Below are 261,123 nucleotides of genomic sequence, written 5' to 3' on the forward strand. Positions count from 1 at the left end.
CCCTTCCGTTTCTCCTCCTGCTTTGCTGGAGAGGCGCTGAGCAGAGAGGGAGAGAACTTTTTCTTTTCTTTTTCTCCTCCTCTAGAACTAGGTGCATCTTATGTTCGGGTGCGTCTTACAGAGCGAAAAATACAGTAAGATCCTTCTTTTTGAGGATGTACATATATGGGATAGCTCAGCTGGTACAGCATGAGACTCTTGATCTCAGGGTTGTGGGTTTGAGCCCCACCTCTTAGAAGAGGCATTTCCTCCTGTGTGAAAGTGGAGGGCATGGATGCTATCTGCAAGTTTTTTCTAAGTACTCATACTAAAAACAACGTAATTTTAAAAATAAAGTGCATTGCACAAATTATTCTGAGATGCCTCTTTGGTTGATTAACACAGCAGCTTTGATTAAGCCAGTCTAGATCAGTAAAAGGCTACAGCTCTACTGCGCAAAGCTATTGTCCTCCTTTGTTCGAGGCTAAATTTGAGCATCCCGCAAGAGCCACATGTTCCAGGCCAGGCAGGAAAGCCTAAGCAGTTTTTTAAAACTATCGCTTACCTACAGGCACCACCACATGAAGAGCAAACATCCCCAACCCAACCCCTATCAGGACAAGCTTTAAATATACTCAATGACCTTTCAAGTCTCTGCTCTACAAACCTCAGTCTAGAAGTCACCGACACGTGATTTCCCAACAGTCAGTAGAGAGTATGGTACTTAACCACATGCCACAGTTAGGCTTCCCTGCTGTCGCCTACTCCCACTAGAGACCACATGCATATTCGGTCCTACCAAAATAGATACAACTGTTTCCATACAGTAAAAAAAAGGTAGTTGTCGTCTCATTGCCACTCAGTTTGGGGAATCCTGTGCCTCACAAGACCAAGCAAAGCAGCTACAAGGCAAAACAAAATGGCAGCCACACACAAATGACATCTGGGGCCCACACTTTAGGAACTTGAAACTGGTCAGTATTCCACTGCCAGATTAGAAGACTTCCTCACAGTGGAATTTCATTCCCTATCAATGGGGGCTAGAGGTCACTATTATCTTTTTCACAGCACTCTTTCTCCTCACACTGTGTAACTAACCATCCTCTAGCAGTAGGGAGTGGGGAACCTTAGGTACTCCAGACTGTTAAGAATACAGTTCTCATCATCTTTGACCATGGGTCATGCTGGCTTGACAGCAGTTGACCATGGGTCATGCTGGCTTGACAAGAATTGTAACCCAACAACTTGTGGGAGGGCCACAGGTTTCCCATCCCGGTCTTGTGGACATCTCACCTTGAGTCATGAGAATCTTCACTACCTTGCAATTGCAAACAGAACTCTCCATGTATTAAGAGTCCTATCCAACACAAAGAGGGTTCTGTGCTGAACAAAAAAAGAACGGAACCATTATCCTGCTTCAAGAATGCCTGGAGTCAGATTTTGAAGGTCTCAAGTTTTAGCCACTTAAAAGGAGTTTTAACTAGCTTTAGTAAATCACCAACATCCACTGGGGTGGCCTAGAGTACAGCAGGAATATATGTAAACCACTTCAAGACTGATTCAATAGTTTCATTTCTAGGAAACGTGGATGAAGTGGGCCCAGAAAACCCTCCAAGAATTCTGGATTCAGGAAAAAGAATAGGGTTGCCATACGTCCAGAATTTCCCAGACATACCTGGAATACTACAGTTAGAAGCAGTGTTTGGGTGGAAGTCGTCAAAATGCCTTGGAAAATCCAGACATATGGCAACCCATATCAGCACTGTCAACAACTTTTGTGTCCGGATTTTCACTTGTTGAAATATGGCAACCCTATACAAAGATCCATTTAAGTCCCCTTTGCAGGTCTACTGTGGAATGTACTACAATTGCAGAATTCAGAACACCTGGACAAAGAGGGATCGAGGAGAGAAGAAGAAAGAATTGGTGTGCGACTGGAGAGCAAACATGTAGAAAAACTTGGAGAACAGCATGAAGACCTGGGTAAAATAAAGTAGCATAGGAGGGAAGGGGGGGAGGACTAAACACAGATAAATTAACAAACAAAAAATGCAAGAGAGTAGCTACATGTTGAATTTGAAGCTGAACAAATGCACATACTCCACTGAAAAGTGCTGTACAGGAGGAATAGGAAAATTCTATCCCATGATGGACAATTCACACGTGGAAGACATCACTTGATGTCTATGTGTAAAGCAACACTGAGCATGTTGTTTTTGGTACAACAGACCAACATAGCTCCAGCAAACACACATGCAATTTGGAATGATTAAAAAACACCAATCCAATTCAGAACCATCTGCATTCTCACTATGGCAGCTGTTAAAAAAAAAACAGGAAGCAGAAATCTGAAGCCACAAACTTCTGTTCTTTCATCACTAGAACTGCTACAAGGAAGTGATATTGTTCAGTGGAGATTGCTGAGAAATTGTGAATAAAGTAATTCCCACTCTGCCACTTAGGATGCTCTCAGCCAAAGGGAACATTGCCCAGAGTGGCTGGGCAACCCAGTGAGATAGGAGGGGAATAAATAATGAAATTATTACTGTTGTTGTTCTTTTGAGTAAAACAAGGCAACAAGTTCAAATAGATCACTCCATATGGCATCAGGTGTTGTCACTGCCTTGACTCCTGGAGGGGACACCTCTCACTGCTTCTACCCAAGCCTCCAAACTAGGAGAGGCATGGAAGCACTTGCAAAATAAGATGCATCTTCTTGTTTCCCCATCCCCACTACAAACAATTGATTAGGTTAGAGACTTTTCCCACCATCTAATTTCAAACTTAGCATTTCCCCCCTCCATAGCTATAGACTTATCTAGGAGGTAGGAGAACCAATCAACAATAACCAGGCAAGATGGCCGGAGGCCTATGTTTGAAAACTGCAGGTTCCTGACAAATGCAGAGCTGGAGGCGGAAGTGATTTAATAGTGTGGAAGAGAGCAGAAAGATGGTGTTGAACTCTTCCCCCATGACCAAACTTTCTCCCTGGTAGGGCATACTTTTCATGTCGCGTCCAAAGGCAAAAGCAACACAGGGAGGTAGAAAGGTGACTTGAGAGAAAAAGGATGCATGGATGAGGGTTCAGCAGCTACTGCACCACCACAGCCACTGATTCTACACCAAGCTGTCCCCCATGCTGCCATTTTAATGTGTTCAGCACACAGGTCACACTGCCATAGTGTCTATAGTTAGCCCAGCCATGCCAGAGTGGAAACTGGAAACATCCAGAAGGCTGGAAAAATCAGAAACGGCTCATCTCATCAGAGACGCAGGATCAGGAGGAAGTTAGGAGGCCACAGACGGTGTATTAGTTATGGTAAACCAACAGCAGAGAGCCAAGCTTATTACTTCCTGCTTGATATGAAACCCCCACTCTCCAAATGTACAGGATTGCATTTTACCCGCACAAAGCCCTCAAGAGCGAACCTAAAAGCTCCGGAAAAGCATGCCTCAGATCAGAGCCCCAAGAGACACTAGCACTACTACATCACAGAAGTCATGTGGGCTTGAGATGTTTGCCTTTCACACTACTAAGTCATCAAACTTGCCTCTACTCTACAAAGGCGGCTATAAAAAGCATAAATGGCTTAGAGGTCATGGAAAACTTAATGGATGCCCCAATTTCACCACTTCTTCTTTTTTTAAAGGCAAGAACAACTTGCTTAGAAGCAGACTCCCAGCAAGCAACCCCATGCTAGGTTGGTTGTGCAATTGGAAATGTGAACTATTACTTCCCAAAACTCCATGGATCTTTCGGCCAGAGATCCAAGGTGATATGAGGGGGCTGGATTTGGAATCAACACCTTTTAGAGTGCCTTGGCAACTCATTCTGAGCTCATCCTGCTCTTTCCACATGCCTACTCCACAGGTTTGTTGTGCAGATGAAGCCATAAAAGATCGGGGATCATTGCACCAATGATCACAGCAGAGTTTGTATGTTCAATCTATTTTCCAATGAACAAATAAGGAACAGAGCAACTCCCATGGAAAAATAAAACTGATACTAAAACTGCTGCCAAACAGGTTTGCAGAAGGTTGTGAGGGAAGGAACAGAGAGGTGCCAAAATAACCCCCCTCCTCCCAACATCCATTCAACCCCAACTATGTCCCACATTACATTTAAGGAATTTCAGAGAAACCTTTGCCAACTGCCTGCATCATATACTTATTGACAAAACATGCTTTTTGACATTTTTTGAAGCGATACAGCTGCGTCTGAAGGGCTACCCCATATCTGCAGACAAGAAGGTCCCATATAAACAATGGGCTGCTTTTATTTCAGATGGCACTTTTTAGGCTGCGTCTAGACAGAGGCCGAATACTGCAAACTGGACGTTTACACCACGATTTTGTCCAGAAACGGAATGTATTGGGCAGGTGAGGAGGATGAGAGAAATACGGTACATTATTTTGATTGCAGCAACGCTACATGTAAGCTGCAAAAAAACAACCCCAAAAACAAACTTGTATGCATGAAGATCAGCGATACCACAACACCCTTGTGTCGGGAAGCACCCTTAAGGTGTTCCTTGAGTTTGGAAATGTTGACTGATCTAGTAACGTCACCCCTCCACCCACACGCGACTCCCTCTAGTAGTTTCCCCGTATTCCCCCGAGTGCAGAAAGCACGCGCGCAGGTGTCTTGCCTCCGTGTGCACGCGCTCGTTCGCACTTTGTTTGATGTTCAGCAGACGCCCCCACTCGCCCAACCTGCCCCACCCGCGCGCCGACTTTCAAGTCTCCTGTCTCCCACGGACTGAAACAAGCACGTGAGAACGAGCTGGGGCCACTCACGTGTCTCCGTCCTCCGAGACGAAAGCGAACGTCTCTAGCAGCAGCTGCTGCCGGACCCTTTCGGCCTCTTCCTCCTCTTCCTCTTCGCCAGGCTGGCGAGGGGTCTCTCCCAGCCCCGCCAAAGACTCGACGAGTGAGGAAGAGCCGTAGCTGGAATCGAGCCGCTCCTCCGGCTCCGACGCCGAGCCCTCCTTGCCCGCGGCCGCGTCCGGGAAATCGGCAGCCTTGTCCGAGCGGACCCCTCGGGCTGCCGGCGACCGGGGCTCGCCTTCGGGCAGCTGGCCCTGCAGGGAGCGGATGGAGCCGAGGCCGGAGTCGCACTGCCCTTCTTCCAGGTAGACGCCGCCTTCCACCTGCACGTCCTTCTTGCCGTCGCAGCAGCTCCGGGTTTCCGACATGGTGGCGGCGGCGGCGGCGGCGGCGGCGGCAGCAGGAGGGGCGTCGAGGCGCGAGGCAAAGCGGAGCTCGGGGCCCTGGCGGCGCCTAAAGGCTGGAGCAGAGCCGCGTCCCGGGAAACCCCGGCGGGAGGAAGCGCGGAGAGCGCATAGCCGAGCAGGAGAGGGCGATGCGGCGCGCGTGAAAGAGCCGCGGGGCCAGCAGCCCCGACGCTTAACCAGCCTGACTCCGCCCACCTCCGCCGGAGCCAAGCCCGCCTCCGAGGGAACGGGCGCCGCCTAGCGGCAAGACGGTGAACATGAATACACCCTCCACACGCCCCGACGCGCACACAGCCAAGCGACGCACACGTGTCCGCGCATGTACGTGTGAAAGGAGCCATGGGTGGGCTTTGCATCGCCCGCATACGAAAGCAACGCCGAAGCCCCTATTCGGGATTTTGAACCCACGGACACTAGAAACGTAGAAGGAATAAGAGATCGTGCAAGCTAGGGTCGCACATAGTCCCACCCCTGGTTGCCGGGTTTTCTGTATCAGTTTGAAGGAGGGGGCTATGCAAATGAATGGGACCTTATTATGCGGGAAGAGTCAGGGTATCTAGATGCGAAAGAGGACTAACTTCTTGCACCTTTAGTAGCTTGGATTGAGTCAGACCAACGGTCTATCTAGCTGAGTATTGTTTCTACATTTGACTGGCGGCGGCTGTCTAAGGTCTCAGGCAAGGGACTCCCCAGCCCTACTTGGTGATGCTGGGGATTGAACTCAGGACGTTCTGCGTGCAAAGGAGATGCTCTAGTCTAGCGCTGAGCTTAGGCCTTCCGTTGCTACAGCAGGTGCAGCGTGCTATGCTAAAATCTCCTTTTCTGCACAACTATCAGAGCTGCAGGAGCCCCGTCCCCTTTTGTACCTGATCACCTTAGAAAGGAGAGGATTAATTGGGGTTCCCACCTTCAATGGAGGGATGCGGGTGGCGCTGTGGTCTAAACCACAGAGCCTAGGACTTGCCGATCAGAAGGTCGGCGGTTCAAATCCCCACGACGGGCTCCCTCAACCAATAAAGCGAGATGAGCACCACAACCCCAGATTCGGTCATGACTGGACCTAATGGTCAGGGGTCCCTTTACCCCTTGCCTTTATCTACCTTCAATGGAGTGAGACAGCCATTGGTGGGGTGGGTGTTGCTTGCCCCCTTCCTTGGAATCCTAAATAAATCCTATTTATTTTGAAGCACACAGGCACACTCACAGCCAGCTAGTCTCAAATTGAGGCGGACTTCCAGACTCCAACTTTGCCTTTTTCTCAAGGAGAGCCTTCCTGGGCCAGCAGGCAGCTCAGCTGGACTCTGCTGATTCTGATCAAATGCTGCTGCTTCTGTACAAGTTGCAAGATTAGGAAACCCTGTAAATGCAATGATAATATAAACAAAGGAGTTGTGTTCCCTTTTTGTGTTTAGGTGAGGAGCCTGGGGGTGCTGCTATATCCAGCTGTGCTTTTTTGACAGACAAGTTATGAGGGTGGCCAAGAATAGAAACCAAAAGTGCCGGCAAGGTTCTCAGGAATTGAAAACCTAGTTCTTGGAAATCAGAGTGGTATTCAAGTAACTTTTGCTGAGAATAGACACATTGAAATGGATTAACATGGCTAAGGTAGTCCCATTAATTTCCACGGGTCGGCTCTGAGTAAAACTTAGTTGAATACCACCCTTTGTGCTACTGTTTCGATCAGTTAAAGGTTGGCGTAAAGGCAGAAGGATTTTCTTTTTTTTTTTAATAATAATATTTATTAAATTTTCCAATAAAACATACAAATACAAAACAACTACAATAAAGACAAACACAAACAACAACAAAAAACAACAAGGATAATTTCAAAACCTTATTTCTTAACCTTATTTCCCCGACTTCCTCATACCTCACCATTTTGTATTCTAGTTTCATTATTCCATCAGCAAGTCCCTTCCCTTATTTCACCATATAATTTTACTAGTTCCATTTCTTTTCTTACGCTAATGTCTCTGAAAACCAATATATTTTTTAAATCCTTGTCAAACTAACATTCTTCAATCTTATAGTATTTATTTAAATAGTCCTTGAATTTCTTCCAATCTTCTTCCACTGTCTCCTTCTCCTGGTCTCGGATTCTGCCCGTCATCTCTGCGAGTCCCATGTAGTCCGTCATCTTCATCTGCCATTCTTCCAGAGTGGGTAGATCTGGCGTCTTCCAATACTTTGCGATAAGGATTCTTGCTGCTGTTGTAGCATACAAAAACAACGTTCTGTCCTTTTTTAACACCACATGGCTTACCATACCCAGGAGGAAGGCCTCTGGTTTCTTCAGGAAAGTGTATTTAAACATCTTTTTCATTTCATTATATATCATTTCCCAGAAAGCCTTAATCCTTGGGCATGTCCACCAAAGGTGAAAAAAAGTACCTTCATTCTCTTTACATTTCCAACATTTGTTATCTGACAAGTGGTTAATTTTTGCAAGCTTGACTGGGGTCATGTACCACCTATATATCATTTTCATAATATTTTCTCTCAAGGCATTACATGCCGTAAATTTGATGCCTGTGGTCCACAACCTTTCCCAGTCAGCAAACATAATATTGTGACCTATATCTTGCGCCCACTTGATCATAGCTGATTTAACAATTTCATCTTCCGTATTCCATTTCAACAGCAAGTTGTACATTTTAGATAAATTCTTAGTATTGGATTCTAACAGTTCTGTCTCCAATTTAGATTTCTCCACCTGGAAGCCAATTTTCTTATCCATCTTATAAGCCTCCATTATTTGAAAATAATGAAGCCAATCTCTGACTTTATCCTTTAATTTCTCAAAACTCTTCAATTTAACATTGCTACCCTCCTGTTCTAAAATTTCCCAGTACCTCGGCCATGTGGACTCCATATTGAGTTTTTTCAAAGCTTTTGCCTCCATTGGCGAAAGCCATCTTGGAGTTTTATTCTCCAATAGATCTTTATATCTGATCCACACATTAAACAATGCTTTCCTGACAATATGACTTTTAAAACCTTTATGAACCTTAACTTTGTCGTACCACAAATATGCATGCCACCCAAAAAAGTTGTTAAAACCTTCCAAATCTAAAATGTCTGTGTTTGTGAGGAGCAGCCAATCCTTCAGCCAGCAGAAAGCTGCTGACTCATAATATAGCTTTAAGTCTGGCAGGGCAAATCCCCCCCTTTCCTTTGCATCAGTTAAGATCTTAAATTTTATTCTGGGCTTTTTGCCCTGCCAGACAAATTTGGAAATGTCTCGCTGCCATCTCTTAAAACACTCTGTCTTGTCAACGATTTGCAATGTTTGAAACAGAAATAACATTCTAGGCAATACATTCATCTTAATTGCTGCTATTCGGCCAGACAAAGAAAGTTTCATGTTAGCCCAAATTTCTAAATCTTTTTTCACTTGATTCCAACATTTCTCATAGTTGTCTTTAAATAAGTTCACATTTTTAGCCGTCATATTAATCCCCAGATATTTGACATTCTTAACCACAGTTAGACCTGTTTCCTCCTGAAACTTTTCCTTCTCTCTTACTGTTAGATTTTTCTCTAGTACCTTAGTTTTTAATTTGTTTAATTTAAATCCTGCCACTTGACCAAACTCTTGAATTAATTCCAAAACCCTTTTCGTACTGGATTCTGGCTCTTGCAATGTAAGTACCAAGTCATCTGCAAAAGCTCTCAGTTTATATTGTCTCGCTCCGACCTGAACCCCTTTAACCAGCTGGTCTTTTCTTATCATATTCAGCAAAACCTCCAGGACCAAAATAAACAACAGTGGGGAAATTGGGCACCCCTGACGTGTCCCTTTTTCTATCTTAAGTTCTTCTGTAATAACATTATTTACAATTAGCTTTGCTCTTTGTTCAGAATAAATAGCGCCTATACCATTTTCAAAACCTTGACCTACCCCCATCCCATGGAGATTCTTCTTCATAAATGCCCAAGAAATATTGTCAAATATTTCTCCGCGTCCACAAATATCAGGACAGCTTTTGTATTTATATTAACTTCTAGCATTTCCAAAATGTCTATTATGTTCCTTACATTGTCTGATAGATGCCTTTTCGGGAGAAAGCCCGATTGGTCCCTGTGAATCTCCCCCATCAAAACTTTTTTCAATCTTTTAGCTAGGATGTCAGCAAAAATTTTGTAATCCACATTTAATAAAGATATTGGGCGGTAGTTCTTCAGTTGAGTCTTTTCAATCTCTGTCTTCGGTATAAGCGTTATATAAGCCTCTTTCCACGTATCAGGTGCTTCTTTCCCTTCAAGAATTTCATTACAGACTTCCTTCAGTGGTTGTATTAACCATTCTTTTAAAGTCTTGTAATATTTGGAAGTCAGTCCATCAGGTCCCGGAGATTTGCCTAGTTTCATATTTTGAATGGCGTCTTCTATCTCTTGTTCAACTATTTTCTGATTCAAAAATATTTTGTCTTGACTTGAAATTTCCTTCATCCCATTTTTCTTCAAAAATTGTTCTATGTCAGTCTCTTTTTCTGGCCCTTGTGCATATAATTGCTTAAAATATCTCTGGAAGCAGCATCTGATTTCCTTTGGATTGTTGATGTTCTTTCCGTCCACTTCTAAATTTGTTACTGTGTTCAATTTTTGTCTCTTCTTCAATTGCCAAGCCAAAAATTTCCCACATTTATCCGCAGATTCAAACGTTTTCTGTCTCATTTGTTTAATTTTCCATTCTATCTCTTGGTTCATCAATTCCATATATTGGGTTTGATATAATTTAATTTCTCGCAAAATCTCCTGAGACTTTGGTTTTAATCTCAATTTCTTTTCACCTTCTTTGATTTTTTCTAAAATCTTTTTTTTTTTTTTTATAAATATTTATTAAAGTTTTTAAATATAAATGCACAAATAATAAACAGTCTTACTTCTATCACAGACATAATTTCATCACTTCTTTGGACTTCCTCACGTCTCCCGCTCCCATTTACATCGTTAAAAGTTTTTTCCAAACAAATTATCAACTTGTTTACAATCTCATGTCCACTCATTCAAATATAATCTAGCACTTCTTCCAAAAAATTTTGTATTTTCTTTAGTCTCACTTATCATCAAATTTCAAATCTAATTTAGTGGTGGCCAGTTTTTTATAATCTAGCATCCTTCTTAGCATTCAACCAAATTACAATGTTTTTGTAGATACTTCTTGAATTTCTCCCAGTCTTCCTCCATCTTCTCTTCTCCCAGGTTACGGATTCTGCCTGTCATCTCGGCCAGTTGCATATAGTCCATCAGTTGCATCTGCCACTCTTCCAGTGTGGGTAGATCTTGAGTTTTCCAGTTTTTTGCGATGAGTATCCTTGCTGCCGTTGTTGCATACATAAAGAATGTTCGGTCCTTCTTTAACACCTTCTGGCCGACAATACCCAGAAGGAAGGCCTCTGGTTTCTTAGTGAAGGTATACTTAAATACCTTTTTCAGCTCATTATATATCATTTCCCAGAAGACCTTCACCTTAGGGCATGTCCACCAGAGGTGAAAGAATGTTCCTTCGTTTTCTTTACATTTCCAACATTTATTATCAGACGAATGGTATATTTTGGCAAGTTTAACTGGGGTCATGTACCATCTATATATCATTTTCATTACATTTTCCTTCAGAGCATTACATGCAGTGAAGTTCAGCCCAGTGGTCCACAACCTTTCCCAGTCCTCAAACATAATGTTATGCCCAATGTCCTGTGCCCATTTTATCATAACCGATTTGACCATTTCGTCTTGTGTATTCCATTTTAACAGCAAGTTATACATTCTAGATAATACCTTAGTCTTTGGTTCTAACAATTCAGTTTCTAACTTCGATTTCTCCACCTGGAACCCTAACTTTTTATCATTTTTAAAAACTTCTTTAATCTGAGCATAATGTAACCAGTCTCGCACCTTATCCTTCATTTTCTCTAAACTCTGCAATTTCCAATTGTCTCCATCTTTTTCTAATATTTCCCAATATTTTGGCCATTTAGCCTCCATATTGGGTCTTTTTAGGGCCTTAGCCTCCAGAGGTGAGAGCCACCTTGGAGTTTTATTTTCCAGTAAGTCTTTGTATTTTGTCCAGACATTAAACACTGCTTTCCTGACAATATGGTTCTTAAAGGCCTTATTGATCTTAACTTTGTCATACCATAGGTATGCATGCCAACCAAAAGCATTGTTAAAACCTTCCAAGTCCAACACGTCAGTGTCTTCGAGAAGTAGCCAGTCTTTTAGCCAGCAAAAAGCTGCGGCTTCATAATACAACTTTAAGTCTGGCAGGGCAAAGCCCCCTCTTTCTTTCGCATCTGTTAATATCTTAAACTTAATTCTGGGCTTTTTGCCCTGCCAGACAAATCTGGATATATCTTTCTGCCACTTCCGGAAGCACTCCGTTTTGTCCACGATCTGTAATGTTTGAAACAAAAACAACATTTTTGGCAATACATTCATCTTGATAGCAGCAATTCGGCCTAACAAAGAAAGCTTCAATTTTGTCCAACTATCCAAGTCTCTCTTAATTTCAGACCAACATTTTTCATAATTATCCTTAAATAGACTCAGGTTTTTTGCTGTTATGTTTACCCCTAGGTATTTTACTTTTTTAACCATAGTTAGTTCTGTTTCTCTCTGAAACCTTTCCGACTCTGTATCTGTCAAATTTTTTCCCAACACTTTAGTTTTCTGTTTATTTAATTTAAATCCTGCCACCCGACCAAAATCCTGTATCAGTTGTAATACTCTTTTCGTACTAGATTCTGGCTCCTGCAGAGTCAAAACTAGGTCATCTGCAAAAGCTTTCAATTTGTATTGTTTCGCTCCGACCTGAATCCCTTCCACCAACCGGTCCCCTCTGATCAAGTTCAAGAGCACCTCCAGAACCGAAATAAATAACAAAGGGGAAATCGGGCAGCCTTGTCGTGTTCCTTTTTCAATTTTGAACTCTTCTGTGACCACATTGTTAACTATTAGTTTAGCCTTTTGTTCTGAATATATTGCGTCAATCCCATTCTCAAACCCCCGTCCCACTCCCATTTCATTCAAATTTCCCTTCATAAATTTCCAAGAAATATTGTCAAAGGCCTTCTCCGCGTCTATGAAAATTAACACTGCTTTTGTATTTATATCTGTTTGCAAAAGTTCCAAAACGTCAATAATGTTCCTAGTATTTGCAAACATATGTCTGCCTGGGAGAAAGCCTGCCTGGTCTTTATGAATTACTTCATTAAGAACTCTTTTAAATCTACTTGCCAAAATGTCTGCAAATATTTTGTAATCCACATTCAGAAGGGAGATGGGACGGTAGTTTTTAAGTTGTGTCTTTTCAGCTTCAGATTTTGGTATCAATGTGATAAAAGCTTCCTTCCACGATTCCGGCGCCTTCTTCCCTTCCATAATTTCATTACAGACCTCCATCAATGGTTGGATCAGATAGTCTTTTAGTGTCTTATAATACTTGGAGGTCAGACCGTCTGGCCCTGGAGATTTGCCCAATTGCATGTTCTGGATAGCTTGTTCAATCTCTTGCTGTGTTATTTTGTTGTTCAGGATTAATCTGTTTTTTTGTGACAACTTTGTTAGTCCATTTCTTTCCAAAAATTGTTTAATCTCAACCTCATCTTGCGGCCCTTGAGTGTATAATTTTTTAAAGTATCTCTGGAAGCACTTTCTAATTTCCATGGGGTTCTGGATATTTCTTCCTTCAATTTCTAGGTTTGTAACTGTATTTAGTTTCTGTCTCTTCTTCAACTGCCAGGCTAGCAGTTTCCCACATTTGTTTGCCGATTCAAAAGTTTTTTGTTTCATTAATTTAATCTTCCATTCTATTTCTTGGTTTATCAATTTGGAGTATTGAGCTTGATACAGTTTAATTTCTCTCAGAATCGGCTGTGACTTCGGATTTGATCTTAATTTCTTCTCCAATTCTTTGATTTTCTGCAAAATCTTATCCTTCCTTTCATTGATTTTTTCTAAAATCTTATCCTTTTTCTCATTTTGGCTTTTCTTCTTTATTGCATTTTGTTGAATCAAGAAGCCTCTCATAACTGCTTTGCTTGCGTCCCAGATTATTCTTTTTTCCACATTTGTCCTCATATTAATTTCAAAATAGTCTCTTAATGTTTTTGGGGCCTTTTTGCAAAATTCTTTATCTCTAAATAAAGAGTCATTCATTCTCCATCTAAATGTGCCAGCTGTTGTTTGATTCATTTCCATCTTCACGGCATTATGGTCGGAGCAAGTCTTTGGGCAGATTTCTACTTTTTTAACCTTCGTTGCCAATCCTCTAGTGACCCATATTTGGTCAATTCTAGTCCAAGTCATTTTAGCTTCAGAGAAAAAGGTTCCTTCTCTTTCAAGGGGGTTTTTTAGTCTCCATATATCAACTAAGTCCATATTGTCAGTCATTTGGCAGAAGGATTTTCTTAATGAGGTTGCTAGGAAGAGAAAGCAAATAATCATAAGAGTTCCATTGCAGAGTTGGAAGAGACTGCAAGGGTCATCTAGTCCAGCTCCCTGCAATGCAGGAATCACAGCTAAAGAATCCCAGACAGACTGAATCCCTCTTCAAAAACCTCTAATGAACCATCTTCTGAGGTAGTCTGTTCCACTGTTGAACAGTTCTTACCGTCAGAGAGTTCTTCCTAATATTTAGTTGGAAGCTCCTGAAGACCTACCCCAAGGAGAAAATTATAAAATAAGTTATTTACCATTTTGGTCAAGACCCTCAAGGACTCGACTTTTTGTGGAAAGAATGATCCACTTTGTATTATATTTTCCTTTATGTTGTGGACTGACAAGCATTCACAAAAAAAGTCTGACTGGTTTCAGATTCCTGCGTTGCAGAGGTTTGGACTAAATGACTCTTGAGATCCCTTCTAACTCTACAATTCTATGATTCTGTGAGGATCCTGAAGGACAGAGCTGGCCTAGCAAACTCAGTTCCCCTTCCTGATCTGTAAAAATGCAAATAATAAGGGCCTGCCTACCACACGTTTCCCTTTCTATTTTTAAGAATGAAAATGTTGCAATGAGCTTTAGACTAGAGAAGACTGCTGTGGACCAGCAGATGGTGCCTCATCCTAGAGCAAAAGACAAATTCACCCATATCTACATGTGTCAAAAACTGCTTGGTCTGTGTAAGCGGCTGCTTGTTTGGCAGTAACTAGAACACAGGGTATTAGTACCATAGTGAACGCTTATTATGAATGTTTCAAACAACACAGCTGTTAAGATATTGCAATGCAGGGCAGGATGGCCAAATCACCAAATGCGCTCATCATATACCATTGTAAGGAAAGATATAATGGGCGTTATTTTTTGTGCAAGCAGAATGACTTCTACTTGTGCAACAGGACTTCATCTCCCCACTCTCCTCCTTCCATGCACACTCTGCGCCATGCTCAGATCTGCTCTAAAGGGTTGGGGGAACCCTAGAACAAATTTAGGGGGGCTTCAGGGAGGGAACAGAGAGGAGTAACATTCCATTGTGCAAGGAAAAATCCTTGTGCTGATGGAGGTTCGCATTAGTTTTGTATGGATGGAATGCAAATAATATAAACCACAAAATACCACCAACCTTATACTGCCAGGGTATCAGCTTCTGTTCAGCTGCACCTGTTTAATGCTGAGAGTAGTAATCTTACTGAGAGTAGGTAATCTTTCTGGGAGAGAGGGGGGAAACAAACTCTCTGAGGTAGATTAATGTTCCACTAATCCACGTCTAGGTTTTTCCCCTTTTACTGTTCCTTCTGGGAACTGATGTGAGTTATTCAAGTGGGAAGGAAGTTATCTTCAGGATGTGCCTTAAGCAACCTGGAACCAGCATTTTACCTTTCGCTTACGCCCAGTATCTTTGAACTACTTCATGCCACACTGTTGTGTGATGATATAGCTAACAGAAGTGAGAACAATGTGTCACCCAACTGTTGTGTCCCCAAACCCTCGGTTCTGCTATGGGGGCTGTTGGGGTGCAACTCTCAGCTTGCATGCCACACAATATGAAACACAGGCATCCTTTGGACATCACAGAACACTGGTGCACAAGTCTTGCAACATCGGTAGCAGTACTACCTGGGCTGCAAGTACACCTTGCCTGTGATGTCAGAAGGATGTCAGGAGATACTGACATTGGATTCTACACTGTTTCCTTGGCACCAGCCAGCAAGGGCATTGGATCTCTGCTGTTGCAAGGGATACTGGAGTGCATCTCATGGCCTGTGTGACATGCTCAGCCTCTTATCAGCAAAATGTTCCACAAAGCAAAAATCCCATGGAAGAACCAGCCACTGTAGTGAAGAAGTGGGCATGTCCCATGTCTACCCATGGGTGGGTTTATATTTAGTAGCTCTGTCCCCTCTTTACCTACCAAGCGCAGATATCTCATATGGTTGGTTCTTCTCTAAAACCCATGGGAAGTTCTTAATATTTAGGTCTTCTTAAAGGGTCAGGAAATATAAGGGAAGCAGGGGTACCGAGCTTTGGAATGCAGAGGCTGCTTTAGTAAAGAAAGGTAGAGACATCTGTTTCTTGAAAGAATAAACCAGATGAAAAGGAATGAGAAGCCGTGGATATAGCAGGCAGCTATTCCTGGAGGTAAAGGACTTGGCTAGGCCAAATCGCACCATGGCTCCATGAATAAGTGATGCGCTGTGCTGGGTTACCCAGGTAACCAGCTGTTTCTGGCGCTAATGCCATTTAGAGGCCTTTCAGCATTGGTGTTTTTTCTCCAACATGTTTATTTTCTGCTAACCACATTTACTGCACTGGTCCCATAGGGGGGTGGAAAGAGGCCATGTGGTTGGGTAGATCCCATAGGCCAGATCTGCCTTTTGAGAACACCGGATATTGATTTAATATGCTTTGCAGCTCAGTGATGGGGATTCATGAACATTATATTCTAGCTGGCCTAGCTAGTATGTTTGTTGATCACTCATTTAAGATCCATAGAGGAAGTGTTAACAAGCTGGGACCCAGGTCCCTTAAAGACTTCCCACTCCCATATGAGCTTGCCCTATAAATTTAAGAATCACAAAGGATCCTTTTCCAGATCCCAATTGCTGTCAGAGGTGAAGCAAGTGGTGGACTGATATAGGGCCTTTTTTGGTTGTGGCACCTCAGCTTTGGAAATCTCTCCCTAGGAAGGATTAGACCAGGCATCAAATTTGATTTCATGATGCTCGCCACACTTCTCTGAGCAGGCAGACGTTCCAGTGTGAAAGTAGCTACCCAACAACAGCCAAGGTCCCTTGCTCTCACATCAGATCTTCAGGGTGACAGTGAGGACTCTAAGACACAGAGCCTAAACTTAGCTGAACTAGATGGGTGATTGCATGATTCATTCTAGGCTCTTATGTTCATAGCTGTGGTAATGTAGCAGGGTGGGGAGAAGCACATCTGGAAAGGAGCAGTCCCTCTGATGTTGGTGTTTATGTTTGTGCGTAATTCTTTGTTACCACCACAACCACCTATCCTTCTGTTGTTTTCCTGCTAGGCTCAAAAGCTAGTTTCAACCAGTAGCATCTGCTAATGGTGTTATTTCCCCATAGTTTTGATTGTATAGAGATGATGTATAGAGATTTGATTGTATACGCTGCTTAGGAACTGGTAGCAATTCCTATACAGTAGGTGTGCCCTTAATCTGTAACACAAGGATCTGATAAGCTATTATAAGATTATTGCTACCAACAAAGAGCCCCATCTACAAAGCTCAGGGTCCAATTAGGTTTTGCATTTCTGTTTGCATAACAAATGGCCTCAAAGCTGGCAAGTATAGCTTGACAAGGAGTGAGATGCATCTATTAAAGCAAGTGCCAGAGCATATCGTCATGCAATTCGGCAAGAACATGTGTGAGAGTGTTACTAGGGAAACGATGGAACATATGAAACAGTATAAAACCTGTTTCATATTACAGCACATAAGACACAGATACTCAGGGCAGTTAACTGCTTTTTCTTTCTATAAGAGATCTCATTAAGGGGTCTGTTGGTATGGGAGAAGGGATTCATCATAAAGTCCTGCTCCTTCAGCATGGGCTCATATTTAGGATTGTGCTAACCATTCAAAGAGGGACGTGGGTAGCACTGGGGGTTAAACCACAGAGCCTAGGACTTGCCGATCAGAAGGTCGGCAGTTCGAATCCCTGTGACGGGGTGAGCCCCCGTTGCTTGGTCCCAGCTCCTGCCAACCTAGCAGTTCGAAAGCACGTCAAAGTGCAAGTAGATAAATAGGTACCGCTCTGGCAGGAAGGTAAACGGCGTTTCCGTGTGCTGCTCTGGTTCGCCAGAAGCGGCTTAGTCATGCTGGCCACATGACCCGGAAGCTGTACACCAGCTCCCTCAGCCAATAAAGCGAGATGAGCGCTGCAACCCCAGAGTCGGGCACGACTGGACCTAATGGTCAGGGGTCCCTTTACCTTTACCTAACCATTCAAAGTGCATTCAAGTGACCAGATTATGGTCCCCAGGCTAACTTTACACAGGATATTTGTCAGGGAGACACCAGTATGGCAGCTGGTTCCCACTGGGGCTGGTGAGGTAGAATGCAAGGTAGGCAACAGTAGGTGGAGCCAGAGCCAATGGCAGGCAAAGTCAATTAATTATAGCTTTGTCCCCACCCTCCTCCTCCTGAGTTCTACACACCATATATTTAAAGCACGTGGCTTCTCCCAAAGAACTGTAGTTTAACCATCATAGAGCCAACAAACACAGAGCTGTTCTTATGTTGTTGGACCACAGTTCCAATCATCCCTGATCAATGTCCATGCTGTCTGGGGCTGATGGGAGTTGGAGTTCAACAGCTTTTGGAGGATCACAGGTTCCCCGCTTGTGGAGGGCACCTGTGAATGACAGGAAGGGACAGTGGCAAGGAGCAGGAAATTCGATATAAGGAGGGACAATGCCATCAAAGCACTTCAGAAATGTTAGTGCGATGGGTAATTGCAATGGCATTTCCACTTTCGCTGTGTTTTCAGACACAAAGCATGTTTCCCCAAGCCACTGAAACTGAAACAGTACAATATTTCAATAACAACAAACCCTTTTTTAAAAATGCACACAAGCAAATGTGAATTATTTAAAATATGGAGATTCTAGGGAAGCATCTCATGCAGACAGCTTAGCAAATGAACCCTGCCCAGCTGTCCTCATTTCTCAGTCTCAGTTTGTGCGCAAGTGATTTCATCTCAGGGTGCTTAAGGACAAAGCCTGTCCCTCTTTCTTGCAGAGGATCCAGGCTGCGTCTGCCTAGGTGAAGCAGAGCAAGTTTGTGGCAGGCTGTGAAATTCAGAATATGCTCCTCCAGCTTGCTACTGTTCCCATGGAAACGCTGGGAAGGGAGAGATGAAGTCAAGCCCCTCCTTCCTTATAATGGTGAGATTGCCTGTAAAGGGAACAAAAATGCAGGAGGTTATATTGGTTGATTTGAAGAAGAAATCCTTACAGGGACATTGTCATTACACTTTTAGTAAGAATCTTTTTTTTAAAAAAAAAGATCCCAGTGAGCTAGCTTCTGAGTTTCACAGGACTCTATTCCTCAGGCTTCCTGTTAAAAAAAAAGTAACACAAGAGGGAGGGAGAGAAATAGATATTGCTGGTGTAGGGCATGGCAGAAACCCTGCCTACCATCTGCAATAATCCTGAAATGATACTTCTGGAAGCTCTTTGCTGCATTTTGTTAGCTTACAATCAGTGGAAAAGATCTCAGGTTGCTGTGGAGGAAGGAAAGAAGGAAAAAACTCCTCCCTGTTGCTGGGTAACTGGATTGACACTCCCTCACATTGGGATTCACACCCCTTTTAAAAAGAATGCTGTGCAGAGGAACAGTATTTACATCCAGATGTGCCCTGGTCTCTCCCCCCCCCCCCGCCGTCTCCTTCCCAGTCCCCTTGCAATGAGCTTCCCTTTTAACTAAAAGAGACCCCTGACAGTTAGGTTCAGTCGTGGCCGACTCTGGGGTTGCGGCACTCATCTCGCTTTATTGGCCGAGGGAGCCGGCGTACAGCTTCCGGGTCATGTGGCCAGCATGACTAAGCCGCTTCTGGAGAACCAGAGCAGGGCACGGAAATGCCATTTACCTTCCCGCCGGAGTGGTACCTATTTATCTATGTGCACTTTGACGTGCTTTCGAACTGCTAGTTTGGCAGGAGCAGGGACCGAGCAACGGGAGCTCACCCCGCTGTGGGGATTCAAACTGCAGACCTTCTGATCGGCAAGCCCTAGGCTCTGTGGTTTAATCCACAGCACCACCCATGTCCCTTAGTGGCACCTTAGAGACCAATTAAGTTTGTTCTGGGTTTAAGCTTTCATGTGCATGCACACTTCTTCAGATACACTGAAACAGAAGTCACCAGACCCTTATATATAGTGGGAGGGTGGGGTTTTTCTCAGGAGGATAGTAGGAGATGGGTGATTGATTCAGTGGGTATGGTAAACCTGTTGACGATTGTTAATGACTGCAATTAGTCCTACAGGAAAAAGGAAGGGATAGTATGCAGAGGATTAGCATATGTAATGAGACAGGAAGAAGAGCCCTGCCGCTGCTGCAACAACCAACCAGATGCATACATGGGGAATTGCAAAATTGGGTGAGACTGGTTTCATTGGGGGTGGGGGGTGGGGTTGTTCATGAAACAGAAACCACCACTACTCCAGTTATGGCACAGTACATCTTAAGTAACACTAGAGCAACTTCAGACATTACATGAGACCAGTGGTGCCATCATGGCAGAACGTGGGGGCACAAGTCCAGGGCTGCACTAGAGGGAATAAGTTGGAGGTCCCCAAATACAGAAGTGGAATCTGGCTTAACCCATTTTGGAGTAAGACTCATTCACCTTTAAAATGGGGAGACACTAAAGACCATTCCAAACCTAAAATTGCCTAACTGCTTGATACATAGGAACATAATATGCAAGGAACCCCCTCTTCCTGTTGCTTTGTGACGACTTATCACCAGAAACACAGCCTTTGCATCCTGCCAACTTGGGAGATGTGCAAGCTGGACAGGAAGTGAAGGGAATCTGCTTATCTGCTTCCTCAATGCCGAGCTTACATTCTAAGCCACCGTAATCAAATTTCACGCTGGTGTCCTTATGTCAAAGTAGCACTGGTTGAGTGGTGGCCATTGGGGCTGGCAGGGCAGAAGACAGGGAGACCAACAGTAGGTGGAGCCAGAGCCATGGACAGGCAGAGCCAACTAATTCTAGTTTTCTCCCCATCCTCTTCCCTGCTGAGGGCTACAAGGGCAATGTTGAAGCTGCCAGCTGGCGCCACCCTGGACAGATGGTAGGTAAGAAGGCAGGCTGGTGGGAGCTGGCTGAAGGCAAGTGGTGGTGGGTGGACTAGCCCCCGCTGAAGAGTACTTGCTACAGCTCTACCACACATTAATGAGTAATATCCAAATAATTAGGATCCCAGGGCATACTCAGCCCATAGAGGAAACTAAGCAACTTCTTGTACTCTGCCTTTGAGAGAAAACTGCTGCCCGTAGTTTTGGAGAAAATGCACAGAAGCATTTTAAAAGCTCATGGAGGGAGATGGGATTCCTTACATTCCAGGGGAGAACCTTTTGATGTCTACCAGCTGCTCAGGACACACACACACCTATATATATATATATATTGAGGAAGAAGAAGGGGAAGGAAAAATGTGGCAGACATAAAAAAAAAGAAATATTACAGTCTTAATAATTCAATATGCTATTACTATGCTGTTCGGTATACAATAAAGCACAGCATTGTGGAGATAGGCTGCAAATCTTAAATTTGGCAGCACAAAACAAACTTGAACTAGTCCTGGGCAAAAAAATACAATGAACTCAAGCAAAAAGTAAAAATGATATGATGTCTATGCCTGGGCTTTCCAGCATAGTGCAAATAGGTGCAACCGAGCCCGCAATGACTTACTTGGTAACTGCAAAGTGCCTGAGCGCCACTCCTGCCCCCTGCTCCCTTCTTGACTTCATCATGAAAACTGCATAGAACTGAAGGAGGGATTTTGAACACTGCCAAACATGGGTGTAGCCGGGGGGGGGGGGGCAGCTGCCTTCCCCCAACAAAAATCCTGACTACGCCCATGCTGCCAAGTGTTTCCATTCAAACAAGCAACCAGGAGCACACACTTAGCTATGCACTCACCATTGTTCCTTTGCAGCAGGGCTTGGGTATGGTGCTGTTGAAATTTGGCTTTCAGCAGGGATCAGCTCCACTCAGGAGAACCCAAGTGGAGCTGATCCAAGTGGGGCTTGGATTTAAATTCAGCGCCAAATGCATTTGACAGAGATGGGCTCTACTCAGGAGTTCCTGTGAACTCCCAAGTGGAACCAGTCCCAACAGAGCTTGTATTGGGTGCCAAATTTAAAAGGTGCCAAATGCATAGTGCAAATAGGTGCAATTGTGCTCACAGGGACTTACAGTACTTGGTAACTGCTGGTTGAAAAGGGACAATCAGGAATGTACTCAAGTCCCCAGTTGCTCCTTTGCAGCTGCAGATTTACCTCTTACACCATATGACATCAGGTGTAGGACAGATGGGCACGGCTAGGAAAGATGGTCTCATGAGCCGTTCGAGGAATTCTGGGGGTTTGGCTCATGGACTGGGGGTTCCTCATGCCCTGCCTTTTGGCTCCACCCAAAGAAGACAACATCCCTGCATTCTGCCAGACATGAAAGGGGCCTCTATATGTACAGCTGTATGCATATAGAGCTTCCATATGTCTAGTAACACTGTGTGATGTAGAGGCATCACCAGCATGCAAATTTCTTAGCTGGTGTATGCTGGGAATATTGCCCTGTGGATGCTGGAGAGTGGCTGTCAGAATTGTTACATTCTCTGTAGTTAGTAGTGCTGTCATTTTACGCTCAACTTTTCTGCTGGGGGTACATAGTCTGCTGACATTATGCTTAGCTGAACCATTGGACCGATTGGCTATTAGGTTACTTAGAAACCTGCCAGGTTTGATAGATGGAAAGGGGACTATTTTGCGCCAAGGGCTCATGTGGCAGCGTAGTTACCTAGGTTCCTTCAATGGAAATGAAAATGATATGATGGGGAGAATTTATCGATCTCATTCAGGGTTATAAAAGGTTCTGGTTGAAAAGGCAAGCGCTGAGCTTTTAGCTACAGCCTCCCGAATTCTTGCTCCTTCAGTCTGTTACTGCAAGTTACTGCAAGACTCTTTCAGTGTCTACTTTTGGACTGTACTAAGCCCCATAGGACTTCTACATTAAGTGCAACCTGGGGCAAGTTGTCCCTAATTGTCCTCAACACTTTCTGGGTAGATCTACTACTTGTTGGACTGTGTTGGCCCAATGTGATCAAGTCCCAATGTGATCAAGGGGATTTATTTCTTAGTGCATAGGATTACAAAAACAAACAAACCCTTGGTTTTTTTTGTTTTTTGTTTTTTGTTTTGCATACCAGGCTGCTGCTAAACTCATAGGAACAGAGCCAGTAAAAAGAAAGCTGGCAATTATGCTGCTGTCATGAAGTCTAGAAAGATGCCTTAGGTTGTACATTTGCTGGGACAATAAGGCAAATGAGCATAAGCCAGGTCCTAACTTCAGCTTGGGAAAACTGGAACTCCTACTGCTGATTTTAATTGGATTTACTTTCTCCTTCCTACCTCCTAACAAGCTGAATCTCAAACTGTTCCAAACAAGTTCATAAAAAATGCCATATGTTTTTCTTTAGGTTAGACTAATTTAGGTTAGACTGAGAGATAGCAGTTTGCAGAAGCTCACCAGCGAGCTTCATGGCTGTAGAAACTGGAACATGAGTCCTTGGAGTCCTGACTCAGAAAAGGAAGAGGAACCTGAGGTCCTCCATGTTATCGGAGTACAACTCCCATAATTCCTGACCGCTGGCCATGCTGTCTGGAGAGCCGCAGGTTCCCCATTCCTGAAGTCTTAGCACACTTCCTTTTCTTTCAGCATTTTCCACCATCACGTTTTTGAACATATCTCTGCAAATATGACAACTACAAACTTTCTCTTTATTTTGAATAGAATATGAGGTTTTCTAATAAGCTACAACAATAGTGGTTATACATGACCCACACAGGGCAATGTACAGGACAAGTTAAATTGATCGCTTCCAGCATACAAATTGACCATTCTAGACCAAAGGAAAGTCTTCACAGCGAGATGCCTGCCCGGCCCCGGACCACTTTCATTCATAGCCACATATCTGAGAGGGAGACTTTGAAATGCTTTGGAGAAGGATGCTCAGCCACGAGCTTCTAATATTTGTGAAAAACATTTCCAAGTACAGAAGCCTAGTAACACGGAACAATTCATTCCAAGTTTTCCTTCTAAGATACACTTTCTCCAGAACTTCTTCGACCTCCTCCTGTGTGGGCAGTTATTCCCCCCCCCCCCGCGATCACTCCGCACTACTTCCATCTTGTACGTATTTACATCTGGGCACGATGATGGCTATTCATCTTGGCCACTAATGGAGCCTTCGAGACTCATCCTCTCATCCCGTTGACAGGCACGTTAATTGTCTGCCGCGAGCCGGAGACATTGATTTAGCATGCGAGCTAATTCTGCGGGACGAGACATGCTTCTGGCCTGCGTGGCTCGGCTGCCTCGCGCTTAGGACTTCTTCTTCTTCTTCGGAAAGTCTAACCGGAATATTTGACAGGTGCAGCAGAGGGGGGCCGGCCGAGTTGCACCCTGAAATAAAAGACCGCCACGTTTGGAGCTCTCCCTTTATTGTCGCAGAAACAAGGCCTCTCTTCCCTCGCCTTCTCCCTTCCCAGGAGGCTTTGTGGTTTCGGATGAGAAGCTGGATCTTTCCCGCGCTGCTGCTGCTGCTGCGGGAGTGAAGCGCGCGTCTCTTTCTTTCTCGCGCGCCTGGAAGGGGGCTCCACTTTCCCGGTGGATCTGAATGCGGAGAGGGGGAGGCGGCGGCGGCAGGAGGAGGAGGAGGGCGCAGAGAGGAAGGGAGCGCGAGGGACTGGCTGCTGCCGCTTCTCCTCCTCCTCCTCCTCCTCGCCTACCGCGCGCAGAGCCGGGCAGACAAAGGGGGGCGCGAGAGGGAGCGCGAGGGAGCTCCGCAGCCTCAAGGTCACTCGCTCCCCTCCCTGGCACAGCAGAGGGAAAAGAGGCGCGCGCGGGAACGACGCTGCCCGCCTCCTCCTCCTACGCCGCCGAGCCCCCCATTCCCCGTGCTGCCCTCTCCTCCTCCTCCCCACACCCCGCGCCCCTCGCCTTGCCAGCCTTCTCGGCTTCCCGCCCCTTTCCCCACCCTGCCCGTTCCCGCTCGCTGCGTGCGCGCCCGGCGGGCTGCGTGAGGTTTGCCGGGAGCCCTTCAGGCGCGAAGCCACCACCAGCTCCTCAGCCCGCCGTGGAGGGTCCCCTCGCGGCGCTGCTCGGCTCTTTCCTCGCCTGCCCGCCCGCCCGCCAGCCCCCTCTCCTCAGCCGGGGTGCTCCGGGCTTTCGGGGGACACCATGCCGGGGGCGCCGACGGCTCCCGGGTCCCCGCCGCCGCCGCCCGGCCACCGCCAGCCCCGGCGCGACTGCGCGGGGGGCGCTCGTCGGCTCTCGGTGGCGGGATAATGTGCCGTCTTCGCCGCCGCGCCTGCTGGTCGCCCACCCGAGAGGCCCCGAGTCGCCGCCATGTCGCCCCCAGCCTCGGCGGCCGCGGCCAGCAGCAGCGAGAGAGGCAGCAGCGCCTCGGTGCCTCCGGAGGAGGCGGAGGGGGCCCGAGAGGAGGTGAGGACAGAGCCGAGCTACCTGCCCTCGCCGGGCGGCCCTTTGCAAAACACGTTGTAACCGTCTGCATGTGACCGGCTTTGCATGGCACGCTCATTGCATCGCGATGAGGCTCCCTCCGCTCCGGCACGGGGCTTGGCTTGCACCCCGGCTCTAAGCGGGCCAGGGCGCGTTGCATACACAGGTACGCAATCTTTCGCTCGCACCGTCGCCCTCCCTCTCCGCCGCCGCGCTCGGGGATCCCTGGGAGCAGAGCAGGATGGCCCCCGTCGCCTTCCTTGCAAAACCCTAACGCCTGGGAGCGGGTGGGGTGGGGGGATGTGGGGCGGGCGGGTGTCTGGGTCGTACTTCTCGCCTTGGCTCATTTGACTGTTTAGGATTAACTCATTTGGAACACTGTGCCCTTTCGGTCCTGGGCTGCCAGTTGCTAACAGTTCAGAATAAACACTTTGTATGTTCCCTCCAACCTTTAGGAATCTCTGGGAGCAGATTTATATATTGCTTCTTGACACACTTTGGCCGCTGAAAGGGTGCATTTGTGCCACCTTTTCATGCCAATGAGGGATTTGGGGTTTTTCATCCCCTAGTTGAATCTTGAACCAATCAGAGGATGGTAACTGATGGTCTAGATACTGTTAAAATAACCTGGGATGATTTGTGTGTGAGTCTGCAAAAGGCGAATTTATCTGCAAAAGGATAGCTGAAGTGTGTGAAGAAGGGACTAAACCTATCTGCAGTAGGCAACCCTTACTCGCTGTGAGGTGGTGATTGGTTTTCTTCTTGGTGAGAATTGCAGGACTGAGTTATCTAGGACTCTGGCTGCAAAGGGGTATAGAAGGAGGCATGGTTGCTCAGAATGTGGGATGTTGCATGTGGTATTTGGTCACTTCCTTGCACTGTTCATGTAGAAATGTTAGTGATCTCCCACCCCCAGTGAATGCCTATTGCAGTGGTCCAGTCCTCCCATATCTGTAAGCATGCTGGTGTGCTTTTAATATATATATATATATAAATATGCAACAGGTTAATGGAAATGCATAACAGAAACTGGGAACAGAGCCAGTTCAGGTGAAGCCAAGCGGATGCTGTAGAAATGGAGAGCTAGGAAGTAAGGGGTGTGGCTTTCCACATAAGTGTTTCAGGCAAATATTACACTGACTTTCTCATCACATCACCTGTTACTGGATCTTTTTTTTTTTTAATTGGAGATGGCAAGGATTGGACCTGGGACATTCTGCATACAAGGCATAGGTTCTACCACTGAACAGACGTTTCTCTCCCTAACTGTTCCTATGAACTTCGTGTTAAGATAGGTAGCAGGTACACCACAGTGTCAGAGGTAGTGGGTGTTTTCTATCATCCCTTGTACTATGGAGTCTATGCGTGGGAACAGCTGTCAATGGTGTATCTTGTCAGCATTCCTGCTTTCACTGTAACGAGGAGGAAAACCACACGTCTCCTTTGACCTCCTTTTCTTACATCTTTGCATGCATCACAGGTAGTTGGTGGCAGCGCTTCTATGTGTAGATGTAGCTAATTAGTGCTATGGTTTCTATCCCCACAGAGAAAAAAACTTAAGTATCAACAGCTCACCGACTTTCAGGATTTCTGAATCATTCGCATTATCACTTAGCAGTCTTAGTTATAATGCTCTAATTGCTTTGCCCTTCAAGACAGTTAAATGGATTATTTCCTCCACTTTTTTAATATAGGAAAGGTATCTTTACTGAGGGATGGTAGTTCTCATATGCTTTAAGGATCATTGGAACACCCCAGGATGATTAATCTATAATAATGATGATGATGAAAAGGTTTGATATAAGAATGCCAGGATTTTTGCCTGGGATGAAGTCCCCAGGAAAGATGTGTGTGTCTGAAGCAGTGCAGTGAATATTGTTTTCCTACTGTAGTAGGAAGTGTGTGTAAGACCATAGCAGTTCTATGGACAGAGCTAGTAGCTGATGTTCCTAGTGAATTGACGCTACCTAATATTTATAGTGAAGGTTTGATGTATTTGAGGAAATGTCTGTGACTGAGTTACTTTTTCTATCTAGTAGTAAACTTCCTGTGTTAATGTAGACCTGTCCTTCATCATTCCCCATCACTCTTTAAATGTGTATTATCAGTTGGTGTTGGACTTCACACAAGCAGTTCTCTTTCAGTGCACACACACACCTGTTTGCTATTTCATGCCTAGCACTGTCAGCCCCCTTCTCACCTAGCTCTGCCATTTGGATCCAGAATTGACCAGCATCTTCCCTCCAGTGCTGTTCCACTAGAGATTTTCTAGTAAGGCTTTTGACACATCTCCCAATTCTGACCAGGGTCAGTGGTGATGGGAGTCCCAACAACACCTGGAAGGCCCAATTCCCCCCCCCCCCAACTCTGGCATAGCAAGACATATGGGAGAGTTGGCGGTTTGTTAAAGAGAGCAGGAGACTTTTGCACAGCCAACTGTGGTAGAATTGGAGAAGTGAAGGTGACTGGCAAAGATGTAATGGCAGATAAGAGCAGAAAGATCAGGTGGGACAGAGTCATTGTGAGCTTTCTATGTAAGGCAAGGCAAATGTACTGGATGCCCAAGGGGGCAGGAAACAGAGTAAGGATTAGAACATGGGCAGGCAAACTAAGGCCCAGGGGCCGGATCCGGCTCAATCGCCTTCTAAATCTGGCCCGCGGACGGTCCAGGAATCAGCATGTTTTTACATGAGTAGAATGTGTCCTTTTATTTAAAATACATCTGGGTTATTTGTGGGGCATAGGAATTCGTTCTTTTCTTTTTTCTTTTTCAAAATATAGTCCGCCCCCACCCACAAGGTCTGAGGGACAGTGGACCAACCCTCTGCTGAAAAAGTTTGCTGACCCCTGAATTAGAAGGAATGTCACACAGATTGAACAGTGGGAGAGATGAGTGATTTTGACATTTTGGACAAAGATGAGAGGACGCAAGGTTTGAGTAGGGTAGAATTGGAGGAGTGAAGGGAAGGTGGCTCGTAAAAATATAATGGAAAATGAGGGTGGTTAAGGTCAGAGATGATCACTTGATAGTTAAACACTACTACTCAGCCTTGAGCCGTTCTACTCTTAACAGTGTGGTCAGAGTTAGGCATTACTTAGCCCATTGAAATCTATTTTGTTTTGCCTAGTTTGAGTTGTAAGTCTTTCGCCTCTCCTGAAAAGGAACTGCTTTCCCCCCAGCAAAATTATGACATCATTTTGTAATGTAGGCTAATGCTTACTCTGGGACTGAGGCAAGAACTTGACCTCCTTTGACCCGAGCAGTATATGACACTGTAGGTCTGCAAAAGACAAAGTCACTCAGTGTGACTGCCTTAGGAGAAAGAAAGGAAAAAGATTTCTGGCTGAATTGTATTTACTATTCAGTTTTCTATTTTCAGATAAATGCAGTGGCTGGTGAAAAGGCTTTGGATTGAAAGCCAGCCTGTGGTTACTGAATAGGGACGTGGTGCGCCAACTTTGCAGTTCTCTGTTAATGTGTTTTACAGTGCAGTCACACACATGACTACTCAGAAGTAAGTCCCATTGAGTTCAGTGAGACTTATTCCCAGGTATGTTTAATAGGATTGCAGTCTTTGATGGACTTTCTCAACATAGTCCAGCGTTTTATTTTATTTTGCTGTGCTGGGATGGAGTTGAATTCAGGTCATGCAAAGGAGAGAGAGGAGGGCTTCTCAAAGGCATTACTGTCAGTTTTCTTAAGAAAAAAGGAAAGAGCATGAACCTGCTCAGATGTAACACAAAACAAGGAAAGATGGCTTAGGTGCTGGCTGGAGTTCCATGGTCCTTGAGACGTGAACTTGAGGAAGGTGCTTAAAATACTGGCCTGGAGTGGTTAGGAGGAGATTGGGGCTTTACTATTGAAAACTGTGCGGGAGTTCTGCCATTCCATTTGAGAAACATGGAGGTACAGAACAGTCCTTTGCTGGCATTAAATAATCATGCAGATATTCAAATCTGCTTTGCAGGGCATAAATCCCATTAACTTCAACACAAGATGCAAGATGCGCAGTATTGCTACCTAAATGTTATGAATAGTGAAGAAAACTCCCCCAAGTTGAGAAGTCCTTCCAGTGTTGCCTCTGTACAAGACAGTTCTGAGATCGAATGTTCCTCAGCACTCTCATTTCCTTTGGGCTTTGCAGGGAAAGCTGCTTGACTCGGTGCTTTAGTAACTAGGGCTGGAGTCCCTCATGGTCAAAGCCTACAGGGAGGCACTGAAAAATAACACTAGGAAGTTGGAAAATAGGAAAATGAAGCCGAGAGGGAGCTGCTGTGATGTCCTAGGAGGCACCTTGCATTTTCAACATCACCTAGCAAGACACTGGTTTTCACGAACTTTTTAAATAGTCCTCAGTGGGATGTCTAAGCCATTGCATTGCCAGGCAAGATGTGATTCCAATGCATAGTTCACTTTTCCTTTTCACTGGCTAACAATGTGACACAGATACATAAGTGCTGATTCTGCACTTCAGTGCTCCTTTACTTAGGCTATTGAGGAGAAGCTTAGATTACTTCTCTCCCCCACACCCCAAAACTCATTCTGCTGTTCCTGATAACAACCAGGACCTGGAATGAGCTGTGGGTTTTCAAAACAGAAACATAGGAACTTCCTTTTACAGAGTTAGACCATTGGTCCATCTATTCCTGTATTGTCTAATCTATTGGTAGCAACTCTCTGGAGTCTCAGACAGGAGCCTTCCCCATCCTTATGTGTGGACAGAACCTGGAGCTTTTTGCCTGCAAAGTTCGTGCTCCAGCAACAGCCTTTCCCTTAAAAATCACATTAACATAAAATCCTTTTTGCACTGTTAATGCAAAATGTGCTTTGCTTGTCCTCACAATAACCATGTGAAGTAGACTACCATTATTCCCATTTTACAGATGGGGAACTGAGGTCAATGCCAAAGGCCACAAGGAAATTTACTTCTAATTTAAATCCAGTTCCAATTGCTACGTCCAACACAACAGTCATTGAGCTTTGCATGCTGCCCCTTGGTTGTACTTTTATTTTCTTCTGTACAAGGTGAGCCATGGATGGAACAAACAGTATCTGAATTAGAGACATACCTCATCCCCAGCAGAAGCACAGCAGGTCATGCTTTATTTTCCTCCTGCACTTAGAAGCACCACTTTGCAATGAAGTAGGCGTTACCTTTGGGGACCATTGATGTAATGCAATTTTCTTAGACAGAGCCTGGCTCTCACAACAGTTCCAGTGTTTACAAGCCTGCTGAAAGTGCAGAAATTTTCTAGAGGTGATTTAAGGAAAAGGTGAAGCTGTTGTGTGCCTAGTCTGACATTTCATTACTGAAGGGGAAGAACATGCCAGATTATGTCTTCCCCTTCACCAAATGAATTTGAAAATAGAAGGACTGTAGTTTAGTGAAAGGTCCCAAGGTTCAATTCCTAACAACTCCGGGCTCAGAAAGATTCTTGGCTAAAACCAATTAGTGTGAACCAGTGCCTCCCAACTGGTGGTTTGTGGAACCCAGGGGATCCATGGCTTGGCTTTTGAAAAACGGGGGGTCTGCTAATTGGGAACCACTGGTGTAGACAGTTCTCATCTCAGAGTGACCAGTGATCTGACTTGGTATAAGGCAGCCCTCTGTGTAAATCAGAACCCTAGAAAGCACCAGTTGGTGCCTCTGAATCCAGTGCTTTGTTGGGAAGGACAAGCCCCTCTTAAGATGTGAATGCTCTGCAATGTCTCCATCTAGGTGCAGGTTGTATATATATGTAAATAAGGCATATATCATGGGATGCGGGTGGCGCTGTGGGATAAACCATAGAGCCTAGGACTTGCCAATCAGAAGGTCAGCGGTTCAAATCCCCGCGATGGGGTGAGCTCCCGTTGCTTGGTCCCTGTTCCTGCCAACCTAGCAGTTCGAAAGCATGTCAAAGTGCAAGTAGATAAATAGGTACTGCTCCGGTGGGAAGGTAAACAGCATTTCTGTGTGCTGCTCTGGTTCGTCAGAAACAGCTTAGTCATGCTGGTCACATGACCCGGAAGCTGTATGCCGGCTCTCTCAGCCAATAAAGCGAGATGAGCACCGCAACCCCAGAGTCGGCCACGAATGGACCTAATGGTCAGGGGTCCCTTTACCTTTACCTTTTTAAGGCATACCATATTTTTCGCCCCATAGGACGCACCGCCCTATAGGACGCACCTAGGTTTTTGGGGGGGAATAAAGAAAAAAAAATATTTCCCCCCCAGGCACGGGGGAAGCCTGAGCTTCCCCCGACCCCAGCCCCCAGAACAGCCTGCTATCCGCAAGCCTAGGGAGCCGCGCTGGTCACCCCAGGCTTGCGGACAGCTGTGCGAAGCCCGGGCACGCTCTTCAGCACGCCCGAGGCTTCAGAATGCAGGCAGCTCTGCGCGACCTTCTGGAGGCCGGCGCAGCTTGGCGACGGGCTCCGGAGGGTCACGCAGAGCTGCGCGGAGCCCGGGAGGGCAGGCAGCTCTGCGCGACCCTCGGGAGGCCGGCGCGGCTTGGCGCCGGGGTCCGGAGGGTTGCGCAGAGCTTCCTGAAGCCTGTATTTGCCCCATAGGACGCAACCACATTTCCCCTTCATTTTTGGAGGGGGAAAAGTGTGTCCTATAGGGCGTAAAATACGGTATATCATAAAAATATCAGTCACTGATGTACCTCAAAAGGGAACACAGACCCTGGTAAGCACTCCTGATACCCCAGGAATCTTGCACTGCTCATGCAGATTGAGGTGGCATGTAGCAATATTATACTAACTACCCACAGCTCTCCAGCGTTTAAGAGTCTTTCCCAGCCCTGCCTAGCGATACTAGGGATTGAAACTGGGGTCTTCTGCATGCATATACTGTACCACTGAGCTATGGTCCCTCCTACTTACCTATTTCATGATTTGTTAATCTCTCTGCTGGAGGTTTTAACTTTACCATGCCTGTGCTTATTATGTCAGGAGTTGGTTGTTGCATTGATCTGTTTCTGTGCTAAGAAAATCAAGTGCAATTCTGAGCCAGGCAGACAAGGGTATCAGGGAATTTCTATTGTGGATCAGACCATTCTTTTTATTGTTACTTATTTATTACATTTATTTATATACCACCTTTATCTTCCAAGGATCTCAAGGTGGGGGTGCATGGTTCTCCTTCCCAGTTTATCCTCACAACAACCCTGTGAGGCAGGTTTAGCTAAGAGATGGTGACTGGCCCAAGGTCACCAGGTGGCTAAGTGGGGATTCAAACCCTGCTCTCTCTCAGGTTCTAGTCCAACATTCTAACCACTATGCCACACTGACTCTTGCAACAAGGGTCTGAAAAAATGTGAAGCTTCCAGTGAGAATGTACCAGCAGCTGCACTCTCCCAGTTGTGCTTCTCCTGAAATACAGATGGGAAACCCCAAACTGGAGAGTGGTCACTGCCCTCAGAAACACAGGAGCAGAGCAGTAGAATCAGGAAAGCCCAAGGAAGACAGTAGCACTTTTGCTTGGCATCCAGTTGTGATTGAGAGGAGTAGCCAAACCTAGCTGTGTTTACTGTTCTAAATCGGTAGGCGAGATTTGGTACTGTAGATGGCCTGAGCCAGCCAGGAATGCTCAGCACAGATCTGCTCATCCATTCGAACGAAGTGCTCTTTCGCCTTTTCCATCTGCTTCGTTCTCTCGGTGCTCTTTCTGGTGTGAAGAAAGTCCCCATCTGACACAGAGCCAACCACTTGCTTTCTGGGAGCGGGATGTTGCCCGGAGACATAATTAACTCAACCCAAGAGGCTGATCTTATTTTGTGTTGATATGGAGGGTTAATGATGGTCCCAACACCTGGCAATCCAGCTTGCTAAGAAGCACTAGATACTTTCCATTCTTAGCAAACAAAAAACCCCACAACTGAACAAAACTAGAAATTTGGAGACCCGGGGATGATATTATTATTATTATTATTATTATTATTATTATTATTATTATTATTATGTCTTCTGTCTTTCTGTTGGATAGAAGCACGGCTTAAAATAATATTCCCAACAGACAGCCAAACATCAGATCTCCAGAGAGAGGCTCTTTCCTTGAACTTGCAGAGCATGGAAACTCATTTCTCTGTGTCTCACTCATAGCTGTTATGTGTCCTTTCATTGTTATCTAGATTACATCACTCTAAGGTACTGGGGAAGAAGACCTGCTTTTGCTTCAAAAAGACTTAAAGAAGGTCCAGCTGTCAAGAGCAAACTGCCTAACAAAAGGAACTAATATGAAACATTTACACTCAAATCTTGCCCCACTAACCCTCTCAGGTGTAGCCCCCAGCCTTACAACAGTAGAACAGATGTTCTCAGCATTGATCGCATTCCTCCAGCCACCTTACAGAGGCCCTTCTTGCTTAAAAAAATAAATACCGGTATATTACCAAAGTACAAAATACATTGCAGTAAAAGAGATACCTCCCCACCCTCTGGTTTCACAATCATTTTTGGATTCACAGTACATATGGAAAAATTAAAAGAAAATGCTAGGCATTTCTGAGTCCAAGAGATGAAATGTACCATCATGTTGTGTGTTGTGATGTTCTCAGGTTTTTGTTATACTTCTGGGCAGATTTATAGTGCTTCAGGGAGGTCCAGCAGCTGCAGTTTCTCATAAGATGTCCCCATCCTTTACTCTTGCCTCTCAGACTTCCCACACTTTTCTCTGTGGTGAAGCCGCATCTCTTGGACATTCACTCTTTAGAGGTACAGTTGATGCCAACACTCCATTCTTTTCAGTGCCAGCTTAAAACTCATTTATTTGTTTGCTGTGGCTTTTGTTGGTTTCTGTTTAGGTAACTCTAGCCAGCCCTGTGTATGAATTTCCCGACCTTGTTCTGTGGGTGTAGAAATTGGTGTCTTAACTATTTTATTGGGATTGTTTGTGTATTTTCATGACATTATGCTTTTAGGGATGTACTCTGCCCTGAGACCATTAGATGAAGGTCAGTCTAAAAATGCTTTAATGAACAAAAATGTCAAATACCATGGTGTGGACCTAATTTCAAAAACCCCTTACAGGCAAGCCGTCCAGACCTCTGAGCTATTTGTCCCTTTCTCAGCAGCCAGCTGGGGGGGAGGGGAGATGGCGTGTGAGAAAGTGTATGAGAGAAACAGGGTGGTCCCACCCACTTCTGTGCCACTTACCTGCTGCCCCTTCCACATAGATTAGCCCCAGAGGAATGCAGACGTCCGCAGAAAAAAGGGTGGTCAGAGTCAGGGGTGTTCATTTGAATGACTCAGTGAATACTACAGTGAAAAATATATGGAGACATGCTTTTTGATGTCTGTCTCTCCCCTCCCACAGGAAATCAAGGGTATAAAAGCAGATTTATATTTTGTGTTTTGGAATGTTTCATCCTTTAATATAAATACGAACAGCTCCCTCTAGAGAAATCTGGCTAATAACCCTGAAGATGACAACCATGCCAATGAGAAGGCTGCTTCTTGCATCCTGTTAACATGGAAGATTTATACATCAGGGCTGGCTAGTCTAGAGTCACTCTCAGAAAATGTGAGATATACAAAAATAGAACAAGCAGCTTTGAAGCAGGAGAGAAACTGTGGTTTGTAAATGCATTGCCATTTCAGTCACCTGCAATTCTATAAGCAGCGCATGGATGGTGCTGAAAACAAATCAGTCTTATTTTATTTGTAACCGCATCTTTACTGTTTCACCCATCCAGGATTGAAGATGTGGTAGAAATGCAAGTGCAGGAATTTGACCTGTAGCATCAGGAATTATTTATACCACTGGAACATTGTGAGTTTAAAGGGCATGATTTGCACCCATCTAAGGTACAAAGGTTGGGAGCTCTTTTGAGGGGACAGTACTCACCAGTATAAAGTACCATCACCTCTTTTTGATGCCCATGGTGGCCATTTTGTGCTGTTGCCAAAGCACTTTTATCAAGATAGGAGTACCAGCATCTCATTTTTCTTCAAAAAAAAGTACTGGTGATATAATCCAAATGTTTTGGATTGCAACTCCCATCTTCTCTGACCATTGGCCATGCTGGCTGGGGCTCATGGGAACTGTAGTCCAAATTTTCTGGTGGGTAACGCATTTGTCTCTGGAGAGAGTCTTCAGTTCATCTCTTCAGATATCCCCAATACTAGAAAATAACACAGGGTTGTACTGGGCAGAAAAAAGGGCATGGATTTAAGCATTCTCAGCCTTCTTTCACTTTCCAGGAACAGTGTAAACAGAGTCCCAGAAGCATTTGATTACAGGTCTCTCATCTCCTAGTGCATAGGGCATGCACCTCCTGCATTTGTGCATAGAGATCATCCCTCTATACTTAGCAGGGGTTCCCAGTACCCTGAGTAAAGGGGAGCTTCCCTTCCTGTCTCTGTACAGGCAGCTAGGAACAGGAACATCAGGCACTGGAGAATGATGGAACATTGCAAGCAATTATCTTCTCTTAGTGTGAGATTCCAGTGCCTTTATTGTGTGCATGATCAAATGGATGAATGCATAAAGAAATGTTTTCAAAAGGAATCCTAGACTGGAGGTATGTGTCAGCCCAAAGAGCTTGGCTATGTTGATTTTGCCTCTGTTGTAGGTGATACAGAAATATGTGTGCTTAATACTCACCTGACTGCCTTCCTCTCATAGAAGGGCAAGGAGCCATAACTAGGTCCGTCAGGTGAACATAATGGATCCCATCGCCATTAATTATTGTTACTGACTCTTGAGTAGATTTCACTGGACAAGGAGGTAGCTGGCTGGCCTGCAGTTGCAGCAAGGAGTGGCAATGGATTGCAAGCAGCATTCCCATTTTTCAAGAAAGACTTCAAATGATGGGAAATGTATGAAGGGAGAGAGGGAGAAGAATGGGGCAATCTTTCCCATCCTGTGTTGTAGTATGAGTTAAATAATGGAACAGTCATCCAGCTGCTCCATTCAGATTCAAAGAGAATCGTAGCTTCCAGACCAGGTTGACATGCCCCAAGGCCACATTTCATGAGCACTTTTGAGGGGAATGTGCAGTGACAGCCCAAGGATGGCAAGAAGTGTGTACAGGTTTCTTATTACAACAACTGGAGGACATATTATATGGGTCCTAGGAAATGATGACACATGAGGCAGACCTCCTTCTCTTGCCTGCCAAATGAGAGGAGTAGCCTTTAAGTGAGATTTCATGCCTCTGGGGATGCCCATCTGTGACTTCTTCTCTAGCTGGTTAGTTGCCAATGCTAATCAAGGCGCCGGTGCAGCTCTGTGGCAATTCTTCTTTCCCTTCACTGTATAGTAATTTCTCTTTCTGTTCTCTTTTCCCTGCCCTGGAGAAGCAACGACCTGTGAAGCAGTCGCTCAGCAAGTCGCTCTGTAGGGAGTCACACTGGAAGTGCCTGGTGCTCTCCCTCCTCATGTACGGCTGCATGGGAGCCATGACCTGGTGCCATGTGACGAAGGTGACCCGGCTGACCTTTGACAGCGCCTACAAGGGAAAGTCCATGATGTACCATGACAGCCCCTGCTCCAATGGCTACGTCTACATCCCCTTGGCCTTCCTGGTGATGCTCTACGTGGTCTACCTGGTGGAATGCTGGCACTGCTACACCCACAATGAGCTCCAGTACAAGGTGGACGTGGAGAGCGTTCACGAGCGCGTCCAGAGGATGCAGCAGGCCACCCCCTGCATCTGGTGGAAAGCCATCAGCTACCACTACGTCAGGAGGACTCGTCAAGTCACTCGCTACCGCAACGGAGATGCGTATACCACCACCCAAGTGTACCACGAAAGGGTCAACACCCACGTGGCAGAAGCAGAGTTTGACTACTCCAATTGCGGGGTGAAGGACATCTCAAAGGACCTGATTGATCTGGAGAACTTCCCGGCCACCCGGCTCCGCTTCACCAAGTGCTTCAGCTTTGCCAACGTGGAATCTGAGAACTCCTATCTGACCCAGAGGGCCCGATTCTTCACAGAGAACGAGGGACTGGATGACTATATGGAGGCAAGGGAAGGCATGCATCTTAAGAATGTGGACTTCAAAGAGTACATGGTGGCCTTCTCAGACCCAGACAACCTACCTTGGTACGTCTCCCACTATGTCTTCTGGGTTGCTGCTCTCTTGACTTTGTCTTGGCCCTTGCGGGTCTTGAATGAGTTCCGCACTTCCTACGTCCACTACCATGTAGAGAAACTCTTTGGGTTTGATTATGTGGCAGTAACACCGGCTGAAGAGCGCCCTTTCTGCCGAAGGATGCCCCGTGTCAACACAGTGGACAGCACTGAGCTGGAGTGGCATATCCGGTCCAACCAGCAGCTGGTGCCCAGCTACTCTGAGGCTGTCCTCATGGACTTGGTGGGACTGTCTAGCTGCACTACCTACTCCTCCTGCCGCTATGGGAGCTACAGACAGAACTGTGAGCAGTGCCACAGGACTATAAGCAGTTCTTCCATCTTCTCCCGCAGCGCCCTCAGCATCTGCAACGGCAGCCCCAGAATCCCCTTCAGCAGCAGCCGCTTCTCACTGAGCCGCCTCTATGGCTCACGGCGCAGCTGCCTTTGGCAGAGCCGGAGTGGGAGCCTGAACGAGCAGAGCTGCCCAACTGAACAGACCCGCCTGTCCAGCCAAGTCACTGTGGAGGAGGAAGACCCTCCTCCTTACCAGGACGCCCTCTACTTCCCCATCCTCATCGTGCACCGAAACGAGGGCTGCCTCAACCATGACCACCGCCATCTCCATCGGAATGGGTCCTGCGTGGAGACCTCACTGTGAGGGCATGAAAAGTACCTACAGGAGAAGTGCCATGTGCCCAGATGTGGGGAGGTGTGTTTTTTTTTGGGGGGAGCAGATAAAAAGAGAGGTCCCAACACATCCCATGTGAATCAGAGAGAATGGCTCCCTCTTATCATCCCACAAAGGACTCAACAGCTCCTGAGCTCCGTTCTGGCTCTGTAATGGCTTTGATGTGAGGTGGGCAGCTAACACCACCATCAAAACTACTGCACAGAACTAAACACTGACAGCCACATGCAAAAAACAAAAAATCTGAAGGGGGAAGGGCAGTAACAGCCCAAGTATTGGGTGTGTGTGTCTTTCTTCCTAGCCTCCAGCTAACCAGGCCACCTTGACAATATCTGTCTAGCAGGAGCAGTCCCTGCCCCATAATTATGATTATTATTGTAGGGAGGGGACGTCATCCAATCTTTGTAGAGTCACACACTTTGGCAGTTGAATTCATGGCAGTGTAGCATGTTTCCTTCAGAAGCAAGGCAATTAACTGCACTGGTTTCCCAGGCACAAGGCGATGAGAAATAACTGAGAAGCAACTACAAGCCAGGCCGCCTTCCTTTTTCTAAACCATGCTCCGACTGTTACGCTGTTCTCAGCTGCTGGGGACACGAGATCTTAGGATGTCTCCTTGGAATGCCTTGATGTTTCACGTCTGAGAATCAGCATCCCATAGGTAAAGCTCAAAGCATTCAAAGTACTTACTTCATTGTGGTAGCAGAAGGCAGAAACGGATAGGGAATTTGCAAAGGAAACCCCACGCTTTTAATAGAATGCAGTCTTCTTTCCGAACCCAGAAGAAGGGCCAGTACACAAAGGAAAGCAGTTGAATTTGCTAGGGATCTGCTGGTGTTGGGAGAGATGCCGTGGGGAGGTGAGGATGAACTGGGAAGCTGGGAGCTCTGAAGTGAATGAAAATGTGTTGTAATGAACGCAGGCAGGGAGGAAGTCTGGTATCAAGGGAGGTTCTGAGAGGTTCAGCTGCAGTTTATCTATTCATACAGGAAAAGGTTGGTATGCAAGGCTGAGGGGTGGTGTGCTTGTGCAAGGCTGAATTTTACTTAAAGTCAAGCTTGTCTGCTTGATGGTGTTCTCTGGAATGTGAAAGGAGGCAGTTATACAGAGCATAAAAGAGAAATTGTGTTAGAGAAAGCGTGTATATGTGACAGTGAGAGAGATTCCTGAAACCTGCTTTCTTTCTGGTGGAAGAATGAGGCAATAGCAAGAGAAGTAACTTGTTATAATTCATATCCCTTAAGACAGGTGGCTCCAAGGCGTTTTGAGCTCCTTTGTAATGGGAAGACACTTTCATTACTGAGTGTCCCACCCCCCCTAATTAATGGACAGTATAAGGAACCACTAAATAGTTTTCTGAGGTTCCTGGAACCATCCAAACCCTTGACAATACAAACAACACAATCCTATGCACAGTACCTGGGACTAAGCCTCATTACATTCAATGGGACTTCCTTCTGGGTAGACACATACAGGATTGCAGTGTTAGTCAAAGAACAGAAACATGCAAATGGATCCTTTTGCATTCAAGTGAGATTAAGTCCTGTCTATAGTAGGGCATTAGCAGGCAGATCAATTCCTTCTTCACTGGAGGAGAACAACTGTTCCTTTCATTTTCTACTCTGACATTATTTAGCATAAGAAAGATAGGCACTGATCTCAGAACTCTATCATGCTGAACTTGCTTTTAAAAATAGAGTTTTGCTCACATTCTGGCTTATTTGCATATTGTGTTACACTACTTCATCTAGCAAATAATGCCTCTGCACTTTTGAGTAATTTTGGTATAATATTGAAACACGTCACCCCAATTTCCACAAGCGGTGCAAGATTCCAGGGGTACCAGGCATGCTTATCAGGGTCTGTGTTTCCTTTTGGACAAGGAGGCGCAGCGGAGACTGTAGTGCCCTTATAATATAGGATTAATTTGCACAAAACTTGAGTTTTCCGGAACTGTTATTCAAGCTGGATATTCTGTAAAATAGGAAAGGGGAAGTGTGAGAGAAAACTGGCTGTTTTGAACACAGTTGCTTGCAGGGAAATATACCTGTGTATCAAGGCTGGCGTCAGATGCAGGTCAGCACGAAGAAGCAGAGACAGTTGTCAGTGAAGTTAACTGTTTATTCAAGGAAATGGCATACAATTCAGCAACACTTCCCTGTAGGTCTTGCCCCCATAGGACAGATGCCAGGACTGAAGGTCCCTGCATTCTACCCTTTCTAAGACTCCTCCTCTCCCGTATGTTTCCCAAGCAGTCTCAAACTGTGCCTACTTACCTCTGGCCTCTGTTCTTGGAGACCAGCAGGGAGGGGAGCTAGTCACAGCAGGTGAGGGATTCTTCAGCAGCCTCTTGCCCCCTCTCCTCTGTTTCAGCCTCGGAGTCTGAACTGCTCTGTCATTGGCTCTTCCTGCTCACTAAACCTTGTTGCCCCTTCGGCATCCAGCCCCTCCTTCCAATCGTCTCCTTCTGACCTCTCCAGCACCAATCCCCAGGCTCTGAGCCAGCCTCCTTTGGAACTTCCCTTGGGGGTTCCTTGGCGGGTGCCTCCCACTACGCCTCATTGTCCAGCCAATCCTTGACACTGTGATGGCGTTTAGGTTCAGGATGCTAAAATACATGAATGTGGGATTTGAGGCTCAGCATGAAGATAACCTGTATCGAAGTCTGCTGTTTGCATAAAGCAGCAGTTGTTATGTCTCTTGTGTGACCGTAGACATTATTTTTGAAGAGTGTAGCATCTGGAATTGCCGGCCTCGCATTCATTCCACTTTAGAGTATTGTCTGATCTCCAGGTTATTTACGCCTGAGATGACAATTTATTTGGCAACAGGTTTGATGGCCTGATCTGCTCTTATAGTGACAGCCTGTTCCCTCATATGTAACCTGAGTTCTCTCAGCTGCATCTTAATCTCATTATTTCTCATTCATTGACCAAATAGCACAATTGACCCTGCTCCTCTGTTCGGTTTCTGGGTCTGGCAGTGCACAACTTTTCCTTGTCTTTCTAGACTTTCCCCCCCACCATACTGTGTTGGACCATCCTGATCTAGAGGGTTACCAGCACTGGGAAGCTATTTAGGGGTCAGCAAACTTTTTCAGCAGGAGCCCGGTTCACTGTCCCTCAGACCTTTTGCTGGGCCGGACTATATTTTTTGGGGAAAAATGAACGAATTTCTATGCCCCACAAATAACCCAGAAGTTCATTTTAAATAAAAGCACACATTCTACTCATGTAAAAACACCAGGCAGGCCCCACAAATAACCCAGAGATGCATTTTAAATAAAAGGACACATTCTACTCATGTAAAAACAGACTGATTCGCGGACCGTCCACAGGCTGGATTTAGAAGGCGATTGGGTTGGATCCGGCCCCTGGGCCTTAGTTTGCCTACCCATAAGTTACAGGCTCAGAGATGTGAGGATTGGCCTGAGGGATGTCTCTTTTTTTGGAACTCTGGTGCACCGATTCAGTGCTTGTTAAGCCATATGGTACCCATACCCAGCTTACGTTTGCCTAATAGCCCATACAGAGGAATCCTGAAGTAATCTGCCCCAGGAAAGGATGCATAAGATCTTGCTTAACATTATACGGGCATTACTTCCTGTTTATTTATTTGGCACTTCAGTGCCAAACCGGGAGCACAGGACGATCTGCTGCGAGCGGCTTTTCTTGCATACAGTTGCAACATGGCTCAAAGTAACCTATGGTGCAACTAGACAACAAAGTACTGGGAGAACCCATCACACATATCTTCCCTTACTGTCGGGTGGTGCTCTCCAGATGTGGTTGGACTACAAATCCCATCAGCCCAATTCTGCATGACCAGCAGTGAGGGATGATGGAAGTTGTAGTCCAGCAACATCTAGTGGACATTTTGTTGACTGCCTCTCAGTGTAGTTGTCATGAGCATCACCCACCAATCTGGGGGAAAAGGGACATTCAGAAGTTTGAATGTAGTCTTAGTTTTGTTGTTTAAAGAGGTGTGTGTGCATGCACGTGTAAGAGAGAAGTATATTCTTTTAATTATTTGTTTTTCCTGTGCTGACTGCCTTGAATAATTTGATGTTAGGGCACTGAATTATCTATTGAAATTGGACAACTTGTGAGATAATAACCTCCACTGTTGCCACAAAAATGTGGCTTTTTCACAATGATGCAACTTTTTCAGTGTTCTTCACCTGATATCTTCGCAGCACCTGCTACTGCGCTGCTTCATGTTGTAGATCTAGGAAAAGCTTGCAGGACTGTCCTGAGTTCATGTTACCATGCCTAGTCCTAAAGGCTGATGCAGAATGCATATTTGCTCATTTTTCACATGTTGAAAGTGATCTTTCATTGCAAGAAAGAAATGTGCTGCTAACATGGTTTTGTGACACACAAAAAAGCCCCTGTGAAACCAGGCCAGTTTTGTAATAATTTATTACAAAGGCACATACTATAGTATAAAAAGTGCAGAATAGTCTCTCCTTGCAATTAGAAGTGCCATTCAGCAAGCTTTCAGTTGGTTACCATGTGTTTCCTGATGGTCTGTATCCTCTCCTGTAGCCTGATCCTATGCATGCTTACTCAGAAGTAAGTACCACTGTGTTCAGTGGTGCCTACTCACAAGTAAGTGGACTTAGGGTTGCACCATTATTTATTTGTTTATTTCATAAAATTTATATACTGCTTGATTGTAGGGGGGCGGGGAAACTTCCCAAGTGGTTTACAGAAAAGAATAGTTGCAAAAAGCAATAATATACGTTGTAGATGCAATAATCTAATTCTGTTTCTGTTTCTGTTTCTGTTTCTAATTCTCATTCTGTTCTGTTTTTCCTTCTCCCACAATGGAGCCTGTGACCACACTATATGAAGAAAGGAGGTGTGCTGTGCCCATGAATTTAATCTTCCCAGTGCCATCAGAAAGAATACAGTTCTGAAGGTTTGAGGCATCTCTGAGAGATAGGTCTTCCTAGCCAAGATGTGGCTTTGCCACAATCCAAGATCTGAAAGAAGTCACTGTTTCTCATAGCTTTCTCTTCTGTTCCTCTGCTCACATTGCCTGTGGAGTTGCATCATTAAGGAGTCCCGCGGGGGGGGGGGGGGAGCTGCAATCAGTAACAGTTTCTTCTGACTAAATAACATTTAGCCACCTATATAACACTTCCAGGAACTGCTGAGGATCTGTGATCCCATGTTGCTTTTCGGTGGGTGCCACTTTTATCAAGCACATTTCTGTTGTAAGCACAACTTTCACATTTTTGCTTTGCCTGAAAAGGTTTTTTTTTTTTAATGTCCACCCTAAGCATACGAGTAGAAATGCTCTTTCTGAATCAAATCTTTTTGAATCAAATCACACATTCTTGGGACTCTGGTAATTTTGTGGATCACCCACTGTGATTTTATTTTTGTATACTGGTTTGTAAAATGAAGGGGAGGGGGGAGGGAACCTACACGTACACTTGGAAAGTCATTTTTCATCAGTGCAAGATGTTTCTACCACAGTCATAGCTGTTCACTTAAAGGGGGTGTGTGTGTGGAGAATATAGGTAGAATGTGTCCAGATGATTTAGTATCCATATCACTTACTCGATTCAAAGAATCCCTAGCGGCACTGTCAGCTGATGGCTAATGAGGCCTGATGTTGGATGGCATCCCATTAATCAATCAAGGTAAAAAATGCTTATTTATTTATTTTAAAAAGCTGGCCTAGACGCACAAATGAGTCTCCAGAGGCAAGAGAAGCATATTCATAGGACCAGGTGATAAAAGGTGCATTCTGTCCCCTTTCAAAATAATACGAGATGATTTAGTGTTTTGCTTTTCTCTCTTGCTAAGCAACAATATTTCCCTGGTGCTGTGGGGGGGGGGGGAATGCACAATGAGGTGCATGTGAATTATATAAAAGCTTTTCCACATCAGCCTTTCATGGTTCCACAACCAAAAGAATTAGGCAGATTGAAAAAGCTGCAACAAAACCCTCATAAAATATTTTAAGTTTAATGGAAAACGGCATTTGGAATGTTTTGTCCAGCTCCACTGAATTTGCAAGGTGTCAACAAAGCATAGCAATTTAAATTTGTTGTCTTGGAGGCATTTCATATGGATGTTGCAATGCAAAGTAGACATGCATGGCTGACATTTATTTTAGGAATTTGCAGAGGATAGAATGTCCTCAGACACACTGGATTAAAAAAACAAAACAAAACATCTTCTGCCTTGGTGCGAGTTCTGAGCCACCTATTTCTTTTACATCATCTATTCGTTCCTGTGAAGGGAAATGCTGCCTGTTGTTTTTGCTAAAGGTGCTGTGAGATCATTACGGTTTGCACAAACAGAGGACGTTCTGCTGTTTTACATTCGCCACAAACTGGGGCAGTGCCATAACCGTGAAGATAAAATATGTGTTATACGTTAGAGATCTGTAATGCTCTGGAGTCTAAAATGGTAGAATAGTGTTTAACCTTCGCCAGAATCCAATACCAAAGCTTCCTTGGCCGGATAAAATAACATGCTCACTTATAGAAATTCAGTTTCTGGGTCATCATTCTAGAACAGCAACACAAATCATCAACCTGGTAGTAGAGGTCCAAACTAAAGAACTAGCTGCTACTCTGGTTTATTTGTTCTGATAATAGAACTTGGGTTTGTTTGTGGATTTGATGCAGGCTGCGCACAGTTCTGATCATAACTACTCTTTCTGATTTAACTTGCCATCTCTATTGATTTCGTGTCTTACATCTCCATCAATTTTGTGTGTGTGTGTGTGTGTGTGTCACATTTATATCCTGGTCTTTCTTCAAAGAGCCCAAGGTAGCAAAAATCAGCACACCCAATTTTGTTCTCACAACAACCCTGTGAGGAGAGGGGGTTCCCACAGCCAAATGCAAAAATCTTTCTCTCTCCAAGGAATAACTCCTTTTCTTCCACTTCACCTTAATGGCATTTCATTCATTTTCTAATTCATTTAAATGCCGAAACAGCTTCTCCTCACTTAAACTTGTTGCCATGGAAATGACTGGCAGGTCTTTGCTGTCTGTAGGTGAACAGACAAACATAACAGGACACTTGTCTTCCTCGCCTCCCTATGACTGCTATCCTGTGTTACCTCCCTCCCTAGCAGGCAAGGCATACAGAAAGGTGGGTCAATGCACACATATTTCAGCAGCAAAAATGTGTCACACACAAGCACACACACACACACAGAGAGAGAGAGAGAGGTTGAAAGAAGCACCAGGACAGAATTAGAGGCCTCCCTTTATAATAAACAGCATAGAGCAGCTGAGAGGAATAATAATTATGTGCAGAGCTTCTTAATGAAACCTCTCAGGCAAACTAACAGGTAGGGTTGGATTAAAGCTAGCTTAATGCGCCTGGACTGGTGCTCATACAATATTTTATCCCTTGGTCACTGTATCTTAAACTACCTGTTGTCACTTGGAATATACCAGCTGTTAAATAATATGGGGACAAGGAAATGAGCCTAACGTAGAACTAGTATACAATTGGGAAATGGCCATAAAAACGTAATGCATCCAGAAACCCATTTAGTATCACTAACCTTGGACCTCCCAAATCAATGTCATTGCACTTAGAGGAAAAGCTAAGAGACAGAGCCATTGCATGGGAAATGGCTCCTCTGTCATATGCATTCAGTTCAGAAAAGCGGATGCCGAGTTTGCAATTTTATATGGAAACTACGTGAATTTCAGACCACCTGAGTCATATGAAGACTTGCATTTTCTGCCCTATCTTCAGAGTTCAAAAGTCTGAAAAGGCTAACAAAGAACTTTGTTAAGCCACACCTTGGAGAGGAAGGATGGCAAGTTGATAGCTCACCCTACCTTTGTTGCTTTGCTATACATCACAGGTGGGCAATCACCTGAAGCCCCTAAACCTTATTTTCTGTTGCTTCCAGTACTTCTTGAGGCTGCCCTATTCTGATTTGGAGTATCTTTCTCCCTCTTTTTGTGTAGTTGCAGAACAATTGGAAGGAGTCATATCTGATAAAAATTGAAGTTGGGCAGTTTTTGTTTCACTTTTTCATGGCTTGAGGAAAAGAATCCACCCTGGCTGCCTGAGAAATCGATTTCTGCCATGTGTGTGCAGTACACTAAAATCAGAAAGGAATTACTCTTGTCCTCCAGAACAGTAGCTGTTGGGTGTTCTGGGTTAAAAATATATAAATCCTCCACATACTTATTTAAGAATAACCCCGTCAGCCCCAAAGGAACACAGAGAATTTAGTCTGACGTAGCTGTGATGAAAATTGAAGCAGAAAAGTCTTTATTCTGGATTGGTTAATTCAGGACTTTTTTGTCTCTGGCTCCATCCAGTACTAGCATGTCACTCCAACAGATTACCTCCAAGGAGATGCCGTCTCCAACAATAACAAGAAGATGACCCATCCCTGTTGTACACCATAAAATCAGTCTTGGCCAACTGGTGCCCTCCAGATGTTTTGAACTACAACTCCCACCAACTCCAGCCAGCACTGCATGCTAGCTGTGACAAGTGGGAGTTGTAATCCAAAATATCAGGAGAGCACCTGGTTGGCAAAGTCTGCCATGAACCATACATAGAGAAAAGCTAAGTATTAGGAAGAAAAGGAAGAATACCCATTCTAGTTAGCAGCTGACAATTAACTCTGATTTGTAACGATCACCTGGCTTGTTGGCCTATGTTTTCAGCATTTCTTGAGACTCGCAACATCTCTTGGGATCAGAAAAGCTTCCCCAAGCCTGGGGGGGGGGGTATGCATGTGTCAGCAATTTTGTTTTTCTCTGTTTGTTATAGAGCAGCCATTTATAGATAATGCTGAATAAGCTGGGAACAACTCGTAGGGCAGCAGCTTACAGATGTTACAATACTGGCCTGTGACACCCCATCAGTGTTGAGCTAGAGATTCACCAGAGCATAAAGCTTAAGAATGTTTTGGGGGTGTTTTAAGGTTTATCTGTTTCAGTTGGCTCTCAGGAGTTAGTACAAAGATGAGAGCCTTTAGCAGTATTTACTGAATGTCATTGAATTATATTGTGGGTTTTTTTAATTCTCTTTTAAAATTCTGTATGCTTTTAAATTGGTACTCAACCTGAGCCTTCAAGGCTATAAGTCTAAAGTATTCACAGCAGCACTGTAAAGTAGTTTTTTATTATTCCCATTTTTCAGATACAGAAGCTCGGGCAGATATTTATTTCATTTATGTCTGCTAATGACTCTGTAGCTGAATAGCCGGAGAAGTCTCAAGACCACCCTCCAGTCACAGGACAAGTTTGTTGGAGGGAATTTAGGGAATTCTTTTGGTTAGTTATGTTTAAGCACCCATATGGAGCACTAACCCATTCAGCTATGTGACCTTATCTAGCTCAGATCATCACCAGGACAATTCAACAAGCACTGCTTTTATTTGACATTTGTTGCATGTTTTAGAGCAGGCATCCCCAAACTCAGCCCTCCAGATGTTTTGGGACTACAATTCCCATCATCCCTGACCACTGGTCCTGTTAGCTAGGGATGATGGGAGTTGTAGTCCCAAAAACATCTGGAGGACCGGGTTTGGGGGTGCCCGTTTTAGAGTCACAATTAAGAGTCAATTTTACTTTATCTTCTCTGCACTCTGTGGAGGCAGGCTGCTTTGCAGACATCATATGCATTCATTCTCAGATTAAAAACAACCCCAAAGAAACTGATCTCCAATAGATTGCAAGAAGCTGTGCTTACCATGACTGACTGATTTGGGATCTTGGGCCTTTTCCTGAGTGACTAAAAAGATCTCTTAATTCAAGTGTGCAATTTAAGTAATAAATTATTTTGTAACTTCAACAAGCCAGCCTGCCTCAGGTCAAGAACTAGGTGGTCAGTGGCGAATATCTGATGTTCTAGGTATGTCTCAGGGGGATATTTTATAGTTGCTGCCATGGGCATATTTCTCATGCTGCTGCAACTCCCTGTGGTTTAAACCACTGGAGCAATCCACTCATGGATTAGGAAGGGGGGAAACACAAGCTTGTAAAGACTATGGGGTGGTGTTGTTGACACCTCTAACACAGCTGCTGCTGCTGCTGCTGCTGCCACCCAAGATAACCTCACACAAGTATCCTTTCTGATCTATTACGGCCAAAACATCAAGCAGCTAAAGCCCCTTTGGCCGAGGGGCACTGCAGGCAGCAGAGCCATGGATGGTGGACGTTTGTATCCATTGCCCACAATGAGCAACAGTGGAGATAAATCCAGTTCTGACAAAACTTTTCTGTGAGCACTGAGAACAGTTTTTACTTTTCAATATGTCCGTACGATCTAGTTCTGTTTGTCTCTCTCTATGTAAAACGGTATATCACAATGTTGCCTTTTTGTTGGAAATATCAAAAGTACAAAGATTGTAAACCAAATCGGTGTAATAAAAGTTCCAGATGATTCACGATGTCTGATGTGTGCTTGGCTGACTTTCTTCATAGAGTTTGTAGAGACCCATCAAAAGAGAAGCCACTGTCTTCTGAAAGCCCACCTACCACATTCTGGTTACATATACTTAATCCTCTGCAGGGTTGATCTTGGGGGAGTCGATTGTGGACTGCATTGTGCAGCATGGATTAGCTAATACTGGTGACATCACACCCACCCTCTCCCTCCCCAGAACAGTTTAATTTTAAATGTAAGCAGTTTTTTTAAACAAGGCAAGGTTGAATACTTGGGAGAATTTTAGAAAAGGAAGGCATCGAACACATTCCAGTGACATCACTGAAAAGGCCCACCTATGTGCCAGCAAAAACCCACTAATAATTAGGTCATGACAAGATTAATTAGGCTGTATTTGTTGGTTGATCTTAATGTGCTCACCAGCAATGGTGGGGAAGTTGGTCTTTCAGGTAACCTGGCCCAGAGTTTAGGGTTTTATATGTAAATAATGATCTTAAAACTTCTTAATGTTAAGCCATGTTTTGGATTAGTGTTGAACTATCACTTATTCACATGCAATTCTTCATATATAGAACAATTAAAAATTGACACCATTGTCATTATGACTGGGCTTCTGGGTTAGTTAACAGGGCAAGGAGATTTCAAAGGCAACTTTTGCAAGCTTAGCATTACCTAGTAAGTGTGTTTAGAAAGTCACACAGGCCAACGGAACATACACAGGATTGTGCTTAACGTCTTGAATTTTAGCTATCCAAACAGCATTTCTGAGTTTATGAACAGCAACTGTATTATGTAAAGCAACCCTAAAGAAGTGAGGAAAGACAAGATGTGTAGCAAGGAAAACCATTCTGATGGCAATTGTTACTTGTTACTAGGGAAATACTGAGACATAGCAAGAACCTCAGATTATATAAGCAATAAAGCACCTAGTGGAATTTTAAGTGACTTCACTGCTGTGTGCTAACCTGGGGCAATAGCTAGAGAAAGCCTTTCTGATCCTGTCTTCAGAGAGAAGCTTGAAAAAGCAGGAGACTTTGGAGGTCAGATCAGGGATGTACCCTTTGATGCTAAAAATGAGAGTCTTTCCATTGCACATGACTGTGACTTTGGAGGGTGTTGCCTGCCCTCCCCCTAGCAATCATCACTTGACCCTATTACTGAGAATCTCCTCAGGAGAAGGAAAATAAGATAACAACTGCAAGAGACATAACTGGGTCTCAGAAAGTTTGGATGGCTAAATCCAAAAGCAAATTGCACCCAGGAAGCCATTTAAGTCACAGCAGATTCTGTCACTGGCCTCACATCAACCCACACTTTAGCAACAGCTAGCAACAGTAAGGCAGATTTACAGTCACAAGATTTAGATGAGTTGCCCATTGGCTTAGGATGATGTGTTAACAAGTCACAAATATTTATACTACGTAATTGAACAGATGGAAAAAATACTCTGCCCCTCCCCAGCATCTAAACTGGAACAAAACTCCAGAGGAACAATTACCAGTACACCTTGAGCATGGCTGTTTTATGATATATCCACAATGCGCGCACACACCCTTTTGAAGTTTAGAAGTACAATTAATAGGTTTGCGTTCCTAATATACTCCTTGACCAAAGGGGGAGGGGGACACTGATAATGTAGGCTGGTGTGTGCCCTGGGGTATAAACCAGAGGTTTGCAGGCTGTGAACCTGCAATAAGTTTTGGGGCTTCTGTCAGGATTCAGCACCATCAGTTGCAGGGTCAAATGGACAGCTCCCTGCTTTCCCATGTTAATACCACGGCTTGGCCAGGCTGAGAGCACCACTAGACAGTGATGGCAGCAGAAGGCTGAACCTTAGTCATTTTTGGTCTGCTTGCTGTTTCTGCTATTGAGAGGACTTTTGCTTTGGGATCACAAGGGGCAAAGAGGGTTGGTGGGGTGGCAAAGAGAGAGGAAAAGTTTCATTCAAAGATATACAAAAAAATTCAGTCAATTATTAAACAAGAATCTTGTACCTGAAGGATTTTGTTAGATCTAGCTCACTTTCAACATACTCTGCCTTGCTTAACCTGTTTTTACAGTATCGTTCAGTTCCCAGAATGGCCTGTCAAAAATGATTTAAAAAGATTTAATCAATGATTAATAATCACCATAATCTAGCTCCATCAGGGTGTACTTTACAGAGTAGAATACGTCCCTGCCTTTAGCAGCTTCTGATCTAAAATCTGACAAAGAGGAACAACAGAGCAAGGGGAGGAAGGAGTAAACAGGAAAGCCACATGCTCTCCGTCACCCCTGCTAGGGTTAGGCCCAGGCTCAGGTGCAATATGACATGGGACCAAGGGACTTGTGCCACAGGCTTCATGGGAAGATGAAGAGAAAGGCAGGAGGAAAGGAAGCTATGGCCAGCCAAGATCAAACACAGCTGAGAAGGAACTTCTGAGCACAATGCTTAGCAAAAATAAAATAGGCATTTAATCTAACATGGTGAAGACAAAAACACAGGAAATGTTAGCCTTGTTCAGGGTGTTTTTCTTCAACCGTAGGTGGGGCAGGTGCAGAGGGCAGGTGCTGCAGGCTTTTGAATCGGGCTAGTTCCTGGTTGGTCTTTATGGCCTGGTTAATGAGGTATTCACTCTCTTGGCCCACCTCTGCCAGCCTCAGGTCAAATTCTACCACTGTCTTGTTATCAGTCATGCCTTCCAGCAGCTGCTTCCCTCCATCCTGGAATCAATAAAAAGACTAGGCTGAAGGTCAAAAACACACATGCACACAAGCAACCCTCGGGTTTAAACCACATTGCCCCAAAGCACCTTGGCTGGTTTGCAACTAAGACCTAAAAATGCCTCGAGGAAGGGGCAAACATGCTTCCTTACATGCTATTTTTTATTTACAAAAAGAAAAGACAATGAAATCCCATGGCACCCTTAGACAAAGTTATTATAGCATAAGTTTTCATGGGCTGAAGCCTACTTCATCAAACGTGTTAAGTGAACTCTTAGTTGGCAGGTATATAAAGGTATATTCAGAGCATGTCACTACTGTGATTATAATGCAGTAGTGGTGGATTAACTTCAGTAGTTCTTCTGCAATGCTTCCCCAATATTATCACCTTATCACCATCTAGAGCGGCAAAAAACCCACCAGAACATTTGTGGTATGAAAAGTTATCAGATTTTAGCAGGAAGCTATGGGACGTGGGCTGTTAGGCTGTTGAACGGAAAATAACATAGCGAAATTGACTTGCAAGGTGGTGTGTTGTTCGATAAGATTGAGGTTTTTTGGGGGGGGGAGGGAGGCTCGTTTAATTTCATTGTACACAGGTTGTCCTGTGACAATAAAGGTATTATTATTATTATTTTGCAAATGAATAAGTATGACCAGCCCAAAACCTTTGCAAGTACAAGTTGTATTGAAAGTGTGATCAGGTCTAACTGCTCCCATAACATCATAAGTACAAATCGTGAAGAATGCTCAATAAACAGCATGCCACTAGGAGGTCCTATAAAACTGAAGAACTTTCAAAATAATAATAAAGCACCCTGTACATAACATTTATTAAATGTATATACCACCCTTCATCCAAAGATTTAGAGCAACAAAACTGCCTCTGCCAGTGTGAAAACATTTCATATGCTGTGCACATATCAACAGTCCTCTAACGCTCTCTCCAGCACAGAGACTTGGCCAGCCTTTTATTAACCACTGCAAGACTCATAATAGCACAACATTGGAAAACAAAGCTTGCAATTCCATTCTATAACTGGATTAATAATGTGTGGGAAGTGGTTAACTCAGATCTCACAAGATGTAGACCTGTGAAAGGGACAACCGATTTTGGTGACATATGACTTCCCTTTTTTGCTTATGTTAATAAGCAGGGGAAATATTTTTTCTTCCCCCTCTCAAGAATGCCCATGGAGATGACATGTACCTTGATAACTATTGTGACCTATAAGCTGTATGACCTATAAACTGGGTGTAAATGTTTATACCAGAGTTCTTGTTTTTGATGGAATTGCTTCCTTGGGGTTGTTGTTTTATTGTTTAAAATTTTAATAAAATTTCCATGGAGGGGGGTGGGAAAGAGTCCATCTTTTGAGCACTGAGTTACTGGAGCAGCCCCTACTCTAAAATAGGGAATGCTTGTAGAAATATATTTTTTTAAAATAAAAAAATTGTCCAGTAGCATCTTAGAGACCAACTAAGTTTGTTCTTGGTATGAGATTTCATGTGCATGCACACTTCTTCAGATAGAGAGTGCTTGTGCAGTTAAGTTAGAAATTTCTGTTTGACACACACACACACACAGAGAGAGAGAGAGAGGGAGGGAGAGAGGGGGACTGGTGTTTCCAACATGCTCCTTCAATAACTACCAGTCTGAGTTCATCATGCATAGGCAGGAGAAAGGGATGGCTGGCAGGAGGACAAACACGGACAATGACCCTGGGGATAGCAGGAGCTTATGCATGGGAACAGATCACAGTGTGTGTGTGTGTGTGTGTGTGCGTGCGCGCGCGCGCGAGTGTGTGCATGTGTGTGTGTTAGAAGAGTTCAAGCATGAGGACAGGGATGAGTTCCTTGTGAAACCCTGAGTTGCCTCTGAAACCCTGCTGTGCTGAGATTCTGAGGTGCTTAGAATGCGTTGCACCCTCCTTCCCAGTTCCAGGCACTTGTCCCTTTAGCCCGAAACTGTGCCTCTTGGAGTAGAGAGGGAGGCTCACCAAAGCAAGCAGATTTGTCAACCTTTCCTGTCACCTATTCATCAAGCTACTGCTGCTTATTGCCAAATGCTCACAGAATGGATGGTGTGTCACGCTCCCCGTTATGAAAGTGTCATTATGACAGTGACATCTTCCTACCTCCTCATTACCATGTCAAGAGATGATAAAGTGTTTGCTTAGGCAATTCGGTAAGATTTTGGCATCCTGGGGGAAAGAGACAAGAAGTCATTAACTCCCTCAACCTCTGAGGCATCTAAAAAAGCATGTGACAGACCCAGAGGGAACAGTATTGGCATGGCAAGAACTAAAAGCAGGTGATAGCATCATGATACATGCACCAGGCAGATCTTAAAAGCATGTGATGAAAAGTAGAGATTTCTGAGCTGTGACATGGGTTTACATGTCTCTGGAGTGGCGTTCTGTTCCGTATCTTCTTGCTTCTCAACCCCTTCTGCCCTGCCCTGTCCCAGTCTGGATTTTAAGAAAAAGTCATCACTCAATTAGATGAAGGACCCTACACTTGCAGACACCCAGAATTTAGAATAATTTCTGGGGAAATCAATCACACCATCTTCAGAAATTGGAATATTGCCATTTTGTTTAAGCCCATTAGCTACCTGGAATCTGGTGGCCATGTTACTGCAGAAGATTGGAAAAGATACAGCAAACCAAGCAAAATCTGCCAATGAACATGCAAAAGCTGCTGGAGTTTTCAGAGCTTTTGCTTCCATTGGATCACAACTCTGAATATTAAGAGTTTGCACACTTTTATCCACATGAACTGATCCAGTAGAATATTTTGCTTTGTGAAAGATGGGACAAGAAAATCTAAAGCATGCTTGGATAAACATAAACAAGCAACAAAGACTAATATATGTAGCTCTACCATGTAGAGAGCTGCCAACGTCTCAAAAGACAGCCACTGAGGGTAGGATTCAAACCTCTGCCCTTTGATAAAATACGGGATTTCAGACAGTCCTGGGGCACGTTACCCACTCTTTGCCTTTGTTGCAAGCACAAACTAGGAAAAGATGGCAAAGCAGCTGGTATGCTATTTTCTGCAGCAACATTATATACAAATGAACAGAAATACATTCCTAACAGGTTGCATCAATCACCTGTTGCCACATTATCAAATTAAGAAAAGATGTGTAAAATGTAGTCACACATAATGCTGCAATGTAGAGTTCATGAACACAATTTGAAACAGCCCATTCTCCAGCAGCTTTCTCTGCTGCTAAGCAGAGAAATAAGAATGTTCATCCTTCAGTGTAAGCCAGATATATATTCCGGGTCTATCACTAGCAAACCACAGAAAGTATTTTAGGGGCCCCACAAGACATTATTGTACATTCATCACGATTTGTGCTCATCATACTATCAGGGTTGTGATATATGCAATCACACTTTCAATACCATTTGCACCTGCAAAAGTTTAAGTGTGCATCCTATAGCTTTCCTGCTAAAATCCCATAATTTTTTATACTACAAATGTTCCTACACACACACACACACACACACACACACACACACACACACTTTCAATTTGCTATAGTACAAAAGCACATGGACTGTGCTACTTCAGTTTTGAGTTAAACACAAAACAAAACTCTGCAAATTAAAAACTAGCACAAGGAGGAGTGGATTAAGCTAGAAGCTCCCTGTGATGTGACCCTCTTCTGCTAGCAGGGAGTTTAGTATTTCCACCCCTCACCTCATTCTCCTACACATGTAGGCTGGTCCAAGTCTATCCCAGCCAAAAATTCACTGTGAGATGACAAGCCACTATCTCCCAGCTTCAAAAGAAACATCATCTGACCTACTTTACAAGGTTGTAAGGATTACTTAAGATAATGCATGTAAAGTGCTTTGAACATTCTATACAAGTGCTATGTGCCCATCCCCCTTGTAGGAAGAGAGATTGCGTACTATCCCAATGTGGTTGCAGGAGAGGTTGATGTGAGTCAGAGCCGTGTTCTGAGCAAGGACCTGAGCGAAAAGGGTGGCCGTTGGCTCCGACAACTCATTGCCACCCAAGTGAAGATTTGTCAGAGTCTCGTTAGCCAAGAGGGCGTGGCAGATGGCTTGGCCTCCCTCATCCTCAATGCAGTTGAGACGCAGATTGAGGGACGTCAGAATGGAATTCTTGGACAAGGCGTGAGCAATCGCCTGGGCTCCTTGAGCACGGATCCTGTTATCACAAAGGTTAAGGGTTACTATCTTGTTGCGGTTGATCAGTTTGCCAACAGCTCGTGCTCCCCGGTCTGCTATCAGATTGTGAGATAAGTTTAGTTCTGTTAGCGAGGGGTGGTCTAATAGTTCATGGATCAGCACACGAGATTTTTCGTCATCCACTTTGCTTCGGGACAGTTTGAAGACCTGCAGCAGAAGAATAAGGTTACACGTTTTGAGAAAGAAAAATATTTCAGACAATTTTTATTTTATTTGTGCCTTGAACCACTCAGTTTTCACTGAAAGGCAAGGGATTTGGACAGTTCATCGCCTTAGCTGTTTTTTGAAAAAGTTCACATATCCGAAGCAATAAGCGTAACCTGTATTTCTGATAAAAGGCTTTTAAACTGCTCTAACAATCTGGAACCATAAGGAGTTGTCTGAAAGGCTCCGTAGTTCAGACAGTAAGTCTGTGGTTAATTTTGCCTAATTTTCTCAGAAATATTAGAATTTAGAATCAAAGATTTCTCCATTGCCCCTAAGCAGGCTGAAGCCTTTATGTGATCTAAGCTGGCAGGTAGAGGGTTGGCTCAGTCATCAAGAGTGAGATACAACACAAGTCTTTCAAGTGTTATAAGCCAATGGATAGCTTTTGTACACTACTGAGGGTGGTTTGAGGGTGCAGAGTTGAAAGTTCATTCCACCCATCCTTATTTTTTAGAGAATTGTAGGTCTCTTAGCAACCAGTAGAGGCTATTGCTTACCTTGCTTCCTCATTGAACCCTCTCATGCAGATCTCTACATTATACATATATATATATAAATATATTGGGGAGGAGCAGTTTGAAAAGGCTGTTGTTAATGCAAGCCACATTAGAACCAAACTCAACAAGATGTGGGAGACCCATGATTCAATCTCTCTTCATTTGTTTTTTTCTCTTAAAGAGTTACTAAAGAGGGCCACCCATATTGGATTAGGCCTGTACCGCAGGAGGAAGAAGACCTAACTCTTTCCCCCAAGTGATTTTCCTGATCTAGATTACCACTTGAGGGAGGGATTTTGATCAGAGCAAGATGCTGAAATATGGGGTTAAATACCCCCTCTCCTGGCACTGTAACTCCAGTCTGGAGGCTCTGTGGCTGCTTTTAAGAAAAATGGAAATGTCAAGAGATTAAATAGTGGGTCTCCCAAACCTTGCCTTATTTGGCCTTGGGGGGGGGGGTCAATTTAAATCCATGAGACTTGAAGCAGATTTAAGAGCTTATTTACCAAGGCTTCATCTCACTGCTTTAATGTTTAAAGCTCTAGTACCATGTCATACTGTCCAACTTTTTAATTTCAAAAAACAGTTCACACGTCTTCCGGGCCACGCTCCGGGGCAAGTCGTATCCACCCCCCAAAAGCACTTTTTTTCAGCGCAAAAGTGCTGCCCCGCAAATGGCCACCGCCATCTTGTACAGAAAAAGGGATGTCCCTTTTTTCCAGGACACTTGACAGGTGTGCCATGTAAGCAGGTCCTTTGCACATCAACCTTGCACAGCTGGGATCAGGTGGGAAGAATCCATGTAGTTGACCCCATCTACACCAGCTGAAGGTAAGGAAGAGTGGCACCCATCACTTAGCTGTAATGGCATCTAACATCAATATAAGAGTATTTGAGATTAGTATACAAGTATGGTGCAAAGGGGGCTCTCTGTGGCCATGGAAGTACAGTAAGCCTGCATCTTATGTACATTTGTGTGCATTCAGGTTTCCGTGCTTAGCAAAAAAAAGTTTAAAAAATTAAAAAATGAGTGGAAAGGGGGCAGGCATCTGGGGGGAAAAGACTTTGGCAATCCCACCCACCATTGAACCTAATGTGCTTTGACTAAATGCAATTTTGGCTTTAGGCACAATCCCTGGAATGTAACCTAAGTTGTGGGCCTACTGTACTGATGTCAGGTAACGATTTGGACAAAATTATTCACTAAAAGTTTAAAATTGTCCTCTGACCCTTGGGAACCATCATTCTAGGTTCAGGGTTTCTAAATATTATAGAACTGTATATGGCAAGTTACTTTTAAAGTTGGACACTTCTTGACAGCATTGGCCAGGGAGCAGCAGTCCCGGTAGGTGAACTCAAAAAGATTCCACTCAAAATTCATGCCACAATCTTTAACGCCATAAGATAAGTGCAGCTCCTCTAGGTGACAGAGCGCTGGAGTGAGCATACTCATATCAAAATGGTCCATGGAAGGTTCATCCATTCCAGAATCACTTTCTGTATCAGAGGCTTCTTCGTCTTCCTTCTTCTGATCTATTTTCACAGGTGGAAGGAACTGGTCGATATCTAGCTTCTTCACATATTCCTTGCAGAGTGGGATGACATCCAGGACCTGTTTGGGGTTAGTGGTGTCTGGAATGTAGAACTTCAAGATGTTCTCCAAGTGACGTTCAAAAAACATCCGCTTCCAGCTGTTTCCATAGCGGGACACGTCACAAACTGCCCATCTCGCAATGCAACATCGTTTCCAATAACCTTCATCACTAATCAGGTTGGCAGTCACAGTAAGGGGCAGACTTGTGGAGACTTTGTCCAGCACCTTCCTTTGGTGATCTGGAAGGAGGCTATTCAAAATAGGATTACCTGGTTGGAAAGAAGAGAAGTGAACCTTTCGGAATGTGGTGTCTGTTTGCTGCTTTTTATAGCACCATGAAGATCTATTTGCTAGGTATAGATAGATTATTTATTTATTTGTTTGATTGATTTTTAAATTATCCTCCCCAAAGCAAGTTACAGTAACCAATAAAACAACAGAATACACATCTCAATTATTACAAAAGAATAAGAAAAAACAGCAACACTAAAAAACTCAAATAACAGCAGTAAATAAAACATGCAGATAACATTTTAGCATTAGAATAGCACCAGCAGATTAAACAATTATTCAGAAATAGCATATGTTGAAAGCAACACACATTTGAGTTTGTACAAGTTTAGCAGCGCTTCCACTAAATAATCTTGAGAGGAGTAATTTGCTGAGGATGCTAAGAATTCCATTAGGAAGACCAAGCCCTACTCCCAGAACAATAGTTTCCAGGATTCCCTAGGAACAAATGAAAGTTTTGCGTTATACTGTAGACTACAATGCTTCAAAACAAGGCAAAAATAAAGGTATTGACTGGTTATCAAGCAGCAGCAGCAGGAATGACTTGGTCTAGAGCAGCAGCAACCAAAGTGGTACCCTCCAAAGTTGTTAGGACTACAGTTCCCATCAACTACATGGTCAGGAAGGAAGGGAGTTGTGGTGGAGGGCACCACATTAGCTACCCTTGGTCTATGGAATAATTCCCTTGCATTTTTAAAGAGCCATTCCACTTAGTTTCATTTTTAAAAACTCAGTCCTCAATTGCATGTATAATTGCAACCTGTGATCTAAAGGTTCATTCTCAGCAAGAGAAACCAGAGGAGGAGAAATTACTTACTTTCAAAGTTGTTGATTATGTGCTGTATGCAGAGCTCTGTGAGCTGTGGCACTATAGCTAGACTCCACTCAGGATCCTCAGCTATAATCCGCCGCATTCGCCGAGGGTTAGCTGCTGGGTTTCTGGTACGGCTTGGGGGAGGGACTGCATTGGGGTCTGCAGCAACTGGCTCCTGCATCTTGAAGTGCTGGGGTAAAACCTCTCCCTCCCTCCCTCTCTTCTCTCTCTCTCTCTCTTAGAATGGTTTGAAAGTTCTGCGCAAACTGGAACACTAAAGTTCAGCGGCCATTCTTCCTAGAAAAATCCAGAAATCAGTACCACTCCCTGATACTAATAAAATATTTGATTTGGTGCATTATACTACAAGTGTAGGGAGGAAGAAGTCCCTTACACGTGCATTATTTAAATCTTTGATGTAGTCCAATCAATTACCGTACTAGCTCCACCAATGCACATAACAAAACAAGGAAGGTAGACAGACTGTTTCACTGGACCAAGTTCTGAGAATATAAGAACATTTACTAACTGGAAGTTGTTTACATCAGAAGTTTGTTTCACCTTTTCCTGAGCTATTAAATGTCTCCTAAGATGAAGCAATTATATGAAGTGAGTCATACGCAAATTGGATTTATAAGCACACTGAAGTGGTGGTTTCACATCAAAATGCAGCAGGGTGTCAGTGCAGGGGGCTCACATGATGTAAAAATATATTTATACATTTTAAAAAAAACCAACCAAGCACAGAAGAGAATCTGGCAGTCTCATTCTCCTTTCTCTGAACTAGTCTAATTTCACACGCCAATCGCACCTGCAGTACCCGTATTTCTTAAGGATCATGCAGACAACATATTTGCAGTTCATCCATTCCACATCCTAGGAGCTGAAGTGCCAAAACAGAGGCACAACATAATAGCAAAGTATAGTTTGCACATTTTGACTGGAGGGGATAGCTCTGAAGCAAGGGGATAACTGTAACTTGCTCCCCCAACTGTCTTTTAAAAAATAAGACTAGAAATGCATGCCATCACAGAACAGAGCTCAGGGCCTCCAAAGAACTAGATCAGTGGTGGGGAACCTGTGGCCATCCAGATGTTGTTGGATTACAACTTGCCCCCGATCATTAGCTGTGCTAGCTGAGGAAGGTGGGAATTTTAGTCCAGAAACATCTGGAAGTCCAAATGTTCCCCCCTGCTGAGCTAAATAAGCTTACAATTATATTTTAACATGGAAACCATTATAGAAGTGGGCAATCCTGCAGGTCCTTACTGAGATTTTTCATTAAAATGCTAGGTGAATACTGTGGCATAATGGGGGAATGCTCAGCCTCTTAATCTCTTCAAGGTTTAAAAGTTGAGCGTTCTCTCATTTTACCAAAGTGCTCATCTAGGCTTTTAAAGAAAACATGTTAAAAAAAGGCTGGAACTAAAAAAACCCCATACAATAAGCAGTAACAGTGCATCTCTACCCAGGAGTAAATCCCATTAAGCTCAATGAGGCTTGCTTTAGATGGCACAGCAGTTGGATACGGTGTGTGAATTGAGAGTGGAAAACGTTCATGTGCACAAGACGTCCTCGTAACCTTCTACAAAGGCACCTGCAGTTGTGCGGAAACTAGTGCCCCAATCCGGCACACTTCTGCTGAAAAGTGCTTTGATCTTATACACTACCTTCCCGTTACAAAGAGAGAAGCCAGTGCCACGGCAGAGATCAAGCTCATTAGTTCCTTCCTGTTCATGAAGCTGCTCCATTTTGCTTTCAAGCACACATAAGAAGCAGCCTTTGGTGTGCGAAAGCCCTGGTGCCTTTGAAACCTTTGCAATGGGCAATTTTTCAACCCCCAAACTGTCTGGGGTAGTGCTGATAAAAACAACCTGCTAAATCACAAGAGCAGACCTCTACAAACCCTTTGAAGAATGCAAGGGGGCAAAGCCAAGTTATTCATGTTGTGTTACTGATAATGTGTCTGCAAAGGCTTCTCAGATGGTAGCAGCAAGCAGCAGGTGCCAGAGCAAAGCAAAGAACACTGAAAGGAAGGGCAGGGAGAGGCCAGGTCAAATGGATACTTAGGTGTCTACAGAAATTGTGAGACAATGCTGCCCGAGGGCCAAATGACATGGAATAATATCCACTGGAGACCAGCTAATCCTAGGGGGGGGGGTGGAAAATCAGCTATTGTGGAGCAATCACTGTACACTTGCAGGCAACTAAGATTCTTAACCCCAAAAGCCACACAGAAAACCAGGAGAATGCAACAACCCTCATAACTGTGGTTTCTGCTCTCTGTGATTCTCCCTTCCTGGGTGAAGCCAGCCCAGCGCTGCTCCTCAGTCAGAGATCCGTAGGGCTTTTGTAGATCTGACTGCTGTGACCAGAACCATCTTGTCACTCCAATCTTCATCAATCCCAGAATATGGAAGGGAGAAAACAGTTGGCAAATGCAAGTACAGCCCCCTGGGGTCACGAAGCACGAAAACTCAAAAGCTTTCTGCACTTCCCAAATAGTCCAAATATTACTGGACAATAGTAAAAGAACCACTGTGCAACTGTAGCTTCTTCCAAGAGGCAGGCATGGAAATGAGTTTATTTCTGTAAAGCACCACGAACAGGATAACAGCACAAACGATTAATAATTAGCAGGATTCTAAAAAAAATATTGGGAACTGTGAATTTAATTGTCAAAATATGCACACTCAAAATTGTATTTAAAAAATAAAACATCTCATGATTAAATATTCCATAAAGCAAGACAGCAGCTTTAGGTGAATTGCAACTAAATCTCTACTGACTTTTAAAAAAGGAGCCTGCAAGTGCAGAACAGTTCATTAAAACCTCTAATGGCAGTTGTAGCTCATAAAGCCTATGGCTTGAATCCAAAGAGCCACTTTATGCAGGAAAAGCATTTCCACACATGGTCAGGGAAGTATCATTTCTATTTCCGACTGTTCTGAGGAGTACTTCTGAAATTCCCCCGAGTTTTAGGAACAGCTTAAGGGCAGCATGGAGGGTTGCTTTTAAAAAGAGAGGCTCCATCCAAAAGAAGTTCTGCTCTGTAGGCAGTTTACCACACATCCCTTTAGTTCACATGTCCTGAAACTCTTCTAAACTCTGCAATTTTGTGATTATCTGCTGCAAAGTGTGATGCTTTGTTGCAAAATTCCCACAGAGTCTTATTGCTGGTGACCAAATGGCAAGCTTTAGGATCCAGCAATCATTGTCAGATGTGATGGCGTCCAGATTTCTTCCCTTTTGTACACACAATTCCACTATTCTAGGGCTACCCAAAAACCACCAGTACCAGTGGCGTAGCATGGGGGGTGCAGGGGGGCCCGGCCGCACCGGGCGCAACATCTGGGGGTTAGGGAAATCCACGGGTTAGGGGGCGCAAATTCACGGGTTAGGGGGCGCAAATCCATGGGTTAGGGGGCGCAAATTACTTGCCTTGCCCCGGGTGCTGATAACCCACGCTACGCCACTGACCAGTACCCTTGGTTTAGCCAAAATAAAGCCTGGGTTTAAGATTATTTACAATTCAAATCTCAATTAGAAGTGTGACACCACACCATGTTCTTACAATCCACATGATAGGCATGGCACATACACTTGTCCTAACCTACCGACAGTGGTACCACATCCCCTTACGGGAAAAGGGAGCCGTTCAATTTCCTCCTCATACAAATCAAATGGCATCAATTTAGCATCCAACTGTTTAGCATCAACCTGTGCTAGAAAACTGATTTGGTTGCAACAATTTCCAGTAGGGGAGCCATGTTAACCTGTCTTGTGGCACCTTAAAGACCCACAGATTTATTACGGCATGCGCTTTTGTGGACTACACTGAGTTGTGATTCTGCAGTTTCATCTGAGGCCTGCCTTTGAAAGGGCTGGGAGACTGAAATGTGAAACCACCAAATTACCATTAATCACATGTGGATTGAATACACTGCAAACTGAAAAAGGCAAGTGTCCATAGCTTTGGCAGAAAGCAGGGCTCTTCCCATCCTACATACAGTAGTGCAAGCTCATTTGGTAGTCAGGATTAATAATGTTTTATACCTTGGGAGCTTGTTTTTATTTAGGTTGTTTTGTGTTTTTTTGAAAAATTTAATTGAATAATGCTGTTTGCAATTTCATTGTTTTATGTAAACCACTTAGAGATGTTTACTTTATTAAGTAGTATATCTGGTTTTATAGACACATAAATAAAATAGACTGCTTATAGTTCTAGTAAATAAATAAAACTTTTCTGACTCTACCTATTGACAGTAATTTCTCCACTAGAAGTTGTTTTCTATTGTACTCATGAGCTGTGTATGCTGTATTATGAAGGGATTGCAATGTTCTAGGAAAATGAGGCAGAAACCTCAACACAGTGTTCAAACTTACTTTTTGCTTTTACAAAGCATGTGTGTTTCACTCACTCCACATTCAGTGTCATTACAAATATAGCAGAGCACGGTTGCTATGGTGTGATGAAGATTCCACAAGGTGTCTGAATTAACTCTGTGATCAAATGCCTGGGGAGTTGTAAGGTGCTAGGTCTTGCAATGAGTCATTTATCACACTGAATCAATTTACAGGATCTCCTGATACAGCAATCACATATCACCATGGCTGTTCTATATTTTATTTTCTTATTTTGTCAGTACAAACATAAATTCCCCTGTACTGCTTTGGGTTCACATTCATATATTCATGGATGATTAGATAACTTTCTACCAAGTTACCACATGTATGTGACCACTTAGTAAACAGATTATATTGCCCTGCCAAAGTACAGGTAGTTTATGCCCCCTCCTCCAGTTTTTTCAGCTTTCCACTTCCAGTATGGAAATGTATAATGTTCTCATTTTTTCACAGGACAATATAGATTACTAGCATACCAAGTGGTTATACGCTCACTGTGATATGCTATTATTTGATAAATAGCCTTTCTTATTCACTCATCATCTCAGATTCAATGAACATTGGCTGAAAACGTAACTGCTCCCATAAACGGCACACTGGCATATAATATATGTAGTCTCCTTTCTTTACATTTTGCATTAAACAGCATGTTAAGATGCAGTTAATTAGAAGATAGCATATAAATGTATATGTAACTTTCCACCCACGTTGTGCCTAAATCAAGTGCATTACAAAAGTACTGCTAAAAGAGAAGAAACAAAATGCCAAAATGTAGTCAATTTCCAATCTACACCATTTGCACAAGGATGTATAAGCCATAGATTTAATCACAGAAGAAAAAACATCACTGACTTTCTTCCATGTCCTTAAGTACTTCATTCAATTTCTTTATTTTAAGCTGCTTTTTAATAGTCAAGCCCTTTCAATTCAACTTTGTTTTAATTTAAGAAATAAAACCTGCTTACTGGGAAAGATTTTCTGCTTTTAGATGCAACACGAAGTCCACTGAAATGAACATTATATAAACCCTACCTTCTAATAGTGCAGTACTGAGTAGCTGCAACACCCACTCAACAATTGCAGGGGGTTGGGCTAGATGACCCTCGTGGTCGCTTCCAACTCTACAATTCTACGGTTATACACAAGCCATGCTCCAATTACAGGAGAAGGTGCTCTATTTTTCATGACATTAGAAGCCTGGGAGGGGCTTGTCTTGTCTAAATTGGGGGGTAGTCCATGGGAGGTGTCTTGTCATTAAAAGCTCCCCATCTCTCTTTCCCCATAATTCAAGCACTAAATACAAATATTGTGAAAGAGAAAGGGATTTAAATCCACTAATCAATAGCTTTGCACCATTTGCTATTCTCCAAAAGCTCTCAGTATTTCTTCACACGTACACAGTCACTTTAGCCATATTTTAAATGTTTACTGAAAAGGCTCCCCCCCACCCCTTTTGCATTCCCAATATGAATTCTAGTTTGCAGTCCTTAGAAACAACAGATCACTTGGAAATACTTTTAGTTACCCCTAAACCACCCCAAACTTCAAGGATGGCAAAAGGGTGAGCTTTCTCCTGGTCTCTCAGTGTGTGCCTGTGGAATGGATAAAGTGAGTGTTCCAAATTCACCATAACTGTACAAAAAGGGAACCACCAGCCTTTGGCACCTAACCCAGAGTAATTAGAAGGCCAAGATCTCACATTTATGACAGTAGAACTGCCTGCCTCTTACTTTAAAGGAACCTTGTTCTTTCCTCAGTATTATAGCCTGTGAAAATACACACACACACAGAGAGAGAGAGAGAATCATAGAATTATATAGTTGGAATATATATCAAAAGAGAGGTGGCAGCAGGAGTGCTGGGAAAAGGGCTTAGGGGTTGCCTTCATCCTCGTTCTTCCAATTGCTTTGTGGGGTCCCCTACCTGCTGAGCTAGTGTGGCGTAGCCTGACTAGGACCTACGAGACCAGAGTTCAAATCCCCACTTAGGCAAGAAGCTCACTGGGTGACCTTGGGCCAGTCACTGCCTCTCAGCCTATAAGCTACCTCGCAGAGCTGTTGTGGGGATTCAGTGAGGAGGGGGAGTCATAGCAGCTTAGAATTGTAGAGCTGGAAGGGGGGACCCCAAGGGTCATTTAGCCATGCAGGGAGAAACATGCACTCCACCTTGAGCTCCTTGGAGGGAAAAGGTGGGGCACAGATGCGATAAATCAATAAACAAAACAATAAATCTTCAACCTGTTGTTCCCCTTTCACGGATGGCCCCTCTGCACCCCGAGTGCTACCTTCACATTTTGCTAACCCGGAAGTCTCGAGGGTCCCTCTTCTCCCCTTTCCCGACTGGTCCCAGCACACGCCTGTCTCTCGGGCCGCGCTATCCCACTTGCCTGCTTAGTCCTCGGGGGTGGGGGGGGCGGTTGCTAGGGAAACGAAGCGTTGCCAAGGGCCGGCGCTAGAGATGCAAGCTCAGCCCCGCCCCGCCAGGGGCTTTTAGCGCAGCCTCCAATCAGCATGCGGGAGCCGCCCATTCCCGCTTCAGAGGGGTGGGCGCGAAGAAACGGCCGGGGGGGGGCTTAGGACTGCGTTGTCCCCTTTGCGTTTGAAACAAAAATCGTCAGGGCGACGTACGTCCTTCCCCGCCCAAATAATGGGTACCTCCCGCCTTCAGAACTGGAGGCTGCGCTAAGGGGAGTGAGAGGCGCTGGTAAAAACAGCGCGCGCGGTTTTCGTGTGAAGAAGAAGAAGACGGGGCTCCTGCACCTTTAATAGCTGTGCCACTTGCAAGGTGCAGGAGCCCTTGGTCTCGCGTCTACCTGGCCACCTTTTGAGAACCACCCATTCTGCGCCCAGGTGGCATGGGCGTAGCCAGGGGGATGCAGGAGGAGCAGCTGCCCCCCCACCAAGTAAATAAATAAAAATACTTAACTAACTAATTGCATCACAGATAACTCGGTTCTGCCCTCCTCCGCCCACCCCAACACGAAGCCTGCCGCCCTAAAAAATAATTCCTGCCTACGCCCATGCCAGGTGATTGTCAGTTTTAGATTAAAACATAACCATGTGCCTGACAGGCGTCCATTCATTGCGGACCACTATGACAAACCTAGACAGCATCTTAAAAAGCAGAGACATCACCTTGCCAACAAAGGTCTGTATAGTTAAAGCTATGGTTTTCCCAGTAGTGATGTATGGAAGTGACAGCTGGACCATAAAGAAGGCTGATCGCCAAATAATTGATGCTTTTGAATTATGGTGCTGGAGACTCTTGAGAGTCCCATGGACTGCAAGAAGATCAAACCTATCCATTCTTAAGGAAATCAGCCCTGAGCGCTCACTGGAAGGACAGATCCTGAAGCTGAGACTCCAATACTTTGGCCACCTCATGAGAAGAGAAGACTCCCTGGAAAAGACCCTGATGTTGGGAAAGATGGAGGGTACAAGGAGAAGGGGACGACAGAGGACGAGATGGTTGGACAGCGTTCTCGAAGCTACCAGCATGAGTTTGACCAAACTGCGGGAGGCAGTGGAAGACAGGAGTGCCTGGCGTGCTCTGGTCCATGGGGTCACGAAGAGTCGGGCACAACTAAACAACAACAAATAGGAGCACTCCAGCGTTTTTGTGGGAGCAAACGCTAACGCACCTACTGGGTGGTAAGTCCCCAGTGGGGCAGGCTTTGCAGTAAACTTGCATATGGTTGGCCTGGAGGAGGGTGCGCCGCCGTAAAAGGTGATTTTGTCATCCTGGCGGCGGGCTCTGGCATGCCTTTGCCACAGTAAGTATGGTATGGGTGCCACCTTCCGAACAGGGGTACAACAGGCAACCCTCTACCGGGCCGGTTATGAAGAGAATATACCGGAGGGTTCTGCAGTCCCTATGATGCAAATATGTGCGGGGAGCAGCGAGAACGCACTTGGCCAGCGCTGATCTGGAAAGTAGCAGCGAGAAGCTTTCCCTTCTCCCCGGAAAGCCCATTCATTAGCAGCCAATGAAAGGCTGCTTTTACCAGCCCGCTGCAAAACTTAGACTTATTTATTTAAGTTTGTATACCGCCCTTCATCCGGAGATCTCAGGGCGGGTTCACAGACTTGTTCTGACACTGGCTACATCCAGAATTGCCAAAGTCGTCCCCCCCCCCCCCGCAAAGGTGGCATATATAACCCAGTAGCCCAGCTAATATCATGCTTGTTAAGTAAACATTTGCCTGTTAAGCAAGCTACACATTCCTGACTAGAAAACCATTTAGCATATCCAAAAAGGCACTTGTCACATGGCAAGGGAAATTACAGGGAAATTACAGGGTAGTGGTACCCACCTTATGGAACACCCTCCTGTCAGATGTCAAAGAGAAACAATTATATGACTTATTCGGAAGCTTTCAATGTCTGATGTTTTGTTCTGTTGGAAGCTGCCCAGAGTGGCTGGGGCAACCCAGTCAGACGAACGGACTCAAAGAAATAGATATATTAATAAATTAACAAATTATTAATAATAATATTTTCTCTCTCAAATAATCTTAATTTATACCAGTCAAATAACCAGGATGCTGAAAACAGCAAGATACCCAGCAACATAGCAGTGGACTGTAGTGACCGAGCCTGACCATCTACAAAAATCATGCTACCTAAAGGCAATTTTGCCAAAACGAGCAGCTAGGCGCTTTTAATTACTTGGTTGTATAGTGAAAAAGAACTTCTAAGCAAGAGAGACGCAAATGCCACAAGACATTCCTGAGCAAAAGAGAGCAATTGGAAGGTACGGAGGGTCATATTTCTGGCCTAATCCCTTTGACAAGCTCTCCTTTAAGCAAAAAGGCAGCATAAGTAACAGTCAGAAATGCAGCTCAAATAAGGAGACAGAACAACCTGATGTAATGTCATCTTGGGGAAACATCTGCATCATTTTGCTTGCATTCGTGTCCTCCATATGGCCTTCCCACAGGCATGTACTGTAGTTGGGCGACTCTGCAAACAGGATGCTGGACTTGATGGGCCTTTGGCCTGATCCAGCAGGGTTCTCCCTAAGTTCTTATCTATTGTTGCTGCTTCTGTGCTAAAGACAACAAGAAAGGGCCATGAATTAGTTAATATCTCATAGGGGTGGTGCAATGGCCTAGGGCTATGGAGGCTGCATCACAATGTAGGTAGTGCAGGACTACATATAGGCCAATGTTCTGACACAGTACAAGGCAGCTTCCTACATAACTTAAAGCTACTATGTGTGCTCCAGCATGGTGTTAAAAGCAAAAATTGATGTCGCTTTTCTTCCCAGGGTTTCTTCCCTGCCAGCGTATGGGGGGAGTCCGGCCAGCTGATGCAGCCCTTGGTGGGTGGAGAGGAGCACTGGGCCAAGCCACCCCTGGACTTTACTTCCTTTTGGAGTCTTGCTTTGGAGCAAAGAAAAAAAATATATTGCAGGGAAGGAAGACTGGGGTGCAGTGTAAAAACACTTCCTAGGAAGCAAGCCCCACTGAACGCAATAGATTTATTTCTGCGTAAATAATAAAGGCAACTTTATGCTGCAGATAGAACAATAGAACAAAATCACAGTGGTACCTCGGGTTACAAACGCCTCGGGTTACAAACACTTTGGGTTACAAACTCTGCTAACCCGGAAGTAGTACCTCGGGTTGAGAACTTTGCCCCAGGATGAGAACGGAAATCACGCGGCGGCAGCGGGAGGCCCCATTAGCAAAAGTGCGCCTCAGGTTAAGAACAGTTTCGGATTAAGAATGGATCTCTGGAACGAATTAAGTCCGTAACCCGAGATACCACTGTATTATAATAAAAACAAAACAAATTCCTTCCAGTAGCACCTTAAAGACCAACTAAGTCAGTTCTTGGTATGAGCTTTCGTGTGCATGCACACTTCTTCAGATACACTGAAACAGAAGTTTCCAGACCCTTCTATATAGTGAGAAGGTGGGGAGGGGTATTACTCAGAAGGGTGGTGGGAATGGGTGATTGGCAGATAGCTGTGATGAGCCTGTTGACGACTCTTAACGACTGCAATAGGTCTTACAGGAAAAAGCAAGGGGTGAAAAGGTGAAAAATGGCTTTGTCATGTATAATGAGATAAGAATCCAAGGTCTTTGTTCAGACCAGGTTTCTCCATGGTTTTGAGTTTGGTGATAAGTTGTAATTCAGCAGCTTCTCTTTCCAGTTTATTTCTGAAATTCCTTTGTAGTAAAACAGCTACTTTGAGATCTTGTATAGAATGTCCTGGGAGATTGAAATGTTCTCCTACTGGTTTCTCTGTCTTGTGATTCCTGATGTCCGATTTATGTCCGTTTATTCTTTGGCGTAAGGTCTGGCCTGTTTGTCCAATATAGAGAGCTGAAGGACACTGGTGGCTCATGGGCTGGTCAGGAATCACAAGACAGAGAAACCAGTAGGAGAACATTTCAATCTCCCAGGACATTCTATACAAGATCTCAAAGTAGCTGTTTTACTACAAAGGAATTTCAGAAATAGACTGGAAAGAGAAGCTGCTGAATTACAACTTATCACCAAACTCAAAACCATGGAGAAACCTGGTCTGAACAAAGACCTTGGATTCTTATCTCATTATACATGACAAAGCCATTTTTCACCTTTTCACCCCTTGCTTTTTCCTGTAAGACCTATTGCAGTCGTTAAGAGTTGTCAACAGGCTCATCACAGCTATCTGCCAATCACCCATTCCCACCACCCTTCTGAGTAATACCCCTCCCCACCTTCTCACTATATAGAAGGGTCTGGAAACTTCTGTTTCAGTGTATCTGAAGAAGTGTGCATGCACACGAAAGCTCATACCAAGAACTGACTTAGTTGGTCTTTAAGGTGCTACTGGAAGGAATTTGTTTTGTTTTGACTATGGCAGACCAACACGGCTACCTATCTGTAACTGTATTATAATAAGTTAGTCTGAATCAAATCTAAACCCTTGTTTAGATTTTCCTCTTGGTTAGAAACATAAGGATCAGTGATCTTGTAGACATATTTTTGAAACGGTCCCTTTCCACTAGCTCGGTTCTCTATTGACAAGAGTGGGACTGATGGGAAGGTGAGATTTGTTGCCAGGAAGCTCTCATACATGGAGCAGCTCTTGTAGGAGAAGGATGGGAAGGATACAGCTATTCATGCTTCCTGGATCATGCCATTTGTGTTTACTTCTGAAATACCTTTTTTTTTTTTAATAGCAGAGCAGGTGTGAAATATTTTACCATTAACACTCCTGTTGTAGCCATGTTTACTTGGAAGTAACATAGCCTCCGTGACTCCAATGAACTTGCTTGCTAGCTTAATGAGGCTATTTATATCCTACCCTCCTGTTTCAACAACATGGCTCAGGATGGCTCATTGCATATTAGGGAAAAAACCATCAAGTACATCATATTAATGCAACTTGAAGGCTGCAACCATTTACCTAGAAGTAAGCCTTGTCAAACTCAATGGGACTTGCTTTTAAATTGACATGCACAGGATTGTGCTGTAAAAACAGACAGACAAAGGCAGGGGTCGGCAAGGTTTATCTTGCCTGGGCCGGATCGGTCCCGCGGAGATAACTCCGTGGGCGTGAGTGTGCCCGCCAGCGATTTTCATCGTCTGTGCGTGCACACCCATGATTTTCAGCATCTGTGCGTGATTTCTGGCGCCGTGGAAGTGAGTCCCTGCGCCGCGTTGCGCCAGTTTAGCGCAGTGCTCGAGCAGGTGGCTCAGTTCGGGGGTGGCTCATGGGCTGGTCAAATGAACTCCATGAGCCGTTTCTGACCCATGGGCCTTAGGTAGCTGACTCCTGGACAAGGGGCTCCTCAATAACTCTTCTCAACCCGGCAGGCCAAATGCCTGCTGAAAAAGCAAAGCAAACAGTGGAAAACTCAGGAGACCTGGTCAAATAATCTGAGAGACAGAACTCCATAACATCAGTGGGGCCACTGAGAAGATACTCTTCTGCATCCCAGTTGGTCTTACCTCTGCCCACTGGTTGGTAGGACAAGAAGAGCCTCTTGTAAGATCTTAACAAGAGGACAGGCCCACATATGGGAGGAGACAGTCCTTTACTTTCTTCCATGTAAACCTAGACTCAGAGAGTTGGAAGGGACTTTAAAGCTCATCTAGTTCAGCACCCTGCCAATGTAGGAAACTCACCACTACAGCATCCCTGATAGGTTTTTAGACCATAGCTGTCAAGCGTCCCTTATTTGGCGGGACAGTCCCTTATCCCAGCGCCATGTCCCGCTGCTGTCCCTTATTGATGATGTCCCTTAAATAAGCTACTGAAGGTAATGGGGCCCTTTCTATGTCCAGCTGTCCTTTGTCAACAACAAATTGTTGCTGTTTTTTTGTTGTTGAATATATGCTATATGGTAATTTATGGACCTAATAGGTATCTAAAGCCATCTGCATGCAACAAAATATGTATTTTATCAAAGTAATTGTTGATCCCTTATTTTGGCTGCTGATCACTTATTTTCGAGGCTGCTGGTCCCTTATTTTCAAATCTGTAAGTTGACAGCTATGTTTTAGACAAGAGAGTGGATGGTCACCTAACATGAAGGAGAGTCCACCATCTTGGAGGGTTCCACCATCAAACAGCTTGTACTGTCATCAAGCGCTTCCTAATGTTTAGTGTAAATCCTGTTTCTTGTATTTTGAGCCCGCATGGCTTCAAGTCCCGCCCCCTGGAGCTACAGAAAACAAATGCACTCCATCATCCATGTTGCCATCATGGTGCTCATGGGTGCAATTATATCCTTGAGGTTTTCCCTGGGTGCCCAAGAAGCCTCTGAGTCTTCCGACTCACAGCTTTCTTATGAGATTATGGTTATGAGATGGTAAAGTTATGTTTTTCACCCTTGAAAAGCACGTAGAGCTGAAAGAGGAAGTGAGAAGAATGACACTCTTTCCTACTTCCTCTTTCAGCTACGTGTGCTTTTCAAGACTCGTGAGTTCTACTGGATCCGAAATCCCTTGGAAAAGCAAAGTATGTGCGCGTGGGCTTCCTCTCTTCCTATCTCCCTGTGTTGAGGGGACTGATCCAGGAGGGATAGAAGTGAGCAGAGGGGACTGCACTCCCTGAAAAATCCAAATCATGCCTACAGAGCTGAAAAGGCTAGCAGCATTTCTGCACGATGGCTCTCCAAATATGGGATCGCAGCCTGAATTTCATGTACTTAACTTTACAGTTCATTATGAACTAATTATGAACTGTACTTGGGGTGGCATAAAAAGTATGCCTAAAATATATAAAGATGTGTTTGTTTGATCTTATTCCCATTTTTAAAGTGGCATGAAATTATTCAATTAAAAAAAAATGAGCTTAACATCCAGAAAATGTTCTTTACACACAACTCTGATGAATGCAAAACAGTTTGTCTCTAGAGAATGGGGAGAGCCCCATCACTTGGCATACTGGAAACTAGACAGGACATAGTCCTGGGAAAGACTGCAGGCAGGGCAGCATGTATAATGAGATCATGCAGCCACATAAATTGTCACAGAATGGCCTTTCTCATTGAATTTGCTGATTTACTGAGCAACCGTTGAGCTCTGCTTTTTTAAAAATATTGTCCCTTTGGGTTGCAAAATAACTTTTTGAACATAACACTGATGGGAAATGATACCATCTTGTCTCTCTCTCTGTGTGTGTGCCTATGCCACTTAGACAACCTGAGGCCATCTTTGCTTGGGCACAAGGCTGGACTGACCTGCTGCCAGCCAACTTGAATCTTATTTCTGAAACCCTCACATTTCACAGCACTGTGACTGCTGCCAACTTTGGAATGACTTTGCTAGATTTCCCATCCTGTAAATGAGAGGATGTGAAATCCAGCAAAAAGTTGAGGCTTATGATCCCCTCTTTTGAAAGGGGAAGTGATGGTGACTCCACCCAGGAGCAAATAACACACAATGCACCTCTCAGCCTTTCCTTCCCCAAAAGAAAGGTGGGGTTCCTGCAGGCTGCAATGCTTTGATTCCCTGAAACTGTTAAATCCTTATAGGAATTTGTATTCTTCTGCTACTACCCCACATCATCCTATGAGGCAATAGCTCATAGGTATGTTTGCATCGAACAATCTGGCAGTGAGCATCTCTTAAAAGGCCATAAAATCCTTTCTTTTTATCTTTGCATCTTGGAAGAAGAAAGCAAAATCACCTGCACAAGTGCTGGGCTTGTGCCAGTACCAGCTGCAAGTTCCATCAGATGCAGGCATAGCTAGTGCCTTCCACTTTGCCTGGTTCCCAGCAGGTTCTGTGTGCCTGCTGATGACTATTAATAGATGGGAGGGAAAGTAGGGTTCTGTCTCCTACAGTCGTCTCTGGGATGAATGGTAATTACCCTCTAATTAGATTGGATTTGGTTCCTCCTCCCTGCTTTTTAGCAAAGGAAGAGATGCTAGCGCAGGAATCATCCCATCTGCTCCTCTTAATTGTTCTGCACAGAATGGTGCTTAGCAGCCCAGGAAGAGGTTTATCTCATGGGGGCTCTCTTGCTGGCACTTGCCTGTGGCTTCTCATCGCACCAGGGGAGGTGGGGTTTACCAGCAGGCAAAGTGGCCTTTTAAAAAGTACAGCAGCAACAGGAGATGCGATGCATGCCAGCAAACAAGAATATGCTTTGGAAGCAGAGGCTTCAAGGTCAATTCATGCACCTGTCAACATCTTAAACAGTTGCCCCAGGAGCCTTCTCAATCGCTACTGGGCAAGTGGAGCCTGCAACAAAATGTTGCAGTGCAGTTGGAAAGCCCTTGCTTAGGTGCTCCATTCTATTTCCACCCCCATTTTCTGCCTCCTGCTGCTGCTGCTGAACATGCTCATTCCACATTTGGCAGTTCCCATCCCAAAGATGTGTTTGTACTTCTGCAAATCTCAGGTTCTCAATATTTCCCTCTTGTGTGTAGTTTTGGCTACATGTGCAAGAGGCACCACAGCCTGAATATTGAAAATTGTGGGGTGTTGGTGGTGGCAGTTTGATGCTGGAGAAGCTCGTATGACCAAAAGTGTAGACTCTGCAATGCTGAGCCCACATTTTGAAGTACCAGTAAATCCCACTGAAATATGTGGAAATTGCATACGAACAACTATGGTTAAAAGGGTGCATTACTGGGGGGGGGGGATCCATGCTGCAATTTTTTGCAGAGTGATCCTGCATGTGCTAACTTGGAGGCAAGGCCCACTTGAGTTCAATGGGACTTCCTCTCAAATAAGCGCATATAGAATTGCAAGTGTAAGGTGATAAGAGCATATCTGTCCATTGGTTTAAGAATCCAGTTAGTAATACTTTCCTATCGCTTTAGAGGTTAGACCCTTATTAGCAGCTTGCCTGAAGGAAGGAGCATGTTCTGTTTTATCGAAACAGCAATTAAAAAATGAAAGGAACATTTAGACGCACATTTATCCAATTGCACTGAAAATCCCAAAGAGATGGTGGGGAAATGGCTTCAAGCTGGCTTGGTGATTAACGTCTGGAGCAAATTTCAAGTCTAGAGTATGGGAGTGGGTGGGGTTAGGGAACACTTAAAAGAAACATAATAGGATCATTAGAGGTAATGAGCAGGCCTAATATCAATAGTGTTGTCAGGAAGAAGAGGCAACATGGAAATGGATTGCAATTTAATTAATCGCTGCACTAAATGGCTGCCTTCCATTTTTATCCCCATCCTGCTTCAGGCCTTTTCTCCAAGAACATGAAGGACAGAGAGAAATGTAAGGCTTTGGTATGAGGCTCAGGATGAACCAACTGGTGCCAAAGTTTCTCTTCCTGTCTTAGCTCTCAACAGAGGCACAAGGGCCCATCATGGCAGGTGTTTATTTCAACAATGTGGTGCATAGAGTCCCACAGAAATCCTGGAGCATCAAGGTCCCTCAACATGGGCAGTTGAGCAGACAAAGCACCTCACTCTGCTGCCCTTTTATATTTTGCATGCTGATTGCAGCATATGGGCTTGATGAGACATGTGACCCTCACCTGCTCCAAGCCTACTCGAGCTGAGGAATCACAGCCCTCTTCCCAGAGCTAGCGAGACCCACCTGGCCAGCTAGGGAGCTGGACTGTGGGCCCTTGCCTGCCTCAGCCTCCTGGAGCGCAACTCCCACTGCTCCCTATGCCTCAGAGCACCCAAGGCAAGAAGTTATAGCTTGAATTGGGAAAGGAAGTAGATACCTTCTGCTGAAGCAACAGGTAAGTAGGTGGCTTTGCTGCAGCATTGCTTCTTATACCTCTAACTTGCTCCAATGGCCAGAGTGAGGGGCTTCCCCCTCAGTAATGATTCCACTTGAGAACTAGATATCAAGTTAAGCTCTTCCTGCTTCCTCCTTGCTGCTGTTAATAAGGGGACCAGCATCACCAGAGGCTCCACAGCTGCTTCTATTTGCTTCAGGTGAGGAACCCTCATTCAGCAGGAAGCTCTTGCAGTCCTGAGTGGTCAGATAAAGCGTCTCACCGCATCCAGCCTGGCAAGGACGGTGCCGGTTAGGTTGGAGTGATGAGGGCTGATGGGATACGACAGCCTGGGAGCTACCAGGGCTGCTGAGTTGACAGTGTCCTTTAATGCTCTCTCCCTTGTATCCTCAGCCCCTTCCAATGGTAGCCACGAACGATGGCGGGCCCTTGAAGCCCGCAAGCTACACATCACTGTCCTGGCGAAGTGATTCCCTGTGACAGATCCGTCTCCTGCCATTGCTTTAACCAGCTCTCTTATTATTCTCTCCGGGTCCCCCACGGAGCTAACAGGCAGTGCACAGCACGGCTGCAAGGGACTAAGATCTGGTAGGAACCCATCTTCCTTCTTGAGGATGGGAAGAATGGGAGAGAAAGCCCAAAGACAGAACTAGGAGTGCTGCAGAGTGTCTGCTTCTTGACAGCAGCTGGGTAGAAAACTCAGTTGTATCTGCATCTCAGGCCTACTTTGCCACTTTCGGAACCGCAAGGAGACAATGCCAACCAGGTACTGTAATTTTCAGGATTAACAATCCAGCCTCTGAGCGTAGCTAGGTGGACTTCTTAAAATACAGTTCCTGATTCAGGACAGAAATATGATGGCTTATGCCAGTGGTTCCCAAACTCTGTCCCTCCATGGAGCACTTGAAAATGACGAGGGTCTTGGTGGGCCACTTACTTATTTTTCTGCCTATGGTAGCAATCCCACTGCACTCTGCTAGATGCTGAATGGTTTCTAACCAGTTGCAGATTACCAAATAGGCAGAGTAGGCATGGCCTAGGGACCCCATGTCTATTAGGGGTCCTGTGACAACGGGTCAAAATAATACCGTATTTATTTGATCTTGAAAGAAAATTACAGCCAAGCTTTCTTAGTTCAGTGTTCTCCCACTAGAGTGTACACACAAGAGAGAAGGAGGAGTTATTTTTACTGTCTGGGGCCTCCACAGGGTTTAATCCAGCACCATTTCTAATTGCAATTTTTAATTGGGTGGGTGGGCAGCGGCAACAGCAGGAGAGGAGGTGATAAGGCATGTGAGTGGTGGGTCGGGGTATGGGCCAGTTTGCTGAACCCCTGCCTAAAACCATTACCTCACCTTGCCTCGTGATCAAGCTGGCCCTGCTGAACTAAGCCAAAGGGAATCCTCAGTATATTCTGTTACTGTAGGGATCTTGAGACAGGTTGAACTTTTTACCTAGTCATCCCTAACTCAGGAGAAGGTGAGCTAAGGAGGCTGCTTTTGCTTTCCAATAAGGTGAAATGTGACTCCTTGGTTTGTTCCGGGCTGGTGATTCTGACATTCCTAACAAGGCAGAGGGAGGAAATTAAGCGCATAACTAACCAGAAGAGGCAGTTTGAAATAGGGAAATGTCAGGGGCCAAGAGGAGAGGTGCACATGCAGTCAGCCTCTCAATTATTGATAGTGCTTATAAATAAATGCAGGGACAGAGAGGAGAAGGTTACAGAGCAGGGAGGGAGGCAGAGCATCTCCCAGCCAAGGAAGGGAACCCGAGCGCTCAGTTGTTCTAAAGGTCAGGCGGTTCTGCCTCTCCCCTCCCCTCATCTCTGTAAAACTCAGTGATATTTGAGTTGATGGATAGGCTTCCTTGTGTACCTGCCAGAATCCCGGGGGATTGGGCAGAGAGAAGTGAATTGGGGGTGGGGAATGCCTTTGGAAATGTGGGACAATGGACAATTGAGGAGACAACAAAATTAGTGGAGCAGCAAATTCCAAGCCAAGTGGAAATAATTCCCCTGCATGTGAAAATAAGATAGATGTGCCTTTAGCTTGGTCCCATCCTCCCAGCGCTGGAAACTGAGCAAAGTGGGATGCTTAAACACTACAGGCAGGCTAGCAGAGTCCAAAGAACTTCACTTGTTTATGATTGCATCCACATCCATACATTTAAAGCAGCCCCGAAGAATCCTGGGAATTATAGTTTACCCCTTGCAGTTCCAAGCACCTTTAACAAACCACAGAACCCTGGATTATTTGGGGGAGAGCCATATTCTTTAAATGGGGCAATGGGATGGAAAAGCCACAATGTTCGAATGTTGCTGATTGCATGAGTAACACAACGCAGGTGCTCTGTTGCTTGATGATGGATGATGGAATGTGAGAGACAAAATTCTGCACACCACAGCCCATTTCTAAGAGCCCTTTCTCTGTCTCACACACACAGTTGGATTGAGTGGCAGTCGCTACCTTCTGGTCCATCAGAGCATAGGTAGGTAAATGGAGATGTGAAGATGTGGAGATGTAGCTTTTGGAGATGTGAAGATGGCTGACTCCCCACCCCAAGAGAAGATGGCTATTGCTGGTATAAATTGCCACTGTGATTTCTCAAACTTCCTGCCAGATAAAAGCTTTGCCTGGACTTGAGCATTTAGGAGCTGATGGGCTTACATGCAGGCACCACTCAAGAAAAATGGAGGAGTGGGAAAACAGGCCTTTTGTCATTATTTTTTCAGAAGAAAAGGCCATAGCTCAGTACCCAAGCATCTGCTTTGTATATAGATGATTCAATCCCCAGCGTCTCCATGAATGGCTGGAATAGACTCTTGCCCTGGAGAGCTTCTGCCAGTCATTGCAAACAATACTGAACTAGATGGACCAGTGGTTTGAATCAGTATGGCAGGTTTTTAGCAGCAACCCCACTATTTGAGCATAGGTAAATTCCAGACTAATTTCAGTGTCTTGCTTTGAACATTGGTCTTCTCTGTCTTTTTAACTTTGGGCGGGGGGGGGGGGTAACAACCTGGTGTGCCCTTAAAATTAATGGCCAACATCCTATACCTAAAATGGAGACATTCAGAAGAGTTTGGATTTGATATCCTGCTTTATCACTACCCGAAGGAGTCTCAAAGCGGCTAACATTCTCCTTTCCCTTCCTCCCCCACAACAAACACTCTGTGAGGTGAGTGGGGCTGAGACTTCAAAGAAGTGTGACTGGCCCAAGGTCACCCAGCAGCTGCATGTGGAGGAGCGGAGATGCGAACCCTGTTCCCCAGATTACAAATCTACCGCTCTTAACCACTGCACCACACTGGCTCTTTTCAGAGAGCCTTTCCACCACACCCACCCTTCTTTTCTTGGCTGTTGCTGAGCCTGCAGTGCCAGCCCACCAGTTTGTTAGAAGAGGAGCCAGGACTCTGTGCTGGGTAGGTGAGTGGGAGAGCAGCCCATCTGTTTGGCATGGCAACATGACCAGAGAAGGCCATTGGCAATTCAGATGCTGAGAGAAACCTGCATCTTGGGAATAGGCAAGAACAGTGAGAGGCTTTTCCAGATGTAATAGGAATTGAGAGGACACATTTTCTCCTCTTGACAGCACAGCAAGTTTGGAGTTTGGAGCTGCGGCAGAGGGGATAGAACTTCGGGTTGAAGGTGGGGCCTTCTGCATTTAGCTGCCTGGGTAGTTACTCAGGCTGCTATTCTAGAGCCAAAACTTAAGGCCAGCCCAATATACCTTGTAGAATGTTCCCTCCGGTTCCTTCAGCAAGTCAAGGTAGTATGTAGTATGCAAACCTGACCAAGTTATTTTGACACCTGAGGCAGAACATCCCACTATAATAACAATTTGCTACTCTGCTACCAAAAGCAACTGCTTGAGGATGCTACCTCACTCTGCCTAATGGTAGGGCCAGCTCTGTCAGGAAATATGGATAGTTGCTAGGGGATGCACAGCAACCTGACTTATTCCAGGCCAGGACTATATTCTTAGGCTTGCTTCACTCCCTTTCCGCATTGATTATGTGTATATCCCCTCATAACTGCCCAAAGAAGTATTTTAAGAATTGAAGGCTCTAATACAGGGGCAGGATTGACAATTTGAGAACCTGTATGCAGGAACCTGCCCCACCTATTCATGTTTGGCATCATTTGTGAAAGAGCCTATGTGTACACAAACTGTACTTGTACAGATCTGATGAGTGTGACTGAGAACCCTGCTTTGGATGGGGTTCCTAATCACAAAGCTAGGTTCTACCTGAACAGAGTTTTATACACAGAGGAAAAAACTTGGTGGGCAGTGACTATTTGCACACAGAATATTCTGGCCCTATGTCACATATAAAAAAATGTATATGCTTCCAGTAAGAATAAGAAATCAAGATAACAAACTTTTAATAAAAGAATGGAAATAGTTTATTGAATATTTACAGATAAATTGTAACAGATAAGAACACTGGCAGGATTATTGTAATAACCTGCTGCTTGATAAGAGTATATATTTAAAGTAGATGAATAAATGAGCAAATTAAGTTAATTCGGATATGCAGAAGATATTAAAAATAAATTTAAGGAACCGCAGAAAGAGGGGGAAGGAAGTCAAGTTTTTAAAATGTTAAAACGATTGTTAAATTAATGAAATGTATAACCTGAAAAGCATAAATAATTTTTTAAAATATTTTTTTATATGCTTTGTCCCCAGTGAAATAATTGGGGAAGTAGCTGTGTAGAACAGGGGTGAAGTGGGGAGCTACAGGCCCAGGGACTGAATGTGGCCCTCCAGAACTCCTTACCTGGCCCTCAGAATTCTCCCCAGGCCACACCCTTCACTGGCCCTGCTTTGCAACCGGAGTGTCTTTGCCCAGTTGGAATGCAGCTTTGAATGTCAGCCTAACCTATCTCACAGTTGTTATGAGGATAAAATGGGAAGAACTATATATGCCACTTTGAGATCCTTGGAGGAAAGGTAGGCCATAATGGTACCAAACAAACAAACAAACAAACAAACAAACAAACAAACAAACGCACTGATTACTGAAATTCTTCTTAACAGATAATACCAGACATGGTATAACAACACAAGCGGTATTAGGCATACATGATATTCAGGTAAAGGTAAAGGGACCCCTGACCATTAGGTCCAATCGTGGCTGACTCTGGGGTTGTGGCGCTCATCTCGCTTTATTGGCCTAGGGAGCCAGCGTACAGCTTCCAGGTCATGTGGCCAGCATGACTAAGGCACTTCTGGCGAACCAGAGCAGCGCATGGAAACACCGTTTACCTTCCCGCCAGTGATACCTATTTATCTACTTGCACTTTGACATGCTTTCGAACTGCTAGGTTGGCAGGAGCAGGACCGAGCAACGGGAGCTCACCCCATCGCGGGGATTCGAACCGCCAACCTTCTGATCAGCAAGTCCTAGGCTCTGTGGTTTAACCCACAGCGCCACCTGCGTCCCATGTACATGATATTACTTACTTCCATTGGAGACACAACATTCTCCTACAAACCTCAGTACTGATAACTGTTGTAATACCATTCTGAGTTGTGTTTGTATCTACTTTTGTGGAGAGCAGGGAATGGCACTTGTTTTGCATGTGGAGTTTCTCAATCAAACTCCAACTGTACTTTCTACGTACTGGTATTTTCTTCTGCAGTCAGTTTGTTCGATCCCACCTGTGTGGGATTCTACAGGAAATTAATTGACGTCCTAGGAATTTTGAGTGTGAATATTTTACTCTGGAAACTCCCAGAAGAAGATCCAGGATGGGTTAGAACTGATGCCAGTCCCTTCCTTTCACTTTGTTGTATTTAATACCAGGACTCTTTTGAACAAGTTTTGTCTGTAATAGGGCTTGGCAGAAAGCTCACTGATCAAATGCATCTGGGCTGGTTTTGGGAACAAAGGCAGAAAGAAGCCTGTCTTGGCTTCTGTGTGAAACTGCTGGATCCTGTTTTACCTATTAAACTAGAACTCTTCCATGTTATCTGCCTTGGCTAAAAGCCAATCATCAATGCTGATTTGCATTCTTCAGTTTTCTATGTCTAATTCTAATTTCCGTGTCCTTGTATAAATATTCATTGCTTGCTTTAAGTCCCCCTCTTATTTTGCCTGTGGTTGTAAATGTGCTCTGTGTCTCTTCTAAGCTTTGAAATACTGCTGGTCTTTATAAATTTTATGAGCGTTCTCAATGATGCTCTCAGGGCTCAAGGACGACAGATAGAAACACATCAGAGTAACCACCCTTGCTTGCAGCTTCAGCTTGTGTCTCCTTGTTTGGCTTAAAACTAAATATCCTTAGGATTAGGACTTCATTCAGATCTGTTTTAATATAAGAGGAAAGAGAGGTTTCCCCAGTCTCATCAAAAGGAGACTTATACTTTCTCCATTTAACCATTTAACTAATGGGTTGGCTTCAAGTTATGGGGCAACACAGTATGATTGGCACTCCTGAGCTACCATCTCCTATAGTAAAAGCCCGGAAAATTATCTCCCAGAGGGTAAGTAATTTCTTTGGATGGCTTCCTTTAAACATCTCTACTAGTTATTATTGAATATCTCCTTGTTCTTAACAGGGATAAAAATGTGTGTTTTTTTGTTCTCTAAATAAAAAAGTGACATTTAAAAGGGGGGGGTGTCAGTGGGGCAATGTGATTACTTATGTCCATAGCTGTCAACTTTTCCCTTTTTTAAAGGGAAATTCCCTTATTCCGAATAGGATTCCTTGCAAGAAAAGGGAAAAGTAGACAGCTATGCTTATGTCCTCTAGGTCAGAAAGCAGCTGGGGGGATGCATTTCATTTGCTTACTCAACCCTTGTGTGTGGGTTTGATACTGCCTTCATTGCATCCTAGTCTTACTAAATCCAAAGTTTTAAAAGAACGATTAACATTCAGGTGTTGTTTGAATTGCTGTAGAATGCTATGTTCGGGGGACTGGGGAAGGTGAGAGAAAAAATATCCATTAAAACCCAACACTAATTAGGAGTTGGACCCTTAAAGTCCTCCCACATGCACCTTCCTGTCCACTTAGATCGGGGGTGGGGGAGCCCTTTCCCACTTTCCCCAGAGGTTCATCTGATGGTGACACAGGAAACAGTCTTCTCTGTGCTAGTGCCCAGTATGTGGAATCACCTACCTCACTGGCAGTGCTTACAGGCTGACCAGACCATTTCAGTTTTAACAGGTGATCTGTGATCTGGCAGCCCGGCATTTAATGTGGCATGATCCTCCAATTTCTGTTGGTCTTGGATTTGTATAACTGCACTGTTGCTTTCCTTGTTACACTTTTTGTAGGGTTTTTGTGTGTGTGTATGTGTGTTTTAAACATTATTGATTTGGGCTCCCCTGGGAGGATATAAAGTTAATGATGATGATGATTAAAAAAAAATAGGTAGATTTTGAAAATTGTCTCTGTAAGCCACTTTGGACTTCCGGTCGGCGCCAGCGTTTGATGGCGGTCCTAGCCTCGAGCTCCGAGGCAGGACTGCTCCGTAAGTTCGGGTCTTACCCGCTACGGCAAGCGGGGGACCCCTAAAATCACAGGCGCTGAAGCCTGTGAGCAAGGAGATTCGGTGGGCACCTTTGCGCCCCCCCGGCATCGTGAAAGAGCCTTTTTAAAGGCTCCGGAGCGGCATCGGGGTGAGCGCGGTGCTGAGGATCGCTACCCAGCTTACGGAGTGAAGCCGCGTCGCCATTAACGGAGAGCGCCGATTCCTTTCTGAAATCAACGATTGGCAACAACAATACCCGTGAGTAAGAACGCAAAATTAAAAACGGGACTTAAAAATCTAGAAGATTTGGCTGAAAACGGGAAGGCAAAAATTAAGGAAGTCAACCTCCCGGATCTGCATGACTAACGGAGCAATGAAAGACTGAGCTGTGATTAAACGGACTTTCCTCTTAACTCTTATTAAACCAGACATCGAAAGGATCTCCCCCCTGTAGTGCAGGAGAAGGGGGGGAGGAAACAGAATTAACTTAACCTGCAAAAGAAAGGGATAAGGAATAAAAAACCTCTGCTGCTGACACTTCTGGTCAGGCTGCCGGAGCAGCGACCGCCTGAAAAAAGGAACTGTCAAGTGAGCTGTCAAAGGACAGCGGCTACAAAATAAGACTTATTTTGAAACATACTCGGGACTTTGGGGGATTACAATTTTAACAGTAAAGTGCTACAAACTAAAGACTTTTAATGGGACTTTTGCCTTTGGACTTTCTGTTTCTTTGTTCTGGGTGCCTTTGGATGGTTACAATTTCCTCCTCTAGAGGGCTTTAGCTACATTACGGAGTATCCAGTGGGATTTTCCACTTGCAACTTTCCTGTGTGAATGACCTTGAGTTATGAGCAACCCGCCAGAAGAGATTTCAACAAGAAGTAAAACAAAGCAGGCTCAAAAACAAGCTCAAAAAAGAGGCTCCTTATCAGGAGCAGCAGCTGCACAAGAAAAAATAACAGCAGCATCAATGGAGTCAATGACACAGGCCCTGCTTAAAATAAATCAGTCACTAGAAGTACTCACCAAGCAATCTGCAGAACTCACTAAACAGTCTACAGAGAACTCAAAGAAATTGACGGAGTTGACAACAAGACTAGACCTGAATACAACAACAATTTCATCTAATACAGATTCTATAAACCGTTTGGTTCAAGAATCTACGGAAACAAGGAAAATAGCTGAGAGTGCTAGGTCCACTGCTGAAGAAACCAAAGGAAAGTTTGCGCCTATTGTAAAAAAAGTACATGAACATGATTCAGCATTAGCCCTACTAGAACTGGAAAGGAAAAGTAAGAATCTGAAATTAAGACTGGTTCCAGAAGAGGAAGAGGACAAGCTCGGGGAATTCCTTACAGACAAATTTCAAGACTTCTGGAATGATGAGCTAGATGGAGAGGAAGATGAATTTATGATTACCTCAGCCTTTCGGATTGGCAGGAAGCAAGGGAAGAAGCCAAGAGATTGTTTAATTACCTTAGGATCAAAGGAACAAAGAGACAAAATATTGAACCTACATTTCCAGAAGGCCTTGGTCATTAAAAATTCTCAGATTCAAATCTTCAAGGATATTCCTAAATACTTTTTGGAGGTTAGATCTCAATTTAAAGAACTAGTTGATCTACTTAAGAAGAATAACATCCCATTTAGGTGGGAATTTCCACAAGGGCTGTCCTTTAGCTACAAAGGGAAGAAAATTAAAATAAAAACAAACCAGGACAAAGAGATCTTTTTGGAAAGAAATCAAGAGGATCTTCAGAAAGGAACTGTCAGCGAGGAGGAAGTACCGGACATCTCAAATCTATCATTTGGACTGAACCGAGCACCGACCGAGGAGGAACAACAACTTGGTGCAGTCGGTGGAAGGTCTACCCAGTAATCAAAATGTCTCTGCAACTCTTCAGCTGGAATTGCAATGGTTTGAACCACCCTCGAAAAAGGGGCCAAGTATTTCATTTATTAAAGAAGGAACATCTAGACGTAATCTGTTTACAAGAAACTCACATTGCCAGGATACATAGAAAACTTTTAACAAACAAGAGATTAGGACAAGAATTTATATCATCAGATAGAGTCAAGAAAAGAGGAGTTGTGATCTATGTCAAGGAAAAATTTGAACCAAAATTGATCTTTAAGGATGACCAAGGAAGATACCTGGCAGTGGAAATCCAAATTTATGGAGAAAAAATATTGATTGTCGGAGTTTATGCACCAAATGAGGGGAAGGCTGAATTCTTTAAGAAGTTGCATGAGACTTTAATGGACTTTTTGGACTTTAAAATTATAATGATGGGTGACATGAATGGAGTCGTCTCTACAAACATGGATAAGGCCCAAAGACAAACAATATCTAATGACGGAAGACTACCAAAGACTTTTTTTGACCTGACTGACACTATGGATCTGATCGATATTTGGAGAACTAGGAACCCTCTGGAAAGGGAGGGGACTTTCTTCTCTGAAGCAAAAATGACATGGACTAGAATTGATCAAATATGGATTTCTAGTAATCTGGCATCAAAGGTTAAAAAAACAGAAATCTGCCCAAAGACCTGCTCTGACCATAATGCTGTCAAGATGGAAATGAAACTGACAACAGCTGGAACCTTTAGATGGAGAATGAATGACACTCTCTTTGGAGATGGGGAAATTTGCAAAAAGGCCCAAGAAACACTTAAAGACTACTTCGAGATCAATTTGAGATCAGACACAGAAAAAAGAATCATTTGGGACGCAAGTAAAGCCGTGATGCGTGGCTTCCTAATACAACAGAATTCAATAAAGAGGAAAAAGCAGAATGAGAAGAAAGAGAAAATTTGGAATCTAATAAAAGAAGGGGAGAAGAAATTGAGATCTAAGCCTAAATCCCAGGAGATATTAAGAGAAATAAAATTCTATCAGACACAATATATGGAATTGATGAACCAGGAAATAGAATGGAAAATTAAACAAATGAGACAAAAGACTTTTGAATCTGCAGATAAATGTGGGAAGCTACTGTCTTGGCAACTGAAAAAGAGACAAAAATTGAACACAGTGACATCACTCGAAGTAGATGGGAAGTCTATTAATAAACCAAATGAGATAAGTAATTGTTTTCAAAGTTTCTTTAAGAAATTATACAAACAAGGGCCAAAAAATGAACAGGAGATAGAAGAATTTATTGGAAAATACGGACTATCAAAAATCTCTGAAAACAACAGAAGGAGTTTAAACGAGAAAATTACAGACCAAGAAATAGAGAGTGCCATCCAGGATATGAAGTTGGGAAAATCACCAGGACCAGATGGATTAACTGCGAGATATTATAAAGTATTGAAGGATTGGTTAATACAACCACTGAAAGAAGTCTGCAATCAAATTTTGGAGGGGAAAAAGGCTCCCGAATCGTGGAAGGAAGCATTCATCTCACTTATACCAAAGACAGAAACTGAGAAACATCAAGTCAAGAATTACCGCCCTATATCACTTTTGAATGTGGATTATAAAATTTTTGCAGACATTCTAGCAAAAAGATTCAAAAAAGTGCTGTTAGAGGAGATTCACAGGGACCAAACAGGCTTTCTACCAGGCAGGCATTTGTCAGACAATGTGAGGAATATTATAGATATTCTAGAACTTTTGGAAACTGACATAAATAGAAAAGCTGTTTTGATTTTTGTGGATGCAGAGAAAGCCTTTGACAATATTTGTTGGAGTTTTATGAAGAGGAATCTCCAAGGAATGGGGGTAGGCAAGAACTTTGAAAATGGTATAAGTGCAATTTACTCTGAGCAGAAGGCCAAACTTATTGTAAATGGTATGGTTATGGATGAAATTCCAATAGAGAAAGGGACACGACAGGGATGGTTATCTTATGATAGAAGTGGAAAGCTGGATATAAATCTTTTAAGTCATCATTATAATCTATGAGACACTGGTATTCCGGTTGAGTATTTGGAAAAGTTGTATTACCGAGTCAGGGAAAAACATGCTCAGATTGATAGTTTAATAAAAGTAGTGAGCTGTCAATGGTACATTATGTATTCACTGATGGGTACTGTAAAAGAAAACCAATGACTGAAGATTCAAGGCTGTCACCTACTGGTAAGTTTCAGAACTAATTACACCTAAGTATTGATTATGATAAATAGGGAGGCTTTTCTTGCTAATGAGTTGACCTATAGCTGGTGTATTTTGTTGTTTCACCCTTTTCCCTTTTCAGACCCACTTGTCTAGGAAATGTTCTGTCCATGCAAAATGCCTGGAAAAAGTATTGCCTTCTGTGGGCAAAGTGTGTATTTGACATGCTTTTTCTTCTTCTTTCTTGTCTTCTTCCTCCTCTGCTCTCACAGCTTTAAAAGGGGGGGGGGCGAGTAGGAGTTTCTAAACTTATTTTCTAGTTGATACTTTGTACAAGCTTGCTAGATATACTTGAATTGTCTCCACAATGGGGAACAGCATAGAAAATCTTAAAGGTGCCCATTTAAAAACAAGTGCCATGGTAACACATGGTAACCATGTACACCTGCATGATTTTTGGTAGCGGGATTATTTTAAGGTGGGGTGGGGAATCTCAGGCCCAGGAGCTGAATGTTGGCCTCAGGACTGTCCTGAAGCCACACCCTCTGTCCCCAGGACACGCCTCTCAACATCCTGCTCTACGCTCTTGAGAACTTCTGCTTGGCTAGAATGTGCCATTAAACTGTGATGATGCCCCTAGCTTGTGTCCAAGTTCATATGTGTAGAAGCTACTGGCTTTTGCATGGCTGGAGTTCTCCTTCCACTTTTGCCTCTGGTTCCAGCCCCAACCACCACCACCACCCAACCACAGCAAGGCTGGCCTTGAGAAAGTACAACCCCAGAGCTGGAAAGGAAGCTTCCCATACTGATCAGATAACACTGCCCATTAGCAGCTTTTAAGCATTTTAACAAACCTAGACAGCATCTTAAAAAGCAGAGACATCACCTTGCCGACAAAGGTCCATATAGTTAAAGCTATGGTTTTCCCAGTAGGGATGTATGGAAGTGAGAGCTGGACCATAAAGAAGGCTGATCACCGAAGAATTGATGCTTTTGAATTATGGTGCTGGAGAAGACTCTTGAGAGTCCCATGGATTGCAAGAAGATCAAACCTCTCAATTCTGAAGGAAATCAGCCCTGAGTGCTCACTTGAAGGACAGATCCTGAAGCGGAGGCTCCAATACTTTGGCTACCTCATGAGAAGAGAAGACTCCCTGAAAAAGACTCTGATGTTGGGAAAGATGGAGGGCACAAGGAGAAGGGGATGACAGAGGACGAGATGGTTGGACAGTGTTCTCAAAGCTACCAGCATGAGTTTGACCAAACTGCAGGAGGCAGTGGAAGACAGGAGTGCCTGGTGTGCTCTGATCCATGGGGTCACAAAGAGTTGGACACAACTAAACGACTAAACAACAACAGCTGCATGGAAACAATCTTTGGCAGAATCCAAGGCTGTCATATAATAGGAGGACAGAAACCAGTTTACGTGGATCCTTGGGATCAGCCCTTCATTCCCAAATAACTCAGTACAGTATATGTGGACGCAGCATTAATGCAGGAACCTCGGAGCAGCCAACTGGCTGTCACTTTATTGCTGCCATCTCAAGCAGTGTTTAAACGAGATGGAAACTACCCTTCGGTGTAGTTATATTATGGCCAGAAACTCAATAAAGTTATTATCTGGGTTGACAAGCCCTTGGCTGACACTAGAATTAAGCAGATCAGAGTACAAAAGCAAGTGAAGGATTTGAGAAGCTGTGACTTGCTCTGCCACCCAGTAAGTGTAGGGAAATCGCTCAGCTTAGCAACTGCTGTTTGATAGAGGGAGGTGCCTCAAACCTCAGCTTAATGGGTTGAGGACTGCTCCGCACTTCACCTGTAAACCATCTGCAAAGCTGCCTCTGCTGGGGACAAACAGGTACTCTGGAAGATTGAGAAGCCTACCTTGCTCCACCCAGTGACTCAGTTGCCACCAACTGTAAATACTTCCCCTGTAAACAGAGCTTCAGTTGAGTGAAAGCAAACAGGAGAGGAGAGGAAGAGAAGTCTTCTCCACAATCGCCCTAAAAATGCACGTAACAGAAGGGCCCAGAACCAAGACTCCAGGAACAGGTGAGTATAATTTCTTCTGGATAGGGATGCTGGAGAAGTCAATCAAATGGAAATGAGAGCACAAATCACCACTATTGGCACATTCATTTGAGGGCAGGAATGGAAATCATGTAAGCAAAACACATGTAGTATTCGGTATTGATGGGTTTTTTTGTCCAGAAATTTATGTAAACCATTACGTTTTTTTCTGCATTGTTTTTCATCTTTCCCTTCCATTGAAATTCATTGAAATTAATTGCACAATTGATTATTTTGATTTTGGCCTAGATGAATAATGTAGGTTTTAGCAGAAACTGAACTGTAGCAGAACAGAAAGAGTGCTGATTGTGATAAGCAGAGGACGGGGTGGAAATTGCGGCCTCCTTACATTCCTTACTTCTGAATAATGGTTAGATTCAGGGATAAGTGCATGAGTTGGAGGATGAGCCTTTTAAAATGAACTTCATCCTGGGGGGATGGAGCTGGAATGAAGCTATAGCCACGTAATAGTGTCACAGAATGGCAAGCTTCCCTTTTGTGTGTGGCCATCTCATATATGTGCTTCTGCTCTGGCTTTTGCTCTTCCCAAAAGGGATGTCCCACTTGCTAGGCAACCACATTCTAGAGAACAGTTTAGGGATGGGCAATGTAGCCAAGAAGTGGAAAAAGAGATCTGAGTTTTTCAGCTGCCTGAGAGGAGCCTGTGTTTGGAGATATGCAGTTTAGAAAGAGATTAAGAAGTTCCAAAACGATGCAGGATGTGGACTTGGAGGTCACCCAATGAAACCAATTAACTACAGGTGTGAGATGGACCAAGGGAAGTACTTCTTTACACAACTTATCATTAACATATGGAACTCATAGCCACAAGATGTGGTGATGGACCAGTGGTTTGGATGGCTTCAAAAGGAGATGATACATTCACAAGGAAAGGTCTATCGGTATGAAACTTCCATGTTCAGAGACAGTTAAGCTTTTCATATGGTCATTTGGAGATAAGGCTTGTGCGTCCAAAGGTAACTTGATGAGTGTCTAACTCTAAATCGAAGAGTGTAAGAGTGGAATGGCTCCAAGTTACTGAAGGTTGACTTTTAGACTCATTCAGTTACTTATGTTTCTTTCTTCCTTTTCTGTGTGTTCCTTCTTTACATCTGGCTCCTTCCAACAAAACTTGAACTTTCCTCTCCCACCTATTGCCTGTTGAAATGCAGAGAGAAAACAGGGAAAGGTGCCACAGAAAAATTTAGGCCAAATTCAAGGAAAACATGCAGTTAAATATAATTATCAATCAAAAGAATTTATATCCATTTCTGTTTTACCATATGGTTAAATATGTTTTGAAATTTAAGTAGGAATATTTACCTTACTGTGTATTTTTTTAAAAAAGAAATTTATTTGCATTTTCAAAAACGGGAACAGAGAGCATACCTTATTATGTACTAAATAGCCCCTGGATTGAACTTCATTTATTTTAAACTTTCATTTATAGCCCAACCCTCCCTGAAGCTCAGGCTGGCATGCATGGTTTCCTCATTCCATTTAATCCTCACAATTATTATGTGAGGTAGGTTAGCATAAGTAGTGTTTGACTGAAGGTTACCCAATGAGCTTCATGACTGGAAGTTTGAACCTGGGTCCTCCCAGTTTGACACTCTAACCCAGGGGTCAGCAAACTTTTTCAGCAGGGGGCTGGTCCACTGTCCCTCACACCTTGTGGGGGGCCAGACTATATTTTTGGGGGGGAAATGAACGAATTCCTATGCCCCACAAATAACTCAGAGATGCATTTTAAATAAAAACGCACATTCTACTCATGCAGATGCACCATGGTGTTTGCTCTTTCTGCACTCCTCCCAGTGGTCATTCTTTCTCTGGTCACTGCTATGGATACACAACATGACTGTCTGTCTCCAGGCACTGCAGTGCTCTGGAAAGGATTCCCACACGGCAGGGTTGATGTTGCCAGCCAACATGTCACATTTGCAGATGTTTTCGTAATGCAGAGTTGGTCTGCCAATTGGCCTGTTGCCTGAAGCCAGCTCCCCATAGAGCATGTCACAGCAATGCATGAGATAAGCAGAACTAATATCTACATTCCATAGCAGTGAAAATATCTAAGGGTGGAGTAACAGCAAACAGAATAGCAGTGCCAGATTTAGCGTGGTGCAGGCAGTTCCGCCCCCCAGACAGGGCGCCGAACCGAGGGGGACACAAAATTGAGAAGATCCACAATTCAGAAGATCTATTTGGGGGGGGCACCAAATTTTGGCCTCACGCAGGGCGCCATATTATGAAAGATTACCAAAGTCCGTCCCTGAGAATATTTGAAAACCAGCAGGAGTCTTCTAATTTGTTGATTACAGTTGCTCTTCAAATAATTCATATACTTCTTCCAATCTTCTGTAAATCTCTGGTCCCGCAGGTTTCGAATCCTTCCTGTCATTTTGTCCAATTCTGCATAGTTCATTAATTTTGCCTGCCATTCTTCTTTTGTCAGAATTTCTTCTCGCTTCCATTTCTGGGCTGCAAAGCCATATCTTGTGTGTAATACTGTGTGTGCGTGATATAAAATTATTCAGACCGGTTTTGTATGCATCCCCCAAAATAGTGTTCACATTGCATCTGAAGCACAAGATTAAACACACACTCACACACACCTTGCCCAGCCTTCTTATTACACACATGGATGGGATTGTGATATATGGAAAGAAAGAAAAAGCCATCCTCAGAACACACCAAAACTTAAATGAGCATTGAAAAATTAGCTCACAAGAATTACAGGTATCCAATTCTTTCAAATTGGAAACCTGAAGAAAATACTGAGAGAGACAAGCCATGTCCCAATCTCAGCAGAATATCTTCCTCACTGTGTGGAAAGTGTCATGATACAATTTTCAGAGTGGCCATTTTAGTCTCTTACAGGAAAAAACAACTCCTTTTTATTGCACCCGAAAGACTGACCAAACTATTAAGATATGACTTCAGGTGCATCTGATGAAGTGAATTGTAGTCTAGAAACATTTATGCCATAATTTGTTAAGGTGCCACAAGACTCTGTTATTACATGATTTACTTGTGACTATGATATGATACCTCCAAAATGTAGTACTTCAGCATATCTTTTGTGGAGCCATCCTGTCTTAACTGAGATGTTCTGAGCTCTGGCTGCCATCAGCTCCTGTTAAAGTATCCATGAATGATTCCAGATGAGGTTTCCCTTATGCAAACCAATGAGATCTTGTTCCTGGGTGTTGCAGAGAAGAAGAAGAGGAGTTTGGATTTGATATCCCGCCTTTCACTCCCTTTCAGGAGTCTCAAAGCGGCTAACATTCTCCTTCCCCTTCCTCCCCCACAACAAACACTCTGTGAGGTGAGTGGGGCTGAGAGACTTCAGAGAAGTGTGACTAGCCCAAGGTCACCCAGCAGCTGCATGTGGAGGAGCGGAGACGTGAACCCAGTTCCTCTCAGTGTGAGCCTCTGTGTGAGGCTTGTAGACCTCAGTGTCTTACATTGCTGCCTTGGTTTTTGATTTTGTTTCAGAGCATGAGCTTCTAGAGGAGCTGCTGACTTATGATGACCTCTTTCTGGAAACATTCAATGCTTTTCTGGCTATGCCTGTGAGTAGAGGTCACATCTTTCCCTGTTATCTGAACTCTGGGTTTTGGCTGGGTTAGAAGGATACTTGACATACTGTTCTTCCCAGAACAGTACATTGGGTTTTGTTTTGTTTTTAAATGTAAACAGCAGGTGGGTGGGGGATATTTGTGGGAAAGGGCTGCATGCAAAAGGTCCCAGGTTCAATCCCTGGTGTCTTCCAAGTGGGGATGTGAAGTATTTCTTCCTGAAATTCTAGAAAGCCACTGCTTAGTAGGTGTGGATAATACTGAGCTAGATGGACCAGTGGTTTGACTTGGTATAAAGACGGTTTCTATAAGATCAGGACTGGGCAAGGAGAATTAATCCTTGCCCCACCTCACACTACAACTCTGATGAATATATATGTAAATGGAGATTTCATTTCCAGGGTTAATAATGGCTCCAGGAAGGAATTTTCATTGGGATCACAGTGGATGTGGGGAGAAGGGCTAATAGCAGAGGTGGCCAGGATCCATTGGGACTGGTAGGTCAGAAAGCAGGGGGAGCCAGAGCCCATGGAAGACAGAACCAAGTACAGCACCGTAATTCAATTTGTGTCCCCATCTTCCATTCCTGGCCTCTCACCTCCCATGACATATTTTTAAAAAACATTTTATAAATGTGAGGCATGACTGAAGATATGCATAAGCACATTTGCATTTTTTAAAACAAACAAACAAACAGTTACTTGTTTGATGCAATGGAGTAAGGACAAGACTAAATGCTTGCTCAGTTGCCCTTCCAGCTTTCCACTTTCTGGCATATATATTTGTAGCACCGGTTGCAAAGCCAGGTTTTAATGGCTGCTGAAGGACCTGTGGTGAGTGACTGCTCAGAAATACTCTGTGCTCATATTCTTCTTAGAACTAAAAGTGACCTCTGCAGACACTGTTCTACCGGCTTTTCAGGTGATGTGCCACTTTCCTGCCTAAAGGGATGCTGTTTCTCTTTCAAGTAGGCTTTCCCTCTTAGACTGCATTATGACCGGCTGACAGGACGACTGCAGGAGCTGGATGGCTTCCTCTTGCCAATTGGGTCAAATTCCCTTTGCTATGGAGCAACCGATACAGAGAGGGAAAGGGCCCTGAGCTGGTTAGCGCAGGAGCGCTTCCTCCCATTTCAAAGGTTGAGCACTGGATCTGTTTCCATTTTCCTATACAATGCTCTGCACTATTTCTTACCTTTCCGTTGACCTGTTGCATTGCAGGTATTTTCCATGCTTCAGATATGGGTTCAGGGTTTTGTTCCTGCTGCTGTGAATTCCTATGTGTCTATAAGGTGGTTGCAGTCATTTTAATCTTGCGAAGAGGGAAATGGACAGGAAACACGGAAGCCATTGAATGTCATGTAGTGTGTAATATGCCCATCCTACAGATCAGTAAGTCTCTGACATCCAGCAGTTTTATTTGTTTGGCCCAGTCATGTTCACAGCTAGAACAACAGAACCAGTTCCTGTGCTTAATTTCATCCCATATTATATTGGGCCCCTTAATTACTTTCAGAAGCGGCACTGAGCTCTGGGACATGACTCCTTCCATGCAGTATTGCATTAATCGCCGGCAACCAAAGAGGATAATTTGAGCATGTACTTTTCCTTCCCTCATAAGTAACAACAGCTAAACTTCAAGCCCCTGAGACCAAGGGGCTTGAACAGATATTCTCATGCTGTGTCCAAGCAAATCTGTCCCAGGTTGCAGTCACATGGGATGAAGACCCATTGCCTACTGTGGACTTCAGAATAAGGAATGCAACCGAAGGCATTTCCAATGTTATAAAACCTGCCAATACCTTTTGGCGCAGGGTTAGGGAACCTGTGGCCCTTCTGATTGTTGAACTCCAACTCCCATCAATCCCCACCAGCAGGGCTAAGGGTCAAGAATGATGGGGGCTGTAGTCCAGCAACATCTAGAGATCCCCTCCAGTGCTAAAGATAGAACTAACCAGCCTAAACCCCATGTTGCAATATAAGAACAAATTTTCTGAAAAAGTGGGCATGCACACGAAAGCTCATACCAATAACAAACTTAGTTGGTCTCTAAGGTGCTACTGGAAGGGATTTTTTTGTTTGTTTGTTTCGACTACGACACACCAACACGGCTACCTACCTGTAAACAAATTTTCTGTCACAGAAGCATGTGCAAGTAGACTTTCTGAAGGGGGGGGGATTTGTGAATCATGCCCCCCTTTTCTAATTTGTAAAAGTTAACAGTTTAACTGTGAATATGATGAATGTACCACCTAAAATAATTTTCTAAAGGATAAAGTGGGCTTAGAATAATGCCTTGCAGCTCTTCCTGTGGCCTGGTGCTCTGAGCTGTCACTGTTTCTGAAGCGTTCATTTGCTGCCTGTTTCCTGCTAGGACTCTCTTTTACCTGGAGTATAAACTGGCAAAGCTGTTGCTGTGTCCTCTGGATGAGAAGTGCCCAGGGAGTCGCTACGCAATTCGTGGGTTCAGTCGCCAGTCTGACAGCACTGCCATCTCCAGCATCCCCAGCCATTCATCAACAGAGCGGCAGCCCACTGGAGTCCCAAGCCACGTGCTGCTAAGACTTCCTAGCCAAACACGCAGTACTCCAGCCTGCCTAGGTGAGTCTCCCTCAGCTGCTGTCTTCTGCACCCTCAGGAGTGGATCTCCTCAGCCATATCTTGGTCCCTTTCCACTGCTGGAGAGATGCCTGTCAGTCTCTTCGCATGTTTAGCTCTCATACTGCTATTTGGTTGGCTGGAAAGAAGACAAAACTAAGTTGTGTGACTGCACTTGGAATACTGTGTATAGTTCTGGTTGCCTCACCTCGAAAGGTATTTTAGAAATGGTAAAGGTGCAGAAAATGGTAATGACCAAGGATCACCTCCTTTCCAGCAATAGCAACCTTTTTACTTAGTACATGAAGCTGCCATCGCCTAATAGCCATTGATAGATTTGTTGTCAATGAATTTGTGGCTAGTTCTTTTTAAAGTAATCCGAGCTAAGATTCCTAAAATGGACCTGCCATGCAAAAGTAAAATTATTTATGTTGCCTTGACCATGTCAAAAGGGAGTTTGGAAAATGACTTAGATGGGGCAGGATCCAAGCCTTCCTACTGTCACATGAACCCATTGCACTTACAGTGGTACCTCGGGTTAAGTACTTAATTCGTTCTGGAGGTCCGTTCTTAACCTGAAACTGTTCTTAACCTGAGGCACCACTTTAGCTAATGGGGCCTCCTGCTGCTGCTGCACCACTGGAGCACGATTTCTGTTCTCATCCTGAAGCAAAGTTCTTAACCTGAGGTAATATTTCTGGGTTAGTGGAGTCTGTAACCTGAAGCGTATGTAACCTGAAGTGTATGTAACCCGAGGTACCACTGTATTTCTATTCTACACCCAGGTGGGGAGCAAGCCTCGCCATCCATCAGCTCATCTGTAAACATTTCCCTTCTGATACCTCTAACCTTCTGTCTCCATGCTTTCCTGCAGGACATTTTGTAAGACCATCTGGCCAAACCTCCACTGAGATATCTTTGGAGTTCCCAGGTATCTTGAGTTTAGCTCTATCTCCAGCCACAGAACATCTGAGCAGGCTCCAGCTCCAGAGACTCCTGTCTGACTCCAGCATACGAAGAGCAACTGGTAGGAACCCTGCAGCTAGGTTGGGGAAATTGGAGGTTGGCTAAGAGCTAGCTGGAAAAGGGTGCATTCATTGCCCTGGCCCCTGGAAGGAAGTGCTTTCAAAGGTCAGCTATTTGTGATTTTGCTTCTGATATGCGTCCCCTTACAGGAAGGCTCAGAAGTGGCTGGACCAATGCTGGTGAGCCAGTGGTAACTCCAATTCATCTAAGCAGAGCTGCTCTTGCCTCCTCGCCTGATCAAGAATTCACTGAACTTCACATGGATGGGTAAGTCTGGCTGCTAAAAGTGCCATGACGAGGATACCAAATTATTTCTAACCAAGTTAATGTAATTTTCTCCTGCCAGATGAAATGGTCTTGTGAAACCTGAAATCTGTTGTGCAATGTGTACGGCGCAGCTCACTTTTCATGGTGACTATGAATTCAAGCTTTCCATGCTTGAGAGTTATCTAATGCAAAATGTTGTTGCCAGAATATTTACTGGATAAAGGTTATCAGAACAGAATTATGTCCATATTGGTTGATCTACAATGGTGGCCAGTCCATTACTGTGCCCAATTTAAGGCAATTGTTTTAAGCTTTAAAAACCTAAAACAGCTTGGGACCTGAGTACCTTACAGACTGCTTTCTTCTATATGTTCCTCCCTGCATGCCTTGTTTGTCTTATGAGAATATGATCCAGATTTCTTGGCTGCCTGAAGCACAGCAACACGGTGTTGTGCTTTATCAGTGGTGGCACCCATCCTGTATATTCTACAGGCAATTCTACAGGCATGTTGTAATAGTATGTTTCCTGCATCAGACTAAATGAACTTTGATATCACTTTGAACTATCTAATTCTGTTAATGCCCTAAGATTTGCCTGCAAAAAGCCGTTCCCATCAATTGTCTGGTTTTGACACAATGTTCCATCTGTTCCTTTTGAAGTTGCCAGAAGCCATTTTCAGGTCCTGGGAAGGTATTGCAGTTTGACTTGAATGAGACAAGGAAGTCCCAGGAAGGGGAAGGGGACACATTTCTTTTGCCTTGCTTTGGAAGTGCCGCTCTGCAGCAGCTAAAAGAAGAGATCCTAGGGACTGTGAGTACAGTAATGTGGCATCCTGATGAGAAACTTGGCTTGGGGGCATTCTCTCTATCCAGCTCATTTTCCCTGCTTCCTGACTTATATGGATCCATCTATATAGCATAGCTCAGTCGGTTAGAGCATGATGCTGATAAATGCCAAGGTTGCAGATTCGATCCCCAAAAGGGACAGCTGCATATTCCTTCATTGCAGGGGTGTCAACTATATGATCCTCAGGGTCCTTCCCAAGTCTCTGATTCTCTGATCTTGTATTTCGATGATGACTACCAAAGTCACAGGAGAAAAGGTGGTTGTCTCACTCTGTTCAATGGTGATGTGAACTGCAGTGTTAACAACAGTGGCCCTATTAGGGCATTCGGTCTCCATGCGTGTAGAACCCTCCACTAGGTTTAGGTTGATTAAAGTTATAGATTGCTTTCCACTACAAAAAGTCCCAACACAGTTTACAACCAAAATAGAAATGTAATAATAATAATAATAAATTGCACAAACATGTTAAAGACATAGTAAAGAATACAGTGTCATGAAAGAATTAGTTCTCAAGGTAACCACCCAGAACATGACAAACAGTCAGTTGAAAGGAAAACACAATTGTCTTTGCCCGGTGCTGAAACAATGGCAAAGTTGGTGCCAGGTGGACCTCCCTGAGGAGAGCATTCCATAGACAGGGGGGCTACTACAGAAAAGACCCATTCAGGGCTGTACTTGGCACCAGGGGCCTGCATGAGTAAACTGGGTAAAAATGGCATGTTGGAAAGGGCAGAGCTTTGAAGCACCACACACCCCCACTTCTCCCTGCATGTAACTTTCCCCATTTTTTCCTCTTGAATGGGCCCTCAGATAGAATGGGCCCTCAGATAGAATGGGCCCTCAGATGTATAGCTGTGGGCAGGTGGCATTTCCTTCTCCTTTCAGGTGCTTACAGCTCTACTTGCTATCTTTCCTCTCCCTCCCTCCCTCTCTCTTGTATTGCAGAGGGCTGGCATGGACAGCTTCAGGGAGTTCCTCCATGGCACACTGGGAATCCACCTCCTTGACTTCTGGATTGACTGTGAGGATATTATGGAGCACACCACGCGCCTGGAGAAGGCCAGAACTGCATCCCAGGAGATCCAGCTGTTCTTTTTCAGCGCTCTTCGGTATGGATGCAAATGAATTTTTCAAACTAGATGTGGATGAGAATGGCTATACAGATGTGACATGGGAGATCCCTGACTGGGTCTTTTTATAAAGCACTTGTTGCAGTGCTGTAGCTACAGGGAGCAAGGGCCTAGCCATCATCATCATCATCATCATCATCATCATCATCATTGCCCTGGGTGAAGCCTCCGGGGGGGGGGGGGGTTGAGCCAAATTGGGTCTTTGACCTGGGTGAAATAAAGCCTAGTTTCGCCCCTGCTTGTTAGCTGGCAGAAGATGCTTAATCCTTTCCGTCATGCTGTTTACCAAAACTGTATCACCTTCAAAGCTGCTATTAGCTCCACAGCATGGATAAAAATGTGGGCACCTATGAGATGACTGTACTTCCCGCACCCCCAGTGGGGCTAATAGCGATGCTGGTGCTGTCTTGCACCACATGACCACCACTTCAGTGTTTCTTAAACATCTGGGTGGTATCACACTAGAAGAGAGCCCCATGCAGGCTGATGCCATGATGTGTTAGCAACAAACTGGCTCTCTAAGTTATGTGGCCCACCCACTTGCCCCACCAAATCTAAGTTTCTGGCTCAGCCAGCTTGCACTTAACCTCAGACGTTTCCTGCTCTAGCTTTTCCTTCTTCTTTTGTTGGCAGGAGCATTCAAGCCAAGTACAAGCTGATGCTTCCTCCTGCCTGTCGGGTGAGTAATGCTGCTTGGGGTGCAGGTGTCCCTGCGTTTTTCCAGGTCACAGCTTTAAGAGAACCTTTGCTCTCCCCGGGGAAACTGACGAATCTGCCAACTGCGTAGCTCAGCTGCTAGCCTGCATGGGGGTGGAAGTCCAGGGACAAATGTCTACCTCCTACCACCTCCTCTGTCAGGAAAATTCTTTGTTTCCTGAAGCTGTAGCCTGAATCTCATGATGGGTGGGGGGGAGGTGTGTTTTGTATTAGAGCAAGCTTCTGTTTCCTCTTTCTATCCTCCCTCTGTTGGCCTTTTTACCATTGTTTCCAACTTTGCATTGTGGGTGCTTCCAGACATGGACTATTTTTGCAGCATTCAGTAACGGCTGTTCTGCTTTAAAAATAAAAGCTCATTGCAGATTGATTCTGCATCACGCCACTGTCTCCACACCTTCCCATTGTGGGTGGACCTATACCAAAACTGCAATCACCAGCTCTTTGTGTCTCGTTCAAATGACAGTCTTGTCCTTTTGTGTTATTTGACAAAGACATCTGATTTGTTCCTCCTCCCTGGCTATGATAATCTCCGCCCCTCACTTATGCCTTTTTGGACCATCTTAAGACAAGTCAGCAGAACATGAGAGTTATCAACAGTCTTTTGCAAAGTCTTAAAAAGGCATCACCTTAGAGCACCTACACGGATAGTTCTGTGTATAGAACTCAGGAAATCTGTAAGAATGTGTGAATAATAACAACTTATTTAAGCCTTACCACCTGTGAAAGAACTTAGGCCCCATTTATATGAAGGGTATCTGGTGTGATTGTTGTTGCTTCTGTGGTAGTTTCCATTCCAACTGGCATACTCCACACCCTTTGAAGTACATACCTTACTCAACAAGCTGTTAAACAGGGCTGGGAAAGTTGTGGTCCTCCTGATATTGGTGAATCTAATTCCCATCAGCCCAAGACAGTATGGCCAATAGGAAGGGATGATGGGAGTTGTAGTCCAATAACACCTTGGGAGCTGTCACACAGGTGACACATCCAGTGCCAGATTTACTTATAAGCTAAACAAGCTATAGCTTAGGGCCCCACTCTCTTGGAGGACCCCCAAAAAATTAAAGGAAAAAACAAATGGATGTACATTTCCAAAACATAAGATAAAAAATAAAATAAAATAAAACGTACATACAGCAACAGTGTTTTCTGTTGTGCAGGCTCCTATTTGTTATGTGCAAATGGCTTTAGATACCTATTAGGTCCATAAATTACCACATAGCATATATTCAGCACAGAAAGCAGTGACAATTTGTTGTTGACCAGGACAGCTGGACATATAAAGGGCTCCATTACCTTCAGTAGCTTAGGGCCTCATCAAACCTAAATCAGGCCCCTAGACACATCCTTGTATTAGAGGGACTTTGCCTGGACTCAGCCAGTGTGAGAGCAATAAAGGAGGTGGTAGCAACTGCAAATGTCTAGAAGAAACATGACAAGTGGTTATTTAATTTCCATTTTCTACAAATTGCATAATAACATTACTGCTTTCCTGACCCTCTGCTGGCAGCAGCAACGTGATGAAACTTCAAGCCCTGAGGAGACTGCTTTTGCTGCCTTGAGCAGAAACCAATACGATGCTTTGAGGCGCCTGCGCTCCTACTGGGTCCCCCGGTTTCTCATTCACCACCAGAGGACCAGGCAGTGCAGGTTTGTGTGTTGAGGGATCATGAAATGAATGGGAATTTGGGGTGTGCGGAATGGGTTATTTTTTTCAGCTGCACCGGGCAGTAAAATGATATTTCTCTGTGTTATTTACTGAGTTGAATAGGATCCAAAATGCAGCAGTCTGATTGGTCCTAGAACAATAGGATTCAGAATGCAGCAGTCTTATTGGCCCTAGAACAATAGGATCCAGAATGCAGCAGTCTGATTGGTCCAAAGGAGCCACCCAATCCAGCTCCAGGTGAAAGTGAATCCGCAACCTGATTGGCCTACAGGTGAATCCCGGAATTAGCCAATCACGTGGGGCCCATTGTGTAAATAATGTATTTAAAGCAGACATTCTGGGGGAACTTCCATTCCTCCTCACCACTATGAGCTGAATAAAGAGCATGAAATCCACTCTCGACTCTGAGTATATTTCACTCTGGCAGCAAAATTCAATAACCAGAGAGACCTTTGACAGGAAGATGAGGCAATGTCTTTTTCGTTTAGAGAAAAGGCGAGTAAGGGGTCACATGATAGAAGTTTATGAAATTACGAACGGCATGGAGCAAGTGGATAGAGAAAGGTTTTTCTCCTTCCCTATAAACACTAGAACTTGTGGGCATAAAATGTAGCTGAATGTTGGAAGATTTAGGGCAGATAAAAGAAAGCGCTTCTTCATGCAGTTAAACCATGGAACCACTCCCACAGGGGGCAATGAAGGCCACCAACTCGGATGGCTTTAGGATTAGACAGATTCATGGAGGATAATGGCTACCAATGGCTACTAGCCATGATGGTTATGCTCTGCCTAAATAGTCAGAGGCAGAAATGCTTCTGAATGCCAGAATTCGGGGGAGGAGATAGTGATGTTGTGCTCAGGTCCTGTTTGCTTCCCACAGGCACCTGGTTGGCCGCTGTGAGAACAGGATGCTGAAATAGATGGGCCATTGGCCTGATCCAGCAAGCTCTTCTTATGTTCTTATGAGAGATCTAGGGCAGGTAAACGGGAGCTTGGATTATTGCACAGAATCATTGAGTTGGAAGGGAGGCCAAAGGGTGATCTAATCCAGTCTCCTACCAATGCATGGAACACTGGAGCAGGGATGGGGAACCTCAGGCCTCAGGGCCAAATGCAACCCTCCATGTTTCTCTGCCTGGCGCTTGGGACTCTCCCAATGCCACACCTCTCACCAGCCTTGCTTTGCACCTTCCTTGGGTGCTCTTGCCAGGCTGCAGTGTGCCCTTGAACTCTGGCAATGCCTCTTGCTTGCCTAGTTGGAGGCCAGAGAGGGATGTGTGAAGAAACTAGCCTTCTGTACAGAAGGTAAAATTCACATTCATTGTTACACATTAACAGCTGCTACACTGAACATTTAAAAGTGATCTTCATGTGGTGACTATAATGTGCAAATTGGCTCCTCAGGGTGCTTGCATTCTCTGTTGTCTTCCTCAAGCTGAGGAGTTTGCTGGTGTCCTGTCATCTCCCTCTCTTTTTCAAATGGGGAAAGTGGAAGGCTGTTTGTTGGCTCAAAATAATGCCAGCCTGTTTATGTTAACACTTCTGAATGCTTAGGCTCAGTTCAGGCTTCCCAATCGACAAGGAGCTCTTCCCAAGTACTGACTTCCTGTCCTCTCTTAACATGGCGGCATCGCTTCCTGTTGTGGATGACCAAAGGGACACAATGAGAAATGAAGACTCGAGAATGGTGTGCGTACCAACCCTTCAAAATCACAGAATGCTTGGTTCTGTTTTATTTCTGACCTATACTGTTATCCTGTGGTCATAAATAACTCCCTTGATGTAATGGATTTCTCCCTGCTGCAACCCTCCTCCCTTCCCCAGCAGTTTGATCATCCCGTGGTCTGTAATTGACTAAGTTAAGGTGACTTGAAATTAAGGTGACTTGATATTAGGGACTTGTGGGAAACTCGCATGAGAATTTGGGGTGAGGTGGGGGAGGGCTGGCAGCCAGGTCGCTTTAAAGCAGGGGGTGGGGAATCTGTGCCCCCAGATGTTGCTGGACCACAACTCCCATCATTTTTGACCATTGGCCATGCCAGCTGGGATTGCTGGGAGCTAGGATTCAATCACATCTGGATAGCTGCAGATTCCCAATACATGCTTCCAGGCTTTCACTGGTAGTCGTGGTGACCAAGTATGCATTTAGGGTAACTCTGCTTTATCAAATAAGCTGAGTTTCAGAATGGCCTTGGAGAATCTGGACACAGTTCTTGCCCTGGCTCCACTCTATCTAGCAGTGAGGCCCTGAAGGAACATTCAATGCTTTGCTACGGCTGTGATATCTGTCCATCTTTGCTTCAGCAATTTAGGAGGAACAGAAAAAGTGGAATTGGTCCAAGCAAGCAGTTGGACCTCCCAGCAGACCCCTCTGAAACACTGAGCACCACCCGATTTCTCCAGGTACTGATGTGTGACCTGGGGGATGGTGACGGCTTTCTTCACTACTTGACTCGGTGAGTTGTGCTTTTCTTAGCAGCCTGAACATTTACTGTTCTTTGTCGGGGTGTGTGTGTGTGTGTGTTGCTTCCTATCTGTGACCCAAGGGAGGATATTCACTTGTGGGGAATGTTTTCGCAGCCTTGTGCAGACCAGCTGCCTCCTTATATTCCTGGTTTTATTGGCGGCATTTTTCCAGTTCTCTGTTAAGCTAAGGGAGGCAGCTTTCCTGGTTTACCCTTCAGGTTTGAGGATCCTCAGAAGTCCCATAACCTGTTGCTGTGGAGGAAGCTGAAGCTCTATGAGGCTGCATGGGCGCAGGAGGCAAGCCAGTCAGAAATTCACCATATTGCTTGGCAGATTTTTCAGACATTTATGGCGTCTTATGCGGGATGCAACACAGGTGAGCTATCCAGGAATGTGGAGTAGCATTTGTTACCTCTGCTCTGTCATATGCCTCTGAGGTGGCAGGAAGCTAGGTCTGTTAGGAGTGAGAACCCTTTGATCTGTTGAGGGCCACATTCCTTCAGGGTTTATCTCTTGGGGAACACATGCCAGGGATGGGAAAGACCACAGTCAAAATTTGGCAGCATTGCACCTCTCTCTCTCTCTCTCACACACACACAGGAATTTGAGAGGAGTGTTCCAGAGAGAGAAATAGCAGGCCTGCAGCATACACAGAGCTGTTAACACTGAGGCAGCATATGCACCAAATCCTTAAAGCAAACACCTTTCCCCAAATCCTGGGAATTGTAGTTTGTTAAGGGTGCTGGGAATTGTAGTACTGCATGGGGAAACTTGGTGTCTAAGTAATAGCTCATCCAAAGAACTATCATAGCAAACCTGCACTTTGAAGATGGGGGTCTTAAGCCAGCCTTGTGTTCTGCTTCTCCTTTCCTTGCAGGGCTTAGCGCCCTTATACTGGAATACATCCAGCATCTTGAGAGGATGCTTTCCTTTGGCAGTGAAGACCTGAAGCCTTCCACTTTTGAACCAGTGGTCCCCTATGTTCTGGCTGTTCTGGATGAGATGTGGCTCCATTATCTTCGCCATGAAGTCACAACTTTCCTTGAGTGAGTCCCAAGCTGTCCTACACTGTCCCACCATGTAAGATGGTGTAGTCTGAGTTTAAACCCAGTTGTTGCTTTATTAACAAAATGGGTTTTGAGAGTCAATAAAGAAAACTTTAAATATCCTTTTCCCAGTCAGCCAGTGCTCTTTGCAAATAATTTTTAAGCTCTTTGATTGTAAAAGGGGGGAAATTGCCATCTAATTTTCTTTTTTGCAGATACTGTGTACCAGAATCTCATGACGATGACCAAAGTATCATGAGTGAAGGCAATAGAGTAAAACAGGAGGGAAATGAGAGGTAATACAGAATGCTGTGGAAACAAAGGAGCAACTTAGATGCTGAATTCTATTTAGTAGAGGCCTGGATTTACAAAGATGCTGTTCTGTTAGCCTCTGTGCCCTTACAATATCCTAATTTATAATCTAATGAATGAAAAGTAATATCTGGGGAGAACAGGGTACCTAAAGTTTTTTAGGTACCAGCAAATGTCTGGCTTTCCCCTGGGTATAATCTTTCCGTTATATGGAACTTAAAGTGTAGCAGAAGCTATTAACAGGGCGGTTTTCAACACAATCTAAAAGTATTTCGCTTATTGTGAATTCATTTTGTTTATATATTTGAGAGAGAGAGAGAGAGAGAGAGATTCTAGCCCTCATAGGTGTTGAGGAAAGTTTGAAAATACATGTGCAAAATCTGCAAATAGAGCTTGGTCATGGCTACTGAAATGAAAGAGGAGGGTTTGCTTTCTCTGCCCAAGCTCTTATCTCCCTGTCCAGATTGCTTTCTCAGGCCATCCCCACCCATCTTTTGACCTTTCCCACCTCACTCAGTACCCAGGTGAAACCCAAACTACTGCAGTCCCTTTACATTTTGCAAAAATAAAATCAAATGCACCATTCCTTGGTGATTTATTCTTAAAATGGAATTTGCATTTCATTGATACACCTCTGGAATATAGTTCTCCCTCACCAAGTCCTCTGAGTGATAAATATTTATGGGCTAATACTTTGTGAGCAGGGAGGCTTCATATCGAACGATAACGTGAAGCTGTGATTCCCGAGCCCTGCAGTGATCCTCATTTGTGTGGCCCTTCCTGCAGGATAAAGAAACGGAAGCAGAATGCCTGGCCACACCATGACCAAAAAGGCAGAGGGAGACACAGGAAAAGAAGCAGGAAAAAGGCAGCCATGACGTCTCACTGCACAGGAAGTGCTGCTGAGCAAGAGACAACTGGAGAGAGGTCACCAAGCCCTCAAGATGTGCCCACCCCTCAAAATGCACCTGACCTGCTCAGCAACACCGTTGTTTTAAATGTTTATAGGAAGGTGGCTCATAAAATTCAGGATGTGGCACTGCAAAGGATTCTGGGACTGCTCCAGGAAGTGGAGGCTTGCCAGGATGCTGCCCAGAGTGAAAAGCGCCTGGGTTGTGTGACGAAGCTTCTAGAGATCTGGGACAAGCCAGGAGCTGTGGGACCAAGTGCCTGCTTCCCAGAAGAGCTGAAGATGAGGTTAAAGAAGGAGGTAGCCGGGGGAGGGATAAGTGATTCCAGCTGGAAGGAAATCCGGCTCTCTTTGCGTTCCTTTCTGGCCCCTGCTTTTGAGCAGTTCTGGGATGAAATGAGTGAGGGGCTGAGGAAGCATGGGATGCAGTCCTCCGAGATCCCAGAGGAGCGCTGGGAGAAGCTGGAACCGTTCCTACACTCCATTGCCGCCAAAGTGGCTCTCAGGCGTTTAAAGAGCCAGAAAGCTCGCGATGGATCAGCAGCCACAGCTCAACCTGTTAAAGGGGACAGGACCTCTTTCTGGCAGTCCCTAAGGAAAGCCGCAGAGGGCTGGCCCACCATCGAGATGCTCCATTTCCTCAAACACCTCCAGGGGCATGGCCCCCCTGTGCTGGAGAGCGGCCTCCATTTTCTACTGGAGGTGCAGAAATTCAAGAACGCCCACCACGCCTGGCCTGACATGGCTCTTCTGAAGAAGAAAGTCCATGTGATACGTGACTGTTTTCTCAACTCTCAGATTGAGCCCCGGCTACAGGTACAACACCTTTCCTGGGTAAGGGGCAGACAGCAAATGTGACAGGGATACATCCTGCGCAAGGGGCAAAGGCTCCCTATTTTATACCTCCAAACAACAGGCGTGGCAAGGGAGCAACAACTGCTGTATTTTTTCTCCCTTGAGCCTGCTCCTAAAGGAGTAAATTTGGGAAGGGAGGTGCATTCAAAGAGCTGTTTGACAGTGGATCAGACTTCCTAGGGAGCAGTGGTTTTTATTACATATTTTGTGTTTTTATCTTGCATTTTTATGCCGTGAACTGCCCTGCGATCTACCGATGAAGGATGGTATACAAATTTAAATAAATAAATAAATAAAGGCTAGTAGCTTTGGCGAACTAGTTGTTGGTGTTGGCTGCAGACCAGTAATTCCAAAATAATTAAATGCTACTATCAGTCTCCTGCCAGCAGAATTAATCTCAGCTTCTCACAGTCCCTGACTCATTGTATCTGGGGAATGCCTTGCCTGCGCGCAGCTGCTGCCTCTCAGCATTCGGGCAGAGAAACCAGATTATACCCAAACAGAGGCCAGAGTAGTACTAAAATGGTGTGAGTGAGGGCACACACGCTTGACCTCAAATTACTGCTTCTGCTTTATTCTGCTGTTGGAAGAGCCGTGGGCAGGGAGGATGTTTGCTGTGGGTTATCTTGGCATGCTCCCAAGTCCAGGATGCTGATGAATGTGTGCTTCCTGCCCTCCAGGTTGCAGTGGATACTCGGAGGCTGGGGAGAGCTATCCGGGCAGCTGAACAGGCCATCCAGGAAGAGATTCCAGTACCGCCTCCAAGCTTGTTTGATGAGTTGAAGGATTCAGTCTTTAATATTCTGCTGCCATACTGGGCCGCTTTCCAAAAACACTGGCTCAAGCAGTCCCCTGCGAGTGCACAAAAAGCCCCAGGTGGGTTTATTTTCACTTGGAAAGCAGAAGAAAATGGCAAATGTCCATGCAGAGATCCTGCCATTGGTGTGCGCGCGTGCACATTAACATAGGCAATCCCTGTGGCAAAACATGTTTTGCGCTCCTGGTTGATGTGTGGGGAAAGTTAAGTGCAATTGTGTAGTACTAATGCAAAATATACATAAAGTCCTAGGTTCAGTCTCTCCGCTGGAAGGATCTCGCAAGTGGGAATGCTGGAAAAGACCTCCAACAGAGGCAGCAGATGGCTGGCTACTGCCAGGGTAAATGGGCCTGGTCTCGGTATCCCGTTAGTCTAATTCAATCTTAGAAAAATGCTTCGGCCTCCTGGCAGAAAGTCCACAAGGCTCCCACTTTCAAGACAGTAAATGTGAAAATCAGCTCTGGTCAATTTCTGACTGATTTTATCTGAGGGCATAACATGTTTCATAGAACAGGGAGTAAGGTTGTACAGTAAAAGTTCTCCAGAGTAACACCCATGTGTTTTACCAGTACATCACACTGAGAGAAGAAACAGCTTTGATAGGTCTTCCCTCTCTGCAGTGTTGAGAAATCAGCTCCTCCTCCGGAAGAGGCGGGCCATGCTTGAAAAGGTGCAAGGGCCACCAACACAGCTTCTTCATCTGCCACCGCTCCAGGGGCCCAGGGAAGTCCAGCAAAGCAGGGGTCAGGAGGGCTTTACTTACACTTTCTCCATCAGCAAAGGCCTCACGCTACAGGTCAGTGTGTGGCATTGCACTCTTTACCGTTTCCTAGGATTCAGTGGCTTAGAATACTGGGAGAGGAGTGAAAGTACAAACCAATCTGGCAAGAGTGTTGGCTTTTCCCTGCTAAGTGATACAGGCTGATATTCCCGCAAGCTGCTACTTATCTAAGAAAGTAGTTCCTCCTCTGTAGCCAACTCAGAGCATTGCAAAGACAAAGCTATCACCAAATTTGGTACAGCCAAGAATTGTGATAACAGCTCCTGGGTGTTGCACAAACAACCCTAACCAGCATGTTCTGTTGCTGTAGCTGAGAGTTACGCTGCCACCAACTTAAGTTTTCCCTCCCCCATTTACACCCAGATGACTATGCCTGGGAGCCTGTTGCAAATACAGTCTCTGGTTCGTTTCCACGCTCAAAGGGTGCATACGCATGCCAACAGTAGATATAGTAATGGTAGTATTTGTTGCCTTTGGAATTAAACAGAATGTAACAGAATAGCCGAAAATGTAAACAGTTCATTGCAGGCTTTATATGTGTTTGGCAGAATGGCATCAAAAGCAAGAAATTACAACAAGCAGTCTTGGGAGCAATGTATAGGACCACTTGCTGGAAAGCTTATCTGTGAATATGTCACTATTCAGGGAAGATTTTTAGTCCCATGAGCCTACACTAGAGAGCAGGAGCAGATGAATTGAGTTGATCATCTCTCAGAATGCCTACCCTCTGTTGTTGTTTTATATGGCATCATAACGTGGTCTTTTTGACAACATTTTTACATATGCAATAGTAGTACTCTTTAATGGGTTGAAGTAGTTCTGTAGAGAATACCATGATCTGTAAATGACCCAACACTCAGCAAGTGTCTGAAAAACGTGGGATTCCTTGTTGTAGAGCAGGGATTATAGCAACATCTGCAGGGTTCCCCATCCCGGTTGCAGGGAGTTGAATTAGCTTGTGTGTGTCAACTAGGTATTGCCCTGCTGTTGTTGCAGAAACATTGATGCACTCCAGTGTCACTTTAGGCTAGAAAATGATAATACGCTAATACAGTAACTCCTTTTCTCCTTAGGGCATGAGCAAAGAACTCATGAGTCACAGCAAGACTAGCTCTTCTGGGTTTCAAAACAGGAAGAGGTCAACTGGATTTCAGTTTCCCTCACTTCCCTTGACCATGAAAGAAGGTACCACCATTATTCAGATCCCAAGACTTTGCATGAATGCTGAGTGGCAGCCAGAAGCCACTATGGAGCATTTTAGAATGATTTCCCCAAAAAAGCTAGCTTGATGTAACAGAGGGGCAGCCAAGAGCCAAGAGGGGCAGCCAAAAGGTCGCACAGATGAGAACATGTGTTGCATCCACACATGTACTCCTTGCTGTTGGCCAGGATTATGTAACAGAAAACGTAACACTTGGAGACAGTTGAAAATGGGACAAAATAAAGATTAAGTAGCAGCAATAGGCTTCATTTTAATTATGCAATTAACAGTTTGTTGGTCACAAAACTTTTTCCCCCTATTAGGTCAAAAGGTTACTATGCATTTTGGGGAAATTATAGTAAGATTCAGAATCTCAAAGATGACTTTTGATGATGAAAGTTATCTAGGCAATATAGAAACAATGATTTGTGTAAAGTAGATTTCCTTTGTATATTGACAGAATTTCCTGATCGAAAGATCTGCATAAATAAAACAGTACAGGGCTGAAACCTCTGTTGCTAGACTGCTGAAGAAACATATATATGCACAATATGGTAGCCTTACACTTATGTTGGAATCAGTTCCATTGAACTTATAGGCCTTGGTCTCCTGGGAAAAAGAGCTCCCATCTTTCCTCATCCCAAAGTGAATCACAAGTGTGCCTCTCTGCTATTCATTATCATAATGGCAATACTGTAGTTACTTTCCTCTCACCAGGGTGCCCTCAGCCCCATTGATGGTCAGATTCATTATGTCACTGTCTGCTACCTTCCTCTGCATTTATGGGACAGCCTTGTTCCTCTCACACCATTATCTACAAATGCAATAATAATGTTTCATGAAGGACCAGATGGGCAAGTCCAGACTCTTCTGCCACCTCAATATTGCAAAAGAAGCTGCAGTCCAAGACAGATCTACTGTTATGATACCACAACAGGTGCTGCTTAGCCACTGTAGACAGATCTTCTTAGCAATCACAGCCAAGCAACTGTCCCATTTCGGTGTTCTTGCACAGACACGTTGACCTTGCAAGCAGGAATCAGTGTTTGCTCTTTGCATATTCCAGAGCTGCTGTCAGAACTCCTTGCAAGTCACTGGTTGTCCCGCTGCCCCTGGCTACAACTCCAGAACCACCTGCCTTGCCTCCCATTTGAGTGCAGACAGCCAGGGCCCAGTCAGCAGCAGAAAACACCGGCAAGGAACTCTGGGGAAGAAGACCAAAAAATGGAAAAATTAGCTGAACTGGCAGGAATGGCCCAGTAGAGCAAATATGTAGACAACTTGGTGTTAGTCAGTCCAGTTCTGGACTTTTGTTACTCAAAGCTGATAGACTGGCAACATTACAGGTGCAAAACCTTACATTCACAGAATGTGCATATTATGCACTCTTAATGGATTCACTGCACACATGCAGAACCTGTAACTGATAGCGGAGGAGAAATTTGGATTTGATATCACGCCTTTCACTCCCTTTAAGGAGACTCAAAGCGGCTAACATTCTCCTTTCCCTTCCTCCCCCACAACAAACACTCTGTGAGGTGAGTGGGGCTGAGAGACTTCACAGAAGTGTGACTAGCCCAAGGTCACCCAGCAGCTGCATGTGGAGGAGCGGAGACGCGAACCAGGTTCACCAGATTACAAGTCCACAGCTCTTAACCACTACACCACACTGGCTCTTAGATTTCCTTAAAGTTCAGAGCATAGGGTTTAAATGTCCTCTCCCATGGCTATGATTTCTTGCACCTCTATGGTTGTCTAATTCCAACCTCTATCCTCCTTTTTGCAATTTCTCCCATTTAGGCCGAGTACAGAATTTGTTTTTCCTTGGTTGTGAAACCTTATCTAGACCCAGTCAAGGAAAGACCATCAAGCAGTGGGCTTTGTGTTTTCTATTTATTCAAACTGTTATGGCAATGAAAATTTGCAATGGTTTTTCCACCACTTAATGAAAGCACAAGCACCAAAATTCAAAACTTATGTTCTACAATAGGAAACAGTTACTGTATGAGGCTCCTGCATTCTATGTTCCAGAGAACAGTGCCAGCTATTAGCCAAGGGACAGGATCCTGCTTACCTTGGATACCTGGCAGGCACAGAACACCTGGCCAGAAGCTTGTGGACTTAGCAACATCACTGAGGACCCTGGTACCTTGTCACATAACTGGTTGACCACTTTCATCAGGACCTAGAAAGAGCATAAGTTAAAATAAAATCCCTTGTGTTTGCTACACTGAAATGCTCCCTCAAAGACCTGCAATGTTATATATACAATTTTGATTAAGAAAGTTAAGCACATGAAAAACCACTGGAATTTCAAAGTGTATTTTGATGTTCTGAAGTGTTTCTGATACACTTTGGGCAGCCTATGGGGAACTGGATGATAACAGATGCAAAAAAGGAACTTGTACAGTGGTACCTGGGGTTACAGATGCTTCAGGTTACGCTAACCCAGAAATAGTACCTCGGGTTAAGAACTTTGCTTCAGGATGAGAACAGAAATCGCGCAGCAGGCCCCATTAGCTAAAGTGGTACCTCAGGTTAAGAACAGTTTCAGGTTAAGAACGGACCTCCAGAACAAATTAAGTTCTTAACCCGAGGTACCACTGTACTGGTTATGGGGAAAGAAAGAAAGAAAGAAAGAAAGAGGGAAATTCTCTTCAACAAAAATCTTCAGAGCATGCCAGCAAGCCCACCCTCAACGGATGCCCAATCTGCTGAGGAGCTCAAGGTTTACCTTCTCTCTGGCCTTCCAAAATCCTTACAGTATCATCAGCTGTGAGAGCTGAGCTCAAGGAATGATCTGCCACAACAGGACAAGTTGGACTTGCTCACAGGTAGCTAATGCAGCTTGGCCCTTGTTGCCTGTTACCCTTGTTTTCCAAAAGAAATGCACAACTGGTAGAAACTTACTGAGGGCGACTCAACAGGGATGGTATCTATGATGACTGGCTGGTTGGAATACTTTGCTAGCAGGTCATCTGCTTTCTCTGCAGCCTGGAAAAAGGGGGTGGGGGAATGCAGTCAGCAGTGCACTGTGTAGCAGACATAAAATTTGTGCCATAGGGGAGAAAATGCTTCCAAATGCACATCCACATCTCTGCCAAGCACCATTTTAAAAAATGATGCCCAGGGGACATGTTTGTTTTACCCACAGGAGCCATTCCTAGCAACAATTTACCTAGGTATCTTAAGGGGGATGGGGCAGGAAGATTTAGCACCCATTTACACCTTGGCTTCTTTAATGAAGCTGCACTTATTGGACCAAAACCATTGCCAAGTTTGGTAAGGACTGCTCTTCTCTTTCAATACGGAGCTTATTTAGGAATCTTCCTAAAATTTTAATGTTGCTCCTTTTAATGAGTACTATCTAACCATTCTGGCTGGGAAGTTAGATTTGAAACAGGCAGGCAGTATATGTAAGAAATTTCAGTGTCCAGGGGTTAGAGGAACCAACTCTGCTCTTTCTGCTTCAGGCTCATGGCACGCCCAGCTGCCATTTCACCACAGCTTTCTTTCCTCTCAAGAGAGCAAGCTTCCATTCTGAAAGAGCATCAGATTTGGCAGAATCTCCAATATCAGAAGAGATGTAAAACAGTCAACTTAAGCAAAAAATTTCAAGTTTATATAAATGTGGGAAATTTTTTTGCATAATTTGTTTGCAAAAAAATTGAATTGAGTTTTCTTAGTGCAAATGTTAGGCTTTTTGGATACAAAAGAATGAAGAGTACACAGCAAGCCGCGTGCCAGACTCTCTGTTCATTTCTCCCTGACACTCACACCCTGCCTCTCAACTGTGGCAAAGCGAAGGCCAACCAGCTCTAGGAAGCTTCCTTCCTTCATGTATGCCACAAAGAACACTCTGTTCTTCAGAGCCCTGGGTCTTCAGAGCTTATGGGGAACTGTGCTTGGGAGCCATTCATCAGGGAGTGGACTAAGGTTGCTTTAAAAGCAATTGATTTAGAACACTAGATAACAGAGCTGCTTAGAGTACTTTTTCTTTACAGAAAAGTTTGGTAATAAATTCACTCCTTTGAAAAGGACAAGCTTCCCATACTTCTGTCATGCCTGCAGATTACAAGGCTGATCTGCTGCTGGATTCTTACCAGTCTGATTTCCAGTTTTCTAACTGCTGTGTTGGCTGTTCGCTGCAGAGTTTTAAGAGTGGCCTGTAGCTCTCTTTTCTGCCACTGAGGTATTGTGGTGCTGTCCACGATCTGCAAAACAAATTGGCTCTGTTACCTGTGATTGCGCGGGGGGCGGGGATGAAAAGATGCTCCAGGGATGCAACTGAAGAGAGGAATTTTGACTCCTATGACCAGAAGAATGAAGCCTGTTTCCAAGCAAAAGAGCCTCAATTACGACTAGCCCTTTGGATGTGATGGACATGCATGCAAAGCATGAACCATGTAGTGCATTGCAATGGTGTCAACTGCTTCTGCCAGAGCTCTCCAATACTGGAGCTGTGCTCCTGATCCTGGTCATTATTTTATTTAAAAATTAATGGAAAGGAGGATAGGACAATGGCAGAAGTCACTTAGACGGAAGAAGAGGAGAGGAGGAGGAGGAAGAAGAAAAGACGATGAAAGTTGAATGTGATTTTTAGGTAGCACTATATACTTCTGATTTTATCAAATATTAACCCCAATATCTCCCCAAAATGCTGGTGCTATAAAAAACATAAGGGCACATTGGTGGTGGGAGTATTATTCAGTGACAGCTATGGTGTTCCTAGAAATTAAATTAAATTTAATATAACAAAACAAGATTTATTATTTTTAATTACATATATATACCACCATTCTCATAGAATTGTTGAAAAATTGACTAAAAATAAAAGTGCACTAGAAGATAAACAAAGATTCATATGCAACTACTTGGCAAAAATTATTTTGTATATAAATGATGGTAACAATGTTCAAATGACTCCTGTGAAATACGATACTATTTGGAATCCTTACTAAGTTTTCAGCTTCAAGTTAGAATGTCGTAAGACCTTGAGGACAGTATTTTAATATACTTTTTTAAGCAAATCTTTTTTAAGAAAAAGAATGTTACTACCCTCTAGCATAAATAACTATTGTTTTTCCCCACAGGGATTGTGAGTGAAATGATCCAAATGTGTATTTTTTGGGTGGTGGTGGTGCTGTATTTAGTTTTCATTCAATTGTGTGTTTTTCTTTATTTTTTATTATGTTACTGCATTATATGCTTTTGATTAAATAAAAAGAAATACCAATTAAAAAAACAACAACCCCAAACCCAAAGTGGAGGACAGGCAGTGTTTTATTTCTATTGCGCAGGGCCACGCAGATGGGCTTTGGAGGGAGGGAATTGATAAGACCTCAGCAGATTCTTCATTACAGGGCAGAGCACCCAGACACCTCACCCTCTATGCCATGAAACACAGGGCACTTCAACCAGACTGATATGGTCGCTAGAAGGTGAAATAAAAGCCTCTTCGGGGAAAGTTAGCCATTATTTCAACTTCAACAGGAATCATAGAACAAGGAATGAGCAGGGAAACACGTCCTCAAGAAGCATTCAAAAACCTTTCTTGAGCCCTTGTTGTGGGGAGGGAGAAAGTACTCACAATAGTCAGCTGGCCAACTTCTTTGGAGAGTCTCTGGGCCTCATGGATCACGGTTCCTCCCAGTTTCACTCGCACCATGAGGGAGTCCACTTCCTTAGCCAAAGCCTGGCCAGCTTCCCGAGCCTAAGAGAGTAATAAAAATGTCTGACCCCTTTTGGCAGAAACCATACAAAGGGCAAGAGGTTGTGTTTGCAATTCAAAGGGCGTAACCATTTTCAGTCACAAGCCTGTTGGGAGTTTATTTCAGGGGCTAGAGCCCTGGGCATTGTGCAATTACTAGATTAGGTTTATGTGACTGCTAATTAACTTTGTTGAGATAGAGATAGTATCTCAAATTATGCTGGATATTTGTCACCACTGATACATGCTGGCTCAGAAACCAAGCGAAAAATAGGGAGGCAGATCCTTTTCAGAAAGTGCTCAGTGACAGAGTGAAATTAGAGTTATTTCCCCCCACACCAATTTGCCTTTGGGATTATTTGATATACCACACAGGGAACACACAATCCCCTCAGAAATTGTAGCCTATGGCAAGAGAAAGACAAGAGCCTTCTGTGAAGTCAGTCTACTGGTCCATCTAGCTCAGTACTGACTGACCCTGACTGGCAGCAGCTCTTCAGGGTTTCAGGCATGGGTCTCCTCCAGCCCTACCTGGAAGGACCAGGGATTGAACATGGGACCTTCTGCATGCAAGTGTGCACTCTGCTGCTGAGCTATGGTCTTTCGTTGCTGAGAGCCACCCTGAGAACATGGTTATAGGAAATATATGGTTTTAGGGAGGACACGGCTATAGGGAGCCATGACACACAGACACACATCCCTCCCTATCCAGGCAAGCAAGAGGGATGACTTCAGTTCAAGGACACATTCCAGCTAGGCAAAAGCACTGAAGGAAGGGGTACAGAGCAAGGGCAGTGAGGAGTCTGGTCTGGGAAGAGTCCCAAGGGCCTGAGTTTCCTCAACTGTTTTAAACAAGTAGATAATTATTTGTGGCATTCATTCCACAAATTGTGGTTTTGCACAAAGATAAAAGGCACACGGGACGGATTAAAAAAAGAGAGAGGAGCCCTGATGAGTCTATTTGTTTTACTAATCTGCTCTTCATCTGATCGGTTCCTATCATAATGAGAAGCTGATCTCATTCCTTCTCGCCTGCTAGGCTCCATGCGACCGAAAGATGGAAGGGAGCCAATCCACTTTCTCCAGCTCTGGAGTAAGCTAGTATTTCAAAGACCTTGATGGTGCCACCAAATTAGAAAATCAGAGGACAAGAGAAAGTCAACTACTTCTAGACGAGGTTTCCAGTTATACAGTATGCCCATCGATGCTCCTCACCAAAAAGCCAGGTCCTTTTTAACAAATGAAAAGAAAAAGCTTGGGCTGTGACAAATTTCTGCCACACTTTTTATGTATACTCAAAGCAGAAGATCAAAAGAGTCCAGAATAGCCAACTGTGTGAACAGGCCTAGCAGCTGCTGGAGCAGCTTCTTGCTGGAAACCAGGGGAGGGGAGGGTACATTTGTGCTCATGTTCTGCTTGCCTCCGGCTGGCCACAGTGAGAACAGGATTCTGGATTAGATGGGCCATTGGCCTGATCCAGCACTCTTATGTCCTTACTTAGGAAGCACCCTAAACAGCTTGATCTTTACCACTCAAGTATGCAGTACTGTTTTCTGCATGATTTGTGTGCTACATCTGGGACGGGGATGGGGAACCTGTGGCCCTCCAGATGCCGAATGGGGGGGGGACTCCATTTCTTATGAGCTTCAGTTCATGTCAGGGAAGATGGTTGTCATAATCCAGCGACACTTGGGGGCAAGGGAAGAAGAAGCTCCACTCCCCTGACCTAGGAACAGTATGCAAATAGCATTCTACATCAAAACGGTTGCCCGAATCTGCTTGGACCAACAGAAGAATTAAGCTCCAGTTGCAGGAAATCAGTAGCTGTAAGAGCAGAGCAAGCACATAATTGCCTACTCCGGCTTCTCGCTGCAAGATGTGCTTTGAGTTATCACCGTAGCTGCTTCCATCTGCTTAGCAAACACAAGCCTGAATGAGAACAGCTCCCTTCAGAGATAAACATAAAAGGGAGCTGCAGGTGAACATGAACCACTGACACAAAGCTGCCTCGGGTCAGCGCTTTCAGTAATCTGGGCCAGCCTGCCCTGAAGCTTTCTCTCCTCCGTGGCAGGCTGAACCTTGTCAAAAATGTAACAGTGGAGGAGATGACTAGACAAGCAGCACAAGTGCCAGAGCAAAAATACGAATCTTGGGAATAATGTAATCTTTTGCCACCAACAGCCAAGGGGAAGGCAGAAGACATTGCTGCTTGCCCACCTAGCAGGCACCTAAGTTAATGGGGCCTTTTTGCTCTGAAGCCGCCAGATGTGGTTAGTGGTCAGCAAGAGCCAGAGCAAAAAAGAAATGACCACCCAAGTTTGAGGGGGTGGGGAAAGAGAGAGAAGAGGGGTCAAGGGAATTGAAGTAAGAGAAGGACAAGGAGCTATTAGTCAAAAGCTAGCTAATGTGGAATGCTATGACCCTGTTTCAAAAAGGAAGTGGAGTACTACGAAAAGCAGTGGTAGAAAAGGATGTTGAAAGAGCTCCGTTTGTGTCTCACAATGTGCTTGCTCAGTCCTGGAAGACATCTCCTTAATGGTCAGAGCCAGAGAGAGACCAATATGAAGCTTCCACTAATCAGGCAGAGAAGCTTCTATGGCCTGCAGAGCTCCTTGTTTGCTTATACACTCACTCTGTGGTCTACCCTACTCGCCACCCATACAGATTGACCACACTTCCTTTCACAATCACAGCCTCTTCACAATGAATGATAACACAAAGGAGGCGAACTTGTTTGATTGATTGATTCTGAGTTGCTGAATTTGGAGATGACGAGGGTGAAGCAAGGGCATAAAGTTCTGGCATTCCTGCCGTGAGATCAGGGGTGAAGGCCAACCAGTGCATCTGCTTGTGAGCAGCAGAATAGAGGCAACTGGTGAAAAATAATTGCAAGTGTTTTGTGATTGCGGCAGGCAGCCCTCTAAAGATCATGCAGTGAAGCAGAGCAAAACAGCAGCAGACAACCTGTGCACATCTGCAACATCAGACAAAAGCAATCCAGCCTTACTTGCTTGGCTTGCTCTCTGGTCACTGCAACAATATGGCTGATTCCTTTAACCAGCTGCCGCTCAGAAACGATAGTGAAGTCTTGTACATCTCCTGTCTGCAGAAGGTGCCTAGACAGGAGAAACAAATGGCAGGTGTCAGCATTGCCATCAAATTCCCTTTTTCATTTTGGAAAGGGGTTATAAGTCGATGGAAGAGTACAAGTGTTGCGTACATAAAGGTTTCAGAGTGAACTCCTACCATCTCTCCCGTTAAAAAGAATTCCTGGTAACAGGTGGGAAAGACCTTCAGGAGACACTGTCAGTCAAGGAAGTCCGTAGTGTGCTGAAGAGAGAGCATATCCTGGCATCTCACACCAGCTGTTTACTACATGCAATATCACAATTGTGCTCTTTGGATTTCAAATGCTTGCAAGAAACGTACATACTTTATGCTCTCTGATACTCAAGTAATTCATTTGCTGGAGATGATAAACAGCCAAGGTGAAAACAATAAAAAATATAATTCTGCATTTCAACAGCATTTTTAAAAATCAGCCCCTTTTGCCAATATAGCAAGAATGAATCGCCTTCATGTTACTACTGAAGCTACAAAGAAATAGGAAGTAGCTGATCCACAAGAAAGCATTTAGTAACTGCTAGGTACGGTTCTTTTAATCAACAAACAATACTTGCTGCTTATAAGGTGGTCAAAAATCGTATGTAAAACTGTATCAGAGCAATGATGCAGATGCTGGCCTTCCCCTTGGGCCTGAGGACAGCTATGATTAAGGAAGGGGAAAGAGCGCCAGTTCAGAGGCACCCAGTAAAGGCTTGCTGGAAAAGGTTTCCCTTATCTGAGAGAAACTAAGAGGAAGGATGACACTTACGTTCCGCAGCAGAGCTCCACAGAGGTGGACGTGGCATCTTTAGACTTCGCAGCCAGCACTCTTTCCACTGGAACCCCTATGGATACTACTCGCACCAGATCTGGGTACACCTGAAAAAAGGGGAGGGCAGGAAGGAAGGAAGGATTATCTGCAGTTATAAGGCTGTAGCAAACTAAACCAAAAGAAGCAGCTACCGTATTTTTCGCCCTATAAGACACACTTTTTCCCCTCCAAAAATGAAGGGGAAATGTGTGTGCGTCTTATGGGGCGAATGCAGGATCTTGGCTTCAGCGATAGCAATGCAAAGCCTCCGAAGCCTACGCTTCGGAGGCTTCGTGTTACTTCCGCTGAAGCCAGGAGAGTCTGCTCTTTGAGGGTGGAGGTGGGGAAAGCAGCGCTTCCCCTATCGCCAGCCCCAGAGGATGGGGGGCAGCAGGAAGGCGCGCGACGCCTTCCCGCTACTCTCCAACCCGGCTTTGTGGATGGCGATGGGGAAAGCAGTGCTTCCCCCATCGCCAGCCCCAGAGGATGGGGGGCAGCAGGAAGGCGCACGACGCCTTCCCACTACTCTCAACCCTCCTGTGGGCTTTTGCGGGAGATGGGGGAATTCCCCCACATCCCGCAAAAGCAGGCAAAAGCCGTGCGCTCTTTAAAGGGGCTCCGCGGCTTCTGCTGGCTTTTCTACGGGGGGGGGGGAATTCCCCCACCTCCTAGAAAAGCCCGCAGGAGCCGCGCACCCGTTAAAGAGCGCGCCGCTCTTGGGGGCTTTTCCTCGAGGAGGGAGAAGGGACTGACTGGCCGTTTCAGTCCCTTCTCCCTCCTGGTCGAAAAGCCTGCAGGAGTCACGCTGGGCTCCTGTGGGCTTTTGCGGGAGGTGGGGGAATTCCGCCACCTCCCACAAAAGCAGGGAGAAGGTCTTGGAGTAGCGCACAGGCTGCGTGCAGCCTGTCCACTGCTCCCAGAGCTGGGGGGGGGGATCATATTTTTTTACTTTATTTCCCCCCCTGAAAACTAGATGCGTCCTATAGGGCGAAAAATATGGTATATACTGCAGCCTGGTATGGTAGGCAGAGGTGGCCAAGGTATAGCACGCAGGCTTCAAGAGGAAGGATGGAGTGTGCTGCCTCTCCTAACATAAAAAAAAGTCTGCTAGAATCAGGCCAATGGCCCATCTAGCACAGCATCTTGCTCTCACAGAGGCCAACCAGATGCCTGTTGGAAGCTCACAACCAGAAGCACGGGAGTACTCTGCCAACCTGCAATTCAAAGCAAGTGGAGATAGAACATAGCCACTGTGACTACTAATGTGGAGGTACGGCTCGTAGTCACAGTGGCTATGTTCTATCTCCAGTTGCTTGGAATTGCAGGTCGGCAGAGTCCAGCTGTCGAATCCTCTTTTACAGCCATCCAAGTTGGCGGCCATCACTGTCTCCTATGGGAGCGAGTTCCACAGTGAATGACGACTTCCTTTCACCTGTCCTGAATCCTCCAACCATTAACTTCCTTGGCTGTCCACGAGTTCTAGTGTTAGGACAGAGGGAGAAAAACTCCTCTCTGCCCACTTTCTCCATGGCATGCATCATTTCATGAACATCTATCATGTCGCCTCTTACTCGCTTTTCCTCTAAACTCAAATGGTTGCAGTACTGCAACCTTTCCTCATAGGGGAATTTCTCCATCCCCTTGATCACTTGGGTTGTGCTTTTCTGAACCTCCTTCCAACCCTGCAGTATCCTTTTTGAGGAGAAGTGACCAAAATTGTACACAGTACAAGTGTGGCTGCCCTGTAGATTTGTGTAACAGCATTATGATTTTGGCAGTTTTATTTTCAGTCCCTTTCCTAATGACCCCTAGCGTGGAATTTGCCCTTTTCACAGCTGAAGCACACTGAGTCAAGCAGAGAAACCAAGTAGATTGTAGGAGGAGGGAAGTCCCTTCCACCAGCCTCCAGAAGTCTAATAAATCATTTTTGCAGGCTACTTTGTGGGGTTATTTACAAGGCTAGGATACAGCACCGAAAAGCTGCATAAAGGTTGTAAACTGGTGCCAGATTGTGCTCTTATGTGAAGAAGTGCTTACGACTGGCCCCTAATGCTGGGCAGTTTCCCTGGGTGACACCAATTGTCACCCCACCAGTTGCATGGTTGCCACTGGTCACTGTCCTCCCAGACTTACTTCATTTAGTTTCCGGAGTCCTTGCACAGCACTCGCCAGCTTGATGGGGGCTTCTCTGGTATAGACCACCTCATTCCTTTTGATCACCTCCTGGATCACACTTTCTATGTCTAGCAGCTGCTGTATCGTTATGGGAGCCTGGTGAAGCAGGTGATATTTTCATCAGAATGATGCAATGTTATGCGACATGAAGAATTAAGTACAGTAAGATGGCTAGAAGTCCAGAGGAATAGGTGTCTGGTCTCCAGGGTTCTATTTTGGGTCATACTTTTATGTGTCAATTTCCCCATCTACAAAATAGAGTTTTCAATGCTGATGTCCTGAACCACGGTTTTTTGAATACTCATAATCATCTTAGTCTAAGAAAAATATTGGAACTTAAATCAGTTCCTTTATTTGCTTTAGTAAAAGCATAGAGCTTCCATCTGAGCAGTTAAGGTTGGGCGAAGTCCACTTCTCTGCGGATTATCAGATATTGGATTATCGCGTTCATTGCAGGCCGAGACCCTATTCTGCAGTTCCAGACTCTAAAATTAGATCCTGTGAACCACTCTTCCTCACTCTCTCCAGCTCTGTGGCTCACACAACAGTCTCTTCCACTTGGACTGACATGGAAACAGTCAAGCAAGCAAATGCAGTAACAAGCCCCCTTCTCCGTTTGTTAATTTACCACAAAGGGACACATGGGTCAGGATTACCAGCAGTTACATGTTCCTCCACCAAGGGAAGCACATTCTGGGCTGTCAGTAGTTTTAAAGGACCCTATTCACCATGGAGCTCTTCTGATAATTTTACCATAGCCAGGCTCAAAGTAGCCTGGGGCTCATAGAACACAGAGCAACAATCAGTCCAGTCCTAAAGCAGTAGTGGCCAGACTCCAGAGTTGCCAGAAGAAGAGAGGAAGTGCTGGGCTGGTGCCTGCAGCCCAGCTTCCCAGATGAGCCACACGCCCCATTGCCCTCACTGCTCTAATGTGAGCAGTTTGGAGACCCCAGTAGTCACCTTGGTGTTGATGGAAAATCGCAGATACTCAGCAGTCACATGGGACCCCTGCTGCTCCGTACCCTCTCCCAAGACCTGGCGAAGCGCAAAATTTAGCAGGTGGGTGGCTGTGTGGTTTGTCATGCAGGCCAACCTCTGGGCCTGAAAGTAAACAAAAGCACAATGTTTGGGGTGAGAAAGGAGTACTGGTGGACATTGCCTTGTTTTCCTGGCCAGGGGAAGAAGAATAGGAAGATCCAGGGTTGGGGGACGGGGGAGAAAAGGAGGACACAATGAATGCATAGCACAAGCAGACTGAACTTACAAATTCATAAATCATGGTGCTTTATATTAAGTCAGTCCTTGGCTATTCTGGCTGGCTCTTAGATGGGGTTTTTCGCCAGTCCCAGTAGTTGAGATCAGTTGTAATTGGAGACTGCAGAGACTGAACCTCCTGCATGCACAGCATGTTGTCTGTCCATGAGCTGTGTGCCCATCTCCACCACCACCAAGATTTGACACAGCTGTATGCAAGGGGACAGTGCCTGCACCTATAGTGAAGTCGCACCTGAGAACAAACTACCTTCCTGGCTATGGAAAGGTAGGGGAGGGAGAGAGTCAGTCTTCTAGAGTACAGCCAAAGAAAACCAAGTCCTTGTTATATCCGCAACACTTGTTTCCCAATAAATTCACTAGATAAGCAGTAATTAATTAAACCCCCTGATAGCCCAAACATCAGCCTTCGCTGGTTTAACACCCCACCACCTGAGCTAAATAACAAAAGCAAGCTTGGATTAAAACAGCCTAAAAGATTCTGCATTAACATATGGGAAATCCCCGATATGACATTTCACTTCTGCTACAGAGCTTATTCCTCAAAAGAGACTATAAATAGTAACCTCCCTCAAAGGAAACAAGGATCAAAACCACTTTACCTATTAGAAGTAAATGATTCATGAGAAAGATTTCATTGTTTTGGAAGAACTGAGTTACAGTACATTAAACCCCCCCCCCCCAGCTAGCAACCCAGCATACAAGCCCACTTTGAAGCATTTAACAGAACTGCTGGATTAATTAATAGTCCAATCCCATGCATGTTTGCTTCAAAGCAAAGTCCATCCAATTCTCCCTAGTAAATGTGCCTAGGATTGCTGCTGGAACTCTGGTGTCTATTGTGCTGGGAACAAGGAACACTTCCACTGAGAAATCCATTTTTGCATATCACCCATTTCAGTGGGGTGTGCAAAGGAGAATTCCTGGGGATCTCTGTTCCTGGATTTCTTAGATACAAATTAAGCTGCAACATCTATGTTTGTTAAGAATTGTAAGAGAGAGAAATCAGAGGTAAAATTCTGTATCTTATGTATCTTGGTCCCCCTAATCCTCTCTCGTGATTACAAAACACTATTTTCTGCACTACTTTCCTACCCAATATGATCTGCTTACATGGCATATGTGCCAGTCATGATGCACAGCACAGAACCAGAAACTCTCTGCCATCTCCTGGCAATGACAATTACCTCATCCACAAAAAGCTGCACTTGGTCCCCGACCTTCAGGGTTTCAGAGACAATCACTTCATGTACCACATAGCCACCGGATACTTGTACAGATACCACAGGGAAAAGCATGTCCTCAAAAGGAGAAACAAGACAAATGGGAGAGTTAGCACAAATTCTCAATTCTCTTCCCAGTATGGGTTTTCCAGAGGAATAAAGGGAACTCAGGTCACTCTGGCAAGCTTGTAAAAAATATAGCAGTCTCTTAAATTAACCTCCGGAACAAACACAAAACAAGCTGCAGAAGAGACAGGCTTGCCTGTGCTCAGCGTTAATGCTACAACAACAGTCTGTGTGTCTCAAGTTCCTCGCCCCGCCCCCCCCCAAGGAGCTCACATGACCAATGAATTCTCTAGCATTTTTCCCAGCAGTGAGGATTTGCAGCAACCTCAAATGGCCCGTGCTCAAGAGTGATTTGCTCGGCTCACTCAGGGATGATATCAATGAATGTGTAGGGGAATTCCAGTCAACCCTCCATGAGAGCAGGATCATCTACAACAAAGAGCTGGCTTAGGGAACAGAGGAAATATTTCACTCTGCTATTGAAGTGGTGACGGTGCATTAACCTAGCTACAAAGTAAGAGCATCAGAATTCCCTTAGAGCACTGCTATCAAACAATAGCTTAACCCTCTTCCTTTCCTATAGCTCACACAGTGCCTGAGACACAGAGAAGAAAGCCTAGGCAAAGACAAGATGCTGCTCAGTGACTGGAGCCAGGGCACAGAGTCCTCTTCATGGAGGTCATGCCCAGCCTAACAGGACAGGCAGGAGGCTCAGGAGGTGCCTGTTTCAGGCCTGGTCAGTGAAGAGCCTTACCTGCTGTGCTGCATGCAGCATGTAGCCTTGGTCAGGTGCCTGGCCGCCCTGCTCAGCATAGAAGCAGGTTCTGTCTAGAAGGACCCCACACTGCTGCCCTCTGCCAACTTCCTTTTGGAAAGACCCATCTCTGTACAGCATCAGGACAGTGGCTTGACATGGACGGAAAACTGCAAAGAGGTAAAAGAAAATCACTCCCCATCCTTCTCCTAGGTAGTCGATGCGCTTGGGCCACCTGGAACCCAAAACAGCCAGCCAATGTACTGCCCTTAAGGTTTTTATATATTCAAGTGCAGAAAATGCAGGAAAGCTCCCAGTTATTTTAGAGTCAGGTACTTCACTGTAGGAGGATAACAGAACACAGAGGCCCCAGGAGATGTTCCTTGGAAACCCAAACTGCTATTCCACCAATCCGAATTCAGGGTGACTGAAGCTCATCCATGTTGTGCTACACAGGAATTCAGCCTTAGTACGACTTGTTATATTTGCTCATCTGCCTCAGGACTTACTATGACTGGCAGTGGCCCTCGAGGGTCTGAGGCAAAGGTCTGTCACATCTCCTGTTACTCAGTCCTTTTGTACCTGGGACACCTTCAAAGTGCAGCATGATGGCAGAGACTATACCTTAGTACCTTGCCCTCCACCCCAAAGCTTTGGCGGAGAGGTTTTAGGCTCATTTACATCATGTTCTGCTTGGGAGACACTCTATGAGATTTGAGCAACTTTGAAACTCAGTGTGCCCACCAGAAACAGAACCTCACCCGTCTCCTATTGTGGGAGGACAGAGTCCTGCCAACCTCAAAACAGATACATCCCTTATACAGGACAATCAAAAACGTTATTATAATCATCTGTAACAAGAAATCCCCCAAATAAATACATTGGACTCTACAACTGCAGTCTTAGCAGCACTGAGAACGGCAGCTGTGGTGAACCTGACAGGCAATACTCTCATTGTCTTTCCCCACAAACAGCCCTTGGGCTGAGTTTTGAAACCACTGCCACAGATCAGTTGTTAAGGATCATTCTGCCTTAAGCCAAGCAATTATTTAACAATGAGAGGCAACAGCGATGAGACAAACGTAAATGGATTATGCAAACCCATTCAGGCTCTACTCTTCTGTGACAGTGATTTCTAAACCCACTTTGCGTTATGTATGAAACAGTGACACCTTGAGGTCTGCTGCAGTAATGGCAAACACCCAGCTGGCATCAACCAAAGACGTTTTTTCCCCTGCCAGAAAGAAACCTGCTTCAATTGCTGTCCGTCAATGGAAACACTCTGCTTTACAGTGGTGCCCCGCAAGACGAATGCCTCGCAAGACGGAAAACTTGCTAGACGAAAGAGTTTTCCGTTTTGGAGGTGCTTCGCAAAACGAATTTCCTATGGGCTTGCTTCGCAAGACGAAAATGTCTTGCGAGTTCCTGTGGTCCCCCCCCCCCTTTTCTAAGCCGCTAAGCCGCTAATAGCGCTAATCCGCTAAGCCGTCAATGGGCTTGCTTCGCAAGACGAAAAAACCGCTAGACGAAGAGAATCGCGGAACGGATTCTTTTTGTCTTGCGAGGCACCACTGTATATTGTCCGACAGATTTGTATCTAGCTCAGTTTGGCAGGAGTTCAACACTCAGATACAGCAACCTATTATCTAACAGCACTCCCTGACGTGCCGCTTTTGCTGCTATGGACACAAACCAAGCAGCAGGATGGCAGCGTGAGTGTATATTTTAACTCTAATGGTCATGGCCACTGTTTGCTACTCCATGCATATACTAAACCTAATACACACCTATGGAGTGGCCAACCAATGTGGTGCTCTCCAGATGTTAGACTACAACTCCCATCATTCCTTTTCACAGGCCTTGCTGTCTGGGGCTGATGGGAGTTGGGGTCCAACAACATCTGGAGGGTACTATGCTGGCTACCCCTGGACAAAAGTGTTGAACCACGACCTGGGACACCAGTATTCAAATCCCCATTCAGCCATGAAGCTCACTGGGAAACCCTGGCAGCAGGATGCAAATGTCCTCAATAAAATGCCCACAAATCTCCCTGCTGGAATATGTGAAAACTGGCTTTTTCAGAGACTGGTTGCCACTTTGCTCTGCTTTCTAATAAGGGATACTGGAGGACTATTAACGCTATAAACAACAGCTAACATTTACACAACAGTCATAGATTTAGCATGTTGTGTTCATACTTTTTGATACTCAGGAAAAACAGACTTCAGCATCTTCACCATCCTTACCTTGGTAATGTAATTTTTGCATATTTTCTTACTAGCATGTAAATTGCTTCCCTAACGGACAGGAAACAGCACAGAACACATATATGTAGCAGCCTGCTAACTTTACAGCAGATTATGGGTATTACTTTGGTGAGCTGCGGGAGCCTAAGCAGTTTCTGTTTGGCTGTAGGAAGAGGTCGACTTTAGTTTATAAAGCAGACACAGTATGTTCTCCACACGACAAATTAACAAATATGCCAGACATATATAAGGTGAGAAGCTTCTTGGATACAAATCTGAAGCCCCCATTTCTCCAGAGTGCTTTTTCATACACCTTGTTCAAGCACAATTAGACCTTACCATATCTGCCATCCTGCCCAAGTTCATAGGCAAACTTTGGAGAGTCGTCAGTAGCAGGCACCCCATCCTGCCTCAGCTTGGCCAATGAATGCAGGTCCAGGTGCACCCCAGCTCTCTGCTCCTGTTGCGGCTGAGATTTGCGCTGTGGGGAAAGAAAGGGTACAATTGGGAGACAGCTCAAGTGCACCATTTAAAACAGGCATAGGGAAACTCCGGCCCTCCAGATGTCTGGCACTACAATTCCCATCAACCCTAGCTAACAGGACCGATGGTCAGGAATGATGGGAATTGTAGTCCCAAACATCTGGAGGGCTGGAGTTTGCCTATGCCTGATTTAAAACAACAGCAAAAGCTGATAAGCAGAACTCTGAAGTCTTGGGGGAACCCACAAACCATCTGGCATTAGGTCCCCTATTTGGACTCCTGAGAGTCAATGGCCCTAAAAATCAAGTTTCCACATAATCCCCACTTCAGCTTCCCTTGCTGCTGTACAGCCCTATGAGAGGAAATAAAAATCCAAATGCAACAGCCATTTCAAAGAGCAGCCCAGAATAAGAAAGAAGGCTGGATATTTTGTACTGTTGATCAAACTTCTTGTGAACACTTACTTTGGTTTGATCTTTGACAGAATTTAGATTTCTGAGGGTATTTTACAATGAATCTTATTCACAGATTTTGGACTATTACAACACACTGAGGGGCGTCTTTAGAGGGCCTTATACAGCAGCCTCTACAACTCCCATGCTCTTTGACCACCAGGCATGCTGCCTGGGAATGATGGGAGTTCAACAACATATGGGAGGCCACAGGTTTGCCAGCCCTGCCTTATAATTCCTGAAAAGCATATTATTATTATTATTATTATTATTATTATTATTATTATTATTATCTATTGAATGTATATCCTGCCCTTCCTCGCCAACAAGCACAAGTTGGCAAAAAGATACACAATTTAACCACAAAAAACATTCTAAGACAGAACAACTGCAATTAAAAACTTCTAAAAGCAGTTATTTTAAATTCATTTTTTCCCATCCAATGGTCTTGAGGTTGCCAGGAACAGTATTCTTCAGTCACTAAAGGCCTGTGAAAACAATTCCTCCTGAAAATTAATCAGGACCAAGACAGGTGCGCCTCACTAGGGAGGGCATTCCGCCACCAGGGAATTACCTTGAAAATGAATGCCTTGAAGGACAATAGTCAGAAGGAATGAAGTCTGAGGTAGTTTAATGTGACGCACAAAAGAAGAGAAATCTGTGCCTTACCTCAGCATCTTCCCGAGCCAGATGGTCCAAAGCAGCAACATCCAGCTGGACTCCCTTCTCCTTCAGCATCAAACCAACAAGATCCAGGGGGAAACCCAAATTGCTATGGAGAGACCAAGCAACCTCCACTGCAGGCAGAAGTAAGATCAACGGAGGAGCGTTAGTTTATTTAAAATATTTGCAGGCCACCTTTGAGGATTGAACACACTCAAGGTGGCTTCCAGTATATAAATTCATTAGGAGAAACAAGCAATTATCTCTTCAAATGCAGTGCGTTTGGGAGAGAAAGTGCACTGGTAGTGAAGAAACTGCAGTGAGTCAGAGAGCTATTGGCTGCTTGTCTGCCTGCCTTAAGAATGTAAAAAGGAAAAGCCTTGTCAGATGAAACAAAGCTCTGTCTGAAAAATATCATCTTGCTCTTTGTATTCCCAACTGAGCACTGCGCTGCATGTACCATCTCATCAGGAGGTCTGTTCTGACCATGTAGGATGCAGGCCTTTCATGTGGCAGCACCTAATCTTTGGCGCTCCCTCCTGTTACATCTCAGGCAGGCCTCGCTCTTGTTTTTTTCAGCACCTATTCACAACCTTCCTTTTTTCAACAAGCCTTTTAAGTGGGCATTCTTATCCTAGGTTCTACCTGTATAGAAACTATTTTATTGTTTCGTTGTCTTGTTGCTAAGTTAGTTCCAGGTGTTGCACAGGATGTGATTCATAAATGAAATGAAATGAATGAATTATCCAGCCCAGCGTTCCATTTCCAGCATTGGCATGGTAGATGCTTCTGGACATTTGCAAGCAGGGTTTGAAGAGCATCCCCCATTGTTTGTCCCCAGCACATGTTATTTAGGTGGATACTGCCTCTCTCACTTAGCCAACATGGCCAACATCCATGAACAGGCCTATCCTTTTCAAGGGTGTGTGCCATAAAGCCACCTAAGCTAGTGGCTTAATAAAACCACTCTGGGGTGGAGGGGATGTATCAGTGACTCATAATGCTTAATACTTAACTGGGAGACAGAAAGGAACAAGTCTGGGACCTGAAGTTCAACAGAAATCAGTGGCAAAGTTCTATTGCTGAACAAGTAAGCTGTGCCTTCGGTTACAGATGGTGTGTGGTTAATTGCAAGGACCAAAAAGGCTGGACAACTCAAAAGCCAGGCAGCTTAAAAATGGGACTAGATTGCAAGTGATGCCTCCCTTGTGACTGCATTTTCTCTTCTCCTTCAGCCATCAAGAGGAAGAAGAAGAAAAAAATACTTGCCTGGGAAGACTTTGGAATGATCCATCTGTTGGAGGGTTCTGTTTATAATGCAGCGCCCCCGCAGAAGGGAAGAGAGAAAGGCATCCTCATGCTCACTGATGATATTCATAATCTGCTGGGAGATCAGAGCCAGATTCAGGAGGCAGTTAAACCAATTATTCCAAAGAACTCCAAGAGATATGGAAGTGTTAAAAGGCAGTGGTGGGGACCCAAATGCATCAGGTGATAAGCTATGAATGAGATTGGACCTGAGACACCAAGGGCTCCTCCTATCACTCTGAATATGTGGAGTAAAAGTGTCATTCATGACTGTAGTGCAGTGGTGTCTCATTTGCTTAAACCACTTGCTTAAACCACTGCCCTTTATGCAGCCCTGTGATGAGCCAATGGGGTGTCAGCTTTTGGAACAGGCCAGAAATCCAATTTACTGAATATTATGTACATGTGGAAGGAAAGAAGCCTGTGCACGTAGGGGAGAACAGCAAGTAAGTGCATTGTGTGTGTATGCCTGGGTTCAAACAGAAGGGGAAAGGATGTAGGTTAGGATTGGGGGACCAGCACACAAGATGTTGTTGGACTCCAGTTCCCATCAGCCCCTGCTAGCGTGAACAATCATCAGGGATTATGAGGACTGTAGTCCAACATCATCAGGAGGGCCACAGGTTCTGCAACCCTGCTGTAGGTTTTGCTTGGGTTTTTGGGTTTTTCTATAGCAAAACTGGTTGCTTGGAAATAGGTTTGAAGCGTAGCTCTGCTAACTGTGCCTGTAAGATACTTCATTTCACTTATTCCTATGTACACTAGAATTTGCAACACTAGATTGGACCGTAGCAGAAAAAGCCTCTGCTCTGGAAGAAAGAGCTGAATTGTACAGAATATTAAGAAAGTTTGGGCTTTTAGGTGCACCTGGTCAGCTTTAGTAAGCGTGGTCAGCTGTGGTAAGAAGCAAACTACAGAGCCTGCTTTCAGATTAATTACACGTGGGAATTATCAACCTGCACCTACTCAGTGTGTTACATTTATTCCTGCTCCCAGCTGCTCTCCTTTAGCCTCCTCCCAATGAGAAGGGGGGGGAGATCACTTCTTTAGTAGTGGAAGCTCCTGTGCAACATATTCAGCTGGAGAGAATTCGGGAGAAAACTTAGGCAAGATGTTCCTGTACACCATCATCCAGTGAGAATAGTTCCTATACTTTGTGCAACCGGCAGTAATTACCAATTAGACAGGAGTTTTGACCCACTGGTTCCAGTTGCTCACCTTGTCTGTATCCTTCCTTAGCTCCGGATAGGCATCTCCCTGCAAAGGAAGAATGACGGACTCTCAGAAGCAGAGCTTCCAGCCCCAGCCCTCCTCCCCATGCACTACCAAGCACACAGCTTTGCTACTTACATCAGTGGCAGGAACTATCCTGTATAAGCAGGATATCAGAACTTGACAATTTAAGCTTTGGTTTGCACAATGACCACCCACGGCCTTTAAACTCCCACACCTTTCAAGTCCTTTCTTCCCCCTTCTTAATGAGAGCGTGGCTTCAGTCAAAGGAGCGGAACCCTGTAGGCACAGCGCAAGTTTCCTCATTCCAAATCCCCTGACCAAAGCAACTCTCAGGCACACTTCTGTGGCATGAAGTGCTTTGTGGATTTTGCAGTGAGACTATGAAGAGCATATGTCCCATGATGCACCTAGGAGGACTGCTGCACCAGTCTGTTTCCTCTAGTATGGAAGGTTGTATGGGAAATCCATCCAGAAGACAAAATGAGGAGTTAGGGATCTGACATGGTTACCCTTCCTGCCTCTGTTCCTTCCCCCTCCCTTACCCTTGTTAAGTTTTTGATGGTGTGAGAACAGTCTTTGGTGTCCTAATCAGTTGGGAGGAGGTGAATCCCCACACACAGCTGCCTTAATCAGCCTGGGAGGATAGTGCTGGAAACCTTTGATGTTGAAAATTGTTGTGGGAGAGCGAGGCATTGGGAGGAGGTGGCTATCTATAAAATCGGATGGTTTGGGCAGAGTTTTTCAGAAGCTCGTGCATGGACTGAGGCTGCTTCTTCTTTGCTGCTTCTTGAGGGCTTTCAAGTGGCAGATAGAAGTGCTTGCTTGGTATGTATATATTGCTAGCTGTTTAGAAGTAAAATCTTCTTCTCACTCACTTGTGTTTTGTACAGCTTCTGAATCTCTTTTAAAAGAACCACCTTGCATTTGGCAAAACAAAGGTCTCCCTTGGATGGCATCTGAGGAAGCTTTTGTCCTCACATACAACCCCCTCTGCTTTGTCACAACTCCAGCAACTCTATCGACAGCTGTAGTTATTGAAACATTAAGGAACAGACTCTTTGTAGCTCAGTAAGGTGTCACCAGCGTTTATCAGGACCTAAAGCAAACAGTTACCACTCCCCCCCCCCGCCACCCACAATGTGAAATAAATAAAGGATCTCATAGGTACTGGGCCTATCATTTCAAGAAACTAGGTTGCTCATCCTGTTACTAGGTGTGTACTCTTGGTCTACACATGAACCAGGGAAATTGCTATAACATTTGGATGGGAACCCGGCTAGAAACAAGTGCCTCTCCCAGGAAAATTCTCGGTTACCAGAATTTCCACCACAACAGGAACCAAGCTGGCCAGGAACCCAGGTGGCGCATGGAGAACTTCAGAGCAAAACCGCACAGCCCTGCGCAAGATCTGGCGAAGGACAAGCCTGCAGGGAAAAGAAATTTCAAGAACAGCTAAGTGTTCTTGGTCAGAATGCTGTTCTTTTTCTAACCAGCCTCCCAACCAGGTAGTGCAGTTAGCGAGTTTTAGACACCAGACTTTAATGGTCGTATGCCCCCACGGCATTCCTCTTTACATGGCAAATGAGTACTCTCTCACTTATCACAAAATGTAGTAAGCCAGCCAGGCTATCTTTGGGGACACCTTCTAATTTTGCTGAATGGCGTGTTGGTCTCCCGCCCCAAAGTCTTGCCCTGCTCCCAACGTTCAAACACCCCACCAATAAGATCCCATTAATATTTATCCTTCGGATTCCCCTTGACTCATCACCGATTATCCTCCTGCATGCATCTCACACCTGTCACATCGACAATCGATTCTTCTGCCTCCTCCACACCTGGTTTCCTGACGGCAGTCAAGAGCGTAGTCTCTCTGTGCCAGGAATGCGGAACATGTAGCCCTCCAGATGTTGTTGGGACTCCAGTTGTCATCAGCTGCAGGCAGCATGCCTACAGTCAGGGATGATGCAGTCCAACAACATCTGGAGGGCCAGAGGTTCCTCTCCCCTGCTCTCTATGTCCATTTTAGACTCTGCTTCTTCACTCCAGAATCTCCTCCTCCTCCAAAAGTCCCCATCTTGCTCAAGCCTCCTTAAGCTCCCCCCTTAAGTTCAGAGCCATTTCTCTGCCCCAACCAACCCTTGTGATTGTGCTTCTTCCTTACTCGGCACCAGACATGCCTGGGTAAACACCATCGGCAATGCAGACGGACAAGGTGCGCACATGATCTGCCACCACTCTGTAGGCCATGTCTACGCTCCCAGGGTCTGCTTCTCCAACCAAGCCTCGATATCTGGGCCCACCACAGCCCTGCAAGACAAATATATTTTTAGGAAGCCTGAATAGGGGAGCTGCACAGAAAGCTTCATAGCACTGAATACTGCAGATGTCTCCTTCAAATGATCATTGTTTTTCTGTAACACTTGTTTAAAGTCCTCTGGAAGTTCTTTAAAAGTACAAGATAGAAGCTACCATGCCAAACAAAGGCATAAGCCTCTCTATCAGTCTTGGAAATATAGTTGTAAAACCCGCCCACCCAATTCACGATCCTTGCTTCCTCTTTGTACAGTGGTACCTCGGGTTACAGACGCTTCAGGTTACAGACTCTGCTAACCCAGAAATAGTACCACGGGTTAAGAACTTTGCTTCAGGATGAGAACAGAAATTGCGCAGCAGTGGTGCAGCGCTAGCAGGAGGCCCCATTAGCTAAAGTGGTACCTCAGGTTAAGAACAGTTTCAGATTAAGAACAGACCTCCAGAACGAATTAAGTTCTTAACCAGAGGTACCACTGTACACAGTTCCATTTGTCTCTCTGAAAATAACTCAGGGTGCTGGGCAGGAACTGTTGCAGTCCTATTCTCACTTACCCAGGAGTAAGCCCCATTGAGCCCAGTGGGAATTATTTCCACGAAGGTATGTGTAAGAATGTACTGTACAGCGGTACATCTAGTTACAAACTTAATTCGTTCCGGAGGTCCGTTCTTAACCTGAAATTGTTCTTAGCTAGAGGCTTGCTTTCGCTAATGGGGCCTCTTGCTGCTGCTGCGCTGCCGGCACACGATTTCCATTCTCATCCTGGGGCAAAGTTCTCAACTCGAGGTAACTCTTCCAGGTTAGCGGAGTTTGTAACCTGAAGCGTTTGTAACTCAAGGTACCACTGTAAAGCATAAAGAGATTGTTGTAGCTCTGCTGTCAGAAGCAGGATGTCTCTGAATACCAGTCACTGCAAATCAGAAGTGGGTGGGCAGCATTGCTGTTTCACTGAGGCTTTCCATGGGCATCTGGCTGGCCACTGTGAGAACAGGATGCTACACAAGATGGGCCCTTGGGCCTGATCCTGCAGCACATTCTTTGTTGATTTAGTTAGGAAACTGCTAGGGAACTCATTTCCAGACACAGAAGGAGGGCCAGGTGTTATTGCAACACTTTTTTAGCTCTCGAGAGCTGCACTTTTCCATCCAGGAAAGAAATGTCACATTGAATGGGCTGGCAAACTGTTGCTGCCATCTCCCCGAGCCCTTTTTAGGGTTTTGACCAAGAAGCAGCTGCAACTGCTGTTCTTTTCACCTTAGAAATGACTGCTCTGGTGTATCACAGCTGCTCAAACTATCTCTCCTAGTTATAAAGAGCCGTGCAGCTAGGAGTGTTCCCCACCCCCACCCCCCACACAACCAAATGAAAAACCACCAAGAGACCAGGAACTGCCACTTCTCTGCTCACCCAGAAGCAGCTAATGTTGCTAGGTATGTAGCTTTTACATATAAACCCTCTGAAGTTTCAGTTTGGCTTCCCCTGGCAACTGATCATCACCTTGTGGATGGCATCCAGGATAGGAGTGAAGAGGTCGGTGTCGTAATTGGAGTGCTTGTTCTGGAGAATGGTCATCAACCTTTCCAGACCCATTCCTGTGTCCACATGATGCTCAGGCAGCTGCTGTAGACTCCCATCAGCCTCTCTGGCAATAGGCCAGTCAGTAACCAAAGAGGGGTGGGTGGGGGAAAAAAAGACAGATATAAGATAGAAGCAAAGGGCTTGATTATTCACCTAAAGCTGTGGATGGGAAAAACCCCACACAGTAAAGGAGATATCATAATTTGGAAATATGGCACTATGGAAATGAATGAGAAGGGTAGTAGAAGCATTATCAGAAGGCTGCAGCAGAGGATAGAAAGAGGATCAAACAGACTATGAAAGTGAGGTGTTACAAAAGTTCTTATATGGACTACATTACGCAGGGTGCTGGAAAGGCAGGTCAAATTACTCTAGAGCATTGGTAGGGAACCTCCGCCCTGCTCTTGAATGTTCCAGAACTCTTCTGAAATCAGCAGGGTGCAAGGTGCTACATTCAGAAGGAAGAATAACTTTGAATGCACTCCCAATTATTCCTTTGCAGCCACAGCTTTTCTTCAGTTTAAGGCTGCAAAAGGATAACCTTTGGAGACACAGCTTGAACGCGATGGGTCCGCCACTTAACATGTTATTTACTTGCACAATCATGACTGTAGGCGCACAGCCGAAAATAAATAGAGAGTGGGGGACACCTGCCATGAGGAGAGCTCTTCAAGTCTTCCACCTTGCTTAACAGCCTCAGGAAAGGATATATGTGGGCTTTGGGACATTCCCAGGACCCTTACATGACCTCCCAGAGCCCAGGACACCCAGAGGCAGAGGGCATGGCCTGCTCTGGACTGTTAGGGATGGTCCCATGAGGGGCGGGAGGTTGGTTCTAGGGGGGTTCCTGGCTTTAGATGATTTTGCCTTTGTGTGCGGACCCCAAACCATGTAGAAGTGGCGGGTCCACAATATTTTATTTAGAACTGCTTTGCATGCAGAATGTCCCAGGTTCAATCCCTGGCATCTCCAAGTGCAGCTAAGAAAGAAAGACCCCTGTCTGAAGTTCTGGAGTGCCACTGACAGTCAGTGTAGACTATACAGTGGTACCTCGGGTTAAGTACTTAATTCGTTCTGGAGGTCCATTCTTAACCTGAAGCCGTTCTTAACCTGAAGCACCACTTTAGCTAATGGGGCCTCCAGCTGCCACTGCACTGCCAGAGCACGATTTCTGTTCTCATCCTGAAGCAAAGTTCTTAACCCGAGGTAATATTTCTGGGTTAGTGGAGTCTGTAACCTGAAGCGTATGTAACCGGAGGTACCACTGTACTGAGCTAAATGGACCAGTGGGTCTGATTCAGTGTAAGGCAGCTTCCTCTCTTCATGAGCCATGGCTGCAATGGAAGAATCTGGCTACTTCTGGATCCAGTCCACCAGCCAGATCCAGTTCCCCAACGCTACTGTAGAACAGCTTTCCCCAACCCGATGCTCTCCAGCTGTTTTGGAATATAAGTCCCATCAGCCCTGATCAGCAAGGTCAATGGTGAGGAATGGCAGGAGTTGTGGTCCAAAACATCAGGCCACTGTAGACTCTTGTGATTGTTCCAATGGTATAGAAGCCTCCAACCAAGAAGTGAGGCTCTGGCACAAAGTTCGGTACCCAAGCTGCTCCACCATTTCATACCTGCTATACTGCATGAAAACCAGATTCCAGATCTCCACCACTTCAGGGTTGCCCTGGTTCACCAGTGCTGCCACATTCCTACCCCTGCCCACATGGTCATAATGGATTTCTGTGCAGGGTCCACAGGGACCAGTATCGCCCATCTCCCAGAAGTTATCTTTCAACTGAAAAGGAAGCACATGGCTGGGAGGCACACTGGAAAGCAAGAAGAGAACGGCTTATGAACCTAGGGCAATAAAACCATACTCATTTTTCTTACCCCAAACTTACACTACCATTAACTATGTGTTATCATACTGCTCCTCTACAATGGTAGCCCCTTATCAGTAAAAACTAATAAGTAAAAAACAAGTAGTACAGAAAAACTTGGCAAATACTTGGGGCTGGTCATATCTAATGTATGCTGGGATGCATCCAATCTTTGCACATTCTAATGTATTTTCTGTACACTCTATCCCACCCCAATGTTACCACTTTGGCAAATACTTGGGGCTGTTCATATCTAATGTATGCTGGGATGCATTCAATCTTTGCACATTCTAACATATTTTCTGTACACTCTATCCCACCCTCATGTTACCACTTTGACTGCAAGCCTTTGGTCAATGTTTTTTAAATATATATATATTTGTGCAGTGCTTACTTCATTTTAAGATCAAAACATACAAACTCCCCATCAGGGCAGGTCTAACTGTGACAAGAAATTCAAGTTCTCTACTCAGAATAGACACAATCTGGATAGATGGAATTTTTGGCAGAGAGGGTGACAAGGTGCCAACAAGGATCCATGCAAAGAAAAGATAAAGATTGCCAACTGTGCTTAGCAGAGACCGTAACTAATGTTCTTGTTAGTTACCTAGCTTTTTGGAGGCATTTCCTGCACATTTTCAACAACTTACCCTGTAAAAACTAGAAACTTTTTTTATGTGTTATTTTGGATACTGAATTGGGCGTCTGCATGCATACCACTGGTACCACTGTATTATCTCTTTTGGAATCTTTTTCATTTACTTACCCCAGACTGAGCCAAATTTCCCTGCTCTCTTCATCTGCACTTAGACTAAGTGAGGCATCTCCTCCGAAATAGGTGACATATAGGCGGTCCTTGGGGATTTCATAGACCTGTGTTAGGAGCTCCCATGCCATGCTACAAGCTTCCTCCTGAAGACAAGGAAAAGTTGTCAAATGCTGGTAAACAACAAGCCAATGTTTGGATAAGAAGGAAGTTACTTAATTGCAAGGGGGATGGCTTCTATTTTAGTTTATCTTATTTTCAAGGACAGTGTTGCATAGTATACATAATGATAGATTTGAACCAGAGAAAGTGGCTTACTTAGTCCTTTTGGGCAGGCTACCTCACAGGGTTGTTGTTGACTCCATGTATGATTTTCCAATGAGTTCAGGCTTAAGGATTAAATACAAATACAGGTGACTCCCCACTTGCATGGGGGTTATGTTCCAGGTCCCCACATGCAAAAGTGAAATGTGCATAAGTGGGGAACACCCTGGAGAGTCCTCTTGGGTTGTGAGGAGACCCTCCCCAGAGCCCAAAGAAACCAGAGATGCAGAGGGGCTTTGTTTGTCCTCTTCGGGCCCTAAGGAGGGTCTCCTCACAACCCAAGAGGAATTTTCAGCACTTCTTGTTTCCTGGCGCCGCACGTGAGCAAGGCCGCACATAATTGGGGAGTTGCATGTAGACAGATAACAGACAAACAAGCTCATGAATGGCAGAGGATGACTCAGGAACTTCATTTTTACTGTGTTCTCTCACATTGTCCAAAGCACTTAGGCTAAATGTATGAGAAAGAAAAACTCGCTATATCATGTTTGTAAACATAAACACAAACAAGATTAGTTTAGACAACATGTCATCAGGTTTCTCACAACTGATATTTTAATAGCAGCTGGTAACATGCTCAGGAAAACCAAGGAAGCCTTGCATTTCTATGATGGGGTGTGTGTATTAGCACCTACAAAAGCTTGTTCCCCAGTTACAACAAGAGATTTCCTCCAGCTCCGATGTTTGTAGTGCAAGCATTGGGAATTTGTGGCCCTCCAGATGTTCTGGACTACATCTCCCAACCTCCCTGACGCTGCCTGGAGCTCATGGGAACTTAAGAGTTGAACAACATCTGAAGGGCTGCAGGGTTCCCACCACTGTTGTAGCTCAGAACAGCCTCTATCGCTGTTGGTCTGGCCTTGCTTTTGATTGTTTTTGTACTGGAGCCATAGGATAGAATGGAGGAAATTCTGAACAATGGTTTGAAATGAAGAGTGCAAGAATTGCTCTCATCTTGTGGTACCAATATGCAAGAGTGGATAGACTGATGGTGATTAACAGGTCTTATGCTGCCAGCAAGACTAACTAATAATGATGAAAGAAGAAGAACCAGGCTCATTAAGCAGCATATGAGCTCAGACGCACTGGGCTTGTTAGCTTCCCAATTAAAAATGAAATAAAAGCACCATGCTCTGCTCTTCAATCAATGCAGAGCTGGAAACAGATGCTTTATAATTACTCACAACCTCCTGCTTCACCATCTCCCATGTTACTTTTCCAAGGTCTAATATCAAACATGCAGCAATAGCATATGGCACCATTTCACCTGCATCTAGACCACTTCATGGTGTGTGGGAGGGGACTTATTTCATATGTGACTGTTCTCCCACATTAAAATGCCCTGTCTGTGGAAAGCTGGGGACAAGGCTAGGTTGGACTAGATGATCCTGAGGGTCCCTTCAAACTCTACAATGTTATGATTCCCCATGCAAGCAGATTGTCCTTTACATAGGGAAACATAAATTCCCCCACTTATTTCAGTCCAGATATCATATTATTATTATTACCATATTTATGCAAATATAATGTGCACCTCAGTTTTCAAAACCTTGAAAACAAAAAAGTATTTGCTGGTGCCATCAAATCTAATGCGCACCCTAATTTTCATGACGTAATTTGGTCAAAAAAGGTGTGCATTGCATTCAAGTAAAGTTGTTGTTGTTGTTGTTAATATACCGCCCTTCATCAAAAGATCGCAGGGCAGTTCTGCATGAGTAAATCAGTTCTAAAGGCATTGTTGTTTAAAAACAAAACATCACCGCAAAAGTTTGTCTCTACCATACTGCAGCAAATTAAAAATATAAACAGAAACACCTAATGTGTTTTATAATAAAGCATGGCCTCATCTCTTACTTTGAAATAATCACCGAAGGACCAGTTCCCCAGCATTTCAAAGAACGTGTGATGATAAACATCTCGGCCCACATCCTCCAAATCGTTGTGCTTCCCACCTGCACGCACACATTTCTGGCTGTTCACCACCCGCCGGTAACTTGCTAGCTCACTCCGGGGATCTGCTGAGCCCAGGAAAATGGGCTTGAACTGGAAAGTGAAGGAGAAACACAAAGCAGTTTTCACATACAACAGATGCTGAAGCTGGGATCCAGGGGAAGGCATGCTATAAAGCTGTTAATAGCCTGCTAGTGAACTAAAGGGCCCAATTAAATGGCAAGGTTGGCCCTGCTCATGGTGCCTCCATCAAGATCAGACCACAAGGTGGTGACAAAAGGCAGCATCTTTTTGATGGCACAACCTCAGTTCTGGAACTCCCCCCCCCCCCGCTAGAGATCTGGTTGCCCTCCCCCAACTGTTTTCTTTCAAGTGAAAACATAAAAGTATCTCCTTCTCCAAGCCTATAGCCAAGAGCTGGTGTGGAGTCGTTATAACTCAATGATTGCTGCAGCAGCACTGTATTTTACTGGTGGGTTGTATTTCATTGTATACTGGGTTGTTATTGTTGTTAAAATTTCTATACCTCCCTTCAGCCAAGGGTCACATAAAAACACAAAAATATGTCCAGTTACAGATAGGTAGCCGTGTTGGTCTGCCATGGTCAAAACAAAATAAAAAAATTCCTTCCAGTAGCACCTTAAAGACCAACTGAGTTAGTTCTAGGTATGAGCTTTCGTGTGCATGCACACTTCTTCAGATACACAATGTATCAGATGTGTATCTGAAGAAGTGTGCATGCACACGAAAGCTCATACCTAGAACTAACTCAGTTGGTCTTTAAGGTGCTACTGGAAGGAATTTTTTTATTTTGTTTTGACAAAAATATGTAACACAGTAACAAAAACGGTAACCCCCCCCCCACAAAAACAACATGGATTAATGTTGATTTTATTTGGTTACTGTTACCCACCCACCCTGGGTTTCTCCAAAAGGAAGTAACTGAAGTCTTTGATTTTAAAGGGTGTACTCAAGGATATGATTTAGTTGGATATGATCCAATATATTGTCTTGATCTAGACAGGAAATGGGCAGAAAGGGGATGTTTTCTCCCAACAAGTGAAAATGGTAGTTTTTCTTAATAAAAACAAATTATTTGACTCCTGGGATACCAATTTAACTGTGACTTACATCACCTGAATTCTTAATATATAGCACAGGCTCAAAATAAATCTTGCTGTCAACTAACACGAGGGGCTTCCTCTTTCATACTGTCAGGATGTGGAGCTACCAAAATGTGTACATCCAGAAAGGCATTCTTGGTGACTGCCCCAGGACTTTAGAAATTCCCTTTTTGAAGCAATAAGCATCTTTTGAAAGTGTTGCAATACATCTTGAATTCTGGAATCCCCTCCCCACAAGGGTGCATCTGGAACGTTCACTATAACTTTTGGCAAATACTAAAGATGCACCTCTTTACCTTGGCCCTTTCACACTTGAGATGTATGTTTTCATGGTCCTCCCTATTCCTGTGACTGCAATTTGTTTTTAATGTTTTTTAATTTAAAATTATTATAACCCATCCTGGGGCCTGCTGCGATTTTCATTTTCATTTAAATTGCTAGTAGACTGAATGGGAACAATAGACTTTTATGCGTTAACTATCTTATCAATGCCAGGTAAAAGGTAAAGGTACCCTTGACCATTAGGTCCAGTCGCAGACGACTCTGGGGTTGCGGCGCTCATCTCGCTCTATATGCCAAGGGAGCCAGCATTTGTCTGCAAACAGCTTCCGGGTCATGTGGCCAGCATGATCGGCAAGACTTAAGCTCTGTGGTTTTGACCACAGTGCCACCCGCGTCCCCATATCAATGTCAGGACATGTTATCAATTATGTTTCTTTGTGAATGCCCATCACTAATAATCCCTGCCTGTACTTATCTGCACTGCATTTCCTTCCAGCTTCACTGTTTACAATCTCGTTTATGTGTCCCTGCAACTCAGATGTAGCAAACTGCAGTCTATCAAAGCTTATGCAACCATACTTTTCTTACTCTCTTAAGATGCCATAAGACTCTTTGCTGGTTTTGTTGCAAGAGGCGCAAGGCTATCGCTATGGAAATCATTTTAATTTTGCTTTCTTGTCCAAATGAAATATATTGTTTCCCCACTAATAACCTGTGGGATTTGGCCACCGGAAAACATCTACTCAAATACATTAAGCAAAATATTATTTCCATTTCACTTATAGGCACTGCTTTGATTTAAAAACTTCATCAGGGCGATTAAAGTTTTTCATAGAAAGCTTGTAAAGAAGGAATCCCAGACGAGTCCCATGAGGAAGATTCCCAGTGGAAATGCATTGGATTCCCTAAGTTACTTTACTTTATTTTGTTTTGTTTTTATTTCCCTTCAGCTTCAACCTGACACTTTCCCTTCTCTGCCGGAGCTCCTCCTTTTACAGGGCCTTTGCTTCGTCCGGCAGATAAGAGGGAGGGATAGCGGCGGAGCCGACTGGACTTTGAGGAAAAGGAATAACTTGTCCTATCCCAACCGGATCACACCGGGCACGCAAAGCAGCGGTAGGAACCATTCTCTGCAGGGCTGGTTCCTCCGCCGCGCCCTTTTTGAAGACGTACCTGGTTCATGCCCGCGTTCACGAACAACAGCCCGGGATCCCCTCGCGGCCGCACCGGAGCCGACGGCACCACTTGGTGCCCGTGCCGCTCCTTGAAGAACTGGAGGAAAGCCTGGCGCACTCGCGCGGAGGACGGCGAAGCAACAGAACGAGTCCCCTGGCAGGAGCTGCAATACCAGCCAGGGGGCACCCGGAGAAGGCGCCTGACCGAGCCCTTGCCTGCTACCGCCGCCGCCATCTTAACTGAGGGCGGAATTACGGGAGTCGTGGCTTCAGGGTTACAATGGCTAGGGCGGATTTGTCTCTGAAGTCCGCCGTTGTAAGAATGCCTTCCTCCCTGCAGAGGCTGGTGGGACTGTGACGGACCGGTTGACCACCCTAATAGTTCCTAACCATCGGACTTGGAAGTCCTGGCTTTACAGTTTTTTCTTATGTCCAGCCCAGCCCAAAGGAGGGGTGGACGTTTGTCTCGTATGCTCCAACAGCAGTGCAAGATTGGTTGAAAACTAAGGGCCATGAAGTGATGTAAAAATCGGGGTTTGGCTTTTGCTGCCCAACTCCGCATGGGACTCTGAGTCCCCTAAGTCCATGATCGGTCAGAGATATTTATTCTATATATCTCAAGTGCCAAAATATGTTGGGCAGGTCCCCCTGAAAACTGAGTGACATCAACCGAAGTCTGTGTGAACTTAAAGTTTAAAAAGCCAGGCAGCGCCCGCGGGTCTCAAACCGCTGGAAGCGATTTGGGGATCAAAGCAATGCGTTTGTCGATGGAACCGCTGGGCTGAGCTGGCTCGGGAAAAGAAGGTCGCTTGGAGCATATGAGAAGCTATTTAGGGAGGGGAGCGGCCAGGCAAACACCTAGCCACGCCTGTTTCCTCCAACACCTTCTGTCTGGCGAAGCTGACCCGTAGATCCCTGCTCTGTAAGGCACACCAGCGGTGCAGAGGTTATAAAGTCCCTTTTTAAAAATCATAACCATTTGCAATGGAGCTGCGAATCCCAACTGCAAAGAGCTTCACTTTGTAGATATGGTTGAGTTTGGCTGAGTGGGAGGAGACGTTGTTGCCCTGTTAGCCACACCCCTTGCTTCATAGATTCTTGTATGTTTTAGCTGAGCTTCCTCCTCGGGCCAGCTTAGCCTAGCGGTTACTTCGACTCTACATTTGCAGACTTTCTAATTGCTTAACGGCAGTTTGATACCCCGCAGGCGCTGTCTGGTCTTTTTTCAGTCTTTGCAATTTTACTTGATTCTATTTACATATCCAGGCTTCTACACTGTTTGCAATACTACCTGAGCCCAAGAAGGCACCCTTGAAAAATGAGTAACAGCCGCTGAAGTCTGTGTGAACTTCAAGTTCATTACAGTGCTGAATTTGGACCCGGTTTCGAATTCTGGATCAGGTCATGTAGATGAACAAGGAGTGGAAAACACGTGATGCCATTTATCCCTCTACACCCATCCAGTGTGCCCAAAATTACAACAAACAGACTAGGTCACTTATAGTATCTGCATCCCAGGTGAAATGTGGCCCATCAAAAAATAAACTCATATATCATTTCAGTGTGCAGTCTGTGCAGTTTGGCAATACAGTGCAGTTTGGCAAGTGTAGGGACAACGGGAATTTGCAGGGAATGATGCTGTGCGTCCCCATGCCTTAATGGGAGTGTGATGGATGGGCAAAGTCTTATTGGGAGAAGGAGATCATCCTCGTTCAGTGCAGGTCTTTAAAAAAGTCCTTCGCCTTGGGCAAGACAACGGAAGGTCAAGCACACGGAATCGCTTCTCACTAATTGCTGGACTCTGGTGGGACTGCAAAACCTGTAGCGGTTTTGCTATGTAAATATGTTGCCGCAGGTGTAATTTAGAGCTGTTCATTGGCTTAGCTGAGAAGGCGAAAAAGCCAGGCAGCGCCCGCGGGTTTCAAACCGCTGTGAGCGATGGCAGGATCCAAGCTACGCGTTGGTCGATGGAACCGCTGGGCTGAGCTGGCTCGAAGGAAAGCAGCTGCTTGGAGCATTCAAGAGCGTGGGAGGGCGATGCTTTCTCTCCTGTCCCCATCACTGATCAACCAGTACTGTATATACATGCCATGAAATACAGTAATAAATTAAAAAATGAAAATGAAGACGCCCCCCTGCAAACAACGAGTCACGTCTCCTCCCCTTCGCAAACCCCCTAGGTCTGTATCCATCCTTTCTCGCTTACGGAGCTGATTTTTATCCTGCCTTTGCTCTGAAAAACTTTAGGGCGCCCCCCCCTCTTTTCTTTTCGCTGCAGCTCAGATGTTGATGGGACACTTTGCAAAAGCAAGACCGCAAAAGCTTCCTCTTTCTTGGATTCAGGCAGAATTGCAGAGAATCGTGTAGAAGTCTGGCTTTGCAAATCTAAGCATGTTAGAAAAACTGTTATAGTGGAAGGGAGTTTAAAAAGCCAGACAGCGCCCGCGGGTCTCAAACCGCTGTAAGCGATTAGGGGATCCATGCAATGCTTTGCTCGATGGAACCGCTGGGCTGAGCTGAGCTGGCTCGAGAGAAGAAGCTCACTTGAGGCATACAAGAAGCTATTCAGGGAGGGGGGCGGCCGGGCCACTTCTCTTTCCTGCAACACCTTCTGTCTGGCGAAGCTGACCCGTAGATGCTGGCATCGAAGCAGAAAGACTGAAGGGCGGCGCCTACGAGTGTGAAAAACTCGCTTGGCGTAAGGTTAGCAGAACTTTTAGCACACCAGTGGTGCAGAGGATGTAAAGTACTTTAAAAACCACCATTTCCAATGGAGCTGCGAATGGCAGCTGCAAAGAGCTTCACTTTGCAGATACAGTAATGTCGAGTTTGAGGCTACTTATTGCGAAGTATTGGAAGACACCAGCTCTACCCACTCTGGAAGAATGGCAGATGAAGATGACAGGCTACATGGGACTGGCAGAGATGACTGGCAGAATCCGAAACCAGGAGAAAGAGACAGTGGAAGAAGACTGGAAGAAATTTAAAGATTATCTAAGTAAACATTATAAAATTAATGAAGGCTAGAATCGACATGAGTTTTAAAATTTTGTGGTTTTCAGGGGCATTGATTAAGGAAAAAGAACAGAATTATTAAAAATAATGGGAAATAAGGGAATGGATTTGCTGATTAGATAAATGGAATTAGAATACAGAAGGGGGAGGTGTGAGGAGGTCGAGGAAATTAGGTTTAAGAAAATGAGATCTGAAATTATACATGTTTTTGGTATTGTGTATGTTTTTACTGTTGTTTGTGTTTATATGTTTTAATTGGAAATTTTAATAAATATCATTTAAAAAAAAAGTAATGTCTAGTTTGGCTGAGTGGGTGAAGACTTGGTTCGTTGTTCGCAGTTAGCCACACCCCTTGCTTAGTAGCCTCTTGTAGGTTTTAGCTGATGCTGTTTCTCGAGCTAGCTTAGCCTAGTGGTTACTTCAATCTTGCAGGATTCTTCAATCCTCGGTGGAGGGTTTGATACCCCGCGGGCGCTGTCTGGTTTTTTAGTTCTCGCAATTTAACCTGATTCATGAACACCTCCAAGCTTTATTTACATATCCAGGCTTCTACACTGATTGCAATACTACTTGAGCCCAAGAAGGCTCTTTGAAAAACAGCGACCAAAGTCTGGGGGAACTTCAAGTTCATTGCAGTGTTGGGTTTGGACCCGGTTTCAAATTCTGGCTCAGGTCATGAAGGTGAACTAGGTGTGGAAAACACGTGATGCCAATAATAATAATAATAATAATAATTTATTACTTATACCCCATCCATCTGGCTGGGCCTCCCCAGCCACTCTGGCTGGCTTCCAACAGAATATTAAAAACACAATAAAACATCCCTCTACATCCATCCAGTGTGCCCAAAATTACTAAAAACAGGCTAGGTCACTCAAAACCAATGCTTCCCAGGCGAAATGTGGCAATCAAAAATAAACTCATATATCATTTCAATGTACACTCTGTGCAGCTTGGGGAAAAAACAGGTCCTGTACCTACAAATAGGTCAGAGGGGTATATGGTGTATATTTCTCAGCAAATGGCATGTGTCTAGACAGAGCAGGGGTCAGCAAACTTTTTCAGCAGGGGGCTGCTCCACTGTCCCTCAGACCTTGTGGGGGGCTGGACTATATTTTGGAAAAAAAATAAATGAACAAATTCCTATGCCCCACAAATAACCCAGAGATGCATTTTAAATAAAAGGACACATTCTACTCATGTAAAAACACACCGAATCCTTTATTGCCACAAATAAAGGACAGTAGGGAATGTTTATATTGCATCATCTACATACAAAAGCACTTTCAAGATAGTCTCTATACACCCACAACAATTTTTATTTACTGTTAATATATGGATAGGTTACAGGAGCTTAAAGGAAGCTATCTGGACCTTGCTGAGGAATACTTAGTAAAAAACGTACAATTTGAAATGCATCTGAAAGCCAATGTATATTGGGAAATGGGTTCATGAGGTTAGTTGAGAGGGCTAAAAAGCCAGGCTGCACCTTCTGGTCTCTAACTGCTGTTTGAGGTAGATGGAACCACTGGTGGCTCTAAAAAAGTTAACTCTTGGTACAGTACATACAAAAGGCTATTAAGGAAAAGGATGTGACTGCAGAAACCCCACCATCTCTTTCCCCATAATTTTCTCTCTTACAAAGCTGATGTGGATGCTGGCATAATCTAGATGGAAAAAAACTTAATTGGCACATGGGTTTGTTTTCGTTGTGACCTGAATGTTACACTTTGCAAGCAAGTCAACTGTTCACAAGGCCTCTGGGCTCTGGATCTGGGTGGGTGGGGCTTTTAGGAGGACATTCAAAGAGGGGTACTTTTACCTGCAAGCCCAGGCATCGTTTGCATAGAGATTTTTGCGCATGAAATTCTGCACCAAGCCCTGTTAGAAAATGATGGCAGAGAGGGAATAACTCGCCCCGCATTGCTTTAAAGTGCCTTTTAGCAACCCAGAGGTTCAAACTAAATAGAGATTAAAAAAGAAATCCAAAATTTCTAAAAGAGAACGGTGAAGTGATATGCAGCAGTGGTCCTGGGTGAGGGGTGGGGAGCATAGCTGTCAGCTTTTCCCTTTTCTTGAGAGGAATCCTATTCGGAATAAGGGAATTTCCCTTAAAAAAGGGGAAACGTTGACAGCTATAGTGGGGAGCAACTAATCTTTCCCCTGCTTTTTTTGGAAGTGAGGATGCGTGGTAAATCATTCTCCACCCTCATCTGCTTTTTGATCCCCTGGGGAAAAATAGTGGGGTTTTCTGTAGGTGGAAAAAGCAGGGGGACTGGTGGAAACAACAATACGGACAACAGTCAGCACCAAACAGCCTGCAGGGAAAGGGAAATGAGCTGTGTTGAGCGGCCTGCTCTCCTTTCAGCAGCTGAACTGCTGTAGCTTGAGCTCGCATCATACTACTAGTGCTGGTGTATATGAATTGCTTTGCTGGTTATTAGGCTGCAATTCACAAAATAACCTCCCCCCACGCTGGAGTCCAAGGCTGGTGGAACCCCCGGAATCAAATGACATGTGAGAGTAGACAATTCTATGCATGCTTTAAAAACATGCCTTTCCTAGGAAAACGAAGGTGCACAACAAAGAAAGCGAAATCAAGCTACAAGTTGCATCCTCCAGTTAAATAAAGAGGAAATGGTATTACTGGAGTGTAGGGAAACGGGCAATTGCAGCAAAATGATGCTGAGCGTCCTCATGCCCTAATGCAGGCACCTTGCAAACTCGGCCCTCCAACTGTTTTGGGACTACAACTCCCATCATCCCTAGCTAACAGGACCAGTGGTCAGGGATGATGGGAACTGTAGTCCCAAAACAGCTGGAGAGGTGAGTTTGGGGATGCCTGCTAATGGAAGTGTGATGGATGGGCAAAGTCTTATTGGGAGAAGGAGATCATCCTCGTTCAGTGCAGGTCTTTAAAAAAGTCCTTCGCCTTGGGCAAGACAAGGGAAGGTCAAGCACACAGAATCGCTTCTCACTAATTGTTGGACTCAGGTGGGATTGCAAAACCGGTAGATGATTTGCTATGTATATACGTTGCCGCAGGTGTAATTTAGAGCTGTTCATCGGGTCAGCTGAGAAGTTTAAAAAGCCAAGCAGTGCCCTTAGGTTTCAAACCGCTGCCTGTGGGCGATTGCAGGATCCAAGCTATGCATTGGTCGATGGAGCCGCTGGGCTAAGCTGGCTCGAGAGAAGAAGGTCGCTTGGAGCTTACAAGAGGGTGGGAGGGCGATGCTTTCTCTCCTGTCCCCATCAACCAGCTCTGTATATACATGTCGTGAAATACAGTAATAAATTAAAAAATAAAAATGAAGACGCCACCCTGCAAACGTCTCCTCCCCTTCGCCAAGCCCCCATGGTCTGTATCCATCCTTTCTCGCTTACGGAGCTGATTTTTATCCTGCTATTGCTCTGAAAAACTTTAGGGCGCCCCCCCCCCTTTTTGCTGCAACTCGGATGTTCATGGGACACTTTGCAGAAGCAAGACTGCAGAAAACTTTCTCTTTCTTGGGTTCAGGCAGAATTGTAGAGAATCGTGTAGAAGTTTGGCTTTGCAAATTTAAGCGTCATTTTAGAGAAACTGTTATAGTGGAAGGGAGTTAAAAAAGCCAGGCAGCGCCCGCGGGTCTCAAACCGCTGGAAGCGATTAGGGGATCTAAGCTAATGCTCTGCTCGATGGAACCGCTGGGCTGAGCTGGCTCGAGAAAAGAAAGAAAGTCGCTTGGAGTTTACAAGAATCTATTCAGGAAGCGGGGCAGCCGGGCAAACACTGAACCACGTCTGTTTCCTGTAACACCTTCAGTCTGATGAAGCTGACCCGTAGATCCCGCAACTGTCACGCACACCAGCGGTGCAGAGGATGTAAAGTACTTTCAAAAGGAGCTGCAGATCGCATTTGCAAAGAACATGACATTGTTTGCCCAATTAGCCACACCCCTTGCTTAATGGCTCCTTATATGTTTTAGCTGGCCCCATTCTTCGGGTCGGCTTAGCCTAGCGGTTACTTCGGATAATCTTTGCAGATTTACCAATTGCCTAAGGGCAGTTCGATACCCCGCGGGCGCTATCTGGCTTTTTTTACTCCTTGCAATTTAACTTGATTTATTAACTCCTCCAAATTTTATTTACATATCCAGGCTTCTACAGCGTTTGCAATACTACCGTCCTGAGCCCAAGAAGGAAGGAGCTACGATTCAGTTTGTTTCACCCTTCCTTTCTTTTACCCAGTGCCAAAGACTTTTTAGAAAACTGCACTGAGCAACCAAGGCCTCCATCTCTCATAAAGATTTTCTCCAACAATTGCCAACAGCGGGGCTGTCTCCCTTAGAAACGACTCTGCTGCCAGTCAGATCTGCCAGTCCACAAAGCACAAGCAGAGTCTTGAACTGAGAAAGCTTTTGAGTTGTTTATATAGCAAATTGTAATCGTGCTACACATTGCTATAAATGTAGTATATTTTGTAATAAATTCATACTTTACTAAAATTAAGAGACATATTTTCCGAACTTTTCTCACTCTTGGATCTGATTAGCATAATAGTTGAGTGTCCATGAAAGGAGCCACATAGACTACACTCCTGCAGGAAACTCTAGCACCTAGTGCTGGCTGGGCGCACCAAGGCCACATTAAGGTGAGGGGGGTGGGTTGGGGGCCTGGTTCATTTCCCAAAACAGTCCCTCGCCCGGCTTCCTCCCTTAACATGCACGAAATAAGGTACCAGAAAATAAACATAGAGACATTATAAAGACAAACACATACATTACTACATAAACTGTCATGGATTACAAAAAGTACGCTGAATATGTGCAGTTTTCATAAGTATGAAACTGTACATGCGCCTTAGTGCATTCTCTTGTACTTTATAAAGGTAGCCCAAATGCTTTTCCTTTTTGTGCTTTGCTGAGAGTTGTGACAGCAGGCGATATACCGTGCTGCAGCTGCCCTCACAGTGCAAGTCTCCACGTGTCTACTCAGATGTAAACCTTATTGGCTTCGCTTCAGTGTGAATCGCGCCCCCCTCCTTAAGTCGTTCTGTACTCGGCGTGGGAGACCTTTCGAGCCCTCCGGATGTTGCTGAACTACAACTCCCAGCACTCCAGGGCCACTGACCTGCTTCTAGTTCAACAACACCTGGCAGGCCAAAGGTTCCCGAAATCTGTTTTGCTTGGATTGCAGCCCCTGAAATATTGCCTGTTTCTAAGTACAGTAACACCCTCCCCCCCAACAACATTGCTAAACCTGAGAACAGCAGCAGCGGAAGCTATCTCCTTAAAAGCAAATAAACTCAGACGAGAAAGAAAGTAAATGAATACACAGCAAACGAATTATTATTTAAATAGGCCGGCAGTTGGCAAGACCTCCTTCAAACGCCCCCCCCCCTACATTTGAAGCCTGTTTGTGATACAGCTCACGAACAAACTAACGTAATAACAGCGGCTGCAGCGGCTGTCTCTGGCATCGATTGATCTCGTCTGTTACAGCAGTGAGCGGGGGATGTTTCCCGTTAAAGTGGCCATCTTTGTGAGGGGCAGATGAAGCCGCTCGTAGTTATTTATTTATTTTTTTAAAGGAAAGGGGGGGAAAAAAGAAAAGAGCTAGGGCAGGCGGAGCCGATCTGTTCCTTCCGAACCGAGCGATTGCTTCTGCCTGCAGCTCGCGCGGGCCGCGGAAGATGGCGGAGTGCGTTGGCGGGGACAGCAGGGTTTCTCGCCCCTCAGGGGGGCCGGGTCAAACTTGGTGCCTCAAGCGAGTGGGGATGAGCGAAGAGTGGCTGCTGCTGGAGGACGGCAGCGAGGTGAGAGAGAGCGCGGCGAGAGCTGCCCCCCCCTTCCTCGAGCGCCGGGGCTTTGAGGGGCGGCGGCGAAGTGAGGGACTGTGTTGGGAAGGGAAAGGGAAAGAGAAAGGAAAGCTGCGCCTCCTGTTGCCCGCATTTGGAACTGCGCCCTCCTTTGCCTCGGAGGGGAGCGCGCGAATTGCCCTCCTCAGCTGAGGGGGCCGGGTCGGGGCTGTGGAATCAATAAAGCAGCTGGGAGGCGCATATTAACTTTCTCATTTGCCTCTTGTACCGTATCCCTCTCAGGCCACTAACTGAAGCTTCTTCTTGGCCTTTCTCCACCCCATGGTTCCCCATAGCCTCAGTCTGAGCAGAATTGTTGTTGTTGTTTAGTCGTGTCCGACTCTTCGTGACCCCCTGGACCAGAGCACGCCAGGCACTCCTGTCTTCCACTGCCTCCCGCAGTTTGGTCAAACTCACGCTGGTAGCTTTGAGAACACTGTCCAGGCACCTCGTCCTCTGTCGTCCCCTTCTCCTTGTGCCCTCCATCTTCCCCAACATCAGGGTCTTCTTTTCCAGGGAGTCTTCTCTTCTCATGAGGTGGCCAAAGTATTGGAGCCTCAGCTTCACGATCTGTCCTTCCAGTGAGCACTCAGGCCTGATTTTCTTCAGAATGGAGAGGTTTGATCTTCTTGCAGTCCAGGGGACTCTCAAGAGTCTCCCCCAGCACCATAATTCAAAAGCATCAATTCTTCGGCGATCAGCCTTCTTTATGGTCCAGAGCAGAATTAGGTCAGCCCTAAAAGGCCAAAATTTAGAGCTGGGGCTGAATGGGTCATCTTCTGTTTTCAAAGTGCTTGTCCCACCTTTCAGTTTAAACTTTTAGGGTAACATTCAGTAAAACAATAAAGCCAATTAATACAATAAAAAAGCAGTGAACTGCTGAAATAAAACAGCAAATCAACAGTCAGCCTAGTGGGCCAAAACGTGGTTTGTTGCCCTACCCTGTAATTTCCATCCAGTATTGTTATTATTTATTACATTTTTATACCGTCCTTCATCCAGGGTGGTTTACAATATAAAAACACAGAAGTGCATAACAGTAACAAACACACACACACCCAGTTTAAAAGGTCATACAGTACATTGTTTAACTGGCCAAAGGCTTGGGGGAAGAGTGTTTTTGCCTGACACCTAAAAATATGCAATGAAGGTGCCAGGCGAGCCGCCCTAGCGGGGGCATTCCACAAACAGAGAGCCACCACAGAAAAGACCCATTCTTGTGTTACCACCCTCATATGATTGTGGGGTCCAGGTCAGTTCATATGTGTGCCCAAACATTGCTTCATTTCCTTCTAGAATCTAGATTAAAGTGATGTAAGCATTTACAGGATCAGCTGTAACAGGACCACCTTAAGCATCTTCACTCTGAGCTATATGGTACTTGCTGTTCAGAATGTGCTTAAGATTGTAGCCACAGAGGTGTCCATGCTGGCACATCTTCATCATAAAAGATTTGACCTTCAGTTGTACTTCTATAAGGCAGTTTAAAAGAAAGTTTCACCTGCCTAACTTAACACTTGCCCATCTGTTGAAATCTAGTGAACATCTTTGCTGGTTATGACAAAGTAGTTAGCATAATCTAAAGCCAGCCTGCAAGCTTTTGGCACCAAGCGAAATGCAGTTCACTGTTCATAAATGAACAGCAGCCTGCATCAGCAGCAAAATAAGCCTTCTGATTTTGTTATCAGTATGGAATTGCAAAAGCAAAGGTGTTCTCAAGCCCATGGATACATTTTGACTTTGAGTCTCAGGCTCCATAGGCCTGATTAAAATGTTGACCATAATTCTGGGAACAAATGCTGTGGAAGGTTTCAAGCTTTTATTAAAATTTATATCCTCCTTAGTGGCTCACAGTGCATAAAAATAAACAACAAGAACCAGTGCAAGGTACTATAATGAAAGATATGACAGATCTTCAAAGGATTGTTGTTCATGTGCAGTTATTTTGGTCGAAAAGTGTGATAACCTTACAAGTGACAGGATGGAGAAAATCTGTGATTTGTCAGCTGTGTCTATTACTTGGAAGCTCTGTATTTATGAACACGATAATCTCTGAAGCCATATGGTGAGATTGAACTGTCACAAGAGCCAGAAGGCAGGACAGAGTCTCCAAGAATCCCTGATCATATAGAAGCTGTGCAGCTTGAAAATATATTGACAAGCCTTCCCTCTTTTTAAGTCCCTGGAGGTGCTTTGAAAGCCATGCATCAACTGCAGAGCTTTGGGGTGAAGGAGAAATGAAGCATTTAATGTAACCTGAAAGGGGTTTATCTACAATACTGTATATATTGACATCATAGTTCAGATTGTTAAGTATTATGTTAGTGTAATTTGAAGTTTAATCTTCATAGAAAAAAATGAATAAATGTTCAATTGCTTAATACAGGCCTAAAGCTGAATTAAATGGGATTTTGAAGAATTTATAATTGCAGTGGCATTCTTAGCTGTTATTGGCTACTCAGACTTGTTTGTTAGGCTACTTTGGATTTGCCTGCTAGAGTAAATAGCTCTTTTTACAAATAAACAAATACTCATTTGTGGAAAACTAATGAACAACAACAACAACAATAGTTCACAGGTTTTAAAAATGTGTTGACTGGGATAACATGTTTAGGTCTAATTAACGAAGAGGTTAATGTTGTAGAGTAAACTTACTTGCCAGGCTTAGCTAGCTTAGCTCTCACCTTAAGGGGAAGGCAATCAAGCCTATTGTTGTACCTCAGTCTGCTAGAGAAGCTCAGTGTGTGAAGACATTTTGAACTGCTTGCTGCAGCTTAGACCGCATGGCTTTTACAAGCCATTATTGTGTTACTATACCACCTGTGCAACTTTTTCTGAATGCTGTATGGAAAAGTACATGAATCTGAGCTTTGAAGAGTTTGTAAGTAAACCATTTTTAACTTCCCAAATGTGTGGCCATTTGCAATGTTAGAGGAAGAGGAGAACTTTGGGAAGAACTTAGAAGGGCATATTTTAAAGGTCTAACAGCATATATTTCCATGCTTTACTTTGCTGCATATTTTGTGATTTTAAATTTATGCTGGGGTTCTCTCACTAAGGAGTACTCGCCCCAAACTTGCGTTTTGGCATCCAGGAAATCTTATTTTTATATGCCTGTATTTCATTGCAACCAACATTGGCATATAAAACAATCTTGGCACTGCAAGTAAAATAATGGAATACTTGTATGGTGGCTTAATGTATTCCCTTGAATTACTGTAAGAAACTAATGAAACACCCACTTCACAGCATTGAAATCTAGAATAGATATGTTGGAGATATTGGTAAAGGAGATTATTAATTGCTTGCTTGTTTGTTTGTTTAGGTAAGTATAGGTCGAGGAACTGGTGCTACTTACCAACTGATGTCAAAATCCTGTCCTTTGATGATCTCCCGGAACCACTGTGTTTTCCAGCAAAATACTGATGGGCAGTGGACCGTGATTGATAACAAGGTACGGAAAGTTACTCAAAATGAATTGACTTGAAAGATGCTGAATGTGGAATCCAGTTTGAAAATGTGATCAGGAAAGCTGGAGTGCCAGGCGAACTACATGAAAAGCTAATTTTGTATGCAGTTTGTAGAACAGTTTATGGCTGTGATAATGTATACCTGATTCTGTAGACTTTCTTTGTGAGAATTACCTCAGTAATACAGTGGACCCTCCGGATACGAATTTAATTCGTTCCGGGGGTCCGTGTGCACCCCGAAAAAACGTAACTAGCGATTCTGCTTCTGCGCATGCGCAAGGCATGCAGAGCGCTTCTGTGCATGCACACATGGCGAAACCCGGAAGTATACACCTCTGGGTTTGCTGCATTCATAACCTGAAAGTTATGTAACCAGAGTGGTACATAACTAGAGGGTCCACTGTATAGGATTATTTTCTTTCATATAGTACTTGGAATTTATCATCTAGACTACAGAATTGATGAAGTAGCTATAATGAGTGGTATCCTAAGATTATGTGAGTGCAAGGTTTCTCTGTCCAATTTTGTGCAGTTTCTTCCTTCCACTGTCACCCCTTCCCACCAGTGAAACCAGCCACATTGTTGTTCAGGAAGGCCGACAGACTTATGGAAAGTTTTTTGGGGGGAGCTGCCATGGTAGTGGGGGCTGGTTGCCTGGGAAGCCTGTGGCGCACAAAATAGTAGTACTTGTAATAATAATAATATTTATAATAAAAATAATAAAAAATAGAAATCCTACAGCAGCACACATAGGATTTTAAAACAATATATAAAATATACAGTATATACATGAGAAAGATGTAGTACTTATAACCTTAACCAGTAAAACAAGTAAAAAATAAGCCACAAGCTCTGGCGTTAATATTCTTCAAAAAACCTGAACAAACTGCTAAAGTGAGATGGAAGTTCTGAATTCCGTAGCTGGGATGCCATCACCAATAAGGTCCTGCAGTTACTGTATACTGAATTTCAGATGATTGTGGCACTTAATACTTAAAAGTACTACAGAAGTGTTAAAACATGCATTATCTACTTGTAATCCTTATAGCGGGAAAAGCCAGTGTTCTCTTTCTTGCAGATGGGGGTGGGTGGTAATGCTGAGAGAGAGTTTGAAAACGTGGCTTGCATTAGCTCACCTATTGAGTTTATGGCAGCCTTTTCTTTCAAGGAGCATTTGAGAGATACCACTTTTCATCCACATAGCAGCCCCGTGGGGTTGGTTAGGGGCGGCTGTGAGTGGCCATGTATTTGAACCCAGTAATCCCTGGTTCCAAACCCAGCACTCTTGCCCATTTTACCACACTGTGTCTCACATTTTGCTTTGGATGCTGTTTTGTCTTGTTGTATGTGCTGTCCTTTTAAAGATAACGCAAATATCTTTTCGATTATTCCCCCCCACACTTTTTTTGGAAGAGTTTTGTGTAAAGCAGGGGTGGTGAATCTGTGGTCCTCCAGATGTTGCTGGTCTACACCTCTAATCATTCCTGACTATGGGCAGTGCTTGCTGGGGCTGATGAGAGTTGGAGTCAACATCTGGAGGGGCACAGGTTCGTGACCCCAGCTTAAAGTGTGGAGATCCCAAAGATTTTGGTTAGTTCAGCTGATGAAGGGAGACTTGCCACACTTCCAACATATAAATCATGTCTTGAGTGTCATGTGTACCAGGGGCTGTTGTTTTTAAATCTTGATTTATCTTCTCAGGGAGTTGTAATAAATTTCTTTGGGCTACAGTCCCACTTACCTGGGAGTAAGTCTAGGACTAACTTCTGATTAGATCTGCATAGGATTGCACTGCTAGTTTTCTGGACAAATCACTTAATCAGCATGGATACATAAAATACAAAATCTGTTCTTGGCTCAGATGTTTCCTGTTGGAGTGGGAAATACTGCTTGTGTCTCATGCTAATTCTACTCTAGTGCTGGATCGCTTTTTTTGTTTGTTTGCAGTATTATTTGAGGAGTGCCAGGTTTTCCTTGCTGGCTTGTTTTTCTGGTCTGTTTGTTTTATTATTTGATGTGCAGAAAAACAAGCACCTTTCCTAGCTCTCTCTTATTATTTTTTATCTTTCCCAGAGTCTAAACGGTGTCTGGCTGAATTGTGAACGCATTGATCCATCACGGCCCTATCTCTTACACGAAGGCGACTATATCCAATTAGGAGTTCCTTTTAAAAACAGAGAAACAGCTGAGTATGAATATACACTAATAAGGGAAGATTGGAAGAAAGTCAGTCCATTTCTGGCGCTGAAAAATGACCAGCTGACAGAGAAAACGAAAGACACGAGGGCTAAGCGTAAAATTAGCTTGGAGGAATCTGAGGCATCTGGAGCGGAAGGGCCTTCCAATTCCAGAACTAAAAGAGACAGGGTGTCTTCAGAAAATGACTCTTTGGGGAAATGTGAGGGAGGCAGGACAGAACTGTCCAGACAAACAACAGAAAACATGGAAACAGTGTTGGTTTCTCCAAGGCCCAGTAAAAAGGAGAAGAAGAAAAATCACTGTAGCACCATTCCGCCTGAGCATGGTTTAGCTCTTCTTTCTAAGGACCATAAAGCCCCAAATTTGGCACAGTCTTGGAATGGTTTGGAACAGATAATGAAAACTCTAGCAGATATGACAAAGCTAAAAGCCAAGATGCAGGAGAAACAGACAGCTGTCCTGAATGTGAGGCAAATGAACAAGTGTGCTCCTGTAGAGATCCAGGTTTTGGAGCAGGAATTGCAGGAACTGAGGGAGCAGTTATGCACTGAGCAGGAGCAGCAACAGCAGCAAGTGGAGCAGTTGCAGAAGACCGTCTGTGAAGAACTGGAGGTAGGTGCAGCTGTGATACTTCACCCACCCACTCTCATGTACCATTTGAAAACTTGCAAGTGTTGAGGTTGTGCCTAAGCAAGAATGATTGGATGGGGGAAAGGTTAGCATTTTTAGCATTGCCATAGTCTCCCAAACCACCACACCTTCATTTTCAGCACTGAGGTTTCTTAGTCCTCCATTTAGTGTGCCCAATGAGCTATTTTCAACAGTGTTGCCAACTTGTTTGAAACTATAGTTTAACTGCTTAAAAATCCCAGCTGGTTTAGTTATTAGCACAGGGTAGATTAATTATGACATTTCTCCTACACTGAAATATCTGACGACAAGGAAAAAGCATGTGCAACATCATGTACACAGTGTATTGCGGTAACTTATTTCAGTGCTCATACATTGATTAGGCTGCCCAGTCATGTACCATACCTTATTTCTTACAAAAATTATCACATGTATAAAAATACTATGCATGAAGGAGTCAACACTTGGTCCTGTTTCACCGTAGAGTTGGTATTTTTTAAAATAAGCGCAGCATTTTAAAATTCACTGCAGTTGTTTTATGATGAGATTGGCAAAGAGAGAATTGTTTGCTCCCTGTCCTAATTTCCTCAAATTTCTTGTGTTGCAAAAAGCCCATTGATTAGTGAGACACATGAGTTGCATTTCTGCAGATGGTGCATCTTTTGGTGAGACTAGGCAAGATAGCAAGATCAGCAACAATGAACATGTTGCTCTCAGGATACTTGATGGGTTTTTAACATGGCTGCATCTACTGGCTTGTGAGCCACAGCTTACTGTATTTGAATGATGGACACCAGAAGATCAGTACAGAAGTGCAAGATCTCTCTCTCCTAGAGCTATGGGTTCAATAAAAAGATGTGAAGTGAATGGATTGTTGTTGTCTGATGGGCACAGTAGTTAGCAGAATATTGCTTCACTTCCTTACTAGTTGCACAGTCACTTCAGTAGAGATTACAATACTGTTCTTTGCTTTGACCCTAAAATACTTCTAGTTCTTCCATCAGCAACTCTGCTTGAAATTCCTGCTGATGAAGTAGTAGCGCTAAGGAAAGTGTCTAGCAGTAAATGAACAATGGAAATACACTGTGTTTAATTATCTTTGTCCCTGTTTGATTCCTCATGGCCCCTGCTAGAGAAGGGATAAGAATAGGATGGGTGGCAAAACAGAACTTCCCCTTCTGTCTGTGAAAGAAAGCCAACGAGTTTTATCACAGCAGGGTATAACACAGCTTCATTTGGTACAGTGGTATCTCAGGTTACATACGCTTCAGGTTACAGACTCCGCTAACCCAGAAATAGTGCTTCAGGTTAAGAACTTTGCTTCAGGATGAGAACAGAAATCATGCTCCGGTGGCACGGCAGCAGCAGGAGGTTCCATTAGCTAAAGTGGTGCTTCAGGTTAAGAACAGTTTCAGGTTAAGAACGGACCTCTGGAACGAATTAAGTACTTAACCCGAGGTACCACTGTAGTTTGTAACCACAGCGTAGGCTGTGCACACATTACCCCTTCTCTGGCTCCAGTGCGCTCCCACTGCTGGTCTTTGAACCTGAGTAGACATGAAGTTAGCCACAATCCATAGGTATCCTGGAGTCTTGTTTGCTGTTCTTCTAAGCAGCCTCCATTGATTAAAAAATGAAAGCCATGGTGAAGCTGAGGTCTGTAGCCCTTAGGCAGCTCTCAGCGACAGCTTCAGTGAATTGGAGTTCAGTGTGGGTAAGCAAATTAGGTAATGGGCATCAGATAACGACATCCCCACTCCTTCTCTGGCATGAACAACAACCTAAAAAAGCAACCTGAAACACTGCCGGAAAAAAACCCTCAATGTATTTCAAGGCACCAATGTGCATATAGCCTGAGTGTGCAATTAAATTGCTAGATCATGGTTAATGCCCTAGCTATTATAACCATGGTGTTATCCCAGCTCTTTATTTCATAGTTCAATAAACACATTCTCCATATCTGTAATACTTAATTTCCTCTTAATATATTGTAATTCTAACTCACTATGATCATATTATAATTTTGTGATTTTTGAAAAATAAAGCAGTAAGCTTCATCAATACCAGTTGTTCACTAATTTGTCTTTAAAAACCTGTTTTACTTTGATTACCTATTTTCATGTTTTTACACATATGATTCCAGCTCTTTATAGGTTTATAGTTCTATATGAACATATAACAAATTGTTTAGTTATCAAAGGAAGCTGTCTTTTAAATAATTTAATAAACATATGATGGGATCTCTAAGCGTGCTAAATTGAAAAAATATTTTTAATTACCTCCAGGACCATTCTCCAGTATTTTACTCACCTCTGCACATTCCCGCTAAGTGTGAAAGAAATCTCTTTTCTGTTTTTGACAAAGCCAACTATTCCTTAGATTTGTGTATTTTTTATCTCTAAAAAAAAATACATTTTAGTGTATTTAGTGTATATAAAAAATACATTTTAGTGTATTTTTTATCTCTGTTGGAAGCCGCCCAGAGTGGCTGGGGAAACCCAGCCAGATGGGCGGGGTACAAATAATAAATTATTATTATTATTATTATTATTATTATTATTATTATTATTATTATTATTATTTGTGAGCTAAGAGAAACCTACAACTAATAAGGGTTGTCTGCTAAAACACAGTGATTCATGGCTGCTTCACACGTTACTTCAGTGAACAAGCATGTTATTGCTTGTGGCAGATGCTCACAAATGATTATGAATGGATAAGAAATGTGGCTTGCAATCTATTGTTTTTATTTACATCAAAATGTTTAATAGCTTTGTTCTATCACATTGTATCATCCGTATTGTATTGCGCTTGTGATGGTAAAACATCACCATTGATAGTGTATGCATGATGGTAGCTTAGGGGCAGTAGGTTTGCTTTGTGTCCTGTCTGTTCCTCGTAGCACCATTGGTGGAACAATCAAGGGGAGAACCATTACATTGACTTCCTGCCACACCCCCAGAACTTTGTCAGAGGTGCAGGAACAAGCTTGTTCTTGAAGAGGTAGAATTGAACTGGGCAGCTTCTTGGGTTGTGACTGTCACATACATTCTGCCATGCTGCCTCAGTCCTTTCGGCAATCCTTTCAGATATGGGGACTGCATTCATTCATTCGTTTGTTCTTTCATTCCCCACCTTTTTGCCTGACAGGGACTCAAGGCGGCTTACAGATAAAGTAAGAATAGCAAATACAGGGGAGTTCCAGAGTCTGGAAGCAGCCACTGAGAAGACCTCTCTGTGTCCCCAAGTCTGCCTATGAGGGTGGCAGGTTTGAGAGAAGTTTCTGTAGCTATTAAGGGCAGTGAAGACAGCTAAGCACACAGTACTAGTTGTGTGAGTGTGTGTTAGCAGCACACACCCCTAACTGTGGCCCAATGTTACACAATTTTTGCTAATTGGAAAGCTCCAATGAGTTTAGTAGAGCTCACATTTATCATAGTAACCTGCACTTTAAATATTCAGAAACACTTTCTAAAAATGTTTAAACTCACCTTGTTAATGTCCATAAAGACTACATGTTACAGCCAGCAAGCAGGACTTTTAAAACTGCTCTTCCAACAATGTAGAGCAGCTCTAACATCCACTCCCTGCAACACTTATTGTAGGTGACTGCTTCTTCCACCAAGGAGAAAGCCATCAATGATTCACATTCTTGTGATAGCACATATTCTAGCAAGGAGGGAGCAAAGAAGACACTGCTCCGGCTATTTTCCTTCCCTGTTAGAAACATTGGGAGCTACTTTATGCTGATTTAGACCAATGGTCTATCTGTCTCAGTTTTGTCTACACTGGCTGGCAGAGGCTCACTAGGTTTTCATATTAGGTTCTCTCCAAGCCCTACCTGGAGATGCCAAGGATTGAACCTGGGGTCTTCTGCACTTAAAGTAGATGCTTTACCACTAAGCCAGGGCCCTTCTCCCTTGCCTATACAACCACAGCAGAGAGAACAAACAAGTGAAGATACTCTAGGCATTACATGATTAGATAGTGCAGGGGTCTGCAAGCCACGGCTCTGGAGCCGCATGTGGCTCTTTTACACCTTTGCCGCGGCTCCGGGGCAGATACTAGCGAGGGGAGGAGGCGCATTGTGCACCCCAACACTCCCCACTGTGGCGGGCGCTGTACTGGCTGTGACGTCACATGGGGGCGGTGCGTGCGTTAGTCACGCACCGTCCCGACGTCACCTTCCCGCCCGCCCGCCCGCCTGCTACATTGTAAGGGGCATGTACGCTGGTCACTGTTTTGAAGGGGAGTGAAGAACACACACACAAAAAAAGGTAACTTGTTAATTTAATGTTTATTTCTATGAGGAGGAGTAATTCTGAGGGGTCAAACAAAGAAATAATAAAAAAGTGACAAAAAAGTTATTTTTATAATGACGAGTTTTGCGGCTCCCAGTTTTTTTTTTCTTTGGAAACGGGTCCAAGTGGCTCTTTTTGTCTTAAAGGTTGCAGACCCCTGAGATAGTGTATTGTATAGGGGTATGTGTCTCTGATTAGGAATACTGTAAAAATAAAAATAATTGAAGATTTCCTTTTCAGGTTTCAGTTTTGTGTAGGCAGCAGCCATTTTATTTTTATTTTATAACTGCATGGAAGAAAACTTGTTTGACTCCTTTTAGCATATTTTTCCACTAGCTTTTTCTCTGTTATCCTTCATGTTGTTGTTCTTAGTTCTATATGTCTTTCCTTTACTTGACTGACAGGCTCTTATTTATTGTTAAGGGAGCAAAAGAGGAAGAAGGAGAAGGGAGACTGAAGGAACAACTGACCCAGGTTCTAGTGCAGGTAACGTAGCACAGTGTTAGGTTATTTCCAATGTTTGTATCGCTTGAGGATGTTCAAATGTTACCCCCACTGGCGAATTGCCAGGATGCTTAGTTCTGCCTCTTGCAGTGAGACATGCTTGATTGGCTGCAAGTAGCAAAAATAGTGGATGATTAGGAAGAACAGAAAAGACAGTATCAAAACCAGTATCAAAACCACAAGCAATCTGTAATTATGGCTTGTTGAATTTGATTTTTTTCTTGGCTTGGTCCCATCATTTTGTAAGTTATTACTGTTCATCCCACTTCTGCAGCACATTCTCTTCCCTCTTGGCACACCTTCACAAAATGTTACCTGGGCCAGAGGGTCTTTTTCTATCATGAGGATCATTTAGGAAATGTGTGGTAAGCTCTTTGCTAGGAGTAGAAACCTATTGCTATCCAGATGTTGTTAGACTTCTCCACCAATCCCAACCAGCATGGTCAGTGGTCAAGGATTGGAGTTGTAATTCAGCAACATGTGGAGGCCCACAGGTTCCCAAACTGGATGTTCGCTACTTTTGTGACCAAAGGCAGACTTATTTCCAGGTGCTACAATCATGGGAATTACCGCTGGCCTATAAATGTTCATTCAGTTCCTCATGTTATAGTTATATGTATGAGTACATTCTTAGGGCCAATTCAAGGTGTTGGTATCAGTGAACAAAACGTTGAAGAGCTTAGGACCCGATACTTGAAGGCACACCTGCCCCAGAACCATCCAACCTGAGTTGTAAGGTTTGTGCACAAGACTCTGCTTGTGGTGTCCTCACTAAGAATAGGCTAGGGAGCCACTCCGTATAGAAGGGCCTCTCAGATGTGGCACCCTGTCTATGAAACCTGTAGTAGAAAGCCGGTTGTCTCCCATTTTATGGTCATTCAGGTGACAGCTTCCTATTTTTGCAAGTATTCAAAGCAGTGTCGGCGTGGCCTTATCTGGTTAACTGGGTGTGATACACTGCTGTTAATTGTATTTTATGATTAATTTTATTTTAACTTTGTTTTGTATAGTTCATCTGGTTACCTTTGTACAGTTAGCAGCAACCTTACATACCTTTTGCCTATTCATTTTTCTAATCTAAATAAGTTTTATTTATGTGTATGTTTTACGGATTATGTTTATTTAGAGGAAATGAGTTGTATTCATGCAGTGGGTTGACATATTTTCAGGATGCGAAGTAGAATCTGGCATGCCTAATTGGTATGTTAATGAGAATTTCTGTTTGGTATCTTATTTCTCAGCATCGTGCTTTGATGGAAGAACTGAGCCGTAGCAAGAAGGATTTTGAAGAGATCATTAAAGCCAAGGACAGGGAACTGAAAGAGACTAAGGTATGAACAGAAGAAAAATACACAACAGTCGAATTTAGGCCTTGCTCCAAAGCCGCCCACTTTGCAGCTTAAGGGAGTTGCTCTCTGCTTTTCCATAGGTTCACACTGTGGTGAAGTGGAGGGTTTTAGCTGTATATAACTTTAGGGGCGTTTTCTTTTGTGCAGATTTTTAAGTTTAATAAAGTTTTCACCTTTCGGGAAGTATGTCTCATGTGCCCAATACATTCTCATTCTTCTACCATTGTTTACCTGATGTTTTTGGGTTTGTTTTCTTCTGGGCTACAGGAAGAGAAGGAGAAGGCACGAGCACAAAAGGAAGAGGCCTTGAGCCACATGAATGATGTACTGGAGAATGAGCTGCAGTGTACTATTTGCTCTGAACACTTCATTGAGGTAAGATTTGAAAGATAAAAACTTTAAGAAGCAGTAGTAAGTATACATATATTTTAATCCCCTTTTATTGACACCAAATCAGTTTGAAAGTTGCTGAACCCGATTTTTATTCCTGGGATTTCTGTGGGTTGGATCCAATGATTCTGTGAGCAGAAGTCTGCTCATGAAACTTCCTGCTCATGGAAGGGATATGTGTGTAATTTACACAATTTCCTTTAAAAGAATTAAATAAACATTTGATTTAATGAATAATCATTATACATGCTATATAAACTCCAAAAGATAATACAGATATTAGAATATAATTTAATGCAACACATTCTATTATATAAATACATCCTATGCCCTTTTAAAATGTGTTCTTTTGTGGGGGGCTATTGGGTTGTTGTTTTTATTAGGTATGTTGTGGTTTTATATCTTGATTTTATTCTGTAAACCGCCCTGAGACTCCTGGGTATAGGGCAGTATATATATTCAATAATAATACAGTAATAATAATAGTAGTAATAAAGTAATAATAATAATAAACCTTTTCAATAATCCTACAATATCTTACTAAAATACCATTGGTATCACAATTATTACATTTTATAATACCTTTAAAATATGTTAAATATCAATCTACTTTTTAAAAATAAGTATACAGATTATTTCCAAAAATCTCAATTTCAAATAATTGCTTCCAAAAATGTACATGTCTAAGTTCATTTCCTTTATAGCGACAAATAAATAATACGTTATTCCTAGTTTTTATACACACACACAATATTACTGGTTTCCATTTATTCATTTCCTCTTTTATCCTTTTATGTGGATGTTTAATAGAATCATAGTTGGAAGGGACCCTGCGAATCATCTAGTCCAGCCCTGTGCGATGCAGGAATATGCGGCTGTCCCATACAGGGATCGAACCTGTAACCTTGGTGTTATCAGCATCATGTTCTAACCAGCCAAGCTATCCAGTTCTGACAGTTCATTTTCTTACATTGTTTTTAGTATTTTGAATTTTATTTTCCATTCTGAGCTGCCTTGAAGCTTCTGTAAATAAAGCAGGATAGAAATCCTAATCTAATGTATTATATATAATATGAACTTTTCAGGCTGTCACTCTCAACTGTGCACACAGCTTCTGCTCCTATTGCATCAATGAATGGATGAAGCGTAAGCTGGAGTGTCCAATATGTAGAGGGACGATATTATCCAAGACACGATCGCTAGTTCTGGACAATTGTATTGATAGGATGGTGGAAAACCTGGATGATGAGACGAAGCATCGCCACCTTTCCCTCATCCAAGAGCGAAAAGGTGAGAGGTGGGTCCTCCATTCCTAAGGCATTTGAACATTCCTTGGCACCTGCGTAGTGTAGTGTTTAATTAGAAATATATTGATAGCAAACTACAGTTAGGTTTCTGTGCCTTGCTTTATTTCTGTTCATGAATAAAGCTTTTTCAGTTTCAGATGCTGTTTGGGAGACAGCATTTCAAAGCTAACAGCAAGGTTGTTGTACATCCACCCACCCACACCTAAAGATACAAAAACTTAGAAAAATTTAGATATTGCAATTTGGGTTAATCTTCTAATTCAGCCACCTTCTTCATTTCATGCTAGCATTACTTACATTATTTATTATATTTACATTCGATTTTCCGTCATGCAGCTGCTGAGAAGACACTGACTAGAATCTAGCTTTGCTCCTTTAAATTCCTGGGAGTTCACCTTAGTGAAGACCTCACTTGGAAAAACAATATAACTCAGGTGGTTAGGAAGGCCCAACAGAGACTCCATTCCTCAGGGTCTTGCGAAAGAACAATGTTAAACAACAATTTATGACCTCCTTCTACCAGTCCACAATAGAAAGTGTCTTCTCATATTGTATCACAGTGTGGTACATTGGCTTGACAGCCACGGACAGAAAGTCTTTACAGAGGGTGGTGAACACAGCACATGATATCATGGGCTGTCCCCTGAGCCTGCTAGATGACATTGAAAGGGATTGTTGCCTTAGGAGAGTGAGAAAAATTCTCAGGGACGATTCACATCCCGGCCAGCACCTCTTTAATCTTCTACCCTCAGGCAGGAGAAATATAAGTATAATCGGTCGTACCAACAGGCTAAAAAACAGTTTGTATCTGTGGGCTGTTAGGCTGCTGACCGGAAAATAATATAGTGCAGCAGACTTTCGGGGTTGGTGTGTTGTGCGACAAGCACACAGAGTGCAATGGGACTGAGTTGGGGGGAGGGAGGCTCAGTTAATTTTATTGTATACAGGTTGTACATGGACAATAAAGGTATTATTATTATTATTATTATTATTATTATTATTATTATTATATAACTTCAGACTATGCTCTAGGACAGGGGATCCCAAATGGGGTCCATGGACTACCTGGAAGCTTCATTCAGGTGGTCTGCAGTGGGTCTGTGGATTTGTGGTTGAAGATGGGAGAGAGTACATTCGTTATATGAAATATTCGTATTGATTTTTAATTGTATTTTTATTTATTTTTATTTATTTGTTTATTATCTTGCATTGGGTTGTATTACAATTTGACTTCTATGGAATTCAAATTGTAATACAATTAAATAAAATGCAATATGTAAGAAATGAAAGAAGCAATAAAAACGCAATTAATATCATGTAGCCTCTAGCACAGCACATTATAATTGCTACAACAGGCAGAAAAGACCATTTCAGGTGGTTGGGGGTTGGAATTTGGGGACCACCTCCCTAGGACCAACTGATTAACTGTTATGTTGCAAGTGAGGATGGCATGTCTGCTACAAGCACTCAAGCAGTCTAGAGTTCAGCTTAGAGTCCCAGTGATGGCCAAACTTTGCCCTTCAGTTGTTTTGGGACTATAATTCCCATCATCCCTGACAACTGGTCCTGTTAGCTAGGGATGATGGGAGTTGTAGTCCCAAAACAGCTGGAGGGCCAAGTTTGGCCATCAGTGGCTTAGACCAGCATTTCCCAACCTTGGGCCTCCAGCTGTTTTTGGACTACAACTCCCATAATCCTCAGCTAGCAAGACCAGTGGTCAGGGATGATGGGAATTGTAGTTCGAAAACAGCCGGAGGCCCAAGGTTGGGAAACACAGGCTTAGACAGAGACACCTTGCATTGCTCCACCTCTGTATTGATTTTATGTTGAGACATTGTGTCTCCTTTGTTTCTCTTTCTTCCTCTTCTCTAACCCTCTCTGTGCTTTTAAGCATTGTGTTTGAGACAGTTGTGTACTTCCTTGAGAGAAGAGTGGGCATTGGTCCAAGGGAAGAGACAGTATTCAGTATGAAAGACCAGAGCTGGGCAGAATATAAAAGTTTTACCCTTGAGTACTGAAAGCAAAGCCCACTCCCCCTTAGTCCTCATTACCCTTTGCCTATACTGTACCTTTAAATGTATTTTTCCTGCACCATTGAAAAACAAATATACTCCCTAACTTAAATCCTTTGGTTGGGTATTCCTGCACTTGCCTCAAATCACTTTTGCTTTTCTTTTTTTATCTGTGTATTTTAATTGCAGGGAAGCAGGTTGTTGCGGAGAACCCAGTGTCAGAAAGTGAGAGCAGTACTCTCAGCACGTCCTCAGACAGCGAGAGCAGTAGCATTACCTCAACATTAGACAGCGAGAGCAGTAGCCTTACATCTGTGCAGTCCATCATGTCATTAAGCAGCTTTGAAAGTGATGACTATGAGGGAGACTCTGACAGCCACCATGTTATCTGAAATACCTGCACCGTACCCTTGCAGTTGTTTGGAGCCTGCTCTGGATGCTTTCTGGGAGAAAGGATTGGACACTTGGAACAATGAAGAGACTGGAATTTGAATTGTGGATTAAAAGGGCTTGGCAGGGTCCTGTTCTTTTCTTAAGTGAATGTGTGATGTCCTCATCTCTGAAGAGTACGATTGAAAACTGTTAGGCTCAAACCCATTTTTAATACTAGGTGACTAAACCCATGTTTCTGTTCTTGCTATGAAAATTCTTGGAGTTGACAATGTACCACCAAACTTAAATTTAACTGCTTCCCTCCTAATAGGTTGGAGAGTGCCAGCTCATCAGCTAAATAACTGCTTATGTGTAACCTGATGTAGTACATATTTGCTTTTTGTGTCAGAAAGCTGTTTACACACGACTCATGGGTTCATAAAGAGAATAAGGATATTTACAGCTGCATAAGTCTGGAGAAATTGTCAAGGTTAAATTTACCATGCCCTAAGCCCCAAAGAGTTTGATACCTAGCTTCCCAGAAAAGCATCTTAATCACTTTCTCTCAAGCTCTGTTGCCAAAATTGAGCAGACACAGTCAAAACTGTAGCAGCGCTTTTGCATTTCTCTCTGTGTGTGTATGTGTGTGTGTAGAGTGTGGTAGGAGGGCTTTGTCTGAGTGAAGAAGTTGCATTTCTGAATGAGCAGAAGGTGGCACTACATATTTATCAGTATTCACAGTATGTTGCTGGTACAGCACTATAAGTTTGCAGCAATTCAGGTTCCATTTCAGGGGCTTTGGCTTCAAATTAGCAGGCAAATTGGATTGGCCGCTGTTTCTGTTTTTTGTTTCCTTGATATGTCTTGGGGTGGTTATTTATTTCTTTGTTTAAAAGTTACAATTTATATAAAAGAACAAAAAACCTGTCATTTCTGCTCAAGTTGCTTTCATAAGCCAATATCCTTTCTTTGTGTTTCTGAATGTGTGGTACTCCCCAGCTCTGTGTGTCTAGCCAATTGAGTCTGGCTACCTTATTTTTATTGATTCTAGCTTTAATGCTAATGAAGATCACACTTTTATAACTGGATAAAGACACTTAACATTCCCCGTTGCAAGGAGTTCTGAGCCACCACAGTAGTTTACTATTGTCAATAAATTATTGCAAGTTCATAAATTCCATATTTTTTTTGTTAATGCTACTTTGCCCTGAAGATGTTGGTAGTGTAGTTTCAAACAGATGAAATAAGATGCAGGGGCACATAGTCCATAAAGCTATGTTAACTTTTGTTATAAATTATATAATAAGAATGTGTGGTCCCCCTCCTCAATTCTAATAAAGTGGCAGTGTTTTCTTACCAAGAAATGCATGATCTGAAAGCACTTCCTCCCTCAAAACCACCTTGGCGCATGAGCACCAATTTGGGAATCGGCTGGAACAAGGTTATTGGAATGGGTTAAATGAGGCAAACTGCATTGCTATATCAACCTTGTTACACATGATGGTGCACCTAGTTCTCATTGATTTCTGTTATTTGGCAATTTTGGAAACACACTCGTTTCAGAAGAGGGAAGCTACCTTTCTGGATGTTCTGCTCCGCTATCCCAGCTGCCGTCCCCTGCCATGACATTGCATCTGCATAGTCATGTGTCAACTTCGAAGTGTCTGTTTCACAGGGTGTTCACTGTGTATGAATGTGCTTACTGGAGACATGCAGCAGTGTATATAGAATTGATATTTTTGAGGGAAACTGTAGTGGATGAAGCAACTCTTAAGAAGACCATGCATTCGATCAAAGGAATCTCCCAGTTGACATGGGGATTATGCGTTTTAAGTGAAACACCATTGAAAATGCCTGCAAACACTCCCTTCTGCCCCTGCCCCGTCCTCCCCCTTTTTTTGGTGATGTTTTCAGGTCACTTTTGGGTTGGGGATGATGTGAACATGCACATTGGGCATGTCTAAAATGGTTGCTGCCTGTAGTAATTTGTTGGTAGAAAAAGCTCCTGGTCATATTTTTTAAAATACCACTCTCCTTATCACTTGTCTCTTGCTGTGGACAAGCCTATTCTTAAATGCTTTCCTGGTGCATCAAGTATTTTAAAGTCATGGGTATACACAAGGGACGGGGAATCTCTGGCCTTCCCATCATACTCAGCCGCCATGGGCAAGGTATAGTGGGTGTTGTTGGACTACACAGGTTAGCTATCTCTGGTTTGCACTGATATGCCCATGTGAAGCTTGCTTGTAGTGTATATATTTGTTTTTGACTGTTTGAAGGTGTTAACCATTCTGTCACCTACCTGGACTTTTCAGGGGAAAAGATGGAGGACAGAAATTGGAAAGACTTCATCTGTTACATATTTATGCATTCTGCACATCTCCTTTTTTTGGTTTAGGGGTATTCCATGTCAAGTGATCCAGTGACATTTACCTTACCATTTTATATTGCTTTCATTTTTCTGTTTCCTAAAAGTAGTATAAGAAAAGATCCCAGTAATTCAAAACTAAAAATACAAATCTCTTCAGAACTTCATGGGCTTTAATATGATATGGCACATGATGGACTTACTTTAAACTTTTAATTTAAGTTACAAAATTTAATGTTTTGAAAATTTTTAAATAGTGATATAAAAAAATCCATATGATTAAAGAATTCCAAAAAAATAATATTTCATATTTTAAAGAGCTTCCTACAAAATTTCATCTTGGGATCTCAATGGGATCACATTAAAAAACAAATACTTTGTGCATATATGTCTGCCTTATTGAGTTCTAATAAGGATAAATGGGTCTTGGGGGGAAATATGGTTTGAAGTCATGTTTATTCTCTTGTATCAGTTACTCCTTCTCTCCCAGGAGTGGAGGGGAAATAACATCAGACACCTCTCTACCAATTGTATTTCTATGGTCTGAGTATCTCCCTGAGCAATGCAGCTCTGTAGACTAATCTCCTCCTTATGCTAATTAGCAAGGCTGCTGATCTTCCACAATATCCAAGTAGTTACTAGGACATGGGTCTACTCTGAGCTATCCTTCACCTACGTGTGAAGCACGCAGACTATTCCAAATGCGCTGCATTATTATTTACAGCACTTTAAAACGTCAAATTAAAGGGAACTTTAATTTGCACTTTAATCGTGCAAGGTGGGGAACAAGAAGCTTACGTTTTCGCTTAATACTCCCCTGTATGTACTACAGTATTCATTGCGCGAGGTGCAGGCTCTGAGACGCTTCCCGCTCCCTCAACACACTCGGCAGCCTCCCGCCACGAGGGGGCCCTGCGCCTCTCTAGGACTTCTTCTCGCCTCCCCATTGCGTCATTAGTTTGCGCCGCGCGCGAAGGAAGGGCCCCGTCCCAGTGCGGAGCTGCCGGGAAACGAAACTGAACTGTGGCGGAGAGGAGTTGGGGGGATCCGGCCTTCTTTCCTCTCTCTGTCTCTCGAGCCCAGGCGCGTGTCTGGAGGGGGCTGAGGCTCGGCCTTCGCGGTCTTCTCTGCCCTCATCTCCCGCTCCGGCCTAAGACAGAGCCTCCCCCTTCCCCTCGTGTGAGTGTAGCAAGGGCTCCCGGGAGGGTCGGGGAGAGCGAACGAGCCTGGGGGGGGGCGTTTTGCCCCTGCTTCTCTGCCCCCCGCCGCCCCTGTCACGCTGCTTTTCCGATTGTCTCCACTTGTTTGCAGCTCCCGAGAATACTCCAGGCTGGCCGCCCCTGTCTGCCCCTCTACGTCCCCAGTTCCTGCCTCTCCCCGTTATGTCTCCTAGCCTAGCCGAGACCTTCCCTCCTGAGGTTTCTGTCTCTCCTGTGTCCTGATACTCCCTCGCCTCCCTTTTCATCTCCCATCTCCCGGTTTCCCCCTTTTACCAAGGCTGAGATGCTAAGCATGTTTCCCAGGAAATAAGTTCTCTTTAGCTCATTTGGACTTACTTCTGGGTAAGCCTGCTTGAAGTCAGGTTGCAGCTCTCCACAGACTGTGGATTCTGCACAGAAACATACGCTCCTTTTAGCTTCCACCTGGAATCCCGACTTCTTCCCCTTACCTAAACCACCTCCATCCTTTGCTCTGGTGTTTTCCTCTGATTCTCTCTCTCTCCCCCCCCCCAGCCCTCAGTCCTCTTTGCAAATTAGTGTTGTTTTGTTGTGGTGGCGGCGGCTATATTAAGGCCATCTCTCCCACCCCCATAGGGTTTAGTAAATATAAGTACACTAGCTGGCATCTGAATTAAAATATCATATTCCTAGTTGAGCACTTAATGGCTTCGTCATAGAAATGGGTTTTGTTATAAAACCAATCAACTGCATGAAATTGTGAAGAAACTATCTGTTACAATACTGTGCTTTACTTTCTGTTGGGTATTGAAGACTGTGTCTTCAGAATAAAATTTGAGACTGTCCCCCAATGTATTGTGAGATCTTCTAGCATTGTGCAGTGTTCTTTTATATAATTCATTTATATTTCCAAGTTAATGTGACTCAGTGCTACTGTTCAGTGAAATCCCTCATTGCCCAGTGATGGATGGGCTCGAATCATATACTGTACCTACATACCTCGAAGTAAGCCCCAGTGAACTGAATGGGATTTAAGTAGCCATGTATATGATTTGTGCTGTAAAATGTTGCCCATAGAAGAACTAAAATGAGAATCTTCCCGTAGATACTCCTTTTAACTAGCTGCTGTTTCTCGTGCTGATTGCAGGGAGACTGGAAGGGGATGGCTTCATCCTGGAAATTTTACTATGCCTATACAACTTTAAGCTTTCAGCTCTTATGTTTAACATTCAATTTACTCAGTTTTATGATTTGTACAAATGAACAATGTTGTGTTCACCACCATTAATAAGCATAGCCACAGTGCTGTCCCTGTTGTTCCTCACTTGCCTCAAGAAAATTTGTACCACATAGTTGATGTTTCTTCTCCTAGTTTTAATGATCCCAGGAGTGGTAAATTCAGTGGTGTGTTATTTAGCCCTATTATGCTGTGGTATCAGTGTATCTTCCATAACAAAAAATAATGCTTTTGATGTATTTATTAGCAACTACAGTACATTATTGCAATATATGAGAGCTCATATAAATAACATTATTTATAACCAGGTTTCTGAATGCTCTGGCATTAGAAACTGGTTCTTCACAAATTTGTTAACTCAGGACTACAGTGGTGCCTCGCAAGACGAAAAGAATCCGTTCCGCGAGTCTCTTCGTCTAGCGGTTTTTTCATCTTGCGAAGCAAGCCCATTGATGGCTTAGCGGATTAGCGCTGTTAACGGCTTTTAGCGGCTTATCAGCTTAGCGGATAAGCGGCTTAGCGGCTTAGAAAAAGGGGGGGGGAGGAAAAAAAAAACCCCGCAGGAACTCGCAAGACATTTTCGTCTTGTGAAGCAAGCCCATAGGAAATTCGTTTTGTGAAGCACCTCCAAAACGGAAAACCCTTTCGTCTAGCGGATTTTCCGTCTTGCGAGGCATTCGTCTTGCGGGGCACCACTGTACCTACTAAACTGGTGGTATACTTTGGGCACCTTTTGTTATTTGTTTATGTACTGTGATAACTTAACAAGCTTAGGCTGCAGCCTCTTACCTAGAAGTAAGCTGGTGCTGACTCAGTAGAACCTTCTGAGTAGATAGGATTGCATGGTTACAGCTCCGTCCTATTCATGTTTACTTATAAATTTGCCACTCTGAGTTCAAAGGAGCATGCTGTACAGTCATGTGCATGGTTGTTTGGCAGCATCTCCCACGCTCTTAATAGGGCTTACTCACTAGCAAGTGTGGTTAGGATTGCAATCTTAAGATGCAGTTGTATGTCAGTAACCTGGAAGTAAGGCTCAATGAGAATAAACAATAGGATTGTGCTGTTTTTTCTCTTGTGTGTTTATCAGTGAAACCTGAATTAGAACTGTGTTCTACTGGGATGTGTGTCTGTATGATGAAAGTGGTGGAATGAAAACATGCTATGAAAATGCCTATTCAGGTGCTTTCATTCTTTTTAAATTAATGGAGAGCAAATTGTTTGCTTTCCTGATTTCCCTCCTATTTTATATGAGCGGTCTTGAAAGTGCACAGAGGAAAGAGTTTTCTTCTTAAGAGAATGTTTCTATATAAGGACTGAAAACCTGAATACTCCACTGCCTTAAAATTATGCCACACTTATGAATGTGTTTGAAACTATTCTGGCACATGGTGAAAACCTTCTTGTTTACTATGACTTTTTCTGACTATTACCACCAGCCATTCTGGGGTTTTAAGAATATTTTTACTGTCCACCGGATTGCATTGTAATCATTTTGATTGTATTTGTATTGTATTTCTTGGTATTGTTGTACACCACCTTGCGATGCCCCTATAATAGGCAATATAGAAATATTTTAATAATTAAATATTTTGTTTCCTCCTTGCAGAGAAAATGAAGCGACGAGCAGAACCTGAATATAGCAGTCCCCTAAAGAGGCAGAAGAAAAGGATCGAAGAGTTGGGTCTGACCCTCAGCTCCACATCAGATGATGAAACACAACTTGGTAATCATGGAGCTCAAGGTAACTATAGAGGTAACATCACATGGGCCTGTCCACATCTAAACTTGGTTGTGCTGCAATCAACCTTTCATTGGACATAGAATGGAGTCATGGACTAACTGGTATCATTAGAACCCTGCTTGCTAATTTCCAGAGAAGAATAGTTAAACCATTGTGAGTACCATGTGAGGTCAGAGGCACTGGGGGCTATATAGGGTACAAACAAGTCAGTGGAATTTTCATTTGTTATTGCAGTCTATAAAACAACTTTTCTGACTCAGCTCCATGACTGACGGCCATCCATCTTCTACTTAAGATGGTTAGGACCTGATCTAAAATGGCTGTTCCTCTTGTTGCTTCTCCCACTTTCTGGACAATGAAGTTGTCTGCAAGGCCAGTGAGGAATCTGTTTGACCTTATGCTCTTGGCTGAGTTTGACATCCAACAAATATCCGGGTAATTGAAGTCCCCCATTACTACTATCTCCCTTCCTTTTGCATGCTTGGGCATCTGTTCCAGGAAGGCATCATCTATGTCCTCCGTTTGGCTTGGGGATCTATAGTAAACTCCCACAATGAGGTCACTGTTATTCTTCTCTCCCTTAATTTTGACCCAAATGCTCTCACTTTGGCTTTGAGGTTCTAAATCTTGGATCTCTTCACAGGTATACACATCCCTGACATATAACGCCACTCCTCCTCCTTTCTTGTCTGGTCTGTTTCTCTGAAATAGATTGTATCCCTCCATTATTACATTCCAATCGTGGAACTTATCCCACCAGGTTTCAGTGATGCCTTTAGTTTGCTGTACCAAGAGCTCAAGCTCATCTTGTTTATTACCCATGCTTTGCGCATTAGTGTACAGACATTGAAGTCCATTAATCATTCCCCCGTGTCTCTTATTTAAGGATTTTTTTCCTCCCACCACTAGGTCTGCGTGCTGTTTGCTCCATTTGGTCTATGACATTTGGATGATCTTCTTCATCAATTGATAGACTCCTACCTTCAGGAGCACTGTCTCCCTCCCCCACATTAGTCAGTTGAAAGCCCTCCTGATGAGGTTTCTGAGATTTTTGGCAAAAACATTCCTCCCAACCGTTGTGAGGTGCAGCCCATTGCTTGCCAGAAGTCCATCTTCAAGAAACTGTAGTCGGTGATCTAAGAATCCAAACTGTTCCTGTTTACACCATTTGCGAAGCCAGCTGTTCACTTCCACTATTTTTCCTTCTCTCCCTGGGCCACGTCGTTCAACTGGGAGGACAGATGAGATGACAATTTGTGCATTTAATTGCTTCAATTTCCTGCCCAGAGCCTTGTAGTCTCTTTTGATCTTCTGAAGGCTATTGCTTGCAGTGTCATTGGTTCCCACATGAACCAAGAGGAAGGGGTATTTGTCAGTGGGTTTTATGATTCCTTGCAGTCGTTCAGTTACATCTTGGATCTTAGCCCCGGGGAGACAGCACACTTCCCGAGACATCTTGTCAGGCCCACAGATCACTGCTTCTGTTCCCCTCAGTAGGGAATCCCCTATCACCACTACACGCTTCCTCTTAGGTCTGGTCGGGGTTCTTCCGTGAGCTGTCCGTTCCAAGGTCGCCTGCACATTCCCTGAGGACTGACTTTGCTGCTCGTCTTCATATACCTGATCGACTGTAATGAGGGAGAGATCCTCAAATGGAGTCTGCTCTTCGTCTTCCATGCTAGGGGAGAGGACCTCAAAGCGATTGTGTATTTCTAAACAATCAGAGCGAACCCTGGGCCTCCTACTTCTTTGAGTCACGTTTCTCCATATATCTGGCTCCTGTGTTGGTGAACTAGCCTCCTTCTCAGGTGAGTCCCCTGTTTCCTCCTTGGTGGAGACGGTGTGCTCTGTTGCTTCCAAGAAGAGCTCCAGCTCTCTAATTCTTTGGAGCGTAGCTACACGTTCCTCCAGTTGCTGGACTTTGTCTTCTAAGAGGGCAATCAACATGCAATTGCTGCAGGTAAAGCTGCCTGCAACCTTTGGCAAGATGGCAAACATTGCGCAGGAACCGCAGGCGGTTTGAGGACTTCTAGCCGCTTTGAGACTCCTTCGGGTAGTGATAAAGCGGGATATCAAATCCAAACTCTTCTTCTTCTTCTTCTCTTACTGCTAGAAAGTTTTTCTTGCTGTTTAATTGGAATCTCCTTCCTTGTCACATGAAGCCAGTGCAACACTAAGGATTGTGTTTGAGGGATGTCTGCTTCCTACAGCACTTGGTGGCAGTTTAAAATGATTTCCTGCAGAGAATTGAACTGTAAGGCTCAAGTGCCATAGTTTAGTGGTAGAGCAAATGCTTGACATGCAAACAGTGCCAGATTCATACCCCAGTATCTCCAGATAAGTCTGAAACCGTGGGGAGCTGCTGCCAGCCAGAGTAGACAGTACTGAGCTAGATAGATCTATGTTCTTCTCCATGAATAACTTGATTATACTGTGGCATAGACTGAGCGTTTCTTCCCTTTGCTTGGTTTTCAGAGTCTTCCACCACAAGCAGCAGCGAATCTGATGGCGAGATCAGTGAGAGGCGGCCTGTCCTTGGCTCTTTCAGCAATAAGTTCAGCGCAGACTCCCTTGTACAGGGCACATCCTCCCGATACTCCATGTATAACAGCGTGTCCCAGAAACTCATGGTAGGTCAGAGCAGCCTTGCAAACATCCTGTGGAAACCGAATCGGGGGAAATAAGAGCACTGTCAGTGGGATCCATTTGGTAGGATTCCCTTTCCCAACTATATTGGAACATGTCTGGCCCAAATATGTGTCCAGAGTGCTCTTTCAGTAAGTTAGGAAAGCTGGAAGGCTGCATAGTCACAGTCAGGTTGCAAATTGCATAATTTGCCTTTGAGTTTCAAGTTGTACCATTTATTTTTAGGAGCTTATTTCTAGCTGTAGTTGGTGGTGGAGAAACTTTTAAAATTTGAACGCATATCTGGTTCAAAATCAAGGAATGGTTATCTGTTTTGAGTAGCACTTCAAACCATGTATGCTGAAACATATATGCTTAGCACTCCACATTGTACTTACCTGCCCCGTCATACTTGCTGTCCTTAAATGTCTCCTTACCTGCTGTTTGCAAGTTTCTGGAAAGAGGCATTTCAGGGAAAGGTATGAACCAAAGTTTGGTTTTCCTATATGCTAAGAATTTTAGAGAGGTGATTTCAGCACTCTTCTTTTGCTTTTAGTATTGCCATTTACAACGTGAATTGGGACAGAGGAATCTGCATTATAAACCTTTTCACCCATGATTATTATATTTCCTTAGGAGCAAAAGCAAAACTTCAGTGCACCTATGTTCTCAGACTACATCCAAACGTTCATACTCTGTAGCCCCCTTCTTTTTCTTTACTTCATGCTATCAGAATTTCAGATGGACTCCTAGCGCAATGAATCTTTAAAATAAATTAGATTCAAATGGAATTCCTTGTTTGGGGCACTGGAGTCATGTTGCTGTTTGGTACCATGTGAGTTCCTGTGTGTGCATAGTTTAAACAACTTTTTTGAAATATGGAATAGTTCATCCTAGGCAAGTGTGCATAACTTCAATGAAGTATCATGCAGGTTTTAGATCTGACCTTCCACATAATACAAAAAATGGATCTTGCCTTTATAATAAAATGTTCCAATCTTCAGTATTTTAACAACAACAACTTCAGCTGTATTGGACAGGTTGCAGAAATTGAACTTGGGACAACCTGTCCCTTAGTCTAGAACGGACATCTTTTTCCTGGTAATCTTGAACTGCTTCATAGCAGGCAGAAGCAGGTGAAGCTTTTCTTATCCTTGTGATCCAACGATATGGAAATCTCCACTTCTTGAATTTCAGTATGTCACACAGGTATTAAAAGCACAGGAACCCTGCCAGGGAATTATGCAAGCATTATATTGGGGAGGAAATTCAGAGCTCCGGTTGTCTGTGATGCACCTTTTCTGAGTGAAGTGCTCAGGCCTTATGAAAATAACTCGGCCCTCATCAGTATTGCCCTTGGCTCATAGAGGCCTGCCTGTTTCTTATCTGTCAGTGAGCAGTTAATTAAATCCATCACAGAATTCAGTAATTACTTTCATGGTAGAGGGTTTGCTGTAAGCTGTGCTAGAGCTACAGTTCTCAGTGTGAGGTGAGCTCTCCTAAAGAAATATGTGCAGTTGTTAGGAGATAAATGAGCCCCTCCAAGCTTATATTGTTTGTGTGTGATTATTTGTGTAGATTAGCTGAGGAATCAGTTCCTGATAGTTATATTACAAGAAATTGAGTGAGTGCTATATTCCTCTTTGTGTTTCTAGGAGTAAAGTTGTTTAAGCAGCTTCTGATTTCCCCAAGGAATGTCACAACTCTGGTTGAACATCCCTGGCTCATATATGTTTCTAAAAGAATAAATGCTGCCAAAGAAATAGTTGATCTACTTAATTACAAAATATTCTGCCCAAGGTAACAAACTATAGGTGAATCGTAACAATAAGAACCAATACAAAATAAAATATCAAAAGTCAAAATGGTGTCCTGATCTGAAATATTTTCACTTGCTTCCTAAAAAGTTGCAAGGAAGAATATAGGTGGGTCTCTCTAGGGAGGGAATTCCAGAGGGTGGCAGTGCTACAGTACGAAAATCCTGTCTCTCCAACAGTAACATTCCAGAGAGTTGAGCCACAAAGCTAGACCTCCCCTTCAGACCTTGGCTTTCTTTAATTGACAGTTGAGGAACTGGGGTTTGCAGTCTTTCAAACACTGTTCGGTACTGTTTTTCCTTCCTGACTTTAAATTATATCTGTAAGAGCACAGCAGGTGTTTAATAGTGTAAAGGAATTTTAAAAATATTTTCAATCAAAAAATATAACCGACAAGATCTATAATTCTATTTGCTTTATTTCTATGGTTTTCAAGTGTCTGTCTTCAAGGAACCTCTTCATGGCAGGCTGAATCTTCACATTTCTGCTATAGAATCCCTGTGCATAGCAGAGGATCCTAGGGTCACTCTGTGTTAATTGAGAGTGTAGCATAGAATGTACCCCAGTTCTCCTGCTACTTCCATCTTCTAGATGTTTATGTGAGCTGTTTTACAGGGAAACCTGTTTGCCATTACTGATCTGTTCGTTGAAATAAATTAATAAATTAATAAATTGTCCAGTAGCACCTTGGAGACCAACTAAGTTTGTTTTATTTATTTATTTATTTTTACTGCATCAGACCAACACAGCTACCTACCTGATCTGTTTGTTGAGACAGTGGTTCTCAAACTTCCCCCACAATGGACCACAGGAAAATTACGGAGGGTCTTGGTGGACTACTTAATGATTTTTCTGTCTGTTTTAGCAATTGTAATGATGCTACATTCTCTTTAATGAAATCAAGATTAAACTTTTAAACCTCTAGTCTTCTCCACTCCTTTCAAATGCCTCCTCCCAATCACTTCCAGTCCATCCCACTCACCTTAGAACTTGGCCGTCTACCTGCTCTTCACAGACATGCTGCAGACCAACTGAAGGAAGTGGACAGACCACCATTTGGCAACCTCTGCTTTAAGTTATACCTGATAAGCTTTCAAGGAACCCCAGAGTTCCCTGGAACACAAGTTTGAAAATCCTACTGTTGGCTGAAGGGTTATGGCTAACCGAATCCCATCTGTTTACTGTTGTGAGGTTCACATGAACTGCTTTGGGCTTCTGACATGTGTGAGACAAAGAGAGAGACCATGATCACAACTGTAGTCTCATTACAGACTTTTCTGTCCAAAGAGCCCAGAGTACTTAGAGGTTGATAAACATGACAAATGGCAAATAGCTATTGAGTTCTTCACAGGTTACTCATTTGTAGCAAGGCAGTTCATTTTTGTTGTTGTGTTTACATGTTTCATTCTGTTGATCTAGCTTCATCCTAATTAAGTTGAACACACTTGAAGGAGAGTCCAGAAGTCTTCTATGAGATTCATTAAGTGCACTCAATATTTTTTAATCACAGGAGTCTAAGATGGCCTGATTTATTTATTTATTCTGCTAGTCCTCAGCCTAAGCACAGAAGGTAGTGCATAAATTTGTTGTTAGAGTTACTAAGGAGCTTATTCTGCATTGGCTTACAGGCCAAAATGGGTTTCCGAGAAGGTGAAGGTCTTGGAAAATATGGCCAGGGGAGACAAGAAATCGTTGAGGCCTCCAAACAGAAAGGAAGACGAGGTCTGGGGCTGACTCTGAAAGGATTTGATGGAGAAGTCAACATCAACTGGCAGGATGAGCCAGAGGTAATTATGTGCACATTTTGTTCCTTCCACATGTTTTTTGTGCTTTCCACTTATCTGTTAGGCAGTGGTCTTTTCGCCACTGGCTCAGGTGAAGTTCGTGGCAAAATAACCCTTGGTTTGAAGGCTTTTATCTTGCAAATGGTGCTAGCCTCTGGGAGGAATTCAGCCCTTTGCTCTTCTGATCGTTCCATCAGCACAATAATTTTAGCTTTCCAGATGGAATTATTCCCCCCTCTCTTCCCCCTGCATCAACCCCACCCCACCTCCCAGAGCCCGGAGTGGGTTGAAGAGAGGGGAGAAAGCCCTGATGCGCAAGTGGAAGTCCTTATTCAGGACTCTGACAGGATTTGTTAAGTGAATCCTGTCCTCTGTCTGGTAATCTATTTCAACTTCCTTATTCTTAATTGTCACATGAACATATTGCCTGCCCATGTGTTATGAAAACACTATGGTTCTCTTAAAGACATTATTTGAATTTCAGCCTTAAAAGATTGTGTTGAGCTTCTGGTTTACTTCCAAATATTAAGGGAGTTAAATTTTGCTGCAGCATACACAGTCTTCTTTTTTACTTATCTTTTCTTATGTTCACAGGCTAGCGCTTATGAGCAAGTGGACTGGTTCCCAGAATGTACCACTGAAATTCCAGATGCTGAGGAAATGAAGGATTGGATGACTATAGGCAAGGTATGAAGCATGGGGAGGAGAGTTAAGGGCTAAGCCAATTAAGAATTCAGAGAGGCTGGGTACCAAGTCCAGAGGTGCCATTCTGCATGCAAAAGTGTAATGCAGTTTGAGTGATGCCCTTTCCCTGACACAAACACATTAAGACCGGGTCAGAATGACCAAAATATTGAGTAAACATTTTAAAATATAATTAATATTAGGGAAGCCAACTGAAGTAAAAAAATACATTTAATAAATGCCAATAAAAATATAATTAGATGATTTTGACTTTCTCAATATTTTTTATTAAAATTACAGATGAGCTCCAAACATTTTATTTTAGTGCTTGGTCCACAGTGAACTCCTATATAAATGAATTTCTATTTACAATTTATATATTGCATTTTTGTTTTGTCCTCCTCCAAAGAGTTGAGGGTGCGATATATGGTTCCTCTTCTATTTTAGTCTCATGTTGACCCTGTCAGGTAGTGTTAGACTTAAGAGAAGGTGACTGCCCATGTTCACCCAATGTTTTGGCTAACATTCACTTCCGAACTATAATGGTTTTTATAAGAATTTATTACTTATACCCCGCTCATCTGACTGGGTTGCCCCAGCCACTCTGGGAGGCTTTCAACAGAATATAAAGAACACACAATACATTGGACATTAAAAGCTTCCTGATACAGGGCTGCCTTCAGATGTCTACAGAATGTCATATTGTTGTTTATATCTAATAATAATAATTTATTACTTGACTAACAACAACCATCTGTTGAGAAGGACCTGTGAACAGTCCAGCTCTTCCATTTTCTGTACTAAAAATGTTTTGCTGGGTGATGTGGGCCTGGGTCCTAGGTTGGTGTGTTTACACTCATTATCTTGCTGAGTTCTGTGTTCTCAACCTGAGTCCATACTTCCACGTGAAGGGAGCAAATTAATATACTTGGGTATTCGAGGGCTACTCACTCTGTTCTTCAGTATCAGATTGCAGCGCGAATAAGCTTCATCCTTGTAATTGCTGCATTTGTGAGAGCTTGAGTACCTTGACAAGCTGCTTAATCACAACAGCAGGAAGCCGCATTTTCCGTAGTGATGCTCTCATTTTGTACAGTGTTCTCTGTCTGCCTGGCACAGAATATTGCTGCTCACCAGTGATATAGTTTGAAAGGCTGCAGCCTAGCCAGAAGTGTAAATAACAGCCGTGACAGGATTTTTCTTTTCCTTGGATACCAGCCGTTTTTATTAATGATATATAGTGGTAAGTGTTGGATGTACCGCAGTGATTCTTAAGGGTGTTTATACAAAGCTAGCTTCCCCACTTTTCTTCAGGCTGCAAAATGCCATGTTTATTAGTCTGCCTGGTGAGTAGATATCTAACTGTTCTTAGATTGAAAACTGAAGTAGAAATAGATGCATACTCCCAATATGTACTTGTATACTGTTTCCTGTTGCAGTGAAACAGACTGATTATTGATCAGCCTTGCTTCTGACCCTTATAAAAAGTGCTATGAGCCCTTGTTAAGAGTGCATTGGGCTTGGACCCAAGCAGCAAGGCTTTGTTTTGGTTTTTTTTATAAATATTTATTCAAATTTTTTTAAATACAAATGAAAAAACAATAAACAATATAACATATATCATAACATAGTTTCATAACTTCTTTGGACTCCCTCACATCTCCCGCTCCCACTTTCATCACCGTAAGTTTTTGCCAGCAACTTATCATCTAGTTTACATTCTTGTATTCCACAAATTGAAAAAATAACCTAACACTTCTCCAAAAAGTTATTTTCTTCAATCTCGCTTATCTTCCTAATTCCATCTAATTTAGTGGTGTCGAATTATTTATGATCTAGCATCCTTCTTAACATTCAACCAAATTACAGTATTTTTGGAAGTAAATCTTAAATTTCTTCCAATCTTCTTCAACCTTCTCCTCTCCCAGGTCTCGGATTCTGCCAGTCATCTCAGCCAATTCCATATAGTCTATCAGTTGCATCTGCCATTCTTCCAGTGTGGGTAGATCAAGCAGCAAGGCTTTGATCTTAAATATCAAATAAATTCATTGGTAGCCTTGAGCACGTCACACCAAAGCTGTTTCCTATATGCAGAGTTTCATTAAGTTGCCTTTTTGCACAGTTTTTTAAAATTAAAACTGGGTGAATGTTTTCCATACTCCCAAGAGATTTTTCAGACCACCAAAATATTCTTCAGGAGCCCCCTTCCCAGCATCCCTTTTTTACATCCCTTTCAGCAGCAGCTTTGGCAACATGTACATGCTTTTTGTTTTAACTAGAGAGTGGTTCTTGCAGGCTACCTGAGCCTATGAAGTGGAGATCATGTAGCCAGTATGTGATGATGGCACCTAGTTATCAAGTTTGGCTGTCTGATGTCAACCCAAAAAGTCTGGAGTGGGTTCACACATAGGGATATTTGCTAAATGTCACCTCTCAGTGTTTTGAGCCAAGTTTTTATTAGCATAGGTGATTTATTTTTTTAAAAGCAAAGCTCTGTAAGAAATTGGCTCCTGTCTGAAGCCATTTCCATGTGCATCACTTGCTTGATCAGCAAGTGTGGCCCCAAATCAGATAAGTATTCCATTTAGCCCATGATTCTTTAAACTATTTCTTTTCAAAGTTTGAAAAAGAATCACATGTGGGAAGCTGTTGATAAAGGCAGGTGTCTACAGTTCCAGTCCCTCAGTCCTATTTCTTATACTGAAAAAGTGATGTGTCTGTTTATCTGGCACACAAGGTGTAGGTCAGAGTTTCCACCTGAGAGCAGATGCCTCAAACTATTGTTTTTTGTTAGATCTGCATGTTTTCATGAAAGGTGTCTTGCCACATTGTCTTAATAAAGAGGAAGATGTTCTGTTTGTTTATTCATTTCCCCCATATTTTATTCTCTAGAAAAAACTGGTGATTGATGATGAAACACATTTCTGTGGAGAAGAACTCCTACAGAATATGCTTCAGTGCAAGGTGAGTTTTGTCTGTTGGGGACATAGCCTCTCCGTGGAAGAGAACGGGAGTATATCTAAGATCTGGAGGCTCTGCGAGTTGGTTGTTTTGAGACATTGGGGGTCAAGAGACCTTGACACTTCATCCATGCAATATAAGGCGTTAATTTCGAGGCCAGAATTTAATTCTCAGTGTTTTAAATCTCACTTGACAGGCCTTTGTTTCTTACTGGCTTTAAAAGGTTGTAGTGGTGCTGCCAAAGTTATTGCATCTTAATACCTCCAGCTAGAGAATTTTGAGCTCATTGCTATTCCCCTATAGCTAGGTTCCTGTAATTTGATATTACTTAACTATAATTTGACCTCCTTGTCAAATTAGACTTGTTCCTTCTTTTTCCAGAGCGTGTTTGATGAGCTGGATGGGGAGGAAATGCGCCGAGCTCGTACAAGGTCCAACCCCTATGAGATGATCCGTGGAGTCTTCTTCCTAAACAGGTCAATGGAGGATCTCAGATTTGCAGCCCTTGAGTTAGCAAGGGCAGACTCTTAACAAGTTTCCCTCTTGCATTTACAGAGCAGCAATGAAGATGGCAAACCTAGACTACGTCTTCGACCACATGTTTACAAACCCAAAGGATTCTCGAGGGGTAAAGGTTTCTCTATATCTCTAAATCTTCAGTGTCTTCTGTGAATGGGGGAATTGGGTGGAAAAGTCCTTCAGAGTTTTACTAAAATAGTTGGGGTTTTTTTGTTTTTTTTAAGTGCCCCGGCAGTCAGGGATACAGTACGGCAATGCAGTTGTTGCTTTGGTTAGTCAGTTGCTTCTGTTGAGGTGCTTTGAGTCTCATCCCTTATCCATTTTGGCAGAAACCTCTGATCAGAGATCGTGATGCAGAGCTCCTGTACTTTGCTGATGTATGTGCTGGCCCTGGGGGCTTCTCAGAGTATGTCCTCTGGAGGAAGAAGTGGCATGCAAAAGGTTTTGGCATGACCTTAAAAGGACCAAATGATTTCAAATTGGAGGATTTCTTTGCTGCTTCTAGTGAGCTCTTCGAGCCTTACTATGGTATGTATAAGCATGTATGTATGGCAACCTTCTCCCCACCCCCTCATCGTTCATCTTCAGTGTCAAGTGAAAGACTTAAAGAGTTTTGAATGCATGTGCATTTTTAAATGGGAAACATTTTGGGGACAGCTCTATCAGTACCTACAGAAGTTGTATATGTTTTGAAAGTTGATTGCCATTTGATCTTAGAGACAGACAGGCAGGATACACAGATTGTTGCCACTGTGTCCCATTTTTTTAAACAAAGGATGTAATCAAGTGTGGAAACTACCAAGGATAGCAAGGAATACCAACATCACAAGAGGCGAGAGAAGTGGCGCTTCTTTTACAAAACTTCTCAGATCACTTTATGCAGAAATGTAGTCATAAGTTTTTAAAATGAAATAATGAGAAATCTTTGGAAATGATTCTGTGGTATGTAATGACAATAATACACAGCGGACGAGAGCAAATTCCTTGCTTTCCTTGCTCACAGGTGAAGAAGGAATTGAGGGAGATGGAGACATCACCCGTCCCGAGAACATCACTGCCTTCCAGAATTTTGTGCTGGACAATACAGATCGCAAGGGGGTACATTTCTTGATGGCTGATGGGGTATGTTCCTTCTCTTTCCCCTTTGTTCACTGAGCTAAGAGAGGGACCTAACTTTGTGCATTGTGATGTGACATTTAGCTTGTTATAAATGTGATGTGATGATTCAGAGAGCTTATACACACACACACACACACACACACACACAGGATTACCTCTGGATATAGATAATGGATCCGTTTTGTTTTGGGATTGGATTAATGGTTTCATTTCAGTACAAATAAAATCAACAAATACATGGTGTGCTGGTTCATAGAACATCACAACATAGATTTGTTGCTGATGTCCCTCTCCAGCATATCTGAGCACTCAGTGTACAGCACGAAAGCTGCTGCTACCCTCTGCAAGTGCATCCTTGTTCCTTCTAGTTGAATAATACACACTCTGTGTGTATGTGTGTGTACACTGTGTGACAGACAATGACAGTGGCTCCTTGTGTGATGAGCACTTCCTAGAACTGATAGGTGTGAAGAGAAGGATGATGCAGAGGAGGAACAGACTCTTCAATGAGGCACAGTGCCATGAAGATGATCCCCCACCCTCCTGAGTGTGGGACTAAGGAGGACTACTTCCACCAATTCTCTGCTCACTCCCCACTCCATCCTTACTGACTATTATCTCAGTTACCTCTTTACTGAAAGTGAGAAGCAAGCTTCCTCTTCCCTGACAGATTATGGAAAGGCAAAAGCGCACGTTAAGCCCAGGGAGGGGAGAAGGCAGCATGCAGCTCAGTGGGCAGGCAGTGACTTGTCACGCTCTCCAAAGAGGGAAGGGTGAATTGAATTTTAAGTTTTCCGTTCCATGAAACGTGATACTTGGTTTCTGTTACATAAAATGTGATTTGCATTAAGGTTTGCTGTTTGCTGTGTGTTTCAGGGTTTCTCTGTTGAGGGTCAGGAAAACATCCAAGAGATTCTAAGCAAGCAGCTGACTCTTTGCCAGTTCCTCACAGCACTCTCTGTCGTACGAACAGGTGCTTCTCCACATGCTCCCCCCCCCCCGTCTCTGTATTTCCCCTTCTGTCCCTTGTGGCTTTAGTGTTAACTATTCTAGACTCTCTTATCTCCATCCCCACTTTGCACAGTATTTTGTAAGAGACCAGACTCTTTGTTTTTGTAGGTGTTGGTCCTTCTGTTCCTCTTCTATAATTATGCATCACGGTTTTTAAAATAAGATTTGGATTTGGAAGCTCTTGGCTATCTCCTCGTATTTGCAGAATATGAAATTCTCATAGTGAGGCAATGTTGGCCCTGGGAATTACCAGCTTACCATGGAAACGTTCTGAAGGCAGCAGGCAGAGGACTTTGCGGGAATCCCTTCTGTCCAATCTCTTCCCTTTTCGGGGAATTAGGGGAGAAGTGGTAAATGGAGGTGAAAAGGGTTGGATGGCTTTTGAAAATGCGATTGTTAAGTACCCAAAAGAATATCCTGTGAGATTTCCACAGCATGGTCCTCCATATCATCTATGGACAAGAATGGCTGCTGTCATAAACCATGTGTGATATAGACAGTGTGTGGGACAGATTGGGGAGGCCCCCATCTAGATCTCGGCTCAGCCATTATGTTCATTGTGTAGAAGGTACTGTTTTTCAGCCTAATCTCCCTCACAGGTGCATGTGAGGATAACATGTCATAACCCCATGTGCACCACCCTCGGTGCCTTGGAGGAAGGGTGGGATACAAATATGATTAATAATAAAGTAGTGTGTGTTTCTCCTTTCTCTTTGTAAGGTGTAGCTTCAATTTGCTTTTTCTGCTCCAGGAGGGCACTTTGTCTGCAAAACCTTTGATCTGTTCACGCCATTCAGCGTTGGCCTAGTATACTTGCTCTACTGCTGCTTTGAGCGCGTGTCAATCTTCAAACCTGTGACGAGTCGCCCTGCCAATTCTGAAAGGTGAGACCTGAGCATTGTGGAAGGTGGAAGGTACCTGTCTCTTTGAACACTGTGGCTCTGATAAAAAAAAAAAGGTTTGAAGTAGCTGCAGCTTTGCTACAAACTCAATGAGAGTTTAGGTTCTGTATCACATTCAAATTGTTTTGCTAAATATTTGCTGGCACATCAAACTGCTCAATGCGAGGCAATTAAATTTTGTAATGAGAGGATCACTTGTAATCCTTCATGCTATTATATTCGTTAATGCTTGAAGTTTCTTTTTGCCTCCTACCTTTTTCAAATACTTTTGGAGTAAAATTTCATCAGACAGATAATGACCAGAAATCGCTTGTATACATACCTTCTTTTTAGTGAATTTGATTCTTCTGGGGCCATTGCCAAAAGAAGCCCAGATCACAATAAAATGTTTCTAAAGCACATTCCCAGTTAATTGCAGGATTGTGGCCTAAGGGTACCAAAGAAAGATAGGACCTTTTTTATGTACGCAACAACAGCAGCAAGAATCCTTTTGGCGAAGTATTGGAAGACTAAAGAACTACCTACTCTGGAAGAATGGCAGACCAAGGTGACTGAATTTATGGGACTGGCAGAGATGACCGGCAGAATCCGTGACCAGAAGAAAGAGACAGTGGAGGAGGACTGGAAAAAATTTAAAATCTATCTTAAAAATTGTTGTAAAATTTCGGAATGTTAAGATGTCAGGGGATTGGACACTAAGAATTACAGCTATAAATCGAAATTTATAAAGCAGAAACTCTTTTTAAAGAGAACTAAAGATAAAAATGGGATGAAGAATTGCTAAAAATTTTGAAATTTGGATGCAGTGAAGGGGAGGTTTGGGGAAGTCACATTATGTTTGTTTTGTTTTTTCTTTATGTTGTAAAATCAATAAAAATTATTATAAAAAAGATTGTGGCCTAAGGTACTGCAGCTCATCTGGGGCACGTCAATATCTCTAATTTTCTTGTCCTTAAAATAGGAATAAAACAAGATGGAACTGGGAAAGTGTTTTGCACTAATGGAAGTAATAAAATATATGATAACCAATAAAGGTTGTCATCACCTCTTGCAAAAGCAGAAAGGGTTTTCTGCAAGCTGTATTTATTTCATCTTACAGTTTGTTACAATGCATCAGAAGGTCATTATAGTTAATGAGCAAATAGTCTGTCTCACCCTGCAGGTATGTGGTATGCCGAGGATTGAAATCTGGAATTGATGACGTGAGAGACTATCTTTTCTCGGTGAACATCAAACTCAATCAGCTACGCAACACAGACCAGGATGTAAACCTTGTTGTCCCTTTGGAAGTAATCAATGGTGACCATGATTTCCATGATTACATAATCCGATCAAATGAAAGGTGAGTTGAAGGGCAGTGAGAAGAAATTGCAGGGTTTTGTGGTACCCTTTCTGCTAGTCACTTTTCCTAAGCTGTCTGCTTCCAATAATTCTTCCTCTGCAAAGTCCATATCTTGTGGATTAGTTCACAAGACAAAGTGAATGACACACTGTATAACTCGTGTCCTGTCCTTTGTTTTCAAATGCCAATTAGGCACCATTAATTGTAGATGCATGATTAATGGCACATCTAGATTTCTCACTCCTGCTTTGTATATTGTAGTTTCGTGGCTTTCTCTACTCTGCAGTGATAATATAAAACTGGTATTATCAGTTGATTGTAAGAAATCTTGCTAATTTCTGTTTTTTAGTGTACTTTATTCACTTGTTGCATTTCTGTATTATCCTGACCAGTCATTATTCTCTTCTTTTTAACCTGAAAAGCAGCAATAATAAAAAAACTTACTTTCTGCGCAGATAAGAATAGTCATAGGTTAACATAAACAACAACAACAACACACAAAACCCAACCTCCTTTTGTGAAGGAAGAGTGAAAATATTCCTCAATTCCCTGGCAGTACCATTGCAGCATGGCCAGTTACTGTATTGTATTTAAATTGGTCATTGTGTCTGTTGGGTATTTTTCATGCGCATTCTGATTCACAAGACCTTCAGATAGCTACTTTGTCAATTTAGTAGATAATGCATTCTAAAGCTGGGACCTGCTTTCTCTTCCAGACTCTGCGCTGTTCAGATCAAAGCACTGGCCAAAATCCGTGCCTTTGTTCAAGACACGTAAGTATATTTATATTTAAAGGTGCTCTTGGGTGAGGGCCGAACTGTAATTCAGGTTTGTTGTTTGTACTGTTTGAGATGTTACAGCCTTCATTTGGTGGTGGGGCATGGGAGAGACTTGCATGAAAGTGACTCCATTCCAGGGAATGTCATTCAAGTCAGTGAGTCAAGTTTGTGGTTTGCAGTATTCTTTTATAGATTTTCCAGGTGTAATTTCTGGGGTCTAGAGCAGCATTTCAGAAGTTTATTTGAGGGTCTTCTTCACCTTGTTTTTGTTCTTATGGTGCATAAATCACTATGTGAATTGAAAAGAAGAATCCATCTTTGGGGACAGATGTGTGTGTTGGGGGGGGCAAGCTGAATTACTCTTTTTACTGGAAAATTCAGAAGAACCATCACAAATTCTTCTAGGACCTTGAATGAACCACGACAGGCTGACATCCGAAAGGAATGCCTCCGACTCTGGGGGGTGAGTAAAACCACAGAACAGCAAACTATAGTTTTGTAGTTCTCCTTTTTTAATGTCTCTGTATTCTCTGTTGAAGAGGATTTTCTTCCCTTAAAAAACCACAGGGCATGCTAGGGACTGTATATATTGTTTATATATAATTCTGTGTATTTAGAGAGTGATGGTTAGAGAAAGAGATTTTTATAAAACCATTTCCCAAAGGGTGGGATTGTCGCTAAACTAAAGATCTTCAGTGACAGAATTTTTTTTTTTTATAGAATTTATAGAAATTTTATAGAATTTTTTTTATAGAATATTTATTGAAATTTTCAAGAATAATACGATGTAAAAAAAACAAACCAACAACAAAGATACAAAAATACAAAAATCAAAACAACTAAAAACACATAGAATTTCCAATTACTTATTTTCTTTTAACTTATTTTCCAGACCTCCTCATACCTCCCTTTCTTATATTCCAATTCAAATTGTTAGTTCAGCAAATCCTCACCATTAATTTTTACTTATTTCAAAACCTTATTTTCCATATCTCTTAAGCATTACAGCTGGAAACCACTTAATTTCTGTCCAACATCATTCTAACATTCTCAGTGACAGAAAAATTAGTACTAAGTTAATTGTGAATGCGAGTATAACTTACTTGAGACATTCATGATGAATGCCAACTGCCTTCTAAAGCATCCATATTTTAAATGCCTGTTCCTGACTTACACACCACAATAGGTCATCTTGGACAGCAAGTCTCTTTGGCCTAGAACATGATTTCTGATCATTCTACTAAGTTGCATTGACCTATTAAAGTAAATGGCAAAGCTGCAGGCCATGCTTTTTACACTGAAAAATACAGTGGTCTTTGAGGTATCACAGCACATACGGTCTCAGAATGAATTCTTTCTCTCTTGGCCACCCTACTTTTTTGGGTTAGAAGTGTGCAACTAATGAAGTTCAAACTTCCACCGCTTGGATTTTATTTCAAATTGATATTCCCGTGACATAAGATTTGTGTAGTAAAATGAAATAAACAGATAGGTTTACACATAAAATTTTGCTTGTAAACCGTTGGTTCGTATTTGGGTTTGATGCATTGCAACAGGCAGTTGAGGCTCTTCAAGTCTGCTTCGTGATATGCAGGCTTTTAAGAAGTTGACTGCTGTTAAAAATAATTCTGCTGTAATTCTGCTACCAGGTTGGAATAATTGTGTCTCTTCTCATACTTCATTGCACTTGTTATAAGCTGCCTGATCGATAGCTTCATGTTAAGGGGCAGCATAGAAATGTAATAAAACAAAATCCCCATATTTCATGAGATGATGCCACCTATTATTACTGATCATAGCATTTTTCTACTGGAAGAAAAACCTTCTTTCTCTGTGTGTCTTTCTCTTAGTAACATGTGAATGGCTATTGGAGTAACAAGTTGGTTAAAAGAAAATAGCTGTTTAGCTGTAGACTTGTTAAATTTAATAAATCCATACCTGCTTTTAAAGAAAAAAATTCTCTCAAGTGTAGCCTGTGGAAATTCAATTTTAAAAGCATTGAAAGAACTCCTGCCATTCACAATTAGCTAAAAACAAAAGCGTAGACTGAAACATAATGTATGATGAATCTTTAAGTAACAGCTCTTGCTTTTTAGTATGCATCCCATTCCTATTATCTGAGAAATATCTCTTTGGCTTAAAATGTTTAGCGGCTGAGGGAGTAAATGTCATCGTGTGTGTGGACGAAAAGGGAATGTCATACCCTAATTAACCAAAAAGAGCAATGCCACTTAGTACTAGCCAGCTCTTAAGAGTGCTTCAATATCCCCTTTTGTAGTCACAGTCTGATCAGTTGATTGCACTGTTAGTACATGCTTTAGGTATATTGTTCTAAATGAAGTTGGTGCAGTGCTGTTTTTGGTTAATTGGCCAAAATAAGAAGTCGTATTTTGGCATGTGTATGAGTTGCTACTCAGGATACTCCATAGGACCCTAACATAAATAAACATAGATCCTTTTAGACAAGAGCAATTTCTCCCCAAACATACAAAGGACCTCACTTTCAGCATTCATGGAAACTACTACTCTGTAGCAAATGGGTGGAAAACTTAGGGTCCTCCAGGAGTTGTTGGATTATAGCTTCTATCCTGCCTGACCCATGACTGGGCCTGATGGGCAGTGGAGTCCAACAACAGCTGGAGGACCACAAGTTTCTCACCCTTGCTCTAGGTGGGGCCACTGGATAAATATATACTTCATTATTCAGAGCCGAGAAGAAGAAAACTAAACAGGAACACAAGAAGCTGCCTAATGCCAACTCAGACCATTGACCCATCTAACTCACTGATTGTCTGTGGTGCACCAGGCTTTCAGACAGCATGTCTTTCCCAGCCCTTCCCAGAGCTGCCAGGAATTGAAGCTGGGAATTTATGCATGCCAGCAGGCTCCACTATGGAGCTCTGACTCTTCAGCTGCAACCTGTCATCCCTGGATGAAAGTTGGATTGTGGGGATGTTTATGGCAACATATTTTGTTGGCTAATTACCATATTTTTCGCTCTATAAGACGCACCAGACCACAAGATGCACCTAGTTTTTGGAGGAGGAAAACAAGAAAAAAAGTATTCTGAATCTCAGAAGCCAGAACAGCAAGAAGGATCGCTGCCCAGTGAAAGCAGCAATCCCTCTTGCTGTTCTGGCTTCTGTGATAGCTGCGCAGCCTGCATTCGCTCCATAAGACACACAGACATTTCCCCTTACTTTCTAGGAGGGAAAAAGTGAGTCTTATAGAGCAAAAAATACGGTATCTATTGTGCAAAAGAGTACTTTTTTCTTTTTATTTGAAAAGGAACTGCTGCTCCCATTGTTCCCATTGAAATCAATTGCCAAAGTCTACTGGGTGTTTTGCAGGCATGTTGAAAAGCTGTAGAAGTAGTGTGTAGCAATACTTCAAAAATAATGCTTTGGGTTCTTCCATTCATGAGAGGCAGAGAGATTGTGAGTAAGAGGACAAAAATAGCCCGAATACAAGTTAATTTTGATCCATCAGTAGCTCAGGGAAACTCAAGCTCTTTTGTCTTTTACAAAATAGGTTAATATTTTAATGTGCATCTGCCTTGGCTTTCTTTTTGCTTCTCCATACGTCCCCTTTATTCTATGCCTGATGAACAGCAAATAATTAGAAGCAATGATGGAATAAATGTAATGTGTGAACCAAATCCTTGTTGACTCATTGGCTCTTGGGTTGCTCTAGATTCCAGACCAGGCCAGAGTTGCTCCATCCTCTTCTGATCCCAAGTCCAAGTTCTTTGAGCTAATTCAGGTGAGACTTCCAGTTGCTGTTTGTTCTGTATGCTCAGATTAAATTAATGCTCTTTATCATGAGACAGCAAAAAGCAAAGATGGGGAAAACACTCCCTCAAGGCTTCTTGTATTGGTTGCTGTTAACAGCAAAAGGTGAAGTGTATCGTCGTAAGTTTGGAGCTGGCTATTACAGAGAGGTATATCTGCTTTGTCTGTCCCTAAACGTATGTATCTACTTATAAACTCTCTGGTTCAAACAATCAGTTTTGCACACAATATATTTGTGATCAGATGCAGCATTGTGCAGTTATTTTGACAATTGGCTGTTGGAGGCAGAAAATGTCACTACGTCAGTAATAGTAATTTATTATTTGTATCCCTCCCACCTGAGTGGGTTGCCCTAGCCAGTCTGGGCACAGAAAAATACAAGGAAACATCAGGTATTAAAAATTTCCCAATAATCTTCAAGTGTCTCCGGAAAGTCGTGTAGTTGTTTATCTCTTTGACATCTGATGGGAGGGTGTTCCACAGGGTGGGTGCCACTACCAAGAAGGCCCTTTGCCTGGTTCCCTGTAACTTCACTTCTTGCAATTAGGGAACTGCCAGAAGGCCCTCAAAGCTGGACTCAGTGTCCGGGATGGACAGTGGTGGAGATATGCAGTATATGGAGCATGGAAATGACTTCCTTAATTCCAGTCATTGTGATAGCCTTTTCTGGGATAACAATTCCTTCTTCTTTTTTGTTTTTAGGGTGCTGACATGGAGATCTTCAGTTACAAACCAACACCTCTCAACTCAAAAACCTTGGAGAAAATCCGACCTGTGCTGGATTACAGGTGCATGGTGTCAGGAAGTGAGCAGAAGTTCCTTCTAGCACTAGGGGTAAGTGGTAATAATCAAATGTAACAATGAGTTTCAGCGGGGGGGACGGGGGGATGGGACGATCCCTGTGTATTTTAAGCAAGTTAGTGCTTGGTTAGCAATTTCATTCACCCATGCGTTGCTCCTGTTTATCTGCAGGAATGGTCTTGTTTTAGATCCTGGCTTAAATCGCCATGGTGGTTGTTTGGTCTGTGGATTACCTTTGCTAGTATCTCACTGATACGTTACAAGCCAATTTTTATAGTAAGCTTTACCTTCTTTTATAAATTCACCAACTACATGATCTTATCATGTTCTGATAACATGATTTCTTAATTTCTTCAGTGAAATTAAGTCCCTCGCTTGTGAGGGCTAAAAGAGAAGCTTGCTAAACAACCCTAATAACTGTTTACTCATTATTTATTTATTTAATAAAATTTGTACACTGCTTGATTGTAAAAGACCTTAAAGCGGTTTACAAAAGATAAAAAAGTAAAATTCAGAAAAAACTAAGAAATCTACTTTAAAACATACAAAAGTTAATATACTAGAAGAGATAAAATTTAAGATTTTCTTCTTCTGCTGACAACCTTTTTAGATGCTTCGTTATAAAGTACGTTCCACTGTGGCAATCTTTCTGCTGGCCTGGTACTAACTCCAAGAGACTGTGGCCTCATCTGTGAACTCCTTTGGTCCCTAATCTTGCTGCCTTCCTGTTTGTTTACATGCAGAAGTCTCAGATATACACTTGGGCTGGTCGCACATCAGATCGCTGGACCAAACTGGACTTGAAAACAGAATTACCACGGGACACTCTTCTGTCTGTGGAGATAGTTCATGAGCTGAAAGGAGAGGTGAGAGGCTGATTTTTCTTCAGAAGGGGCTAATTTTCTTCTACTAGCAATTTAAAACTCATATTACAAGGGGGAAAGGCCTGACAGACTCATCACTAGGGCTTTTGGTAAGGATAGTGGCATTTAAGGTCCTTTTGTGGCTTGCTCTTCTAAGGTAGGATCACTTGCACACATGCATATACTCCAGCCAAAGCTCTCCTCTCCAGAAGTGGATCTATCATTTTCTTACCAATTTACCAAGCTTGGAGAACAAATATTGCTATGGAATTATTGTTATTTTTAGTCACTAATCACAAAGTTTAGAGAAGATAATTTATTCAAGGGATAAATGATTTTCTGCAGGGGATATTTGCGAATGAAAAAATGTAAGCATTCCTGAGACTAGTGCACAAGCAGCAAACAAAATGTAACTAACAGTAATTGGAACACCAATCCTTATAAAATAAGTTAAAAATTCAGTCCGGGTAAATCAAGGCATTGACACAATTTTTCCTATCATTCAGTCAATCTCCTGCCCTTTCTCCCAGAGGACCCCAAGGTGGCAAACAAGTGATAAAGCAATAAATCATACACAAAATGATAAAAAATTGTCCAAATTAGTAAAATCAGTTTCATCTAATAAGAACAGGATAAAACAGTTCAAGAATAAAAACAGTGTGCTGAAATTCTAACTTTTTATACTTAAAAAAAGATGTGTTAGAAACAGTATGAAGTGCAAAATGAACTTCAGTGAATACGATCAACAGTAGAATCTGAACAATATCAAAATCATAAAAGAGAACAAAGCACTGTGTGTTACAACTACTGTAGGACCAAATTTCCCACTTCCATCAAGCTTGTTACAATTTATCCTAATAAAAATGCTAGTGTTTTTAATTCCATTATGCACTCTTTGACACTGTTTCGGAAAACCTAAAATAATGGAATTTTAATCTGCTTAAAGCCTAATTCACAGTTCAGGGTTCACCTAGTGAGACAGAGAAAGGAAGATTTACCTTGCTCAGCCACATATTCGCTTTGGCACAAAGCTATCTTCTCTTTGTAAGCTATTGCATTATCCTTGCTGTGCTCTTGTGTGATCTTTCCATAGCTTCTGACACAGTCCATTTGTTCAGATCCAGTCAGGCTTAGCTGAAGGAACATTTTGGGAGGTGGTTGGCTGTCGCCAGCTTTGCTGGGTTTTGTGTGTGTTCAACAGTTTTCAGACTTTTGGGGCAGGAAAATGTAAGAGACTTTGTAAAATAATGAACTGTTTAGAGAGAAATTGCCATCTCTGAAACACTCAAATCCAGAGTCATGCTGTGGAATTGATTTAGCAATAGGATTGGGACAGCCAAAGGGTACTATTTCTTCACACGGTGCTTAAATTAAAGGATTTCCTACTGCAGGATGTGGCGCTGGCAACTTGTAGAGATGGCTTTTTTAAAGGATTAAATGAGTTAAATGGGAGATAGATCTTTCCGTGACAGTTAAGAATGGAATTTCCATGTTCTGCCACAATATGTGCATGCTTACTTAACGCAGAGAACAAATGTAAGGGTGTTTTCTCCCATTACTCCCTGCTTGCGAGCTTTGCAAGGTTACCTGGCTAGCCACTGTTGGGAGTGCTGGCGTAGAAACACCCCTGATCTCCACCAGCTAAGCAGTTACTTCATTATTTTGGGAGATTGATTTGATCCATAGATTCATGACTTTCCCCCACCCCCTAAGGCAGCATGCCAATGGGTTTTATCTGTTAACGGGTGAGCTATGAGTTCAAGATCCAGAAGTGACAGTCCCATAATCCATTGCCCTGGTTTGCTCTCCAGTTACTTCCCCACAAGCTAGTGGTGTCTTACCCAGTATTTGGGAACAATTTTAAAACATCTTAGAAGTGAATTTTAACAGTATAGACTTCAGCATGTGCGGTATCCTTTATGGAATTGTATATTTGGGATGGGAGAACCTGGTAACAGCCCGATGCACATGTCATGATAAGCCATAGTTTGAAATAAACGATGGTTTACCAGGAATGAACCTGGAACCAGCACTCAGTTTGTTCTTGAAGCAAACCATAAGTGGAAGCCACCTTGGCTTACTGCTCATAGTTTGTTTGGGAGAAGCAAACCAAAAGTGCTTGTGGTTTGTTTCCTGGCTCAGGGTGGAGCAAAACCAACATGGTGGAGCCGTGTGCCCTGGTTTCCTGTGAACCATAGTTTATTTCAAGCTTATCGTGACATGCAGCCAAAGAGGCAATTTTTTTTAGTGTTACTTCTGAAGCAGTCAGTGAGGTGGGAAGCTGTTGCGCATGCAGATGGTATTCTTTGCAACACACTCAAAATACAGCAGCACTTTGTGAAGTGCCGATTTTCCTCTCCCTAGGGAAAAGCACAGCGAAAAATTAATGCCATCCACATCCTGGATGCCCTGGTGATAAATGGTAGTGATGTCCGAGAACAACATTTCAATCAGCGGTAAGCAGAGTTCGGGAAATTACTTGTGTATATAGTTTGATGGGTGCAGGGGGTGTGTGAGAGGTGGATTCTTAACCTAGAGTCTCGGCTGTTCAACAGAATAACCCCAAATAGACACTTGAGAAATTTTGAAAGAGCAAACTTCTGAATGCAGTATGCCTTTTCTTGATCTCCACTCAGTTAGCCAATGCAACCCTGTGGCAGAGAAGACTACTCCGTTAGCAGCAAGCAAGCAAATCTTAACATTTGGGAATATACTAGTATGGAAGGGATCCTTTTTCATGAGAAAAAGCCAACAGCCCTCAAATGCCTTCCTAGCCACTTTTTACTCATAGTTTGTCTATTTGGGGGCTTACCGTAAACATCTGGTTATTAAATGGGCCAAACTATTAAATCAGTAAATTTTTAGATTGGTTATGTTACTACTTTGAGTAGCCTCCCCATTGTATAAGACTTTAATCTGTTTCTGAGGAAAGCTAAACTAAAGAAATCCTTATTTTTTGGTTGCAGAATTCAGCTAGCAGAGAAATTTGTAAAAGCCGTCTCTAAACCTAGCCGGCCAGATATGAACCCCATCCGGTGAGTGTGGCCTTTTGGATTCTTGCTGTCTTTTGGGGCTGTAATTAAAAATACTTTGTAGGTAGTTTGTACCATGATGGATTTTCACATTAAGTTGTACGTTAGGAAGCCAGCAAGAGTGATTGTGGGAGGATGCTTTCCTATGAAAGACCATTTCAGATCAGTTTGATATGTGAAGAGCTTATCCTTGAAATAAACTGGTTTAGCTCCTTGACAGAAGAATCAGAGACCAAACGATGTGGTTCTCTTTCTGGGTCTAGTTTGTAACTTATATGAAGACAGGAGGGGAGGGCAAAGAAATCAGGGCACAAGAGAGAGCAGCACCATGGATCGTCTTGGAAACATACACTTTACTAAAGGGTGGTTGTGCCTCTTCAGTTTTAATAATTTTGTTTTGGATAACAAATTTAACCTGCATAAAGGGTTTCACCTCCTATTTCTCAAGCGAGTTGTCCAGCCATCTAAATTTAGCAAGAAGGCTGGTGGTACTGCTGACATGAAGTGCTCAGATCAGTAGAGTTCTGTGATTAGAAGTCATAATCTTTGATAAGTTTTTTTTCTTTATTACAGTATTCTACTTCTCGATCATGAGGGCTAGAAACTTCCTTTTATAGAAAGTTTAAGATTTTTAGGAGTCTTGATGAGAGCACCTGGGGAGTAATTTTTTTTTAAAGCAGAGTCATCAGCAGTTTTGAAGAGCTTGTAGGAACTCAACCTACAGTTAGATGTTGTGGCCAGCATATTATTCCACTCATGGACTTTTTTCCACAGAGTGAAGGAGGTATACAGGCTAGAGGATATGGAAAAGATTTTTCTAAGGTAAGTCCTCAGAAATCCTGAATTTGCAGCCTTTATTTTGTTATTATTTGGACTTTCTCAGTTCTTTTTTAAAGAGAATATTGTTAATTCTGCATTACTGGTAGGATTTATCAGCCTATCCAAAAGGAACATATGTTTATTGGCTAGCGGAAGGAAGTTAGTTAGGTTTTTTATGGCCAAGCCTCCAACACTGTGTTTTCCAGCCCTGCAGAGATCCATCCCATTTCTCCCTTGTGACATAGAAGAGGCTTGCTTGTGTGGCTGGCTGGTGGGAGAAATACTGGCTGCTTTTAAAGATCAGCACATTCCTATTTTGCACAATAGAATCCATAGATGGTGCTAAAATGACCAGATTTTAACCCTTGAATCTATCTGTAGATTCTGTAAGAGTTCTAGCTGCTTTGCCTTAGTACTTTACAAAGCTCTCAGCTGAACCTTCTAAGCCTTCTAAACCAAAGCTCTCAGCTGAACCTTCTAAACCAGGTTAAGGGGTGATATGATAGCCATGTTCAAATATATAAAAGGATGTCACATAGAGGAGGGAGAAAGGTTGTTTTCTGCTGCTCCAGAGAAGCGGACACGGAGCAATGGTTCCAAACTACAAGAAAGAAGATTCCACCTAAACATTAGGAAGAACTTCCTGACAGTAAGAGCTGTTCGACAGTGGAATTTGCTGCCAAGGAGTGTGGTGGAGTCTCCTTCTTTGGAGGTCTTTAAGCAGAGGCTTGACAACCATATGTCAGGAGTGCTCTGATGGTGTTTCCTGCTTGGCAGGGGGTTGGACTCGATGGCCCTTGTGGTCTCTTCCAACTCTATGATTCTATGATTTCTGTGTCTCTCTAATATTCAGAGTCCCTTGGTCCCCTTTTAAAAGGCTCCACAATTTTGTTCATCATGAAAAGTGTTCAGCAGGTCTCTAGTGAGTGTGAGGAGTCCCAGGCTTCACCCAACTGTGGAGCTGCAGGGGGGAAGAACTGCCCCTTTCCTTTTGCATCCCCCAAGTTTGGAGGAAACCTGGGAGTTGTTTAGAGTGTTGGGTGTTCAGAGCACTCAGCAAGGAGATTGTCCCAGATGCATCTTTGATTTGGAGGTTCAGCATGAGGTCACCAGCAAACCAGCTCCCTTGGGGGTGGGGCATGATCCTGGCAACAATTTTTTTGTTGGCCGACAACCTTCTTATCTTGTTCATCCTCACAACACCCCTCAAAATTATGTCACAATTATACTTTTAACAGAGAGAAGAATTTGTGTTGGTAATTTGACCACAGTGGAGTTTATGCTTGGCTAGGGATTTGAACTGCGCTTCCTGGACCAAGTCCCAGGGTCCAGCTGTTTGCTACATTGCTGAGACCTGTGCTTTGTGCATTTTTTGTTACTTTGGGTATGAACACCCTGTTGCTTGGTGGCGTAGGTTAGAGATGAAGATCATCAAGAGCTCAGGCGGAACCCCACGGCTGTCCTACACTGGCCGTGACGACAGACATTTTGTTCCCACAGGATTGTACATCGTTCGGACTGTCAGTGGTATGTCCTTCTCTGTTCACAGACTCTTTGCTATGATGGTCAAAGTCAAGCTCTGAAATATGCATCTCTGCTTTGGTCAAAACAATTACATGGACCATTTTTTGCTTTTAAAAAACCGAGAGAGTACATTCCTCTATTTGGTTAGGTGCCTCTCCCATTCTGTCTTGGATCCTGGTTCTCCTAGCAGAGCGCAGCATTGTGCAGGGGAACGTTGGAAGCTGGGGAAGATCTTGAGGTATTTTTTTTTTTTGCGGAAAAAGCAGTGCAAAATGCTTGCAGAAGATTGCTGAAGTAGTTTTCTCCTTTCATATGCCCCCTGTGCTTTTCTTCCTTAAAAGCCATCCATGATAAATACTACAGAAGCAGCTTCTCTTCCCATGCTTTTCCTGCCACCACTCAGGATTAAAATGAGTAGGGTACCCAGTAACTGGATGAGAACTCAAGGGCAGGGCAACTACCTGTTCCCTTGTCCTCTGTCCATCACCTGGCGCATGAGGCTGCTTTTCCTGCCCCATCATTCCTACAGTGTATTCAGCTAATGAGTACCAGCAGGATTGTAGCTAAGCCAGGGTCACTGAAAACCAAGTGGAAGGCATAAGCATTCTTGGGGGAATCCCAAGATTGGCAGAAGTACAAAAAAACTTGACCTGACTTGGACCCTACCTAGCTTCAGCAAGGTGGTAGCCTCATATACCTTCAGGCCATATCCTGAATTTTCCAGATGTGCCTTAGAAATGAGGTGCCTTGGTGTACAAAAAAAAAGTTTATTGGCAAGTTTTTTCTTCTCATAAGGGTCTTTTAAGACCCTCTCAGACACTGCTGCCCCATAGATTTCACAAAGGTAGTAGAACTGCTAGCAAAAACTCCTCTGCAGACCTGGGCAGTGCTATATGGGTGGAGGCATTTCATTTACATCAGGCATAGGCAAATTCGGCCCTCCAGATGTTTTGGGACTACAACTACCATCATCCCTGACCACTGGTCCTCTTAGCTACGGATGATGGGAGTTGTAGTCCCAAAACATCTGGAGGGCCGAGTTTGCCTTTGCTTGATTTAGATATTGGGGCCCAAGTCATTTGGGGCTTTGTATGTCAACATGATCACCTTGACCTTGCCTTGGAAGCACAATGGCAACCAGTGCAGGTCTTTTAAGAATTGGTGTGCTATGTGCTTAGCCAGCAGAGCCCACCAGTACTCTGGCCACTGCATTCTGCATCACTTGCAGCTTCTGAACCATTTCTTAAGGACAGCCTCACATGCAATACTCTACAGTAGTCCAGTTATGCTTCTCTTTTTAATCTGATCTCGTACCCCCCCCCAGATCCGTGGACCATGGCAGTTAGCAAAAATTCTAATAGGAAATTTTTCTACAACAAGACAACACATAAATCAACGTATGAACTGCCTCAAGAATCTGTTGCACCATTTCAGTGAGTATCATCCAGAAAATACTGCCAGTTTATCTAGAAGCAATGAGGGGGATCATACCAGCACATGTTGCTTTTGTAGTGCATAGATCTCTCTCCAGCATCATTAAACTGTGTGGTGTTGACCTGTAAATTGTCCACAGAAGTTACCACCGCAGGCTTTGCTCTATTATCTAAGGAAACTTTGGGAGGGTTCTGGATCATGATTTACAAGTCATTGTACTCTTTAATAGTTGGCTTTGGGAGGTGGCAAGGTAACCCAGCATGTATTAGACTGCATGCCACAGTTGGTATACTTGGATAGGTCTGGAGTCTGTGTCAGGAATAGGTCTCCCTGAAAGCTTTTGATCTTCTAAATATCACAGAATTACAGTGGCCTGAAACTGCTTGATGTATCATAGTTTTCCCCAGACAACTCTGGGGATCTTTGAAAGGATGCTAAGATTTCTTGGTTTGATCTTGGGCCCCTTAATAGAACTACAGCTTAAACTTTGTAATATGGAAACACTCTCACTTTAAAGGCTTTGAGATACAGGAAGAAGCTGACTAGGAGACTTAAGAAAAGGCAGCACTGCACTAAGGCTTTTGAGGAAGTGGGGAACCATACATACCTGCACTTAATTCAAAACATACTCCTTGAGTATCTGCCACCAAAAGCAGAGATGTATGGTTCACCTACGCTTCTGTTCTATGCCCTGTCAGGTTCTGAATTCTGGGACCTCACAGCAGTCAGACAGAAGCAAGAATGAAATAACCCTTGCTTACGCCAGAATCCTAGAATCTGCTGTAGCTGTCTTCTTCTCATTGGCATTCTTGTCTTCCACCTTCAGCCATTAGATGGTTACAAATTCTGCTGCTTGCTTCAGCCATGCTTCCCCTTTCTTCTGTTCTGTTTGCTTTTGTTTTGTTTTGTTTTGTGGGTGTTTTTTGTATTAAATGTAGACCCCTCTTACTTTGAAGTTCTTTAATCTCTAGCTCTTTCATACTGCTTTCCTCTGTCTTTACAGCTCTCCTTATTACTTTTACCAAGGCTCCAGGTGTTTGGACGGCTTTCTATCTAAGCCATTATATGCAGTTGCTAGTGAACCCCAAACCTTTCCCATTTCCTGCGGCACATGCAGAGAACTTGGAAAAGAGGAGTATCTGCTTTGCAGCTGAGTTTCTGCAGGATGGGCAAGAAGGATGAGACCTGTGGGTATAGGGCAGTATACAAATTTACAAACAAACAAACAAGGTGTCTTCTGCAGAAGCCTAGAAGGAAAGGACAGAAATTAGTGTTTCCGTGCGCGGCTCTGGTTCGCCAGAAGCAGCTTAGTCATGCTGGCCACATAACCCGGAAGCTGTACGCCAGCTCCCTCAGCCAATAAAGCGAGATGAGCGCCGCAACCCCAGAGTCGGCCACAACTGGACCTAATGGTCAGGGGTCCCTTTACCTATGCAGACAATGAGAGGCTCATTCTCAGGAGTTCTGTTTACCCTAAGAAAAAGCCAGCCTAGTTCTCGGGCCTGAGAGTGTCTGACCCCTGGGAACTCCTGCTGAGTTGCTTCTAGTTTTTCACCTCTCTTGCACTGAATAGTTTTAGAGAAACTGTGGGAGCCCTTTGAACTTCTTTTTGTCAAATGCTAAGCAGGCAGTAAGCAGAATCTCACTTTCTTTCAGAAACTCAGGAATTCTTTCCTTTCCCTTCCTCATATTGCATATTTTCTGCAGAAAGCATAACTGTGGCTCTGAAAACAGTGGGAAGGAAGAGGCTTACGTGTGACTTTGATAATGGATGTTTTGCATTATCAGTTGTGAACTCTAATACGGTTGTAATTAGGCACTGATATATTTTCTTGTCACAATACTAATATCAGAACAGTGCAACTAAATAGGCTGTGAATATTAAATGCCAGTAATTGTTGGACTCGAAGGCCGCTTTGTCTCCGGCAATTAGCTACTTGCTTTTTCTCCAGTATGACAACACTGTTAAACAAGGAGGAGAACCTGAGCTCAGGCAGGAATAGAGACCTGATCAATGAGGCTGCTCCAAGAGGATTTTTTTAAAAGATCAGAATGTACAAAACTTGTTTATCTAAAATGTCAAGTTTTGCTGAGCAGTCAGAGTTGCTGCAGCTCCTGCGGTTTCCTTTCTGGTTTCTGGACTCTTCAGAAGTCTCCTGTAAGTTCTTTTATAGATTCTGCTAAGGGTACTTCATTTTCCTCACCCCCTCAGAAGTCTAAATTTTTTTTGGCTCTGTGTGCGTTGGGTTCCCCCACTTTCAGACACCAAAGGCATTGATTTCCCCCTTCTAGTCAGTGCTTTGACTTGAGGCAAAAATAAGGCTGTTTCTGTTAAAACAACCTTTTGTACACCTGGCTGTGGTGTCTGTGTCTGCAGTCTGCAAGTCCTTTAATTGGTGGGTCCTGCAGAAATTATCGATTAGGCTTTCTCTTAAGGCATCAGAGTAGAGGGAGCAAACAGGGGTTTTTTTTGGCCACATGACCAGCAGACAGGCTTTTGATACTTGGGGGCTGCATGTTCAGCTTGAGATTCATATTCCCACTTGAGAGCTGGCAAAAGATCCCTCCTCTCTCTTGTGCTGATTCTGCTGTGATGCGAACATCATCAACACAGACAAAACACATATACGTGGCCATTTTACACCTGAAGTGCCTTATCAGCCGTATCTATTCCGTGGAAGCTGGAGGTTAGACTTTGTGGGGTGTTTGAAGGTGGAATTCAGTGTTGTGCTCCTCCCATCATTTTGTCTGTGCAAGCATTCCAGTTTTCTGGGTAGAAAGACCCGCTCTCTGCTCCCCCTTTGTGCTGTTCGGGGGGGGGGTTCCTCCTGACACTCTCCTCAAGCCAATTTAGGGGGCATGTAGCAGGAGGGGAGGGAAGCCCCATTGCACAAGCGGCCAGGATTGGCTGAAGATGTCGATATCAGGCTTTTAATAGGACTTCCAGAAGTGAAGGAAGTTACTGACCACACCTGTGGCTACTACTCATCATTCTGTTGTGCCCCCCACGTAAAAAACAAAACAAAAAACAAAACAAAACACCCTACCCATTCCTTCTTTGGCACTGGACCCTCTGGCTAGGCAGGCTCAAGAGATGGGACTTCACCACCAGTTCCTCAGAATGGTTCTTGCCGTTGAAGGTGAAGCAAACTCTTCTAGACTGGGCTTACCTTATGTATGGTCTCACACGCACACATAGGGAGGAAGAGCTACAGTTCAGATGAAGTTATTTTGCTGCTTTCTCCCTTTTTCTTCACCCATACTTAACCCTCAGTTGTAGCAAAGGCACATATAGGAAATTTTGCAAAAGAATTTAACAACTAGAAATTATGTGCTAATTTGTATAAAGCTGTGCACAGCATTTGAGCTCTTTTGCTATGCGGTAAGTCTGAAAAATCCCTGGAGATTATTTAGTACATAATCTGGGCTTCTTGGAGATCCTTCTGGTTTTCTTTTTAATGCACTCTGCTACATTCCTTTAAAAGGAGCCTTTTTGTGCCCTATGAAAGTTAATTGAAAGCACTGCCTTATTCCAAGTCCAGATCAGTTAACCTGGTAATTCTGTGCCTCAGCTTGCTGCTATTCCAGTGATACAAACAGAGGTCCTTGCCTGGAATCCAGGGCTCCTTTAATTAGAGATAGAGCTGAGGGCCTTATATACGCAACTGTTTGCAACTGCCTGTGTCCAACTCCCTGTGCTGATTTCTGCCTTCTTTGTCCACAGAATTTGCTACTTCAGTCGCCTCTTCTGGGAGTGGGGGGAAGGCGTCAGAGTGCACGACTCTCAAAAAAGGGACAATTCAGAGAAGCTATCCAAAGACGCTGTCTTATCCTTCATCAGACTCCACTCGCCCTACGACCAGCTCCTCACGCGATCCTGGGGCACAGGAAATGAGCCTGGGTTGGAATCTTCAGCAGCTGATTAGAATCAAGTTTCTTCCAGCTGCTTGCAGTGAACCATGGAGGAAAACTATGGTCAAGGAAGCCTGGTCGGGTGGTAGAGGAATCAGTGCAAAACAAATGGGAAATGGCTTCCAACTGCAAACTAACTCTGTACATAAATATCTGCTCCGGGCAGTTTATCCTGCAAGTACCACAGAGGTAAGATTCCTGGAGCAGAGGACATTCTTCCGGATTGATCCCCACCATCTCTTTCTAGGGCTTTCCCCACCTGTGCGACGACCACCTGGCCTCCACGTAGCAGATGGCACAGCGAGCAAGAGGATGTGCACAGCTCCTTGGTCGTGCTTGTAAGAGTGGGAGGCAATGTAGCTGGAGGGAAGAGCGGGTTTTTAAAGGCCTCAATTTGTCCTTTATGGTGCCTCTCTGCTTTAGGAGCCTGGCGTGAATTTACTGGGAAGTTTGGCTCTTGCAGCACTTACTTCCTTGGGCTTGTGGCCCATGCCTAGGGAGCTCTGGGTGCTTGAGGGGCGAAAACTGGGCAAATGGGAGGTATTGATTGTAATGGTTCAGGGGTAGTTACTGCCGACAGTGACTTGTGACTATGTTGAAAGCTGGATTTCATGCTTCTATGCAAAGTAAGTTTGTTGCGTTTTCCCACTCTCCACTTTCAGTAATGCAAATGGGTCACCCCAAGCAGTTCCATTTTGAAATCCTTGAGGCATGCCTAGTGTTTTTCACTGAGTTCAGCGAGTTGGGAAGATTTGGAATTTAGAGGATTGGTGGCCTCCAAGAAGCATGTGGTTTGGTTGAACCATCTGGACTTGATCTTTCCAGGGTAACAGCCAGCCCTCTTCTAAATAGGTCACTTTCCCTTGGCCTTTTTAATTATTAAAATAAGCACCAGAAATCATTTTTACGTTTAGATTAAAAATTCCGTCTGCAATGAAGGCACAGAGGATCTTCTTTCTTTTCCTTTCCTGCAATGATGATGAAAAGTAACCTTTGCTTTTCTGGCCTGTATTTTGGCACTTAAGCTCTTGTGAGCTGAGAACAAAAGACCAGCTTGAAGGGCACGATGGTGCTTCCCCGTGTTGCGACTTTGCTTGAGATGGAAGGAAAACCTTTGCTGCGTTTTCTAATGGGAGCCAGTCATTAATACACTGCAAAAGACTATGGAGGCAGTGAAGGCACAGAAGTATTTGCACATGTTGGCATGAAGGGACAGCGTTGACTTAAGGGGTGGCCTAGATTGTGCCTTAAGAAATCTGCAAAGCTTCCTGCAAGTGAAGACATCATCCGAGTCTCTGCCCTGATAGCAAAGCACCCAGAACAGGACATTAACAAGGGACACCCAAGTCCGCTGTGGGGAGGTACTAGGCAAGCCACCACCACTCCACACAACCCTTTATAAACCTCCTTATAAGCAGAACCTAAATCTTGTGCTTTTATTAGGCATGGCCTTCAAGCCTGCTGTTCTTCAGTCACAAGGTTCACATACATTCATACTTTATTTATAGCAGTAGCTTAAGCAGTTGTCTAGCTTGATCAAGACTTTGCACCACTGGAACTTGTTTCGAGGTTCCTTTACTGGAATACGGCAATGGGAGTTGCAAGCTGTCCTCTTTGCGTAGCGGTTGAAGTCTCTGATGATCAGGCATGAGGAGGAGGCCACTCCATATACTGGAGGGACATCAGCTGGCGCCAAGGGGTGGTGCCAACACCAAGGTTCTGCTTTTTCAGGACAATTGTGGCAGGAACAGGGCAAGTTTCAAATCAAAATTGCCTTCCTGATACGGGATCATCCTCTGGGTAGAGCGTAGGGCAGTGCTTGACCCATTTTGTTTCAAGTGGGAAGGGACAAAGGTGAATAAATAACCTCTGACTCCTCTAATTTGAACTTCATGGCGTTGGTTTCTGAAAGTACTTGTTTTGTAGAACAGCATGGTGTGTTTTGAGCTGCCTCCCCCCCTGCGCCTAATATGACACAGCAGACAAGACTAATGAGACATGTAATTAACAGTGGGTATTCTAGCTCAGAACCTCCTTGCCTGCTGGCATAGAATATTTCAGAAAGATTTTATTATAAGACCTGACTTCCTCTGATGTTAGTCTATATTATTTGAGGGCAATTGGTAGGGGAAGTATGAATACTGGGGTAGAATGATTTCAGAAATGTCTACCCTCACTTAATTCACCTGCGCTACAGCTAATTTCTGTTGTCGTAGGGCTAGTAAATGGTGTTAGTAAAAGATCTAATGGCCTCTTATGGGGTCAAGTTTCTTCCATTGTGAAGTACACTAGCTGGGGAGCCCAGGTCTCCCAAGTCATTTCAAGATCTGTTAAAGGCCGCATGCCTGACACTAATGAACATTATAACAGCTTAATTCCAGTATTGGGGAATGGACTCTTGATAAGTTCAGATCATGGAGGGCTATTAGAAAGACTGGGCCTGGATAATGCAACCTGCTGTTGTTGCCTGTTCTCATACCAGCCCATGGGGGAAGGTGGTCAAAAATGTCTTGCTGAAAGGAATGTTTACAAAATGTGTTCTGTGAAGCTGTGTACCATTTGTGTTTGTTCCTCTTCCTTTTTTGTCTGTGCATCACCAATACAATCCTTATAATTCAGAATGTGCTGTGTTCTTGGCTTAGATGCATTTCCCAGAGCTCTGCTGTGTATATAAAGTGGCCTAAGGAAGGGAGGGTAAAACTGCTCTGGCTTGAACACTTCGTAAAGAAATAGTAAGAGAGAGAGACTGAGTATTAATACAGCTTAACATAAGCCATGGACAATACGCTGTTGGCTTCCATGAGACTGTAGCTCTTTTCAGCTCTGCCTGGCAACGTGTGCCCACCACCATACAGACATTATCAAGATTTATTATCAAGCTCATTTTGATCAGTGGAAGATGGGCCATTCCACGAGTCCCATTATTATAAACATATAAACCAACACAGCCTTCACTCTTGGTGCAATTATTTCCTAGTCACAGCAAAGAGACAGAAGATAGATCCTTTTCCAAGCGGGAGGATGGTATTTATTCAAATTGTGGAATTAGTTTATTTGCCCTTTGCCAACCCCAGGAAATTCTTCTGCCCTGTACTATTCCCAGATGCTCCACCTATGCTGCTCAGTGGGAAAGGAAGGCGTTGAGGACCATGGAAATAGGACAAGAGGGAGAGGCTTGGTGTTTATTGAATGGGGGGAATGGGAGAAAAGCTTTGCAGTGGCAAAAGTTTCATTTTCAAAATGCTTGAGCTACTGAAACAATCTGAGGGACCGATTACACACAGGTGGCTTCTTAAGAACAGGAAATGGTAGCATTACTGATTATTCACCACAGAATAACGGGACAGCTCCAACCATACTTCAACCTCTTCTCCAAAATTTTCCTCATACTTCAACAGCAGGGACTGTCGAGGCCATTATGATTTGGAGGTGTCTAGAGAGCACTGACTTGGAAAGCCAATCACGCCCTCGAGACAGTCTGGTGAGGGAAAGAAGAGGTTATCACAGTCACGTCATAAGGGGATCTCGGCAGAATCTGCTACATCGTCCAGCAAGTGTAAATAACGACAAGCAGCAGCACGAGGGCCACTGAGAGGGCTGCATTCTTGCGGTTTTCATGGCGAAGTGCTTTCAATTCTTTCTCTGAAAAGAGAAAAACACAGGTGCTACTTTCGTCTCAAAATCACCCACAACCTCTGTTTGGGGGAAATCAAGTTTTCTTGCTCCAGTGTCTCGTCATATTAGTGAGCCTGATAAAAACTGGATTTTAGACCTCTCCCAGACAGCTGCTCATCTAAGACAGGCCTGTTCCATTTCTTTTAGTGCCTCTACTGTGGAACTGGCAGTGTTTAAGCCTTCTAATGTTCTTTAAGCTATTGCCTTAAACATTTTTATTTTTTTTAGAATGTGGTTGTGTTTCTCCATTATAAGTAGATGCGCTCTCCCTCTCTCAGCTGCGTGCCTTACCTGCAGGTGGATAACTCTTACAAACAGAAGCAGTGTATTACAGAGCCTGACATAGAAGAAGAACAAGCCTGGATGAGGGGCATGGCAGAGTCTAGACGCCTTGTTATAAAGCACTGTCTGAGCTTTCATTTTATCTCTCTGCCTGAAGTTTTCGTAAATTTTACAAAGGTAGAATAAAATAATCTCTCTTTTAGAGGGGGAAACTCAAGGTGCATAAAATAGCCCTCAACCCGCTGCATCAACCTGACTTTTGCAATCAGCCTGTGGCTTCAGCTTAATCCTGTTACGGATAACTGGAGAGCAGAAAAAGGAAAGCAGTTCTTGCACAACCACAAAATGTGGTGCTCTCATTTAACCCATAGAATGACTGCAAAAGGAATTATGATGGCGGGATTGCTTTGGTTTGTGAGAATAAAAGTTATGTCTCAGCAGCATGCTCACTGAATTCAGATCCCAGATGGTTGAAATGTAGCTTTTTCTTAGTCCAGCTGCTTAGGAGGTAGGATAAGGAGCTTAAAGGATATTCACAAATCTTTATATTCCTACTCAAGGTCCTTCAGGGCCCAGTATGGGCCACATGTTCTCCTGCAATGATTTTGCAAAGTTTTTTGCAGATAAAATCGCTCAGATTCGGGAAGAAGTAGACTCCACCATGGGAGCAGGGCCGGGGCGGGAGAGTGCTAGAGTTCTGTCTAGTCAAGTTGAGTGGGATCAATTCCAATCTGTTACCTCTGAGGATGTGGACAGGCTGCTTGGACGCGTGAAACCAACCACCTGTCTCCTGGATCCTTGCCCATCCTGGCTTATAAAAGCTAGCCAGGAAGGACTGGGCGATGGGCTTTGTGGGGTGGTGAATGCTTCCCTCCGTGAGAGAGCCTTCCCAGACCCGTTGAAAGAGGTGGTTATTAAACTGCTTCTTAAAAAACCATCTTTAGATGCGGCCACGATGGCCAACTATCGCCCAGTCTCAAATCTTCCATTCTTGGGCAAGGTGATTGAGCGAGCGGTTGCCGAACAACTCCAGGCACGCCTGGAAGAAGCGGACCATTTGGATCCCTTCCAGTCAGGATTCAGGCCTCATCATGGGACTGAAACTGCCTTGGTCGCACTGGTTAATGATCTCCAGCGGGCTAGGGACAAAGGTGAGAGCTGTTTCCTAGTTCTGCTGGATCTCTCAGCGGCGTTTGATACCATCAACCATAACATCCTTCTGGACCGTCTTGAGGGGCTGCGAGCTGGGGCCACTGTCATACAGTGGTTCCGCTCCTTCCTCCTGGGCCGTGTTCAGAAAGTGGTGGTGGTGGGGGATGAGTGTTCAGACCCCTGGGCTCTCACTTGTGGGGTGCGTCAGGGTTCTGTCCTCTCCCCCATGCTTTTCAACATTTACATGCAGCTGCTGGGAGAGATCATCAGGAGGTTTGGGCTGGGTGCTCATCAGTATGCGGATGATACCCACCTCTACCTCTCTTTTAAATCAGAACCAGTGAAGGTGGTGAAGGTCCTGTGTGAGTGTCTGGAGGCGATTGGAGGATGGATGGCAGCTAACAGATTGAGGTTGAATCCTGACAAGACAGAAGTACTGTTTTTGGGGGACAGGAGGCGGGCAGGTATGGAGGATTCCCTGGTCCTGAATGGGGTAACTGTGCCCCTGAAGGACCAGGTGCGCAGCCTGGGAGTCATTTTGGACTCACAGCTGTCCATGGAGGTACAGGTCAAATCTGTGTCCAGGGCAGCTGTTTACCAGCTCCATCTGGTACGCAGGCTGAGACCCTACCTGCCCGCAGACTGTCTCGCCAGAGTGGTGCATGCTCTGGTTATCTCCCGCTTGGACTACTGCAATGCACTCTACGTGGGGCTACCTTTGAAGGTGACTCGGAAACTACAACTAATCCAGAATGCGGCAGCTAGACTGGTGACTGGGGGCGGCCGCCGAGACCATATAACACCGGTCTTGAAAGACCTACATTGGCTCCCAGTACGTTTCCGAGCACAATTCAAAGTGTTGGTGCTGACCTTTTAAAGCCCTAAACGGCCTCGGTCCAGTATACCTGAAGGAGCGTCTCCACCCCCATCATTCTGCCCGGACGCTGAGGTCCAGCGCCGAGGGCCTTCTGGCGGTTCCCTCATTGCGAGAATCAAAGCTACAGGGAACCAGGCAGAGGGTCTTCTCGGTAGTGGCGCCCGCCCTGTGGAACGCCCTTCCAGCAGATGTCAAAGCGATAAACAACTACCTGACATTCAGAAGACATCTTAAGGCAGCCCTGTTCAGGGAAGTTTTTAACGTGTGATATTTTACTGTATTTTTGGTTTCTATGGAAGCCGCCCAGAGTGGCTGGGGAGGCCCAGCCAGATGGGCGGGGTATAAATAATAAATTATTATTATTATTATTATTATTATTATTATTATTATTATTATTATATTAAAGGAGGTCCACAAATCTTTTTAGAGTCCTGCTTAAGGTTCTTATGAAGCCTTGAGTTTTAAGCCTAGTTTTCATAAACCTGCTTGCAGAAGAGCTCTGTGTAACTCAAAATGCTTGCTATGTAGTCCTAAAACAATTACATGGCGACATATGAGCTGGCTTTACTGACACGTACAAACATTTTACTTCAATCCACCTCTGTGTCATTGAAAGTATTGAGCCAGTGGAAACCTGCTGCTTCAAAAGGAATTACTAGTCGAGGCAGGAAAGTGCCTCTCTGCCTAACTATATGACTAGTTTGAATTATGGGATGAGAAACTGCGGTCCGAGGGGCTGGATGCAACCCTCTCAATGTGGCTCTAGTCAGAATGCCTCTCACTGCTCCAGTATCTTAGCTGGAAAGCTGTTTTGAGCTGCCTTACTGCCTGGATGGCGATGTGTGTGGTGTGAATTTTGTGTGGCTAGAATGTAGCCTACTGTGCAATGGCAGGAGTTGCATTCATTGCTTCTCCCAGTTTTGTCTCTGGCTTTGCCCATCTGTGGCCCCAGCTGTTTGGCTAAAGAAGGCGGAGGGTTCCAGGGGAATTTATGTTGCTTGCCAGCTTCTATGCAACTGTTCCCATCTCAGCCATTCCTAGACCTGAGGGTCCAGGCAATGTAGGAAATCTCAGCCTAGCACTGCCTCGTGGGGTGGTTGTGAGGATGAGGTATTCTGCCCTAAATTCCTTGGAGGAAAGGTGGGGTGTGAGTTGTAACATAAAGAAAGCTAGCTCCAGTTTAATTGAGAGCCTACTCAATAGCTGTGCCGCAGCTGCCTTGCTACACCAACCTTGGGCTGCTACACAGCAATCAAGCCTCTTCAGAGGCAATTTCGGTGCTTTTGTAATTTCTGTGAGAGGTTAGACCATAGCGACTGCTTATTTGACAACAGAATCATTGTCGCTGACTGCAGTGGCGGCAGAGGTCAGAGCGCAGCTCGGCGTGCGACTGCCAGAGGAGTATAATTTTAATGGGAAGTTTCAGGTGTTAATACGACAGCTCAGGCGGATGTCCCTTTGTATTTGCTAGCTCCCCAGGGAGACAGCTTTAACTGAGATGAGCCCATTGCATTAAAATGGGGCGGAAAGGTCTTCAGCCCTTGACTGGAGGCTAGTTCTCACTGCATCTATGGTGCTCTTATGGGGCACTGCTCCCTTCACTGACCGACCGTGCATGCTGGCTATTTACAAACAGGATCAACTACATCAGGAAGGCAGAGAAATATTTTAGATCAGACATTGGGAGGAATTTTCCAGTTGTGTTCTGTGGCAGGGAGGTGGTGAAATGCCTTTCCTCTGAGTTTTTCTAAGAGTCTCTCAGGAATCTATCATGGATAATAGTGGAACAACTTGGTCCTGGAAGCTGGGCCACTTGATCTCATTGCGTCCTTTCTAACACCAGGGACCCATTTCACCTGTTTAAGGTTTCCATTAAAATATAAAAAGGGAATAACTGCAGCCAAGTACAGCTCCCTAAAATAGTTTACTTGCATGCTACCATGCGCACGCATGCCAATTTCAACCTTTAGATGTACAACTTTGTGCAGTGCAATGTGTGAAGTGGCTTTCTGATAGACCTGGTCCTGAGGTTATTTTCAAATCCAGAGGGTGGGCGAGATCTCTGGAGCAAATGAGATTTACAACAAGCCAGCAGGTGGCAGCACAACCTAAAGAGCGAAAGATAGATAGTGGGCTAATGAAGCAATTATCAGGGGCTTTCCTGACCACAAGCAGAGAGAGTGAGCTTTGAAGTAGCTCTCAGCCATAGTATCACAGACTATGGAAGGGAAGCAGTAGTCTTGCTGCAAGGAGGGCTCCCTCTCTTGCACCCTTTCTTTGAGACAACTAAGAACAAAGTTTGCAACATGGCGTAGCAGAAGTGCGAAGGAGGTTGCCATACTAGGGTTTTGCTTTCTTGTATTTTAAAAGGCCCTAGAAGTACAGTCAGAAACCCTCCATCTCTAGCCAGGAAGCTAGACATTTTTAAAAATCACATTGAAAAAAAAACTATAGGAAGTATAAACAAAACAAATTCCTTCCAGTAGCACCTTAAAGACCAACTAAGTCAGTTCTTGGTATGAGCTTTCGTGTGCATGCACACTTCTTCAGAAGTGTATCTGAAGAAGTGTATCTGAAGAAGTGTGCATGCACACGAAAGCTCATACCAAGAACTGACTTAGTTGGTCTTTAAGGTGCTACTGGAAGGAATTTGTTTTGTTTTGACTATAGGAAGTATGTCACTCAGCCCCGGTGCTGATATGGCCAATAGCCACTTGCTGTCGCCATGATATTATACATGCAGCAATTTCAAGTACGATGTATGCTCTACTTGAGGAAATGCAGTCATGGAATACTAAGGACTGGGTGTTCAGGGAATTGAGATTTCCTGCTGTGGGGGCAAATAAGGGAAGGAAGATACTTTGGTTCCTTTCTCCAGCAACCAATAACCATATTCCTTGGTGCCAGGGCTTTAAAGTGGGGATGGCAATCTTTGTTTCTCACAATTAGACTGCCCTTGCCTTTCCTTGCAGCTATCCATGCCATTTCCTTTTTGCCCCAAGATGCTGGACCATGGGCCTACATGAGGCAGGGTTTACAACCACAGTCTGAAATGAACAGTCACTACTGCTAAATGGCCAGAGCCTCCTTGACCAAAAGCTTTATCCAAACTCTTCCCCCCTGTCCCCCCCCCATTATTTCTGGTGCATGTACATTCCCACCCTTCTTCAGAGACCCCACAAAAGCGACTCCTTAAGGGCCATCTTCTTATCAAGAGGCTACTCTGCATTTGATGCAGAACGTATTTAATGGGAGTGCAAGCAACCTTTATTTTCTCACCAGGGGGCACCCAGAACTTGGAAGTCTAGCAATTGCAAAATTGCTTCCTCTTTTGTACACCAAACAAATCAAGGCCTGAAGAATTACATCATATATCAGCCAAGCCAGCAAAATGGTTAACGAAGCTATCGGCTCTCTCAATGAACAAGAGAAATGTCGCGATCTGACAAATTGTTTTGCATTCCTATTAGTAAAAAGCAGGATTTCTTTCAGGATGTGTAGGATTTGGCCTTACTCTTACTCTGAGGGTTAATTAATAACCTTGGCTTTATAAGGCTCCATTTCAGGGAAATTCTCTGTTTGAATGATGCAGATTTTTAAGTGTATTTGTGTGTGATATGTTCAGCAAATTCTAAAAATCGAAATCACCTTGGAAAAGAGGCTAAATGCATTTTAGATGTTTAGAGATGTTTTAGAGTTTAGAGTAACTTTTCCCCTGGAGCAGTGTAGTAGGTTGGGAGTGTCTGAGCTGGGAGACAGGAAGTACCTGCTTCAAATCTAACCTCAGCCATGCATTTCCTAGGTAACCCTAGGCAAGCAAACATCATTTATCTGCAGCCATTCTCCACTTCAACCCCACAAACGCAACCTGTTTTATGATCCACATGCCCTGTTTTTATTTCCCCATTGCTTTTCTGCTCTCATTTTACCTTTTCAAGCTGAAATAGTCAACATCCTTAATTTACACTGTTTAAGTGGAAATGTATATTCTTGTAAAAATTAGGGGGTTTACTGCAGAATTCTAATACATAAATTCTGGCAAGGAGTGCTTGAACTCTGTTTCAGAAGGCATTTATGATCTCCACATTAAAAAACAGTTTTCCATGAGCGTATGGGCAGTTGAATGTATTACTTTAGTTTCACAGCTCCTCCCTCTCGTGAGCCTGTGAATTAATGGTATGTCTTTGGGGGAAAGCAGTTTCTAAAGTTACTCATTCCTTACCATAATTTTCAGCTTTGGTTGCTAGCAGATTTCTCTCTCTTTCCAGTGACTTTCTGCAAATATGTGAGAATGATTATTAGATATTCTGAAAGTTGTGCAGTGAAATAAAATCTTTCCCACGGCTGGCTGAGAGGGTACTCTGGCACCTAGACTATAAGTCCTCTGTAGTTATCACAAACTGTGTCTGGACTGTATCACTACAGGTGGGCACCAGTCATATGATATTTTTATTACATTTACATACCACCTTTTCTTCCAAGGAACTCAAGGTGGTATGCATAGTCCATCCCCCCCCCCCAGTTCATCCTCACAAGAACCCTGTGAGATAGGTTAGGCTAAGAGATGGTGACTGGCCCAGGGTCACCCAATGAGTTGAGGGCTGACTGGGGATTCAAACCCTGCTCTCCCAGGTCATAGTCCAGCACTATTAACCATTACACCACACTGGCTCTCCATGCAAAAACTGACATGGCAGGGAGGAGGGCTCTAGCCTAGCCTGCTTTGTTTGTTTTACATGCAGGGACTTCCATCATGTGACTCCCCCCATCTGCAGGTCTCAAGTATCTTCTGGGGCAGGCAGACTTCAGGCTTGTGGGATCTACTTTATTTCTGCTAGAACCTTTACGTGCCACTTAGACAGGCAGGTTTACGCTAGGTATTAAGCACCTGGTCAGATCAGGAATTTGTGATCAGTAAAAGAAGGAAGCTCATAAATCCTTCTTGCTGACTGTTCTCCAATTGTTGTTTTTCAGCAATCAAATTCCAGTGGGAAAGCTTTTTAGGTTTTGCTACTGTTGAATCGTTGAGCGGCGGAAGCCCTTGCCAATCCGTGACAAATCACAAAGAGATCTGCCCTAGAATAGATACCACTGGTTCTGCTAGCTAGGGATGATGGGAGTTGTAGTCCAACAACAGCTGGGGACCCAAGGTTGAGAAACACTGATCTACAGTATAGTGCAGATACTGGTTTACCTTATCTGCTGCCTGTGAGTTATCCTCAAGTCAGCTCCCTTCCACAGGGCTCTAACAAACGGGGGGAGCTTAAATCAGCGTTTTGTAAATAACCCCACAAAAGTAACTAGCCTGTTGACTGTTGGCAGAGGAGGGACAGAGAGCTGCATTTCTGCACTGGGTGCAGAATTTAGCCTCCCCACTTGCTTCCATGCCATTCCAGCTACTCAACAGCATGCAACTCCTGGTTGCCTCCCAAAAGAGTGCTTAAATACACACATTTCCTCATTAGAAAATAAATACACCCTAAGAGGAGGATCCCTCTCGAGGAAATATTATTGCCCTTTCTTTCCAAGTCTACTCATCTCAGTCAGAAATCCTGACTGCTTCATCCCAGATGAAGTTTCCAATCTGCCACTTCTGAGCAGAAAATTGCAGAGTCTTGCATGTGGTTTAATGTTCAAGGGACATAAGCGCATCTGTTTCCCTACATTAGGTCATCTTGCCTGAATCTAGTAGAAGCCCTTACTGAACAGCTGCACTGCTTTTCCACAGCACATCTTCTAAGAAGGGGAACAAATCTACAGCTTTGCATTGTTAGCTGCACAACATGATTAATTAATCCATAGTTTAAAGCACAAGAACAAAACAAATTGCCTGAAAGTAGCACCTGCAGCAACAGTACGGTTCCAATAACAGCGGAGAAGACATGCAGCAGCCACTGTGTGGCTAGAAATAAAGAGACGCCAGCAAATTGGCTGCTGGTTCCGAGCAAGCCCTGTGGTGTAGTTGGGGAAGGCAGGGGGCCTAATAGGGTTTGTTTCCCTCAGAGAGTAAAGCACAAGACAGGGTGTAAATAGAGCCAAAGTAGACTGCAGAGCGAGTTAAGGGAAGAGCACAGAATGTGTTCATGTTGGGAAGGGCATGCAGAGAAGGACTCTTAGAAGTACGTCAAAGGAGGAAGAAAGAGGGACACTAGCCAGGGTGGGGAGAAATCTAGCCAATTCTAAAGCAGCTGTTGAATGGCTACTGTAGAAGACAAAAGGCTGGCAAAATTGCATTGGGGGCTTTGAGGATCAGAAATAAATGGCGCCAACTTCTTAGCAATTTGTTCATAAGCATCCAAACTAGCCAGTCCCTCCTCTTGTTTGCTGCCATCCCCCTCCTTCTCGCCCAAGATTCTCTGGGTGGTCCAAAAAGAATTTATCAAGGAAAGCTAATAAATTAAGAGCATATTGAGGCTCAGAGTGCACCCTCACAGGCTACACCACAAACAAAAAGCAGCAAAGGGCAGGCTTCAGTTTGTTCAAAATTGTCTTTTTTTCAGAGCAAACTGTAGCTGGGGGGATCTCATTAAATCTCTGCTCTGTCCAGAGCTGTTTGCAATCAGCAAACTTCGCCCACCAGTGGTTTGCATGAGCAACAGACACTTGCAGTTCCATGATGCATGAATGAGCTCTTGGAATTCCCACTAGTACCTTCCCTCAGGAGTCAGTTCTTCTCTCCGTAGCTTAAAATCCAACTCTTCCAAGTTCTCTCTGCACTGGGACAGCTTCTCCTCCAGGGTATCTATCTGAAACACACATAAAACAACACCAAGAATGTATGACTAGACTCTTCATCAACGGCTCAAAATGCCCACCTTGGGTTTGACTGGAGACTTGAAAAATGTTTCAGTTGTCCCACCCTCCAACAGAAAGAAGCAGGAGAGACAGCTGCACATTGTATTCTTGGGCTGTTAAAGCAACAGGCAGCGCCTCTTGGTTGCTACTCACCCCTTAAAAACACACATCTCAAGTGTCAAAAGCAGGGCAAAGAGGTTCACCTTCAGCATTCACCAAAAGCTGTATTTTGAAGGTGCTTTGTGGGACACACCTTTGTGGGAAGAGAAAATTCCCCAACTTAGGGGCTGCTGCAGAGAATGCCCTCTCCTGGGCCGCCACACCCACCCACAGTGAGCTTCTGAGGGTGCCAAGCAGACACCCTCTGCCAATCTTGACAGCCAAGAGGGTCTGTAGGGAAGGAAGTTGTCTTTTCCGGTATTTGAGCCTGAGTTGTTCAGGGCTTCCAATATAACGTAAGCTCCTTGAATTGGGCCTGGAAATGAACTGGCAACCTGTGCAGCTGTTTTAAAACAGGTTATATTAGATCTGAAGGGAACCTCAGCCAGCAATCTGGTGGTGAACCTCTACTCAGCATCCCTTCCTGCAAATGGGCCTGCAATGAAGTTGGTTGCCGATCAGGGCTTTAAAGACACTAACTGGCACATGAGGTTACTCTCCAGTAACAGGGACCGCAAAATCCCCCTTTTACAAATGTGGCAGAGAGACACTTAGGCAGAGGATACCCAAACAGCAGGGTAAGCTTGCTTTATGGTGGGTCTCCAGTGCCAGGATCAATATGGCATAAAGGGGCAAGAAACATGTGGCTCTCATACTAAATATTAAAGGTGCCCCCCCTTAGCAAAATATTCCAAGAATTGCAGTATCAAGGGATAGGTTCGCAAAAGGTAGAAATATCACTTAAGATGCCCGATTCCCAATAAAACTCAATCTGAGATTGGCATTAAAATGTCATCTGTTGCTTAAAAAAAAAGTTACAGTATGTGATGCTTTGTATTACACTGATAATTGTTCTGTAAGAAAAACAGAAGGCGCCATTCCTTGTCTAGCAAGAACAGATCCCAATCCAGCAAGGAGGAACAAGGCATAAAGAAGCAGGTTTGCACAAAGACAGAACTGATGGCGCTGAGGCTCCAATTCTTTGGCCACCTCATGAGAAGAGAAGACTCCCTGGAAAAGACCCTGATGTTGGGAAAGATGAAGGGCACAAGGAGAAGGGGACGACAGAGGACGAGATGGTTGGACAGTGTTCTCATAGCTACCAATGAGTTTGAGCAAACACTGGGAGGCAGTGGAAGACAGCAGGGCCTGGCTTGCTCTGGTCCATGGGGTCACAAAGAGTCGGACACGACTAAACAACTAAACAACAACAAGAACTGATGGCAGTGCATATCTGGGTCTGCATTGGGATGATCATCCAGGCTGGCCTGAAGTTTGACATAGATGAGAAATAAACATTCTTTTCCATGGACCATGAGTTGTGTGTGACTAGAGCAGAATCAGGGCAAGAGTATTCATTTGCCACCAGTACAGATTGGGATACAAATGTCTGCTTCTCAATTCATCTCTTTTTAGCAAAATAAGTACTCTCGTTGCACTTCAGAAGCAATCACACACACACACACATATATATATGCATGGAGATCATAGAATTGTAGAGTTGGAAGGGACCCTGAGGGCCATCTAGTCCAACCCCCTGCAATGCAGGAATCTCAGCTAAAGCATCCATGACAGACGGCCACCCAACCTCTGCTTAAAAACCTCCAAGGAAGGAGCTACTTAAAGAGCTACTTCCCATGTTAAGATTTAACATCACACCCACTGGCTTAAGATGAGGAAATGAACATTCATAGCCAACACTTAGGGGGGGAAAGGCAGCTGGAGCAAACCTTTGGAATGTAGATGTACAACTCCTTGAATTTTCTCCAGGAAATAAGACACATTTGAGGCTATTTATATCTTAATGCAGCCATGTCTTCCAGAAAATGGAAAGTGGCCCAGTGACTTGCCCCAGGTGAGGCAGGCAGATTAACTTGGGCAATTCCAAGTCCCAAGCGGATACTTCTAACTGCCGTGATCATCTTGCATTCAGCTGGAGTTGCGGCAGGAAGCAACTGCTGGCTGCTTAAGATAGTCATCTAATTAGCCTGCTAATTTATTTTCCAGTAAAGTGGAGAGACAAGAGAGGGAGAGGGAGCAGCTGAAGTGCAAGGGAACAGGTGATGAAGGACTTAGGAGTATGGGAAGAATGAGGTCTGAACAAAGGAGGCCCCTTAAGGGAAAAGTGCCTTGGGGAATTCCCCTCTCCCCCAGCATCTCATTCTGAGCCCAGGGGAAATCTGTTTTGCCACCCTACAGGTAAAGCATCAGGAAAGAGATTCCATTAGTATGTGGCAGAAACAATGTGCTCTTTGTGGAACATAGGAAGCAACTTTTCATGCTGTCAAACCATGGAGCCCATCTAAGCCAGTGCTGTCTACTCAGAATGGCAGCTGCTCCCCCAGGTCTCAAGCAACGAGGTCTTTCCCAGCCCTGAAACCTGACATGTTTTAAATTGGAGTTGCCAGGAATTGAACAGGAGATGATCTGCATGCAAAGCCAGCTCTCCAAGCTATGGGCCCCTCCCCATAAAGGGGAATTGCAAGGAGAGCTTGTACTGATGCTTGACATGGTTTCCCCATTAGCTTGTCAATCAGTACATGCTCCCTTCCCAATACCCCTTTCCAGTGTGCATGGTGTTGCGCACAAATAGTAGGAAGCCTGGCTAAGAGAGGCCATGTGCCCATCTGGAGCAGTCCTTCCCAGTAGCCCACTGAGATGTGCTCAATACAGAGGATGGGGAGACATTTCCCAGTCCTGCACCAACTGGTTGCTCATCCCAGGGCAGGAAAAGAGGGAAAGGCATCCCTTTGAAGAGTTGTACTGGGAAATCAATTCTACTGATCCCCTGATTAGCCACTTTATGGCTCAATTCTGGGCTAATTAGCAATCCTCACACTCTGCTCAAGGAAAGCAAGCAGCACCAGCCTCGGGCAAGGCAGAGGGAAGAAGGAAGGAATCGGGATGCAAGGGACCAATTTATGGCAGTAGAAGCAGACTGGTATGAGGAAAATAGTATTTGCCTGCCTTTCATATGTGTTATAAGGATTATTGACATTATCTTTGTGAAGCACTTTGAAAAATTGAAGTGCAGTGTATTAGTCTGTCTACAGCAAAAGCACCTTAAAAACACAGCCCCCAAAACAGGTATGGGAAACCTTTGGCTTGCCAGGGGTTGCTGAACTACATCTCACATCATTCCTGGTGACTGGCCATGTTTGCTGGAGCTGATGGGAGTTGTAGTTAGACAATATCTGGAGGGCCAAAGGTTCCCCACACCTGCCCAGATAACATTAGAAAAGCCCTGTAGGGTCAAACCAATGGTCCATGTAGGTCAGCATCCTTGAGGGTAGTAGCTCCCTCCCTGTTGTTGCCTTCCAGCAACTAGTAAAAGGTAAAGGTACCCCTGCCCGTACGGGCCAGTCGTGTCCGACTCTAGGGTTGTGCGCCCATCTCACTTAAGAGGCCGGGAGCCAGCGCTGTCCGAAGACACTTCCGGGTCACGTGGCCAGCGTGACGAAGCTGCACTGGTGAGCCAGCACCAGCGCCGCACACGGAAACGCCGTTTACCTTCCCGCTATAAAGCGGTACCTATTTATCTACTTGTACTTAGACGTGCTTTTGAACTGCTAGGTGGGCAGGAGCTGGGACCGAACGAAGGGAGCTCACCCTGCCGCGGGAATTCGAACCGCCAACCATACGATCAGCAACTAGTACTGAGTGCCAAAGAGTCTCTGAAACTATGAAGCCAACATGGCTAATAATCTCAATTGACCTATCTATCCTCCTTGAATGTGTTCAATCGCTCTTCTGCACATTTGCCTATTTTGAGAGCAGAAGCATCCGTCTTTGGCCAAAATCAAACGGTTCACACAGAAGCAAAATGCAGCTTCCACCTCTTAGCAAAGCTGTCTCTCTCTCTCCTGGCAAAGCAGCAGAAGAACAGGTTAAGCACCTCTCTTTATTTCAGCATTTCTATAGTGCCTTTTAGGCGAACCTCACACAAGAGTTTTCATTCAGTCATTTAAAACAACATCCATCAATAAAAATAACACCTTTCAACAAAAAGACAATGAAAACAGAACAGCGGGTGGTTGTGAACCAGATAAAACCATCAGTTGAGACTAAGGCACACTAAGAAGCTGGAGTAAATTAAAATGCATTTGCCTAGTGCTAAAAAGAAAGCAAAAGCAGTGTCAGGCAAGTCTCTATATAGGGAGAGCATTCCAAAGATAAGGTATTACAACAGAAAAGACCCTATAGCACAAGCCACCACCTACTTCTCTTCAAATGGCAGTAAGACCCGAAGAAGGCCCCTCTGAGATGAATATTAATATTCAGGAGGGTTCATAAGGCAAGAGACTCTACTTGAGGCATCTTGGTCTTGCACAATAATGTGTCCTGGAAATGGACCAGAAACCAATCCATCTGTTTTAAGATTGACAAGATCCAAATTGGTAGTCTACCCACCATATTTGTTTTGTACAACCTCCAGTTTCCAAATGGTCTTCAAGGGTAGCCTTGTGGACAATGAATGACAATAGTCTAAACAGGACATTGCCAGAGTGTCAATAATTGTGGGTAAACTATCTTTTTGTCTTAGGAGAATTTGCAGATGATCCACTCGCAAACCAGATCTTTAAGAGAGAGTACAACATATATGTCATACTACCAATCAGCAGCATCCCCCATCTTGTCAGAATTGAGCTTCAGTTTATCCCAGCGCATTACCAATTCCAAACACCCAGATCTTGTTCTAATGACAGGCCTTATAGAGTCCATGGAGGCTGCAAACAGAACACCTTACTGTTTGAGCTGTGATAAAAAAAGGAAGAATGGGAACCACCACTGCAAATTTTATCCTGCACTTCAGATCCATTTTGGATTTTGAGATTTCTGAGGTGAGCAAGTTAGCTCAGGGAAAGCCCACCTTTCAGCATTAAAGCTTTGATAGTTGTCCAGATGACATAACTGAATATTTGTGCAGAAGAGAAGAATATGGCCAGATGCAACCCCAGCAGTGGCCAATACACACTTTAGAGGTGCATGAGACTGAACGCTGAATACATGGCAATTCAGGGGCATATTTCTTACTACAGTAGTAATACTCTTGCTGTAGATAAGGGGCAGTGGGAGAGTCAGGAGAGAGAGAAATGGACAGGGAGGGTTGGAGTGATCGGAGCATTTGGGCAAGAATTACCATTTATTCTCAGGGTTGCTGAGGATGGAACTTCCCAAGGATCTCATATCTCTACAAAAATCACAGACTTTGATAAACATTAAGGCTTCTGCAAGATCCCCCAGAGGATGCTCTCCACACAGTGCTCTTTGAAACTGCTGAACACCTGAACCTGGGCGTAGATGGAAAGCATTTGCTCCAAGTAAGGAATGCTTAGAAAAGACAAGGCAGACTAGAAACGAGTGGAGGAACGGGAGGGGCAAGGAGGGGATCACGACAGATGCTTCTTCCTGCAATATTCTTTTCCTGGCAGCTTCAGCCAAAGAATGAATGGGTCACAAACAAAACTATCCTATGCAAACCTACTCAGAGGAATTCATTCCATAGGGCTGTCTCCCAAGTAAGAGAGTGGAGGACTGTAGTCCCTAAATGGGAAATAAAGGAGAAGAATATGGAAAGTAGACATCATGATGATTCTCCCAAGCATTGGAGATGACCACCATTTTGGAGCAGGGCGAGAGATGAAAACAGATTCCTGCATTAAATGGGGAGTTGGACTAGAAGACCCTCTGAGTCCCTTCCAACTCTGCAATTCTTTGAATCTATGCTAACTTGTGTTCCTACCCTGCTTGCAATCTATTTTCCAGAAATCAAAAGGATTCTCCATTAACAAATGCTCAAGATAAGACCAGGCCTAGGGGTAATTATAGAAAAGCAAGCTATGATGCCTTTAGCTCTCCTTTAAGATGCCATAACTGATTAGAAAACATCCAGAAAAGGTCTTAACACTCTTTCCTGGTACCTGTGGGTTGGGATAAATAAGAAGGCCGAGAAGGATATTATTTGTATGTCCCAGCAATTTGATGTAATAGGTTTGAAAGAGACTTGGCCTCATGAACTTAACCCTCCCCCTCCCCCTTACAGGGTTTTAACTCTTTTAGACAGCCAGCTGTTAAGAAATTTAAAAAGGGACAATGACGTGGGGAGCTTAAGTTCCTTTATATAGCTTGATTTAGCAGGGCAAGTTTGGATAGCAGATTTTGGAATTCAAAATGATGCTATTTTGCCAAAACAAATCAAAACTGAATCAGGAATCTTTCTTTTCATCTACAGTCCCCCTACTAATTGTCTGTCACTGACCACCAAACTTTGGTCAGATTTAACATCCCTGCTGAAACAGATCAGTCATAAATTCCTCACAGCATTTACTTCTTTGTGGGGATTTTAATGCCCAAATTGGAGCTACTGCAGAGGATCTCTTGCTATCTTTAGGCTTAGACTTCATTATTCTTTGGCAAGAAATATAAGGCACAGGGCCTGAAATTGTTAGAATTTGTATCCCGACATAATTTATATATCCTTCATGGGAGTCCTGTAGACATTTCTAAGGGTCAGTATACTTATTTGAACAAATAGGGTGGAAATGTTATCAACCACATTACAGTCTCTTCTTCATTATTCACTTTTAACAGTAGGAATCATCCACAAAACTATCAGCCAGTAAGACATCTCCTCAAAGCTATATGCACAGTATCTCCTTCAAAAATTATCAGACTGGTTACAAAGTAACAACATTACTCCTGAATAACCAGCTGAGTTCAGAGGAGGACACAGTGTTTTACCCTGAACTGTATTCTAAGGATCACAGAATCTTAAGAGTTGGAAGGGACCCAAAGGTCATCTAGAAAACATACTAAGAACAATAAGAATATTTATGTGGCCTTTATTGATCATAATAATAATAATAATAATTTATTATTTATACCCTGTTATACCCTTCCCATCTGGCTGGGCTTCCCCAGCCACTCTGGGTGGCTTTCAACAGAATATTAAAATACAATAGTCTATTAAACATTAAAAGCTTCCCTAAACAGGGCTGCCTTCAGAAGTCTTTTAAAAGTCTGGTAGTTGTTCTTCTCTTTGACATCTGGTGGGAGGGCGTTCCACAGGGCGGGTGCCACTACCGAGAAGGCCCTCTGCCTGGTTCCCTGTAACTTGGCTTCTCGCAGCAAGGGAACCACCAGAAGGCCCTCAGTGCTGGACCTCAGCGTCCGGGCAAAACGATGGGGGTGGAGACGCTCCTTCAGGTATACTGGACCGAGGCCATTTAGGGCTTTAAAGGTCTTTCTGCTACATTCGACTCTATTATCAGAATTAGATTGGGAGAAATTTCAAATTGCCAACGTTGATTGCAGAGTTCTGCTATTGATCCAAGAACTATGCAGCAACACATAAATGAGGGTCAGTGTAGGTTTAAATGGTGGTATGACTCATGCTTTTAAACTGTCACGAATAAAGCAAGGTTGCATTCTGGCTACCACTTTTTTCAACTTTTATATTAGCCAATTATTTTATATTTAGCCAATGGAAACTTCCTCCTCTCCAGTAATTAGGAACAGAAATGTCTCAATCATGATGTATGCAGATGATTTTGTGCTACTCCCTTTCCCAATGGGGCCTTTCCATACAGACCCAAGAAATTTCTTTCTGAAACCTTTGTTCACACAAGCAAGCAGGTACACCCTGGCAGAAGTGGTTTGGTTTCCACTGAGTGACAATAATAGCTTTGTAACACCCTGTGCCCTGCCTGCAAAAATAATAAAACAATAACAAATAAAAAAAGAGAAAGGGGATTAGATAAAATTGCTATAAATTGGTTGAAATCAAGCTGGATTTGAGTTTGTGGATGTCTTTGGAAACCTCTCTCTTACATCATGGGTGTTGGCTCATATTATGGATGAATGGTGTGTATTGTTTTATTGGTAACGTTGCTGCGGGTTTGTCATGGCCTTTGGCTAAAACAATAAACTTATATTATATTGTAATACCCATTAAAAAAACATGCTCAGGAGCCCTGACTGGACTACAGGCTTCCAATAAACATGCATCACTGTTTAAGGATGCATGTTTGTCATTCAAAAGGCAATCTTTCTAAAAGGTGGGATTAAGAAAAATCAATTACTATTAAATAAAATAACATTCACAACATGTTCACAGCAAGAAATACTGGGATAACACCAATACATCTGCAGCAGACGCAATTGCCATATAAAGTGTGCAGCTAATCTAAAAATTCTTATAATCCCACAAAGGCTTGGACACAAGAAGGAATCCAATGGCATGGTATGTTGATTGTACCATCAGGATAAGCATTTCAGCTTGCCTAATTATCAATCAATCAATCAATCAATCAATTAGTATGCCACTCATCTGACTGGGTTCGCCCAGCCAATCTGAGCAGCTTCCAACACAACATCAGACATTAAAAAATTCCCAGAACAAGGCTGCCTTCAGATGTCTTCTAAAAGTCAGATAATTGTTTATTTCCTTGACTTTTGATGGGACAGTATTTGACAGGGCTTGGTGGAATAACCCCTCTCTCCTCCCCTATTCAGAATGTTCTCCTGACACCCCACAGCCAATTTTGGGGGTGCCAGGGGAAGGGGGAGCCCTGTTATGCTCATAGGATTCATTAGTTGAACCATACCCAGAGTTTCCTAAGACATATTTGATATCAAACACCACTCCAAAACAAGAAGGATTGCCCCCATAATCAACTCTGTTTTATGCCCTCTTGCATTCCCCAGTTCAATGCTACAATATGCACTTTAAGAGAGGATGGGTAGCCCCTGCATACTTGACAAGCAATCTGCATAAATTGCCAAAGCCAGAGGCATCCCCTCGTAGGAAGTACACCATCAGGCATAATGCCCACTTCTTCTGAAATTTGGATTCACTTGAGGGAACTCTGGAGACTTCCCAAAACACAGAGGCTTGGGGTTGGGAAATAGATGTCAATCCAAAGAGACACAGATGCTTATTACTGATATTTATTTATACTGTCTCCGGGTGCCTTAAAAACAGAAGGTTGGCGTTTTGATCTGGGCTGAATTTGCTGGTCTTTTTATTTTTAACAAAATAAACCAATTTTGTAATGAGTTAATCAAACCCATTCCTCCTTGCTGGAAGGCTGCAAGCAGTTTTGAAGAAGTGGCATCCGGCCTCTATCTTTGTAAATTCCCTAATTAAGATCCTAGCACTCGGCCACATAACACACACACACTGACATCCAATGGAGTAAGATAATGAGGCTTTACACCTCCTGACCCTCATTAAACAGATCAGAGCCAAACGAAAAGGGGGAGGGTGGCTTGTGAGAAAAAGACAAATGGAATCATCTTCCTGCTAAGCAGATTTATTTCAGTATTTGTAAGCCGCCTTTCGATATTAGCAAGGTGGCTCAAAACTTATTAAAAGATAAAATTTCATTATAAAACATTCCAACCTATCACCTACAAAATAAAAATAATAAACAATATAGCAATATTATAAGAGCAACAGTGAAGCAATTATCAGAGGAATAAAACAGTGTATTTTACAAAAAAAAAAAAAAAAAGCAGAAAAACAATAGCCGACAGCTGCATCGGACATTCGGCTTCTGAAAAAAGCTTGCAAACCAAAGCATTTACTTCCGGGTTTGCAGTGTTCGGGTTGCGATTTGTTTGTCAACTAAGCCGTTCGAGAACCAAGGTTCCACTGTATTGATAAGGAGACCATCAGGGCTAGCTGCTTGGGCAGTTCATTTAATTATGGAGACCCCATACCTTTGAAGCACATATCCCTCAGCTGGGAACTGAAGGATAAACTATGGTTCCCAGGATTCTCTTTTGGGGTGGGGAGGAGAGATGTACTTTAAATATATGGTGTGTGCATAGCCTTTGTCTCCCTGAGTAAGACATCCTTTTCCTATTCTACCATGCTGCCTCATAAAAATAGCTTTTGTTTCTGCTACTGGGATGAGAGATGTGCTGGAGTGAAAGAGCCACCTGCAAAATTTCAAGAAGTATTTGAAAATCTGGCTGCAACACTTGTCAGCGCTACTCCATTGTTCTTTTTTCGCAACAGCCTAGATTTAAATTAGCCTGGTTCCTTAAATAGGGAAGGAAAAACGATCTACTGAAAACACAGCTGAGGATAGTGGAACATGCTGTCTTGGGGGTTTGTAGAATTTTCATTACTGTAAACATCTATCAAGGCTATTAAGAGAGCCATTGGATCACAAAGAATAATGCCAACGTACCTCAACCAATCACCAGTCTCTTGACATGACTGACAGTTGCGAGGGCAAAGGGAGTCAAAGGATGTATAGGTGGTACATGACCCCAGTCAAGCTTGCAAAAATCTATCATTTGCCCGACAATAAATGTTGGAAATGTAAAGAGGTTGAAGGTACATTCTTTCACCTTTGGTGGATGTGCCCAAGGATTAAGGCCTTCTGGGAGATGATATATAATGAACTAAAAAAGGTTCTTAAGTACACTTTCCCTAAGAAACTAGAGGCTTTTCTCCTGGGCATAGTCGGCCAATTGGTGCCAAAGAAGGATAGAACTTTCTTTATGTACGCAACAGCAGCAGCAAGAATTCTCATCGCAAAGCATTGGAAGACACAGGGTGTACCCACTCTGGAAGACTGGCAGATGCAACTAATGGAGTACATGGAGATGGCGGAAATGACTGGCAGAATCTGAGACAAAGGAGAAGAGTTGGTGGAAGAAGATTGGAAGAAATTTAAAATTTATTTACAGAAACACTGCAAAATTTTCGAATGTGAATGATGTTGGAATGAAACGAAGTGGTTCTAGCAATAAGATTAGATTATAATATGTGAGGATAAATAATTATGGGCAAAATAAGAGGGTATGAATTTGCTGAACAAATTTGTAAATGGAATACAAAAAAGGGAGATGTGAGGAAGTCATGAAAATAAGTTAATGAAGGGTATGACATTTGAAAGAGTGATTTTTAATTTTTCCTTTTAAATTTTTGTTGTTGTTTTTTGTCTGTTTGTCTGTTTTTTGTTTTGTAAACTTCTTTTTGTAAAAACTTAATATTATTTTTTTAAAAAAAGGCTGGAGGAATGTATGCAATATGGTGCTCTCCAGAGTACAATAGGGTAAGTCTTTGCCCCAAGACAAGTGGAGAAGGAGGAGGAGGAGTCCTATTTCAAGTACTGAATCCCCCCTCCACCTTCCAGTTGTCTGTTCTTATTGAAACAATCCGCCCAGAAATGAGTGCTGTCTTCAAGGAAGCCCTAGCCAGAGCCAACTAGAGCAGAAAAGTACTACACACTCTGTTCCTGTTAGTGAATCTTAATACAATAATGTATTTTTGGTCACAATGCTTACATGGCCCACATGCGGCAGCCTCAAAATCCTGCTGGCTGGTGCTCTTGGCTGGCCATACACGTTAATTTTTAAGTACTCACTTATGATGCTGTCACTTCCTATTTCAACAGACTTATTTTTGTTTGACTGCCTTTTAAGAACACAGTAATTTTTAACCCCAATGCGCCTTTAATCTGCAAGTATGAGGTGCAGTGTCTCTTCTGAATCCTAAACTGTTACGAAAAGGTTAACTCTAAACCTTAGTGCAATCTAGATTTTTTGGGGTCAATGCAAACATGCACCATCTATTGGTGTTAAAAGAGTGAGCTAAAGCCCTCAAACAGCAGGTGAATGCTGCTATTCTAAATTATCTGAGAATACCTTTATGAATAAATTGTTGCTGGGGGAAAAAATCCATATTACCTTTCTCTGCATACCTCTTATTCTGGTGTGCAGAAAATGGACAGAGAAAGATTTTCCTCTCTTTCTCAGAGCACTAGAAATATAAAAGATGCCAAGAGAATGAGATGCAGAACAGTGCCTCCAATGCCCATTTCAAGAGGATACCATGGTACCAAAAGCCAATGAGAGCTCTAGTAAGGGCAGCAGGGTGACCAAGGCAGATTTAGTTCCAAACCAGGGTCTGGACCCAGATTACAATGGGTCAAGATAATCCGTTTCTTCCAGGAATGTCTACAGCATCACGACAACCCTCTTGAGTTCCTTGTCCCTCCCCCCCCCAAGGGGATATGTGTATTAGCAGCTTTTGGGGGCTTCAGCAGGCTAATACTCCCTTTTCCCCCACCCTCCAAACTGACATCTCAACATTTTGTACATATCGGAAGCTCACAGGTCCTTAACAGGCTGTTGTTAAGATTTTCATTAATTTACAAACTTATATTTTTCTGCATATGCAGAGGGTTCCCCAACTATGTAGAAATCATTTATCTTATTTTTGTGTGACCCAATTTCACTACCAAACTGATAGCCACTTGACCTCAAGTGCCATCAACCTACCAAGTGTGCACGGTTGGTAGAGGTGAAGATTGTAAGGACCACAGGATTGCTGTGATATTTAAGATACCATAGAACTGTAGAGTTGGAAGGGATACCAAAGGTCATTTAGTCCAACTCCCTGCAATGCAGGAATCCTGCCTACAGCCAGACACAGTGGCCCATTGTGCCACTGGGGGCTTCTGTGTATATACTGCCACATTAGAAGATAGTGGACATGAACCATTATCATGTTTATGTGTCTGACTACTCAGTGGGATTTGGCTATTCATGCTCTGTGCAGTTAGACCGAGCGACAATTAGGAGCCCATATTTCAAACAGTATTTGATATGTAATAAATTGTTTATTATATAGAGTCCACTCTACCAGCCAGTTTGTGCACATTGACACTAGAATTAAACTCAGATTTTAACCATTGTTTCTGGGTGATACAAGCAGAATATGCATTGAAGAAGGAAGCAATTCAGCTCACAGCAGGGCCCTCTGGCAGATTTCCATGCAAAGAAGGAAAGTGTTTGCCACTGAAGGTACAGCAGAACAGCCTGAGCCACTTAAGATTAGTGGAGCTTGAGGTCCTATATCCCAGGATTTCCCATTTGCCAACGTTTTGTTGCACTGCTCAGATCAGCAGATACTTTTGATTAAATCAACACATCATTGCCTCTGAACAGGGGGAGTTTTAATAAGCTCTAAATAACTGCAGAGACAGAGTTGAAGACTTTGCAACATGGGGAAACAACAGCAGTGAACAACTCTGGAGAGAGTACGTTATGCAAAAGGAAGGAAGGGATGGGATGGAAACACTGAAAGGGCAGAACCAACAAATTCTAAAAGTCATTTCTCATCCTGGCTTCTTAGGCTGGAGTTGGAAGGGGTGGGCAGAGAGGAAAGAAAGAGAGGGAATGGTGACTGAGCCAAGCAACATGGCGGCAGGAGGGGGGGGGGAACAGTGATGCCTAGTAACACTGGGGAAAAGTCCAAGGTGCCTTGTCTCCCAAGCATTGATTCGGATATTGACCATGGCTCTTCACAACAAATGTTAGGAAATTTCAATATTTCTCCTCCACCCTTGGCTCAGTCATATGCAGTACCTACTTTCCACATTATTCTGTCCAAATTATTTCACTACACAGAAAGCACATTGAACAGAAAGCCAAGGGACTAAACAGCAGAATAGGAAGGATGTGTAAGAAGTGAAATCATAACACCTCCAAGGCCAACTGCAAAGGCGGAGCAGATATGTACGGCAGCTAGCATGGCAAACACCCTCAGAGATGGTACCAAGCCAGCTAGAAAAAGCTAGGGATCTGTATTCCAGTTGCACCATCCAACTAATACCACCACCTTTCCCAAAGAAGGTGAATTTTATACAAGGACACTGATAGCGAGTTAGGATAGTTATAGGTTTCTCCTTCACTCTTCTCCCACTAACAGTTGAGGGAGGGAGGGAGGGAGGGAAAGAGTTTATAAAATAAATTATTCTCCCCTTTTGCCAGTAATTCAGAATTAAAGTTCCAGCATGTTAGAACTAAGGTTCCAAAACCAGAAAACAGAAGTCAAATTATTTGCAGCAAAAACAGCAAAGGCTAAGATTTTATGTGGACTGCATCAGGTGCATGAAGTGCTATGCCAATGAATAAATAAGGTGCAGAAGTGTTAAAGATCCTGCACTTGAGACACTGGTACAGTGATTAGACTGTCAGCCTAGGACTGGGAAGATCTGGTTTCAAATCCTCACTTAAACAGGAAGTCATTGTGTGATCTTGGCTGAGCCTACTTCACAGAGTTCTTATGTGGATAAAATGGGCGAGGGTGTGAGAAAACCATGTACATCACCCTGGGCTTCTACAGAAGGGCAACATAAAAGTGTAACAAGTAACCAATTTAGGATGCTAATTAGTATAATAGGCTGTAAAGGCCGTAGCAATTAACTTTCTGCCTGCCACATTCTCACTACACCTTTTCAAGCTCTAGCCATACCAACCAGTGTTAGAATTAGCCAGGCATCAGGTGCGTTTTGCAACTGGCATGTGTCCAATTGTGACTATGTGGAAATCTCTGGATGCCAGGGTGGCGACAGGGGAAAGCAAAATGTCACCTAGAGAAGGATCTGAATATTTTCCTTGAAGCTTAAATTCGTTTTATTCTGGATTGTTTTATTTGATGTTTTGATGTGTTGTAAACCACCTTGAGATTTGTCCTTAAAGAAAATAAATAAATAAATAAATAAATAAATAAATAATTTCAACTGCAGGTAAAAAATGATGCCTAGACGTTCCATTGTGGCATTTGATCATCACAATAACCCTGGAAGGCAAGCTAAGGCTAAGACATGACATGACAAGCTTACACCAATTCCTTTCTCCCCTTTTACACAACTATTCAAAGATGCAAGAGCTCTGCCCTTTCTTGCAGCTGGTCACCCTATCTGATATGTGTCAGGTCCTAAGAATAAGAGATACAACACCTAATGTACAACAGCATAGTTAAAAGAGGCGTTTGGCACAGACACCCATCTGTGTCCGTTGCTTATTTGCTTACTTATTACATTTCGATGTTGTCTCTTCAGCTTTAAGTCATAACATAGAGCTTGACCACAGGACGCAGGTGGCGCTGTGGGTTAAAGCCTCAGCGCCTAGGACTTGCCGATCGAAAGGTTGGCGGTTCGAATCCCTGCGGTGGGGTGCGCTCCCGCTGCTCGGTCCCAGCGCCTGCCAACCTAGCAGTTCGAAAGCACCTCCGGGTGCAAGTAGATAAATAGGTACCACTCTGGCGGGAAGGTAAACGGCGTTTCCGTGTGCGGCTCTGGCTCGCCAGAGCAGCGATGTCACGCTGGCCATGTGACCCGGAAGTGTCTCCGGACAGCGCTGGCCCCTGGCCTCTTGAGTGAGATGGGCACACAACCCCAGAGTCTGTCAAGACTGGCCCGTACGGGCAGGGGTACCTTTACCTTTACCTATAGAGCTTGACCACTGAGCTCACAGGCGCTTACAACAGTGTGGTTGGTTGAAGAGACGTACTTTGGTCAACTATTCAGAGCAATCTAATATATCCACAATTATTTCCTGCAGACATCCCTCTCCACTCCTTACTTAGGAGTCCAAGGACCTTAAGGCAGTGTGCGTGCTCCTCTTCCATTTTATCCTCACAACAACCCCACGGGGTAGGTTAGTGCAACACGCTTAGCCGCTACCGCTCCCCATTCTAGCACCAATTTCTCTTCCTATCCTATATGCATCTCCCCCCTCCCAAGGCTGACCCATTTGTAAAACCCGCTCCCGCGGCCCCGCCCCATTCACGTCCATCTGCCATCCTTCACGGATCCTTGCCACGCCCTCAGTAAGGTGCTCCCCCCCCCCAAAAAAGCCCCCTTCTCCTCCTGGTTGCCCGGGCAACGTGCCGCTCTCCTCACCTCCTGAGCTACGCCCACGCGCTCTCCCGGCTTCTTAGGCATTTTCCCCCTCCACGTTGCACAGGTGAGCTGCACATGCGCACAGCTTTCCTCCTATTCCACCTCCCTCCTGAGTCAGGCGCTGGATGGCCACGTAGGCCCTCACTCAAGCAAGGGGGCGGGGATTCGAGTAGCCTCCTCAGCCATCTTTGCCCCGGGTATTCCGGTCCTTTCTCCCCACTTTCCATCGCGCACGTGCACGCCGCCATGTTTGAGAAGGGCAAAGCAATTCTGGTTTAGTAGGAGAAGTGGCTTAAGGAGAGGCTTTCTGTGTCTACGGTTTCTGGCTGGCAGAAGAGCCGCCGAGTAAAAAGTTAGGGGTAGGGCTTGGAGATGTTACGTAGCGTTGCGTTTCGACGACTGATAGATGCTGCCGCAGTTAAATACCCCGAATAAGACGAATTCACTACTGGGCGGGGGGGGGGGCATGGCATGGATTGTTACCTTATTTCTGCCTGGCGGTTCTGTTATCACCTACATCTTCCTACACCCCCCCCGCTATTCGTTTTATCTCATGAAACGAGAACGATTTTCATCTTTTAGCTGGCTCACTCCTTCATACAAAAAATAGCATCTATAATATGTTACTAAATATGGTGTTGGGCTCATATGGTGTCAGAACGGAAAAATGCAAAATATTTTGAGGATGCGGTTGTGTCGTATCCTTTTAAAAACAATTGTGAGGTGTTGAGGGATGCTTTTATGGTCCCTAGTGGGGCAGATCCACACCATATATTTAAAATGCAATCAAGACACGTTTAAAGCACATTACTTCTCCCCCCAAAATATGGGAAGTGTAGTTTTCTCACATATTTACCATTCCCAGTACCCTAAACATACTACAGTTCCCAGGATTCTTTGTGGAAAATCATAGTGTTAGGAGTTTGTGGGTGCCAGGTCTCTTTAATCCCTGGTTCCATCAAGTTTAGAAGCCAATTAAGACAGCTAACTTCATCAATCCATTATTTTTAATCATGTAGCTGGAGAACAGCAGCATAGATAGGGAGAGAGATGGTTGACATCATGTAGTGTTCAATTATTAATCATCAAGATGGATGCCACTTTTACCAAGACCCATAACTGAAGTGGTTGCTGAACTACCAGTAATATTAGGTTCCTTAACAATAATTGCGGCAAGGTGAATAGAGCAAATAATAAAAAATGCTAATGTCTAAAACTCCAGATGTTCTAAAAGCACAAGCTCACAAGACTGCATTAAAACTCTGATTTTAGCAGCTTCACCATCATCTTTTTTTGTTTCTGAGCCTTTAGTATGCACAGCATGCATCTTTCCCACCCCAAGTACAAGGAAAGCAGAGTTCTAAACAGAGTATTTTTTTACAAGAAAACCAAACTCCCCACCAGTTTATAGCATATTTCTTATAATTTCAGGCAGCTAGAAAACCCCCAAAATTATGAGTCTTATAATTAAATTAGACAAGAAGGCACCTTTGGGTAAGGCTGTGAAATCTATCCAAAACAACACAAGCTGCTACTGAAATACAACCATTTTGTGTTCTTGGGTGGAACATAGTCATCTGCGTTATAGCGGAGGGTGGCAAAGCAACCTGAAAGGAAGATGAAGGCAACAATACTACTTAGGGTACAGAAAATGAAGAGGTGTTTAGGCAAAGTGAATTGATAAGTGGCTTGAAATTTAACAATGAGGGATGATACTGAAATGTAGCTCTTATTAACAACACTTAAAAGAAGGATGCACAAATCACTTTGAGGGCCACTTTTACCTGTTTATTAATTCAAAAGGGCCACGGTGCTATATCACTACTGGGACAGTGTCACATTTTCAACTAAGTGCTTAGGGGGTTTTTTAGTCCATTTTCTGTTAACTGAATTTTTCTCTGCACCAACATTTCTGTCAGCTTCCTTCATTCCTTTATTTTCTCCCTCTCTGTAGCCACAGTTCTGTGTGCTCTTCATCTGTTACTCCCTTTTACTCTTTCCCCAGTTCATAGGTCTTTCTACACCTCCTTTTTAAAAAAATTCTTTTTCCTTTCTCTGTATTTCTGACTCCATTTCTCTGTTCATCCATAGTACTCTTTTCTCATCTCTACAGCATCACAGATCTCTCTACCTCGTATGTTACCCCACCTGCCTCTTCTCTGTTTCTCCACCTTACAGGGTCTTTTTGCCTCCCCTTTACTCTCCTTTTCTTCCCCCAGGGCCAAACTAGGCAGGACTCAGGAGTTCACTTCAAAAATGCAAAACCGTATCAGAGGAAACTGAAGATGTTTAGCATTGCAGCAGGCAAGAAGTAGGAAGTTAACCTCTTTCTCATCTGCTGTGGTCCTGAGGAAAAGCCCTCTTCTAAAGGTGTAGTATTTGCAACAAGAGGGAATTCCCTATTGATGGGGGGGGGTACTCCCTAAAGCCAACACTGCCTTCAGAAGAAGAATTTTCCTCAAAGGCTAGCAGGAAAACTCTATGCCTTCTGCAGTGCCAATCATTATAATTCCTACCACCGCTACTGCAGCTGTTTGCATTTTTAAAAACCTGCATGTGAAATGGAACAATGCATTTAATGTCACATCTTATTTGAACCTTAGTCTCTCTTTTTGTTCTGTTTCTGTTCCCCTCTATAGATCTCTGCACTGAACAAGCAACAGCGAGCCACAGCACCAAATGTATTCTCTCCTATCAAAGCAGGACATTTTTTAAACATATAAAATATGGGGAAATTTTCCCCAGCCCTCACAAATTCCACCCCACCATAAACGTAATATCAACCCACCCTTTTAATTCTGTTTGGATTTGGGGGGAAACAAATGCAGGTTTAAATGCAGCTCGCTTTCTCTTCTAGACTTGTCATTTAGGGCTTGCTGTTCTACTTTAAGCAAAACCTGTACCTATGTAACCCCTGTGGCTTAATTAGACCTGTTACTATAAGGAGGTTCAATGCTTTCAAGCTCTTGTGTGCAGATGGGTGGAGAGGAATGGTCGATTTTGGAAGCCATTTTGACTAAGAGCTGCAGGCAAGGGATTCAGGACAGGCCTGGCCTATCAAGTTATTTCAAAGGGTGAGTCCCCCTTACATTCTTGTTGTTATTATCTAGGGGGTCACTCAAATCCATAAGAAGAGAGGAGCATACTTAAAATAAATATGTGAGTGTTTTTAATTATTACAGTACTGTTGTTTCAAGAATATTCTAGAACTGAGATCAAGGAGCTCCATTTCCCATCAGGCTGCACTGCTGGGGCTCTTCCTTTTCCACAGCAATTCTGTCTTTTGGGAGACTCTCTTGCAAGAAAGGAGTATTTTTATTTTTTCATTTTGCTCATTTGGGCTCTCTAGTTAGAGCTTTAAAAACCTGCACTGAATGATGTTTGAAACTTTGTTCCCAAATAGACTTTTGTAAAGTCTAAGCCTAGGTGGCTGGAGGTGCAATCATAGAGGCTGGGGAGAAAAAAAATATTGGGCTGGTTCTGGCTATTGTATCATCGCCATCCATATAACAACCCTGTTAGGTGGGTATCGTTATCTTCATATTGGGGGATGAGCCTGAGGAAGAGTGGCTTTCCTAAAGCCACCCAGTGAATTCATGACAGAGGCCAGATTTAAGGGGTTGGACAAGGAGTGTTTGTATTGAATCCCACCAGATGTTCAGTGAATGCATTGGGGGGGGGGCAGGATTTCCACCTTCTGTTCAGCATTAGTGAGAAAGGAGCTCAAGTACACATTGATTGTGAGAGAGTTCTAATGTGAACACCCTCCAATGTGTGGGGCTTTGAACCCATATATTCTCCCTTACCAACCTGCCCATGTATTAAGATTTGAGAAAGAAGCTCTCCTGGTTATTCCCATGTTAAATGTGCTCACTAGAGGCTAGCCTTTCTTTGTGTTGGCTCCATGTCTGTGGAATGACCTCCCCACCAACTTTGCATTTTTTCAGACACCTGGTATAATAAACCCACCTTTTCCTGCTGGCTTTTGGTGGCAGATGGGTTAAGTTATTTGTACTGCTTTTAAATTATGCTATTTGTGTAATTTATGAGAATTGTTTTGTTTAGTAAGTATTATGGTATGTTTTAAAAGGACGTGGGTGGCGCTGTGGGTAAAACCTCAGTGCCTAGGACTTGCTGATTGTATGGTCGGCGGTTTGAATCCCCGCAGCGGGGTGAGCTCCCGTTGTTCGATCCCAGCTCCTGCCCACCTAGCAGTTCAAAAGCACCCCTAAGCGCAAGTAGATAAATAGGTACCGCTTTATAGCGGGAAGGTAAACGGCATTTCCGTGTGCTGCGCTGGTGCTGGCTCACCAGCTGCAGCTTCGTCACGCTGGCCACATGACCCGGAAGTGTCTTTGGACGGCGCCTGCTCACGGCCTCTTCAGCGAGATGAGCGTGCAACCCTAGAGTCGGACACAACTGGCCCATACGGGCAGGGGTACCTTTACTTTACTTTATGGTATGTTTTATTATCTTTCTTTTTTTTGTAAACCACCCCATTACCATATTTTGTGAAGAACGGTATAGAAATCTCTAAATAAATGAATGACTAAGTCCAATTTTATTCAAGTCAGCAGCACCTAGAGGTCCTTGAACCAAAACCCCTGAATTTGGGTTGCCAGACAATAGTGGTGGTGACAAGTGTAGTGGCTCAGGGTATGAGCAGTGAACCAAGTAGTCTTTGCTTCAAAGCTCACTTTAACCTTGAATTTGCTAGGTAGGCTTAGATCTGCCAGCTGTTCTCTTGGCCTCATCTCCCTATAAGCAGCATGGAAATCATAATATTACCTTATACTATAAGACTTACCGTATAGGGTTGTTGTAAGGGCTGCTAGGATGATGCACTCTGTGTACTTGAAATATGCTTGCTACATGAATGCTAGGTGCCACAGTATCCTCCTTGCATTATGTGTGCCATTTCCTGTTAATTTTGCTTCCATGAACCTTTGCAATCTTGCCTGGGATTAAGGACTGTCTGAACCAAGTTCATGATTTGAAGTATGATGTTTCTACAGTCTGAAAGCAGCTGGAGGCTGTGGTCCTGTGCAGGCGTCCCCATTAAATTCAGGAAGACTTCTGGCAACATGCATAAGATGGGGCTGAAATATTGCAGAATAGTGGTAGAGAACGCACTACATGGAGCAGATCCAGGGTTTCCCATTTCTGATTTGTTTTTGGTTAATAAATAATGGGAAAATCTGTAGCATTTTCTCAATCTAGCAAAAGCTGGGCTAAAAGAAAATGCATTTTGGGGGAACGCAGCAGGCTCAAAGCTAAAACCCAGCTGAGGCTCCCAGTGGTGTTTTTGAAGCATAGTATGCAGAGAGGGGCATAAAAAGAAATACAGTTTTGCTTCAGACACTATTCTTGTTTGTTTAGCTGAGTGTAAATGCAATTTAAAAATGCATAGAGGTTTGAATGCAGCCCATCTGTCATGGCTTTCGATAGGACGAAATATCCATCAATCCTGCAGAACAAAATTTCTGCCTTAGAAAAGTACATATTGATTCAAGGGTGACTGAGAACTCCCCTACCATCCCTTGTAAAACACACACACACTTTACAATGCAACCCTATACATGTATGTTCAAAAGTAAACCCCAAGTTCAGTGGGACTTGCTCATGTGTGTATAGGATTGCAGCCATTGCGTCCTATCTTGGGATGGGGTGGGAATGAGAAGAACAGAACTCTCTTGTACTTCTTCCTGTGTTGCAACAATTCTAAAAGGGACTGCTTCTACAGCTGTAGAAATGATTAATGGTCTAATTTGGTTGTTTCTGTCACTGCCTCTTTAGGAGTCAGCAAACACTATGTTCATCTAGCCCAATTATTTCCAGGTCAGCCCCAAAGTGGAACCTTTGCCCTTTGCCTGGGGATAACATGTCTCCCGTTGTTGAAATGTCTTTTTCAAAGTTATTCAAGTTACTGTTCATTCCATGACATACTAGTAAATAAATAGGTGGTGGAGGTATAGAGGTGATTGTTGCTGTTTTGGTGCTGGGGAATACTTGCCTCTTTCTGTCTTGATTCTTGAATAATAGCTTGCAATTTTGTGGTGCGCAAGGACTGCAAATCCTGTATTTAAAAATGTATATATATATACGACATGAAAAATGACTAAATATCCTCTGTGCGTTGGCAACAGCCTTCCAATGGCTGGTGTTTTAATACAGGTAGTGGAAGCTGTAAAAAATAGATCTGAGTGAGAAGAGGGGTGAGCAGAAGGATGTGTGATGGGATTGTTTTTATTGCCCTTTATATGGTTTTTTACAAAGCCAATATTCTGCCTGGTCTTCCCATTGGTGTTGACAGAGTTGGAACTTTGGCTCAAAGCCCTGGGCCTTAGAGTCTGGATGCCCTCCAAATGACTACCCAGAGAACAGTAGTTTATGAGGGCAGCAGCAAACAGGTCTGACACCAGCATTGGGTCTGTCTGAGGCTTACTAGGACTGACACTGGTCACTGTAGAATCCTTTCTTCAATTCTATTCAGGGACCAACTGGTCAGGAATGCACATTGTTACAGAAGTTTATTTTTTAATTTTTTTACCTTAAATACATATTGCCTTTTACTAATATAAAATGGTGCTGATTCCTAAGAGTTGTACTCAAGAGTACACACCTGTCAAAATTAATGGTCCTAAGTTAGTCATGTCTTATCATTTTTAGTGGATCTACTATTAAAATTGGGCCCAACCCAAAGTGAATGTGTTTAACATCAGGCGGGTGAAGCAAACTTTATTTTTGTTTATTTCTGGAGTCATGATGCTATGATTTAAGTGAGCTTAAAACGTGAAATTACACATGCTCAGAGTGCCCCCTTTTTAAAAAAAATAAGGGCTGAGAAACTATTTTGTGGTGGTGCTTTTTTATAAAAAAATTATATTATTATTATTAAAATTTGTATACTGCCCTATACCTGCAGGTCTCAGGACAGTTCATAGGATAAAATCACAATATAAAAACACAGAATATGAAATCAAAATACAGAATACATAATCAAAATAAAAACAAGAACAATTATACCCACATGTAGTATAACACCAAAATGGTCTGCACATTCAAATTCCCTTTGGATCTGGTAGAAATGCACACAAAACTACAAAATTGTGAAGTTTATTAAGAGTTAAACTGAAATAACAGGACGAATGGAGGGGGCAGAAGGTTGTTTCAAAAAAATTAAAACAGTTTAGTCCGAGCCTATCTTTCCTCCTGCAGCTGCTTGCAATCAGCTTTGGGTCTTCCAGTGAGGTGGGGGACAAGGGATGGTATGGCAACAGTTCCCTTTTAAGAATTTCTGACCCAGGTGGGTCTTGATAGACAGCTGGCATTGTCCAGGTAATCGCAATGCAGCCAGGTAGCTGGGAGAATGCCCGGGGGTCAGAGGCTGAAACATTCAATGTGACAGAAGACTGGAGATGGGCCATCAAGGAAGAAATACGGCCATTCCTCAGCTCTTAACTGTGACTCCTCCAGGAAGACCAAATGAAGAACAAAAGATACTGCCAATCTTCAAGTGGCAGGGGACCAAAAATGAGACCTGCGCCACAGGCAGGAGTGTGTGTGTGAATCCTTGCCACCTAGCCAACAGGGTAGGTGGAGCATTTCAATCAGTTCAGGGCAGATGCTGTAATTATCTTTCTGCAGTACAATCCCCTGTTCTTATAACTGTTTTGTGTTTGTGTGCTCTTCCGCTTCTGCTTTCCTCCTGTAATCTCGCCTGCGGCCAGCTAGCCCTAGCCATTTAGGTCCAGGAAAGAGTCTGATCATTGATTATTAAGTCTTGGGAGGCATTAATTCAAAAATACAGTTGCATTCCCAATATGGCTTGCCTAGGGCTATGCGCATTCAGTGTGTCCAACGAGTATGGGAATGGCAGAAAATGCTATCAGAGTCCTGCAGGCTGGATGGCGCTGCTCTTGATGTCCTCTCCAAGTGACATAAATATACAGAAGCCCCATGAACTCAGTCCCTGGTTTGTCTCTGTGTCACCTTCCATGCTTCCACCTTGACAGCTATGCACAGATTTCCAAAACAGCTTGAGATTACAGAATTAATTAGAATTAAATTAATCAGTACACCCACCACAAGGCTGCCTGGTTCCACGAAATGAGCAATTCTCTTAAGACGTGTTTCCACAGCCAGGGCTGATGCTCATCACGCTTGTCAACACACACTTCTCATTTTGATGAGGTTTTGTCTCTTGCATGTTTGGAATGTGGTGAGGACTGAAAGCTTCTAAAAAAGATATATGGCAGGGATGGCCGTCCTTGTATTTCAGTGGGAGTGGGACACACATCATGTTAGGAGGGGGACAATTTATGGAATCAGAAGTATGGACGTATGATGAATATGCATCTGTTTTTGTCTGGGACTCATCTGTGGGCGCTGCATATTCACTACAGATGCGCCTTCTGGAGGGAAGCCTCTGGATCCTCCAGAACAGACGAGTAACAACTTCACAAGCGCCAGGGTTGCAGGTTCAATTCCTGTAAGGGACAGGTGCAAATCCCTGCATTGCAGGGGTTGGACTAGATGATCACCAGGACCCCTTCCAACCCCACAATTCTATGATTCTGTGTCCAGGAAGACCCTTATGTCACCTCTGAACATTGTTCATGAGCCGCAGAGCACACACCATACACTGAAAGCACATGTTTTTCCCCAAAGAAATCTGGGAACTATAGTTCATGGAGGGTTCTGGAAATTGTAGTTCTGTGAGAGGTCAGCTACAGTTCCCAGAATTCTTTGGGGGATGTCACATATTTTAAAAGTATGGTGTATATGCAGCATGGAAGAAAACCATTGCTGGTGTGGCATGTACGTTTTGTTCAGTGAGGGATTTTCATGTGAATTGCAAATGCAGGAAAATGTTTTTCTTAGGCTGCAATCTTCTGCACAATTAACTCTGAATAAACATGTTTAGGACTGAGCTGTTTGAATGACATCGGCTATATACAAAAGTGCAGAAAATATACCTAATATATTTATAATATATACCAAATAGGATGAGGATGACCAGATAAGCAAGGGAGTTTCAATTTGCCAGTCTCAAGCCTTCCTTGCTTCATAGAAGCAAGGACAAATGGTCTGTCTAATAAAAGAAACAGCTTGGTGTCTGCAATCAAGTATGTGAATAAGGTTACCTGTATTGGTATGTGATTATTTCTCCCACAAATGACCACTGGCACTGTCTATTAAGTCAAATACTGAAGTAAAATCCACGAAAGCCACATAAAAGCTTCCACCCATCTCAGACTTTTGTGAATCAAATGGATGAGCACGAAGCAGTGATCAGTTGTGCTTCTTCCTTGCCAAAAATCCAGCATAGCAACCCCTTGTCCAATTTATGCAAAAATAATCAGCTACCGGTTCCTTCTCTCCATGCCAGGCCTCTCATATGTGGATACCATGAATAGCAAGTGATAAAACTGTTCCCGGACATTGCCGCTTTAGGCAGCAGGCTGGCTAAATGAATGCCCCTCCATATGAAATCTTGTTTATTATTAATATTCCCGCAGGTAGAAAAAACAGATGTCACGAAGAAAAGTTATAGGCTAGGCTTGTGCCTGATAACACTAGTTTTGGATATGCAAGATTCCTCACCCCACCCCGGCTCCCCCACCAAGAAGCACTGAAATCTGAGGTTTGCGCTTGAAGTGATACAGTCCAGGAATCACTATGACACCTCCCCTGCTTTTGGTGGAAGAAGCCTTGGTGTGGTATGAGAGGGGTACGGCAAGTTGGAGAACCAGAAGGGGCTTCTGCATACCAAAGCCCCCTCTGCAAATGCAAAGTGACAGCTTTTTGCAAACCCAGGGTAGTTTTGTATTTCCTAAATGGGCATCCTTCCAGGTCTCTTTGCTGAGCTCCATGGGAATGCATGGCTCGGCACTTCCAGCTGCCTCTGATCAAGAAGTTAGTAGGGAGCCTGAAAATAGCATATTTCTCCTGATATCATTTCTCCAGCTCAGGATGACTACTACCAGAATGATCAACAGCGACAAACGTGCTGGAAAATGGGAACCTGGCGAAGAATGTTAATGCCCTCCAGTCCATGAAGCCATGGCAGGCTGAAATTTCACCTCCACCACCCACATGCACACTGACAGATCATTATCCATATGCCTGCTTGTGAAATTAATTGAGAAAATCCCCCAGCTAGCACCCAGCCAGAGCCCTAATGGAAAAACTCTCTTCTCAGTCAAGCCTGCAAGTAATAGGAAATAATCTAGACAAACCTCCAGCCACTCTAGGCCCAGCCCTTATCTAACTAACTTGATTCTTGAGCAATTCTTCTTTCTATTATCTCTGTGCACTTACTAGAATAAGCTGCATGGGCATAAATAGATCAATACACTGGGAGATGATGGATATAGAATGTGCATTGTATGCTGTGTGGATCCTCCCTATCTCATCCTCTCACTTTATCCATACGAGTATGCTAACTAAAAACTTATTTATCTGTCCCACCACCCATTTTCTGGGAGACAGCATGGTCTTGTGAATTTTTTATGGCTTCGCTTAGGTTGGAGACAATCCAAAGGTCAAACTCCACGCTATGCCTCCAGTCACCTTGCCAGTCAGCACAGATCATAGGGCTACGGTACTTTCTGAATCCCTGATCACCTACAGGGCACTAAATTACTGCTATTACGCTGCAATTTGCAGTACAGTATTACTCTTTGATACACTACCTGCCTTTGTCTGTCTGCATAGCGGTGAGGACTGTATGCATTATTTACCAGGCTAAGCACATTGCTGTGGCTGCTGCAGCTTGCTACGGCACAAACGAGGAGAACTGGAAACTGGTTTTGAAAGCGTAAGGGAAAACAAGACATGGCGACTTGGCATCGCATCCTATTCAAAAACAGTTTGCATCATTTCTGCAGCTGGCCTGTCCTGGCATGGGTATGCCTGCTGGGACTTCTGGGAGTCCTGGTGGCAAGCATCTGGAGGGCACCAGGTTAGCAAAGGGTGATAATCTTTCTTCTGGAGGAGTTTCCTTCCAAACCATTGGCTGCCCTTTGGGACAACCAAACAAGACCCTGAATTCAATACAGAACACACTTAAGGCTTTGCTCATCTCCTGTACCCCACTGGGACCAAACTCGGGGAGTTCAGGCAAAGCCCAGAGAATTATTTAAAAGGCCTGCAGTGACTTATCTAGAGGGTAGGAGAGCTGGGGGGGGGGGGATATCACATCTGGCAACCAATGCACCCCTATTTCAGATAGTACATGGGTAGATAGGTTTTAAACACCCAGGACCCAAATTTTCATGTCCCCTCTAGCAGCTATGGTAGCTCATTTACCAGAAGTAATTTAGCCCTGGAAGTATATACTCGATTCTGACCAAACTTAGCCTCCAGAGTTCATGCTAAATGCATTAACACCCCCAAGATAGTCTTGCTTCTCTCATCAGCCTTGGATTCAAACAGGGATCAGGCATGACTGTTTCTTCCAGGCTTCTTCCAGGTTTCAGATTCATGGTTGTCTATTGCTTGTTTTGCTGTTTCGTATTGCTCATTCATTGTTTTGTTATGCTTGCTTTGTTGGATGGTAGTAAACAGGCTTCTGCACTGGGCTGGCACCAGAGGTAGGGATTGCTGGGCCACCTCCCAAGGCCCACGCTTCTGCAAGGAAGCAATTGTCAGTCTCTGCTGCACCCTAGTCCTGCAGTTTTTTCTTCTTGCTATCGTCTGTTCACCTGCCCTCTCCAAGTAATTGCAGTGATAGAATGCTGCTCAGTTGACATTAATTAATTTAATAAAAGCATTTTTAATCCACTCTTCAGCAGAAAAGGCTCCCATATTTTTTTTTTAAAAGGGGGGAAAGTTCCTTCCTGCTCCCAGGGTTGCAATCTAAAAGCCAAAACACAAAAAGAAAAAAAGATGGGGAGGGAGAGTTTAAAAAGCAGATTCAGGCAACAGTTCTAAAGATGCATAGTTCTTATAACAACTCACTGGGATGGAAACAGTTCAGCGAGAGGAGGAACTAAAAGGAGCTGCAACTCAGCCTAACCCCATGTTCCTGTGAGTAAGCCCCATTAAATTCAACAGGACTTCTGAATTGACATAGGTAAAGGTGCAGACTAAGTAACCATCCTGGCTTTGCTTCCTGAATGAGGCTGCAAAAATGGGCTAGGGGACAGAGTTGTCAAGCCCCTGACAGGCCACAACAGCTCGTGAATTGCATTTGGCTCGAGTGAAAGAGGAGGTCACGAATTGTGCAAGTCTGTTTTTACCAGAGCAGCCTGTGGGTCCCAGTGTGTTAAAGGCATTTATTTGGATTCATTAAGTTCTCTCCACACATATATGGTAGCCAGACCTTATCAGTGCATACATAGACAAGGCCATTCTGGTATGTGCTTTTGATTCCTCGTGATGCTATTGCAATGCTAGAGCATTCAAACAGCTCTGTACCAAACCAGTTAATCAGAGGGGAGTAAAGTAATATACACAGACACGAGTACATAGAGTTCAGCAGGCTCCATCTACTGTGGTTTAGAATCCAGTTCACGGATAAGATAATGTTTCCTCACTAGCTGATTGTCAGGGGAGAGTAGAGTAGGAGGCAGAGTTGTTATTATTGTAGAGAGCCTGAGAGTGGAATTGTCTCGCACTTCAAGAGGCTGTACTGTTGTTTTCCCTGCTCCAGGCTGTGTTTGAGGGATTTGCTTGCTCTTTCTCCAACAGGATCCCTTGGCCCCATTATTGTTCCACCTCAGGAAGCAGATTGCTGGTTGCTTTTCCAGCTCATCCCCCAAAGCAGTCCTTAAAGGAGATGGGTTTCTGATTGAAATACTCCCCGTCAATTGCTGTAGAGATTCATCTGAAAGAGCATGAGCACCCTGCGGGTGAAATTGCCCAAAAAGAGGGGGGTGGGCTTTCCCAAGGCCTCAGGCTTCCTCTGCCATCCACATGGCATCTGTGCAATGATGCACCTCCTCTGCGCTCACACCCTCCCTTCCATATGCTTTCTTGACTCACCCCTGAAAGCCTTCTCAGCAGTGGCCCCTTGCTTATGGAGTGCCCTCCCAGGAGAGCTTCGTCTGGCGCTCACTTTAATGCCATTTGATGCCAACGCCTTTTTATTTTAAATTTCTGGTTTTATGATATGTGTTATTTTTTACTTTTTCATGTGATTGTTTTGTTAGTGCTGCTGTTTGTGTCTGTGTGGAATTGTGATTTAATACTGTTTTTATTATATCCGATCATCATTCAAAGAACAATTAGTATAGGGTAGCTATTAAAAAGAGGACCTGAGCAATCCCAAAGTAGTGGTGGTGGAGGAACTGCCCCTTCCTAAGGCCTGCCAGCTCACTCAGCCAGGGTGAAAGGTGGTGCTGCTGAATAGATGCTGTAGCAGCCTGCTGGAAACGCAGGATGCAATCCTAAACCCACGGACCTGTGAGCAAGCCCCACTGATTTCAACAAGACTTAACTTCTGAGTGGAGCTGCAGATTTATGTTATTTGTATTAACATCCCTCTTTGGCAATGTCTCTTCAGTCACCTTGCTCAGCCTGTAGAAGCCCCATCTTGTAAGGATAAGAGTGGGATGGGGTCCAAAACAAAAGCTGGAGATGCCAAATGAAAAAAGAATGAGAGCTGGATCTTAGACCTGGGAGTTTCCAAACTCAGGAAATGCTTGGCGGGGAAAACCCACTGTTTGTGATTCTTGATATGTCCAAATGAGCCCAAGGGCACTTCCAGATGGCCGCCATTCTCAGGTGGGATTCTATAACATACCGGCAAGTTCAGGTTGTGCAATTAAAGTTGATCTGGAGGTCTTGCACAACAAACCAGCTGCCCCCGAAAGATCGGCCATTTTGCAATAAAGAAAGTGATGGGGATATACGTTAGAATACACTTGCTTGACGCAGCATCATGTAATATCCTGGCAAACAAATCAGAATGATGCTCAGTAAACAAGTCATCTGTAAGCATCCCAATTTTCCATGCTGGCTCAGGGACTGAGACCATCTAGGAGTCTGTATGGCACACATTTAGGCACAGATGCCTGTCCCTTATTGTTTCAGAGTGTCTTTTTCCAGTCAGGCCTTATGCTGCAAATGTGGCATAAGCAAACTACAGGGACACATTGGCATGGAAGGCAAGAGGTAGTGACAAAAGGTCCCTGTGTGCAAGGCACACATTTTGATTTTCTGATTTGGGATTGAAGCTCTGAAAGGCACAAGCTAGTAGGGTTTGAATGCATCATAATGGCATACAAATGAGCTCTCCTGTGCCAAAGCTTTGCAACCCAAAGAAAGGACAACAATGAGCCAAGCTAGTTAGCTTCAGCCTCCAATGGCCCGTCCTTGAAATGACATTAGGAGCCCTGCTGGGGTTGGGGGAGCTGTCAAGGCTTGGTGGCAAACAGAGCGCCACAGCAGGGAAGCAGCACAGAAATGCGCAACAAGAGCATCAAGGCAGACCCAGCGGCTTTGCGTTCAGATCTGGATCCAGACTGATCGGGCCTGTCAGCGTTTCCTTGCCAAGCAGAAAGGAGCAAATGCTCTTCGGCTCTGTGGTGCCTGCATGCTGCGCTAGCATCTCCATCTTTCCCCATTCTGGTCATGTCTGAGCTGCCAGGTTCGTGCGTAGCTGCTGCTTCTCTTGCTGAACTGGCCAACAAGCCCACCTGCTTCCAAAGGCAATTCAGGCCCCAGCTTCCAAGGTGGCAACAGCAAATTCAAATTGGAAAGCTCTTGGGCCTGGAGCTCAAAACTCCGCTTTCAGGTTTCAATGTGCTGGAGGTTAATGAGAAAAAGCATAGCCAAAAATGAACAAATGTAGCAGTTGGCTGTTCCCAAACTGCTGAAGATGTGCGGAGGACTGAACATTTCCCAAAAGGATATCTGAATTCCACAGGATGTAAGGTGGAGCTGGAGAAACTTTTTCAGCCCAAGGCAGTGCAGGCTTCTCCATTTGGGCAAACATGGCTCTACCCTGCCAACCGCAGTCTGCCTGCCTTCTTACTTGCATCTAGTCCAGGGTGTGGCACTCGAAATGTATGTGGCCTCTCATTTTAAGAAACATGTGTGATGTGTAGTTGAAACTCCCCTCTCCTTTCTGCACGTGACTCCCTTCATAAGTCAGTAGGAACCAGTGGGAACCTTAGTTTTGCCTGTGTTGCAGCTAGCAACTAACTAGGTGTTGTGTTGCTGTTCATACATAAGAAAAACAACTACTGTATTGAAGTTCTCCTGACTCTTGCTGCTGTTTGGGCAGACCCAATGCAAGAATTCCTCACACTGTGAGTACCTTTCCCAAACCTAAGGGATACTATAGCACTGGCTATTAGCTTCCTTCTCTCTAGTCTTAGAGAACACAGTAGGGGGGTGGATGAGGGCCGGACTAGAATTAGTTGGCTCTGGTTCCCCATTCTGTTGGCCTCTCTGCCTTGCACCCTATTAGATCTAATGGGCACCACCCAAATTGCCATTTGCTCCAACTGAGTTCTAAGAGTGGTTTTTCTTCAGGGAAAAGTAGCGGGACAAGGGGAAGTGTGGATAAGCCCTGTGTGTTGTGTGAAGAAGTACTTTTATTTTGTCTGTCCTGAATCGTCCAACATTCACCTTCGTTGCTTGGCCCTGAGATCTAATACTATGGGAAAGGGAGTAAAACTTCTCCCTATCCACTTTTTCCACACCGTGCATAATTTTTCATTCTGCTGCCCGTTCCTGAAAGCTCACGGTGGCATTCAGTTCCTGGTACAAAAGGCTTCCCAGCAAGAGTGCTTTGTGCAAAGCAGCTGAGTCTAGGACTGTTTGTTTAATTGCATGTGCTTAAGAAAGGATCCCCCTCCAACTCTGAATTTATTAAGCTGTAGAGCTGGCTTTTAAATTATTGAGAGCAATCTTTTTAATAGCTTCTGTTATAGCCCTTGAGTAGTTGCCAGCATCACAAGCAGCAGGGACACAAATATGCTGTTAGAACACCCTGCAGACGGACAATCTGGCAGCGGAGCAAGCTTGGAACAGCCATCAGTAGAAAACAAGCAAAAGTCCCAGTGTCCGGAGACGTTTTGGTTTCCCTTGTTCCTTTCTCACCTTGCCTTAGCTAACACCAGGGGCCTTGGCACAAAATGAAGTATTCCCCCCCACTGCTCCACTTGGTGATTTCTCAGGCAATATCTTGCCTCTGTATACCAGTTATGCAGGATGTCACAATTGGGCAATTTTGGCTCTGGAAGCAAAGATCCCAGCTCCTTGCTAGCATCCCCTGCATTTAATGAACCCGAGAGGAAGGTATTACTACTAGGGAATGCACATCAACCTTTCAGCCTGAGGCTTGGGGTTTTCTAGCAGATGCCAGGAATCATGCTAGTTTTCTGCTGTGTAATCTCCTGGGTGTTAATAGTGTGCCTTTTTCTATGTGCCAGTTCATATTTCTCTCCTTTCAAAAAATCCATGTTGAAGCCAGTCTTGAGTTTCCAATTATCTTGTTATTCTTGTGCATTGTAGAGACCATGTGGATGTCTCACAGCATGCCTAAGTGACAACTCAGCTTTTCCTGGATCAGCAACCTTTTCCAAATATGTTTCTAGCATCATAAGTGGCCGCAACCCAATTGCAGAGCACAGACCCAGCCAGTGTAAGGTTCTATGTTCGTCTCCTGACACCTCCTGTTAAAGGCTCTCAAGGTTAGGAAAGAACCTTATCATGGTCAATGACCAGGGATGATTGGGATTTGTACACCTGAAAGGACACAGGTTTCCCCTCCTTGACAGTTCTGGGTTTGATAGTCGGACTCAATACAAGATATACTGAGAATATAAATATATATTTTGAAAGCATGGTTCTAGAACAGGGGTGTCTGACCTGCGGCTGTCCAGGTATTTGTTGGACTCCAACTCCCATCAGCCCCAGCCAGCATAGCCAATGGCCAAGGAGGATGGGGAATGTAGTCCAGCAGCATCTGGGAGGGGGCACAGATTAGCCATCACTGTCCTGGCAGTGTCTCAGTGTATTAAAGCTATATGTAGTAGCAGTATCCCAGAGTTAAACAATTTTAGAATCAAGTAGAGAGATACATTCATAGGATGACAGGTGCTTTTTGAATGTGACGATGGTCATGTTGCTTTTTAAAAAAAGATTATTTCTTGACTAATTTCTTTCACAGCAGCCAAATTGTAAATAGCAGAAAATGAGAAAATATTAACAATTTGTACATAGAAAATAGTACAGTTCTCTAAACTAACTGAAGGTATGAGATTTAGGGACGGGAGACAATTAAAAGCTCAATTTGAGGAAGCGTGGCAACCTTTTATTGACTTTTTGAAGGTTGGCTCTAAGATTAAAATTAATTACATCTCTGTTGTATGATGACATAGTCGGTTGAATGGCAGGATATTACTGCATTAATTATTGCTACTGTTTATGCCTGCTTTGAGTCAATAGTTTGGAGTTTATTTAAAATAGGAATATGTAGGTTAGATTTAGGAACACAGGAACCTGCATTGTTGCATTTAGCTCAGTATTATTATCTATGCAGACTGGCGTTGGTTTTCCAAGGTTTCAGGCAGGGGACATTTCCAGACCTAGCTGGAGATGCTGAGGATTAAACCAGGGACCGTCTGCATGTAGAGCAGATGTACTACTATTGATAGCTATGTTTCTTCCTTTATATCTTTCTTAAATGATGTTGTGTATTTATATTTATGATTCTCTCTCTCTCTCTCTGTTAATTATAGTCCATGTTTACTTGTATTGAATAAAAATGTACTCTTCCATTTTCTTTACTTCAACCATCTGTTAGTAGGGCCTGTGTCATGGTATATAACTCACTAAGTTAAAGATATTGAGCTGAATATAGAATAAATAAACAAAACACACAACACACGTCGCATTCCAGAATGTACATAATGCTTTAACAAAAGCTCTTCTGACCTTCCTTCAGTCTGTGCATGGCAGAGAGCATTGTCCCGCACACCCTGCAGTGGGGAAACAGCAAAATTCCATTAGTGACTCTGTTGTACCTACTTCTCTCTGTAGAATCACTCTCTTCCATTGCATTTGAATTAAACTCAGACTTTCTGTTTTTCCTGTTCCCCACAGGAGTAGTCTTCTTCTTCTTCTTTTTTTAAAGTAATTAATTTTACACACTTCAAACACGCCACACAACAGTAGACAAACAGCAGATAAAAAACCTGCAGTATGTGTCTAAGATACTAAATCCAAGAATACCTGAACTGTTGCTAGGACTCAGAACTTTGCATTCACAAAGGACTGCACCAGCTCATTGCATCTCCCAAATGTTGTAAAGGCTGCTTAATTTTCACAAGCCATACCTGAGGACAACAGTCCCATTTTGCAGAAGGGGGAAACTGAGGAGAAGTAGGTGATTTACCCAAGCTATTGGAATGCAGTAATATGTGTCTCCTCCCCCAAGGGGTCAGATTTCAGTTCCTTTCAGAGTGCAAATTCAAAGATACCGAAACTATTGCAAAAACAGAGGTGGCAAGAATAATGGACATAGGAAACAAAATCACACAGAGACACAAACAAATTGCTAGTTGTTATAAGTCATTGTGGTAACACGGAGGGGGGCTTCTTCAGTAGCAGCACTGGTGCTATGGAATGTGCTCCCTGCTGAAATACGCCACATCTGCATTGGCATATCACTGGCTTTTGAAGATATACTGTTTACCCAGGCACTTCCATATCTTTCAACTTTTCAACTGCTGTACTGTTTTGTTGTGTATATTTTAATTATGGACATTTGTATTTCACTGGTTTGTATCATCTGGTTTTTACACTTTGTAAACCTCTTAGAATTCTATTTTGGCATTGAGTGGTATATAAAGAAAGAAAATTAAATGAAAAGTAATAGATAGCTAACCTGTTCAATATCATCCAGGACCTGCATGTCTTTGGTCATGCAGAGTAACCCCTTTTTTTGAGGCAACCTGCTCCATGTCCACTTCCCCATCTTCCCAACATCCCTCTACATTTTTCAGTGCTCTCTGTTCTCCCTGAATCTTCTCCATCACTTTTTCTTTTGTCAGCTGAGAGCAGTATTGCAAGTCCCAGGTCTTAAACAATTAACCAGTCTGCCTCCCTCTCTTGCAATCTTAAATTAGTCTTAACAATGAACAAAAGATACCAAGGGCACAATTTTTTTTCTTTTCTTTTTTTAGACCTCAGGTTATGTTGTTTTAATACTGTGCACTAAACTCCTATCAGCTGAAGGGCTATAAATTTGCTTTTAGACAAAGAGGATTTTGGTTTTTGGCATAACTGTTGCATAACTGTTTAGTTTAACACAAATCCAGAAAGATGCGACTTGAGATAAAGCCTTGCCCCCAAGAGCTGATATTTGGCATGTAAGCTATTTGTCTCTGTAAAGAAGAGGACAGATATTATTATCTGATATAGTACACTCTTTATCTGAACACAGATTAGCATCTATCAGCGTTGCAGAAACATAGTGACTGGTGAGAATGTGATCTGGGAGTCAAAAAGTCTTTGGATCAGACTAAACCTCAGCTACAAATTCAGTAGGCAAACTTGGCCAAAACACTATTCCTCAGCTGCCACCTGCAGTATGAGGAAAATATTTGCCTACCTCTCAGGGTTGTTGTAAGGAATACTGTGAAATGTTCTGAACACAAAAAGGATGTCATTGTTGTTATATCTTTCTTCCCTTACCCTTTAGTGTCTGAATGTTAAAATAGGTCAAAGTGATTTTGCAGAACCTTAAAAGCTGGAAAGATGCAAGCCTTGGGAATCATAATGCTGTCAATAATTTATTCATTCTTGGAACCAGATCCTGAATTATAGGGGCAGATGTCAGAGGGGGGTTGGTTTTATTTCCTTTTGGGATGGCATCTTTAGTGACTGTGATTGAAAGATTATTGGGGGAGGGTTTTAAGGTATTTCCTCTCATTCTCCACTCGACAATGCCTATGGACCTTGAAGGTACTGTTGTTGAAATTCCATGATATCACTGCTGAAAGAGTGCTTTTGCCCCAAATCACATACATGCTGTTTTCCAGGCTCACATACAGTATTTTCAATGTTCTCTTTCCCATTCAGCAATATTTAATGCCTGGGCAGACTTTACTGTGTTAAGCTGCAGGTACAAGGTCAGTCAGAAGTTGTCAAGGTGCCACTCTTTGAGCAATCTGCCTTCTGGCTTTGCACCGGCCATCTTGAAAACTTAATTGTTCCATACTGAAAACCATATCATTTAACAATGTCAATGTGTTGTCTATGATATTTTATATCTATTTTGCACCAACGTCCGGGTTGTGTCAGACTGAGACAGGTGTCCCTGAAGCCCTACCTTAGCTGCATTACTGCTTCTACAAGGCATGATTAGATCAGGACCAGCTTGTGCCCAAACCCCAAACCCGAAGAGGTCCCTGCAGAAGAGCAGCAGTGCCTCACTGCTAGATACGGCCCAGATTGGGCTGCCACCTCCAAAGATTCTCCAAAAAGGAGACTGTGGAATCAAAGGACCTGTTAATCTCAAGTGGGCACTTAACTCTGCTCCAGACCCTCCACTATCACTTCCAGGAGCAGAAATAGTGGTGGGCCTGGCCCAGACTAGAAGATACAGCACCCATTGGGGAGAACGGCATTTCCCTTTCCCCATCCCTATGAAAGAGGAGGAGGAAAGAACTAGCATATATTCCAGATCAGGGCCCCGCTGATGCTCCAGGAAAAAGGGAGGCGGTCTGTCTGCTACCCATTAGTTGCTTGTGCAACATCACGTTGGATTCCTTGCTTCAGCAGCTCCAATCATTAGCTGGAAGCCGCAGAGTGGCATAGTGGAGCCACTGGCTGTTCAGCTCTTTCTCCATGAAGTTCTGCTGCAGATCTCTGTGGTGGGCTTTGCGCACTGCAGATGACTATGTGCTTCACTCTGCAGCCTGTCTAATAAAGGGGTTAAACAGTAAATTAAATTCTGTTATAACTGCCTTGAGTAACACTTACCTGAACGCAACAGCCTGACGACTTCCTGTATTCCCATACCTCTTTATACCTTTATCTCGACTTTTTAATTCCTGCTTTAAAATCTCTTTAATTAATACTGTCCCAGCAGGATATCGAAACTCTTCTGAGTTTAACCTATTACCCCTGTATATAATTGCCTATGGTAATCCACAACAAGTAGCACAGATACCTAGTTACTTGGGTAATAAACATCCTTCTTTAAGTTTCGCAAGAGGACTGTGTTTAGCTCCTCATTCCACTTTCACTGCACAAGCAAACAACCTCCTTGCTTTATCACCAGTTTCAGGGATGAACTATTCCCTGTGTGCATGATATATTGCACTGGATTGTCTAGCCAGAGTTTGCCATCTTTTCCAGCAATATAATTGCACTTCACAGAAAATAGCTTTTATTTGCGCCATATCCTGATCTAAGTTCCTCATGCTACTGTCCATTTTTCACATTGGGGATAGAGTTAATGACAGTGCATTATGATATAGCATCACTACCCATTTATGCAACATTTTACAGAGTTTGACAGGCAAAGACAAGTCCTTGTCCTGAGGCTCTTACAGTCTCCATTTGGATCACTAAGGCAAGGGAGGGAGGGAAGAAGCAAAGGTAATAAGCAAGAGACAGTGATGGGAAAGGGCAAAGCAGTTAGGAATGAATATGAATGAAGGCTGTGACCTAATGTTTTGGATTCGTTTGGAGGACTAAGGAGACAGAAGAAAGACTTCATGGAAATGATGGGTTTAAGCGGTGCTTTTTTCTGGGGGGACACAGGGGTATGCATACCCCTAAACATTTTGTGAATTTAAGTTTGGCCTCATTGAGGGGCAATATTTCAATATGAGTAGGAAAATGAGAGTACCCCATAACATTTAATTTTTTTTAGAAAAAAAGCACTGGGTTTAAGGACTAATTGCAACAGGGGAGATGTTTGGATCTCTCCACAGTATTCCAGCTAGATGAATGGAAATATCCAGTTGTGAGAATACAGGCTCACAGTTTGTATTGTGGTAAAAAGGTAAAGGACTCCTGGACAGTTAAGTCCAGTCAAAGGCGACTATGGGGTGTGGTGCTCATCTCGCTTTTCAGGCCGAGGGAGCCGGCGTTTGTCCACAGACAGCTTTCCAGGTCATGTGGCCAGCATGACTAAACCGCTACTGGTGCACAGAGGACCGTGATGAGAGCGCGCGGAAACACCGTTTACCTTCCTACTACAGTGGTACCTCTTTATCTACTCGTGCTGGTATGCTCTCAAACTGCTGGGTTGGCAGAAGCTGGGACAGAACAAAGGGAACTCGCCCTGTCACACGGATCTGAACCGCTGACCTTCTGATCAGCAAGCCCAAGAGGCTCAGTGCTTTAGACCACAGAATCACCTGTTCCCTTTTGTATTGTATTGTGGTATCTGTAGATGACAGATTAGGATGGTTTCAGAGGCCATGTTTATATCATGTTACTCTTTTGTGCTCCCCACTTTTTCCAGTGGTAGGATGATCCAGGAGCACCTTGTGATGAGAGGCACCTGGTATTGAGAGAGTAACAGAAACGTATGGCATCCTATATAAACTGTTCCAGTGGTATTCAATGCTAGTCCTACTAGTGAAGTTAATGGACATGACTAATTTAGGTGCATTGATTTTTAATGGTCTACTCTGAGTATGACGTAGTTGAATACAACCATTCATTTGCAAATATACAGGATGAGCAGATGGGAAGCAAGTGAGCATGCACTCAGGCAGTCCTAATCTGAAAGTAGTCCAATGCCTTAGTATCCTAGATGCCACTTCAGCCAGCCAAAAATGTGTTAACAGTCTTCCCTGGCCAGCCCCAGACTTAAATTCAAGTCTTAACAACTCCGCTCTTCTATGTTCCACCCAGGCAGGTGGGATGTAATGGTATTTCAATTAGCCATTAGCTATCAAAGGCCATTAATCAGGACCTTATTGTTGTCTCCCATCAAATGCTTCCCTATACAAAATCTGAGAGAAAGAGCCATTTTGTGTAAGCAAAGAGCATGTCAACAATACTCCTGTCTTCCAGGGATATTATCCATTTGTGCTTAGTACCTGACCAGATGTTCCTTTAATCTGCTTATAATACCAGTAGTAGTTTGCCAGTGAGTGCATTTCCAACCACATATGACAGTCCCGCATCTCCAGGGCTACAGCAAACAGAGCTGAACAAACCACATTTTGGCAGCTTAGTATGCTTCTCTGTCCCCACTTGCATGGCTGGAAATGACAAGAGTAGACAGATGGGTAAATCCTGTGGAGATGCACAGAAGGTTTGGCAAAGCCCCATGGTTCCACAGTACATTCCACTTTTAGATGAGAAGAACAAGGAGTGTTGTATAGTAGGGGTGTCCAACATGGCGCTCTCAAGCATTTTAGACTATTATGGTCATCATCTGTGACCATAGGACACACTGGGGCTGATGAGAATTGCAGTCCACAACATCTGGAGGGCTACCTCTGTTGTATAGACTTCTTTGCACCAGGTCTGACTGTGGTTCAAAATCAAGAAGGCTAAAACATGGCACCACTTTCTTCAGATTAAGAGGGAGATCAACACTGAACATGGGAGAGCTGAGAATGGGAAGGAGACAATAGTTCCATCACTGCTCCAGCCAGATTGTCCCCACACTGGGCTGAATGAAACCATCTGCCCTGGGGGAAGGAAGAAAAGAGTAAGGGGGAGCAGGCAACAACAACATCAGGACCTGCCCCAGTTAAACAGTTCTTTCCCAATCCCCCAGAGCTGATTTCCTATTTTATACCATTTATTTGTTTTGCCATTTTAAAATGGTCTCTTTGGGTGCCTTGGCAGAAAGGTGATTTGCAAATGAAATAAATAAATAACCAGCTTTTAACCATTGTACAGTGGTACAATTATAGGAATTATTACTAACGTTCAGCACTGTGGTCACTTCCTCCTTTCTTAGGAAGCTGAATGTGCAGGGAGATCTGGACTTCTTTTAGGCCTTCTCATATGCCCCAGTCAGGTGTTTATGAGATGAGAGAGAGTGGGGTTGAACATGATAGCTCCGTCCCTGTTGCTCTCCCTCTCATCCTCCATGAGTTGGAGAGGCAATTTCTGAAGCAGGGAGCCTTTTCTGTTTCCTGGGTTTAAAACAGAGTGTGGGTGCTCCAGCTGAGCAGTCTCACTGCTGCAGAGGTTCGTTCCTTCTCCATGTGGAGGGCTGTGGGAACAGTGACTTGAGGGAAGGTGGAAGGGATGGGGCGTGTCCCTGCTTGCATCCCCTCATCCAATGGTAATGGAATTTGGCGGGAAGCCTGAAGAAGGCCAGAGACCTCCAGCATGGAACTAGACAAGAACTTGGGTGGGGGGAAGAAGAAAGAGATGATACAGCTTGTTTCCAACAAAGGCGAGCCTCATTGATATGAACAATGGTAATGTGTGATGAGATGTTCATGCAGAAGCTGCTTCATGGAGTGCAAAATGCTATCAAAATGTATCATTTAGTTTATGGTCTTAAAATTGGTTGGCACCAATGAGTTTAAGTGTGCGTTTTGTAACATTTCTGTAACCTTGACCTAACGAAATATGATAATGATGTCCATGCTAATGAGAAATTAACATGAATTATATTGGGCAGAGCCTTATTAAAGTCAATGGTCTGCTAAGCTAACTGGGAAGAGAGAATAATGGCTGTAGCTCCTAGATATTGAACTCTCAATTGTTACATGAGGTATATTAAAAAGTGACTATGCAAGGCACAGGTGTATATTCTTGCTAATATGCCATTGTCCAGTATAAAGCCACCCTAGTGCTCATAGCTGTCAACTTACAGATTTGAAAATAAGGGACCAGCAGCCTTGAAAATAAGGGACCAGCAGCCAAAATAAGGGACCTGCAGCCTCACCTGTTCCAGGCACTCCAGTCTTCCTGTCCTCCTGCAGTCTGGTCAAACTCATGCTGGTAGCTTCGAGAACACTGTCCAACCAATTTTGTAACCAGAGGTTCAACTGAATATAATCTGAATCACATGCACCACAAGGCCTATGCAGCCTCAACTTAAGATGGCTCCCCGGCCTGGCTTTGCCTTCAAAGTTTGCAGCAGCACGTGCAACAAAATGGCATCCAGCATTCAAAAAACCCCTCAGCTTGCATTAACTAGCCACACACAAGGCATGCAAGCTCCACCCCCCAGTCATTCTTAGACATCTTATTGGGTGAGCAACACAGCCAAGCAACACAGTTGGAGCCTCCCTCCTCCCTGGTCGGTAGGGAGGGAGGGAGAGGAGCTGCTTCCTTTGAAATTTAAGGGACAACATTTAAGGGACATCCATCAATAAGGGACAGCAGCGCTGGAATAAGGGACTGTCCCTTCAAATAAGGGACACTTGACAGCTATGCCTAGTGCTGAGCCTGGGAATTCCAGTCTTAGATCTGCTGTGTTGAGCATACAACCTCAGGGATGCGGAACCTGTGGTCTTCATTATGTTGTTTCTATCATCACTGGCCATGAGTTGTACTGGCTATAATAATAATAATAATTTATTATTTGTACCCTGCCCATCTGGCTGGGTTTCCCCAGCCACTCTGGGCAGCTTCCAACAAAGATTAAAAATACATTAAAATGTCACACATTAAAACTTCTCTGAACAAGGCTGCCTTCAGTTGTCTTCTAAATGTCAGATAGTTGTTTATCTCTTTGACATCTGATGGGAGGGCGTTCCATAGGGTGGGTGCCACTACCGAGAAGGGCTCTGTCTGGTTCCCTGTAGCTTTGCTTCTCTCAGTGAGGGAACCGCCAGAAGGCCCTCAGTGCTGAACTTCAGCGTCTGGGCAAAACGATGGGGGTGGAGACACTCCTTCATGTATATTAGGCCGAGGCCCTTTAGGGCTTTAAAGGTCAACACCAACACTTTGAATTGTGCTCAGAAACATACTGGGAGCCAATGTAGGTCTTTCAAGACCGGTGTTATGTGGTCTTGGTGGCCCCACGTAGAGTGCATTGCAGTAGTCCAAGCAGGAGATAACTAGAGCATGCACCACTCTGGTGAGACAGTCCGTGGGCAGTCAGGGTCTCAGCCTGCGTACCAGATGGAGCTGGTAGACAGCTGCCCTGGATACAGAATTGACCTGCACCTCCATGAACAGCTGTGAGTCCAAAATGACTCCCAGGCTGAGCACCTGGTCCTTCAGGGGCACAGTTACCCCATTCAGGACCAGGGAGTCCTCCACACCAGTCCGCCCCCTGTCCCCCAAGAACAGTACAATTCAAAGTGCTGGTGTTGACCTTTAAAGCCCTAAACGGCCTCGGCCCAGTATACCTGAAGGAGCGTCTCCACCCCAATCATTCTGCCCGGACGCTGAGGTCCAGCGCCGAGGGCCTTCTGGCGGTTCCCTCATTGCGAGAAGTAAAGCTACAGGGAACCAGGCAGAGGGCCTTCTCGGTAGTGGCGCCTGCCCTGTGGAACGCCCTCCCATCAGATGTCAAAGCGATAAACAACTACCTGACATTCAGAAGACATCTCAAGGCAGCCCTGTTCAGGGAAGTTTTTAATCTGTGATATTTTAGTGTATTTTTGGTTTCTATGGAAGCCGCCCAGAGTGGCTGAAGAAACCCAGCCAGATGGGCGGGGTACAAATAAATTATTATTATTATTATTATTATTATTATTATTATTATTATTACTTCTGTCTTGTCAGGATTCAACCTGCGTCTGATGGAAGTTGGAGTCTAACAACCAGTGGAGGGCCACAGGTTGCCCATCCCTGCCCTACCTGGTGTCCTCCATATATTTTGGACTACAATTTTGTTCAGCCCCAGCCAGCATAGCCAATGGTCAGGGATGATGGAAGCTGTAGTCCAAAACATCTGGAGAGCACCAGGTTGGAGAAGGCTGCTGTAGAGCACTTGCTTTGCATGCAGAAGATGCTGAGCTCAATCCCTGGTAGGGCCAGGGAAGGCTGCTGTCTGAAACCCTGGAGAGCCATTGCAATGTAGACAATACTGAGCTAGGCACAAGGCAGCTATCTATATCCCATTTGTACATCAGCGTGATGATACTGAGGTGGAGCACTCCAGGGCTATTGCCATAATTTCTGAACAGATTATGCCATTGTTCTCACTGCCAGCCTTTGAGTGCTTTTGCAGCTGACCATTCCACTGGGGTAATCAGATAATCACAGAGCAGAC

The 261,123-nt window shown here is 43.9% G+C and overlaps 8 protein-coding genes and 1 long non-coding RNA gene across 20 annotated transcripts in view; 5 read left to right on the forward strand and 4 right to left on the reverse strand.

Annotated features, from left to right (window-relative positions):
- Positions 1-5,391, reverse strand: part of NFKBIE (NFKB inhibitor epsilon) — a 26,652-nt gene extending 21,261 nt beyond the window's left edge. Inside the window, exon 1 of the mRNA XM_081856092.1 lies at positions 4,777-5,391. Coding sequence (XP_081712218.1) covers positions 4,777-5,174 — 398 coding nt within the window. The 5' untranslated portion in view covers positions 5,175-5,391. The remainder of the gene's footprint in view (positions 1-4,776) is intronic.
- A 19,154-nt stretch (positions 5,392-24,545) lies between these two features.
- Positions 24,546-48,091, forward strand: TMEM151B (transmembrane protein 151B). Of its 3 annotated transcripts, none has more exons than XR_014155040.1 (3): positions 24,546-24,916; positions 36,224-38,351; positions 42,525-48,091. XR_014155040.1 is itself a non-coding variant. In XM_081856104.1 (2 exons), the coding sequence occupies exons 1-2, from the start codon at positions 24,821-24,823 to the stop codon at positions 37,658-37,660; spliced, it is 1,533 nt and encodes a 510-aa protein (XP_081712230.1). In that variant the 5' UTR covers positions 24,546-24,820; the 3' UTR covers positions 37,661-40,843. The 3 variants fall into 3 exon arrangements, 1 of the variants encoding a protein (XP_081712230.1); XR_014155041.1 differs by lacking the exon at positions 24,546-24,916 and adding an exon at positions 24,926-25,100; XM_081856104.1 differs by lacking the exon at positions 42,525-48,091 and having other exon boundaries at positions 36,224-40,843.
- A 2,427-nt stretch (positions 48,092-50,518) lies between these two features.
- DRC5 (dynein regulatory complex subunit 5) lies at positions 50,519-65,245 on the reverse strand. 7 transcript variants are annotated; one of them, XM_081855221.1, is made up of 6 exons: positions 65,117-65,222; positions 58,429-58,722; positions 57,021-57,589; positions 54,720-55,169; positions 52,929-52,994; positions 50,669-50,790 (listed from the first exon to the last, which is right to left on the reverse strand). In XM_081855221.1, the coding sequence occupies exons 2-5, from the start codon at positions 58,604-58,606 to the stop codon at positions 52,944-52,946; spliced, it is 1,248 nt and encodes a 415-aa protein (XP_081711347.1). In that variant the 5' UTR covers positions 58,607-58,722; positions 65,117-65,222; the 3' UTR covers positions 50,669-50,790; positions 52,929-52,943. The 7 variants fall into 7 exon arrangements, with proteins under 7 accessions (XP_081711345.1, XP_081711344.1, XP_081711341.1 ...); XM_081855219.1 differs by lacking the exon at positions 52,929-52,994 and having other exon boundaries at positions 50,519-50,790; positions 58,429-58,718; positions 65,215-65,245; XM_081855218.1 differs by lacking the exon at positions 52,929-52,994 and having other exon boundaries at positions 50,519-50,790; positions 65,134-65,233.
- A 23,204-nt stretch (positions 65,246-88,449) lies between these two features.
- Positions 88,450-108,935, forward strand: LOC309337555 (uncharacterized protein). Of its 2 annotated transcripts, none has more exons than XM_081854129.1 (19): positions 88,450-88,588; positions 92,108-92,184; positions 93,162-93,328; positions 94,564-94,790; positions 95,662-95,814; positions 95,963-96,080; positions 96,741-96,891; positions 97,873-98,036; positions 98,691-98,736; positions 100,285-100,424; positions 101,998-102,130; positions 102,748-102,899; positions 103,128-103,285; positions 103,787-103,955; positions 104,171-104,251; positions 105,054-105,993; positions 106,713-106,908; positions 107,470-107,645; positions 108,704-108,935. In XM_081854129.1, the coding sequence occupies exons 1-19, from the start codon at positions 88,546-88,548 to the stop codon at positions 108,917-108,919; spliced, it is 3,507 nt and encodes a 1,168-aa protein (XP_081710255.1). In that variant the 5' UTR covers positions 88,450-88,545; the 3' UTR covers positions 108,920-108,935. The 2 variants fall into 2 exon arrangements, with proteins under 2 accessions (XP_081710255.1, XP_081710256.1); XM_081854130.1 differs by having other exon boundaries at positions 100,288-100,424.
- Positions 108,936-109,146: 211 nt separating this feature from the next.
- Positions 109,147-141,968, reverse strand: AARS2 (alanyl-tRNA synthetase 2, mitochondrial). 2 transcript variants are annotated; one of them, XM_081854147.1, is made up of 22 exons: positions 141,717-141,968; positions 139,042-139,230; positions 136,864-137,009; positions 135,849-136,043; positions 134,144-134,288; positions 132,497-132,642; positions 131,651-131,759; positions 130,318-130,356; positions 129,061-129,172; positions 127,798-127,925; positions 126,533-126,674; positions 123,948-124,117; positions 123,092-123,205; positions 121,593-121,733; positions 120,591-120,728; positions 118,416-118,525; positions 117,549-117,657; positions 114,422-114,544; positions 112,935-113,045; positions 111,742-111,825; positions 110,906-111,016; positions 109,147-110,035 (listed from the first exon to the last, which is right to left on the reverse strand). In XM_081854147.1, the coding sequence occupies exons 1-22, from the start codon at positions 141,951-141,953 to the stop codon at positions 109,871-109,873; spliced, it is 2,964 nt and encodes a 987-aa protein (XP_081710273.1). In that variant the 5' UTR covers positions 141,954-141,968; the 3' UTR covers positions 109,147-109,870. The 2 variants fall into 2 exon arrangements, with proteins under 2 accessions (XP_081710273.1, XP_081710274.1); XM_081854148.1 differs by lacking the exons at positions 136,864-137,009; positions 141,717-141,968 and having other exon boundaries at positions 139,042-139,146.
- Positions 141,969-150,220: 8,252 nt separating this feature from the next.
- On the forward strand, positions 150,221-168,033 carry RNF8 (ring finger protein 8). Of its 2 annotated transcripts, none has more exons than XM_081854184.1 (8): positions 150,221-150,527; positions 153,895-154,023; positions 156,113-156,850; positions 161,593-161,655; positions 162,915-163,004; positions 163,290-163,397; positions 164,498-164,709; positions 166,921-167,097. In XM_081854184.1, the coding sequence occupies exons 1-8, from the start codon at positions 150,405-150,407 to the stop codon at positions 166,958-166,960; spliced, it is 1,503 nt and encodes a 500-aa protein (XP_081710310.1). In that variant the 5' UTR covers positions 150,221-150,404; the 3' UTR covers positions 166,961-167,097. The 2 variants fall into 2 exon arrangements, with proteins under 2 accessions (XP_081710310.1, XP_081710309.1); XM_081854183.1 differs by having other exon boundaries at positions 150,222-150,527; positions 164,498-164,702; positions 166,921-168,033.
- Positions 168,034-170,466: 2,433 nt separating this feature from the next.
- Positions 170,467-207,970, forward strand: CMTR1 (cap methyltransferase 1). The gene is made up of 24 exons (XM_081854154.1): positions 170,467-170,650; positions 173,496-173,630; positions 176,106-176,260; positions 179,701-179,859; positions 180,451-180,543; positions 183,433-183,504; positions 183,883-183,977; positions 184,057-184,129; positions 184,350-184,548; positions 185,024-185,142; positions 186,016-186,112; positions 186,902-187,034; positions 188,215-188,394; positions 189,111-189,167; positions 189,579-189,636; positions 192,867-192,935; positions 193,667-193,798; positions 194,509-194,631; positions 196,993-197,084; positions 197,595-197,663; positions 198,435-198,482; positions 199,894-200,006; positions 201,328-201,436; positions 205,162-207,970. Exons 2-24 carry the CDS (start codon positions 173,501-173,503, stop codon positions 205,361-205,363), a joined length of 2,577 nt encoding a protein of 858 aa, XP_081710280.1. The 5' UTR covers positions 170,467-170,650; positions 173,496-173,500; the 3' UTR covers positions 205,364-207,970.
- Positions 207,971-208,199: 229 nt separating this feature from the next.
- CCDC167 (coiled-coil domain containing 167) lies at positions 208,200-234,125 on the reverse strand. The gene is made up of 4 exons (XM_081854241.1): positions 234,000-234,125; positions 217,987-218,081; positions 215,558-215,610; positions 208,200-208,991 (listed from the first exon to the last, which is right to left on the reverse strand). The coding sequence occupies exons 1-4, from the start codon at positions 234,039-234,041 to the stop codon at positions 208,888-208,890; spliced, it is 294 nt and encodes a 97-aa protein (XP_081710367.1). The 5' UTR covers positions 234,042-234,125; the 3' UTR covers positions 208,200-208,887.
- A 133-nt stretch (positions 234,126-234,258) lies between these two features.
- LOC309337611 lies at positions 234,259-238,079 on the forward strand. The gene is made up of 4 exons (XR_014154436.1): positions 234,259-234,351; positions 236,219-236,369; positions 236,639-237,158; positions 237,947-238,079. It is a non-coding gene; the product is annotated as an uncharacterized lncRNA (long non-coding RNA).
- The last annotated feature ends 23,044 nt before the right edge of the window (positions 238,080-261,123 follow it).

This window comes from Podarcis erhardii (genome assembly GCF_964252035.2).
Source record: "Podarcis erhardii genome assembly, chromosome: 3".
Taxonomy (NCBI): domain Eukaryota; kingdom Metazoa; phylum Chordata; class Lepidosauria; order Squamata; family Lacertidae; genus Podarcis; species Podarcis erhardii.

What these genes read in the sequence shown, in the direction of transcription:
- TMEM151B (XM_081856104.1), top strand. Translation starts at nt 24,821, where the DNA reads ATGTCGCCCCCAGCCTCGGCGGCCGCGGCCAGCAGCAGCGAGAGAGGC. An exon ending in CGGAGGGGGCCCGAGAGGAG is followed by an intron (nt 24,917 to 36,223) that starts GTGAGGACAGAG and finishes GCCCTGGAGAAG; the next exon opens with CAACGACCTGTGAAGCAGTC.
- CMTR1 (XM_081854154.1), top strand. Translation starts at nt 173,501, where the DNA reads ATGAAGCGACGAGCAGAACCTGAATATAGCAGTCCCCTAAAGAGGCAG. An exon ending in TGGTAATCATGGAGCTCAAG is followed by an intron (nt 173,631 to 176,105) that starts GTAACTATAGAG and finishes CTTGGTTTTCAG; the next exon opens with AGTCTTCCACCACAAGCAGC. An exon ending in AGTTCCTTCTAGCACTAGGG is followed by an intron (nt 193,799 to 194,508) that starts GTAAGTGGTAAT and finishes GTTTACATGCAG; the next exon opens with AAGTCTCAGATATACACTTG.
- AARS2 (XM_081854147.1), bottom strand. Translation starts at nt 141,953, where the DNA reads ATGGCGGCGGCGGTAGCAGGCAAGGGCTCGGTCAGGCGCCTTCTCCGG. An exon ending in GTGGAGCTCTGCTGCGGAAC is followed by an intron (nt 117,658 to 118,415) that starts GTAAGTGTCATC and finishes TCTCCTGTCTAG; the next exon opens with GCACCTTCTGCAGACAGGAG. An exon ending in GAAAACTGGAAATCAGACTG is followed by an intron (nt 111,826 to 112,934) that starts GTAAGAATCCAG and finishes CCCTTTTTCCAG; the next exon opens with GCTGCAGAGAAAGCAGATGA.
- LOC309337555 (XM_081854129.1), top strand. Translation starts at nt 88,546, where the DNA reads ATGCACGTAACAGAAGGGCCCAGAACCAAGACTCCAGGAACAG. An exon ending in TTCTTTTTCAGCGCTCTTCG is followed by an intron (nt 98,037 to 98,690) that starts GTATGGATGCAA and finishes TTTTGTTGGCAG; the next exon opens with GAGCATTCAAGCCAAGTACA. An exon ending in TGCTTCCTCCTGCCTGTCGG is followed by an intron (nt 98,737 to 100,284) that starts GTGAGTAATGCT and finishes CTCTGCTGGCAG; the next exon opens with CAGCAACGTGATGAAACTTC.
- DRC5 (XM_081855219.1), bottom strand. Translation starts at nt 58,606, where the DNA reads ATGCAGGAGCCAGTTGCTGCAGACCCCAATGCAGTCCCTCCCCCAAGC. An exon ending in CATAATCAACAACTTTGAAA is followed by an intron (nt 57,590 to 58,428) that starts GTAAGTAATTTC and finishes CTTTCCAACCAG; the next exon opens with GTAATCCTATTTTGAATAGC. An exon ending in CCTGCAACCACATTGGGATA is followed by an intron (nt 50,791 to 54,719) that starts GTACGCAATCTC and finishes TATTGATTCCAG; the next exon opens with GATGGAGGGAAGCAGCTGCT.
- RNF8 (XM_081854183.1), top strand. Translation starts at nt 150,405, where the DNA reads ATGGCGGAGTGCGTTGGCGGGGACAGCAGGGTTTCTCGCCCCTCAGGG. An exon ending in GGACCGTGATTGATAACAAG is followed by an intron (nt 154,024 to 156,112) that starts GTACGGAAAGTT and finishes TATCTTTCCCAG; the next exon opens with AGTCTAAACGGTGTCTGGCT. An exon ending in TGACCCAGGTTCTAGTGCAG is followed by an intron (nt 161,656 to 162,914) that starts GTAACGTAGCAC and finishes CTTATTTCTCAG; the next exon opens with CATCGTGCTTTGATGGAAGA.
- CCDC167 (XM_081854241.1), bottom strand. Translation starts at nt 234,041, where the DNA reads ATGCCTAAGAAGCCGGGAGAGCGCGTGGGCGTAGCTCAGGAG. An exon ending in GCGTGGGCGTAGCTCAGGAG is followed by an intron (nt 218,082 to 233,999) that starts GTGAGGAGAGCG and finishes TGTGTGTTTCAG; the next exon opens with ATAGATACCCTGGAGGAGAA. An exon ending in GAACTGACTCCTGAGGGAAG is followed by an intron (nt 215,611 to 217,986) that starts GTACTAGTGGGA and finishes ACATATTTGCAG; the next exon opens with AAAGTCACTGGAAAGAGAGA.